Source organism: Ambystoma mexicanum, chromosome 5p (genome assembly GCF_040938575.1).
Source record: "Ambystoma mexicanum isolate Mex_15411 chromosome 5p, UKY_AmexF1_1, whole genome shotgun sequence".
NCBI lineage: Eukaryota > Metazoa > Chordata > Amphibia > Caudata > Ambystomatidae > Ambystoma > Ambystoma mexicanum.
The window spans coordinates 10,487,248-10,775,605 of NC_090930.1; the positions used below are offsets into that span (position 1 = coordinate 10,487,248).

Below are 288,358 nucleotides of genomic sequence, written 5' to 3' on the forward strand. Positions count from 1 at the left end.
ATCCATGTAGTGGCTTCTTGAGAGAAGTTGGCTGTGGAAGAGAGGTGGTGGCAGAGGATGTCGTGGTCTACTAGATCAAAAGCTGCCGACCGATCCAAGAGAAGGAGCAAGGCAGGTTTGCCTTGGTCCCTTGCGTCGTCCATTTGGTTTTTTAGGTCGAGTAGGGCGGTCTCTGTCCCATGCCTTTGGCGAAAGCCGGATTGTCTCAGTCCAAGGAGGTTCTGTTCTTCGAGGAAGTGCTGGACCTGCAGGTAGGCTGCTTAGTCTAGAATCTTGAGGAGGAAAGGGACAGTGGTGATGGGGCGGTAGTTACTAGGGGAGGTGGGGTCAAGTGTGGGTTTCTTTATGAGGGGTCGGACCCATGCTTCCTTTAGGCAGGTGGGGACTCTCCCAGTGTTGAAGGAGGCATTGACGAAGGCTGTTAGAAAAGGGGCCAAGGTGTCTGCGCAGTCTTTGATGATGGAGGCAGGACAGGGGTCGCCTTTGCAATTGGAGGGTTTTATGTTTTTCATGATGTTGATCATGTCTTTTTCTTGGATGGTTTTAAACGAGAAGGTGGGTGGGGCCTCAGTGGGTGATGGGGGCAGTGGTGGTGGGGAGGGTGTAGTGTGGGAGGAGAGAGTTAGTTTGGTGTTCAAGATTTTGGCTTGGAGAGAGCTGATCTTATTGCGCATGGCTGTTTGGATGTTGTCACACCATTCTTTGTCCTTAGTGAAGTTTTGGGGGGTGGGTGTGGGGTTCTCAAGTTCCCTGAAAATGGCGAACATTTCCTTGGTGTTCGACTTGGCCTCAGTAATTCTCTCTTCGAAGGATTTGGCTTTGGCTTTAATGATGGCTTTCTTGTAATTAATTGCAAGGGATTTGAAGTTGAGATGCCCATAGTCTCTAAGTTTCTTTTTAGCCATCCCAGGGGTCTCCATTAGTAGGGAGTAGTCTATGGGCCTCATTACACGGAAGGCGGTAAGGGTTAACCGTCACCGGTAATGGTATCGGTGACCGTTAACCCTTACTGCCTTACTACGAGGTCCCTTAGTGGGTTGGTACTTTAACGCCTGCTTTTAGCAGGCGTTAAAAACCAACCCGCTAAGGGACCTTGGTGCTAATTACGGCACTTCAAATTTGCGGTATCGTAATTAGCACCTTCCCCATTCCTATTATGCCCTATGGGGCAAAAATGGGAATGGGGAAGGGCAATGGTGGAAGGGGGAATTACCGCCCCGCCAACCTTGGAATAGGGTGGTAATTCCCCTTTCCACCAAGGCGGTGCCGGTATTTTACCAGCATTGACCAAGATGCTATTAGCACCTAGGTCCACCGCCTACCGTGTAATGAGGCCCTATGTCAGCATTTTTCATTATGATCGTGCAACATTCTCTCCAATATTTCAGTGACTTGTCTTGCTTCCCAGTTAATGCTTTAGTAAGTGCCGGTATTAAAGTTGGGGCATGTGTGTCAGTTGTCAGGCTTTTCCTGTATAGGGCTATTGGTTTTATAGATACTAAACCTAATTCAAATCTAATTATTTGCATTGAGAAGCTTTTTGGTAGTGATGATATTGATTTCCAGTAAATTCCCTCAATCATGGGGCTGGCTGGTTTTCTAGTCATTTCACCTGTGCACCATAAGTGACTACCGGGATGACTTTTTGTTTGTAAAACACTATGATTGGAGTGCACAAAATGTACAATATTTCTCATTATTTTAGCTTGAGATGTTAAGGTATCCATTTTGTATCTGATTTCATTCTATACGCCATGTCCTTTAGGTTATGGTTAAAGGATATTTATCTGCAAAGTGAATTTTAGAATTAACCATTGTCCTGCAGAGAGAACGTGCAATCTTGAAATGCCTACCCACACCAGGAAACGCTGGAAAAAATAATTTAAACACCATGCATCAGCAGTATGTGGGAACAGTTGTGGCAATGAAAGAACACAATCACTATTGATGCATTGTCCAGGGACACCTGGACAAGAAAAATGTGATGACTTACCTGACAAATCCAGCCGAGGAGGCGCAGAACCTCAATGAATATGAAAAATGCATAGTGAGGCTCGATAAGCACTACAAAAGCAAAGTTAGTATCATTTTGGAACGGTACAAGTTTGGCAAAGATCTCAAATAGATGGCAAAACAGTTGAGGCATTCATCACATCATTAAGAGGCTTAGCGAGAAAAAACGACTGAGGGACCGGGTTATGTTGGAATGAAATGATGGGAAAATAAGGGAAGAACTATGGTCCAAAGGTGATCCACCACTGGCGGGAAGAAGTTCTACGCATAGCGAAAGAAGTGTAGCACACAAATAAGTGTGTAAAGACACTGGAAACAAAAGTACAACACATCAACTTGCCGGAAGAGAATGGAAAAAGTGATTCTCCTTAGACGACAGTAGCCATATTCGGTAATAGAAACCCTTCAACCAAAACGAAAGTTATAAGTGGGAACAAAGGCAACCTCAATACCAAATCCATCTCAAAGACACAAAGAAGATGTTTCAGATGTGGAAAAAGTGGTCATCTGGCTAATAGTTCCACGTGTCCAGCTCTCGATGCGAGATGACAGAAATGTAAAAGGAAGGGGCATCTTATGAAATGTTGCCATTTTGGTAATGTCAATATGTTCAATTAATGGTATTATGCGTCTGAAGAAACAGTGTTTGCTGTTGGAGATGAAGAAGAGGACAAAGATGGGCCAAGAGATTCGGTAATCGTAGATGGTCGCATAATTGAGATGATGATAGACTCAGGAACAAAATACATCTTACTACCGAGCAGGGTATTTGAAAAAAAGAATTCCAAGGAAAGACATTATTTGTGCTGGATGTCAATCCAAGGGCGTATGGCGGTACAAGGATACATCTACTTGGATGGTCTGAGGCACAAGTGGAGTTTAAAGGAAGAGCAGCACCAGGAAAAGTCTATGTAACAGAAAAGGACTTGATGCCTCTTCTCAGCTGGTTATAATAGAACAGGTTGAAAATCAGTCTAAATCCCAATGGAGAAGAATGTGTGCTGCAAGTCGACAAGGTGGGAGTACAAAATCAAATATTCAGTGATAAGCCTGGATGTCTTAAAGGAGTTGTCCAAAAGATTCATCTGTTTCTGGATTCTGAGTCAATAGTTCAAAACGTGAGAATAATACCTTTGGCTATAAGACAAGAAGTAAACAATGAATTAAAGAAATTGGAGAACAATGGCATAATAGAAAGTATAGAGTCCTTGAGATGGGTGTCACCTTTGGTTATTGTTAAAAAAAACAATGGAGAGTTAAGGCTATGTGCAGACCTCTGTGCATTGAACAGATGCGTAATACCTGAGTGTGACCCGCTGCCCAACTTCTTAGTGGCCTTGTCAATAATGAATGGTGCAAAAATATTATCGTCTTTAGACCGAACAATGGATTATCATCAGGTTAAGCTACACCAAGAATCGAAAGAGCTAACAGCGTTCATAACTCCAGAGGCACTGTATGTCATGATCTCTGCTTCCAAAAGGTCAGGGTTTTCCCAACTCCCTTGGAAGCAGATCCATAACCCAGGTTCCGAGTGCCAACCAGTCCCAATTGGGACCTTTTGGACCCAGTCCTGGCGCCAGTGGCACCAGGCTCATAAATATGCCCAGTCCCAGCGCTGGAAGCGCCGGGCTCATAATGCTTGGGTGGACTTACCTTCAGCAGACCATGCTGCTTACTTGCCTGCCAGTTGAGCCTCTGATCCTCTTCTGTTTGGAACTACTTTTCCTGTTGGGTGGGGCTGGAGCCACTCCCTAGATTCAGAACACTGGAACTCTTCTGGAAGGCAGGAACTCTTTTCTTACCAGGAACTCTTTTCTTACTTAGGCGTGGCTGTGGAAGGAGACACCTAAGCACTACAGGAGGCTATTTAAACCACACCCGGTGGATGAATCTTGCTTTGCGTTATTCTGCAACCTCTGCAGCAGAACGCTCATCGTGTCTTCTGCATCCGGTCCTGGGCCTAAGGAAAAAGGCTTACCATCCTGAATCCAGTCTTCAGCAAAACCTATAAAGACAAGAAAGAACAGGTTAGCATTCCGGCATCTGAAAGGCAAAGGCTTACCATCCTGAATCCAGTCTTCAGCAACACCTATAAAGACAAGAAAGAACAGGTTAGCATTCCGGCATCTGAAAGGCAAAGGCTTACCAACTCTTCGCACGCTCCGGAGGCCTTCAGCGCTGCATCCCGCATCTGAAAGACAAAACAAGGTGCGTTTAAAGACATTTGGGAACTTTAATACTCACGTGCCATTACTCCTTTCCACATCTAATCCAGTGGGTATTCCGGCACCCTGCAGCCGCTCCGAACTCGTACCTGCAAAATAAAAAGACAGTTAGAGCGCATAGTGAAGCAGGCAACAAGCGCTTACTTACGTGCTTCCAGGCGCTTCTATTCATCACACGGGCTCCATCTTCAACTCACTTCAGCCCGTCATCCGCCATCGCCGGAACCCTGCAAAACAAGAGACATCATTACTAAAGACTTTAAAGACATTTGAATGACTCGAAACTTACCGTTCGTGCAGTAAACGACGGACAGCAGTCCTCTGAAGTCAAGAGGCCTGCGCTACCTATCCAGTGAAGAAACTGGTTACAGCACCCTGCCCCGAGGCAGATGGAGAGCTCGGCATTCACTTACCTAAGGTGAGAGCGTTAACCTTTGGGGGTCTACAGGAGAGGAGAAGAGGAAAGAGATAGGGACACCCCAATAACCCCAGTTCATTAACCCCATATTTTCTATCTGCAGACATCTTACTCTACACGTCAGGCATACAGTGCACAGAGGTCCAGCCCAAAGAGCCAACCGGGTGCTACACATCACCTTTGAAGACCGGCGCCTCTGCGAGAATCAGGTGAGCGTTACAGAACGCAAAGCCTACCGCAAAACTCTCGCCCAGGCGCTATGGAAACCTCGGATACTGACCCCCTAGCCCGGTTACTTGGGGAACTAAGGGCAGAAGTGCATGCAGCTCGTCAGGAAACAAATGCTCTAAGAAGGGAACTAATTATTTCCAAGGAGAGAACAGACAATCTTGCTAGACAAGTGCTACAGTCACAAGCCGGACAGACCCCGTTACCCGCATCAGGGGCAAATCTTCCTTCAACATCCTCTATGAATCCAGTGCAGATCAACCTACCTGGGAATGTACCTCTGGCTCCGCCCGAACGATTTTCTGGTGACCCAAAGAGGTTTGCAGTATTTATCAATCAGTGCCGGTTGCACTTCTTATGCCGGCCAGCAGCCTTTCCAACTGATCAAGCAAAAGTAGCTTTTCTACTTTCGTACCTTAGTGGCAATGCGGCAGACTGGTCGATCCCTCTAGTTAATCAAGATGATCCGGTTCTCCATGATTTTCAAGCCTTTCAGCTTAGTATGGAAAAACTGTTCGCAAGACATTCACAGGGGCAGGCCTTGGACAATGAGCTTCTTTCGTTGCGACAGGGTAATCAAGACCTCTTGGCTTATATTGCATCTTTCAATAGACTAATAGTGGAAACTCAATGGCCTGAGGACAAAAGGATTACGCTGTTTTATAGAGGTCTACGTGGAGAGCTCAAAGACGTTTTAGCCCAAGTAGTGAATCCCCCACAAGACTGTTCGGATTATATAGACTTGGTCGTTCAAATAGATCACAGGCTGCAGAACAGGAAGGCCGATCGTTCCAAGTTTGATGCTCGAGTATTTTCCAAACCGCCAACTCCTTCCAAAGGAGTAGACTCCGGGGAACCCATGCAAATAGGGGGTCTGAAAGGTCCTCTAACACAAAGGGAGCCGGAAAGGAGGAAACAGTTGCAATTATGCCTATATTGCGGAAACTCAGGGCACTTTCTTCGAGACTGTCCGGTGAAACCTGCCAAGAAGGCAGTAGGAGCTGCAGTTACCAAAGTTACAAACTCTGAGCAGGGAAACGACCTCGCCCGACAAGAATAGAGGTCCTCTTGCCGAGCGTGAAAACCAGTTCCGTGACCTCGCATTTCGTGATACCTATGGTCCTCATTAGCCCTCATAATCCGGATCGATTACATGCAATTGAAGCTTACGTCGACAGCGGTGCCATCGGCAATTATGTGGATCATGAAATGGTTTTGAGGATGAATCTAATTCTTTGTCCCAAGGCTGTAAAGGACATCATTACTACGGTGTATGGTACGGAGATAGCCTCCGGGCCAGTAACGCATACCACTCAAGAGGTGACGCTAGTAAGTCAAGATGGACACCATGAGAAGATCGTGTTCGATGTGATCAAGGCCCCTCAGTTTCAGATTATTCTAGGAATACCTTTGTTAGAGAAACACAATCCTCTGATCGATTGGCGAGCAAGAACGGTCCAGTTTCCAGAATGTGTCTCTACTTGTCACCCTCCACCTGGTGTTGCACTGGCCGCAATTTCTTCAGAGACTCCCCAGTTACCTCCCGAATACCTAGAATACCAAGATGTTTTCCGGAAGGATCAGGCTAACTCTCTACCTCCTCATAGGTTTTATGACTGCCAGATAGACCTGATACCTGGATCTACTCCTCCTTGTAGTAGAATTTATGCCCTCACCGAGCCTGAGAACCTTCACCTTCGACAATACCTGGATCAATACCTGGCAAATGGGTTTATTCGTCCTTCCAAGTCCCCTGCTTCTTCAGCTTTGTTCTTCGTTCCAAAAAAGGAAGGAGACCTTAGAACTTGTATCGATTATCGCTCCCTGAACCAGATCACCGTTAAGAATAGATATCCGTCACCTTTGATCCCTGAACTTCTGGACCAAGTCAGAAAAGCATGCATATATACAAAGCTGGATCTTAGAGGAGCTTACCACTTGGTACGAGTAAAAGAGGGCGATGAATGGAAGATGGCCTTCCGCACCAAGTATGGGCTATTTGAATATCAGGTCATGCCCTTCGGACTTTGCAATGCCCCGGCCGCCTTTCAATATTTTATGAACGATGTCCTCAGAGAGCTCATAGATGTATGTGTTGTTGTTTACATTGACGACATCCTCGTTTATTCTTCATCGGAATCTGAACATCGGAAACACGTGAAAATGGTCCTCGAAAGATTGCGTCAACACAAACTTTTCGCTAAGTTGGAAAAATGTGTTTTCAACGTGACTGAAGTTGAATTCTTGGGATTCATATTATCACCTGGCGGAGTGCGTATGGATTCAAAGAAGGTCGATGCAGTTCTCAAATGGCCATCACCATCCTCCGTAAAAGGTGTGCAAAGCATGTTAGGCTTCGCTAACTTTTACCGCAGGTTTATCCCCGAATTCTCTCGAATAGTCCAGCCCATCACTGCCTTGTTAAAGAAAAACAAACGTTTTGAATGGTCTACCGAGGCGGAACAAGCTTTCCAGGATTTGAAGATTAAATTTATCTCTGCACCAATCTTAAAACACCCTCGCCCCGAACTCCCCTACATCGTGGAAACTGATGCTTCAAGCCTTGCCATGGGGGCAGTTCTATCAGAAAAGTACCCGGTAACCAATCAGTTGCATCCCGTGGCATTTTGGTCCCGCAAATTCTCGCCTCCTGAAATCAATTACACGATTACTGACAAGGAACTTCTGGCTATCAAGTCTGCCTTTAAGGCTTGGCGGCATTATCTGCTGGGGGCCCGACACACCGTTACTGTGATTACGGATCACCGAAACCTGCAATATTTGAAGACCGCAAAAGCCCAATCCTCTAGACAACTCCGTTGGGCATTATTCTTTGCCGAGTTTGACTTCATAATTACCTATCGACCTGGTACAAAGAACGGTAAAGCCGATGCCCTTTCTCGGATGGGAGTGGAAGAACACTTGGTCAACCCTAAACCTGTACCAATCATTCCCGAACAAAGAATTCTGGGTGTAATCGCCACAGAATCCATAGAGGAAGTTAAGGATAAAGCCAGGCAACTTGTAACTCCAGCAGACATACAGAATTGGCATCTGCAGGGAAAGGACTTTGCAGTAAAGGACAACTTATTGTATTTACAAGAACGATTATACCTACCCAGCACAGATTTACAGAAAAAAGTAATCTCTTGTTATCACGACTCTTTAATGGAAGGTCATCCCGGTATAGCCAAGACCTCAGAAAAGATCAAGCGCTACTTCTGGTGGCCGTCTTGGAAAAAAGATATCAGAGACTTTATAATGTCCTGTGGAGTATGCGCCCAAAACAAGAGTCAAAAGGAAAGACCAGCAGGCCTCTTACGCCCTATTGACATCCCACCTCGCCCTTGGCATACGCTTTCTATGGACTTCATCACCGATCTACCTCCATGCTCCGGATACAATACGATTCTAGTAATCGTGGACTTATTCTCCAAGATGGCGCATTTCATTCCGCTCAAAGGCTTGCCAACAGCAGCAACTCTGGCCCGAGAATTTCTCGAAAACATCGTCCGACTGCACGGTTTTCCTTCGGTTCTAATTTCGGATCGAGGTAGTCAATTTATTTCTCATTTTTGGCGAAGTTGCTGTCGGTCGGCTCAAATTGATGTGAGACTATCGACCAGTCACCACCCTCAGACCGACGGACAAACCGAGAGGACCAATCAAACTCTGGAACAGTATTTACGCTGCATGCTGCAACAAACTGAAAAAACTTGGAAAGATATCCTTTGGATAGCCGAGTATGCCTACAATAACTCTGTCCATTCGGGAACTGGGAAAACCCCGTTTTTTCTTTTGTACGGCAGTCACCCTCGAACCTCGGAGTTGGATCCCCTCCAAGACCTTGAAACACCAGCAGTAGACTACCTGCATTCTACAATCACCCAAGCCTTTAAGGAAGCTGTTTCTCACCTTCAAAGGGGTAAAGAACAATACAAGAAAGGAGCAGATCAACATCGGAAGGAAGCCCCTCACTATCAAGTAGGGGATCAAGTCTGGTTATTCACCAAATATCTATCTCTAAAAGGGCCACGCACATTCAACCCAAGATACCTTGGTCCCTATTCCATCACTACCATAGTAAACCCAGTAGCGGTCAAGTTGGACTTGCCCCCGCACATGAAGATACATCCGGTCTTCCACGTCTCTCTATTAAAACCCGTGCAACCTCAAACCCGACTAACCAAATCTCCAAAACCTATCTTAGTGGATGGAGAACTCGAGTTTGAAGTCAAAAGCATTCTGGACTCCAAGATCTCCAAATCTAAACTATTCTACCTAATTGACTGGAAAGGCTATGGCCCCCACGAGAGATCCTGGGAACCTGCTGAATATGTCCACACTCCTCACCTAATCAAAAGATTTCACCGAACATTTCCTGACAAGCCAAAACCCCCGGAGAAGCCCGGTTTGGGAGGGGCCTTGAGGGAGGGTACTGTCATGATCTCTGCTTCCAAAAGGTCAGGGTTTTCCCAACTCCCTTGGAAGCAGATCCATAACCCAGGTTCCGAGTGCCAACCAGTCCCAATTGGGACCTTTTGGACCCAGTCCTGGCGCCAGTGGCACCAGGCTCATAAATATGCCCAGTCCCAGCGCTGGAAGCGCCGGGCTCATAATGCTTGGGTGGACTTACCTTCAGCAGACCATGCTGCTTACTTGCCTGCCAGTTGAGCCTCTGATCCTCTTCTGTTTGGAACTACTTTTCCTGTTGGGTGGGGCTGGAGCCACTCCCTAGATTCAGAACACTGGAACTCTTCTGGAAGGCAGGAACTCTTTTCTTACCAGGAACTCTTTTCTTACTTAGGCGTGGCTGTGGAAGGAGACACCTAAGCACTACAGGAGGCTATTTAAACCACACCCGGTGGATGAATCTTGCTTTGCGTTATTCTGCAACCTCTGCAGCAGAACGCTCATCGTGTCTTCTGCATCCGGTCCTGGGCCTAAGGAAAAAGGCTTACCATCCTGAATCCAGTCTTCAGCAAAACCTATAAAGACAAGAAAGAACAGGTTAGCATTCCGGCATCTGAAAGGCAAAGGCTTACCATCCTGAATCCAGTCTTCAGCAACACCTATAAAGACAAGAAAGAACAGGTTAGCATTCCGGCATCTGAAAGGCAAAGGCTTACCAACTCTTCGCACGCTCCGGAGGCCTTCGGCGCTGCATCCCGCATCTGAAAGACAAAACAAGGTGCGTTTAAAGACATTGGGGAACTTTAATACTCATGTGCCATTACTCCTTTCCACATCTAATCCAGTGGGTATTCCGGCACCCTGCAGCCGCTCCGAACTCGTACCTGCAAAATAAAAAGACAGTTAGAGCGCATAGTGAAGCAGGCAACAAGCGCTTACTTACGTGCTTCCAGGCGCTTCTATTCATCACACGGGCTCCATCTTCAACTCACTTCAGCCCGTCATCCGCCATCGCCGGAACCCTGCAAAACAAGAGACATCATTACTAAAGACTTTAAAGACATTTGAATGACTCGAAACTTACCGTTCGTGCAGTAAACGACGGACAGCAGTCCTCTGAAGTCAAGAGGCCTGCGCTACCTATCCAGTGAAGAAACTGGTTACAGCACCCTGCCCCGAGGCAGATGGAGAGCTCGGCATTCACTTACCTAAGGTGAGAGCGTTAACCTTTGGGGGTCTACAGGAGAGGAGAAGAGGAAAGAGATAGGGACACCCCAATAACCCCAGTTCATTAACCCCATATTTTCTATCTGCAGACATCTTACTCTACACGTCAGGCATACAGTGCACAGAGGTCCAGCCCAAAGAGCCAACCGGGTGCTACACATCACCTTTGAAGACCGGCGCCTCTGCGAGAATCAGGTGAGCGTTACACTGTATCAGTTAGTGAGAATGCTGCTCGGTCTTGTATTAGCTGCCTCAGTATACCAAAGAATTATGTACGAAATTTTTAAAGATATGGAGGGCATAATATGTTTTCAGGATGATATCTTGGTTTTTGGATCTGATCGACAAACACATGATCAGAGGGTGGATAGGGTGATGAGGATGCTAGTCAAGAGGGGACTAACGTTGAGCAAAGAAAAATGCAAAATAAATCAAACAAAGATTGAGTATTTCTGACACAGTGGGCCTCATTCCGAGTAGGGCGCTGAGGGATACAGGGCACCGGTAAGGGGACCGGTGCCGGTAATCCCTTACCGCCCTACTACAAGGTCCCTTAGCGGGTCCCTTTCTTAACACCTGGTCTGACCAGGTGTTAAGGAGGGGACCCGTTACGGGACCTGGGCGCAAATAACGGGCTTGGCATATGCCGGCCCGTTATTTGCGCCCTCCCCATTCGCATTGAGCCCTATGGGGGCTCAAATGGGAATGGGGAATGGTTTGGTAAATGGGGAGTTACCGGTCCCTCCAAGATCGGAATGGACCTGTAAGTCCCCATTGAGCCAAAACGGAGTCGGTACCGGTATGGGAAGCAGTCATGGTGCAAATAGTGCCATGACTACCACCATACTCGGAATGAGGGCCAGTGTCAGAAGATGGAGTAAAGGTAAGGAAGAAACTTGCAACTAACATTAAAAACCCATCTGAGCCAGAGAATAAGGATTCATTGTGCACGTTCCTGGGTATGGCAGAATACTACTCAAGATTGATTCTTAACTTTGCAAGCATGATCGTAAATATGAAGTTACTCTGAACAAATTACTCCCAAATTGTATGGAGCTCGGAATGTGCCCAAGAATTTGCTTCGATTAAAGCTGCTTTGGAAAATACACCTTCACTTAAAGACTTTAGATTAAATAGGAAATCGATCATATCAACAGACACCAGTAATACTGGTTTGGGGGCAGTATTTACACAGGCGGGGGACAATAAGGAATTTGTCATTGCATTTGCATTGCGATTGTGAGGAGGAGCTGAAGTGAACTACTCTACTATTGAGAAGGAACTTCCCGCAGTCAAATGGGAAATTGAGAAATTTAGAACATTTCTTTGGGGAACTGATTACATCCTACGTATGGATCATAAACCATTTAAAGAAAAGCTGCACAAGAACGGTCTGGAGGGTATGTCTTCACGCATAGGAAGATGGGTGATTACGCTACAAGATTATCAATTTGCTCTCGAATACCCACCAGGAAAGAAGAACATTCCGGCACATTGTTTATCCCGCATTGATGTGGATGGAGAGGATGAAAGAGAGTATAAGGATGAGAAAGAATGCGTGGTGTACGTTGATCTGAAAATGATAACAAACAATGAGTGGGAGAGGAGTAGTGAGGAGGATGACATTCTCAAAAGAGTAAAAGCGATTCTGAAAAATGGGGGAGACATGAAGAACGAGGTAGTTGGGGTATCAATTTTGAAGGACTCTGCAAAGTGAGTGAAGAGCTGCATGTGGAGAGAGGTATGTAATGAGAGGTGATAGGGTGATTCCACCCAATTATTTGAGAAAAAGAATAAATGAAACAGCCCACAGGCATTGAGAGCAGAATTTTGGTGGGCAGGGTGCGACTAAGAAGTGGAGAGAATAGTGAGGGATTGTGTCCCGTGCTCCCTGAGTGAGAACAGTTTTGTGCCAAGGGAAAGTCCCATGTTGCTTGTGCGTGTCCCACAGTTACCTTGGAAAAGAGTGGGCATGGACATAGTGGGGCCCATTAGTGGTGAAGGTTTAGAAAAATACTGCATTGTGCTGATAGATAGTCTATCGAAATGGGTGGAGGTTAAAGTTACAAGGTCCATCACATCAAAAGATGTTATCACTTTTATGGAAGGTGTTTTTAGTAGGGAAGGATAGCCGACAGAGCTGGTGATGGGCAATGGTGTACCATTCAAGTCGAAAGGGATGTGTGAGTACTTGACAAGCAATAGTTTTCAACACAAGCCCACTTCAATGTATCATCCCCAAAGTAATGGGTAACTGAACGATTTAACAAAGTTATCAAAGATTGTGTCAGATGGGCCTGGATGAATGGATAGGATTGGGAGGAGGATCTGATGAGTAGGATGGTCACGCACAGGTTTTATTCACATACCACCAAAGGTGTATGACCATTTGAGATGTGCAGGGGGAGTCAGCCCAATCGCAAATTGTGTCCCCCATGGATGGGGAGAGCGAGATGGATGTGGGAAAGTGTGCAGTAAGTGAGAGAGAAAATAAGACGAAAGCAATTAAAGAACAAATGGAGGTATGAGAGGAAATCCATAAAAGATATTCAAATAGGACAGGGAGATTATGTTAGAGTGAAATTGCCAGGCCCGTCGAGGAAAAGTCCCATGAAATGGTCCTCTCCATGAAAAGTCTTGGATGTATTCCATAATTCTGTAAGGACATAAGATGGTAGAGTTTGGAACATGAACAGTGTGGCAAGGGTGACAAGGAATGTTGTAAGAACACATGGATATGTAGGAAGAGAAAATGGTTCCAAGAACAGTGGCAGAGACAGTGATCAGAGAAATGATGACAGGCCACACAGATCAATTAATAGACCTGAGACATTTAAAGATTTAGTTTGTTACAATAGGAGGGCAGTGTGTAGTATCCCAGTATGCAAGGGATTAATGAAGCACTGTAGGGAAGGTTGTACTAATGAGTGTTCTAGAATGGAAAAAATTAGAGAGGTGGTGACTGCAGGAAGAGCCTACTGCTTTGATGGCCACTCTGCTGCTGGTGGTGTATTAATCCTGCTTGAAGAATAAACTCACTTTTGGAACTCTACCTTGACTCAGCCCTCACTTCAAAGCATAATGCCATCTTGTTGAAGGGAGAAACATAAAGATCCTGGGAAACTGGTGCAAAGTGTAAGCAAGAGAAAGAGGGATGAAGACCTGTGGAGTAACGCAGTGGAGGGATGTGCCTCTTTGAGGCAGAAACAGTAAGCAGCACCATGCAGATGTCATGGAGAGCAGACAAGTGAGAAAGCCCTGTTGGAGCGCTGCTCTTCAAATCTATCTCACAAAATACTCTCCGACTAGACCTCTTCGCTCCTCTAGCACCAACTCTTTGTGTGTAAAGCGTTTTGCTAAAAAGATGGTAGGGGGTTGCTTACTTTCCTCTGCGGGTTCCCTCCTTTGGAACAGCCTCCCCCTCCACCTGTGCCTTGAGCAGGATATTCTCAAATTCCAGATGCTCCTTAAGAATTTCCTCTTTTCCTCCTCCTTCCCACGTTCTCTCTTCTGCTAGTCCCACTGTTGCTGAATCAGTGTCCTTGGCCCTTATGCATCTTCGGGGTCTTGACCTCCCTCACTGATTACTCCCAGCTCCTGTCTATCCACAGCACTTTGCATCTGCACACCCTCCGCTCTGGAAACTCGCACTTACACCTCCCGTGGCTCTGGCCACGTAGCACTCAACATTCCTAGCACTTCCTCTATCGCTCTCCCATGAACTCCGACTCCCCAGCACTTACCCCCTCTTCCTTTCTGCACTTGCACATTCTGAATACCCACAAGGTATAGTAGGTTCGTCCCTCTTCCTCTCAGCTCTGAATATTATGTAGTAATGTACCTTCCCTCCCTCCCTCCCTGCCCTGTGGGCGCTTAGAAACAGTATATTCTTATAGCGCCTAACAAGCAAACAATAAATAAATAAACAAATAATTACATAAGGCCGGGAGCCAGAGGTGCTTGCACTTTGAGGTAAAGGGGCTATATTAATCTGCCCTACATCAGATCTGCAGCTGCTTTGGAATTTAAACAAACTTTTGCTCTTGCTTTTGAAACTGATGTTGCTTGAAATTGTAGCCTTGATGGCCACCCGCAATTAGGGCCTGCAGTCACCATCTTGGCCTGAGCATTTGTCCCCCCGATTGGCTGCCTGCTCGATTTTAACCCATTGCCTGAACTAGGAGATGGGAGCCGGCCCAGCCAATCAAGGGCCCATATCTTAGGCCCTGTCTGTTTTCTGTACGTTACCTGGCCAGTCTAGTCATCCCTTTACCCCTCCTAACCAACATGATCATATGGAGGCGGTGTAACACAACCTTGCCTTCCGGATTGACTGAATACCAGGGGACATTCTTTCTACTTCCCTGAAGGTCAGCCTACCTATTGCTGACACCTATGCCAGAAAAACCCTTACTGACATCCTCTTTGTAATCCCTTCACCCGGCCTATGGTCCCTTCACATAGTCGCTCTGCTCTCTCCCTACTCCTGCTCACACATCAATGGTGGCACCCGTTTGGAGGTCCTTCTTGCTGCCTTCTCCTCCTCCAGTGTCATCATTAATGTCTATCTAAATGGTACCGTCCTCGGACAGGGTCCCCAACCCAACATACTCCTTGGATACTCCTGCGCCTTATCAACTTTCCACCCTCTTTTTCAATGGCACCCTTGCCTCCTTCTGCACTCACCTTCACTTACACTACGGCCACATACCATCCTTGTTTCCTGGCTCTCTACCTTCTCCTGGCTCCCTATCTTCTTCTGTTTCCAACTCTCAGGCACTCTTGCCACTTGCGGGTGGGACCACTGTCCCATGTGCCGCCCCCGGTAAGCCTCTCAAAAGTGGAAATCTCCTCCTTGTTGCTACTCTTAACTCTTGCTCTACTGTCAAGCACTCCTCTGACATTCGTCACCTCCATGAACTCTTGGATCTTGATGTTCTTGCCCTCACTGAGACATGGTTTAAGGACAGCTATGTCACGAGTTTTGACACTATTCTCCCTGAATGCTACAAGATCCTCTCAGAGCCCAGGACTAATAGAGCAGGCGGTGGAGTAGCCCTGATCTACCAGAGTAGATCCCTGTGTCCATCATTCCCAGTCAGGCCTACTCCTTCTTTGAATGCCTGGTCTGCAGGCTCACTCTCTCTCCTGTCTCCTCTCTTACTGTGGCCACCTCCTATGGGCCTCCAGGCCAGTCCACCTTCTTCCTCTCAGAATGGGCTGACCTAGCCGCTTCTCTCTTCTCCACCTCCACACTACTCCTCCTGCTAGGGGATCTAAACATCCATCTTGACTCCACAGACTCTTCAGGACCTTTCCGCAAACTCTGTGACGCTCTCTATCCATTCTACCTTCTGGGCCGTCTCACACTGCAGGCCACACCTTGGATGCTCTGATCTCCACTGACGTCCCTCTCTCTACTCCTCTTACTGCGGCACTCTCCTTGACCGATCACTCTCTTCTCTCTACCCACCTTATGCTCTCACCCCCTCTAGCATTGGCACCCTCCACACTGCCTCCCGTCTTCAAGGACAGCCATCCCATGAAAAGAGTGACAGTGGCTGCCTTTGCATCCTCCTACTCTCTGCCCCCTACACTTGCGCCTGGCTCCCACCCTGCCACAGCCCCCTCTAACGTTCCTCTCTCCATTTCCAACACTCTTGACATCCTTGCCCCTTTCATTAGCGTACATATGAAGCCTCCCAAAATGTGCCATTCTTGTTATGAGTCTGATCTGGCTGCTCTCAAACGCAAGTATAGAGCAGCAGAACGGAAATGGGCGGCCTCAGGTGCATCCTCTGATAAACTGACCGGTCGACTTCTTCAAAGGCAATATAGACTCTGCATTGGGTCCAAAAAAAGAATACATATTCAAGCCTGCATCTCAGCGGCATCCAACAACACGGCCACACTTTACAAAGTCTGGAAGGAATTGGCCAATCCTTCTGCAGCCTCATCTTCTACTGCACCCACCCAGTTCGTCTGCTCGGCCCTGGCAACACATTTCACCAACAAAAGCTTGGACATCCTTTCCTCTTTCGCGCCTTCACCCACACCTGCACCAACATTCTCTGAGCCCTCTTCGGGCTCTCATTCTCCTCCCCTCTCTCTTTTCCCACTTTTACCACTGTCAGACCTAAGGAGGTCACTAGGCTAGTCCGGTCTATGAAAGCCTCTTCCAAACAGGTGGATCCATGCACCTCCAAAATTATCAACAACAACATTGCCACTCTAGCTTCAGCCTTGGCAGACCTCTGCAACCTCTACTTCGACCTCTGTAGTTTTCCCCTCCTCTCTCAAACACTCTCTGGTGCACCCACTACTCAAAAATAATTCTGCCGACCCTTCTATCCCAGCAAACTATCGCCTGATTTCTATCACTCCTTTCCTGGGCAGACTACTAGAGAAGTTGGCTATCTCTCAGCTTACTCCCCACACCAAATCTATTGGTTGTCTCCACATATAAATAAACTATCATATCATATCATATCATATCAATCATCAGTCTGGCTTCAGAACATCCAGAGGCATTCATGACTGTCTGTCTGCAATTCAGTCCTGGTGTGCAGCAAATGACTTCTGTCTTAATGCCAGTAAGACAGAGATTGTTCTCATTGGGACTCCTGCTCCCGTTTTCCCACTCTCACTCCGGCCAACCTCCCTTGGCCCTGCACCCTCACCCACCAGGGAGGCAAACAATCCATCAGTCATCTTCGATTCCACGCTGTCCGCCTCACACATCTCAGATATTTCCAAAACACCTAACTACCAGCTGCACCTCCTCCGAGGTATCCTACCTTTTCTCACTTTCCCCCAGAAATTCACTGTCTCTAGAGCTCTGGTTCTCTCCAGACTTGACTACTGTAACAGTCTCTTTCTCAATCTCCTTCATTCTACACTCAGACCTTTACAACCCATCCAAAACAGAACTGCAAGACTTATCCTTGGCCTCAAGCCCAGGGGCCTCATCTCTCCGGCACTGAAATCCCTCCACTGGCTCCACATGGCTACAGGGACCAAGTACAAGACCATCTGCATAGATCACAAGGCTTTCTGGGGCTGGGGCCGGCACTACTTACAACTCACTCTTCCCAAATACACTCCCTCTAGAGCACTCTGCTCATCCTCCTCCAACTCTCTGAGAGTGAGCCACTTTTCCAAAAAGAGTCTTGGTGGTAGATCCTTATCCTCGGCAGGGGCCACCTGCTGCAACAGTTTCCCTGCCTCTCACCATCTCAGGCTGGATCTCCTGAAATTCCGGAAACTCCTCAAGACCTTCCTCTTCTCCTCTGCCTTCTCTCTACCTCTCCCCTGCTAACCTCTGCTTCTACCTACTACCACCTCCTGCTGCTCAGCTAGCTGACTGGTCGCCTGGCTCACCTCAGAACATTACAGGTCCTAGGTACCCACAGCAGTCCCAGCACTTGCCTCCGGGCCCATGATCTACTTTCTGCACTATGCACTTCCCTTAGAGATAACCCTCCGCACTTAACTCGGCCCTCTGGGCCAGGTGCATTTCCTTTCGCCCATCCCTCGCACTTCATGTATGGTACTTACACGATCTGTATGCACCTTACCCAGTAAGTCATTGTCTGTCTGTTCCTATGTCTCCCTTGCCCCCACCAAAGCACTTTGTACCTGTATCACTTTAGGTAGTGGCACTTTATAAATGCGCAATAACCTGCTGATATCCCATCCTATCCTCACTTCTTGTCACGCACTTGCATTATTGTCAGTTTGTCATGCCTATACCCCTCACTCCTCCCACCCTGCCCGCTCCCCCCCCATGTCGGCAAGGCTAGTATGCTTATTATTACTGTATATCATTCTGAAATTTCCATGACCCTATGTATCCCATGTACCCCCCTGCGCCTCATCTTGGAGCACTTTCAAGCACTTGTTTTGTGTATAAGCGCTTTATAGATAAACAAAACAATACAAAACCCAGAACCAGTTTGCTGGTGCCTACTGGCACAGACACCGAAGTCCTGTCATGCACCAATGGGAGGAACTGATGCAAGTGAACTGTCGAGAAAGAAAAGAGGCAAGCCGTAGTCACCGTTCCACAGGACCCAAGCATACCACCTACCCCAACGTACACCACCACAGAGCACATGGACACAGTGGGACCCAGGTGCAGGTAGATTGATGACAAGGCCTGCGATAGCCTAGGATGGAGCGAGATACAAGATAACCCAAGAAGGGGTGAGAAATCCAATAGCCCAAGATGGCGCAATGTATAAGCCAATCCAAGAAGGGGTGATAAATCTGCCATCCTAAGAAGTGAAAAGACAAGATACAAGATAACCCACGAAGGGATGAGAACACGATAGTACACGATCGGGTGAGGAAGAAGCAAGCCCAGGAAGGGGTCAGCAACCCATCAACCCAAGAAGGAGCCAAATATCAGATACCCCAAGAAGGGGTGATAAACCAGACAACGCAAATATGGGTGAGAATCGCAAGAACCCAAGAAGGGGCAAGCCGCAAGGTACTGATGGGCAAAAGACAAAAGATCCCAATGTAAGGTGAGAGAAAACCCCAAGGCTGGTTAAGAAACAGGAGACACCAAGAGAGGTTGAACACAGAGGTAGGGTGCGGAAAGCAGGACCCTGAGGCAAGGTGTAGACAACAATCCTCCCAAGCAGGGAGAAGGAAGAAATGGGTGAGAGACACCATAGTTCAGGTCTGGGTAATAACCGGCCAGTCAGGCAAAAGGAATAGAGTCTGTTACTGAAAGCAAAAAGAAAGGATGCAGACATTGGGCAAATCTGAAACCTGCAGTGTAGGATCACACCGGTGGCCTGGGAGAAGGTGTAGAGACCTTTGGTTGGGGGGCCATAATTAAGTACTATCAGGAAAAGAGGAAGACCAACGAGACACTCTGAACTGTGTAATCAGGCACGTGCCTGAGAGAAGCCAGAGAGACATTTGTGTGGGAGTCCGAAAGCAGCCACCATTGATGAGGTTGAGAGGGAATCCCTTAAAGACCTTTCTGCTTGAGTTTGTGTTCTTTGTGTTTATTAGTGGCAGGGACAGACCTTGAGTAAGATTAGATTTTGGACGGGAGCTGGATTTTGGTTCAAGACGAGCACTCTCTATTATTTTCCTTAGATGGGCAAAGAGCCACCTTTGAAGTCGAACAGGAAAGACCTTATTTTCTTTGGTGCCGTAAAACCCAGGCTGCAAAACATGACCTCTTGTCCATCTCCTGAGTCTGATTTACCACATAGTTCGTTATGGGACCAGCATACTGGTCTACCATCCAATCTATTGTTCATTATGGGACCAGCATACTGGTCTACAGTCCAAGCTATTGTTCATTATGGGACCAGCATACTGGTCTACCATCCGATCTATTGTTTATTATGGGACCAGCATACTGGTCTACCATCCAAGCTATTGTTCATTATGGGACCAGCATACTGGTCTACCATCCAAGCTATTGTTTATTATGGGACCAGCATACTGGTCTACCATCCAAGCTATTGTTTATTATGGGACCAGCATACTGGTCTACAGTCCAATCTATTTTCATTATGGGACCAGCATACTGGTCTACCATCCAAGCTATTGTTTATTATGGGACCAGCATACTGGTCTACAGTCCAATCTATTGTTTATTATGGGACCAGCATACTGGTCTACCATCCAAGCTATTGTTTATTATGGGACCAGCATACTGGTCTACAGTCCAATCTATTTTCATTATGGGACGCTCATACTGGTCTACCGTCCAATCTATTGTTCATTATGGGACCAGCATACTGGTCTACAGTCCAATCTATTGTTCATTTTGGGACCAGCATACTGGTCTACCATCCAATCTATTGTTTATTATGGGACCAGCATACTGGTCTACCATCCAAGCTATTGTTTATTATGGGACCAGCATACTGGTCTACAGTCCAATCTATTTTCATTATGGGACCAGCATACTGGTCTACCGTCCAATCTATTGTACATTATGGGACCAGCATACTGGTCTACAGTCCAATCTATTGTTCATTATGGGACCAGCATACTGGTCTACCATCCAATCTATTGTTCATTATGGGACCAGTATACTGGTCTACCATCCAATCTATTGTTCATTATGGGACCAGCATACTGGTCTACCATCCAATCTATTGTTAATTATGGGACCAGCATACTGGTCTACCGTCCAATCTATTGTTCATTATGGGACCAGCATACTGGTCTACAGTCCAATCTATTGTTCATTATGGGACCAGCATACTGGTCTACCATCCAATCTATTGTTCATTATGGGACCAGCATACTGGTCTACCATCCAAGCTATTGTTCATTATGGGACCAGCATACTGGTCTACCATCCAATCTATTGTTTATTATGGGACCAGCATACTGGTCTACCATCCAAGCTATTGTTTATTATGGGACCAGCATACTGGTCTACCATCCAATCTATTGTTCATTATGGGACCAGCATACTGGTCTACCATCCAATCTATTGTTCATTATGGGACCAGCATACTGGTCTACCATCCAATCTATTGTTAATTATGGGACCAGCATACTGGTCTACAGTCCAATCTATTGTTCATTATGGGACCAGCATACTAGTCTACCGTCCAATCTACCATGTTACTAATGAAAAGTTCCCAAAGTATGCAATGCTGGTATCTGGCTCAGACAGTGGCCATCTGTTAGGCAGAATCATATGCAGTACCCTTTGGGACCTCCACACACAATTAAGACTATAAGTGACAGTACAAATTCACCTTTGGTACAAGCCTGTACTACACAGTAAAGTGGTAGCGATGGCTGAGCAGCCAGATCTATCTCAAGAGCAAGTGAGCAGTATCAATAGTTACACAAAGGACAGTAATGACTGTGGTTCAAACAAACACTGACTCAAGGTTTCTGTGTAAAAGAATATACATTTATTTACACATCAGTTATTAAACATTTCACTATTATCAAGCAGTTGAAAAATCACGTATGAGCAAAATGGCACTCCATCTATTTAAAAGGGAGGGAAAGACAAGGTTATTCACAATCAAGCAGCACCAACAAGGAAGTAGGCAGGGCAATCTAGAAAAGGCTTACTACAACTAGGATTCAAATCAATAAGCCTGGGCCAATGTTAATGTTTTAGAGTCTTTGCAGAGGCTCACCCAGTTCAGAGTCGTTTGCGGTTAAGTCTTTGCCAAGAGTTTGAAACAAAGTTGGTCGAAGGGAAAGTTATTTAAAAGAGTAGAGAAGGACAAGCCCTCAGAGTGAAGAAAGACTTCAACCACTTTCAGCGCGGTCGGACGGAACGAACAACCGTGTTAGAACAGTACTTTAAATGAAGAAGAAGGCTATAGCTGAGGCAGAAGTTCCTGGCAGGTCCTGCAGGCTCACGATTCCTGAAGTGACTGTTGGATTGACACGAAGTAGGAAGACTGGAGCGTCCTGCACTGCCCCGGGAAGAAACCAGCAGCAGATCAAAGCAACGGATAAAAGGTGCACTCCTTAAAACACAAACAGGGTCCGAGGCTCCTGGCAATCCGGTTCATTGCAGCGATGCACAGCAAATTCGACCAGGGGAGGTAGGTGTTTGGCAAACTGGTTGGTCCCACCAGCTCAAGGGAAGATTCCTTGCAGATCTTCTCTGTCGTCGAAGTGTGGAGATTCGGACCCGTAGCAGGGCTTCTCTTCGGTTCTCGATCCAGTGGTGACTCTGCCTTCCCAGTCCCAGAGACCTGCTTTTTATGCAGTTTTCCCCCATTCACACAGCCTGGCTGTCAATCACACAGCAGGGTTGCTGTCCCGGCAGGACAGTCACCTAGCCAACAAAACCAGAGTGTGACTTGGGTTTCCAAGGGAACCCTGTGCAGAGGGCCTAAAACCCCTCCCTCACATTCTGTCCACCCAGACTCTCAGGCGGACAAAGGAACTAAACCTGGTTTGGCGCACAGAGTAAAACACGAGAAAGACCATTACTATAAGAAATGGCAAATAAACCCAGCCGGAAACAAATAAAAGTAAATGGGGTCCAGCGGATTTAAGTTTGAAGCTACTAAGATATCCTAAAACAGTGCCATGGCTATTTACATAGACCGCAGTGGGAAAAATATGGTAGATACCACTGCCACCAGCCAAATCTTAAAGAAAGAGGAACAACATAATGTTCAATGAGAGACAGACAAAAAGGGATAACTATTAACCCTTTCCAGTACTCTATGGAAGGTAGTTTGTACTGGGTCTGTGAATTTAAAAAGACTAACAAAGTCAATGGCAACTTTACAGGTTCTGAGAGACAGTAGTCAGTCTCAGAATATGGAGTTTTAGAGTGGGAAGTCTGAAAAAGACAACCCTGTGCCACTGCACTAAAGGTGCTGTGTGACACACAGTAAAAAGATGATGCCTATGGAGTAGGTGAAGCTCCACAGTCTATGACCACAAAAATATTAAACACACATAGCAAAACACATATAAGAGTGGGAAAAAAGGCTCACACTCTTACCAGGTGAAAAAAATAGATCCTAGAAATCCAGCAAAGCTGCTGAGGGACTCAGTAAGTAAGAGAAATTAGCCATTCTGGAAAATTCTCCCTAACACTCGCCCCACCCCCCTCCAGACTAAGGGAGAGGAGGATGTAATCCACTCCTGGATGAATCTCTTCACTCTAGTCGGGTATACACATCCTAGAGAGACCATCAGCATGTTGGTGGTGACATCCTGACCTGTGCTCAATGGTGGAATCAAACCCTTGCAGGCAGATTGACCATCTTAGTAGTTTTGGGGTCTCTCCTTTCATTTGCATTAACCATCTCAAGGGTTGGTGGTCTGTCTGAATCTTCAAAGTAGATCCATACAAGTATGGTCTAAACTTTTTCAGAGACCACACAATGGCAAAACACTCACACTCTATGGTTGCCCACTTTGTTTCTGGTTCTTTCAGTTTCCTACTGATGAAGCAAATGGGGTGCTCCCTACCTTTCTCATCCAGTTGACCAAGGACTGCACCTAAACCTGTACTGGATGCATCTGTCTCCACAATGAAGGATTGGTGGTAATCAGGAGCTCTTAGGACTGGAGCTTGACAAAGGGCTTTCTTCAGGTTTTCAAAGGCTTGAGTGCACTCCTCATTCCATCTAACCTTTTTAGGGAATTTTGGAGAGGAGACTACATTCAAAGGAAAAGCTATGAACCCATAGTTCTTAATGAAATTCCTGTAGTACCCAGTGAGGCCTAGGAAGGCTCACACCTAGGTTTGTGTAGTAGGGGTGGCCCAGTTTTGTACAGCTTATACATTGCTATGTAATGGCCTTATTTCACCTCCTCATACCTCATGACTAAGGAAGACCACTTTGCTCTGACCAATCTGACATTAGCTTGCCTTTATGGTCAGATGATCCTGCTCAAGAGCCTGCAAAACATTTACTAAGTGATCAACATGTTCTTTCCATGTAGGGCTGAACACTGCATTGTCATCCAAGTATGCCATGCAGAAGTCCTCCATCCCATTCAGAACTTGATTGACCATCCTTTGGAATGTAGCAGGTGCATTCTTTAATCCAAAAGGCATAACCTTGAAGTGGTAGCGGTCTGCTGGAGTTGAAAATGCAGTTTTCTCCTTGGCATGGTCTGTCAGGGCTATTTGCCAATAGCCTGACATCAGATCAAATGTACTTTTGTACGTGGCTGCACCAAGTTTATCCACCAGTTCATCTGTCCTTTGTAAAGGATAAGCATCAGTCTTAGTGACTGCATTTAGAGCTCTATAGTCCACACAGAATCTCAACTCATTGGATCCTGCATTTTGTACTAGAACAACCGGACTAAACCATGGACTTGTAGATGGCTCTATAACCCTGAGATCAAGCATCTTGTTGACCTCTCCTTTGATGTGGGATCTCGCATGTTCTGACATTCTGTAACCTCTGCTTTTCACAGGTAAACAGTCACCAGTGAGAATATCATGATGGCCCCAAGGGGTCAAGCCTGATTAAAGGGAAAACAGGGAGGCAAACTGATTCAACAGAAACCTGCACTCCTCCTGCTGTTCAGATGTCAGATTGGAAGAGAGATTGACTCCTTCTATCTTCTCATCTAAAGGTTGGCCTCTGAGTAGGTCAGGTAGAGGTTCACTCTCCACCTCTATAGTTGAAGCTAGAAGCAAAGCTCCCACTTCTGGCCTCGAGACATATGTCTTCAACCGGTTGGTGTGAAAGACTCTGGGAGCCTCCTTAGGTCTGCCTAAATCTACCAAATAGTTCACCTCTCCAAGCTTGCCCTCAACCTTGAAGGGTCCTATCCGTTTGTCGTGCAAGACCCTCTGCCTTGTTGGCACCATAACTAATACAAGCTGGTCTTGAGTAAACTCAACCATGTTGGCCTTCTGGTCATGCCAATGTTTGACCAGAGCCTGACCTGCTTTCAAGTTATCACTTGCTTCTGCCATCATGTGTGACATTCTCCTCCGGAGACCTATCACATAGTCAGTCACTCTGAGTGGCTTTGGGGAAGGAGCACTCTCCAACCCCTTCTTAATCAGGGCCAAGGGACCTCTGACTGGATGGCCATAGAGAAGTTAAAAGGAACTGTAACCAACTCCCTCCTGAGGGACTTCTCTATAAACAAAGTGAAGGCATGGCAGTAGAAGGTCCCACTTTCTTTTAAGGGATTCATATAAAGCACCTATCATGCTCTTCATAGTACGATTAAACCTCTCTACCAGTCCATTTGTCTGTGGATGGTAGGCTGTAGAGAACATGTAAGTGACACCACAGTTTTTCCACAAGGCTTGCATGTAGTAGGACATAAAATTGGATCTCCTGTCGGATATCACTTCCTTAGGAAACCCTACTCTGGAAAAGATACCAAGTAGAGCCTTAGCCACAGCCTGAGCCGTAGCAGTCCTCATAGGTATTGCTTCAGGATATCTAGTAGCATGGTCTACTACAACCAGGATAAACCTGTTTCCTAAAGATGTGGGAGGGTCAAGGGGACCAACAATGTCGAAGCCCACCCTCTCAAAAGAACCTCCCACCACTGGGAGAGGCACTAAGGGTGCCACATTCTTGGCTCCACTCTTGCCAGAGGTTTGGCAAGTGTGACAGCTCCTACAGAATTTGTCAACTTCTGAACCCATCTTAGACCAGTAGAAGTATAAGGAGAGCCTTTCTTTGGTCCTTTTGAAACTAAAATGACCAGCCAAAGGTATCTCATGGGACAACTGTAGGAACTGAAGTCAGTTTTCTAGGGGCACTACAAGTCTTTTGCAGTCCCCAGGGATAGACTCAGTTGGTTCACTGTAGAAGAGGCCATCTTCCCAGTGCAACTTATGGTTTCCAACTTCATGCCCATCAAGTTGAGAAGCTGCCTGTTGTTGAAGACGTTCAAGAGTAGGACACTCTCTTTGTCCTCTGCTGAAGTCTGCCCTGTTGGGTCCACCTTCTGGCAGTAAAGGCTGCAGCTCAGGATGGTCAACAGGATCCAGATCTCCAACTAGAGTTATGTCTTCTTCCAGATCTGACTCTTCAGAAGCTGGTTCATCCACAGAGGGTTGTACCTCACACTCAGCCCCAGCAGGTGGTGTTACGCTCACCTGGTATCCACAGGGACGCCACTTAGCCCTGGTTGGGTGATATGCAACTCAAACCCTCTCCCCGATCCCTGGGTAGTGCCTCCGATGGAAGTTGAGCCTGAAATACAGGAGGGCTGGTTTCAAGACTCAACTGTCTCTGGTAGGGTGTCTTCCCACCTCCCTTGGATTCAAAACCTTCCCATGGCCCTCTCCTCACCTTAATTCTTTAGAAGGCATGCTCTCCATCCTACTCTTCGTGGCAGGGGTGCGTAGTCTTGTGTGGGCGTGAGCGACCAAGTTGCTTTACTGGTGCAAGCCTGTTTGGTTGGAAAATTCTGATGGAATTTTTTAATCAGACGTGGTGCATGGATGTTTTCACTAGGTTCCCAGGTTCTGTCTTGAGGGCTGTATCCTTTACAATCAACTAGATAATATATCTTGGACCTAGTGTATTTGGAGTCCAGGATATCCTTCACTTCAAACTCGGGTTTCTCTTTGTCCTCTGCTGAAGTCTGCCCTGTTGGGTCCACCTTCTGCCAGTAAAGGCTGCAGCTCAGGATGGTCAACAGGATCCAGATCTCCAACTAGAGTTATGTCTTCTTCCAGATCTGACTCTTCAGAAGCTGGTTCATCCACAGAGGGTTGTACCTCACACTCAGCCCGAGCAGGTGGTGTTACGCTCACCTGGTATCCACAGGGACGCCACTTAGCCCTGTTTGGGTGATATGCACCTCATACCCTCTCCCCGATCCCTGGGTAGTGCCTCCGATGGAAGTTGAGCCTGAAATACAGGAGGGCTGGTTTCAAGACTCAACTGTCTCTGGTAGGGTGTCTTCCCACCTCCCTTGGATTCAAAACCTTCCCATGGCCCTCTCCTCACCTTAATTCTTTAGAAGGCGTGCTCTCCATCCTACTCTTCGTGGCAGGAGTGCGTAGTCTCGTGTGGGCGTGAGCGACCAAGTTGCTTTACTGGTGCAAGCCCTTTTGAGTGTCTTCAAGATAGGTCTTTCTGCTTTACAGTCTTTGTATTCTTTTCTGTTCTTTCCTCCTTCCTCTTATTGTTATTAATGTCTTATTCCTTCTCTTTAGGTGTGCAAAGAGATTTTAGCATTTTCGTGCAGGATGGATTTGAGCACGAACTTGTAAATGAAGGTGCTGTGTGCACGATGCTGCCCGGTAAGTAATGCGCGATGCGCTGCGCTGTTTTGCCTTGTATGTGCTAACCTGTGTCTTTCCCCTTCCTTCGTAGGCCGCGGTGCTCTTTGCCGTTTGAGTGATGTTCCGGAATGATGCTGACCAAGAGGCGACTAACCAGGTATGAATCTTGTGGTTTTAGTTGTTTGTGTGGAATCATGAGTATGCACTCACTAATGCTGTTCTTCTCTCTCCTTTTCAGGTTACTGCGTTCCGGGAAGCATTCGGTGCCCAAAAGACGGAGTGCACTGGATCGACTGTCTCCGGGTGAGCAGAATCAGGAGCTGACGATGGGCTGAAGACAGGATGCTACTTGCAGGTAACTAATCCGACCTGCTTGACCTGACTGTCCCTACTAGCGACCCACCTGCATGCCCCAGCTCTGATACCACGCTCTGTATTTTACACCATTGTATATTACTGTACTTATTCCACTGTATATCACCTCCACATTGTTCACCTCTTGTCTGGACCTAGCTCCAGCCCTGCTCATTCTTGCTTATTGTATACTGCATTATGACCACGCACATGTACCTGTATATATTTTATTTATTGCTGAATGTACTATGATTATGTAGATGTACCTGTAACAAAGTTGAGCATATTCTTGTCTTGTGCGCCCTGATGCTCCAGGGCTTGGCGCGCCCTACAAATAATAAACTAAAAACTAAACTAAGATTCCAATAAGAATGTTCTTTTTCTCTCTGCAGGTATGCGGTTCAAAGAATAGCTGGCCTCAAAGAATACTGGAGCCCAACTGGACACGGTGAGTGTTACGCTGCAAACAGCAGAATAACGCAAACCGTGTTCTGCTGTTTGGGTGTGATTTAAATAGTCTTCAGGAAAAGTAGTCCAGGTAAAGTAGTCCCAGGCCAACCACACCCTAAACACTATACCGCATAGCTCAGTTCTTGGTAACTGAGCTATGTGAGTGTCTCCATGTTGACTGAAGCCCCCCAAGAAAGTAGTTCTAAGTAAAGTAGTACCAACCTAAAGATGTTATCCATAGTGATTATTAGCCTGGTGCCAAAGGCGCCAGGACTGACTCCAAGAGAGTCTCGGGTGAGATTTTAGGGCCTTCAAGGCCAAAATGGAACCCCGAAACCTGGCCCTACCTGGCAGGCTGCCTTGCCAGTTGGGGCCAGGGTTAAGGATCATGACAGCACTCCCCCTCAAGGCCCCTCTCACGGTCGTTCTTCTGCCCGGTCCTGGTTTGGTTGGATAATTCTGATGGAATTTTTTAATCAGACGTGGTGCATGGATGTTTTCACTAGGTTCCCAGGTTCTGTCTTGAGGGCTGTATCCTTTCCAATCAACTAGATAATATATCTTGGACCTAGTGTATTTGGAGTCCAGGATATCCTTCACTTCAAACTCGGGTTCTCCGTCGACCATTACAGGTTTTGGTGGTGTTGTAACCCGAGTACCTGGTTGAACTGGTTTCAGGAGTGATACGTGGAACACAGGGTAGATTTGCATATTGGATGGTGATGCTAATTTGACAGCTACTGGATTGATTATGGATTCAACAGAGTAAGGTCCCAAATACTGAGGACAAAAGATATGGGTTCCTTTTATGGGTACATATTTTTATGCTCACCAAACCTTGTCTCTAACTTGATAATCAGGGGCCTTCCTACGATGTTGGTCAGCAAATTTCTTTTGTCTGTGCTTGGTTTGAAGCAAGTGTTCAGCTGCCTTTTTGAAGGCCTGGGAAATCGTCGTATGTAGGTTTTTAACCGCTGGAATTTCCAAAGTGGTTGGAAGATCCAATTCAGACGTATGTGGGTGTCTACCATATAGGATGTAGAAAGGGGTTTGTCCAGTGCTGGAGTGTAACAAATTATTATAAGCATATTCTGCTATCCATAACAAGTCCTTTCAATTTCCTTCCACTTGATGCAGCATGCTACGCAAGTATTGCTCGAGTGTTTGATTGGTTCTTTCTGTTTGGCCATCTGTTTGAGGATGGTGACTGGTGTATAGTCGGATGTTGATTTGGGCCATCGAACAGCACCTTTTCCAGAAGCTGGACACAGACTGACTACCCCGATCAGAGATCAGAACTGATGGAAAGCCATGTAACCATACAATTTTTTCCAGGAACACTTTCGCTAAACTGGATGCATTTAGAAGACCCTTAAAAGGAATAAAGTGTGCCATTTTTGAGAATAGGTGTACGACCACTAAAATAGTGTTGAATCCCTGACTGGGGGGTAAGTCTGTAATGAAATCGAGGGAAAGTGTGTGCCATGGTGCGGGAGGGATTTCCAATGCTTGAAGAAGACCAACCGGCTTCTGCTTTTGAGATTTGTTTTGTGCACACACCCCGCATGACTGGATACATTGGATAATGTCTTTACACCAAGTGGGCCACCAATAATTTTGTTTTACCTTGGCTAGGGTCTTGGCAATTCCAGGGTGCCCTTCAATCAGGGAATAGTGATAACCCGAAATGACTTGCTGTTGTAGTTCTTTTTTTGGCAAGTATAAATGGTTCCTAAAATATGGCAGTTGATATTTAATTGAGTACTGTTCTCCTTGAGCACACCATTCTAGTGAAGCGTTAGGATCCTTTAAATGTTGAACCTTGTCTTGGAGTTCAGTCTGTGTCAAAGTTGTTGCAAGACCTAAGAGTTTGTCCTTTGGAATGATGGCTACTGGCTCTGGAGCTGTATATAACTTTTCATCAATGCCCATGCGGGATAAGGCGTTTCCATTTTGGACTCCAGGTCGATATGTGATTACATAATCATATTCGGCGAAGAAAAGGGCCCACCGCAGTTGACGTGAAGATTGAGCCTTCGCTGATTTTAGGGATTGCAGGTTTCGATGATCTGTTATTACTGTGATGGTATGTCTGGCTCCAAGGAGATAATGTCGCCATTCCTTAAAAGCTGATTTAATAGCCAAAAAGCTTCTGTGATAGCATAGTTGAGCTCTGGAGGTGAACATTTTCGTGACCAGAAGGCCACGGGATGTAGCTGGCCAGTTTCAGGGTCCCTTTGTAAAAGCAAAAGGTAATATCGAGGCTGTGGACCCCAAAAGGAAATACACCAAACACAGGTTTATAAAGATTCACAGATCTTTATTCTATAACTGTACAGTTTACAAAGAAACAAAGTATCAGATAGCTATCTGGCCCTCAGTACATCACAGCAAATACCAGCCCTTTCGATGTGAGAAGTGAGAGGTACTGGACGTCTAAACATTTACACATTTTATACATTTCTGATCATAATGCCCAGCCCCCCTACAGGTAAATGATCCTCAGTCTAGGGTTCGTGCCGAGTTCACTTCTAGTTTGTCCAACTATATGCGTGTGGATCATCTTCAGTCTGGGATGAATCGGCAGTAAAAGTTTGTAAAACCCAGCATACTCTGGATTCCTTTAAGCGAAGTTGGTGACGGCCAGATTAGAATGGCATCTACCTTGTGCATGTCCATTCTGATGCCTTTCGAAGTGAGGATGAAACCAAGGAATTCAACTTCGGTTACACGAAAAGAGCATTTTTTGAGCTTAGCATACAGTTGATGTTGGCAGAGCTTGGTAAGAACGGAGCGGACGTGCTTGTGGTCCTGTTTTGAGGCAGAATATACTAAGGTGTCATCAATGTAAACTAAGGCACAAACATTGATTAATTTCCGCAAGACATCGTTCATGAAATACTTGAATGCAGCGGGAGCATTGCAAAGTCCAAAAAGCATTACCTGATATTCATAAAAGCCGTATTTGGTACGAAAAGGCGGTTTTCCATTCATCTCCTTGTTTTACTCAAACTAGGTGATACGCCCCTCTAAGGTCTAGTTTGGTATAAATTTGGGCATCGTTGACTTGGTCTAATAATTTGAGAATGAGTGGCAGGGGATAACGATTCTTTACGGTGATCTGGTTTAGTGCGCGATAGTCGATGCAAGTCCTCAAACCCCCTTCTTTCTTTGGTACGAAGAATAAGGGACTGACTGCCGGAGATTTAGACGGGCGGATAAACCCATTTGCCAGGTACTGGTCTAGGTAAGATTTCAAATGGAGGTTTTCTGGTTCTGTGAGTGCATAGATTCTGCCACAAGGAATTTGTGCACCAGGTATGAGGTCAATCTGACAGTCGTAGGGCCTGTGTGGTGGTAGCGTATTAGCTTGTTTCTGGATGTAACACATCCTGAAAATCTTGGTATTCACTTGGTAAGGTACTAGTCACACCAAGTACTAATGCCGCCGTTCTGGAAGTCATAGATGTGCATAAATTGGGTTCCTTCTTTTCTTGGTAATAGCAGGTAAGAGCCCAGTCATCGGAAAAGGCCAGCTTCTTTGCAAGCCAATCTATTTGAGGATTGTGAGCTACTAACCATGGCATCCCTAATATTAGTCGTAACTGTTACGCTCACCTGGCTCCCACAGGGGCGTCGGTAGGACCCGGACAGCTGAGGTCTCCACCCACGTGATGCGTAGTGCAGCGATGACTGACTGGATCTGCCCTCCTAATCTTGTCTGCTTAACCCGTAGAAATATTCTCCTGCAAGTGGAGAGATGGATTTAGCCACTTGTGGATTCAAGTGATGGCACCCCCACAGTCCTCCCCAACTAATCACCTCTGAAATGCCCTCACAGCAATCTCACCTTATATTCTTGAAAGATGAGCTCTCCATCCTGCGTGGAGTTGCAGGGGCGCGTCGATTCTAGTTACTTCACTGGTTTGAAGGCTCGGGAGAGTTCCGGAGAGTATTGACTCTGAGGTTCCTGATGAGGACCAGTAAGTATTAAGTTCATAGAGTTCAATATGTCCGATGTTCACTCTTGTTCCCCCCTTCCTTTCTTGTCTTGCAGATGGCTCGTGAAAAGATGCTCTTGTGGCAGTTGGTGGTGCTCAGGTAAGAGTCTGTATTACCCGGCGCTGTCCGGCAAATGTTGCACGTGGAACACGTTTTTTTTTTATTTCTCTTTACAGATGCGGCACATGAAAATATGGAGAGTCACAAAAAGATGCCTCCTGTGGTAAATCAGGTAAGTCTATGGTGGTAAGAATTATATTTGTTGGTTCCCTTGTCTCACCTTGCGGTTTTCTTTTGTCTCCTAGGTGCCAAAGTTCGGCGAAGAAATGATGGAGGCAGCGCCGACCCGAAGGATGCTGTGAAGACTGGTGAGTATGGCACGGTGCTGCAGCTGGAGGTGCGGCGCATGCAGAAATGATGTTCTTTACAGGTCCGGAGACGAGATGGATCCAGAATCAGGTGTGGAATAGAAATAAGTTTGTTTTCTAACCTTGTCCCTTTCTTTCCTCTTTGTTTTAGGAGTTCCGGATTTGAGGCGGGCATGGCAGAAGACTGGATGCTGGCTGCAGGCACGCGGGCGTGGCAGAAGACTGGATGCAGGCTGCAGGCACGGTGAGCGTTACGCTGCTGGATGCAGAATAACGCGAAGCGTGTGTTGTTGGTCCGGCGTGGTTTAAATAGCCTCAAAAGTAGTCCCAGGTAAGAAGTCCCTAGAACCACACCCGAGTAAAAAATAGTCCCTGTGGAAAAATAGTGCCTTTCAGGCTTCATGTTGGATTGGAGTCATTTGCAGCATCGTCTGCCTGAGGTAAGTAATGACTATGAGCCTGGCGCCTTAGGCGCCAGGACTGATTTCTACTATGAGCCTGGCGCCTAAGGCGCCAGGACTGAACCCAGATAGCCCCTAGCCGGGGCTGCTGAGGTTTTACTAAATGTCTAGATGCCTGCTCCCGGAGTTGATGGGCTTGGTTCAGATGCCTGGGGGTAGGCATCATGACAGAAACTGAGGAGCCTTGATGAGATCAAAGGAAATAGATTCTCAGTGTCCGTCCTGGCACAGAAGGGTTAATGCTGCTGTCCATTGGGTTATTGGTCCGGAAGCTATTTCTGTCCTATCCACAGTGGTAACCTTTTCAGTGGTCGACTTTGAACATTAGGGAAGCCCCATCTCTGCTGCCAGTTCTTGATCTATGTAATTTCCAACTGCTCCGCTGTCTATGTATGCTTCGACGGCATGCATCCGAGACGGTTTTTGGTGATTGATTAGGATCACTGGTAATGCAAAGTGTGAGGTCGGTGGCTCATTCTTCTCACTCGACAAACTGACCTCTACGCTTGCCGAGCTTGGTAGTTTTCCGGCTCCTTATTATCTTCCTTCTCTGTGGCCCCTACAATTCTCCTTGGAGGCTTCACTTGACATTCTTTGAGGAAGTGACCTGATTTTCCGCAGTATAAACATAGTTGCTGTTGCCTTTTCTTGTCTCTTTCAATTTTTGTTAATGGGGGTCGTACACCTCCGATTTGCATGGGCTCTACAGTGTTCTCCGATACACGTGAGACATTATCCTTGGACCGAACATACATTTCCCGAGTGTGCAATCTAGTCCGGTCTACCTTTCGGTCTTGTAGTCTGTGATCTAGTTGCACAACCAGATTGATGAATTCAGCACAGTCTTTAGGTGGGTCAACCACCTGAGCTAGCACGTCCTTCAATTCTCCCCGTAGATCTCGATTAAATAGCGTGGTTCTTTTGCTTTCAGGCCACCCAGCTTCAATGACTAATCTGTTAAAGGTTGCTATATACGTTAACAAGACTTGATTTCCTTGACGGAGTGATAAAAGTTAGTTGTCTAATGCTTGTCCTTGGGAATGTCGAGCAAAGAGTTTCTCCATTTCCATCTGAAACCCCCCAAAGTCATGTAACAACGGATCATCTTGACTTACTAATGGTATCGACCAATCCGCAGCACTACCACTCAGATATGACAAAACAAAAGCAACCTGCGCCTGGTCGTTGGGAAATGCACCAGGTCTGCAAAGGAAATGAAGACGATACTGGTTCATGAACGTAGCATACTTCTTGGGATCCCCCGTGAATCGTTCAGGTGGAGCTAAAAGAACTGCCCCAGGAAGAGTCATTTGTACTGGACTGGTTGATGTGATTGGTGCTTGTGCCGGCGGAATGTTTCCAGGCAATGGGGTTTGTCCTGCCTGTGATTGGAGTAATTGGCCCTCATTACAACACTGGCGGTAACCCATGGCGCTGTTAGAACCATGGTTGCTGCCGGTGTTGTAACGAGTCCGCCAATGTTCAATGGGGAATCACCACCCCATTCCAAGGTTGGCGGGGCGGTAATTCGCCATTGAACATTGGCCATTCCCCATTCCCATTTTTGCCCCATAGGGCTCTATGGGACTGGGGAAGGCGATAATTACGGTACCGCAAATTGCGGTACCTTAATTACCTCGAAGGTCCCTTTGCGGGTCCCTACTTTAAAGGCTGGTCCAGACCAGCCGTTCAGGTCGGATCCCGCAAAGGGACCTCGTAATTAGGCGCTAAGGGGTTAATGGCGCCGCAGCCTTTTATGGCGCTGTTAACCCCTTAGCGCCAGAGTCGTAATGACCACCATTGTCTACTGAGTTCATCGGTACGATCTTTAGTAACAATCAAATCCCTCCTCAGAGCATTGGTTTCTTGCCTGGCTGAATGTACTTCGGCACGTAACTGTCCCAACAACTGAGGCAATTGGTCCATTTCTGATGTCTCCATGACGCCCAGGTGGATTATGTTATTGTTAGGCTTTGCATTCTGTTACGCTCACCTGGTATCCACGGGGACGCAACTCAGCCTTGGTTGGATGATATGCGCCTCAAACCCTCTCCCCGATCCCCGGGTAGTGCCTCCGATGGAAGTTGGGCCTGAAATACCTCCCCTGGATTCAAAACCTTCTCTTGGCCCTCTCCTCACCTTAATTCTTTAGAAGGCGTGCTCTTCGTCCTGCTCTTTGAACTACTGCATAAAAAAAGTAAATAAACAGCTTACATTAATAAGCTAAATGAAAAATCAAAAATTTGTTCCATATACTGTTTGAGTCATGTGTTTAATACCAGCTATCATGTTAGTTTGCTTAATGGTTGCCCAGAATGACATGTGCTCCCATTAGGGTCAATATAAATCAATGTACTCCTAACTAGTTGCGTACAACCCTTAGACTCACAGAGGGGAGGACAACCCCCTTCTTACAACTTCGTCCTGCTCTTTGTGGCAGGGGTGCATAGTCTCATGTGGGCGTGAGCGAACAAGTTGCTTCACTGGTGCGAGCCCTTTTGAGTGTCTTTAAGGTATGTCTTGCTGCTTTACAGTCTTTGTATTCTATTCTGTTCTTTCCCACCTTCCTCTTATGGTTATTAATGTCTTATTCCTTCTCTTTAAGTGTGCAAAGAGATTTTGGAGTTTTCGTGCGGTTTTGAGCTGAGCATGAACCGGTAAATGAAGGTGCGGTGTGCGCGATGCTGCCCGGTAAGTAATGCGCGATGCGCGGCACTGTTTTGCCTTGTATGTGCTAACCTGTGTCTATCCCCTTCCTTCGTAGGCCGCGGTGCTCTTTGGGGTTGAAGTGATGTTCCGGAATGATGCTGACCAAGAGGCAACTAACCAGGTATATATCTTGTGGTTTTAGTTGTTCGTGTGGAATCGTGAGTATGCACTCACTAATGCTGTTCTTCTCTCTCCTTTTCAGGTTGCTGCATTCCGGGAAGCATGCGTTGCCCAGAAGATGGAGTTCGCTGGATCGACTGTCTCCGGGTAAGCAGAATCAGGAGCTGACGATGGGCTGAAGACAGGATTCTACCTGCAGGTAAGATTACAATAACAATGTTCTTTTTCTCTCTGCAGGCACGCAGTTCCAAGAATAGCTGGCATCAAAGAATACTGGAGCCCAACTGGACAGGGTGAGCGTTACGCTGCAAACAGCAGAATAATGCAAAGTGTGTTCTGCAGTTTGGGTGTGGTTTAAATAGTCTTAAGGAAAAGTATTCCAGGTAAAGTAGTCCCAGGCCAACCACACCCTAAACACTATATTGCATAGTTCAGTTCTTGGTAACTGAGCTATGTGAGTGCCTCCATGTTAACTGAAGCCCCCCAAGAAAGTAGTTCCAAGTAAAATAGTCCCCGAATCCAAAAAATGTTCTCCATAGTGATTATGAGCCTGGTGCCAAAAGCACCAGGACTGACTCCAAAAGAGCCTCGGGTGAGATTTTAGGGCCTTCAAGGCCATAATGGAAACCCTAAACCTGGTCCTACCTGGCAGGCTGCCTTGCCAGTGGGGGTAGGGTTCATGACAGGTGGAGGAGTCACAGGTGTGACTTTGGACAATCTTGGGGATGTCCTTGTTGGTAGCACAGGGGTGCTATCTGCTTTCTTTTTGGAGGTCTTGCATTCCCCCTTTGCCTCTTTCTTTCCTGAAATAGCAGTGAGCAACTCCTGTGGACTGGGGGTGATAGCTTTCTCTATCAATTCCCCTGGAGAGCCTCACATGATCCTCTCCCTTACAGGCCTAGTGAGCTCCTGCTTCCTTCTACTGGGAGGCCTGGGGGCACTAGACACAACTACAAGAGTTTTCAGGTCATTACCCAACAGGACTCTCCCAGGCCCTTCACTGTGCACTCTAACAGGTATATTGACAGTCCTGTCATTGCACTGGATGAGAGCTGGTAACTGGGGAAGCATTTGCACAGGGCCTCCAGCTAACCTGGTTAGGTGTTTGGGTGCCTCAGCAACATCCTCTACATTGAAAAATGATTAATCAACCACAGTTATTTTGGCTCCAGTGTCTCTGAAGGCAGGAGTCTCTTGGCCATTCACAAGAACACTATCTTTTTAATACTCTTTAGTATTATCTGGGATGGAATTATAGACATCTAAATTATGTTGTTCCCACAAGCCCAGGGACACTAAAGAAACACTAGCTGAGACCCTTATGGGTTCATCAGCCAGTAGGTGAAAGTTTCCACTTGCCATAGATACTTCTTCCTCTGGGGAGAAGGCTAATGAGACAGTGTGGACCCCGGAAGGTTTACCCTTACATCTGGGATCCCCTTTCACATGGTCAGTTGACCCACAAACATAACATTTCCCTAATGTTTTAATGAATGGGGGCTTGTTCTGACCTCCATCTGGTTTGGGTCCAGATAGTACACTAGCCTAATTTGGTTTCCCTTGGGGTTTAGCCTTATGTTACTGTTTGGGGCCCTCTTTTGAATTGGCGGTATTAGAATTCTCCTTGTTATCTTTCTTTGGCTGCTTTTCCTCATCCTTCTTCTGAGTTGCCCCAGAATCCTTGTGAGTAGCCCTTTTGGCAAACCCCAAGTCAGCAGCCTTATCTAACATCTTTGGAGCCAACTCCTTAGAATCAGCCAAGGGTGTCCAGACAACTCGTCGAAAAAAAACTAGTCGACTGCAATTTGGTCGACGCAATTTGGTCGAAAACCAAATGGTCGAATTTATTTTTTTATTTATATATTTATTTTTTGGGTTTTCGTTTAGTTAAAAAAGGGGTTTTTAGAGAAAAAAAGGGGGTTGGGGGGGGACCCCCCAAAAAAAACAAAAAAAAAAGGGTTCAAATAAAAAAAAAAAAAATTTCGACCATTTGGTTTTCGACCAAATTGGTTCGACCATTTGTCTGGTCGACCAATTTTTTTCGACGAAATGTCTGGCAACCCAGCCAAGTGCTGCCTGAGCTCAGGAGAGCAGGCATCATAAATTGACTCCAACATAACAGGATTTCTCATACCTTCGTAAGTGTTTACTCTGTAACCATTAACCCAACCATCTAAGTTTTTCAAACATTAACATACCAAGGGGTACCATCATGCTTTTTGAGGGTCCTAAACCTCTTAAAGTACTGGGAAAGGGTCTTCTCAAATCTAGCAATTAAAGCTATTTTCACACACTCATAATCCATCCTATCCACCTCCCCCAACTCCATCACAACATCAGATGCAACAGTGGGTAGCCTAGAGAAGAGCCAGGGAAGCAACTGATTCCCATTAATGTTTTGAATCCCATGGTTATACTCAAACATTGCCAACCAATCCAAAATATCAAGCTTAGCCTCATACATACCAACAATTTCTTTAGGCATACAGGATCTCTTAGGACTGAAAGACCTAGAAGACTCTGGGAGAGAAGCATTTTCAATAGACATCTTTTTCATTTCTAAGGCATGATTGAACTCCATTTCTCTAAGCTTAAGTTCTTGGTGCTTTTGTTCAGTTTGAGCATTAATACGTTTGAATTCCAATTCAAGCCTCATCTTTTCTAGAGCAATGAATTCAGGACTGAGTGTAGGGCCTGATGGGGTCCCAGTGGAGAAAGGTAGAGGTTGCTGAGAAGGTAGAGGAGCAGTGAGGCCTACATTGTGAGACTCATCTGCCTCATCTAACTCATCCATAATACCAGACACATTATCATCCTCATCATTTTCCACATTTGCTGGAGAGGCAGGTATTTCAGACCCACTCTCCAGACTTTGTTTCTGTTAGGCGATCCTCTACACACCAGGCCACGACACATCAGAACACTGCTCACATTCCCACAACATCTCCTCCCAAGCTTCGAGGCTCAAGTGATTCGGTGAAACCACAGAACCGAAAACCTCGTACCAGTGTACGGGCTCGATTGCAACCCTTTCTGCATTGGCAACTGCCTTGGAGAACGTATAGCAGAAAGGGCGGCCTTACGTCTTCACGCCGGTCACGTGATACGCCATGGCGTTCCCCATGTGATCTTGGTGGACGTCACATGATCCAGAGAAGTCACATGACCCAGGGGCGATCAGTATAAAGGTCTGAGAGACAGAACGCTCATTGCTTCTCAGCTGGCTTCGGACACTGTTTGGCGTTACAACTTGCTCCTTGTTACCTTGATCACGGAACTCTATCTTGGACTCCCTTGGACACCCCTTGGTACTTTTGCTTGGAACTGTTTACCTGTTGCCGGATATTTGGACTGCACCTCGACTTGTCTTTGGATCATCCCTGGGTACCCTGCTGATCTTCTACGCCTTTTCCCTACTGGGGATTCAAGTCAAGCCCTGACTCCCACAGGTGGCTACTCCTCATCCACGCTAACCTGCGGTTCTACCATTCCAGGGACCGCCGCATCTAATGAGCCTCGAACCTCCCTACTAGGTTACCTGGGTCTCCCTTACACCAGATAGGTAACACACTTTAGATTATTTTGTTTACCTGCCTGTATTGTGATTGCCTGGTGCTTAACCTCCTTCCTTCTTGACAGCAGCATCGGTGTTCCAGAGGCTCCGTGGATCTGGGAAGACATCTCTCACCTGTGGCCTCAAGGGTCGCACAGCGGGTTTCTATTTTCGTTCCCCTGTGCGTCACTTGGGGACGGAGGTCTCATCGGTCTACACGACACTCAAGTCAGAACAGACTGAGAAGCCGTATAGTCGTGTTAGACGATGCAGGGATCCACGGACGAACCCATAACTGCTTTAGTTCAGGCAATTACAATACTAAGGGCAGATATGGCCGCCGCGAACACAGTGATCCACCAAAGGCTGGATACCATACAGAGCGTTCAGCATTCACTTCCTGCAGACCCGGAGTTTGGAGAGGGCAGCTCCTCCCCTACACCGCCAGTCCCGACTCCAATAGTCCTCCCAACTCCTTCCCCCCTGGCTGCTCCTGAACGTTACCAGGGCGATCCCAAGACATTCAGAACCTTTGTTAACCAGTGCAAGTTACATTTCTTATGCAGGCCTTTGGCTTTTCCCACGTCCACTGCTAAGGCCGCCTTCGCCCTTTCCCATTTAGCTGGAACAGCTGCCGCTTGGGCTAATCCCCTGTTAGAAAACAATAGCCCGGTTCTTTATGACTTTGATTTGTTGGTCCTAGAAATGTCCCGAGTATTCGATACTCGACACAAGGCACAGTCTAGGGATTTGGAGTTGTTGGAATTGACTCAGGGCAAAAGAACGCTGATGGATTACATCACCAGGTTTAATCAGCTAGTTGCGGAAACGTCATGGCCGGAAAATAAGCGGGCAGTGGTCTTTTATAGGGGATTGAGTAACACCATGAAAGACGCTTTAGCAGTGATCCCTTCTATGCCTACTCAGTACCAGGAATTGGTTGATCTCGTCCTGCAGGTAGATGCACGCCGAGCGGAGCGTAGAGCTGAATCAGGGGCCTCCTCCTCTCCTCCTCTTGTTAATACTCCCGTTTCTGTTACTGTAGAACCTATGCAAGTGGGAGGGGTACGCAGTCCTATTACAACATCTGAGAGGGAACGAAGAAGGGTTGATAATGCGTGCTTTTACTGTGGCACCACTGGACATTTCGTGAAAGAGTGTCCTCGACGTCCCAAGAAGAGTCAGGTTTTTCGGATGGCTCGACCTTAGAACCGGAGACCAGGTCGAGTGTTCCATCATCTTCTCCGGGAACCCCTCTTACCTTTGCTCGTGTTCAACCTATCTCCGTAAAGGCTACTCTATGTCCCTCTACTGGCCTTCTACATGCAGTCAATATCATTATTGATTCTGGTGCCACTGGTAATTACATGGATATTGATTTGGCCCATTCCCTCAATCTACCTTTAGTGGTAAAAACACGACCGGAACCTGTCCAAGCCGTAGACGGCTCTGCATTGATTTCTGGTCCTGTTAGACATCAAACTGCACCCCTCTTGTTGAACATACAGGACATACACACAGAAACCTTAAGTTTTGATTTGATCACCGCACCTCAATTCGGTATCATACTAGGGATTCCCTGGTTACGTGAACATAATCCATTGATCAATTGGCAAGCAGGCACTGTACTCTTTGAGTCCGATATTTGTCAGGATTATTGTCTCCCGATCCATCAAGCCCCTGACACACCCTCTCGGGTCTTGGGAGCCCTAGCACAACTCACACTGACGGTTGAGGATCCAGAAGTCATACAGTCCCATACTGTTGGGGGGTTGGTGTCTGGGATCCCGCCAGAATATCTGGCTTTCGAATCTGTTTTCGATCGAGGCTCGTCTGAGGTACTTCCTCCACATAGACCTTATGACTGCCCAATCGAATTGCTTCCTGATTCCACCGTTCCTTCGGGCAGGATCTACTCTCTGTCTCCTTCGGAGGAACTGGTGTTAAAAGAATATGTACAGAACGCCCTGCGTTTAGGACACATCCGCCCCTCCACTTCACCAGCGGCAAGTCCTATCTTCTTTGTACCCAAGAAGGAGGGGGATTTACGTCCTTGTGTGGATTATCGGCGTCTTAACGCGATCACCAAGAAGGATAGATATCCCATCCCGTTAATCACTCCACTCTTAGATCATTTGACACATGCTTCCATTTTTACCAAACTCGATCTACGCGGCGCATACAATTTGGTACGCGTTCGCGAGGGAGACGAGTGGAAAACTGCTTTCTGTACTCGTTACGGATTGTACGAATATCTTGTCATGCCCTTTGGCTTATGTAACGCCCCGGCCACGTTCCAACGATTCATGAATGACATTTTCAGGGATATTCTGGATGTGTACATGGTTGTGTATTTGGACGACATCCTGATCTTCTCTCGTGATCTGGATGACCATGTAAAACACGTCCGAGAAGTATTAACCCGTTTAAGCAAACATTCCTTATTTGCCAAACCCGAGAAATGTCAGTTCCATAAGACCTCTGTTGAGTTTTTGGGTTTCCACATCACCCCTGGGGCGTTATCCATGAACGAGTCTAAGGTCAAAGCAGTCTTAGATTGGCCAGTACCTCAAACACTCAAGTCCTTGCAGGCCTTTTTAGGATTCGCCAACTTCTATAGGCGTTTCATCTCTTCCTTTTCCACGATTGTAGCCCCACTCACGGCCCTGACTAGTCCTCGGGTACCATATCAGTGGCAGAGAGAACAGCAGGAGGCTTTTGAGACTCTGAAAACCGCCTTTACTACCGCACCGGTACTCCAACACCCCAATCCGGATCTTCCGTTCATAGTCGAGGCAGATGCCTCTTCCTTTGCCCTCGGGGCGGTGCTGTCACAAACGTGTCCTAATACCGGCAAATTACATCCAGTGGCATTCCACTCCCGTAAGTTTTCCAGTACTGAGTCTCATTATACCGTTACGGAAAAAGAACTCTTGGCGGTCATGGACGCGTTCCGTGTTTGGCGTCATCATCTTCTGGGGGCTAAGTATCCTGTCACAGTATACTCCGATCATCGGAACCTACAGGATTTGGCCTCCCTGAAATGCATTAATAGCAGACAGGTCCGATGGCATCTTTTCTTTTCCTCCTTTGACTTCCGTATTATGCACCGTCCTGGAACGGCGCATGGGAAGGCGGATGCCTTGTCACGTTCCCCGGGGGGGGTCCAATTGCCTACATTCCCCGACACTGTTCTCGAAAAGAGTCATGTGATCTGTCTCTGTACTCCCTCATTGTCACTGATAGACTCGGTTCGATCCTGGACTAGCGATCATTCTGACCAGTTACGAGAATGGGATCCGGTATATTCTGATGGTTTACCTTTCGTACATGAACGCCTGTTCCTTCCTACACCTGATACACGTAATCTTGCCCTTGAGTGGTCTCATGACGCCCCCTTTAATGCCCATCCTGGACAAGAGCGCACTTTAGACCTTCTCAAGCGTTGGTGTTGGTGGCCTTCTATGAAGCGCGATGTGGAGTGTTATGTCAGATCTTGTGCGGTATGTGCTCAGGCTAAACATCAAAGGGGTCGACCGATTGGGTTGTTGCTTCCGCTTCCGGTACCTCCCAGGCCCTGGCATACATTGACAATGGATTTCGTTACCGATCTCCCCAAGTCGAAAGGCTTCGATACCATCTGGGTAGTGGTGGACACGTTCATAAAAATGGCCCGTTTTGTTCCTTGCAAAGGCATCCCTTCGGCCCCTGTCTTGGCGGACTTGTTTTTTGAACATGTGTTTATGCTATTCGGCCTCCCTTCGGTCATTGTTTCTGATCGAGGTTCACAGTTCACCTCTCGGTTTTGGAGATCCTTGACGAAACTATTGGGCATTGATACGAGGTATTCTTCGGCCTATCATCCGGAGACCGATGGTCAGACCGAAAGGACGAATCAATCGATGGAACAGTACCTTCGTTGCCTCATATTGCAACATCAGTCCTCTTGGTTGGCCGTTTTGCGGCTTGCGGAGTTCGCGTATAACAATGCGGCTCATTCAGCTACTGGTTATTCTCCTTTTTACGCCCTCTATGGTCAACATCCCAAGGTTTTGCCGGTCCCTGATGCCTCTGGTTCTTCGAATCCTGCGGCCACGACATGTCTTAGGGATCTTTCTGCTATTCATGCGAGCACAGTGGTTCATCTCACTGAAGCAAAGGCCTCTATGAAGGCCCGTGTGGATGGCAAACGTCGTGCTGCTCCCCCTCTGGTGGTGGGTTCTAGGGTCTGGTTATCTTCCCGACATCTTCGCCTAGTGGGTTGCCGGAAATTGCTGCCTCGCTTTGTCGGGCCGTATGTGATCTCACAGGTTGTTAATCCGGTGGCTTTCCGTCTAGTACTCCCCAGCTCTTGGCGTATCCATCCTGTGTTTCATGTCTCCCTCCTCAAACCCTGTCCTGACTCAGTCCGTCTTCGTACCCCTGTTGCGCCGGTGTCCTTGACCTCTCCTGATGTTTTTGAGGTGTCGGCCATTTTGGGTTCTAGATGGTTTAGGGGTAGGCTCCAGTTTCTGGTGGATTGGACGGGTTACGGCCCGGAGGAGCGTTCGTGGGTTTCCGCATCTGATTTGAACGCCCCGCGGTTGGTAGCCCGCTTCCATAGGGATCATCCGTCCTGCCCACGGGGTCGTGGGCCGTTGGGGGGGGGCTATGTTAGGCGATCCTCTACACACCAGGCCACGACACATCAGAACACTGCTCACATTCCCACAACATCTCCTCCCAAGCTTCGAGGCTCAAGTGATTCGGTGAAACCACAGAACCGAAAACCTCGTACCAGTGTACGGGCTCGATTGCAACCCTTTCTGCATTGGCAACTGCCTTGGAGAACGTATAGCAGAAAGGGCGGCCTTACGTCTTCACGCCGGTCACGTGATACGCCATGGCGTTCCCCATGTGATCTTGGTGGACGTCACATGATCCAGAGAAGTCACATGACCCAGGGGCGATCAGTATAAAGGTCTGAGAGACAGAACGCTCATTGCTTCTCAGCTGGCTTCGGACACTGTTTGGCGTTACAACTTGCTCCTTGTTACCTTGATCACGGAACTCTATCTCGGACTCCCTTGGACACCCCTTGGTACTTTTGCTTGGAACTGTTTACCTGTTGCCGGATATTTGGACTGCACCTCGACTTGTCTTTGGATCATCCCTGGGTACCCTGCTGATCTTCTACGCCTTTTCCCTACTGGGGATTCAAGTCAAGCCCTGACTCCCACAGGTGGCTACTCCTCATCCACGCTAACCTGCGGTTCTACCATTCCAGGGACCGCCGCATCTAATGAGCCTCGAACCTCCCTACTAGGTTACCTGGGTCTCCCTTACACCAGATAGGTAAGACACTTTAGATTATTTTGTTTACCTGCCTGTATTGTGATTGCCTGGTGCTTAACCTCCTTCCTTCTTGACAGCAGCATCGGTGTTCCAGAGGCTCCGTGGATCTGGGAAGACATCTCTCACCTGTGGCCTCAAGGGTCGCACAGCGGGTTTCTATTTTCGTTCCCCTGTGCGTCACTTGGGGACGGAGGTCTCATCGGTCTACACGACACTCAAGTCAGAACAGTTTCTCTAAAAACCATTCAATTAATTCTCACTTTTTGCCTTTAACAGAGAGATTCCTTTCTCTACACAGACTTTTCAGATAATCCACAGTGTAAGTAAGGAGGGTCTCCTGACTGTAGGTTTCCATATCAGACATGATTAATATTGTTTTTTAGTGATGTTTAGCCTTGTGGTTAGTTGATTCAAGGTAATAGCAACACTCTAAGTGTAATTACTATACGCGATCCTCACCGCGGTGCACCAGTGTTAGGCTAAATCATATGCAGTGCCCTTTGGGAACACCACACACAATTAAGACTACAAGTACAAGTACAAATTCACCTTTGGTACAAGCGTGTACTACACAGTAAAGTGGTAGCGATGGCTGAGCAGCCAGACTTATCTCAAGAGTAAAGTGAGCAGTATCAACAGTTACACAAAGGACAGCAATAGCTACGGTTCAAACAAACACTGACTCAAGGTTTCTGAGTAAAAGAACATACATTTATTTTTAAAACAATTCACTAAATAAAGCAGCAGAAAAATCACACTCTTAATTTACTACACAACACCCAATCAATTCTGGACAAGTCAGGCTGAAAAATGAAGTGTGAGCAAAAATGCACTCCAGTAATTAAAAAGGGAGGGAAAGACAAGGTTATTCACAATCAAGCAGCACCAACAAGGAAGTAGGCAGGGCAATCTAGAAAAGGCTTACTACAACTAGGATTCAAATCAATAGGCCTGGGCCAATGTTAATGGTTCAGAGTCTTTGCACAGGATCACACAGTTTAGAGTAGTTTGCGGTTAAGTCTTTGCCAAGAGTTCTAAATGAAGTTGGTCGAAGGAAAAGTTATTTAAAAGAGTAGAGAAGGACAAGCCCTTGGATTGGCGAAAGATTTCAAACACTTTCACCACGGTCGGACGGAACGGACAACTGGTTAGAACAGTACTTTAAATGAAGAAGAAGGATGTAGCTGAGGCAGAAGTTCCTGGCAGTTGCTGCAGGCTCACGGTTCCTGAAGTGACTATCAGAAAGACACAAAGTAGGAAGACTGGAGGGTCCTTCACTGCCCAAGGAAGAAACCAGCAGCAGAACAAAGCAACGTATAAAAGGTCTGCTCCTTAAAACCCAAACAGGGTCCGAGCCTCCTGGCTATCTGGTTCACTGCAGCGATTTACAGCAAATTCGACCAGGGGAGGGAGGCCTTGCTTGGTGTTTGGCGAACTGGTTGGTCCCACCAGCTCAAGGGAAGAAGATTCCTTGCAGATCTTCTCTCGCCGAAGTGTGGAAATTCGGACCCGCAGCAGGGCTTCACCGGGAGGTTGAGATGTGGTAGAGGTCCTCTTCTTTCAGCTTCTCTTTGTTTCTCTCAATCCAGTGGCGACTCTGCCCTCCTAGTCCCAGAGATCTGCTTTTTATGCAGTTTTCCCCCATTCACACAGCCTGGCTGTCAATCACACAGCAAGTTGGCTGTCCTGGCAGGACAGTCACCTAGCCAATCAAACCAGAGTACGACTTGGGTTTCCAATGGAACCCTGTGCAGGGGGCCTAAAACCCCTCCCTCACATCCTGTCCACCCAGATCTCAGGCGCCTAAGGAGGGCTTCTGTGCAGAAGCCGGCCAAAGGACAGTGAACAAAGTAACCAAACCTGGTTTGGCGCGCAGAGTAAAACACGAGAAAGATCTTAACAAAAAGAAATTGTGAATAAACCCAGCCGGAACCAAATAAATGTAAATGGGGTCCAGCAGATTTAAGTTTGAGGCTACCAAGATAGCCTAAAACAGTACCAAGGCTATTTACATAGACTGCAGTAGGAGAAATATGGCAGATACCACTGCCACCAGCTAAATCTTAAAGAAAGGGGAACAAAATAATGTTCCATGAGAGACAGACAAAAAACGGATAACTATTAACCCTTTCCAGTATTCTATGGTAGACAGTTTGTTCTGGGTCTGTGAATTTAAAAAGACTAATAAAGTCAATGGCAACTTTACATGTTCTTAGAGACAGTAGTCAGTCCCAGAATTTGGAGTTTTAGAGTGAGAAGTCTGAAAAAGAAAACCCTGTGTCACTGCACTAAAGGTGCTGTGTGACACAGAGTAAAACGATGATTCCTATGGAGTAGGTGAAGCTCCACAGTCTATGAACACACAAATGTTAAACACTAGCAAAAAACATATTAAGAGTGGGAAAGAAAGGCTCACACTCTTACCAGATGGAAAAAATAAATACTAGAAATCCAGCAAAGATGCTAGGTAAGGGAAATGTATCCATTCTGGAGAATTCTCCCTAACACCTTCTACTCTACTTTTCTGTGACTGTGAAAGAGCAATGGGCAATACTGCAGGGGGTCTGTAGCACAGAAACTCTGCAGGGGCAAATGCAATTAGCACTAGGGCAAACATTCATCTATTGCAAACAACACATGTGTTGGATGTATTTTTATGCAAGGTCCATTTTGGAACTTGTCGTTCTTTTGCTGGCGGAAACATGTTTTGTCTGGGAGAATTTTTCCTAGTGCTACTTGCAAAGTTTCTGTGCTACCAGCCATGATGTCCTAGTTCCCAATCACCCAAGTGCAGCAGCAAGAGTTGCCTATCAGTCTGTCACTGTGGTTGGCTTTGATGAATGTATTTGTCTGTCACAAATCTCCAGGAGACCACTGTAGCTTGCAAGGTCATCATAATATATCACTTTACATCAATTATAACAATGGCTAAATACAGAAAGGTTTAATTATTAAGCATGTATAACATTCTCCATTTGATCAAATCTGTTCATCTTGGAAAGTAATGTGTTATGATCGTGTATTATTGTATAAACAAGAAAGTGTTGTGGCTATGGAAGGCATATTGTAGGAATAATTAATGTGTTCACTTTGTTACATTTTTAGGTCAGTTATGCAGCACAACACAAAGTGCTGAGTGACAAAATCCAGTTTCCAGCCTTCCTGCGCACGGTTCCATCTGTGAGCCCTCAGTCTTCAGCGCTTGGCCAGTTAGTGAAGCACTTTGGTTGGACCTGGATAGGGCTCCTATATTCAGATAATGATGCCTGCTACACACTGGTCAAGGACCTAAAGGAAGACATAGAGAGGATGGGTGTATGCGTGTCATTCTGGGAAACAGTAAATGAACAATACACAAAAGAAAAAATGAGGAGCATTGTTGAGAAGATAAGGAGCTCGTCTGCCAAAGTAATTGTTGCTGCTACTTTTGAGATGGACCTTAAACCCCTACTACAGGCACTTAATAACTTGAATGTCACTGATAACATTTGGATTTTGACTTCTGATATTTCAGTAACTCCACATTATTTCCCAAGGTCCTCCTGGAATTTACTGAATGGGTCCCTGGTGTTGGTCCTCCATGCTCCCGAGATGCCAGAACTCAAGACATTCCTGGAGAGACTTCATCCCTCCAGGTACCCTGAAGACATATTCATCCATTCATTCTGGGAGGTGGCCTTCAACTGCAAGTGGCCGACCAATGGCAGCTCTTCAATAGGAGTAAAACAGGAAGCTGGGGATAAAACAAGTCAGTGCACAGGCACAGAGACTATGGAAGACGTGGAGACAATGTTTGACTTGTACGACATGAGTTATACTTACCACACCTACCTGGGAGTTCATGCATTGGCACACGCTCTGCATGACCTGATTTCATGCACACCTGGAGAAGGACCGTTCCTGAATGGCAGCTGTGCTGATTTACATCATCTGAAGCCATGGCAGGTGAAACCACACAGTATAATATTATAGTAAGACCAGCAACATACATAGCCTGGAGCATCCTGTACAGAAGGTAGACCCCACCCCCCCTCAAATGGAGTGTACAGAAGGTAGACCTCACCCCCTCAAACTGAATGCAGATAACTTATTGGGTTGATCAATAATTTCAGTGTGCCGTAAATTAGAATTGTAGTGCTTAAAAGGCCAAACAAGCACATTGTAGGGTGACAAATATTTTGAGGTCAGAATGCCTTGCCAAGCGAAGGACATGTTAGATAGCATACATTTATTATGTTTAACGAAATTCAAGGCCTAAACTGTACAGGGACTAAATTCTGATAAAAAAAAGATCGTTCATTCATTTCGTAATTTGATCAGCCATTTTGGTTGGGAGAAAGTCAGGCAAATCTTAAGATGGTTTACTAGACATACAAAATTGTGGAATTCTGCAAATCATATTGAAATAACAAAAATAATTACCTCATAGCAGCTCATTGAAAGTTCAGTAGAAGAGAACATACTGTCTAGACTTCTTGGCAGTAATTTTGACATTGATGGGCCTGGGGAGCCATATAGTGAAGGTTGAAATTAAGAGCAAACAGCTGTTCAAACTAGCAACAATTGTTGGATTCATGGGCAGTGCACACAGCTGATTCCCAAACTTGGACTCCTTTGACAGGAAGAAATGGGGCTGCCTGCCAAAAGTGCCCCGAGTTTGACGTCAAAGATGTTCTTCCTCTAAATATCAAAGGATATGATAAATGGCAGGACGGAACTAATTAGTTTGCATGCATAGGTATTACATGGGTACCTGGTGAGTGGCAGTTCAGACAACCAACCCTGAAAGGGGAGAGGGTTTGTCTTTAATTATAAATACCAATTGAAATGTGTTGGGTATTAATTATTAAATCACACCAGCCTTGATACAGTATATAAGGAGGCTAAATTCAGAGCTCAGTTGATGATTGTTGGAGTTCCTGCTGTATGCTGTTTGCTTGCTGTGAAGAATAAAAGATGTCTTTGAAATTCAGCCTGAGTTCCTGCCTGCTTTCCTGTTTGGTCTCCAGCCTACCTTTCCTGATCCAGGGGTGCCAGAAGCCCAGAGAGGGTGTTGGAACCTTCTCTTCAATCCTGGGAATAACAGCCACACATGACAAGAAAACATACATCAAATTATGGTGTCCAGAAACCAGTACCATGCACAATGGTAGTGCTTTATCAGGTTTTACTGCTATCCACAAAACCAAAGTATTCTTGACATTTTTCTAGGGTATTTTCTGATAAAGGGACTGCGGGTTACTCCTTATGGTGGGCCGGATCGTAATGATTCAGGCTTGCTTCCTCCTTTGTCTGGACCAACAACCACAGCAACCAAGGGGCGGGAGCCGGCACTGATGACTAAGGCCCTGTCTGCCCCCTGTCTGCTACCGGAATACTGCCTGCTGTTTTTGTTGACCCCTAACTCCTCCCTGGTCCCCTGTGATGTCTCAGTTGCCCCCACCCCCTCCCTGGTCCCCTGTGATGGTTTCTTTGCCCCCTACCATGTCCTCCGTGATGTTCCTGATGTTCCAGTTGCCCCCCACCCCCTCTATGGTCCCTTGTGAAGTCTCTGTTGCCCCCTTCCCCTCCCTGGACCCCCGTGAGTTCTCACTTGCCCCCACCAACCTCCCTGGTCCCCATCTCAAGAGTAAAGTGAGCAGTACAAGAGGTTACACAAAGGACTAGCAATCACAGTGGTTCAAACAAACACTTACTCAAGGTTTCTTGGTAAAAGAATATACATTTATTTACACAGAAAGTTGGGAAACATTTCACTAGTAAGAGCAGCTCATTATCACAATCTAATATACTACAATACACAACCAATCAATTTCTGAACAAGTTCAGCTCCCCTGAAGTGGGAGCAAAATGGCACTTCAACTACTTTAAAAAGGGGTAAAAAGACAAGGTTAAAAGAAACAAAGCACCAATACATTCAGAGGTAGGGCGAATAGTTTCAGTTCACTACAACCAGCAATTCTATTCAACAGGCCTGGGCCAAACTCAATGGTTCAGAGTCTTGGGTAGGATAGCACAGTTCTGCTAGTAAACTGTTAAGTCTTTGCCTTGGTCTTTAGAAGTAGTTGGTCAGACGAAAAGTTATATATCGGTTTAGGGAAGGACAAGCCTTCAAAGTTGGGAAAGTTTCACAAACTTTCACCGCAGCAGAAAGGATTTCCTGACCGCACTTGCACAGTACCTTTTAAATGAAGAAGAGCTATAGCTGAGGCAGTTGTTCCTGACAGTTCCTGCAGATCTCACTGTTCCTGAGCTTCAGTGGTGGGGACAAGAAGGAGGACGTTGGGAGGTTCGTGCACTGCCCCGGGAAGAGGCCACAAGCTTGGCAACATGTCGTTTTAAGGTGTGAGTGCCTTAAAGACCACACATTGGTATACTTCTTACTTGCTATCTGGTTTTCAGCAGCACTCTGAAGAAGATTAGACCAGTATAGAGATGGTGTCCAGGTGACTTGCGAGTTGGTTGTTCCCACCAAACCCAAGGGATGAAGTCGTCCTTGAAGGGCTTCAGTCGAGGGAGTTTCAGGCAATTCGAACCTGCAGCAGGGCTTCACCGGTGGACCAGGAGTTGCAGCAGTCATCCTCCTTCAGCTCGTCTTCGTTTCTCTCATTCCAGTAGTCGACTCTGCTTTCCAAGTCGCAGAGTCCTGCTTTTAAACAGTTTTCCCCCATTCATTCCAGCCTGGCTGTCACTCACCCAGCAGGGTGGGTGTCCTTGCCAGACAATCAGCCGACCAATCACGCCAGAATGCATTTAGGTCACCTAGGGGACTAAGCACAGGGAGTTTTGGGCATTTCCCTCACATTCTGTCCACCCCAGACACTCAGGCACCAGAGGAGGGCTTCAGCACTGAAGCCCGCCAAAGGCTAATGAACAAAGGGACCAAACCTGGTTTGGCGCGCAGAGTTAAACACAAGAGTGACCTTTCCTAAAAGAAACAGCGAAAAAAGATGATCAGAGTCTGTTTTTACAGATAGGCCTTGGGTGCCATATTGAAAAACATGGCTGACTCGTTTTTTAGCTACCGGTATTCGCGGTCAGGAAAAATCATGGTAGTTTGTTCTAAACCACTGCCACCAGCCATTTCAAGAGGGAAAGGGTAACATTTGACTGTTACATGAGTGTTTAAACTCAGGGGATGCTAGGTAACCCCTCCAACACTCTATAGGATGTTAGTGTGTGCTGGGTTCGCTCATGAAGTTTTTGTTGCCACCCACCCCAACCCTTGTTGCCCGTGATGACTCAGTTGCCCCCACCCCCTCCCTGGTCCCCTGTGATGTTTTTGTTTCCACCCACTGCCACCCTGGTCCCCCATTCCGTGATGTTTTCGTTGCCCCCCACCCACTCCCTGGTATCCTGTGGGGTTAATTAAACCCCTTTTTGTCCCCGTTACCCCCCTATACCACTGCAGGAGTCTGTCTTGATACACTATGGTTGTCATCACCGTCCTGTTGCTAATGCTTGGATTTGACTCTCACGGATTCAGTGGCTCTTGGTGCTTCACCCCTCTCAATTTCACCTTGTGTTCATGGTGGCCCCGAATCATGCTGTGCCCATCTGCATCTAGAATCCAGGCCTGCATTTACTGTTCTCTTGCAACGTTTTGTGTTTTTATTGACTTTTGCAACTGCATTCTCCCGTTTCTCCCCTCTTTTCTACCTTTTACTCTCTATCCCCCCCCCCTACTTTTTTCTATGCACTTACTCTATCTGAATTGTCCTTGGACCTAGCACGATAGCAACAATGTCTGTCTCCTCCCCCTTCCTTTACTTACTCTCCCCCCTCGTGCACTGAAACGTCGTCAGGCATAGTACGATAGTCGCTTGTTTTGTTCCTCTCCTCCTTCCCCTATTTGTGTCTTCGCACTTGCACTATATGAAATGTCGCTAGCCCGAGTATGATATTTGAATTCACATTCTTATTGTTCATGGCCTGTAAGAACGTCTTGTATTTTCCCTTGTTCCCTCCCTTGCCTGAAGTGCTTTGAAACACATTGTGTAAATCATCATGTCATATCACATCATGGATGCCAGCTGGTGGATTGCAATTCCTGGAATTTTAATCATTAGTGAAAAAGAAATATATGGCAGTGATGTGGCTGTATTCATTTATTCTTTCCTTTTCATATTTATCGATCTGGTAGAAGACTTTACCACTGATCCCAACTGTCTCCATGGAAACAGATGACTGTGGGCAAGGAGCTCTGCAGGGACGTGGAAGCACTAGGGTTCAGATGTGCCATGTATGGTTAGTGACCTACTCTACCAGTCAGCATCATTTCAAATCTCTGCCGATAGCAATGGGCCGCTCATGAGCGACACAGTATCTCTCTATCCACATACCTTTTCCATGCTGGCCTTGAGTCACTGATAACTCATTCCAAATGTAAGGGAGAATTCTCCAAAATGGCTAATTTTCCCTACCTTCTGAGTCCCTCAGCAGCTTTGCTGTTAAGAGTGTGATACTTTTTTTCCCACTCTTATATGTGTTTTGATGTGTTTAACATTTTCTTGTGTTCATAGACTGTGTAGCCTCACCTACTCCATAGGCATCTTTTTACTGTGTGTTACACAGCACCTTTAGTGCAGTGACACAGGCTTGTCTTTTTCAGACTTCCCACTTTAAACTCCATATTCTGGGACTGACTACTGTCTCCCGGAACATGTAAAGTTGCCATTGACTTTATTAGTCTTTTTAAATCCACAGATCCAGTACAAACTATCTTACATAGAGTTCTGGAAAGGGTTAATAGGTATCCCTTTTTGTCTGTTACTCATGGAACATTATTGTGTGCCCTTTTCTTTAAGATTTGGCTGGTGGAAGTGGTATCTACCCTATTTTTCCTACCACGGTTATTTTAAATAGCCTTGATATTTTTTAAGGCTATCCTAGTAGCCTCGAACTTAAACCCGCTGGGCCATATTTACGATTCTTTAGTTCCGGCCTGGTTTATTTATCAGTTCTTTTTGTAAAAGTCTTTCTCATGTTTTTTTTACTCTACATGCCAAACCAGGTTTGGTTCCTTTGTTTGCCGTCCTTTGGCGGGTTTCTGCACAGAAGCCCTCCTTATGTGCCTGAATGTCTGAGGAGGACAGGATGTGAGGGAGGGGTTTGAGATTCCCTGCACAGGGTCTCCTTGGAGACCCATGTCGCACTCTGTGTGATTGGCTGTGGTGACTGTCCCACCGGGACAGCCACCCTGCTTTGTGATTGACAGCCAGGCTGTGTGAATGGGGGAAAACTGCATAAAAAACAGGTCTCTGGGACTGAGAAGGCAGAGTCGCCACTGGATCGAGAGAACCGAAGAGAAGCTAACAGAAGAGGACCTCCACCACGACTGAACCTCCCGGTGAAGCCCTGCTGCGGGTCCGAATCTCCAAAATTCGCAAACAGGGAAGACCTGCAAGGAATCTTCTCGCCTTGAGCTGGTGGGAACAACCAGTTCGCCAAACTGCAAGCCAGGCCTCCCTCCTCTGGTCGAATTTGCTGTGCACAGCTACAGTGAACCGCATAGCTAGGAGGATCGGACCCTGCTTGGGTTTTAAGGAGTGCACCTTTTATTTGTTGCTTTGCTCTGCTGCTGGTTTCTTCCCTGGGCAGTGTAGGACCCTCCAGTCTTCCTACTTAGTGTCAGCCCGACAGTCGCTTCAGGAACCGTAAGCCTGCAAGACCTGCCAGGAATGTCTGCCTCAGCTACAGCCTCCGTCTCCATTTAAGGCACTGTACAAATCCGGTTGTTCGTTCCGTCTGACCGTGGTAAAAAGCTTTGAATTCTTTTGCCAATCGAGGACTTGTCCTTCTCTATTCTTTAAAGTAACTTTTCGTCCAACCAACTTTGTTCTGAACTCTTGGCAAAGACTTTACTGTGAGCTACTCTGAACTGTATGATCCTCTGCAAAGACTTTGGTACATTGACTTTGGCCCAGGCCTCTTGATTTGATTTCCTCACTGTAGTTACGTTTTCTAGATTGCCCTGCTTACTTACTTGTTGGTGCTGCTCAACTTTTGTCTAACTTTGTCTTTCCCTACCTTTTAAATTACTGGAGTGCCATTTTGCTCACACATCATTTTGAGCTTAACTTGTCCCGAATCTTTTTGGTGTGGTGTATTAAGATTGTAATTTTTCAACTGCTTGATAATAGTGAAATGTTTTATAAATGATGTGTAAATAAATGTATTTTCTTTTACTCAGAAACCTTTAGTGAGTGTTTGTTTGAAGCATAGCAATTGCTGTCCTTTGTGTAACTTCGGATACTGCTCACTTTACTCCTCTTGAGGTAAGTCTGGTTGCTCAGCCATCGCTACCACTTGACTGTGTAGTACAGGCTTGTACCAAAGGTGAATTTGTACTGTCACTTGTAGTCTTAATTGTGTGTGGTGTTCCCAAAGGGTACTTCATATGATTCTGCCTAACACCAAACAATCACAAAGTCCCCACACTCTGGTGCTAGCTATTGAAATCCAGAGGTTTGACACAGTCTGTAAGGGTTCTAGATTATTACAACAAAGTAAATTACTTTGAACTTGTTTTTCGATATTTTGTTTATGGGGGCCCCCACATGCCTCTCTCTTCCCTCTTCACTAACACCCCTACCGCAACCCCAAAACCCCTTTTAGCCCTTAAGCTTTGAATACATGTATACAATTTGAAGTCATTTTAAGTAATTGTTACAAAGTAAATTAATGTGTTGACATATTTCAGGAACTCCAGAGGTTTGACACACAGCATATAACCATTAGGGTGCTTTTATATTTTTCAGAAAGCCAGAGGATTAGCACACAGTCTGTAAGCATTTTGGTGTGTTAACATTTTTCAGGAAGCCAGAGGTTTGACTCAAGGTCCGACACACTGTCTATAAGAATTAGGATGTCGTAACATTTTTCAGGAAGTGTAGAGGTTTGACACAATGGGCCTCATTACGGGTTTGGAGGTAGCCATGCCGTTTTTAGCAGCATGGCTACCTCCAAACTTGGGTCCAGGTCCTGCAAAAGGGGACTTACCGGGCCTTTCCGACCTTGGAGGGCACAGTAATTCCCTTTCGCGGGACCCGGATCCGGTACATCCCCATTCCATTTGAGCCCTCATAGGGCTCAATGGGAATGTGGAGGATGCTAACAATGGGCCCGTTAATGACGGGCCCATTGTTAGCATCCTGGTCTGCTAGTGGGTCCCGCTATGCACGTCTGGTCTGACCAGGCGCGAAGAGCGGGACCCGCTGCAGACCTCGTAATGTGGCGGCCCAGAATGAACAGTGCCGGTCCCTTACCAGCACCATTCATTCCGTGGCTGCCACACTTGTAATGAGGCCCATAGTCTGTAAGCATTAGGGTGTGTTGATATTTTTCATGAAGTCCAGAGGTTTGACACATCTTTATATATAAAGCTGAATGTAGGTATGTGTGAGTGTATGTTTGTCCGGCTATACAAATCCACATAGTTGAACCCACGTCTACCAAATTTAGCACGGATTCCTCTTTTGTCTGGGGCAAGATCGTAGTCTATGTTTGGATGAAAAAATCTTATATGCAAAACATTTTGTGGACGTGTGTGTGTATGTTTGTCTGGCTATACAAATCCACACCGTTGAACCCACTGCTAACAACATTTGCATCTATTCCTCATTTGTCTGGGGCAAGATTGTAGCCTATGTTTGGATGCAAAAAATGTGCTCCACAGACACCCTCATTTACTGATGCTCACCCCGATTCACTACAGCAGGCACTAGAAGGAGGCAAAATTTGGAAAACTGTTTGAAGCAAAATGTTCAATGTGTTCGTTATTCATTTGAAATGTATTACTACTGTCTACAGTTCAAAAGTGTTTATTAAAGCATTTTTAAAGGAAATAAAAAAAAATATCACACCACTCCAAATATGGGAAATGGCAAGGGGACAGTTTACTTATGTTCATTCAAGAAGAGAGCACAATCAATCAATCTTTCTTGGATGTTTTCTCAAATGTGCTGAAGCCATTGAGTGACTGAAACATGCCGCTCAAAAAACGTACATTTGGAAAAGTCCATCTGATGCAAAGGAAAAATCAATATCAAGAGCCTCTGAAACACAACAACAAACAGCAGCACGACTCAGAGGACAAGAGCAACTTTCTCCAGGCCAAATGAGATGCCAGAGCAAACTGAAGCAAGACTTGCCGACAAGAGGACAAGAGCAACATCCTCCAGGGCACTTGAGACACCACTCGATCAGGACAAGGGCAACACTGGGTACCCCAGCTACTATTCTATAAGCATTAGAGTGTGTTGGCATTTTTCAGGAAGTCCAGAGGTTCGACGCATATTCTATAAGCGGGTGTGTTGATATTTTTCAGGAATCCGGAGGTTTGACACATAGTGTATAAGCATTAGGGTGTGTTGACATATTTCAGGAAGTCCAGAGGTTTGACACATAGGACCTCATTACAAGGTTGCCGGTCCGGTAATAACGATACCGGTATGAGAATACCGGCATCGTCTACTGGACCGTTGCATTACAACCTGAGATGCTGGTGCTACCGGCATTTGCAGGGACCCGTTGTGACTGGGTAGCACCTTCCCGGAATGAGCGTGGGCATGCGGCAACCGTGCCAGTAACACCGGCATGCCGCAAGGAAGTGCACATTACGAGGTTCACAGACATGCACTTACCGGCATCCAGATGCCGGTACAAACGGTTACCATGATGCCGTTTACACCGGCATCGCAGGGCAGCCGTTAATAGTAATCTCTTGTGTTGAAACCTGCTGCAGGTGCACACAATCAGCACAGGTGGAGGCAACGGAGTCTGGCACAGCACAAAAGGAGCACTCCCACACACCACACACCTTCCAAACCCAAAATGCTACCATTAGCAGCTGCAATACTGGGGCTGGAGGACATACCTGCACTGCTATTACTCCAGCAGGCATTGAACCAGGCAACGGAGTCTGGCACAGCACAAAAGGAGCACTCCCACACACCACACACCTTCCAAACCCAAAATGCTACCATTAGCAGCTGCAATACTGGGGCTGGAGGACATACCTGCACTGCTATTACTCCAGCAGGCATTGAACCAGGGAATGCAGCGGAGGAGAAGGAGGGTGAGACAGGGCCAGCACATTCCACTAGTACAGACAGTTGTACCCCACAGGCAGACAATAATGCCTTGCCTAAGTTCCATTCGACTTAACCCCTGCCCAGATCCACACCCTTTACCGCCTGGACAGGGACACGATATGCACAATAGTGGACCTCATCCATGATGACCTGGTAAGCCTCATCAACATCTGGACAGGCATCCCCCCCTTGCTGAAGGTAGTGTCTGTGCTGCACTTCCTTGCCACAGGCACCTACCAGCACACAGTGGGGCAGCTGCATGGCATCTCACGACCATGTATCTCCTGTGTGCTAAACCAGGTGCTAGATGCCCTCCTGAAACATGGAAGGGTCCACATATATTTACCACGGACTGTGGAGGAGGAGAATGCTTCCTAAATATAATTCCATGCACTGGCAGGCATGTCAAACGTAATCGGTGTCATCGAATGCACCCATGTGGAGCTGGTAGTCCGGCATGCCGTGTAGGTAGTTTACTGCAACAGGAAGCTCTACCATTCCCTGAATGTCCGGATGGTGTGCGATGCAAGCAAAATAATGACACACTGCTGTGCAAGATTCCCGGGATCCACACATGATGCCATGGTGCAGCGCAACTCCACGCTTCCCTGCTACATGGCACGACGCGCTGCACAACGTACATGGCTGCTGGGTAAGTCCAATGACAGGGTAATGAGGGGTGTTGCCTGGGGGGGCACAAGCATAAGCAACCTGTCTGTTGGCTGGGGTATGAAGGGTTTTGCCTGGGGGAGGGCACAAGCATAGGCAACCTGTCTGCTGGCTGGGGTATGAGGGGTGTTGCCTGGGGGAGGGCACAAGCATAGGCAACCTGTCTGCTGGCTGGGGTATGAAGGGTTTTGCCTGGGGGAGGGCACAAGCATAGGCAACCTGTCTGCTGGCTGGGGTATGAAGGGTTTTGCCTGGGTGAGGGCACAAGCATAGGCAACCTGTCTGCTGGCTGGGGTATGAGGGGTGTTGCCTGGGGGGCACAAGCATAGGAAACCTGTCTGCTGGCTGGGGTATGAGGGGTGTTGTTCGGTGGGGAACTCAGCGACCTGGGTGGCAAAACTGTGACCCTGACCACCTTGACAGAATGTTGGACACAGCCAATGGATGCAGATGTAGCATGCCTACACAGCTGTGCATTAATGTAAGCAACATACACAGTGCCCACCCCAGCACATGCACCTTGAACGCCATCAGACATGAACCACGGGTACCATGATGCACCACCCTGCAGGCACAATGCATGAAATACATGAGTGAAGCAAAGTACATCACGGGGCATGCAGCCATGCCTGGGGCAAATCCAACTGCCACACATGTGAATCTATGTCACTGCACCCAGCCCACAGGTACACCGCATACCAGTTTACTGGCCCAGGCACCTCAACGGACACTTCCAATTGCAACAGTGCAAGCAGGGAAACTAATGTAATCACAAATCAGTTACCACCACTAACATATGAGCGAGTGGCGCAGGACCAATCCACAGTACCTCTGCACCACCATGCCAGTACACACCAAGCACCCTCACAGAAATGTTTGCCGTCACTGGCGGACCATACCACCATTGCCATTGGGCCTTGGACATATGGGGGAAGGCAGTGATGGACAAGTACATGGTGACATCAAGTAGCCGTAAGCATGAATAGCAAACCACTGTGTCTCATGAAGCTCATCAGGCAAACGTGTCCTGGTGCACTCCACATATTATTATTATTATTATTATTATTATTATTATTATTATTATGTATAGTACATATTTCAAATGCAACACACCCATCAGATGTCAGCAGATGATGGTCATTATCAACTCATTTGTGTGAGTGCTGCACCTGATGGAAAGGTCCCCAAGACGTGAACGGCATACACACCCCCCAACCATGGACCATCCCTAAGTCCACTTACCTGGGTCTCACTATAAGGAAATGTCAAGTGCAGTCACAATGAATCTGTGGCATGTGACCATGAACACTGTACAGGCCGTGCACACCAGGAATGACAACAATGTTCACAAATACACTTTCAATTGCTCCTGTGCAGGTGATGCTGGGTAGCCCCTGAAGCCGTGGCTCCTGACCCCCATCAGGCAACCAGTCAGCAGGCACGAAGAGGACTACAACCATGCATATGCACACACTCGTGTCACGATTGAGCAGACTTTTGGCCTGTTGAAGGCTCGTTTCTGCTGCCTCAGCAGGTCGGGTGGGGCACTCATATACAGGCCTGAGAAGGTGGGCAAGATAGTGTTGGCATGTGCCATGCTGCACAACATCTGTATCCGGCGCAACTTACCCCTGCCCCCTGACACGGACCTGGTTCCACCAGAAGATGAGGAGGATGATGGTGAAGATGCTGCATGTCGGCCATGGCACAATGTGAATGAAGGACGTGTTCTAAGCCAAACTTTGATTGTACAATATTTGGGTAACACAAGGCACTGGGAATGGGGGTCACTGGGAACTGTTAAGAAATACATTGACACACACTCAAAAGCAATGTCCAGTCATGTGTTTTTCTTATGCACACCAGGTGTATTAATCAAATGGAAACTATGTACATTGAACAGAAATCAATGTGGACCTCTACCCTTTAATATACTACAAACTACCCCCTAACCCTGTCCCACCAACACCGCCACACACCCACTCTCCCCACCCACCAACACCCCCATACACCCACACCCCCACCTCTCAACACCCCAACACACCCATGCCTCCCCACCCCCCAACACCCACAAACACCCACGCCCACCACCCCCAACCCCACCCCCAACACCCCCACATCCACAACACCAACCCCTACCCCCCACCCCCAACATCCCCACACACCAATACAAACCCCCAAGCCCCAACACACCCACGCCCCCCACCAATCACCTCCCAACTCCCCCACACAACCACACCTCACACCCCCCACTCTCCAACACCCCCACACACCCACGCCCCCCACCCCCTGAAACCCACACACACACCCCCCACGCACCCTCTTCAAGTTTAACTGGACTCCCTTCTGCCATGTCCATGTGTGTCAGGCTACAGACAGCCGCTTTTAGGTGGAGGGGGTTCTTGGTCTGGGCGGCGCATACTGCACAGTGAGCTCAGCACCAGGCTTGACTGGGTAGAACTTGCCAGGGTTGAGCTGGTCGATGGTGCGGGTTGTGGGTCGGCCTCTGCATCACGATGTTGGGCCATGGTGGCAACCAACTGGGTGACAGCCTGTGTCATGGCTGCCATTCCTTCCCACACGCGCCGGGCCACACAGTACACAGTATGGCTGACTGTCCTGGAGTTCTCCTGCATGGCCAGGCATGTGGCATCCCCATCCGCAACGTACTGCTTGACCATGTCATGCATGGCCTGCTGGCACTCCTCCATGCGGGTCAGCCGCCCCTCCAGATCCCTGATGGATTCTGCAGCTGGTGGTTGCATGGGAGGTGGTGTGTGGCTGTTTGCAGGGCTGAGTGCAACTACGGGCATGTCATCCGCAGAGCTGTGTACACCTGAGCCAGGTTCGGATGAGAACTGTGGGGTAGGCAGCATGGTTGGGCTGTTTGGCATGTCCTCAGGCATGCAATAGCCTGCAGTGTCTGCCTCTTCCACTTCCTCCTCCTCCGCGCTATGTTGCGCAGATTGTGCCACCTTGCCAAGATCACTGGTGGCGGTTGACTGTGGCCCCTCCACATCAATGGCCACTGGGGATCCCTCCAACTCCCTTTCACCTGAGGTGTTTCCTGTGGGGCAGATGTTATTTGTTGTTGGGATCTTTGTGGCAGGGGTGCCTTTTGGCATGGGTGCCTTGATGGCAGTAGTCTGTCCTTGCTGGGGCTCCTTCCTGGGTGTCGGTGGTAGCTGCTTGGCTGGTTCTCCAGCCTGTGCGCCCTGTTGGTTAGGGGGATGTGGCTTGGGGGCGAAGGTTTGCTTCTGGCCAGCCCTTGATGTTGAAGGCCTGGAGGCGTCGTCGTTCCCTTGGCTCAGGCGTGCTGGTGTCTTCTTTGGTGTTTCGGTGTGTTCCGTCTCGCTGTCTTATCCCGTGCCTGTGGGGGACAGAGAGGCAGGTCCTCAGTCATGGGGCAACGTACATCCTACATCCATCGATGCTAGTACATTTAGAGTCCTGTGCATTCTTGTGCACATGTTGGAGGGGCAACCATGGTGCTTACAGGAGTTGGGGTGGGGGTTGCAGTGTTTGGGCATCCTTCTGGTGTAGCAATGATGGGCATGGTGTCTGTTGGTGGCCTACAGGTGTATCGTTGCTTGCGTGCTGTAGCCATGCCTCAGGGGCTGTGTGCCATGCGTTGTTTAGATGTGCGTCAGATGTGCTGGCACAATGTGCGTTGTTGCATTGGTGTTTACACTGCATGCATGGTCATGGTGGGTGGGTCAAGTGTGCAATTGGTAGTGGTGATGTGTGCACCATGCAATCGGATGGCACAGTGGTCAGGCCTGCATCTGCACTGTGATGTATAAGTGTGCGTGTACATGCAGATGGTGCATGTGTTTGCAATTGGGAACTCATGTGGATTGTGTACGTTTGTTGTGTGTTTTCATGGCAGGGATTGTGCGGTTTTGTAAGGGCAGATGTTCGGTGGGAGGTGATGGGCCATGTATTTGCTCTCATCTACTTGCCATTTGGATTCCACCATTGTACTTTGGGTGTTAGGTGTGTGTTGTGACTTTTGTATTACTCTAAGGTTCACTCACCATCATCGGCCGATGAAGGGACTCTCATAGCCGAATGGCCCACACTCTCGATGAACTCCATGTCTATGACACTGCTGGATGCCTCCTCCCAACGAGCAAGCTTGATAGGAGATGGTGCTCCTCCACCTGTGGCCTGGGTCTGGCTGCGATTTGCAGAAAGGATGTTGCGGACACGCGGCCGCAGATCGTCCCAGCGTTTCCTGCAATCTCGTACGCTGCGTGGGGTTGTCCCCACTGCAGAGACCTTTTGTGCCACCTCCTCCCATATGTCTTATTTGCAGATGTGAGCCCCCCTATGGCAGGTCTGCGCAGAAAACCAGGTCTGCATGCTCCACCAGTGTGTCGGCGAGCATGTTCAACTCCTCAGTGCTGAAACGTGGCTTATGCAGCCGCACTGTTCCTTTCCTGGTTGCTATGGTCATCATCTTGCTAGTACAGGCCACAGTTTTCCGTGCCAGGTGCTGTAGGCAGAGGATTGCAATGGATTGTGTTTTTTAAGATGGCTGCCGGAGCATTTCCTGTTCCGGCACGATAACGTTGCTTCCGGTACCGGTATGTACAATACCGGTATTTACGGTACCGTTTCTTACGGCATCTAGGGTGCTGGTGCTGGTGTCTGCGGTGTTAGGCAGAATCTTGTGCAGTGCCCTTAGGGACCACTACACACAATTAAGACTACAAGTGGTAATACAAGTTCACATTTGGTACAAGCCTGTACTACTATGTTAAAGTGGTAGCAGTAACGAAGCAGCCAGACTTATCGCAAGAGTAAATGAACAGTGTAGAGATTACACAAAGGACCACAATTACTGTGACTCAAGCAAACACTGACTCAAGGTTTCAGGTAAAAAATGATAAGTACATTTATTTTTAAACCATCTGTATCAATTCGAAACCACATGTAAAATACACTACACAACCAATTCCACTTGTTCCAGCAAATTCAAGGTAAGTACATTAGGATTTGACAGACCGGTGTTGTGATACTAACGCGTACCCGCGGATAGAAATGCTCACAAAGTTAAAACACACTTTGTACCTAAGAAATTCAAACAAGGGAAAAGTGAATAAAAATCATAGGCAATACTTTTTCAAGGCAAGGAGACTTGAGGACTTATTCAAAGATACAGATTAATGTCAATAGGCCTGCGCCAGTGTCAATTGAACAGAGGCTCAGTTGCCGAGGATCACACGTTGAACAGTTCGAGATTCGAGATGCCAAGAGTTCGTAAAGATTGTCAGATAGAAGGAAAAGTTATAAGAGGGAGGGAAGAAAGAACAAATCTTCGTGGGGGAAAAGGGTTCACCCCGATTCCGGCTGGTCAGACGGAGAGAATGATCAAATGTGCACAGTACCCAGGAGAGGATTCTCAGACTGAAGAAACGACGAGCTGGTTGATCCCACCAGGCTCAAGGGAAGAAGACTCCGGACTGGATCTTCTCTTAGTCATTGACAGGGTAGATAGCTCAGGACTGCAGCAGGGCTTTACCGGGACTCTGGGTTGCAGCAGCCGTCGTCTTATCCGCTTCTCTTCGGTTCCTTGTAGTTCCAGAGGCGACTCTGCCTTCTAGCTCAAGAGTCCTGCCTTTTATGCCAAAATCTCCCATTCACACAGTCTTTTATTTATTTATTCACATTTGTTAGGCGCACAGCAGCCCGTGGGCATTATGGCGCTGGTTACAGATGATGTTCATATCTTAGTTACAGTAGTCACGTAAACACATACAGCATGAAGCGGCATTGTGTCGCTTGTACACTAGGTGCAGAGGGCATAGCTGTGAGCAAGTACAGATAGTGAGCTAGCAGCTAATTGAAGAGTGTCGTTTTTAGATTTTTGTGGAAGGCATGGAGAGAGGTTTCAGCTCTGAGGGCTGTGGGTAGCGTATTCCATAGCTTAGGTGCCAGGTAGATAAGAGTGATTGAAGCCTGGCTGTCAATCACTCAGCAGGGGGGTTGTCCAGCCCGGACAACCGCCTCAGCCAATCAACCCAAAGTGCGACTTGGGTCTCCAAGGAACCCCTGTGCAAAGGGTGACTACATCCCTCCCTCACATTCAGCCCACCTAGACACCCAGATGCCAAAGGAGGGCTTCTGGACAGAAGCTCGCCAAAGGTCGGCGAACGAAGGAGGCAAAACTGGTTTGCCACGCAAAGAAAGACCCAAGAAGGATGTTAACAAAAAGAAATGGCAATTAAACCCAAACGGAGCCGAAATAAAAAGTATTTGGACTAGCGGGTTTAAAGTTCGAGGATACTAAAATAGCCTAAAACAATTGCACGTTATGTAATATAATCGCGGTAGGAAAATTAGGGTAGATACCACTGCCACCAGCCAAGTCTTACTGTTAAGGGAGCGAAACAATGCTCCAAGAGGTATAGATAAAAAGGGCTAAGAATTAACCTTTTCCAATACTCCATGTCAGATGGGGTGTACTGGATCTGTGGTTAAATGAGTATGTAAAGTTAATGGCAACTTTACCCTTTTCTGGGGGACAGTAGTCAGCCCCAGAAATGGAGTTGGTGGGAAGTCTAAAAGACAACCCTGTGTCACTGCACTGAAGGTGCTGTGTAATACACAAAAGAGTGGGGCTACGGAAGTGGTATACTCCAGAGTCCACAATCACAAAAACAGATGAAATACACATAGCAAAAACACACATAAGAGACGGGGAAAAGCTCACACTCTTACCAAGTGGAAAAAATAAACTCCAGAAATCCAACAAAGCTGCTGGGGGACTCACTAGGTAAGGGAAATGAGCCATAGAAGGAGAATTCTCTCTAACATGCGGCCTCGATGATGCCGCTATCAGGGGTTTGGAGGGCCATACCGGCATGCTGGTATGCGTGAGCACGCTGACTCAGAATCAACCATTGATTTCGGCAGCAGTGCTACACGGTTGCACCGGCATGCCGGTAATTTGCTTCTTTTTTACTGGCCAACTTGTAATGTGGCCCATAGTTCATAAGCATTAGGGTGTGTTGACATATTTCAGGAGGTCCAGAGGCATATAGGTGTTCCAGATCTTCAGTCTTAAGGAATCCACCAGGAACCCCAATCCTTGATTTAGTCAGAGTGAATCCAGGTCATCCTGATGAATGAGCCGAGATCTGGGAGCATAGACCAGTGCATTGGGATTCGGAAATGGAGCTGGGGCTTTCAGACTCACATTCATAAAGGTAACGGGGCTTCTTGCAGGGGTGACTTGGGGAGTGCTCTGTGCCTGATTACCCAGACGTGAGTCCATATGGACACTCACTCTTCCAATGTCCAACCTGGTGACAATGATTGCACACCAAGAGGTTTGGTTGATTCCCCGGCGGCCCTTTTGGCCCTATTGTCTTTGCAGAAGAGGCTGAATCAGGTCTCAGCCCATGTGTCCTGCCTACCCCATGTGTCCTGCCTGCACCATGTGTCCTGCCTGCACCATGTGTCCTGCCTGCCCCATGTGTCCCACCTGCCTCATGTGTCCTGCCTGCCCCATCTGTCCTACCTGCTCCATGTGTCCCATCTGTACTACCTGCCCCATCTGTCTTACCTGCCCCATGTGTCCCACCTGCCCCATCTGTCCTGCCTGCCCCATCTGTCCTGCCTGTCCCATCTGTCCCACCTGCCCCATGTGTCCTACCTGCCCCTTGTGTCCCATATGTCCTGCCTGCCCCATGTGTCCTATCTGCCCCATGTGTCCTACCTGCCCCATGTGTCCCACCTGCCCCATCTATCCTGCCTGCCCCATGTGTCCCACCTGCCCCATCTGTCCTACCTGCCCCATCTGTCCTGCCTGTCCCATCTGTCCTACCTGCCCCATGTGTCCCATCTGTACTACCTGCCCCACCTGTCCTACCTGCCCCATGTGTCCCACCTGCCCCATCTGTCCTGCCTGCCCCATGTGTCCCACCTGCCCCATCTGTCCTGCCTGCCCCATGTGTCCCACCTGCCCCATCTGTCCTACCTGCCCCATCTGTCCTGCCTGTCCCATCTGTCCCACCTGCCCCATGTGTCCTACCTGCCCCTTGTGTCCCATATGTCCTGCCTTCCCCATGTGTCCTACCTGCCCCATGTGCCCCATGTGTCCCACCTGCCCCTTCTGTCCTACCTGCCCCATGTGTCCCACCTGCCCCATGTGTCCCATGGGTCCTACCTGCCCCATGTGTCCCACCTACCCCATGTGTCCCATGTGTCCCACCTGCCCCATGTGTCCCATGTGTCCCACCTGCCCCATGTGTCCCACCTGCCCCATGTGTCCTACCTTCCCCATGTGTCCCATGTGTCCCACCTGCCCCATGTGTCCCACCTGCCCCATGTGTCCCATGTGTCCCACCTGCCCCATGTGTCCCACCTGCCCCTTCTGTCCTACCTGCCCCATGTGTCCCACCTGCCCCATGTGTCCCATGTGTCCTACCTGCCCCATGTGTCCCACCTGCCCCATGTGTCACATGTGTCCCACCTGCCCCATGTGTCCTACCTTCCCCATGTGTCCATTGTGTCCCACCTGCCCCATGTGTCCCATGTGTCCCACCTGCCCCATGTGTCCCATGTGTCCCACCTGACCCATGTGTCCCACCTGCCCCATGTGTCCCACCTGCCCCTTCTGTCCTACCTGCCCCATGTGTCCCACATGCCCTATGTGTCCCATGTGTCCCACCTGCCCCATGTGTCCCATGTGTCCTACCTGCCCCATGTGTCCCACCTGCCCCATGTGTCCCATGTGTCCTACCTGCCCCATGTGCCCCATGTGTCCCACCTGCCCCATGTGTCCCATGTGTCCTACCTGCCCCATGTGTCCTACCTGCCCCATGTGTCCCACCTGCCCCATGTGTCCCATGTGTCCTACCTGCCCCATGTGTCCTACCTGCCCCATGTGTCCCACCTGCCCCATGTGTCCCACCTGCCCCATGTGTCCCATGTGTCCTACCTGCCCCTTGTGTCCCACCTGCCCCATGTGTCCCACCTGCCCCATGTGTCCCACCTGCCCCATGTGTCCCACCTGCCCCATGTGTCCCATGTGTCCTACCTGCCCCATGTGTCCCACCTGCCCCATGTATCCCATGTGTCCTACCGGTCCCATGTGTCCCACCTGCCCCATGTGTCCCATGTGTCCCACCTGCCCCATGTGTCCCATGTGTCCTAACTGCCCCATGTGTCCCACCTGCCCCATGTGTCCTATGTGTCCCACCTGCCCCATGTGTCCCATGTGTCCCACCTGCCCCATGTGTCCCACCTGCCCCATGTGTCCTACCTGCCCCTTGTGTCCCACCTGCCCCATGTGTCCCACCTGCCCCATGTGTCCCACCTGCCCCATGTGTCCCATGTGTCCCACCTGCCCCATGTGTCCTACCTGCCCCATGTGTCCCATGTGTCCCCGCTGCCCCATGTGTCCCACCTGCCCCATGTGTCCCATGTGTCCTACCTGCCCCATGTGTCCCACCTGCCCCATGTGCCCCATGTGTCCTACCTGCCCCATGTGTGCGACCTGCCCCATGTGTCCCACCTGCCCCATGTGTCCCAGGTGTCCTACCTGCCCCATGTGTCCCACCTGCCCCATGTGTCCCATGTGTCCTACCTGCCCCATGTGTCCTACCTGCCCCATGTGTCCCACCTGCCCCATGTGTCCCATGTGTCCTACCTGCCCCATGTGTCCTACCTGCCCCATGTGTCCCATGTGTCCTACCTGCCCCATGTGTCCCATGTGTCCCACCTGCCCCATGTTTCAAACCTGCCCCATGTGTCCCATGTGTCCTAAATGCCCCATGTGTCCCACCTGCCCCATGTGTCCCATGTGTCCTACCTGTCCCTTGTGTCCCATGTGTCCCACCTGCCCCATGTGTCCTACCTGCCCCATGTGTCCCACCTGCCCCATGTGTCCCATGTGTCCCACCTGCCCCATGTGTCCCATGTGTCCTACCTGTCCCTTGTGTCCCATGTGTCCCACCTGCCCCATGTGTCCTACCTGCCCCATGTGTCCCACCTCCCCATGTGTCCCACCTGCCCCATGTGTCCTGCCTGCCCCATGTGTCCCACCTCCCCATGTGTCCCACCTGCCCCATGTGTCCCATGTGTCCTACCTGCCCCATGTGTCCCATGTGTCCCACCTGCCCCATGTGTCCCATGTGTCCTACCTGCCCCATGTGTCCCATGTGTCCCATGTGTCCTACCTGCCCCATGTGTCCCATGTGTCCTACCTGCCCCATGTGTCCCATGTGTCCTACCTGCCCCATGTGTCCCATGTGTCCCACCTGCCCCATGTGTCCCATGTGTCCGACCTGCCCCATGTGTCCCACCTGCCCCATGTGTCCCACCTGCCCCATGTGTCCCATGTGTCCCACCTTCCCCATGTGTCCCATCTGTCCCACCTGCCCCATGTGTCACACCTGCCCCATGTGTCCCATCTGTCCCACCTGCCCCATGTGTCCCACCTGCCCCATGTTTTTTTTTTTTTATTTTTTTTTTTATTTGTTTTGGCTTAAGCCTTTACAAAAAAGGGAAAACAATACAAAACAATTTGCATTAAGTACAAAAAAAACAAAACTTGTGTTAACATTTCTTACTGTCCACCAACCCTGCCAAATTTTTCTAGTCCTGTAAATTCCATGCTTAGGTACATTTATCCTTTGGATCGTTGTGTTAGATTGTCAGACCACTTTCTATTAGCACCTGGGTTGCTGCAAACGTAAGTGCAGCATTTTTTCCTGAGATAATTCTGTCCCAGAGGAAGTCTGTAACTATGTCTTCCTCCCTCCGTACCAGATCTCTAAAGAATCTTAGTCGCTGAGGCCAGGTGCCTTCACAATCCATTAGGATATGCTTTAACGTTTGTTTGGCAGGGTTTGAGCAGATTGAGCATAATTTTATTGCCATCTGCCCTTGATTACGTTTTACCAGAACAGCCCCACAGTGGACGAGGTTCAGTCTCATTCTGAGGAAGTCTGAACGCAATTTTCTATTTGGAGATTTCAGTAGATAACATGAGAGAGATCCAAGTTTCTTTTCTCCCTTCAAAAATATGTTTTGAGTTGGGTCCTCTCTTACTTTCTCCACTGTTTCAATCCAGTCCCGTTCTTCTAGTCTGCATTTTACTTTAAGTGGATTTAGAGCCAGAGTCTCTTCATTTAGATCCAGTTTCTTTAGCATTTCCAACGTTTTCCTTTCCAGCGAAATGAGAATAGTGGATTTTTTCAATAGTACTTCGTGTTTGAGGTCTCCATACTGTTGAAACAGAGAAATTGATATGAGGCCGGGAAGCCCAAAAGGAAACACACCAACACAGGTTACAAAGGACATACAAAGCACTTTATTTCAAAGTTACAAAGTTACCAAAGTCAATTGACATACGGATAGCTATACGGCCCTCTGACTAACACGCGAACCTTCAACGTAAGGTTCGCACTGAAAGTGGGAGAGAGCGATCATCGGGATGCTTGGGTTTTTATACGTTTTGTCCTGCATTGGCCAGCCCTCTCATAAGTTAACCATTCTTGGAACCGTGGCTAGGGTTCGTAGCCAGGTCGAACACACAATTTACATAATTTGATCGGTTCCGCTGATACAGTTACATATTTACACACAGGTTAAAGAGAGGACAAGGTCTTAGTTCGTGACCCTAACAAATGGCCTGCGGACATATTACTTATTCACGTGTGCGGAGGTCACCATGGCCGGAGTCTTACACAAAATGTCGCTCGGCCTCCATTTTGTGATTCAGGGTGACTTCCACACTGCAAGAGTACCTAAAATGGCGGCTAAATCCAAGATGGCGGCTTACACAATACATTAAGGTCAAGACCTTGCCGCGGAACCTATGTACATTGTATTCTTTAGACAGCTTGGCGTAGGCCAACATACATTTAAACAATGCGATTGGGGTCACAATATTATATCGATTTCCACAGACCCTCCTTTTGGCCTATGCCAAGTGCTAATACATCATTTCCTAATACTTTCGAAAATAACTGAAGGCATTATCATCCATAGGTTCCGCATCATTGTCCGAAATGTCAATAGCCATAAAGTTGTTCATAAGAACTTCTTGCAACATGAACTCTTTAGATGCTGTCTTCGGGGTGTATATCCTATGCCCTATCGTGCTCATTACCTGAGCACAACATCCCCCCATCATTCCACATATACTCGGGAGGCATTGAAAACAACAGCAAAGAACTAACAGAATCCCTAAAATACCTAAAATGACAGAAAGCACCTTCCACCCCCAAGACCGTAAAGAATCCCAAAACCAAGTACTAAGGTTCCAGTCTCCTACAGGGATATGGACTTCAGAACTGAGAGTGTATAAATTCTGAATTGCTTTAAAAATTGTTGGCGAAGAATCTGGTACGAAAACACAACAAGCGGACCCCACTTATTTACATACTCCACCTCGTTCGGCTAAAATGACATCTAATGCCATTCGATTTTGGAGTGCTACCAATCTTATCGCCTTTTGCTCTAAGGTCATATTGTAAAGTATGTCCGTGGTCCGGTTAATCGTTTTCTCCAACACCCTCGCTAATCCCCTAATGTTTTCTGAATTTGCTATTTGTCCCCAAAAGGGCACTACTGATTTGGCTATATCCCCAAACACTTGTCCAGGGGTATCTCCATTACTATCCCGTCGCGGGCGAGCCTTAGATACCTCTAAGGTACTGGCTATAAATACACCTGGTAACAATATCCCTAAATAACAAGTCCCCTGCCAATCCTTCGGCAACCAGGGAAAAGCTAAACTACCACAAACAAAATAAACGGGTCCCCCTACATACAAAGGCCTATTTTCCCCAGTCAAGTTTACAGTGTTTACACAAGGCTCAAAGTCTCCCATTGGCCTAGTGCCATTTCTTTGTACACAGAAAGGAACTGAATCAGGACTATGATTCACAGAATAAGAAGGAGGCATGGCATCCTTATTGCCTATCGGAGCCATCTTAAAAGAAACTAGATTTTGGAAAGGAAAAGAAAGTTTATCAGACGGCCTAATAGAAGCGACGTTAGGTTTACTTCTATTTGCGAAAAGCGAGCATCCCAGGGGAGTCAATTCACGTTTTTCAAATTCATTCAAATTAGTCCCATCAAAGTTCCCTGAGATGCTTTCATTCCATCGGCCAAAGAAGAGTGCTCTAAGAGAGGCATAGCAAGAAGTTGTTAAAGGTAAGGGATGTACATACCATCCCAGTCCCTTGTTCCCATGTTGTGGTAAGTGAGTGCAGATCCAACAATTACTCTTATTAAAAATAGCATGCGTAGCATTCATCACTATCATCAAAGTGTTATTACGATATTTCTGTCTATGCCAAGAGTCCCTAGGGGACAGAGTGTGAAGGTGTACAGAGGGAGTCAAAACAGTTGGTACGATTTTGGTCGGTAACAGAGGCTTCAAAGGATACATTTCTTCAAAATACCAAAGTCCCACGGCAGCAGTTGCAAAAATAACAATAATCAGAACGAGAACACAACAGTACGTTTTCGGGGCCCAGGCACATTGTTCATTGTTCGATTTGGTCACCTCCTTATCTAATAGTTCAATACGGGGAGCAGCGGTGAAGGCGGCAGGCATCATGGTCATCCCGATCGACGGCCCCAATGTTCGTTGCTGGCGGCACTTCGGCCGCGCGATTTCTTAGTCCTTCCCAACCCTAGCCAACAGAACCCTCCTTTTCTTTGTTCGAAAAAAGAAAGACAACAGTACTTCAATCACTCTTTCCCTTCCAGATGCACGACACTCGTGCGGTAATTGTATTTCCGCGGTCGAAGGTTGTACCTGATGGTACCCAAGTTTGTTGAATCCAAAAGCAAAGTATCGTCGCTCCCTGAAGGGAGCGTCGTGTCGGTGGCGACGGAAGTCGCAGAGCTCGAAACAAGATTTTCCGGAAGTGATTGATCAGAGGAGTGCGGAGACAAAATGGACGGCTCCCCGAGCTCCTCAGGCTCAGAGAACTTCTCCGACGCACTCACAACGCTGCCTGCTACTCCGAGATCAGAGAGTGTAGCACCAGCGAGGGGTTCTGTTTCTTCTGTAGCGTGTGGCGTCGGGTGAGGGATCTTCTTAACGTGCGTTGCATGTATCCAATTCTTCTTTCCTGCCACCCGCACTGCCGTCCTGGTGACCAACAATACCTGGTAGGGTCCGCGCCAGCGGGGCGCAAGACAGGAAGACCTCTCGTAGGCCTTCACCAGGATCCAGCTACCGGATAATATATCGTGTCCTGGGCCCGTAAACCGTACAGGTAAGGCAGCATTCACCTGGTGGTAAATGAAATACAGATTTTTAGTCAATTGATTACAGTAATCTATGAGCAATACATTATCCACATCCCTCAGGGCTTTAGGTTTAGGGAGACCCCAGATACTAGCAGGTCTTCCCATTACCACCTCGAACGGAGAGAGCCCAGTTCTAGTCTGGGGTGTGGTGCGCATAGCTAACAACACAATAGGTAAAGCGTCGGGCCACTTTAGTTTAGTGTCGGCACATGTTTTTGCAAGTTTGTTTTTCAAAATACCGTTGTGTCTCTCTACCAACCCCGCACTTTGAGGGTGCCTAGCTGAATGAAAACGTTTCTCAATCCCTAGGGCAACACATATTTGCAACATTACGGCTGCGATGAAATGGGGGCCGTTGTCCGACCAAATTATCCTCGGGAGCCCAAATCGAGGGAAGTACTCTTTCACCAGGATCTTTGCGGTAGTCATGGCGGTGGCATCTTTGACAGGGAAAGCCTCGACCCATTTGCTAAAAGCACAAATGATGACAAGAACATATTTCAAGTTATTACATCGCTCCATTTCAATAAAATCAAGGTGAATGGTTTCAAAGGGGACAGAGGGGGGCCCGAAACTTCCCCTTGGAGTCACTGTCCCTTTACCCACATTGTGCTGCAGGCAAATCATGCAATTCTGAACATGTCTCTTTGCAGTTTCCAAAATTCTATCATTCACCCAGACCTGCTGTAATATCTTCGTAATTTGCTGGGCACACACATGTGTTGGACCGTGTGCCATTGTAACCATTGCTAACACATAAGAATCAGGAAGCAACCATTTCCCGTCTGATGCGTCCACCCAACACCCTTCATCATCCAATTTTCCCATGCCTTCAGCCCATTTCCTAGACTCTTCAACTGAGGCATCAGTCTGCATATCTCGCACAGACCCAATGCCTTCATCTATTATACAAACATCTCTCACTTCCCTCGAGGTGTACATATCTGTGCTAAGGTCTGTAGCTGTTTGTCTAGCTATCAAATCTGCAAAAGCATTTCCTCTTCCCACATTGTCTATGACCTTGCGATGTGCTGCACATTTCATGATTGCTAATTGTTCAGGGAGTGAGAGCACTGAAAGTAGTTGTACTATTAAGGGACCATGCTGAATCTTGGTCGCATGTGAGGTCAGAAACCCTCTTTCTGACCACAATTTTCCGAAGTTGTGAGCCACCCCAAAGGCGTACTGGCTATCCGTATAAATATTGACTCTATGCCCTTGGGAGAGTTCACAAGCGCGGGTCAACGCTATAATCTCCGCAGCCTGTGCGGAGTTATGCGGAATCCTTTTAGTTTCAACAATTTTGTCCAAAGTGGTAACTGCATAAGCAGCTGTAGATGTGCCATTCGGAAGTTTGAAGCAGGAGCCATCACAAAACAGCTCCCCTTCCGCATTCTCCAAAGGAGTATCTGAGAGGTCTATCCTGCCCTTGTGTCCCATCTGTCCCACCTGCCCCATGTGTCCCATGTGTCCTACCTGCCACATGTCTCCCATCTGTCCCACCTGCCCCATGTGTCCCACCTGCCCCATGTGTCCCACCTGCCCTATGTGTTCCATGTGTCCCACCTGCCCCATGTGTCCCATCTCTCCCACCTGCCCCATGTGCCCCACCTGCCCCATGTGTCCCATGTGTCCCACCTGCCCCATGTGTCACACCTGCCCCACCTGCCCCATGTGTCCCACCTTCCCCAGTTGTCCCATGTGTCCCACCTACCCCATGTGTCCCACCGGCCCCATGTGTCCCATCTGTCCCACCTGCCCCATGTGTCCCACCTGCCCCATGTGTCCCATCTGTCCTACCTGCCCCATGTGTCCCACCTGCCCCATGTGTCCCATGTGTCCTACCTGTCCCATGTGTCCCACCTGCCCCATGTGTCCCACCTGCCCCATGTGTCCCATCTGTCCCACCTGCCCCATGTGTCCCACCTGCCCCATGTGTCCCATGTGTCCTACTTGCCCCATGTGTCCCACATGCACCATGTGTTCCACCTGCCCCATGTGTCCCATGTGTCCTACCTGCCCCATGTGTCCCACCTGCCCCATGTGTCCCATGTGTCCCACCTGCCCCATGTGTCCCACCTGCCCCATGTGTCCCACCTGCCCCATGTGTCCCAATTGTCCCACCTGCCCCATGTGTCCTACCTGCCCCATGTGTCCCACCTGCCCCGTGTGTCCCATGTGTCCCACCTGCCCCATGTGTCCCATGTGTCCTACCTGCCCCATGTGTCCCACCTGTCCCATGTGTCCCATGTGTCCCACCTGCCCCACGTGTCCTGCCTGCCCCATGTGTCCTACCTGCCACATGTGTCCCACCTGCCCCACGTGTCCTGCCTGCCCCATGTGTCCTACCTGCCCCATCGTCCCACCTGCCCCACGTGTCCCACCTGCCCCATGTGTCCCATGTGTCCTACCTGCCCCATGTGTCCCATGTGTCCCACCTGCCCCATGTGTCCCACCTGCCCCATGTGTCCCATGTGTCCTACCTGACCCATGTGTCCCACCTGCCCCATGTGTCCCACCTGCCCCATGTGTCCCATGTGTCCTACCTGCCCCATGTGTCCCACCTGCCCCATGTGTCCCATGTGTCCTACCTGCCCCATGTGTCCCACCTGCCCCATGTGTCCCATGTGTCCTACCTGCCCCATGTGTCCCATCTGTCCCACCTGCCCCATGTGTCCCACCTGCCCCATGTGTCCCATGTGTCCTACCTGCCCCATGTGTCCCACCTGCCCCATGTGTCCTGCCTGCCCCATGTGTCCCATGTGTCCTACCTGCCCCATGTGTCCCATGTGTCCCACCTGCCATATGTGTCCCACCTGCCCCATGTGTCCCATGTGTCCTACCTGCCCCATGTGTCCCACCTGCCCCATGTGTCCTGCATGCCCCATGTGTCCCATCTGTCCTACCTGCCCCATGTGTCCTACCTGCCCCATGTGTCCCACCTGCCCCATGTGTCCCATCTGTCCCACCTGCCCCATGTGTCCCACCTGCCCCATGTGTCCCATGTGTCCTACCTGCCCCATGTGTCCCACCTGCCCCATGTGTCCTGCCTGCCCCATGTGTCCCATGTGTCCTACCTGCCCCATCTGTCCCACCTGCCCCATCTGTCCCACCTGCCCCATGTGTCCCATTTGTCCTACCTGCCCCATCTGTCCCACCTGCCCCATCTGTCCCACCTGCCCCATGTGTCCCGTCTGTCCTACCTGCCCCATGTGTCCTACCTGCCCCATGTGTCCCACCTGCCCCACGTGTCCTGCCTGCCCCATGTGTCCCATGTGTCCTACCTGCCCCATGTGTCCCACCTGCCCCATATGTCCTACCTGCCCCATGTGTCCCACCTGCCCCACGTGTCCTGCCTGCCCCATGTGTCCCATGTGTCCTACCTGCCCCATGTGTCCCTCCTGCCCCATGTGTCCCATCTGCCCCATGTGTCCCATCTGTCCCACCTGCCCCATGTGTCCTACCTGCCCCATGTGTCCTACCTGCCCCATGTGTCCCATGTGTCCCACCTGCCCCATGTGTCCCACCTGCCCCATGTGTCCCATCTGTCCCACCTGCCCCATGTGTCCCACCTGCCCCATATGTCCCATGTGTCCTACCTGCCCCATGTGTCCCACCTGCCCCATGTGTCCCATCTGTCCCACCTGCCCTATGTGTCCCACCTGCCCCATGTGTCCCATTCGTCCTACCTGCCCCATGTATCCCACCTGCCCCATGTGTCCTGCCTGCCCCATGTGTCCCATGTGTCCTACCTGCCCCATGTGTACTGCCTGCCCCATGTGTCCCATGTGTCCTACCTGCCCCAGGTGTCCCATGTGTCCTACCTGCCCCATGTGTCCCACCTGGAACCATGTGTCCTACCTGTCCCATGTGTCCTACCTGCCCCATGTGTCCTACCTGCCCCATGTGTCCCACCTCCCCATGTGTCCTACCTGCCCCATGTGTCCTACCTGCCCCATGTGTCCCATCTGTCCTACCTGCCCCATCTGTCCTACCTGCCCCATGTGTCCCACCAGCCCCATGTGTACTACCTGCCCCATGTGTGCAACCTGCCCCATGTGTCCCATGTGTCCTACCTGTCCCATGTGTCCTATCTGCCCCATGTGTCCCATGTGTCCTGCCTGCCCCATGTGTCCCACCTCCCCATGTATCCCACCTGCCCCATGTGTCCCATGTTTTCATTCCTGCCCCATGTGTCCCATGTGTCCTACCTGTCCCATGTGTCCCACCTGCCCCATGTGTCCCATGTGTCCTACCTGCCCCATGTGTCCCACCTGCCCCAGGTGTCCCATGTGTCCTACCTGCCCCATGTGTCCCATCTGTCCTACCTGCCCCATTTGTCCCTCCTGACCCATGTGTCCCATTTGTCCTACCTGCCCCAGGTGTCCCATGTGTCCTACCTGCCCCATGTGTCCCATCTGTCCCACCTGCCCCATCTGTCCCACCTGCCCCATCTGTCCCACCTGCCCCATGTGTCCCATTTGTCCTACCTGCCCCATCTGTCCCACCTGCCCCATCTGTCCCACCTGCCCCATGTGTCCCACCTGCCCCATGTGTCCCACCTCCCCATGTGTCCCATGTGTCCCATGTGCCCTACCTGCCCCATGTGTCCCACCTGCCCAATGTGTCCCATGTGTCCTACCTGCCCCATGTGTCCCACCTGCCCCATGTGTCCCATGTGTCCCACCTGCCCCATGTGTCCCATCTGTCCCACCTGCGCCATGTGTCCCACCTGCCCCATGTGTCCTGCCTGCCCCATCTGTCCCATGTGTCCTACCTGCCACATGTCTCCCATCTGTCCCACCTGCCCCATGTGTCCCACCTGCCCCATGTGTCCCACCTGCCCCATGTGTTCCATGTGTCCCACCTGCCCCATGTGTCCCATCTCTCCCACCTGCCCCATGTGCCCCACCTGCCCCATGTGTCCCATGTGTCCCACCTGCCCCATGTGTCACCCCTGCCCCACCTGCCCCATGTGTCCCACCTGCCCCATGTGTCCCATGTGTCCCACCTGCCCCATGTGTCCCACCTGCCCCATGTGTCCCATCTGTCCCACCTGCCCCATGTGTCCCACCTGCCCCATGTGTCCCATCTGTCCTACCTGCCCCATGTGTCCCACCTGCCCCATGTGTCCCATGTGTCCTACCTGTCCCATGTGTCCCACCTGCCCCATGTGTCCCACCTGCCCCATGTGCCCCATCTGTCCCACCTGCCCCATGTGTCCCACCTGCCCCATGTGTCCCATGTGTCCTACCTGCCCCATGTGTCCCACATGCACCATGTGTTCCACCTACCCCATGTGTCCCATGTGTCCTACCTGCCCCATGTGTCCCACCTGCCCCATGTGTCCCATGTGTCCCACCTGCCCCATGTGTCCCACCTGTCCAACCTGCCCCATGTGTCCCACCTGCCCCATGTGTCCCACCTGCCCCATGTGTCCCAATTGTCCCACCTGCCCCATGTTTCCTACCTGCCCCATGTGTCCCACCTGACCCGTGTGTCCCATGTGTCCCACCTGACCCATGTGTCCCATGTGTCCTACCTGCCCCATGTGTCCCACCTGTCCCATGTGTCCCATGTGTCCCACCTGCCCCACGTGTCCTGCATGCCCCATGTGTCCTACCTGCCCCATGTGTCCCACCTGCCCCACGTGTCCTGCCTGCCCCATGTGTCCTACCTGCCCCATCGTCCCACCTGCCCCACGTGTCCCACCTGCCCCATGTGTCCCATGTGTCCTACCTGCCCCATGTGTCCCATGTGTCCCACCTGCCCCATGTGTCCCACCTGCCCCATGTGTCCCATGTGTCCTACCTGACCCATGTGTCCCACCTGCCCCATGTGTCCCACCTGCCCCATGTGTCCCATGTGTCCTACCTGCCCCATGTGTCCCACCTGCCCCATGTGTCCCATGTGTCCTACCTGCCCCATGTGTCCCACCTGCCCCATGTGTCCCATGTGTCCTACCTGCCCCATGTGTCCCATCTGTCCCACCTGCCCCATGTGTCCCACCTGCCCCATGTGTCCCATGTGTCCTACCTGCCCCATGTGTCCCACCTGCCCCATGTGTCCTGCCTGCCCCATGTGTCCTACCTGCCCCATGTGTCCCATGTGTCCCACTTGCCCCATGTGTCCCACCTGCCCCATGTGTCCCATGTGTCCTACCTGCCCCATGTGTCCCACCTGCCCCATGTTTCCTGCATGCCCCATGTGTCCCATCTGTCCTACCTGCCCCATGTGTCCTACCTGCCCCATGTGTCCCACGTGTCCCACCTGCCCCATCTGTCCCATCTGTCCCACCTGTCCCATGTGTCCCACCTGCCCCATGTGTCCCATGTGTCCTACCTGCCCCATGTGTCCCACCTGCCCCATGTGTCCTGCCTGCCCCATGTGTCCCATGTGTCCTACCTGCCCCATCTGTCCCACCTGCCCCATCTGTCCCACCTGCCCCATGTGTCCCATTTGTCCTACCTGCCCCATCTGTCCCACCTGCCCCATGGGTCCCGTCTGTCCTACCTACCCATGTGTCCTACCTGCCCCATGTGTCCCACCTGCCCCATATGTCCCATCTGTCCGACCTGCCCCATGTGTCCCACCTGCCCCATGTGTCCCATGTGTCCTACCTGCCCCATGTGTCCTACCTGCCCCATGTGTCCTGCCTGCCCCATGTGTACCATGTGTCCTACCTGCCCCATGTGCCCCATGTGTCCCACCTGCCCCATATGTCCCATGTGTCCTACCTGCCCCATATGTCCCACCTGCCCCATGTGTCCCATGTGTCCTACCTGCCCCATGTGTCCCATGTGTCCCACCTGCCCCATGTGTCCCACCTGCCCCATGTGTCCCATGTGTCCTACCTGCCCCATGTGTCCCATGTGTCCCACCTGCCCCATGTGTCCCATGTGTCCTACCTGCCCCATGTGTCCCACCTGCCCCATGTGTCCCATATGTCCTACCTGCCCCTTGTGTCCCACCTGCCCCATGTGTCCCACCTGCCCCATGTGTCCCACCTGCCCCATGTGTCCCATGTGTCCTACCTGCCCCATGTGTCCCATCTGTCCCATGTGTCCCACCTGCCCCATGTGTCCCATGTGCCCAACCTGCCCATTGTGTCCCACCTGCCCCATGTGTCCCATGTGTCCTACCTGTCCCATGTGTCCCATATGTCCCACCTGCCCCATGTGTCCCATGTGTCCCACCTGCCCCATGTGTCCTACCTGCCCCATGTGTCCTACCTGCCCCATGTGTCCCACCTGCCCCATGTGTCCTACCTGCCCCATGTGTCCCACCTGCCCCATGTGTCCCATGTGTCCCAAGTGCCCCATGTGTCCCGTGTGTCCCACCTGCCCCATGTGTCCTACCTGCCCCTTGTGTCCCACCTGCCCCTTGTGTCCCACCTGTCCCATGTGTCCCACCAGCCCCATTGGTCCAGTGTGTCCCACCTGCCCCATGTGTCCCATGTGTCCCACCTGCCCCATGTGTCCCACCTGCCCCATGTGCCCCATGTGTCCTACCTGCCCCATGTGTCCCAACTGCCCCATGTGTCCCATGTGTCCTACCTGCCCCATGTGTCCCACCTGCCCCATGTGTCCCACCTGCCCCATGTGTCCCATGTGTCCTACCTGCCCCAGGTGTCCCACCTGCCCCATGTGTCCCATATGTCCTACCTGCCCCATGTGTCCTACCTGCCCCATGTGCCCTACCTGCCCCATGTGTCCCACCTGCCCCATGTGTCCCATGTGTCCTACCTGCCCCATGTGTCCTAACTGCCCCATGTGCCCCACCTGCCCCATGTGTCCCATGTGTCCTACCTGCCCCATGTGTCCCACCTGCCCCATGTGTCCCACCTGCCCCATGTGTCCCATGTGTCCCACCTGCCCCATGTGTCCCATGTGTCCTACCTGCCCCATGTGTCCCACCTGCCCCATGTGTCCCATGTGTCCTACCTGCCCCATTTGTCCCATGTGTCGTACCTGCCCCATGTGTCCCACCTGCCCCATGTGTCCCATGTGTCCCACCCGCCCCATGTGTCCCACCTGCCCCATGTGTCCCATGTGTCCCACCTGCCCCATGTGTCCCATGTGTACTACCTGCCCCTTGTGTCCCACCTGCCCCATCTGTCCCACCTGCCCCATGTGTCCCATTTGTCCTACCTGCCCCATCTGTCCCACCTGCCCCATCTGTCCCACCTGCCCCATGTGTCCCATCTGTCCTACCTGCCCCATGTGTCCTACCTGCCCCATGTGTCCCATGTGTCCCACCTGCCCCATGTGTCCCATCTGTCCCACCTTCCCCATGTGTCCCACCTGCCCCATGTGTCCCATGTGTCCTACCTGCCCCATGTGTCCCACCTGCCCCATGTGTCCTGCCTGCCCCATGTGTCCCATGTGTCCTACCTGCCCCACCTGTCCCACCTGCCCCATCTGTCCCACCTGCCCCATGTGTCCCATTTGTCCTACCTGCCCCATCTGTCCCACCTGCCACATCTGTCCCACCTGCCCCATGTGTCCCATCTGTCCTACCTGCCCGATGTGTCCTACCTGCCCCATGTGTCCCATGTGTCCCACCTGCCCCATGTGTCCCATCTGTCCCACCTGCCCCATGTGTCCCACCTGCCCCATGTGTCCCATGTGTCCTACCTGCCCCATGTGTCCCACCTGCCCCATGTGTCCTGCCTGCCCCATGTGTCCCATGTGTCCTACCTGCCCCATGTGTCCCACCTGCCCCATGTGCCCCATGTGTCCCACCTGCCCCATGCGTCCCATGTGTCCTACCTGCCCCATATGTCCCACCTGCCCCATGTGTCCCATGTGTCCTACCTGCCCCATGTGTCCCATGTGTCCCACCTACCCCATGTGTCCCACCTGCCCCATGTGTCTCATGTGTCCTACCTGCCCCATGTGTCCCATGTGTCCTACCTGCCCCATGTGTCCTACCTGCCCCATGTGTCCCATGTGTCCCACCTGCCCCATGTGTCCCTTGTGTCCTACCTGCCCCATGTGTCCCACCTGCCCCACGTGTCCTGCCTGCCCCATGTGTCCCATGTGTCCTACCTGCCCCATGTGTCCCTCCTGCCCCATGTGTCCCATCTGCCCCATGTGTCCCATCTGTCCCACCTGCCCCATGTGTCCTACCTACCCCATGTGTCCTACCTGCCCCATGTGTCCCATCTGTCCCACCTGCCCCATGTGTCCCACCTGCCCCATGTGTCCCATGTGTCCTACCTGCCCCATGTGTCCCACCTGCCCCATGTGTCCCATCTGTCCCACCTGCCCCATGTGTCCCACCTGCCCCATGTGTCCCATGTGTCCTACCTGCCCCATGTGTCCTGCCTGCCCCATGTGTCCCATGTGTCCTACCTGCCCCAGGTGTCCCATGTGTCCCACCTGCCCCATGTGGCCCATATGTCCTACCTGCCCCTTGTGTCCCACCTGCCCCATGTGTCCCACCTGCCCCATGTGTCCCACCTGCCCCATGTGTCCCATGTGTCCCACCTGCCCCATGTGTCCCATATGTCCTACCTGCCCCTTGTGTCCCACCTGCCCCATGTGTCCCACCTGCCCCATGTGTCCCACCTGCCCCATGTGTCCCATGTGTCCTACCTGTCCCATGTGTCCCATATGTCCCACCTGCCCCATGTGTCCCATGTGTCCCACCTGCCCCATGTGTCCTACCTGCCCCATGTGTCCTACCTGCCCAATGTGTCCCACCTGCCCCATGTGTCCCATGTGTCCCACGTGCCCCATGTGTCCCATGTGTCCCACCTGCCCCATGTGTCCTACCTGCCCCTTGTGTCCCACCTGCCCCATGTGTCCCACCTGTCCCATGTGTCCCACCAGCCCCATTGGTCCCGTGTGTCCCACCTGCCCCATGTGTCCCATGTGTCCCACCTGCCCCATGTGTCCCACCTGCCCCATGTGCCCCATGTGTCCTACCTGCCCCGTGTGTCCCAACTGCCCCATGTGTCCCATGTGTCCTACCTGCCCCATGTGTCCTACCTACCCCATGTGTCCCACCTGCCCCATGTGTCCCATCTGTCCCACCTGCCCCATGTGTCCCACCTGCCCCATGTGTCCCATGTGTCCTACCTGCCCCATGTGTCCCACCTGCCCCATGTGTCCCATCTGTCCCACCTGCCCCATGTGTCCCACCTGCCCCATGTGTCCCATGTGTCCTACCTGCCCCATGTGTCCTGCCTGCCCCATGTGTCCCATGTGTCCTACCTGCCCCAGGTGTCCCATGTGTCCCACCTGCCCCATGTGTCCCATATGTCCTACCTGCCCCTTGTGTCCCACCTGCCCCATGTGTCCCACCTGCCCCATGTGTCCCACCTGCCCCATGTGTCCCATGTGTCCTACCTGCCCCATGTGTCCCATCTGTCCCATGTGTCCCACCTGCCCCATGTGTCCCATGTGTCCAACCTGCCCATTGTGTCCCACCTGCCCCATGTGTCCCATGTGTCCTACCTGTCCCATGTGTCCCATATGTCCCACCTGCCCCATGTGTCCCATGTGTCCCACCTGCCCCATGTGTCCTACCTGCCCCATGTGTCCTACCTGCCCAATGTGTCCCACCTGCCCCATGTGTCCCATGTGTCCCACGTGCCCCATGTGTCCCATGTGTCCCACCTGCCCCATGTGTCCTACCTGCCCCTTGTGTCCCACCTGCCCCATGTGTCCCACCTGTCCCATGTGTCCCACCAGCCCCATTGGTCCCGTGTGTCCCACCTGCCCCATGTGTCCCATGTGTCCCACCTGCCCCATGTGTCCCACCTGCCCCATGTGCCCCATGTGTCCTACCTGCCCCATGTGTCCCAACTGCCCCATGTGTCCCATGTGTCCTACCTGCCCCATGTGTCCCACCTGCCCCATGTGTCCCACCTGCCCCATGTGTCCCATGTGTCCTACCTGCCCCAGGTGTCCCACCTGCCCCATGTGTCCCATGTGTCCTACCTGCCCCATGTGTCCTACCCGCCCCATGTGTCCTACCTGCCCCATGTGTCCCACCTGCCCCATGTGTCCCATGTGTCCTACCTGCCCCATGTGTCCTAACTGCCCCATGTGCCCCACCTGCCCCATGTGTCCCATGTGTCCTACCTGCCCCATGTGTCCCACCTGCCCCATGTGTCCCACCTGCCCCATGTGTCCCATGTGTCCCACCTGCCCCATGTGTCCCACCTGCCCCATGTGTCCCATGTGTCCTACCTGCCCCATGTGTCCCACCTGCCCCATGTGTCCCATGTGTCCTACCTGCCCCATTTGTCCCATGTGTCGTACCTGCCCCATGTGTCCCACCTGCCCCATGTGTCCCATGTGTCCCACCCGCCCCATGTGTCCCACCTGCCCCATGTGTCCCATGTGTCCCACCTGCCCCATGTGTCCCATGTGTACTACCTGCCCCTTGTGTCCCACCTGCCCCATCTGTCCCACCTGCCCCATGTGTCCCATTTGTCCTACCTGCCCCATCTGTCCCACCTGCCCCATCTGTCCCACCTGCCCCATGTGTCCCATCTGTCCTACCTGCCCCATGTGTCCTACCTGCCCCATGTGTCCCATGTGTCCCACCTGCCCCATGTGTCCCATCTGTCCCACCTTCCCCATGTGTCCCACCTGCCCCATGTGTCCTACCTGCCCCATGTGTCCCACCTGCCCCATGTGTCCTGCCTGCCCCATGTGTCCCATGTGTCCTACCTGCCCCACCTGTCCCACCTGCCCCATCTGTCCCAACTGCCCCATGTGTCCCATTTGTCCTACCTGCCCCATCTGTCCCACCTGCCACATCTGTCCCACCTGCCCCATGTGTCCCATCTGTCCTACCTGCCCCATGTGTCCTACCTGCCCCATGTGTCCCATGTGTCCCACCTGCCCCATGTGTCCCATCTGTCCCACCTGCCCCATGTGTCCCACCTGCCCCATGTGTCCCATGTGTCCTACCTGCCCCATGTGTCCCACCTGCCCCATGTGTCCTGCCTGCCCCATGTGTCCCATGTGTCCTTCCTGCCCCATGTGTCCCACCTGCCCCATGTGCCCCATGTGTCCCACCTGCCCCATGCGTCCCATGTGTCCTACCTGCCCCATATGTCCCACCTGCCCCATGTGTCCCATGTGTCCTACCTGCCCCATGTGTCCCATGTGTCCCACCTACCCCATGTGTCCCACCTGCCCCATGTGTGTCATGTGTCCTACCTGCCCCATGTGTCCCATGTGTCCTACCTGCCCCATGTGTCCTACCTGCCCCATGTGTCCCATGTGTCCCACCTGCCCCATGTGTCCCTTGTGTCCTACCTGCCCCATGTGTCCCACCTGCCCCACGTGTCCTGCCTGCCCCATGTGTCCCATGTGTCCTACCTGCCCCATGTGTCCCTCCTGCCCATGTGTCCCATCTGCCCCATGTGTCCCATCTGTCCCACCTGCCCCATGTGTCCTACCTACCCCATGTGTCCTACCTGCCCCATGTGTCCCATGTGTCCCACCTGCCCCATGTGTCCCACCTGCCCCATGTGTCCCATCTGTCCCACCTGCCCCATGTGTCCCACCTGCCCCATGTGTCCCATGTGTCCTACCTGCCCCATGTGTCCCACCTGCCCCATGTGTCCCATCTGTCCCACCTGCCCCATGTGTCCCACCTGCCCCATGTGTCCCGTGTCCCACCTGCCCCATGTGTCCCATGTGTCCTACCTGCCCCATGTGTCCCACCTGCCCCATGTGTCCTGCCTGCCCCATGTGTCCCATGTGTCCTACCTGCCCCATGTGTACTGCCTGCCACATGTGTCCCATGTGTCCTACCTGCCCCAGGTGTCCCATGTGTCCTACATGCCCCATGTGTCCCACCTGCCCCATGTGTCCTACCTGTCCCATGTGTCCTACCTGCCCCATGTGTCCTACCTGCCCCATGTGTCCCACCTCCCCATGTGTCCTACCTGCCCCATGTGTCCTACCTGCCCCATGTGTCCCATCTGTCCTACCTGCCCCATCTGTCCTACCTGCCCCATGTGTCCCACCTGCCCCATGTGTCCTACCTGCCCCATGTGTCCCACCTGCCCCATGTGTCCCATGTTTTCATTCCTGCCCCATGTGTCCCATGTGTCCTACCTGTCCCATGTGTCCCACCTGCCCCATGTGTCCTACCTGCCCCATGTGTCCCACCTGCCCCATGTGTCCCACCTGCCCCAGGTGTCCCATGTGTCCTACCTGCCCCATGTGTCCCATCTGTCCTACCTGCCCCAACTGTCCCACCTGACCCATGTGTCCCATTTGTCCTACCTGCCCCATCTGTCCCACGTGCCCCATCTGTCCCACCTGCCCCATCTGTCCCACCTGCCCCATGTGTCCCATTTGTCCTACCTGCCCCATCTGTCCCACCTGCCCCATCTGTCCCACCTGCCCCATCTGTCCCACCTGCCCCATGTGTCCCACCTCCCCATGTGTCCCATGTGCCCTACCTGCCCCATGTGTCCCACCTGCCCAATGTGTCCCATGTGTCCTACCTGCCCCATGTGTCCCACCTGCCCCATGTGTCCCACCTGCCCCATGTGTCCCATGTGTCCCACCTGCCCCATGTGTCCCATCTGTCCCACCTGCCCCATGTGTCCCACCTGCCCCATGTGTCCTGCCTGCCCCATGTGTCCCATGTGTCCTACCTGCCACATGTCTCCCATCTGTCCCACCTGCCCCATGTGTCCCACCTGCCCCATGTGTCCCACCTGCCCCATGTGTTCCATGTGTCCCACCTGCCCCATGTGTCCCATCTCTCCCACCTGCCCCATGTGCCCCACCTGCCCCATGTGTCCCACCTGCCCCATGTGTCACTCCTGCCCCACCTGCCCCATGTGTCCCACCTGCCCCATGTGTCCCATGTGTCCCACCTGCCCCATGTGTCCCACCTGCCCCATGTGTCCCATCTGTCCCACCTGCCCCATGTGTCCCACCTGCCCCATGTGTCCCATCTGTCCTACCTGCCCCATGTGTCCCACCTGCCCCATGTGTCCCATGTGTCCTACCTGTTCCATGTGTCCCACCTGCCCCATGTGTCCCACCTGCCCCATGTGTCCCACCTGCCCCATGTGTCCCATCTGTCCCACCTGCCCCATGTGTCCCACCTGCCCCATGTGTCCCATGTGTCCTACCTGCCCCATGTGTCCCACCTGCCCCATGTGTCCCATGTGTCCTACCTGCCCCATGTGTCCCACCTGCCCCATGTGTCCCATGTGTCCCACCTGCCCCATGTGTCCCACCTGTCCCACCTGCTCCATGTGTCCCACCTGCCCCATGTGTCCCACCTGCCCCATGTGTCCCAATTGTCCCACCTGCCCCATGTGTCCTAAATGCCCCATGTGTCCCACCTGCCCCGTGTGTCCCATGTGTCCCACCTGCCCCATGTGTCCCATGTGTCCTACCTGCCCCATGTGTCCCACCTGTCCCATGTGTCCCATGTGTCCCACCTGCCCCACGTGTCCTGCCTGCCCCATGTGTCCTACCTGCCCCATGTGTCCTACCTGCCCCATGTGTCCCACCTCCCCATGTGTCCTACCTGCCCCATGTGTCCTACCTGCCCCATGTGTCCCATCTGTCCTACCTGCCCCATCTGTCCTACCTGCCCCATGTGTCCCACCTGCCCCATGTGTCCTACCTGCCCCATGTGTCCCACCTGCCCCATGTGTCCCATGTTTTCATTCCTGCCCCATGTGTCCCATGTGTCCTACCTTTCCCATGTGTCCCACCTGCCCCATGTGTCCTACCTGCCCCATGTGTCCCACCTGCCCCATGTGTCCCACCTGCCCCAGGTGTCCCATGTGTCCTACCTGCCCCATGTGTCCCATCTGCCCTACCTGCCCCAACTGTCCCACCTGACCCATGTGTCCCATTTGTCCTACCTGCCCCATCTGTCCCACCTGCCCCATCTGTCCCACCTGCCCCATCTGTCCCACCTGCCCCATGTGTCCCATTTGTCCTACCTGCCCCATCTGTCCCACCTGCCCCATCTGTCCCACCTGCCCCATGTGTCCCACCTGCCCCATGTGTCCCACCTCCCCATGTGTCCCATGTGCCCTACCTGCCCCATGTGTCCCACCTGCCCAATGTGTCCCATGTGTCCTACCTGCCCCATGTGTCCCACCTGCCCCATGTGTCCCACCTGCCCCATGTGTCCCATGTGTCCCACCTGCCCCATGTGTCCCATCTGTCCCACCTGCCCCATGTGTCCCACCTGCCCCATGTGTCCTGCCTGCCCCATGTGTCCCATGTGTCCTACCTGCCACATGTCTCCCATCTGTCCCACCTGCCCCATGTGTCCCACCTGCCCCATGTGTCCCACCTGCCCCATGTGTTCCATGTGTCCCACTGCCCCATGTGTCCCATCTCTCCCACCTGCCCCATGTGCCCCACCTGCCCCATGTGTCCCATGTGTCCCACCTGCCCCATGTGTCACACCTGCCCCACCTGCCCCATGTGTCCCACCTGCCCCATGTGTCCCATGTGTCCCACCTGCCCCATGTGTCCCACCTGCCCCATGTGTCCCATCTGTCCCACCTGCCCCATGTGTCCCACCTGCCCCATGTGTCCCATCTGTCCTACCTGCCCCATGTGTCCCACCTGCCCCATGTGTCCCATGTGTCCTACCTGTTCCATGTGTCCCACCTGCCCCATGTGTCCCACCTGCCCCATGTGTCCCATCTGTCCCACCTGCTTCATGTGTCCCACCTGCCCCATGTGTCCCATGTGTCCTACCTGCCCCATGTGTCCCACATGCACCATGTGTCCCACCTGCCCCATGTGTCCCATGTGTCCTACCTGCCCCATGTGTCCCACCTGCCCCATGTGTCCCATGTGTCCCACCTGCCCCATGTGTCCCACCTGTCCCACCTGCTCCATGTGTCCCACCTGCCCCATGTGTCCCACCTGCCCCATGTGTCCCAATTGTCCCACCTGCCCCATGTGTCCTAACTGCCCCATGTGTCCCACCTGCCCCGTGTGTCCCATGTGTCCCACCTGCCCCATGTGTCCCATGTGTCCTACCTGCCCCATGTGTCCCACCTGTCCCATGTGTCCCATGTGTCCCACCTGCCCCACGTGTCCTGCCTGCCCCATGTGTCCTACCTGCCCCATGTGTCCCACCTGCCCCAGGTGTCCTGCCTGCCCCATGTGTCCTACCTGCCCCATCGTCCCACATGCCCCACGTGTCCCACCTGCCCCATGTGTCCCATGTGTCCTACCTGCCCCATGTGTCCCATGTGTCCCACCTGCCCCATGTGTCCCACCTGCCCCATGTGTCCCATGTGTCCTACCTGACCCATGTGTCCCACCTGCCCCATGTGTCCCACCTGCCCCATGTGTCCCATGTGTCCTAACTGCCCCATGTGTCCCACCTGCCCCATGTGTCCCATGTGTCCTACCTGCCCCATATGTCCTGCCCCATGTGCCCCATGTGTCCTACCTGCCCCATGTGTCCCATCTGTCCCACCTGCCCCATGTGTCCCACCTGCCCCATGTGTCCCATGTGTCCTACCTGCCCCATGTGTCCCACCTGCCCCATGTGTCCTGCCTGCCCCATGTGTCCCATGTGTCCTACCTGCCCCATGTGTCCCATGTGTCCCACTTGCCCCATGTGTCCCACCTGCCCCATGTGTCCCATGTGTCCTACCTGCCCCATGTGTCCCACCTGCCCCATGTGTCCTGCATGCCCCATGTGTCCCATGTGTCCCACCTGCCCCATGTGTCCCATGTGTCCTACCTGCCCCATGTGTCCCATCTGTCCCACCTGCCCCATGTGTCCTACCTGCCCCATGTGTCCCATGTGTCCTACCTGCCCCATGTGTCCCACCTGCCCCATGTGTCCTACCTGTCCCATGTGTCCCACCTGCCCCATGTGTCCACCTGCCCCATGTGTCCCATCTGTCCCACCTGCCCCATGTGTCCTACCTGCCCCATGTGTCCCATGTGTCCTACCTGCCCCATGTGTCCCACCTGCCCCATGTGTCCTACCTGCCCCATGTGTCCCATGTGTCCCACCTGCCCCATGTGTCCCATCTGTCCCACCTACCCCATGTGTCCCACCTGCCCCATGTGTCCCACCTGCCCCATGTGTCCCATGTGTCCCACCTGCCCCATGTGTCCTACCTGCCCCATGTGTCCCACCTGCCCCATGTGTCCCATGTGTCCCACCTGCCCCATGTGTCCCATGTGTCCTACCTGCCCCATGTGTCCCACCTGTCCCATGTGTCCCATGTGTCCCACCTGCCCCATGTGTCCCATCTGTCCCACCTACCCCATGTGTCCCACCTGCCCCATGTGTCCCACCTGCCCCATGTGTCCCATGTGTCCCACCTGCCCCATGTGTCCTACCTGCCCCATGTGTCCCACCTGCCCCATGTGTCCCATGTGTCCCATGTGTCCCACCTGCCCCATGTGTCCCACCTGCCCCTTGTGTCCCACCTGCCCCATGTGTCCCACCTGCCCCATGTGTCCCACCTGCCCCATGTGTCCCATGTGTCCTACCTGCCCCATGTGTCCCATCTGTCCCACCTGCCCCATGTGTCCCACCTGCCCCATGTGTCCCATGTGTCCAACCTGCCCATTGTGTCCCACCTGCCCCATGTGTCCCATGTGTCCTACCTGTCCCATGTGTCCCATATGTCCCACCTGCCCCATGTGTCCCATGTGTCCCACCTGCCCCATGTGTCCTACCTGCCCCATGTGTCCGACCTGCCCCATGTGTCCCACCTGCCCCATGTGTCCCATGTGTCCCACGTGCCCCATGTGTCCCATGTGTCCCACCTGCCCCATGTGTCCTACCTGCCCCTTGTGTCCCACCTGCCCCATGTGTCCCACCTGTCCCATGTGTCCCACCAGCCCCATTGGTCCCGTGTGTCCCACCTGCCCCATGTGTCCCATGTGTCCCACCTGCCCCATGTGTCCCACCTGCCCCATGTGCCCCATGTGTCCTACCTGCCCCATGTGTCCCAACTGCCCCATGTGTCCCATGTGTCCTACCTGCCCCATGTGTCCCACCTGCCCCATGTGTCCCACCTGCCCCATGTGTCCCATGTGTCCTACCTGCCCCAGGTGTCCAACCTGCCCCATGTGTCCCATGTGTCCTACCTGCCCCATGTGTCCTACCTGCCCCATGTGTCCTACCTGCCCCATGTGTCCCACCTGCCCCATGTGTCCCATGTGTCCTACCTGCCCTATGTGTCCTAACTGCCCCATGTGCCCCACCTGCCCCATGTGTCCCATGTGTCCTACCTGCCCCATGTGTCCCACCTGCCCCATGTGTCCCATGTGTCCCACCTGCCCCATGTGTCCCACCTGCCCCATGTGTCCCATGTGTCCTACCTGCCCCATGTGTCCCACCTGCCCCATGTGTCCCATGTGTCCTACCTGCCCCATTTGTCCCATGTGTCGTACCTGCCCCATGTGTCCCACCTGCCCCATGTGTCCCATGTGTCCCACCCGCCCCATGTGTCCCACCTGCCCCATGTGTCCCATGTGTCCCACCTGCCCCATGTGTCCCATGTGTACTACCTGCCCCTTGTGTCCCACCTGCCCCATCTGTCCCACCTGCCCCATGTGTCCCATTTGTCCTACCTGCCCCATCTGTCCCACCTGCCCCATCTGTCCCACCTGCCCCATGTGTCCCATCTGTCCTACCTGCCCCATGTGTCCTACCTGCCCCATGTGTCCCATGTGTCCCACCTGCCCCATGTGTCCCATCTGTCCCACCTTCCCCATGTGTCCCACCTGCTCCATGTGTCCCATGTGTCCTACCTGCCCCATGTGTCCTGCCTGCCCCATGTGTCCCATGTGTCCCACCTGCCCCATGTGTCCCACCTGTCCCACCTGCCCCATGTGTCCCACCTGCCCCATGTGTCCCATTTGTCCTACCTGCCCCATCTGTCCCACCTGCCACATCTGTCCCACCTGCCCCATGTGTCCCATCTGTCCTACCTGCCCCATGTGTCCTACCTGCCCCATGTGTCCCATGTGTCCCACCTGCCCCATGTGTCCCATCTGTCCCACCTGCCCCATGTGTCCCACCTGCCCCATCTGTCCCATGTGTCCTACCTGCCCCATGTGTCCCACCTGCCCCATGTGTCCTGCCTGCCCCATGTGTCCCATGTGTCCTACCTGCCCCATGTGTCCCACCTGCCCCATGTGCCCCATGTGTCCCACCTGCCCCATGCGTCCCATGTGTCCTACCTGCCCCATATGTCCCACCTGCCCCATGTGTCCCATGTGTCCTACCTGCCCCATGTGTCCCATGTATCCCACCTACCCCATGTGTCCCACCTGCCCCATGTGTCTCATGTGTCCTACCTGCCCCATGTGTCCCATGTGTCCTACCTGCCCCATGTGTCCTACCTGTCCCATGTGTCCCACCTGCCCCATGTGTCCCTTGTGTCCTACCTGCCCCATGTGTCCCACCTGCCCCACGTGTCCTGCCTGCCCCATGTGTCCCATGTGTCCTACCTGCCCCATGTGTCCCTCCTGCCCCATGTGTCCCATCTGCCCCATGTGTCCCATCTGTCCCACCTGCCCCATGTGTCCTACCTACCCCATGTGTCCTACCTGCCCCATGTGTCCCATGTGTCCCACCTGCCCCATGTGTCCCACCTGCCCCATGTGTCCCATCTGTCCCACCTGCCCCATGTGTCCCACCTGCCCCATGTGTCCCATGTGTCCTACCTGCCCCATGTGTCCCACCTGCCCCATGTGTCCCATCTGTCCCACCTGCCCCATGTGCCCCACCTGCCCCATGTGTCCCATGTGTCCTACCTGCCCCATGTGTCCCACCTGCCCCATGTGTCCTGCCTGCCCCATGTGTCCCATGTGTCCTACCTGCCCCATGTGTACTGCCTGCCCCATGTGTCCCATGTGTCCTACCTGCCCCAGGTGTCCCATGTGTCCTACCTGCCCCATGTGTCCCACCTGCCCCATGTGTCCTACCTGTCCCATGTGTCCTACCTGCCCCATGTGTCCTACCTGCCCCATGTGTCCCACCTCCCCATGTGTCCTACCTGCCCCATGTGTCCTACCTGCCCCATGTGTCCCATCTGTCCTACCTGCCCCATCTGTCCTACCTGCCCCATGTGTCCCACCTGCCCCATGTGTCCTACCTGCCCCATGTGTGCCACCTGCCCCATGTGTCCCATGTGTCCTACCTGTCCCATGTGTCCTACCTGCCCCATGTGTCCCACCTCCCCATGTGTCCCACCTGCCCCATGTGTCCCATGTTTTCATTCCTGCCCCATGTGTCCCATGTGTCCTACCTGTCCCATGTGTCCCACCTGCCCCATGTGTCCCATGTGTCCTACCTGCCCCATGTGTCCCACCTGCCCCATGTGTCCCACCTGCCCCAGGTGTCCCATGTGTCCTACCTGCCCCATGTGTCCCATCTGTCCTACCTGCCCCAACTGTCCCACCTGACCCATGTGTCCCATTTGTCCTACCTGCCCCATCTGTCCCACCTGCCCCATCTGTCCCACCTGCCCCATATGTCCCACCTGCCCCATGTGTCCCATTTGTCCTACCTGCCCCATCTGTCCCACCTGCCCCATCTGTCCCACCTGCCCCATGTGTCCCACCTGCCCCATGTGTCCCACCTCCCCATGTGTCCCATGTGTCCCATGTGCCCTACCTGCCCCATGTGTCCCACCTGCCCAATGTGTCCCATGTGTCCTACCTGCCCCATGTGTCCCACCTGCCCCATGTGTCCCACCTGCCCCATGTGTCCCACCTGCCCCATGTGTCCCATGTGTCCCACCTGCCCCATGTGTCCCATCTGTCCCACCTGCCCCATGTGTCCCACCTGCCCCATGTGTCCTGCCTGCCCCATGTGTCCCATGTGTCCTACCTGCCACATGTCTCCCATCTGTCCCACCTGCCCCATGTGTCCCACCTGCCCCATGTGTCCCACCTGCCCCATGTGTTCCATGTGTCCCACCTGCCCCATGTGTCCCATCTCTCCCACCTACCCCATGTGCCCCACCTGCCCCATGTGTCCCATGTGTCCCACCTGCCCCATGTGTCACACCTGCCCCACCTGCCCCATGTGTCCCACCTGCCCCATGTGTCCCATCTGTCCCACCTGCCCCATGTGTCCCACCTGCCCCATGTGTCCCATCTGTCCTACCTGCCCCATGTGTCCCACCTGCCCCATGTGTCCCATGTGTCCTACCTGTTCCATGTGTCCCACCTGCCCCATGTGTCCCACCTGCCCCATGTGTCCCATGTGTCCTACCTGCCCCATGTGTCCCACCTGCCCCATGTGTCCCATGTGTCCCACCTGCCCCATGTGTCCCACCTGTCCCACCTGCCCCATGTGTCCCACCTGCCCCATGTGTCCCACCTGCCCCATGTGTCCCAGTTGTCCCACCTGCCCCATGTGTCCTACCTGCCCCATGTGTCCCACCTGCCCCGTGTGTCCCATGTGTCCCACCTGCCCCATGTGTCCCATGTGTCCTACCTGCCCCATGTGTCCCACCTGTCCCATGTGTCCCATGTGTCCCACCTGCCCCACGTGTCCTGCCTGCCCCATGTGTCCTACCTGCCCCATGTGTCCCACCTGCCCCACGTGTCCCACCTGCCCCATGTGTCCCATGTGTCCTAACTGCCCCATGTGTCCCACCTGCCCCATGTGTCCCATGTGTCCTACCTGCCCCATATGTCCCACCTGCCCCATGTGTCCCATGTGTCCTACCTGCCCCATGTGTCCCATCTGTCCCACCTGCCCCATGTGTCCCACCTGCCCCATGTGTCCCATGTGTCCTACCTGCCCCATGTGTCCCACCTGCCCCATGTGTCCTGCCTGCCCCATGTGTCCCATGTGTCCTACCTGCCCCATGTGTCCCATGTGTCCCACTTGCCCCATGTGTCCCACCTGCCCCATGTGTCCCATGTGTCCTACCTGCCCCATGTGTCCCACCTGCCCCATGTGTCCTGCATGCCCCATGTGTCCCATGTGTCCCACCTGCCCCATGTGTCCCATGTGTCCTACCTGCCCCATGTGTCCCATCTGTCCCACCTGCCCCATGTGTCCTACCTGCCCCATGTGTCCCATGTGTCCTACCTGCCCCATGTGTCCCACCTGCCCCATGTGTCCTACCTGTCCCATGTGTCCCACCTGCCCCATGTGTCCACCTGCCCCATGTGTCCCATCTGTCCCACCTGCCCCATGTGTCCTACCTGCCCCATGTGTCCCATGTGTCCTACCTGCCCCATGTGTCCCACCTGCCCCATGTGTCCTACCTGCCCCATGTGTCCCATGTGTCCCACCTGCCCCATGTGTCCCATCTGTCCCACCTACCCCATGTGTCCCCCCTGCCCCATGTGTCCCTCCTGCCCCATGTGTCCCATGTGTCCCACCTGCCCCATGTGTCCTACCTGCCCCATGTGTCCCACCTGCCCCATGTGTCCCACCTGCCCCATGTGTCCCATGTGTCCTACCTGCCCCATGTGTCCCACCTGTCCCATGTGTCCCATGTGTCCCACCTGCCCCACGTGTCTTGCCTGCCCCATGTGTCCTACCTGCCCCATGTGTCCCACCTGCCCCATGTGTCCCACCTGCCCCATGTGTCCCATGTGTCCTACCTGCCCCATGTGTCCCACCTGCCCCATGTGTCCTGCCTGCCCCATGTGTCCCATGTGTCCTACCTGCCCCATGTGTCCCACCTGCCCCATGTGTCCCACCTGCCCCATGTGTCCCATGTGTCCTACCTGCCCCATGTGTCCCACCTGCCCCATGTGTCCTGCCTGCCCCACCTGCCCCATGTGTCCCACCTGCCCCATGTGTCCCATGTGTCCTACCTGCCCCATGTGTCCCACCTGCCCCATGTGTCCCATGTGTCCTACCTGCCCCATGTGTCCCATCTGTCCCACCTGCCCCATGTGTCCCATATGTCCTACCTGCCCCATGTGTCCCACCTGCCCCATGTGTCCCATGTGTCCTACCTGCCCCATGTGTCCAACCTGCCCCATGTGTCCTGCCTGCCCCATGTGTCCCATGTGTCCTACCTGCCCCATGTGTCTCATGTGTCCCACTTGCCCCATGTGTCCCACCTGCCCCATGTGTCCCATGTGTCCTACCTGCCCCATGTGTCCCACCTGCCCCATGTGTCCTGCCTGCCCCATGTGTCCCATGTGTCCCACCTGCCCCATGTGTCCCATGTGTCCTACCTGCCCCATGTGTCCCATCTGTCCCACCTGCCCCATGTGTCCTACCTGCCCCATGTGTCCCATGTGTCCTACCTGCCCCATGTGTCCCACCTGCCCCATGTGTCCCATGTGTCCTACCTGCCCCATGTGTCCCACCTGCCCCATGTGTCCCATGTGTCCTACCTGCCCCATGTGTCCCACCTGCCCCATGTGTCCCATGTGTCCCACCTGCCCCATGTGTCCTACCTGCCCCATCTGTCCTGCCTGCCCCTTGTGTCCCACCTGCCCCGTGTGTCCTACCTGCCCCATGTGTCCCACCTGCCCCATGTGTCCTGCCTGCCCCATGAGTCCTACCTGCCCCTTGTGTCCCACCTGCCCCATGTGTCCCATCTGTCCTACCTGCCCCATGTGTCCCACCTGCCCCATGTGTCCTACCTGCCACATGTGTCCCATTTGTTCCACCTGCCCCATCTGTCCTACCTGCCCCATGTGTCCCATGTGACCTACCTGCCCCATGTGTCCCATGTGTCCCACCTGCCCCATGTGTCCCACCTGCCCCATGTGTCCCATGTGTCCTACCTGACCCATGTGTCCTACCTGACCCATGTGTCCCACCTGCCCCATGTGTCCCACCTGCCCCATGTGTCCCATGTGTCCTAACTGCCCCATGTGTCCCACCTGCCCCATGTGTCCCATGTGTCCTACCTGCCCCATATGTCCCACCTGCCCCATGTGTCCCATGTGTCCTACCTGCCCCATGTGTCCCATCTGTCCCACCTGCCCCATGTGTCCCACCTGCCCCATGTGTCCCATGTGTCCTACCTGCCCCATGTGTCCCACCTGCCCCATGTGTCCTGCCTGCCCCATGTGTCCCATGTGTCCTACCTGCCCCATGTGTCCCATGTGTCCCACTTGCCCCATGTGTCCCACCTGCCCCATGTGTCCCATGTGTCCTACCTGCCCCATGTGTCCCACCTGCCCCATGTGTCCTGCATGCCCCATGTGTCCCATGTGTCCCACCTGCCCCATGTGTCCCATGTGTCCTACCTGCCCCATGTGTCCCATCTGTCCCACCTGCCCCATGTGTCCTACCTGCCCCATGTGTCCCATGTGTCCTACCTGCCCCATGTGTCCCACCTGCCCCATGTGTCCTACCTGTCCCATGTGTCCCACCTGCCCCATGTGTCCACCTGCCCCATGTGTCCCATCTGTCCCACCTGCCCCATGTGTCCTACCTGCCCCATGTGTCCCATGTGTCCTACCAGCCCCATGTGTCCCACCTGCCCCATGTGTCCTACCTGCCCCATGTGTCCCATGTGTCCCACCTGCCCCATGTGTCCCATCTGTCCCACCTACCCCATGTGTCCCACCTGCCCCATGTGTCCCACCTGCCCCATGTGTCCCATGTGTCCCACCTGCCCCATGTGTCCTACCTGCCCCATGTGTCCCACCTGCCCCATGTGTCCCATGTGTCCCACCTGCCCCATGTGTCCCATGTGTCCTACCTGCCCCATGTGTCCCACCTGTCCCATGTGTCCCATGTGTCCCACCTGCCCCACGTGTCTTGCCTGCCCCATGTGTCCTACCTGCCCCATGTGTCCCACCTGCCCCATGTGTCCCATGTTTCCTACCTGCCCCATGTGTCCCACCTGCCCCATGTGTCCTGCCTGCCCCATGTGTCCCATGTGTCCTACCTGCCCCATGTGTCCCACCTGCCCCATGTGTCCCAACTGCCCCATGTGTCCCATGTGTCCTACCTGCCCCATGTGTCCCACCTGCCCCATGTGTCCTGCCTGCCCCACCTGCCCCATGTGTCCCACCTGCCCCATGTGTCCCATGTGTCCTACCTGCCCCATGTGTCCCACCTGCCCCATGTGTCCCATGTGTCCTACCTGCCCCATGTGTCCCATCTGTCCCACCTGCCCCATGTGTCCTACCTGCCCCATGTGTCCCATGTGTCCTACCTGCCCCATGTGTCCCACCTGCCCCATGTGTCCCATGTGTCCTACCTGCCCCATGTGTCCCACCTGCCCCATGTGTCCTGCCTGCCCCATGTGTCCCATGTGTCCTACCTGCCCCATGTGTCTCATGTGTCCCACTTGCCCCATGTGTCCCACCTGCCCCATGTGTCCCATGTGTCCTACCTGCCCCATGTGTCCCACCTGCCCCATGTGTCCTGCCTGCCCCATGTGTCCCATGTGTCCCACCTGCCCCATGTGTCCCATGTGTCCTACCTGCCCCATGTGTCCCATCTGTCCCACCTGCCCCATGTGTCCTACCTGCCCCATGTGTCCCATGTGTCCTACCTGCCCCATGTGTCCCACCTGCCCCATGTGTCCCTTGTGTCCTACCTGCCCCATGTGTCCCACCTGCCCCATGTGTCCCATGTGTCCTACCTGCCCCATGTGTCCCACCTGCCCCATGTGTCCCATGTGTCCCACCTGCCCCATGTGTCCTACCTGCCCCATCTGTCCTGCCTGCCCCTTGTGTCCCACCTGCCCCGTGTGTCCTACCTGCCCCATGTGTCCCACCTGCCCCATGTGTCCTGCCTGCCCCATGAGTCCTACCTGCCCCTTGTGTCCCACCTGCCCCATGTGTCCCATCTGTCCTACCTGCCCCATGTGTCCCACCTGCCCCATGTGTCCTACCTGCCCCATGTGTCCCATTTGTTCCACCTGCCCCATCTGTCCTACCTACCCCATGTGTCCCATGTGACCTACCTGCCCCATGTGTCCCATGTATCCTACCTGCCCCATGTGTCCCACCTGCCCCATGTGTCCTGCCTGCCCCATGAGTCCTACCTGCCCCTTGTGTCCCACCTGCCCCATGTGTCCCATCTGTCCTACCTGCCCCATGTGTCCCACCTGTCCCATGTGTCCTACCTGCCCCATGTGTCCCACATACCCCATGTGTCCCATGTGTCCTACCTGCCCCATGTGTCCCACCTGCCCCATGTGTCCCATGTGTCCCACCTGCCCAATGTGTCCTACCTGCCCCATATGGCCTGCCTGCCCCTTGTGTCCCACCTGCCCCATGTGTCCCACCTGCCCCATGTGTCCCATGTGTCCCACCTGCCCCATGTGTCCCACCTGCCCCATCTGTCCCACCTGCCCCATGTGTCCTGCCTGCCCCATGAGTCCTACCTGCCCCTTGTGTCCCACCTGCCCCATGTGTCCCATCTTTCCCACCTGCCCCATGTGTCCTACCTGCCCCATCTGTCCTACCTGCCCCATGTGTCCCATCTGTCCTACCTTCCCCATGTGTCCTACCTGCCCCATCTGTCCTACCTGCCCCATGTGTCCCATCTGTCCTACCTGCCCCATGTGTCCTACCTGCCCCATCTGTCCTACCTGCCCCATGTGTCCCATCTGTCCTTCCTGCCCCATGTGTCCTACCTGCCCCATGTGTCCCACCTTCCCCATGTGTCCTACGTGTCCCATCTGTCCTGCCTGTCCCATCTGTCCTACCTGCCCCTTGTGTCCCACCTGCCCCATCTGTCCTACCTGCCCCATGTGTCCCATCTGTCCCACCTGTCCCATCTGTCCCACATGCCCCATCTGTCCTACCTGTCCCATCTGTCCCACCTGCCCCATCTGTCCTACCTGCCCCATGTGTCCCATCTCTCCTACCTGCCCCATCTGTCCTACCTGCCCCACGTGTCCCATCTGTCCTACCTGCCCCATGTGTCCCATCTGTACTACCTGCCCCATCTGTCCTACCTGCCCCATCTGTCCTACCTGCCCATGTGTCCCATCTGTCCTACCTGCCCCATCTGTCCCACCTGCCCCATCTGTCCTACCTGCCCCATCTGTCCTACCTGTCCCATCTGTCCTACCTGCCCCATCTGTCCCACCTGCCCCATGTGTCCTACCTGCCCCATCTGTCCCACCTGCCCCTTGTGTCCCATCTGTCCTGCCTGTCCCATCTGTCCTACCTGCCCCATGTGTCCCACCTGCCCCATCTGTCCTACCAGCCCCATGTGTCCCATCTGTCCTACCTGCCCCATCTGTCCTACCTGCCCCATGTGTCCCATCTGTTCTGCCTGTCCCATCTGTCCTACCTGCCCCATGTGTCCTACCTGCCCCATGTGTCCTACCTGCCCCATCTGTCCTGCCTGTCCCATCTGTCCTACCTGCCCCATGTGTCCCATCTGTACTACCTGCCCCATCTGTCCTACCTGCCACATGTGTCCCATCTGTCCTACCTGCCCCATGTGTCCTACCTGCCCCATCTGTCCTACCTGCCCCATGTGTCCCATCTGTCCTACCTGCCCCATCTGAACCCACCTGCCCCATGTGTCCTACCTGCCCCATCTGTCCTACCTGCCCCATGTGTCCCATCTGTCCTACCTGCCCCATGTGTCCTACCTGCCCCATCTGTCCTACCTGCCCCATGTGTCCCATCTGTCCTACCTGCCCCATCTGTCCCACCTGCCCCATCTGTCCTACCTGTCCCATCTGTCCTACCTGCCCCATCTGTCCCGCCTGCCCCATCTGTCCTACCTGTCCCATCTGTCCTACCTGCCCCATCTGTCCCACCTGCCCCATGTGTCCTACCTGCCCCATCTGTCCTACCTGCCCCATGTGTCCCATCTGTCCTACCTGCCCCATGTGTCCTACCTGCCCCATCTGTCCTACCTGCCCCATGTGTCCCATGTGTCCTACCTGCCCCATCTGTCCCACCTGCCCCATCTGTCCTACCTGCCCCATCTGTCCTAGCTGCCCCATCTGTCCCACCTGCCCCATCTGTCCTACCTGTCCCATCTGTCCTACCTTCCCCATCTGTCCCACCTGCCCCATGTGTCCTACCTGCCCCATGTGTCCTACCTGCCCCATCTGTCCTACCTGCCCCATGTGTCCCATCTGTCCTACCTGCCCCATCTGTCCCACCTGCCCCATCTGTCCTACCTGCCCCATCTGTCCCACCTGCCCCATCTGTCCTACCTGCCCCATGTGTCCTACCTGCCCCATGTGTCCCACCTGCCCCATGTGTCCTGCCTTCCCGATCTGTCCTACCTGCCCCATGTGTCCCACCTGCCCCTTGTGTCCTGCCTGCTCCATGAGTCCTACCTGCCCCATGTGTCCCATCTGTCCTACCTGCCCCATCTGTCCCACTTGCCCCATCTGTCCTACCTGCCCCATATGTCCCACCTGCCCCATCTGTCCTACCTGCCCCATGTGTCCTACCTGCCCCATGTGTCCCACCTGCCCCATGTGTCCTGCCTGCCCCATCTGTCCTACCTGCCCCATGTGTCCCACCTGCCCCATCTGTCCTACCTGCCCCATCTGTCCCACCTGCCCCATCTGTCCTACCTGCCCCATGTGTCCTACCTGCCCCATCTGTCCTACCTGCCCCATATGTCCTACCTGCCCCATGTGTCCCACCTGCCCCATCTGTCCTACCTGCCCCATCTGTCCCACCTGCCCCATCTGTCCTACCTGCCCCATGTGTCCTACCTGCCCCCTCTGTCCTACCTGCCCCATGTGTCCTACCTGCCTCATGTGTCACACCTGCTCCATGAGTCCTACCTGCCCCATGTGTCCTGCCTGACCCTTGTGTCCCACCTGTCCCATCTGTCCTACCTGCCCCATCTGTCCTACCTGCCCCATGTGTTCTACCTGCCCCATGTGTCCTACCTGCCCCATCTGTCCTGCCTGTCCCATCTGTCCTACCTGCCACATGTGTCCCATCTGTACTACCTGCCCCATCTGTCCTACCTGCCCCATGTGTCCCATGTGTCCTACCTGCCCCATGTGTCCCACCTGCCCCATGTGTCCTACCTGCCCCATGTGTCCCATGTGTCCCACCTGCCCCATGTGTCCCATCTGTCCCACCTACCCCATGTGTCCCACCTGCCCCATGTGTCCCTCCTGCCCCATGTGTCCCATGTGTCCCACCTGCCCCATGTGTCCTACCTGCCCCATGTGTCCCACCTGCCCCATGTGTCCCATGTGTCCCACCTGCCCCATGTGTCCCTTGTGTCCTACCTGCCTCATGTGTCCCACCTGTCCCATGTGTCCCATGTGTCCCACCTGCCCCATGTGTCCTTCCTGCCCCATGTGTCCCACCTGCCCCATGTGTCCCACCTGCCCCATGTGTCCCATGTGTCCTACCTGCCCCATGTGTCCCACCTGCCCCATGTGTCCTGCCTGCCCCATGTGTCCCATGTGTCCTACCTGCCCCATGTGTCCCACCTGCCCCATGTGTCCCATGTGTCCTACCTGCCCCATGTGTCCCACCTGCCCCATGTGTCCTGCCTGCCCGACCTGCCCCATGTGTCCCACCTGCCCCATGTGTCCCATGTGTCCTACCTGCCCCATGTGTCCCACCTGCCCCATGTGTCCCATGTGTCCTACCTGCCCCATGTGTCCCACCTGCCCCATGTGTCCCATGTGTCCTACCTGCCCCATGTGTCCCATCTGTCCCACCTGCCCCATGTGTCCTACCTGCCCCATGTGTCCCATGTGTCCTACCTGCCCCATGTGTCCCACCTGCCCCATGTGTCCCATGTGTCCTACCGGCCCCATGTGTCCCACCTGCCCCATGTGTCCTGCCTGCCCCATGTGTCCCATGTGTCCTACCTGCCCCATGTGTCTCATGTGTCCCACTTGCCCCATGTGTCCCACCTGCCCCATGTGTCCCATGTGCCCTACCTGCCCCATGTGTCCCACCTGCCCCATGTGTCCTGCCTGCCCCATGTGTCCCATGTGTCCCACCTGCCCCATGTGTCCCATGTGTCCTACCTGCCCCATGTGTCCCATCTGTCCCACCTGCCCCATGTGTCCTACCTGCCCCATGTGTCCCATGTGTCCTACCTGCCCCATGTGTCCCACCTGCCCCATGTGTCCCTTGTGTCCTACCTGCCCCATGTGTCCCACCTGCCCCATGTGTCCCATGTGTCCTACCTGCCCCATGTGTCCCACCTGCCCCATGTGTCCCATGTGTCCCACCTGCCCCATGTGTCCTACCTGCCCCATCTGTCCTGCCTGCCCCTTGTGTCCCACCTGCCCCGTGTGTCCTACCTGCCCCATGTGTCCCACCTGCCCCATGTGTCCTGCCTGCCCCATGAGTCCTACCTGCCCCTTGTGTCCCACCTGCCCCATGTGTCCCATCTGTCCTGCCTGCCCCATGTGTCCCACCTGCCCCATGTGTCCTACCTGCCCCATGTGTCCCATTTGTTCCACCTGCCCCATCTGTCCTACCTGCCCCATGTGTCCCATGTGACCTACCTGCCCCATGTGTCCCATGTATCCTACCTGCCCCATGTGTCCCACCTGCCCCATGTGTCCTGCCTGCCCCATGAGTCCTACCTGCCCCTTGTGTCCCACCTGCCCCATGTGTCCCATCTGTCCTACCTGCCCCATGTGTCCCACCTGTCCCATGTGTCCTACCTGCCCCATGTGTCCCACATACCCCATGTGTCCCATGTGTCCTACCTGCCCCATGTGTCCCACCTGCCCCATGTGTCCCATGTGTCCCACCTGCCCAATGTGTCCTACCTGCCCCATATGGCCTGCCTGCCCCTTGTGTCCCACCTGCCCCATGTGTCCCACCTGCCCCATGTGTCCCATGTGTCCCACCTGCCCCATGTGTCCCACCTGCCCCATGTGTCCCACCTGCCCCATGTGTCCTGCCTGCCCCATGAGTCCTACCTGCCCCTTGTGTCCCACCTGCCCCATGTGTCCCATCTGTCCCACCTGCCCCATGTGTCCTACCTGCCCCATCTGTCCTACCTGCCCCATGTGTCCCATCTGTCCTACCTGCCCCATGTGTCCTACCTGCCCCATCTGTCCTACCTGCCCCATGTGTCCCATCTGTCCTACCTGCCCCATGTGTCCTACCTGCCCCATCTGTCCTACCTGCCCCATGTGTCCCATCTGTCCTACCTGCCCCATGTGTCCTACCTGCCCCATGTGTCCCACCTGCCCCATGTGTCCTACGTGTCCCATCTGTCCTGCCTGTCCCATCTGTCCTACCTGCCCCTTGTGTCCCACCTGCCCCATCTGTCCTACCTGCCCCATGTGTCCCATCTGTCCCACCTGTCCCATCTGTCCCACATGCCCCATCTGTCCTACCTGTCCCATCTGTCCCACCTGCCCCATCTGTCCTACCTGCCCCATGTGTCCCATCTGTCCTACCTGCCCCATCTGTCCTACCTGCCCCACGTGTCCCATCTGTCCTACCTGCCCCATGTGTCCCATCTGTACTACCTGCCCCATCTGTCCTACCTGCCCCATCTGTCCTACCTGCCCATGTGTCCCATCTGTCCTACCTGCCCCATCTGTCCCACCTGCCCCATCTGTCCTACCTGCCCCATCTGTCCTACCTGTCCCATCTGTCCTACCTGCCCCATCTGTCCCACCTGCCCCATGTGTCCTACCTGCCCCATCTGTCCTACCTGCCCCTTGTGTCCCATCTGTCCTGCCTGTCCCATCTGTCCTACCTGCCCCATGTGTCCCACCTGCCCCATCTGTCCTACCTGCCCCATGTGTCCCATCTGTCCTACCTGCCCCATCTGTCCTACCTGCCCCATGTGTCCCATCTGTTCTGCCTGTCCCATCTGTCCTACCTGCCCCATGTGTCCTACCTGCCCCATGTGTCCTACCTGCCCCATCTGTCCTGCCTGTCCCATCTGTCCTACCTGCCCCATGTGTCCCATCTGTACTACCTGCCCCATCTGTCCTACCTGCCACATGTGTCCCATCTGTCCTACCTGCCCCATGTGTCCTACCTGCCCCATCTGTCCTACCTGCCCCATGTGTCCCATCTGTCCTACCTGCCCCATCTGAACCCACCTGCCCCATGTGTCCTACCTGCCCCATCTGTCCTACCTGCCCCATGTGTCCCATCTGTCCTACCTGCCCCATGTGTCCTACCTGCCCCATCTGTCCTACCTGCCCCATGTGTCCCATCTGTCCTACCTGCCCCATCTGTCCCACCTGCCCCATCTGTCCTACCTGTCCCATCTGTCCTACCTGCCCCATCTGTCCCGCCTGCCCCATCTGTCCTACCTGTCCCATCTGTCCTACCTGCCCCATCTGTCCCACCTGCCCCATGTGTCCTACCTGCCCCATCTGTCCTACCTGCCCCATGTGTCCCATCTGTCCTACCTGCCCCATGTGTCCTACCTGCCCCATCTGTCCTACCTGCCCCATGTGTCCCATGTGTCCTACCTGCCCCATCTGTCCCACCTGCCCCATCTGTCCTACCTGCCCCATCTGTCCTAGCTGCCCCATCTGTCCCACCTGCCCCATCTGTCCTACCTGTCCCATCTGTCCTACCTTCCCCATCTGTCCCACCTGCCCCATGTGTCCTACCTGCCCCATGTGTCCTACCTGCCCCATCTGTCCTACCTGCCCCATGTGTCCCATCTGTCCTACCTGCCCCATCTGTCCCACCTGCCCCATCTGTCCTACCTGCCCCATCTGTCCCACCTGCCCCATCTGTCCTACCTGCCCCATGTGTCCTACCTGCCCCATGTGTCCCACCTGCCCCATGTGTCCTGCCTTCCCGATCTGTCCTACCTGCCCCATGTGTCCCACCTGCCCCTTGTGTCCTGCCTGCTCCATGAGTCCTACCTGCCCCATGTGTCCCATCTGTCCTACCTGCCCCATCTGTCCCACTTGCCCCATCTGTCCTACCTGCCCCATATGTCCCACCTGCCCCATCTGTCCTACCTGCCCCATGTGTCCTACCTGCCCCATGTGTCCCACCTGCCCCATGTGTCCTGCCTGCCCCATCTGTCCTACCTGCCCCATGTGTCCCACCTGCCCCATCTGTCCTACCTGCCCCATCTGTCCCACCTGCCCCATCTGTCCTACCTGCCCCATGTATCCTACCTGCCCCATCTGTCCTACCTGCCCCATATGTCCTACCTGCCCCATGTGTCCCACCTGCCCCATCTGTCCTACCTGCCCCATCTGTCCCACCTGCCCCATCTGTCCTACCTGCCCCATGTGTCCTACCTGCCCCCTCTGTCCTACCTGCCCCATGTGTCCTACCTGCCCCATGTGTCACACCTGCTCCATGAGTCCTACCTGCCCCATGTGTCCTGCCTGACCCTTGTGTCCCACCTGTCCCATCTGTCCTACCTGCCCCATCTGTCCTACCTGCCCCATGTGTTCTACCTGCCCCATGTGTCCTACCTGCCCCATCTGTCCTGCCTGTCCCATCTGTCCTACCTGCCACATGTGTCCCATCTGTACTACCTGCCCCATCTGTCCTACCTGCCCCATGTGTCCCATGTGTCCTACCTGCCCCATGTGTCCCACCTGCCCCATGTGTCCTACCTGCCCCATGTGTCCCATGTGTCCCACCTGCCCCATGTGTCCCATCTGTTCCACCTACCCCATGTGTCCCACCTGCCCCATGTGTCCCTCCTGCCCCATGTGTCCCATGTGTCCCACCTGCCCCATGTGTCCTACCTGCCCCATGTGTCCCACCTGCCCCATGTGTCCCATGTGTCCCACCTGCCCCATGTGTCCCATGTGTCCTACCTGCCTCATGTGTCCCACCTGTCCCATGTGTCCCATGTGTCCCACCTGCCCCACGTGTCTTGCCTGCCCCATGTGTCCTACCTGCCCCATGTGTCCCACCTGCCCCATGTGTCCCACCTGCCCCATGTGTCCCATGTGTCCTACCTGCCCCATGTGTCCCACCTGCCCCATGTGTCCTGCCTGCCCCATGTGTCCCATGTGTCCTACCTGCCCCATGTGTCCCACCTGCCCCATGTGTCCCATGTGTCCTACCTGCCCCATGTGTCCCACCTGCCCCATGTGTCCTGCCTGCCCCACCTGCCCCATGTGTCCCACCTGCCCCATGTGTCCCAAGTGTCCTACCTGCCCCATGTGTCCCACCTGCCCCATGTGTCCCATGTGTCCTACCTGCCCCATGTGTCCCATCTGTCCCACCTGCCCCATGTGTCCCATGTGTCCTACCTGCCCCATGTGTCCCACCTGCCCCATGTGTCCCATGTGTCCTACCTGCCCCATGTGTCCCACCTGCCCCATGTGTCCTGCCTGCCCCATGTGTCCCATGTGTCCTACCTGCCCCATGTGTCTCATGTGTCCCACTTGCCCCATGTGTCCCACCTGCCCCATGTGTCCCATGTGTCCTACCTGCCCCATGTGTCCCACCTGCCCCATGTGTCCTGCCTGCCCCATGTGTCCCATGTGTCCCACCTGCCCCATGTGTCCCATGTGTCCTACCTGCCCCATGTGTCCCATCTGTCCCACCTGCCCCATGTGTCCTACCTGCCCCATGTGTCCCATGTGTCCTACCTGCCCCATGTGTCCCACCTGCCCCATGTGTCCCATGTGTCCTACCTGCCCCATGTGTCCCACCTGCCCCATGTGTCCCATGTGTCCTACCTGCCCCATGTGTCCCACCTGCCCCATGTGTCCCATGTGTCCCACCTGCCCCATGTGTCCTACCTGCCCCATCTGTCCTGCCTGCCCCTTGTGTCCCACCTGCCCCGTGTGTCCTACCTGCCCCATGTGTCCCACCTGCCCCATGTGTCCTGCCTGCCCCATGAGTCCTACCTGCCCCTTGTGTCCCACCTGCCCCATGTGTCCCATCTGTCCTACCTGCCCCATGTGTCCCACCTGCCCCATGTGTCCTACCTGCCCCATGTGTCCCATTTGTTCCACCTGCCCCATCTGTCCTACCTGCCCCATGTGTCCCATGTGACCTACCTGCCCCATGTGTCCCATGTGTCCCACCTGCCCCATGTGTCCCACCTGCCCCATGTGTCCCATGTGTCCTACCTGACCCATGTGTCCTACCTGACCCATGTGTCCCACCTGCCCCATGTGTCCCACCTGCCCCATGTGTCCCATGTGTCCTAACTGCCCCATGTGTCCCACCTGCTCCATGTGTCCCATGTGTCCTACCTGCCCCATATGTCCCACCTGCCCCATGTGTCCCATGTGTCCTACCTGCCCCATGTGTCCCATCTGTCCCACCTGCCCCATGTGTCCCACCTGCCCCATGTGTCCCATGTGTCCTACCTGCCCCATGTGTCCCACCTGCCCCATGTGTCCTGCCTGCCCCATGTGTCCCATGTGTCCTACTTGCCCCATGTGTCCCATGTGTCCCACTTGCCCCATGTGTCCCATGTGTCCTACCTGCCCCATGTGTCCCACCTGCCCCATGTGTCCTGCATGCCCCATGTGTCCCATGTGTCCCACCTGCCCCATGTGTCCCATGTGTCCTACCTGCCCCATGTGTCCCATCTGTCCCACCTGCCCCATGTGTCCTACCTGCCCCATGTGTCCCATGTGTCCTACCTGCCCCATGTGTCCCACCTGCCCCATGTGTCCTACCTGTCCCATGTGTCCCACCTGCCCCATGTGTCCACCTGCCCCATGTGTCCCATCTGTCCCACCTGCCCCATGTGTCCTACCTGCCCCATGTGTCCCATGTGTCCTACCTGCCCCATGTGTCCCACCTGCCCCATGTGTCCTACCTGCCCCATGTGTCCCATGTGTCCCACCTGCCCCATGTGTCCCATCTGTCCCACCTACCCCATGTGTCCCACCTGCCCCATGTGTCCCACCTGCCCCATGTGTCCCATGTGTCCCACCTGCCCCATGTGTCCTACCTGCCCCATGTGTCCCTCCTGCCCCATGTGTCCCATGTGTCCCACCTGCCCCATGTGTCCCATGTGTCCTACCTGCCCCATGTGTCCCACCTGTCCCATGTGTCCCATGTGTCCCACCTGCCCCACGTGTCTTGCCTGCCCCATGTGTCCTACCTGCCCCATGTGTCCCACCTGCCCCATGTGTCCCACCTGCCCCATGTGTCCCATGTGTCCTACCTGCCCCATGTGTCCCACCTGCCCCATGTGTCCTGCCTGCCCCATGTGTCCCATGTGTCCTACCTGCCCCATGTGTCTCATGTGTCCCACTTGCCCCATGTGTCCCACCTGCCCCATGTGTCCCATGTGTCCTACCTGCCCCATGTGTCCCACCTGCCCCATGTGTCCTGCCTGCCCCATGTGTCCCATGTGTCCCACCTGCCCCATGTGTCCCATGTGTCCTACCTGCCCCATGTGTCCCATCTGTCCCACCTGCCCCATGTGTCCTACCTGCCCCATGTGTCCCATGTGTCCTACCTGCCCCATGTGTCCCACCTGCCCCATGTGTCCCATGTGTCCTACCTGCCCCATGTGTCCCACCTGCCCCATGTGTCCCATGTCCTACCTGCCCCATGTGTCCCACCTGCCCCATGTGTCCCATGTGTCCCACCTGCCCCATGTGTCCTACCTGCCCCATCTGTCCTGCCTGCCCCTTGTGTCCCACCTGCCCCGTGTGTCCTACCTGCCCCATGTGTCCCACCTGCCCCATGTGTCCTGCCTGCCCCATGAGTCCTACCTGCCCCTTGTGTCCCACCTGCCCCATGTGTCCCATCTGTCCTACCTGCCCCATGTGTCCCACCTGCCCCATGTGTCCTACCTGCCCCATGTGTCCCATTTGTTCCACCTGCCCCATCTGTCCTACCTGCCCCATGTGTCCCATGTGACCTACCTGCCCCATGTGTCCCATGTATCCTACCTGCCCCATGTGTCCCACCTGCCCCATGTGTCCTGCCTGCCCCATGAGTCCTACCTGCCCCTTGTGTCCCACCTGCCCCATGTGTCCCATCTGTCCTACCTGCCCCATGTGTCCCACCTGTCCCATGTGTCCTACCTGCCCCTTGTGTCCCACATACCCCATGTGTCCCATGTGTCCTACCTGCCCCATGTGTCCCATGTGTCCCACCTGCCCCATGTGTCCTACCTGCCCCATGTGTCCCACCTGCCCCATGTGTCCCACCTGCCCCATGTGTCCCATGTGTCCTACCTGCCCCATGTGTCCCACCTGTCCCATGTGTCCCATGTGTCCCACCTGCACCACGTGTCTTGCCTGCCCCATGTGTCCTACCTGCCCCATGTGTCCCACCTGCCCCATATGTCCCACCTGCCCCATGTGTCCCATGTGTCCTACCTACCCCATGTGTCCCACCTGCCCCATGTGTCCTGCCTGCCCCATGTGTCCCATGTGTCCTACCTGCCCCATGTGTCCCACCTGCCCCATGTGTCCCACCTGCCCCATGTGTCCCATGTGTCCTACCTGCCCCATGTGTCCCACCTGCCCCATGTGTCCTGCCTGCCCCACCTGCCCCATGTGTCCCACCTGCCCCATGTGTCCCATGTGTCCTACCTGCCCCATGTGTCCCAACTGCCCCATGTGTCCCATGTGTCCTACCTGCCCCATGTGTCCCACCTGCCCCATGTGTCCCATGTGTCCTACCTGCCCCATGTGTCCCATCTGTCCCACCTGCCCCATGTGTCCTACCTGCCCCATGTGTCCCATGTGTCCTACCTGCCCCATGTGTCCCACCTGCCCCATGTGTCCCATGTGTCCTACCGGCCCCATGTGTCCCACCTGCCCCATGTGTCCTGCCTGCCCCATGTGTCCCATGTGTCCTACCTGCCCCATGTGTCTCATGTGTCCCACTTGCCCCATGTGTCCCACCTGCCCCATGTGTCCCATGTGTCCTACCTGCCCCATGTGTCCCACCTGCCCCATGTGTCCTGCCTGCCCCATGTGTCCCATGTGTCCCACCTGCCCCATGTGTCCCATGTGTCCTACCTGCCCCATGTGTCCCATCTGTCCCACCTGCCCCATGTGTCCTACCTGCCCCATGTGTCCCATGTGTCCTACCTGCCCCATGTGTCCCACCTGCCCCATGTGTCCCTTGTGTCCTACCTGCCCCATGTGTCCCACCTGCCCCATGTGTCCCATGTGTCCTACCTGCCCCATGTGTCCCACCTGCCCCATGTGTCCCATGTGTCCCACCTGCCCCATGTGTCCTACCTGCCCCATCTGTCCTGCCTGCCCCTTGTGTCCCACCTGCCCCGTGTGTCCTACCTGCCCCATGTGTCCCACCTGCCCCATGTGTCCTGCCTGCCCCATGAGTCCTACCTGCCCCTTGTGTCCCACCTGCCCCATGTGTCCCATCTGTCCTACCTGCCCCATGTGTCCCACCTGCCCCATGTGTCCTACCTGCCCCATGTGTCCCATTTGTTCCACCTGCCCCATCTGTCCTACCTGCCCCATGTGTCCCATGTGACCTACCTGCCCCATGTGTCCCATGTATCCTACCTGCCCCATGTGTCCCACCTGCCCCATGTGTCCTGCCTGCCCCATGAGTCCTACCTGCCCCTTGTGTCCCACCTGCCCCATGTGTCCCATCTGTCCTACCTGCCCCATGTGTCCCACCTGTCCCATGTGTCCTACCTGCCCCATGTGTCCCACATACCCCATGTGTCCCATGTGTCCTACCTGCCCCATGTGTCCCACCTGCCCCATGTGTCCCATGTGTCCCACCTGCCCAATGTGTCCTACCTGCCCCATATGGCCTGCCTGCCCCTTGTGTCCCACCTGCCCCATGTGTCCCACCTGCCCCATGTGTCCCATGTGTCCCACCTGCCCCATGTGTCCCACCTGCCCCATGTGTCCCACCTGCCCCATGTGTCCTGCCTGCCCCATGAGTCCTACCTGCCCCTTGTGTCCCACCTGCCCCATGTGTCCCATCTGTCCCACCTGCCCCATGTGTCCTACCTGCCCCATCTGTCCTACCTGCCCCATGTGTCCCATCTGTCCTACCTGCCCCATGTGTCCTACCTGCCCCATCTGTCCTACCTGCCCCATGTGTCCCATCTGTCCTACCTGCCCCATGTGTCCTACCTGCCCCATCTGTCCTACCTGCCCCATGTGTCCCATCTGTCCTACCTGCCCCATGTGTCCTACCTGCCCCATGTGTCCCACCTGCCCCATGTGTCCTACGTGTCCCATCTGTCCTGCCTGTCCCATCTGTCCTACCTGCCCCTTGTGTCCCACCTGCCCCATCTGTCCTACCTGCCCCATGTGTCCCATCTGTCCCACCTGTCCCATCTGTCCCACATGCCCCATCTGTCCTACCTGTCCCATCTGTCCCACCTGCCCCATCTGTCCTACCTGCCCCATGTGTCCCATCTGTCCTACCTGCCCCATCTGTCCTACCTGCCCCACGTGTCCCATCTGTCCTACCTGCCCCATGTGTCCCATCTGTACTACCTGCCCCATCTGTCCTACCTGCCCCATCTGTCCTACCTGCCCATGTGTCCCATCTGTCCTACCTGCCCCATCTGTCCCACCTGCCCCATCTGTCCTACCTGCCCCATCTGTCCTACCTGTCCCATCTGTCCTACCTGCCCCATCTGTCCCACCTGCCCCATGTGTCCTACCTGCCCCATCTGTCCTACCTGCCCCTTGTGTCCCATCTGTCCTGCCTGTCCCATCTGTCCTACCTGCCCCATGTGTCCCACCTGCCCCATCTGTCCTACCTGCCCCATGTGTCCCATCTGTCCTACCTGCCCCATCTGTCCTACCTGCCCCATGTGTCCCATCTGTTCTGCCTGTCCCATCTGTCCTACCTGCCCCATGTGTCCTACCTGCCCCATGTGTCCTACCTGCCCCATCTGTCCTGCCTGTCCCATCTGTCCTACCTGCCCCATGTGTCCCATCTGTACTACCTGCCCCATCTGTCCTACCTGCCACATGTGTCCCATCTGTCCTACCTGCCCCATGTGTCCTACCTGCCCCATCTGTCCTACCTGCCCCATGTGTCCCATCTGTCCTACCTGCCCCATCTGAACCCACCTGCCCCATGTGTCCTACCTGCCCCATCTGTCCTACCTGCCCCATGTGTCCCATCTGTCCTACCTGCCCCATGTGTCCTACCTGCCCCATCTGTCCTACCTGCCCCATGTGTCCCATCTGTCCTACCTGCCCCATCTGTCCCACCTGCCCCATCTGTCCTACCTGTCCCATCTGTCCTACCTGCCCCATCTGTCCCGCCTGCCCCATCTGTCCTACCTGTCCCATCTGTCCTACCTGCCCCATCTGTCCCACCTGCCCCATGTGTCCTACCTGCCCCATCTGTCCTACCTGCCCCATGTGTCCCATCTGTCCTACCTGCCCCATGTGTCCTACCTGCCCCATCTGTCCTACCTGCCCCATGTGTCCCATGTGTCCTACCTGCCCCATCTGTCCCACCTGCCCCATCTGTCCTACCTGCCCCATCTGTCCTAGCTGCCCCATCTGTCCCACCTGCCCCATCTGTCCTACCTGTCCCATCTGTCCTACCTTCCCCATCTGTCCCACCTGCCCCATGTGTCCTACCTGCCCCATGTGTCCTACCTGCCCCATCTGTCCTACCTGCCCCATGTGTCCCATCTGTCCTACCTGCCCCATCTGTCCCACCTGCCCCATCTGTCCTACCTGCCCCATCTGTCCCACCTGCCCCATCTGTCCTACCTGCCCCATGTGTCCTACCTGCCCCATGTGTCCCACCTGCCCCATGTGTCCTGCCTTCCCGATCTGTCCTACCTGCCCCATGTGTCCCACCTGCCCCTTGTGTCCTGCCTGCTCCATGAGTCCTACCTGCCCCATGTGTCCCATCTGTCCTACCTGCCCCATCTGTCCCACTTGCCCCATCTGTCCTACCTGCCCCATATGTCCCACCTGCCCCATCTGTCCTACCTGCCCCATGTGTCCTACCTGCCCCATGTGTCCCACCTGCCCCATGTGTCCTGCCTGCCCCATCTGTCCTACCTGCCCCATGTGTCCCACCTGCCCCATCTGTCCTACCTGCCCCATCTGTCCCACCTGCCCCATCTGTCCTACCTGCCCCATGTATCCTACCTGCCCCATCTGTCCTACCTGCCCCATATGTCCTACCTGCCCCATGTGTCCCACCTGCCCCATCTGTCCTACCTGCCCCATCTGTCCCACCTGCCCCATCTGTCCTACCTGCCCCATGTGTCCTACCTGCCCCCTCTGTCCTACCTGCCCCATGTGTCCTACCTGCCCCATGTGTCACACCTGCTCCATGAGTCCTACCTGCCCCATGTGTCCTGCCTGACCCTTGTGTCCCACCTGTCCCATCTGTCCTACCTGCCCCATCTGTCCTACCTGCCCCATGTGTTCTACCTGCCCCATGTGTCCTACCTGCCCCATCTGTCCTGCCTGTCCCATCTGTCCTACCTGCCACATGTGTCCCATCTGTACTACCTGCCCCATCTGTCCTACCTGCCCCATGTGTCCCATGTGTCCTACCTGCCCCATGTGTCCCACCTGCCCCATGTGTCCTACCTGCCCCATGTGTCCCATGTGTCCCACCTGCCCCATGTGTCCCATCTGTTCCACCTACCCCATGTGTCCCACCTGCCCCATGTGTCCCTCCTGCCCCATGTGTCCCATGTGTCCCACCTGCCCCATGTGTCCTACCTGCCCCATGTGTCCCACCTGCCCCATGTGTCCCATGTGTCCCACCTGCCCCATGTGTCCCATGTGTCCTACCTGCCTCATGTGTCCCACCTGTCCCATGTGTCCCATGTGTCCCACCTGCCCCACGTGTCTTGCCTGCCCCATGTGTCCTACCTGCCCCATGTGTCCCACCTGCCCCATGTGTCCCACCTGCCCCATGTGTCCCATGTGTCCTACCTGCCCCATGTGTCCCACCTGCCCCATGTGTCCTGCCTGCCCCATGTGTCCCATGTGTCCTACCTGCCCCATGTGTCCCACCTGCCCCATGTGTCCCATGTGTCCTACCTGCCCCATGTGTCCCACCTGCCCCATGTGTCCTGCCTGCCCCACCTGCCCCATGTGTCCCACCTGCCCCATGTGTCCCAAGTGTCCTACCTGCCCCATGTGTCCCACCTGCCCCATGTGTCCCATGTGTCCTACCTGCCCCATGTGTCCCATCTGTCCCACCTGCCCCATGTGTCCCATGTGTCCTACCTGCCCCATGTGTCCCACCTGCCCCATGTGTCCCATGTGTCCTACCTGCCCCATGTGTCCCACCTGCCCCATGTGTCCTGCCTGCCCCATGTGTCCCATGTGTCCTACCTGCCCCATGTGTCTCATGTGTCCCACTTGCCCCATGTGTCCCACCTGCCCCATGTGTCCCATGTGTCCTACCTGCCCCATGTGTCCCACCTGCCCCATGTGTCCTGCCTGCCCCATGTGTCCCATGTGTCCCACCTGCCCCATGTGTCCCATGTGTCCTACCTGCCCCATGTGTCCCATCTGTCCCACCTGCCCCATGTGTCCTACCTGCCCCATGTGTCCCATGTGTCCTACCTGCCCCATGTGTCCCACCTGCCCCATGTGTCCCATGTGTCCTACCTGCCCCATGTGTCCCACCTGCCCCATGTGTCCCATGTGTCCTACCTGCCCCATGTGTCCCACCTGCCCCATGTGTCCCATGTGTCCCACCTGCCCCATGTGTCCTACCTGCCCCATCTGTCCTGCCTGCCCCTTGTGTCCCACCTGCCCCGTGTGTCCTACCTGCCCCATGTGTCCCACCTGCCCCATGTGTCCTGCCTGCCCCATGAGTCCTACCTGCCCCTTGTGTCCCACCTGCCCCATGTGTCCCATCTGTCCTACCTGCCCCATGTGTCCCACCTGCCCCATGTGTCCTACCTGCCCCATGTGTCCCATTTGTTCCACCTGCCCCATCTGTCCTACCTGCCCCATGTGTCCCATGTGACCTACCTGCCCCATGTGTCCCATGTGTCCCACCTGCCCCATGTGTCCCACCTGCCCCATGTGTCCCATGTGTCCTACCTGACCCATGTGTCCTACCTGACCCATGTGTCCCACCTGCCCCATGTGTCCCACCTGCCCCATGTGTCCCATGTGTCCTAACTGCCCCATGTGTCCCACCTGCTCCATGTGTCCCATGTGTCCTACCTGCCCCATATGTCCCACCTGCCCCATGTGTCCCATGTGTCCTACCTGCCCCATGTGTCCCATCTGTCCCACCTGCCCCATGTGTCCCACCTGCCCCATGTGTCCCATGTGTCCTACCTGCCCCATGTGTCCCACCTGCCCCATGTGTCCTGCCTGCCCCATGTGTCCCATGTGTCCTACTTGCCCCATGTGTCCCATGTGTCCCACTTGCCCCATGTGTCCCATGTGTCCTACCTGCCCCATGTGTCCCACCTGCCCCATGTGTCCTGCATGCCCCATGTGTCCCATGTGTCCCACCTGCCCCATGTGTCCCATGTGTCCTACCTGCCCCATGTGTCCCATCTGTCCCACCTGCCCCATGTGTCCTACCTGCCCCATGTGTCCCATGTGTCCTACCTGCCCCATGTGTCCCACCTGCCCCATGTGTCCTACCTGTCCCATGTGTCCCACCTGCCCCATGTGTCCACCTGCCCCATGTGTCCCATCTGTCCCACCTGCCCCATGTGTCCTACCTGCCCCATGTGTCCCATGTGTCCTACCTGCCCCATGTGTCCCACCTGCCCCATGTGTCCTACCTGCCCCATGTGTCCCATGTGTCCCACCTGCCCCATGTGTCCCATCTGTCCCACCTACCCCATGTGTCCCACCTGCCCCATGTGTCCCACCTGCCCCATGTGTCCCATGTGTCCCACCTGCCCCATGTGTCCTACCTGCCCCATGTGTCCCTCCTGCCCCATGTGTCCCATGTGTCCCACCTGCCCCATGTGTCCCATGTGTCCTACCTGCCCCATGTGTCCCACCTGTCCCATGTGTCCCATGTGTCCCACCTGCCCCACGTGTCTTGCCTGCCCCATGTGTCCTACCTGCCCCATGTGTCCCACCTGCCCCATGTGTCCCACCTGCCCCATGTGTCCCATGTGTCCTACCTGCCCCATGTGTCCCACCTGCCCCATGTGTCCTGCCTGCCCCATGTGTCCCATGTGTCCTACCTGCCCCATGTGTCTCATGTGTCCCACTTGCCCCATGTGTCCCACCTGCCCCATGTGTCCCATGTGTCCTACCTGCCCCATGTGTCCCACCTGCCCCATGTGTCCTGCCTGCCCCATGTGTCCCATGTGTCCCACCTGCCCCATGTGTCCCATGTGTCCTACCTGCCCCATGTGTCCCATCTGTCCCACCTGCCCCATGTGTCCTACCTGCCCCATGTGTCCCATGTGTCCTACCTGCCCCATGTGTCCCACCTGCCCCATGTGTCCCATGTGTCCTACCTGCCCCATGTGTCCCACCTGCCCCATGTGTCCCATGTCCTACCTGCCCCATGTGTCCCACCTGCCCCATGTGTCCCATGTGTCCCACCTGCCCCATGTGTCCTACCTGCCCCATCTGTCCTGCCTGCCCCTTGTGTCCCACCTGCCCCGTGTGTCCTACCTGCCCCATGTGTCCCACCTGCCCCATGTGTCCTGCCTGCCCCATGAGTCCTACCTGCCCCTTGTGTCCCACCTGCCCCATGTGTCCCATCTGTCCTACCTGCCCCATGTGTCCCACCTGCCCCATGTGTCCTACCTGCCCCATGTGTCCCATTTGTTCCACCTGCCCCATCTGTCCTACCTGCCCCATGTGTCCCATGTGACCTACCTGCCCCATGTGTCCCATGTATCCTACCTGCCCCATGTGTCCCACCTGCCCCATGTGTCCTGCCTGCCCCATGAGTCCTACCTGCCCCTTGTGTCCCACCTGCCCCATGTGTCCCATCTGTCCTACCTGCCCCATGTGTCCCACCTGTCCCATGTGTCCTACCTGCCCCTTGTGTCCCACATACCCCATGTGTCCCATGTGTCCTACCTGCCCCATGTGTCCCATGTGTCCCACCTGCCCCATGTGTCCTACCTGCCCCATGTGTCCCACCTGCCCCATGTGTCCCACCTGCCCCATGTGTCCCATGTGTCCTACCTGCCCCATGTGTCCCACCTGTCCCATGTGTCCCATGTGTCCCACCTGCACCACGTGTCTTGCCTGCCCCATGTGTCCTACCTGCCCCATGTGTCCCACCTGCCCCATATGTCCCACCTGCCCCATGTGTCCCATGTGTCCTACCTACCCCATGTGTCCCACCTGCCCCATGTGTCCTGCCTGCCCCATGTGTCCCATGTGTCCTACCTGCCCCATGTGTCCCACCTGCCCCATGTGTCCCACCTGCCCCATGTGTCCCATGTGTCCTACCTGCCCCATGTGTCCCACCTGCCCCATGTGTCCTGCCTGCCCCACCTGCCCCATGTGTCCCACCTGCCCCATGTGTCCCATGTGTCCTACCTGCCCCATGTGTCCCAACTGCCCCATGTGTCCCATGTGTCCTACCTGCCCCATGTGTCCCACCTGCCCCATGTGTCCCATGTGTCCTACCTGCCCCATGTGTCCCATCTGTCCCACCTGCCCCATGTGTCCTACCTGCCCCATGTGTCCCATGTGTCCTACCTGCCCCATGTGTCCCACCTGCCCCATGTGTCCCATGTGTCCTACCGGCCCCATGTGTCCCACCTGCCCCATGTGTCCTGCCTGCCCCATGTGTCCCATGTGTCCTACCTGCCCCATGTGTCTCATGTGTCCCACTTGCCCCATGTGTCCCACCTGCCCCATGTGTCCCATGTGTCCTACCTGCCCCATGTGTCCCACCTGCCCCATGTGTCCTGCCTGCCCCATGTGTCCCATGTGTCCCACCTGCCCCATGTGTCCCATGTGTCCTACCTGCCCCATGTGTCCCATCTGTCCCACCTGCCCCATGTGTCCTACCTGCCCCATGTGTCCCATGTGTCCTACCTGCCCCATGTGTCCCACCTGCCCCATGTGTCCCTTGTGTCCTACCTGCCCCATGTGTCCCACCTGCCCCATGTGTCCCATGTGTCCTACCTGCCCCATGTGTCCCACCTGCCCCATGTGTCCCATGTGTCCCACCTGCCCCATGTGTCCTACCTGCCCCATCTGTCCTGCCTGCCCCTTGTGTCCCACCTGCCCCGTGTGTCCTACCTGCCCCATGTGTCCCACCTGCCCCATGTGTCCTGCCTGCCCCATGAGTCCTACCTGCCCCTTGTGTCCCACCTGCCCCATGTGTCCCATCTGTCCTACCTGCCCCATGTGTCCCACCTGCCCCATGTGTCCTACCTGCCCCATGTGTCCCATTTGTTCCACCTGCCCCATCTGTCCTACCTGCCCCATGTGTCCCATGTGACCTACCTGCCCCATGTGTCCCATGTATCCTACCTGCCCCATGTGTCCCACCTGCCCCATGTGTCCTGCCTGCCCCATGAGTCCTACCTGCCCCTTGTGTCCCACCTGCCCCATGTGTCCCATCTGTCCTACCTGCCCCATGTGTCCCACCTGTCCCATGTGTCCTACCTGCCCCATGTGTCCCACATACCCCATGTGTCCCATGTGTCCTACCTGCCCCATGTGTCCCACCTGCCCCATGTGTCCCATGTGTCCCACCTGCCCAATGTGTCCTACCTGCCCCATATGGCCTGCCTGCCCCTTGTGTCCCACCTGCCCCATGTGTCCCACCTGCCCCATGTGTCCCATGTGTCCCACCTGCCCCATGTGTCCCACCTGCCCCATGTGTCCCACCTGCCCCATGTGTCCTGCCTGCCCCATGAGTCCTACCTGCCCCTTGTGTCCCACCTGCCCCATGTGTCCCATCTGTCCCACCTGCCCCATGTGTCCTACCTGCCCCATCTGTCCTACCTGCCCCATGTGTCCCATCTGTCCTACCTGCCCCATGTGTCCTACCTGCCCCATCTGTCCTACCTGCCCCATGTGTCCCATCTGTCCTACCTGCCCCATGTGTCCTACCTGCCCCATCTGTCCTACCTGCCCCATGTGTCCCATCTGTCCTACCTGCCCCATGTGTCCTACCTGCCCCATGTGTCCCACCTGCCCCATGTGTCCTACGTGTCCCATCTGTCCTGCCTGTCCCATCTGTCCTACCTGCCCCTTGTGTCCCACCTGCCCCATCTGTCCTACCTGCCCCATGTGTCCCATCTGTCCCACCTGTCCCATCTGTCCCACATGCCCCATCTGTCCTACCTGTCCCATCTGTCCCACCTGCCCCATCTGTCCTACCTGCCCCATGTGTCCCATCTGTCCTACCTGCCCCATCTGTCCTACCTGCCCCACGTGTCCCATCTGTCCTACCTGCCCCATGTGTCCCATCTGTACTACCTGCCCCATCTGTCCTACCTGCCCCATCTGTCCTACCTGCCCATGTGTCCCATCTGTCCTACCTGCCCCATCTGTCCCACCTGCCCCATCTGTCCTACCTGCCCCATCTGTCCTACCTGTCCCATCTGTCCTACCTGCCCCATCTGTCCCACCTGCCCCATGTGTCCTACCTGCCCCATATGTCCTACCTGCCCCTTGTGTCCCATCTGTCCTGCCTGTCCCATCTGTCCTACCTGCCCCATGTGTCCCACCTGCCCCATCTGTCCTACCTGCCCCATGTGTCCCATCTGTCCTACCTGCCCCATCTGTCCTACCTGCCCCATGTGTCCCATCTGTTCTGCCTGTCCCATCTGTCCTACCTGCCCCATGTGTCCTACCTGCCCCATGTGTCCTACCTGCCCCATCTGTCCTGCCTGTCCCATCTGTCCTACCTGCCCCATGTGTCCCATCTGTACTACCTGCCCCATCTGTCCTACCTGCCACATGTGTCCCATCTGTCCTACCTGCCCCATGTGTCCTACCTGCCCCATCTGTCCTACCTGCCCCATGTGTCCCATCTGTCCTACCTGCCCCATCTGAACCCACCTGCCCCATGTGTCCTACCTGCCCCATCTGTCCTACCTGCCCCATGTGTCCCATCTGTCCTACCTGCCCCATGTGTCCTACCTGCCCCATCTGTCCTACCTGCCCCATGTGTCCCATCTGTCCTACCTGCCCCATCTGTCCCACCTGCCCCATCTGTCCTACCTGTCCCATCTGTCCTACCTGCCCCATCTGTCCCGCCTGCCCCATCTGTCCTACCTGTCCCATCTGTCCTACCTGCCCCATCTGTCCCACCTGCCCCATGTGTCCTACCTGCCCCATCTGTCCTACCTGCCCCATGTGTCCCATCTGTCCTACCTGCCCCATGTGTCCTACCTGCCCCATCTGTCCTACCTGCCCCATGTGTCCCATGTGTCCTACCTGCCCCATCTGTCCCACCTGCCCCATCTGTCCTACCTGCCCCATCTGTCCTAGCTGCCCCATCTGTCCCACCTGCCCCATCTGTCCTACCTGTCCCATCTGTCCTACCTTCCCCATCTGTCCCACCTGCCCCATGTGTCCTACCTGCCCCATGTGTTCTACCTGCCCCATCTGTCCTACCTGCCCCATGTGTCCCATCTGTCCTACCTGCCCCATCTGTCCCACCTGCCCCATCTGTCCTACCTGCCCCATCTGTCCCACCTGCCCCATCTGTCCTACCTGCCCCATGTGTCCTACCTGCCCCATGTGTCCCACCTGCCCCATGTGTCCTGCCTTCCCGATCTGTCCTACCTGCCCCATGTGTCCCACCTGCCCCTTGTGTCCTGCCTGCTCCATGAGTCCTACCTGCCCCATGTGTCCCATCTGTCCTACCTGCCCCATCTGTCCCACTTGCCCCATCTGTCCTACCTGCCCCATATGTCCCACCTGCCCCATCTGTCCTACCTGCCCCATGTGTCCTACCTGCCCCATGTGTCCCACCTGCCCCATGTGTCCTGCCTGCCCCATGTGTCCTACCTGCCCCATGTGTCCCACCTGCCCCATCTGTCCTACCTGCCCCATCTGTCCCACCTGCCCCATCTGTCCTACCTGCCCCATGTATCCTACCTGCCCCATCTGTCCTACCTGCCCCATATGTCCTACCTGCCCCATGTGTCCCACCTGCCCCATCTGTCCTACCTGCCCCATCTGTCCCACCTGCCCCATCTGTCCTACCTGCCCCATGTGTCCTACCTGCCCCCTCTGTCCTACATGCCCCATGTGTCCTACCTGCCCCATGTGTCACACCTGCTCCATGAGTCCTACCTGCCCCATGTGTCCTGCCTGACCCTTGTGTCCCACCTGTCCCATCTGTCCTACCTGCCCCATCTGTCCTACCTGCCCCATGTGTTCTACCTGCCCCATGTGTCCTACCTGCCCCATCTGTCCTGCCTGTCCCATCTGTCCTACCTGCCACATGTGTCCCATCTGTACTACCTGCCCCATCTGTCCTACCTGCCCCATGTGTCCCATGTGTCCTACCTGCCCCATATGTCCCACCTGCCCCATGTGTCCTACCTGCCCCATGTGTCCCATGTGTCCCACCTGCCCCATGTGTCCCATCTGTTCCACCTACCCCATGTGTCCCACCTGCCCCATGTGTCCCTCCTGCCCCATGTGTCCCATGTGTCCCACCTGCCCCATGTGTCCTACCTGCCCCATGTGTCCCACCTGCCCCATGTGTCCCATGTGTCCCACCTGCCCCATGTGTCCCATGTGTCCTACCTGCCTCATGTGTCCCACCTGTCCCATGTGTCCCATGTGTCCCACCTGCCCCACGTGTCTTGCCTGCCCCATGTGTCCTACCTGCCCCATGTGTCCCACCTGCCCCATGTGTCCCACCTGCCCCATGTGTCCCATGTGTCCTACCTGCCCCATGTGTCCCACCTGCCCCATGTGTCCTGCCTGCCCCATGTGTCCCATGTGTCCTACCTGCCCCATGTGTCCCACCTGCCCCATGTGTCCCACCTGCCCCATGTGTCCCATGTGTCCTACCTGCCCCATGTGTCCCAACTGCCCCATGTGTCCTGCCTTCCCCACCTGCCCCATGTGTCCCACCTGCCCCATGTGTCCCAAGTGTCCTACCTGCCCCATGTGTCCCACCTGCCCCATGTGTCCCATGTGTCCTACCTGCCCCATGTGTCCCATCTGTCCCACCTGCCCCATGTGTCCCATGTGTCCTACCTGCCCCATGTGTCCCACCTGCCCCATGTGTCCCATGTGTCCTACCTGCCCCATGTGTCCCACCTGCCCCATGTGTCCTGCCTGCCCCATGTGTCCCATGTGTCCTACCTGCCCCATGTGTCTCATGTGTCCCACTTGCCCCATGTGTCCCACCTGCCCCATGTGTCCCATGTGTCCTACCTGCCCCATGTGTCCCACCTGCCCCATGTGTCCTGCCTGCCCCATGTGTCCCATGTGTCCCACCTGCCCCATGTGTCCCATGTGTCCTACCTGCCCCATGTGTCCCATCTGTCCCACCTGCCCCATGTGTCCTACCTGCCCCATGTGTCCCATGTGTCCTACCTGCCCCATGTGTCCCACCTGCCCCATGTGTCCCATGTGTCCTACCTGCCCCATGTGTCCCACCTGCCCCATGTGTCCCATGTGTCCTACCTGCCCCATGTGTCCCACCTGCCCCATGTGTCCCATGTGTCCCACCTGCCCCATGTGTCCTACCTGCCCCATCTGTCCTGCCTGCCCCTTGTGTCCCACCTGCCCCGTGTGTCCTACCTGCCCCATGTGTCCCACCTGCCCCATGTGTCCTGCCTGCCCCATGAGTCCTACCTGCCCCTTGTGTCCCACCTGCCCCATGTGTCCCATCTGTCCTACCTGCCCCATGTGTCCCACCTGCCCCATGTGTCCTACCTGCCCCATGTGTCCCATTTGTTCCACCTGCCCCATCTGTCCTACCTGCCCCATGTGTCCCATGTGACCTACCTGCCCCATGTGTCCCATGTGTCCCACCTGCCCCATGTGTCCCACCTGCCCCATGTGTCCCATGTGTCCTACCTGACCCATGTGTCCTACCTGACCCATGTGTCCCACCTGCCCCATGTGTCCCACCTGCCCCATGTGTCCCATGTGTCCTAACTGCCCCATGTGTCCCACCTGCCCCATGTGTCCCATGTGTCCTACCTGCCCCATATGTCCCACCTGCCCCATGTGTCCCATGTGTCCTACCTGCCCCATGTGTCCCATCTGTCCCACCTGCCCCATGTGTCCCACCTGCCCCATGTGTCCCATGTGTCCTACCTGCCCCATGTGTCCCACCTGCCCCATGTGTCCTGCCTGCCCCATGTGTCCCATGTGTCCTACTTGCCCCATGTGTCCCATGTGTCCCACTTGCCCCATGTGTCCCATGTGTCCTACCTGCCCCATGTGTCCCACCTGCCCCATGTGTCCTGCATGCCCCATGTGTCCCATGTGTCCCACCTGCCCCATGTGTCCCATGTGTCCTACCTGCCCCATGTGTCCCATCTGTCCCACCTGCCCCATGTGTCCTACCTGCCCCATGTGTCCCATGTGTCCTACCTGCCCCATGTGTCCCACCTGCCCCATGTGTCCTACCTGTCCCATGTGTCCCACCTGCCCCATGTGTCCACCTGCCCCATGTGTCCCATCTGTCCCACCTGCCCCATGTGTCCTACCTGCCCCATGTGTCCCATGTGTCCTACCTGCCCCATGTGTCCCACCTGCCCCATGTGTCCTACCTGCCCCATGTGTCCCATGTGTCCCACCTGCCCCATGTGTCCCATCTGTCCCACCTACCCCATGTGTCCCACCTGCCCCATGTGTCCCACCTGCCCCATGTGTCCCATGTGTCCCACCTGCCCCATGTGTCCTACCTGCCCCATGTGTCCCTCCTGCCCCATGTGTCCCATGTGTCCCACCTGCCCCATGTGTCCCATGTGTCCTACCTGCCCCATGTGTCCCACCTGTCCCATGTGTCCCATGTGTCCCACCTGCCCCACGTGTCTTGCCTGCCCCATGTGTCCTACCTGCCCCATGTGTCCCACCTGCCCCATGTGTCCCACCTGCCCCATGTGTCCCATGTGTCCTACCTGCCCCATGTGTCCCACCTGCCCCATGTGTCCTGCCTGCCCCATGTGTCCCATGTGTCCTACCTGCCCCATGTGTCCCACCTGCCCCATGTGTCCCACCTGCCCCATGTGTCCCATGTGTCCTACCTGCCCCATGTGTCCCACCTGCCCCATGTGTCCTGCCTGCCCCACCTGCCCCATGTGTCCCACCTGCCCCATGTGTCCCATGTGTCCTACCTGCCCCATGTGTCCCATCTGTCCCACCTGCCCCATGTGTCCTACCTGCCCCATGTGTCCCATGTGTCCTACCTGCCCCATGTGTCCCACCTGCCCCATGTGTCCCATGTGTCCTACCTGCCCCATGTGTCCCACCTGCCCCATGTGTCCTGCCTGCCCCATGTGTCCCATGTGTCCTACCTGCCCCATGTGTCTCATGTGTCCCACTTGCCCCATGTGTCCCACCTGCCCCATGTGTCCCATGTGTCCTACCTGCCCCATGTGTCCCACCTGCCCCATGTGTCCTGCCTGCCCCATGTGTCCCATGTGTCCCTCCTGCCCCATGTGTCCCATGTGTCCTACCTGCCCCATGTGTCCCATCTGTCCCACCTGCCCCATGTGTCCTACCTGCCCCATGTGTCCCATGTGTCCTACCTGCCCCATGTGTCCCACCTGCCCCATGTGTCCCATGTGTCCTACCTGCCCCATGTGTCCCACCTGCCCCATGTGTCCCATGTCCTACCTGCCCCATGTGTCCCACCTGCCCCATGTGTCCCATGTGTCCCACCTGCCCCATGTGTCCTACCTGCCCCATCTGTCCTGCCTGCCCCTTGTGTCCCACCTGCCCCGTGTGTCCTACCTGCCCCATGTGTCCCACCTGCCCCATGTGTCCTGCCTGCCCCATGAGTCCTACCTGCCCCTTGTGTCCCACCTGCCCCATGTGTCCCATCTGTCCTACCTGCCCCATGTGTCCCACCTGCCCCATGTGTCCTACCTGCCCCATGTGTCCCATCTGTCCCACCTGCCCCATGTGTCCTACCTGCCCCATGTGTCCCATGTGTCCTACCTGCCCCATGTGTCCCACCTGCCCCATGTGTCCCATGTGTCCTACCTGCCCCATGTGTCCCACCTGCCCCATGTGTCCTGCCTGCCCCATGTGTCCCATGTGTCCTACCTGCCCCATGTGTCTGATGTGTCCCACTTGCCCCATGTGTCCCACCTGCCCCATGTGTCCCATGTGTCCTACCTGCCCCATGTGTCCCACCTGCCCCATGTGTCCTGCCTGCCCCATGTGTCCCATGTGTCCCACCTGCCCCATGTGTCCCATGTGTCCTACCTGCCCCATGTGTCCCATCTGTCCCACCTGCCCCATGTGTCCTACCTGCCCCATGTGTCCCATGTGTCCTACCTGCCCCATGTGTCCCACCTGCCCCATGTGTCCCATGTGTCCTACCTGCCCCATGTGTCCCACCTGCCCCATGTGTCCCATGTCCTACCTGCCCCATGTGTCCCACCTGCCCCATGTGTCCCATGTGTCCCACCTGCCCCATGTGTCCTACCTGCCCCATCTGTCCTGCCTGCCCCTTGTGTCCCACCTGCCCCATGTGTCCCATGTGTCCTACCTGCCCCATGTGTCCCACCTGCCCCATGTGTCCTGCCTGCCCCATGTGTCCCATGTGTCCCACCTGCCCCATGTGTCCCATGTGTCCTACCTGCCCCATGTGTCCCATCTGTCCCACCTGCCCCATGTGTCCTACCTGCCCCATGTGTCCCATGTGTCCTACCTGCCCCATGTGTCCCACCTGCCCCATGTGTCCCATGTGTCCTACCTGCCCCATGTGTCCCACCTGCCCCATGTGTCCCATGTCCTACCTGCCCCATGTGTCCCACCTGCCCCATGTGTCCCATGTGTCCCACCTGCCCCATGTGTCCTACCTGCCCCATCTGTCCTGCCTGCCCCTTGTGTCCCACCTGCCCCGTGTGTCCTACCTGCCCCATGTGTCCCACCTGCCCCATGTGTCCTGCCTGCCCCATGAGTCCTACCTGCCCCTTGTGTCCCACCTGCCCCATGTGTCCCATCTGTCCTACCTGCCCCATGTGTCCCACCTGCCCCATGTGTCCTACCTGCCCCATGTGTCCCATCTGTCCCACCTGCCCCATGTGTCCTACCTGCCCCATGTGTCCCATGTGTCCTACCTGCCCCATGTGTCCCACCTGCCCCATGTGTCCCATGTGTCCTACCTGCCCCATGTGTCCCACCTGCCCCATGTGTCCTGCCTGCCCCATGTGTCCCATGTGTCCTACCTGCCCCATGTGTCTCATGTGTCCCACTTGCCCCATGTGTCCCACCTGCCCCATGTGTCCCATGTGTCCTACCTGCCCCATGTGTCCCACCTGCCCCATGTGTCCTGCCTGCCCCATGTGTCCCATGTGTCCCACCTGCCCCATGTGTCCCATGTGTCCTACCTGCCCCATGTGTCCCATCTGTCCCACCTGCCCCATGTGTCCTACCTGCCCCATGTGTCCCATGTGTCCTACCTGCCCCATGTGTCCCACCTGCCCCATGTGTCCCATGTGTCCTACCTGCCCCATGTGTCCCACCTGCCCCATGTGTCCCATGTCCTACCTGCCCCATGTGTCCCACCTGCCCCATGTGTCCCATGTGTCCCACCTGCCCCATGTGTCCTACCTGCCCCATCTGTCCTGCCTGCCCCTTGTGTCCCACCTGCCCCGTGTGTCCTACCTGCCCCATGTGTCCCACCTGCCCCATGTGTCCTGCCTGCCCCATGAGTCCTACCTGCCCCTTGTGTCCCACCTGCCCCATGTGTCCCATCTGTCCTACCTGCCCCATGTGTCCCACCTGCCCCATGTGTCCTACCTGCCCCATGTGTCCCATTTGTTCCACCTGCCCCATCTGTCCTACCTGCCCCATGTGTCCCATGTGACCTACCTGCCCCATGTGTCCCATGTATCCTACCTGCCCCATGTGTCCCACCTGCCCCATGTGTCCTGCCTGCCCCATGAGTCCTACCTGCCCCTTGTGTCCCACCTGCCCCATGTGTCCCTTCTGTCCTACCTGCCCCATGTGTCCCACCTGTCCCATGTGTCCTACCTGCCCCTTGTGTCCCACATACCCCATGTGTCCCATGTGTCCTACCTGCCCCATGTGTCCCACCTGCCCCATGTGTCCCATGTGTCCCACCTGCCCAATGTGTCCTACCTGCCCCATATGGCCTGCCTGCCCCTTGTGTCCCACCTGCCCCATGTGTCCCACCTGCCCCATGTGTCCCATGTGTCCCACCTGCCCCATGTGTCCCACCTGCCCCATGTGTCCCACCTGCCCCATGTGTCCTGCCTGCCCCATGAGTCCTACCTGCCCCTTGTGTCCCACCTGCCCCATGTATCCCATCTGTCCCACCTGCCCCATGTGTCCTACCTACCCCATCTGTCCTACCTGCCCCATGTGTCCCATCTGTCCTACCTGCCCCATGTGTCCTACCTGCCCCATGTGTCCTACCTGCCCCATGTGTCCCATCTGTCCTACCTGCCCCATGTGTCCTACCTGCCCCATCTGTCCTACCTGCCCCATGTGTCCCATCTGTCCTACCTGCCCCATGTGTCCTACCTGCCCCTTGTGTCCCACCTGCCCCATCTGTCCTACCTGCCCCATGTGTCCCATCTGTCCCACCTGTCCCATCTGTCCCACATGCCCCATCTGTCCTACCTGTCCCATCTGTCCCACCTGCCCCATCTGTCCTACCTGCCCCCATGTGTCCCATCTGTCCTACCTGCCCCATCTGTCCTACCTGCCACACGTGTCCCATCTGTCCTACCTGCCCCATGTGTCCCATCTGTACTACCTGCCCCATCTGTCCTACCTGCCCCATCTGTCCTACCTGCCCATGTGTCCCATCTGTCCTACCTGCCCCATCTGTCCTACCTGCCCCACGTGTCCCATCTGTCCTACCTGCCCCATGTGTCCCATCTGTCCCACCTGCCCCATGTGTCCTACCTGCCCCATGTGTCCCATGTGTCCTACCTGCCCCATGTGTCCCACCTGCCCCATGTGTCCTACCTGCCCCATGTGTCCCATGTGTCCCACCTGCCCCATGTGTCCCATCTGTCCCATCTACCCCATGTGTCCCACCTGCCCCATGTGTCCCACCTGCCCCCTGTGTCCCATGTGTCCCACCTGCCCCATGTGTCCTACCTGCCCCATGTGTCCCACCTGCCCCATGTGTCCCATGTGTCCCACCTGCCCCATGTGTCCCATGTGTCCTACCTGCCCCATGTGTCCCACCTGTCCCATGTGTCCCATGTGTCCCACCTGCCCCACGTGTCTTGCCTGCCCCATGTGTCCTACCTGCCCCATGTGTCCCACCTGCCCCATGTGTCCCACCTGCCCCATGTGTCCCATGTGTCCTACCTGCCCCATGTGTCCCACCTGCCCCATGTGTCCTGCCTGCCCCATGTGTCCCATGTGTCCTACCTGCCCCATGTGTCCCACCTGCCCCATGTGTCCTGCCTGCCCCATGTGTCCCATGTGTCCTACCTGCCCCATGTGTCCCACCTGCCCCATGTGTCCCACCTGCCCCATGTGTCCCATGTGTCCTAGCTGCCCCATGTGTCCCACCTGCCCCATGTGTCCTGCCTGCCCCACCTGCCCCATGTGTCCCACCTGCCCCATGTGTCCCATGTGTCCTACCTGCCCCATGTGTCCCACCTGCCCCATGTGTCCCATGTGTCCTACCTGCCCCATGTGTCCCATCTGTCCCACCTGCCCCATGTGTCCTACCTGCCCCATGTGTCCCATGTGTCCTACCTGCCCCATGTGTCCCACCTGCCCCATGTGTCCCATGTGTCCTACCTGCCCCATGTGTCCCACCTGCCCCATGTGTCCTGCCTGCCCCATGTGTCCCATGTGTCCTACCTGCCCCATGTGTCTCATGTGTCCCATTTGCCCCATGTGTCCCACCTGCCCCATGTGTCCCATGTGTCCTACCTGCCCCATGTGTCCCACCTGCCCCATGTGTCCTGCCTGCCCCATGTGTCCCATGTGTCCCACCTGCCCCATGTGTCCCATGTGTCCTACCTGCCCCATGTGTCCCATCTGTCCCACCTGCCCCATGTGTCCTACCTGCCCCATGTGTCCCATGTGTCCTACCTGCCCCATGTGTCCCACCTGCCCCATGTGTCCCATGTGTCCTACCTGCCCCATGTGTCCCACCTGCCCCATGTGTCCCATGTGTCCTACCTGCCCCATGTGTCCCACCTGCCCCATGTGTCCCATGTGTCCCACCTGCCCCATGTGTCCTACCTGCCCCATCTGTCCTGCCTGCCCCTTGTGTCCCACCTGCCCCGTGTGTCCTACCTGCCCCATGTGTCCCACCTGCCCCATGTGTCCTGCCTGCCCCATGAGTCCTACCTGCCCCTTGTGTCCCACCTGCCCCATGTGTCCCATCTGTCCTACCTGCCCCATGTGTCCCACCTGCCCCATGTGTCCTACCTGCCCCATGTGTCCCATTTGTTCCACCTGCCCCATCTGTCCTACCTGCCCCATGTGTCCCATGTGACCTACCTGCCCCATGTGTCCCATGTATCCTACCTGCCCCATCTGTCCTACCTGCCCCATGTGTCCCATCTGTCCTACCTGCCCCATGTGTCCTACCTGCCCCATGTGTCCCACCTGCCCCATGTGTCCTACGTGTCCCATCTGTCCTGCCTGTCCCATCTGTCCTACCTGCCCCTTGTGTCCCACCTGCCCCATCTGTCCTACCTGCCCCATGTGTCCCATCTGTCCCACCTGTCCCATCTGTCCCACATGCCTCATCTGTCCTACCTGTCCCATCTGTCCCACCTGCCCCATCTGTCCTACCTGCCCCATGTGTCCCATCTGTCCTACCTGCCCCATCTGTCCTACCTGCCCCACGTGTCCCATCTGTCCTACCTGCCCCATGTGTCCCATCTGTACTACCTGCCCCATCTGTCCTACCTGCCCCATCTGTCCTACCTGCCCATGTGTCCCATCTGTCCTACCTGCCCCATCTGTCCTACCTGCCCCACGTGTCCCATCTGTCCTACCTGCCCCATGTGTCCCATCTGTCCCACCTGCCCCATGTGTCCTACCTGCCCCATGTGTCCCATGTGTCCTACCTGCCCCATGTGTCCCACCTGCCCCATGTGTCCTACCTGCCCCATGTGTCCCATGTGTCCCACCTGCCCCATGTGTCCCATCTGTCCCACCTACCCCATGTGTCCCACCTGCCCCATGTGTCCCACCTGCCCCATGTGTCCCATGTGTCCCACCTGCCCCATGTGTCCTACCTGCCCCATGTGTCCCACCTGCCCCATGTGTCCCACCTGCCCCATGTGTCCCATGTGTCCTACCTGCCCCATGTGTCCCACCTGTCCCATGTGTCCCATGTGTCCCACCTGCACCACGTGTCTTGCCTGCCCCATGTGTCCTACCTGCCCCATGTGTCCCACCTGCCCCATGTGTCCCACCTGCCCCATGTGTCCCATGTGTCCTACCTACCCCATGTGTCCCACCTGCCCCATGTGTCCTGCCTGCCCCATGTGTCCCATGTGTCCTACCTGCCCCATGTGTCCCACCTGCCCCATGTGTCCCACCTGCCCCATGTGTCCCATGTGTCCTACCTGCCCCATGTGTCCCACCTGCCCCATGTGTCCTGCCTGCCCCACCTGCCCCATGTGTCCCACCTGCCCCATGTGTCCCATGTGTCCTACCTGCCCCATGTGTCCCACCTGCCCCATGTGTCCCATGTGTCCTACCTGCCCCATGTGTCCCATCTGTCCCACCTGCCCCATGTGTCCTACCTGCCCCATGTGTCCCATGTGTCCTACCTGCCCCATGTGTCCCACCTGCCCCATGTGTCCCATGTGTCCTACCTGCCCCATGTGTCCCACCTGCCCCATGTGTCCTGCCTGCCCCATGTGTCCCATGTGTCCTACCTGCCCCATGTGTCTCATTTGTCCCACTTGCCACATGTGTCCCACCTGCCCCATGTGTCCCATGTGTCCTACCTGCCCCATGTGTCCCACCTGCCCCATGTGTCCTGCCTGCCCCATGTGTCCCATGTGTCCAACCTGCCCCATGTGTCCCATGTATACTACCTGCCCCATGTGTCCCATCTGTCCCACCTGCCCCATGTGTCCTACCTGCCCCATGTGTCCCATGTGTCCTACCTGCCCCATGTGTCCCACCTGCCCCATGTGTCCCATGTGTCCTACCTGCCCCATGTGTCCCACCTGCCCCATGTGTCCCATGTGTCCTACCTGCCCCATGTGTCCCACCTGCCCCATGTGTCCCATGTGTCCCACCTGCCCCATGTGTCCTACCTGCCCCATCTGTCCTGCCTGCCCCTTGTGTCCCACCTGCCCCGTGTGTCCTACCTGCCCCATGTGTCCCACCTGCCCCATGTGTCCTGCCTGCCCCATGAGTCCTACCTGCCCCTTGTGTCCCACCTGCCCCATGTGTCCCATCTGTCCTACCTGCCCCATGTGTCCCACCTGCCCCATGTGTCCTACCTGCCCCATGTGTCCCATTTGTTCCACCTGCCCCATCTGTCCTACCTGCCCCATGTGTCCCATGTGACCTACCTGCCCCATGTGTCCCATGTATCCTACCTGCCCCATGTGTCCCACCTGCCCCATGTGTCCTGCCTGCCCCATGAGTCCTACCTGCCCCTTGTGTCCCACCTGCCCCATGTGTCCCATCTGTCCTACCTGCCCCATGTGTCCCACCTGTCCCATGTGTCCTACCTGCCCCATGTGTCCCACATACCCCATGTGTCCCATGTGTCCTACCTGCCCCATGTGTCCCACCTGCCCCATGTGTCCCATGTGTCCCACCTGCCCAATGTGTCCTACCTGCCCCATATGGCCTGCCTGCCCCTTGTGTCCCACCTGCCCCATGTGTCCCACCTGCCCCATGTGTCCCATGTGTCCCACCTGCCCCATGTGTCCCACCTGCCCCATGTGTCCCACCTGCCCCATGTGTCCTGCCTGCCCCATGAGTCCTACCTGCCCCTTGTGTCCCACCTGCCCCATGTGTCCCATCTGTCCCACCTGCCCCATGTGTCCTACCTGCCCCATGTGTCCCATCTGTCCTACCTGCCCCATGTGTCCTACCTGCCCCATGTGTCCTACCTGCCCCATGTGTCCCATCTGTCCTACCTGCCCCATGTGTCCTACCTGCCCCATCTGTCCTACCTGCCCCATGTGTCCCATCTGTCCTACCTGCCCCATGTGTCCTACCTGCCCCATGTGTCCCACCTGCCCCATGTGTCCTACGTGTCCCATCTGTCCTGCCTGTCCCATCTGTCCTACCTGCCCCTTGTGTCCCACCTGCCCCATCTGTCCTACCTGCCCCATGTGTCCCATCTGTCCCACCTGTCCCATCTGTCCCACATGCCCCATCTGTCCTACCTGTCCCATCTGTCCCACCTGCCCCATCTGTCCTACCTGCCCCATGTGTCCCATCTGTCCTACCTGCCCCATCTGTCCTACCTGCCCCACGTGTCCCATCTGTCCTACCTGCCCCATGTGTCCCATCTGTACTACCTGCCCCATCTGTCCTACCTGCCCCATCTGTCCTACCTGCCCCATGTGTCCCATCTGTCCTACCTGCCCCATCTGAACCCACCTGCCCCTTGTGTCCCACCTGCCCCATCTGTCCTACCTGCCCCATGTGTCCCATCTGTCCCACCTGTCCCATCTGTCCCACATGCCCCATCTGTCCTACCTGTCCCATCTGTCCCACCTGCCCCATCTGTCCTACCTGCCCCATGTGTCCCATCTGTCCTACCTGCCCCATCTGTCCTACCTGCCACACGTGTCCCATCTGTCCTACCTGCCCCATGTGTCCCATCTGTACTACCTGCCCCATCTGTCCTACCTGCCCCATCTGTCCTACCTGCCCATGTGTCCCATCTGTCCTACCTGCCCCATCTGTCCTACCTGCCCCACGTGTCCCATCTGTCCTACCTGCCCCATGTGTCCCATCTGTCCCACCTGCCCCATGTGTCCTACCTGCCCCATGTGTCCCATGTGTCCTACCTGCCCCATGTGTCCCACCTGCCCCATGTGTCCTACCTGCCCCATGTGTCCCATGTGTCCCACCTGCCCCATGTGTCCCATCTGTCCCATCTACCCCATGTGTCCCACCTGCCCCATGTGTCCCACCTGCCCCCTGTGTCCCATGTGTCCCACCTGCCCCATGTGTCCTACCTGCCCCATGTGTCCCACCTGCCCCATGTGTCCCATGTGTCCCACCTGCCCCATGTGTCCCATGTGTCCTACCTGCCCCATGTGTCCCACCTGTCCCATGTGTCCCATGTGTCCCACCTGCCCCACGTGTCTTGCCTGCCCCATGTGTCCTACCTGCCCCATGTGTCCCACCTGCCCCATGTGTCCCACCTGCCCCATGTGTCCCATGTGTCCTACCTGCCCCATGTGTCCCACCTGCCCCATGTGTCCTGCCTGCCCCATGTGTCCCATGTGTCCTACCTGCCCCATGTGTCCCACCTGCCCCATGTGTCCTGCCTGCCCCATGTGTCCCATGTGTCCTACCTGCCCCATGTGTCCCACCTGCCCCATGTGTCCCACCTGCCCCATGTGTCCCATGTGTCCTAGCTGCCCCATGTGTCCCACCTGCCCCATGTGTCCTGCCTGCCCCACCTGCCCCATGTGTCCCACCTGCCCCATGTGTCCCATGTGTCCTACCTGCCCCATGTGTCCCACCTGCCCCATGTGTCCCATGTGTCCTACCTGCCCCATGTGTCCCATCTGTCCCACCTGCCCCATGTGTCCTACCTGCCCCATGTGTCCCATGTGTCCTACCTGCCCCATGTGTCCCACCTGCCCCATGTGTCCCATGTGTCCTACCTGCCCCATGTGTCCCACCTGCCCCATGTGTCCTGCCTGCCCCATGTGTCCCATGTGTCCTACCTGCCCCATGTGTCTCATGTGTCCCATTTGCCCCATGTGTCCCACCTGCCCCATGTGTCCCATGTGTCCTACCTGCCCCATGTGTCCCACCTGCCCCATGTGTCCTGCCTGCCCCATGTGTCCCATGTGTCCCACCTGCCCCATGTGTCCCATGTGTCCTACCTGCCCCATGTGTCCCATCTGTCCCACCTGCCCCATGTGTCCTACCTGCCCCATGTGTCCCATGTGTCCTACCTGCCCCATGTGTCCCACCTGCCCCATGTGTCCCATGTGTCCTACCTGCCCCATGTGTCCCACCTGCCCCATGTGTCCCATGTGTCCTACCTGCCCCATGTGTCCCACCTGCCCCATGTGTCCCATGTGTCCCACCTGCCCCATGTGTCCTACCTGCCCCATCTGTCCTGCCTGCCCCTTGTGTCCCACCTGCCCCGTGTGTCCTACCTGCCCCATGTGTCCCACCTGCCCCATGTGTCCTGCCTGCCCCATGAGTCCTACCTGCCCCTTGTGTCCCACCTGCCCCATGTGTCCCATCTGTCCTACCTGCCCCATGTGTCCCACCTGCCCCATGTGTCCTACCTGCCCCATGTGTCCCATTTGTTCCACCTGCCCCATCTGTCCTACCTGCCCCATGTGTCCCATGTGACCTACCTGCCCCATGTGTCCCATGTATCCTACCTGCCCCATCTGTCCTACCTGCCCCATGTGTCCCATCTGTCCTACCTGCCCCATGTGTCCTACCTGCCCCATGTGTCCCACCTGCCCCATGTGTCCTACGTGTCCCATCTGTCCTGCCTGTCCCATCTGTCCTACCTGCCCCTTGTGTCCCACCTGCCCCATCTGTCCTACCTGCCCCATGTGTCCCATCTGTCCCACCTGTCCCATCTGTCCCACATGCCTCATCTGTCCTACCTGTCCCATCTGTCCCACCTGCCCCATCTGTCCTACCTGCCCCATGTGTCCCATCTGTCCTACCTGCCCCATCTGTCCTACCTGCCCCACGTGTCCCATCTGTCCTACCTGCCCCATGTGTCCCATCTGTACTACCTGCCCCATCTGTCCTACCTGCCCCATCTGTCCTACCTGCCCATGTGTCCCATCTGTCCTACCTGCCCCATCTGTCCTACCTGCCCCACGTGTCCCATCTGTCCTACCTGCCCCATGTGTCCCATCTGTCCCACCTGCCCCATGTGTCCTACCTGCCCCATGTGTCCCATGTGTCCTACCTGCCCCATGTGTCCCACCTGCCCCATGTGTCCTACCTGCCCCATGTGTCCCATGTGTCCCACCTGCCCCATGTGTCCCATCTGTCCCACCTACCCCATGTGTCCCACCTGCCCCATGTGTCCCACCTGCCCCATGTGTCCCATGTGTCCCACCTGCCCCATTTGTCCTACCTGCCCCATGTGTCCCACCTGCCCCATGTGTCCCACCTGCCCCATGTGTCCCATGTGTCCTACCTGCCCCATGTGTCCCACCTGTCCCATGTGTCCCATGTGTCCCACCTGCACCACGTGTCTTGCCTGCCCCATGTGTCCTACCTGCCCCATGTGTCCCACCTGCCCCATGTGTCCCACCTGCCCCATGTGTCCCATGTGTCCTACCTACCCCATGTGTCCCACCTGCCCCATGTGTCCTGCCTGCCCCATGTGTCCCATGTGTCCTACCTGCCCCATGTGTCCCACCTGCCCCATGTGTCCCACCTGCCCCATGTGTCCCATGTGTCCTACCTGCCCCATGTGTCCCACCTGCCCCATGTGTCCTGCCTGCCCCACCTGCCCCATGTGTCCCACCTGCCCCATGTGTCCCATGTGTCCTACCTGCCCCATGTGTCCCATCTGTCCCACCTGCCCCATGTGTCCTACCTGCCCCATGTGTCCCATGTGTCCTACCTGCCCCATGTGTCCCACCTGCCCCATGTGTCCCATGTGTCCTACCTGCCCCATGTGTCCCACCTGCCCCATGTGTCCTGCCTGCCCCATGTGTCCCATGTGTCCTACCTGCCCCATTTGTCTCATTTGTCCCACTTGCCACATGTGTCCCACCTGCCCCATGTGTCCCATGTGTCCTACCTGCCCCATGTGTCCCACCTGCCCCATGTGTCCTGCCTGCCCCATGTGTCCCATGTGTCCAACCTGCCCCATGTGTCCCATGTATACTACCTGCCCCATGTGTCCCATCTGTCCCACCTGCCCCATGTGTCCTACCTGCCCCATGTGTCCCATGTGTCCTACCTGCCCCATGTGTCCCACCTGCCCCATGTGTCCCATGTGTCCTACCTGCCCCATGTGTCCCACCTGCCCCATGTGTCCCATGTGTCCTACCTGCCCCATGTGTCCCACCTGCCCCATGTGTCCCATGTGTCCCACCTGCCCCATGTGTCCTACCTGCCCCATCTGTCCTGCCTGCCCCTTGTGTCCCACCTGCCCCGTGTGTCCTACCTGCCCCATGTGTCCCACCTGCCCCATGTGTCCTGCCTGCCCCATGAGTCCTACCTGCCCCTTGTGTCCCACCTGCCCCATGTGTCCCATCTGTCCTACCTGCCCCATGTGTCCCACCTGCCCCATGTGTCCTACCTGCCCCATGTGTCCCATTTGTTCCACCTGCCCCATCTGTCCTACCTGCCCCATGTGTCCCATGTGACCTACCTGCCCCATGTGTCCCATGTATCCTACCTGCCCCATGTGTCCCACCTGCCCCATGTGTCCTGCCTGCCCCATGAGTCCTACCTGCCCCTTGTGTCCCACCTGCCCCATGTGTCCCATCTGTCCTACCTGCCCCATGTGTCCCACCTGTCCCATGTGTCCTACCTGCCCCATGTGTCCCACATACCCCATGTGTCCCATGTGTCCTACCTGCCCCATGTGTCCCACCTGCCCCATGTGTCCCATGTGTCCCACCTGCCCAATGTGTCCTACCTGCCCCATATGGCCTGCCTGCCCCTTGTGTCCCACCTGCCCCATGTGTCCCACCTGCCCCATGTGTCCCATGTGTCCCACCTGCCCCATGTGTCCCACCTGCCCCATGTGTCCCACCTGCCCCATGTGTCCTGCCTGCCCCATGAGTCCTACCTGCCCCTTGTGTCCCACCTGCCCCATGTGTCCCATCTGTCCCACCTGCCCCATGTGTCCTACCTGCCCCATGTGTCCCATCTGTACTACCTGCCCCATGTGTCCTACCTGCCCCATGTGTCCTACCTGCCCCATGTGTCCCATCTGTCCTACCTGCCCCATGTGTCCTACCTGCCCCATCTGTCCTACCTGCCCCATGTGTCCCATCTGTCCTACCTGCCCCATGTGTCCTACCTGCCCCATGTGTCCCACCTGCCCCATGTGTCCTACGTGTCCCATCTGTCCTGCCTGTCCCATCTGTCCTACCTGCCCCTTGTGTCCCACCTGCCCCATCTGTCCTACCTGCCCCATGTGTCCCATCTGTCCCACCTGTCCCATCTGTCCCACATGCCCCATCTGTCCTACCTGTCCCATCTGTCCCACCTGCCCCATCTGTCCTACCTGCCCCATGTGTCCCATCTGTCCTACCTGCCCCATCTGTCCTACCTGCCCCACGTGTCCCATCTGTCCTACCTGCCCCATGTGTCCCATCTGTACTACCTGCCCCATCTGTCCTACCTGCCCCATCTGTCCTACCTGCCCATGTGTCCCATCTGTCCTACCTGCCCCATCTGTCCCACCTGCCCAATCTGTCCTACCTGCCCCATCTGTCCTACCTGTCCCATCTGTCCTACCTGCCCCATCTGTCCCACCTGCCCCATGTGTCCTACCTGCCCCATCTGTCCTACCTGCCCCTTGTGTCCCATCTGTCCTGCCTGTCCCATCTGTCCTACCTGCCCCATGTGTCCCACCTGCCCCATCTGTCCTACCTGCCCCATGTGTCCCATCTGTCCTACCTGCCCCATCTGTCCTACCTGCCCCATGTGTCCCATCTGTTCTGCCTGTCCCATCTGTCCTACCTGCCCCATGTGTCCTACCTGCCCCATCTGTCCTGCCTGTCCCATCTGTCCTACCTGCCCCATGTGTCCCATCTGTACTACCTGCCCCATCTGTCCTACCTGCCACATGTGTCCCATCTGTCCTACCTGCCCCATGTGTCCTACCTGCCCCATCTGTCCTACCTGCCCCATGTGTCCCATCTGTCCTACCTGCCCCATCTGAACCCACCTGCCCCATGTGTCCTACCTGCCCCATCTGTCCTACCTGCCCCATGTGTCCCATCTGTCCTACCTGCCCCATGTGTCCTACCTGCCCCATCTGTCCTACCTGCCCCATCTGTCCCACCTGCCCCATCTGTCCTACCTGCCCCATCTGTCCTACCTGCCCCATGTGTCCCACCTGCCCCATGTGTCCCACCTGCCCCATGTGTCCCATGTGTCCTACCTACCCCATGTGTCCCACCTGCCCCATGTGTCCTGCCTGCCCCATGTGTCCCATGTGTCCTACCTGCCCCATGTGTCCCACCTGCCCCATGTGTCCCACCTGCCCCATGTGTCCCATGTGTCCTACCTGCCCCATGTGTCCCACCTGCCCCATGTGTCCTGCCTGCCCCACCTGCCCCATGTGTCCCACCTGCCCCATGTGTCCCATGTGTCCTACCTGCCCCATGTGTCCCACCTGCCCCATGTGTCCCATGTGTCCTACCTGCCCCATGTGTCCCATCTGTCCCACCTGCCCCATGTGTCCTACCTGCCCCATGTGTCCCATGTGTCCTACCTGCCCCATGTGTCCCACCTGCCCCATGTGTCCCATGTGTCCTACCTGCCCCATGTGTCCCACCTGCCCCATGTGTCCTGCCTGCCCCATGTGTCCCATGTGTCCTACCTGCCCCATGTGTCTCATTTGTCCCACTTGCCCCATGTGTCCCACCTGCCCCATGTGTCCCATGTGTCCTACCTGCCCCATGTGTCCCACCTGCCCCATGTGTCCTGCCTGCCCCATGTGTCCCATGTGTCCAACCTGCCCCATGTGTCCCATGTATACTACCTGCCCCATGTGTCCCATCTGTCCCACCTGCCCCATGTGTCCTACCTGCCCCATGTGTCCCATGTGTCCTACCTGCCCCATGTGTCCCACCTGCCCCATGTGTCCCATGTGTCCTACCTGCCCCATGTGTCCCACCTGCCCCATGTGTCCCATGTGTCCTACCTGCCCCATGTGTCCCACCTGCCCCATGTGTCCCATGTGTCCCACCTGCCCCATGTGTCCTACCTGCCCCATCTGTCCTGCCTGCCCCTTGTGTCCCACCTGCCCCGTGTGTCCTACCTGCCCCATGTGTCCCACCTGCCCCATGTGTCCTGCCTGCCCCATGAGTCCTACCTGCCCCTTGTGTCCCACCTGCCCCATGTGTCCCATCTGTCCTACCTGCCCCATGTGTCCCACCTGCCCCATGTGTCCTACCTGCCCCATGTGTCCCATTTGTTCCACCTGCCCCATCTGTCCTACCTGCCCCATGTGTCCCATGTGACCTACCTGCCCCATGTGTCCCATGTATCCTACCTGCCCCATGTGTCCCACCTGCCCCATGTGTCCTGCCTGCCCCATGAGTCCTACCTGCCCCTTGTGTCCCACCTGCCCCATGTGTCCCATCTGTCCTACCTGCCCCATGTGTCCCACCTGTCCCATGTGTCCTACCTGCCCCATGTGTCCCACATACCCCATGTGTCCCATGTGTCCTACCTGCCCCATGTGTCCCACCTGCCCCATGTGTCCCATGTGTCCCACCTGCCCAATGTGTCCTACCTGCCCCATATGGCCTGCCTGCCCCTTGTGTCCCACCTGCCCCATGTGTCCCACCTGCCCCATGTGTCCCATGTGTCCCACCTGCCCCATGTGTCCCACCTGCCCCATGTGTCCCACCTGCCCCATGTGTCCTGCCTGCCCCATGAGTCCTACCTGCCCCTTGTGTCCCACCTGCCCCATGTGTCCCATCTGTCCCACCTGCCCCATGTGTCCTACCTGCCCCATGTGTCCCATCTGTCCTACCTGCCCCATGTGTCCTACCTGCCCCATGTGTCCTACCTGCCCCATGTGTCCCATCTGTCCTACCTGCCCCATGTGTCCTACCTGCCCCATCTGTCCTACCTGCCCCATGTGTCCCATCTGTCCTACCTGCCCCATGTGTCCTACCTGCCCCATGTGTCCCACCTGCCCCATGTGTCCTACGTGTCCCATCTGTCCTGCCTGTCCCATCTGTCCTACCTGCCCCTTGTGTCCCACCTGCCCCATCTGTCCTACCTGCCCCATGTGTCCCATCTGTCCCACCTGTCCCATCTGTCCCACATGCCCCATCTGTCCTACCTGTCCCATCTGTCCCACCTGCCCCATCTGTCCTACCTGCCCCATGTGTCCCATCTGTCCTACCTGCCCCATCTGTCCTACCTGCCCCACGTGTCCCATCTGTCCTACCTGCCCCATGTGTCCCATCTGTACTACCTGCCCCATCTGTCCTACCTGCCCCATCTGTCCTACCTGCCCATGTGTCCCATCTGTCCTACCTGCCCCATCTGTCCCACCTGCCCAATCTGTCCTACCTGCCCCATCTGTCCTACCTGTCCCATCTGTCCTACCTGCCCCATCTGTCCCACCTGCCCCATGTGTCCTACCTGCCCCATCTGTCCTACCTGCCCCTTGTGTCCCATCTGTCCTGCCTGTCCCATCTGTCCTACCTGCCCCATGTGTCCCACCTGCCCCATCTGTCCTACCTGCCCCATGTGTCCCATCTGTCCTACCTGCCCCATCTGTCCTACCTGCCCCATGTGTCCCATCTGTTCTGCCTGTCCCATCTGTCCTACCTGCCCCATGTGTCCTACCTGCCCCATGTGTCCTACCTGCCCCATCTGTCCTGCCTGTCCCATCTGTCCTACCTGCCCCATGTGTCCCATCTGTACTACCTGCCCCATCTGTCCTACCTGCCACATGTGTCCCATCTGTCCTACCTGCCCCATGTGTCCTACCTGCCCCATCTGTCCTACCTGCCCCATGTGTCCCATCTGTCCTACCTGCCCCATCTGAACCCACCTGCCCCATGTGTCCTACCTGCCCCATCTGTCCTACCTGCCCCATGTGTCCCATCTGTCCTACCTGCCCCATGTGTCCTACCTGCCCCATCTGTCCTACCTGCCCCATCTGTCCCACCTGCCCCATCTGTCCTACCTGTCCCATCTGTCCTACCTGCCCCATCTGTCCCGCCTGCCCCATCTGTCCTACCTGTCCCATCTGTCCTACCTGCCCCATCTGTCCCACCTGCCCCATGTGTCCTACCTGCCCCATCTGTCCTACCTGCCCCATGTGTCCCATCTGTCCTACCTGCCCCATGTGTCCTACCTGCCCCATCTGTCCTACCTGCCCCATGTGTCCCATGTGTCCTACCTGCCCCATCTGTCCCACCTGCCCCATCTGTCCTACCTGCCCCATCTGTCCTAGCTGCCCCATCTGTCCCACCTGCCCCATCTGTCCTACCTGTCCCATCTGTCCTACCTTCCCCATCTGTCCCACCTGCCCCATGTGTCCTTTTTGCCCCATGTGTCCTACCTGCCCCATCTGTCCTACCTGCCCCATGTGTCCCATCTGTCCTACCTGCCCCATCTGTCCCACCTGCCCCATCTGTCCTACCTGCCCCATCTGTCCCACCTGCCCCATCTGTCCTACCTGCCCCATGTGTCCTACCTGCCCATGTGTCCCACCTGCCCCATGTGTCCTGCCTGCCCGATCTGTCCTACCTGCCCCATGTGTCCCACCTGCCCCTTGTGTCCTGCCTGCTCCATGAGTCCTACCTGCCCCATGTGTCCCATCTGTCCTACCTGCCCCATCTGTCCCACTTGCCCCATCTGTCCTACCTGCCCCATATGTCCCACCTGCCCCATCTGTCCTACCTGCCCCATGTGTCCTACCTGCCCCATGTGTCCCACCTGCCCCATGTGTCCTGCCTGCCCCATCTGTCCTACCTGCCCCATGTGTCCCACCTGCCCCATCTGTCCTACCTGCCCCATCTGTCCCACCTGCCCCATCTGTCCTACCTGCCCCATGTGTCCTACCTGCCCCATCTGTCCTACCTGCCCCATGTGTCCTACCTGCCCCATGTGTCCCACCTGCCCCATCTGTCCTACCTGCCCCATCTGTCCCACCTGCCCCATCTGTCCTACCTGCCCCATGTGTCCTACCTGCCCCCTCTGTCCTACCTGCCCCATGTGTCCTACCTGCCCCATGTGTCACACCTGCTCCATGAGTCCTACCTGCCCCATGTGTCCTGCCTGACCCTTGTGTCCCACCTGTCCCATCTGTCCTACCTGCCCCATCTGTCCTACCTGCCCCATGTGTTCTACCTGCCCCATGTGTCCTACCTGCCCCATCTGTCCTGCCTGTCCCATCTGTCCTACCTGCCACATGTGTCCCATCTGAACTACCTGCCCCATCTGTCCTACCTGCCACATGTGTCCCATCTGTCCTACCTGCCCCATGTGTCCAACCTGCCCCATCTGTCCTACCTGCCCCATGTGTCCCATCTGTCCTACCTGCCCCATCTGTCCCACCTGCCCCATGTGTCCTACCTGCTCCATCTGTCCTACCTGCCCCATGTGTCCCACCTGCCCCATGTGTCCCATGTGTCCCACCTGCCCCATGTGTCCCACCTGCCCCATGTGTCCCACCTGCCCCATGTGTCCTGCCTGCCCCATGAGTCCTACCTGCCCCTTGTGTCCCACCTGCCCCATGTGTCCCATCTGTCCCACCTGCCCCATGTGTCCTACCTGCCCCATCTGTCCTACCTGCCCCATGTGTCCCATCTGTCCTACCTGCCCCATGTGTCCTACCTGCCCCATGTGTCCTACCTGCCCCATGTGTCCCATCTGTCCTACCTGCCCCATGTGTCCTACCTGCCCCATCTGTCCTACCTGCCCCATGTGTCCCATCTGTCCTACCTGCCCCATGTGTCCTACCTGCCCCATGTGTCCCACCTGTCCCATGTGTCCTACGTGTCCCATCTGTCCTGCCTGTCCCATCTGTCCTACCTGCCCCTTGTGTCCCACCTGCCCCATCTGTCCTACCTGCCCCATGTGTCCCATCTGTCCTACCTGCCCCATGTGTCCTACCTGCCCCATGTGTCCTACCTGCCCCATGTGTCCCATCTGTCCTACCTGCCCCATGTGTCCTACCTGCCCCATCTGTCCTACCTGCCCCATGTGTCCCATCTGTCCTACCTGCCCCTTGTGTCCCACCTGCCCCATCTGTCCTACCTGCCCCATGTGTCCCATCTGTCCCACCTGTCCCATCTGTCCCACATGCCCCATCTGTCCTACCTGTCCCATCTGTCCCACCTGCCCCATCTGTCCTACCTGCCCCATGTGTCCCATCTGTCCTACCTTCCCCATCTGTCCTACCTGCCCCACGTGTCCCATCTGTCCTACCTGCCCCATGTGTCCCATCTGTACTACCTGCCCCATCTGTCCTACCTGCCCCATCTGTCCTACCTGCCCATGTGTCCCATCTGTCCTACCTGCCCCATCTGTCCCACCTGCCCCATCTGTCCTACCTGCCCCATCTGTCCTACCTGTCCCATCTGTCCTACCTGCCCCATCTGTCCCACCTGCCCCATGTGTCCTACCTGCCCCATCTGTCCTAACTGCCCCTTGTGTCCCATATGTCCTGCCTGTCCCATCTGTCCTACCTGCCCCATGTGTCCCACCTGCCCCATCTGTCCTACCTGCCCCATGTGTCCCATCTGTCCTACCTGCCCCATCTGTCCTACCTGCCCCATGTGTCCCATCTGTTCTGCCTGTCCCATCTGTCCTACCTGCCCCATGTGTCCTACCTGCCCCATGTGTCCTACCTGCCCCATCTGTCCTGCCTGTCCCATCTGTCCTACCTGCCCCATGTGTCCCATCTGTACTACCTGCCCCATCTGTCCTACCTGCCACATGTGTCCCATCTGTCCTACCTGCCCCATGTGTCCTACCTGCCCCATCTGTCCTACCTGCCCCATGTGTCCCATCTGTCCTACCTGCCCCATCTGAACCCACCTGCCCCATGTGTCCTACCTGCCCCATCTGTCCTACCTGCCCCATGTGTCCCATCTGTCCTACCTGCCCCATGTGTCCTACCTGCCCCATCTGTCCTACCTGCCCCATGTGTCCCATCTGTCCTACCTGCCCCATCTGTCCCACCTGCCCCATCTGTCCTACCTGTCCCATCTGTCCTACCTGCCCCATCTGTCCCGCCTGCCCCATCTGTCCTACCTGTCCCATCTGTCCTACCTGCCCCATCTGTCCCACCTGCCCCATGTGTCCTACCTGCCCCATCTGTCCTACCTGCCCCATGTGTCCCATCTGTCCTACCTGCCCCATGTGTCCTACCTGCCCCATCTGTCCTACCTGCCCCATGTGTCCCATGTGTCCTACCTGCCCCATCTGTCCCACCTGCCCCATCTGTCCTACCTGCCCCATCTGTCCTAGCTGCCCCATCTGTCCCACCTGCCCCATCTGTCCTACCTGTCCCATCTATCCTACCTTCCCCATCTGTCCCACCTGCCCCATGTGTCCTACCTGCCCCATGTGTCCTACCTGCCCCATCTGTCCTACCTGCCCCATGTGTCCCATCTGTCCTACCTGCCCCATCTGTCCCACCTGCCCCATCTGTCCTACCTGCCCCATCTGTCCCACCTGCCCCATCTGTCCTACCTGCCCCATGTGTCCTACCTGCCCCATGTGTCCCACCTGCCCCATGTGTCCTGCCTGCCCGATCTGTCCTACCTGCCCCATGTGTCCCACCTGCCCCTTGTGTCCTGCCTGCTCCATGAGTCCTACCTGCCCCATGTGTCCCATCTGTCCTACCTGCCCCATCTGTCCCACTTGCCCCATCTGTCCTACCTGCCCCATATGTCCCACCTGCCCCATCTGTCCTACCTGCCCCATGTGTCCTACCTGCCCCATGTGTCCCACCTGCCCCATGTGTCCTGCCTGCCCCATGTGTCCTACCTGCCCCATGTGTCCCACCTGCCCCATCTGTCCTACCTGCCCCATCTGTCCCACCTGCCCCATCTGTCCTACCTGCTCCATGTGTCCTACCTGCCCCATCTGTCCTACCTGCCCCATGTGTCCTACCTGCCCCATGTGTCCCACCTGCCCCATCTGTCCTACCTGCCCCATCTGTCCCACCTGCCCCATCTGTCCTACCTGCCCCATGTGTCCTACCTGCCCCCTCTGTCCTACCTGCCCCATGTGTCCTACCTGCCCCATGTGTCACACCTGCTCCATGAGTCCTACCTGCCCCATGTGTCCTGCCTGACCCTTGTGTCCCACCTGTCCCATCTGTCCTACCTGCCCCATCTGTCCTACCTGCCCCATGTGTTCTACCTGCCCCATGTGTCCTACCTGCCCCATCTGTCCTGCCTGTCCCATCTGTCCTACCTGCCACATGTGTCCCATCTGTACTACCTGCCCCATCTGTCCTACCTGCCACATGTGTCCCATCTGTCCTACCTGCTCCATGTGTCCAACCTGCCCCATCTGTCCTACCTGCCCCATGTGTCCCATCTGTCCTACCTGCCCCATCTGTCCCACCTGCCCCATGTGTCCTACCTGCTCCATCTGTCCTACCTGCCCCATGTGTCCCATCTGTCCTACCTGCCCCATGTGTCCTACCTGCCCCATCTGTCCTACCTGCCCCATGTGTCCCATCTGTCCTACCTGTCCCATCTGTCCCACCTGCCCCATCTGTCCTACCTGTCCCATCTGTCCTACCTGCCCCATCTGTCCCACCGGCCCCATCTGTCCTACCTGTCCCATCTGTCCTACCTGCCCCATCTGTCCCACCTGCCCCATCTGTCCTACCTGCCCCATCTGTCCTACCTGCCCCATGTGTCCCATCTGTCCTACCTGCCCCATGTGTCCTACTTGCCCCATCTGTCCTACCTGCCCCATGTGTCCCATCTGTCCTACCTGCCCCATGTGTCCTACCTGCCCCATGTGTCCCATGTGTCCTACCTGCCCCATCTGTCCCACCTGCCCCATCAGTCCTACCTGCCCCATCTGTCCCACCTGCCCCATCTGTCCTACCTGTCCCATCTGTCCTACCTGCCCCATCTGTCCCACCTGCCCCATCTGTCCTACCTGCCCCATGTGTCCTACCTGCCCCATCTGTCCTACCTGCCCCATGTGTCCTACCTGCCCCATGTGTCCCACCTGCCCCCTGTGTCCTGCCTGCCCCATCTATCCTACCTGCCCCATGTGTCCTACCTGCCCCATGTGCCCTGCCTGCCCCATCTGTCCTACCTGCCCCATCTGTCCCACCTGCCCCATCTGTCCTACCTGCCCCATCTGTCCCACCTGCCCCACCTGTCCTATCTGCCCCATGTGTCCTACCTGCCCCATGTGTCCCACCTGCCCCATGTGTCCTGCCTGCCCCATCTGTCCTACCTGCCCCATGTGTCCTACCTGCCCCATGTGTCCCACCTGCCCCATGTGTCCTGCCTGCCCCATCTGTCCTACCTGCCCCATCTGTCCTACCTGCCCCATCGTTCCTACCTGCCCCATCTGTCCTACCTGCCCCATGTGTCCCATCTGTCCTACCTGCCCCATGTGTCCTACTTGCCCCATCTTTCCTACCTGCCCCATGTGTCCCATCTGTCCTACCTGCCCCATGTGTCCTACCTGCCCCATGTGTCCCATGTGTCCTACCTGCCCCATCTGTCCCACCTGCCCCATCAGTCCTACCTGCCCCATCTGTCCCACCTGCCCCATCTGTCCTACCTGTCCCATCTGTCCTACCTGCCCCATCTGTCCCACCTGCCCCATCTGTCCTACCTGCCCCATGTGTCCTACCTGCCCCATCTGTCCTACCTGCCCCATGTGTCCCATCTGTCCTACCTGCCCCATCTGTCCCACCTGCCCCATCTGTCCTACCTGCCCCATCTGTCCCACCTGCCCCATGTGTCCTACCTGCCCCATGTGTCCTACCTGCCCCATGTGTCCCACCTGCCCCATGTGTCCTGCCTGCCCCATCTGTCCTACCTGCCCCATGTGTCCTACCTGCCCCATGTGCCCTGCCTGCCCCATCTGTCCTACCTGCCCCATCTGTCCCACCTGCCCCATCTGTCCTACCTGCCCCATCTGTCCCACCTGCCCCACCTGTCCTATCTGCCCCATGTGTCCTACCTGCCCCATGTGTCCCACCTGCCCCATGTGTCCTGCCTGCCCCATCTGTCCTACCTGCCCCATGTGTCCAACCTGCCCCATGTGTCCCACCTGCCCCATGTGTCCTGCCTGCCCCATCTGTCCTACCTGCCCCATGTGTCCTGCCTGCCCCATCTGTCCTGCCTGCCCCATGTGTCCCGCCTGCCCCTTGTGTCCTGCCTGATCCATGAGTCCTACCTGCCCCATGTGTCCCCTCTGGCCTACCTGCCCTTTCTGTCCCACCTGCCCCATCTGTCCTACCTGCCCCATCTGTCCCACCTGCCCCATGTGTCCTACCTGCCCCATGTGTCCCACCTGCCCCATGTGTCCCACCTGCCCCATGTGTCCTGCCTGCCCCATCTGTCCTACCTGCCCCATGTGTCCCACCTGCCCCATGTGCCCTGCCTGCCCCATCTGTCCTACCTGCCCCATCTGTCCCACCTTCCCCATCTGTCCTACCTGCCCCATCTCTCCCACCTGCCCCACCTGTTCTACCTGCCCCATGTGTCCTACCTGCCCCATGTGTCCCACCTGCCCCACGTGTCCTGCCTGCTCCATCTGTCCTACCTGCCCCATGTGTCCCACCTGTCCCATGTGTCCCACCTGCCCATGTGTCCCACCTGCCCCATGTGTCCTACCTGCCCCATGTGTCCCATGTGTCCCACCTGCCCCATGTGTCCTACCTGCCCCATGTGTCCCACCTGCCCCATCTGTCCCACCTGCCCCATGCCCATCTGTCCTACCTGCCCCATCTGTCCCACCTGCCCCATCTGTCCCACCTGCCCCATCTGTCCCACCTGCCCCATGTGTCCCACCTGCCCCATGTGTCCCGCCTGCCCCATCTGTCCCACCTGCCCCATGTGTCCCGCCTGCCCCATCTGTCCTGCCTGCCCCATGTGTCCCATCTGTCCCACCTGCCCCATCTGTCCCACCTGCCCCATGTGTCCTACCTGCCCCATGTGTCCTACCTGCCCCATCTGTCCTACCTGCCCCATGTGTCCCACCTGCCCCTTGTGTCCCACCTGCCCCATCTGTCCTACCTGCCCCATCTGTCCTACCTGCCCCATGTGTCCCATGTGTCCCACCTGCCCATGTGTCCCACCTGCCCCATGTGTCCCACCTGCCCATGTGTCCCACCTGCCCCATCTGTCCCACCTGCCCCATGTGTCCTACCTGCCCCATGTGTCCCACATGCCCCTTGTGTCCCACCTGCCCCATCTTTCCTACCTGCCCCATGTGTCCTACCTGCCCCATGTGTCCTACCTGCCCCATGTGACCCATGTGTCCCACCTGCCCCATGTGTCCTACCTGCCCCATCTGCCCGGGTTGTGGTGCGACCCTTCCCCTACCCCGACCTTTACCTCCACCTGTGTTGATGTTCTGCTCTTGTTCCTGTCAGTTCTGCATTTGGGGGCTCATTAAATTATACCTCAATCTATGCAATTGTTCAGCACCCCCAGGATGGACACCAGGGACATTGTCTGCCCCCCAATAGGCGCAGCCTTTAATTCTGCTTCTACTGTGGGCAACAGATCCGTGCCACTTGCTGAGTGCTGGGCAAACACCACCTTCAGTGGCTCTGAATAATCTGAGATGTCCCCTTCTCCTGTGTACACGTCCCTATCGCATCCCTCCTGGTGATCCGGGGACAGAGTTCAGGGATGGCAGCCACTAGTCTTTCCCTCACCTGGATGAGGGCTTAACTGGTGCCCGGACCTAGTGCCGGGCAACTAGTGCGCTCTTCAAGGCGCTGTCTCACTTGGAGCAGAATCACCACCCTCACAAGCTGATTCATATCCGCCCAGGTGGCATCACAGCACTGTATTACAGTGAGTGGGCCCTCTGTACATCAGTGCTTCTCTAACATAGGGACTTATGTGGCCAGGCTCTGTTAGTCACCTAGTGTCCAAGGGGCACGCGGGGGGGGGGGGGGGGCTGCTCCCCTCCTCCTCACATCCCCCTGCCACGTCCTGAGGGGAGCTGGGAGGACCCCTCCTCCTCTCCACAGAGTCTTAGAGGGAGGCGCTCCCTCTGTGAATACTGAAGGTGCTGGCCCAGGCAATACCAGTGCAGAGGATCCTGGGGGTGCACAGCATCGGGGTTCTGCAAAACTCCCCACACCTATGATTCCTGATCCACCTGTCACTGCCCTATTCGTGCGATTGGTTGCACACTGGGAAGGAAATCTACAATTCTGCCGCCAAGTTCATCTCTCCCAGCATCTATCTTCGCATCAGGTATTTGGGGGACACAGGAGCGCTGGTAACCCTACTGCTTCCCTGGCCCTCAGAAATTATATCTGTCCAGGCATTCTGCCATCAACATCTTTCTACCCCTTAGTATATGAGTGGTAAGCCGCTAATTCTGGCAGGATACCGGCAAACACAAACACCATTAGCAGCACTTGTCTGCTGACCGGCAGATTACAAGTGCTGGTTTACCCCCTGCTCTTAGCTGGAGGTAAACCGTTGGGCGGTCTGGTAAAAGTGCCGGTAAATGTTATTACCATCCCTATTACTGTGTACCAGCAAACCTATAATGAGGCCCATTGTGTCTAGCCAAGATCTCTTCTAAGCATGTTGCAAGTGCTTCCCATTGTCGGGGGGGTTACCTAGCTCTCCTCGGCTTTCTAGGGTAAACACGGATTCTAGGAGGGACTGAGTAGGATTTCTGGGTAGTAGTAATACTATTAAAGTTGGCAAACATGAAACATGTGAGGAAGAGCCCTTTGCAGGGGCATCTGGCAATATTGACTATCGTTTGCCCATGTTCTGTCCCACCTTTTATAATCAGGTGCCCCATATCCGCTTACCCCCGTACCACGCCCTCTTTGACTCCACTCCTTTTTGGTCCAGAGTAGGATGGGGTATTTACTAGCCATTCTGCGGAGTGGCCCTGATAGGATTACAGGGCTCGCAACCTGAAATCAATTCTCTTTCGCTATTTAGATGTTCGGCTTTATTGTCCACCAAGCACTGATTCGTCCATTCTTACTGGTTGCAGATATAGCCCTCTTCCAAGTGACGTTAAATAAACCATTGGGCCTCATTCCAAGCTGGGCGGTAAGGGATACCGGGCCCCGGTAAGGGATACCGGGCACCGGTAAGGAGACCGGTGCCGGTAATCCCTTACCGCCCTACTACAAGGTCCCTTAGCAGGTCCCTCCTTTAACACCTGGTTTGACCTGGCGTTATGGACGGGACCCGTTAAGGGACCAGGGCGCAAATGGGAATGGGGAATGGCATTTTCAATGGGGACTTACCGGTCCCGCAAAGGTCGGATTACACCGGTAAATCCCCATCGAACTAGACCAGTGCCGGACACGTTATTGGTGGCAGTCATGGCGCAAATAGTGCCATGACTACCACCAACCTTGGAATGAGATCCATTATCTGAATAGGTTCAGACCACACCAGAGGTTTACATCCCTGAAACCTCCATGCTTCTTACCTGACCAGCCTCACTAAATTACCTCTACCAATATTTTTCCACATCTATTTTAGAGTAGAAATAGTCTATCTATGCCGGTCCGATAGCACAGCGAGTAGAGCGCTCGCTTTGACATCCGACATCCGTGCAGAGCCTGCCAACGCAGGTTCGAATCCCGGCGGCCAAACTCAGCCTTTCATCCTTCCGAGGTTGATAAATGAGCACCACACACAGTGGGTAATAATAAGCAGCGCTCAGATACCTCAGGGTACGTAGCGCTATATAAATGCTAAGTTATTATTATTATAGATCTGCGGTAAAAGGCAAAACTAGGCATTGGAATTGCATACCAAGCCCTGAGTTTCCAGGCCATATTTGCATAGCACTTAACACATTTTCCTGTTGCTTGACTATTATGATAAAAACCCTTGGCTCCTCCAATTGGCTCAAGCGTGTGTGGCACTTAGAGGCATCCTCCACACAATAAACCCTCCACTGTGTTTTCAAATAGGACTCCCTATTTTCTTTGGTCGGTCATGTGAGTCTTTGAGGGGAGATTGTCCAAACATCCAGTACACGCTGTTCCCCACGGACCCCCCACCTAAAACACAGGAACCTATTGTTTCCTTCTCATAGACCGCCAGTGGCCCCATGTGAGGGTGTCCTTCCAGGTTATCATGGGTGATCAGGTCCACTTCCAGTCCAGTCATTCTCAGTAACAGGGTGCAGGCTCCCCAACCCACTGAGGACTTCCGCCCCTGAGGATGGGCTTATTCATTGAGCCGGCTTGAGGCGGCGTGATCCTCGCTTCAACAGCCTTGTCCCACTGCCCTCCAGGTGAACCAGAGGTTCACAGTCAGTGGTTTGAACCCACATGCACAGTCCAGGTCATAATGAGCAAGTAGTGCCCAGTGCCAATAGGAATTAAAAAGTGATTCCAGAAAAGATGAATAATAAAGAATAAGGGGTAGAGGAATACATGATGACGTTGATGGGGGGGGGAGGACATTTGTGTATATTTGTTTTCCTGAAAAAGAAACCCCCTAGCCTTCTCTTGATTTGTTTCAACCCACAATTTAATAAATTATTGAATCCACTAACTAATTCAGGTCTGTCCTCTTCCAGACCTTATACCAGTTATCATCACTGACCATACTGTTATTCCCTTTTCTATTATTTTGCCTTCACTGCCTTCTGTTTCTTCTAGCAGTAGTCTGCTACCTTCCAACCCCTGGAATATTCAGACTTTTACACTTTGCTGGTCCACACTAGTCTTCCTTCAAACAGTATGCATGGTGAACTAAGCATATTTTCTGAAGTTTCCATGGAGAGGTCCTCAAGCGACTTATCACCTTGCTTAGCCAAGGTTCTGATTCTACACACATAAGCTCTTCCCTGACTAGTCTGTATGCTGCTTAGCCCCCTGGTTACTTCCTATTGTCACAGAACTCTTTAATCCTGGATGAGTTTCCATGGAGAGGTCCTCGAGCGTCTTATCACCTTGCTTGGCCAAGGTTCTGACTTTTAGACTCATAAGCTCTTCCCTGACTAGTCTGTGTGATGCTGGCTCCCCGGTTCCTTCCTATTCTCAGGGAACTCTTTAATCCCAGAGCAGTTTCCATGGAGGGGTCCTGAAGCGTCTTATCACCTTGCTTAGCCAAGGTTCTGATTCTACACTGATAAGCTCTTCCCTGGCTAGTCTGTGTGATGCTGGCTCCCTGGTTCCTTCCTATTTTCAGGGAACTCTTTAATCCTAGAGCAGTTTCCATGGAGGGGTCCTCAAGCATCTTATCACCTTGCTTTGCCAAGGTTCTGATTTCTAGACTCATAAACTCTTCCCTGACTAGTCTGTGTGATGCTCGCTCCCCGGTTCCTTCCTATTTTCAGGGAACTCTTTAATCCTAGAGCAGTTTCCATGGAGGGGTCCTCAAGCATCTTATCACCTTGCTTTGCCAAGGTTCTGACTTTTAGATTCATAAGCTCTTCCCTGACTAGTCTGTGTGATGCTGGCTCCCCGGTTCCTTCCTATTTTCAGGGAACTCTTTAATCCTAGAGCAGTTTCCATGGAGGGGTCCTCAAGCATCTTATCACCTTGCTTTGCCAAGGTTCTGATTTCTAGATTCATAAACTCTTCCCTGACTAGTCTGTGTGATGCTGGCTCCCCGGTTCCTTCCTATTCTCAGGGAACTTTTTAATCCCAGAGCAGTTTCCATGGAGGGATCCTGAAGCGTCTTATCACCTTGCTCAGCCAAAGTTCTGATTCTACACTCATAAGCTCTTCCCTGACTAGTCTGTGTGCTGCTGGCTCCCCGGTTACTTCCTATTGTCACAGAACTCTTTAATCCCAGATGAGTTTCCATGGAGAGGTCCTCAAGCGCCTTATCACCTTGCTTGGCCAAGGTTCTGACTTTTAGATTCATAAGCTCTTCCCTGGCTAGTCTGTGTGATGCTGGCTCCCCGGTTCCTTCCTATTCTCAGGGAACTCTTTAATCCCAGAGCAGTTTCCATGGAGGGGTCCTCAAGCGTCTTATCACCTTGCTTTGCCATGGTTCTGATTCTACACTCATAAACTCTTCCCTGACTAGTCTGTGTGCTGCTGGCTCCCCGGTTATATCCTATTGTCACAGAACTCTTTAATCCCAGATGAGTTTCCATGGAGAGGTCCTCGAGCGTTTTATCACCTTGATTGGCCAAGGTTCTGACTTTTAGACTCATAAGCTCTTCCCTGGCTAGTCTGTGTGATGCTGGCTCCCCGGTTCCTTCCTATTTTTAGGGAACTCTTTAATCCTAGAGCAGTTTCCATGGAGGGGTCCTCAAGCATCTTATCACCTTGCTTTGCCAAGGTTCTGACTTTTAGACTCATAAGCTCTTCCCTGACTAGTCTGTGTGATGCTGGCTCCCCGGTTCCTTCCTATTTTCAGGGAACTCCTTAATCCTAGAGCAGTTTCCATGGAGAGGTCCTCAAGCATTTTATCACCTTGCTTTGCCAAGGTTCTGATTTCTAGACTCATAAACTCTTCCCTGACTAGTCTGTCTGATGCTGGCTCCCCGGTTCCTTCCTATTCTCAGGGAACTTTTTAATCCTAGAGCAGTTTTCATGGAGGGGTCCTGAAGCGTCTTATCACCTTGCTTGGCCAAGGTTCTGACTTTTAGACTCATAAGCTCTTCCCTGACTAGTCTGTGTGCTGCTGGCTCCCCAGTTACTTCCTATTGTCACAGAACTCTTTAATCCCAGATGAGTTTCCATGGAGAGGTCCTCGAGCGCATTATCACCTTGCTTGGCCAAGGTTCTGACTTTTAGACTCAGAAGCTCTTCACTGACTAGTCTGTGTGATGCTGGTTCCCCAGTTCCTTCCTATTCTCAGGGAACTCTTTAATCCTGGATGAGTTTCCATGGAGAGGTCCTGAAGCGTCTTATCACATTGCTTGGCCAAGGTTTTGACTTTTAGACTCATAAGCTCTTCCCTGACTAGTCTGTGTGATACTGGCTCCCCGGTTACTTTCTATTCTAGATGATTCTTCCTTCTTCTCAGCGTTCTTTCGCTGGATCCCTCCTAAAGCCACCTGATGTTCTCTTCCTGCTATCATCGTCCTGTCTCCTCCTGCTATTGTCCTTCTCCTTCCAGCCGCCACCACATGCCATTCTTCCTCTCCTCAGGACTCCTCTATGCACTTCACTTTCCCTCCAATCTCCTTTCCCCTGTTGATGCCTACATGGGTTCTTCTTGGCTTGATAGTTTCAACGTTTGATCTCTGGTAAGTGATTCATTCCGCTGTCAGAGACCTCTCTAATGCAGGTCCTACTGCATCCTTTGGAGAAGCAGCTGGACTGCTGCTTTAAGAGCGACATTCACCATCTTAGATTTGGTCTTGAGCTGCTCCAGCAGAGCCATGTCTGTTTGACTCTCCCAGGTGAGTGTTTGCATAGTGCAGGCGGCATGAGCAATGCAACCAGGGGATGTATATCTTCCATTGCACCTGGTGCTTCCTGTTTGGTAAAGCATGTAAAGTAAGAATTCTTGAGTGATTGTGCATGCATCATTCGGTCACAATGGGCCTGTAAGACTTTGTTGGCACATGTGATGTCATATCCCCACAATAGAAGGCCCAGCAAAGTGATCTAAAACTCCCCAGCAAAATGCGGGGGACTTCCCCATATGTCCCGCGCTCTTCTTCTAAGCTCCTCCCTAGAGTTCAAAGGTAAGGTTGGAGGTTTTCCACTGGACGATCAGAGTCTTCCCAATGGAAGGGATCCTAGTCAGCTAAGGCTATCATCCCTTCTGTCGGCAGACTCTACAACTCGGGGTCCCCATCTTGTTCTTTGGCCTTCTTCCTACCCTCTCGGGTCTGGAACCGGAGTATATGGTAGCCACTTTCAGAGAATCCCTCTTGCAATACCTGCCAAAATGCTCTGTGGCTGTGACCTGTCAGAACTGGAGGATGGGCCTGTCTGGTCCCAATCAACATCCCAGCCAGAGTATGGACCTCATCATGAGTAGGCAGAGCGGTGGAAATGTGGCAGTAGCGCTATTACTGCAGCATTACCGCTCTGCCCAATCACGAGTTTGGGCAGAAAGTTGGAGGTTTATCTCCAGCTTTTTGCTGGAGGTAAAAGTCTCCACTTTCTACTCATTTGCAGCGCTATTAACACAGCGCTAATACCACCGGAGGTAAAAGCACCTCTACTGCCCCATAGAGTCCTATGGAGTGGTAAAATAATGGGGAGTAACAGCCTTATGACAACTCAGTATCCGGCTCTAATAGTGCCGGACCGAGTTGAAGTAACGCTATTTGAATTGGTGGTATCACCGCGGATTTACTGCCGGGATACTGCCAAGGTTGTGATGATGCCCTATGTCTGTTGCTGGGAAGATGTGGAGCTTAAATCTCTCCATGATTATACAACTCTTACCATTACCTGTTAGAAAAGTGCAGTCCGAGCGCCAATTTAGGGTAAGAAGAGGAGTCCTGTGGTCATTGTTCAGATTTTGGACTAGACCTAAGACCCCGAAGAAGAGGAGCCCATCCTAAAGTGCCAGAAACCTACCACGCAGATCAAACAGAATTGCCAAAGCCATCCCCAGGTGAAGCCGTACTGTTTTTTCAGCAATCATATATGCCCATCGCGCCTAGAAGCACTTGTGTACAGGTGTGTTATAAAAGCCATGCCATATCATATCGGCGGTGCTGTGAGCCTTGAACTAATGAGCCCAACACGTCACGTTCTCTGCATGGCAAGCCATCGCCAGAATCCCTCAGAAGTGTCCCAGGACCATTCTGTAGGCTGGACAGTTTCTCTGGAGCTCAGGACTGTGCAGTGTGTTGCTTCCTGGCATTAGACTCATTATTATCCGGGGGCGGTGCTGCTCCTCTGCATGAGGAGGACCCGTCCCGGGGCTGGTTCTTCCTCCACGCCACTTGCCACACCCCGCCCCTCAGGACCAGAGTATTCCTTGCTGCTGTACTGCCGGGCCCTGGAAGTCTCTCTGTAGCATAAGAACTAGTAGGACTAGTAGGATAGTGCCTCGTGCGACTGTGCCAGCAACAGCTTCTTGAGAGAATCTGAGCCCAAAATAGTGGTGCTGCCTTGATAAAGTCGCCATTGTAATATGTCCAAACGTCGCCCTCTATCACATTGTGATCCACACTAGGACTGAGTCAGAGACAGGAGACCATCTGCACATGCAAGTTACCCTGTGTCTTGCATGTTTAATAGAGCTGAGGAGAAACGAATGCAGTGGTCAGGTGACTTCTCCACCTTATCACTATCTAAGCATTAGAATTGATGTCTTCATCTCTATAAAGGGTGCCGATACAGGGTAGGATTCACGGTGAAGCGGGATCTTCAACACGTTTTGGGTAATTATGCTCCTTCACCAGCATGTGCAGTGACCCCTTGGAACATTGCCTGTGGTCTGTGGCCACAGCTCATTTTGCTAAGCACATGTCTGCGGAGACGCCCATAGTCATAGACTGTGTCTGCAGGTAACCTAAGGACTTATGGTCTACATGCTTTGGATAAGAAGACAAGACACAAGACACATTGTATTTCTAATGTCCTTGAATGTTTCCCTGACTGCCTTGTATTTCTAATGACTGCCTTGTATTTCTAATGTCCTTGAATGTTTCCCTGAGTGCCTTGTATTTGTAATGTCCTTGAATGTTTCCCTGAGTGCCTTGTATTTCTAATGACTGCCTTGTATTTCTAATGTCATTGAATGTTTCCCTGACTGCCTTGTATTTCTAATGACTTCCTTGTATTTCTAATGTCCTTGAATGTTTCCCTGAGTGCCTTGTATTTCTAATGTCCTTGAATGTTTCCCTGAGTGCCTTGTATTTCTAATGACTGCCTTGTATTTCTAATGTCCTTGAATGTTTCCCTGAGTGCCTTGTATTTCTAATGTCCTTGAATGTTTCCCTGAGTGCCTTGTATTTCTTATGACTGCCTTGTATTTCTAATGTCCTTGAATGTTTCCCTGACTGCCTTGTATTTCTAATGACTTCCTTGTATTTCTAATGTCCTTGAATGTTTCCATGAGTGCCTTGTATTTCTAATTTCCTTGAATGTTTCCCTGAGTGCCTTGTATTTCTAATGACTGCCTTGTATTTCTAATGCCCTTGCATGTTTCCCTGAGTGCATTGTATTTATAATGTCCTTGAATGTTTCCCTGAGTGCTTTGTATTTATAATGTCCTTGAATGTTTCCGAGTGCCTTGTATTTCTAATGACTGCCTTGTATTTCTAATGTCCTTGAATGTTACCCTGACTGCCTTGTATTTCTAATGACTGCCTTGTATTTCTTATGTCCTTGAATGTTTCCCTGAATGCCTTGTATTTCTAATGACTGCCTTGTATTTCTAATGTCCTTGAATGTTTCCCTGAGTGCATTGTATTTCTAATGTCCTTGAATGTTTCCCTGAGTTCCTTGTATTTCTAATGACTGCCTTGTATTTCTAATGTCCTTGAATGTTTCCCTGACTGCCTTGTATTTCTAATGACTGCCTTGTATTTCTAATGTCCTTGAATATTTCCCTGAGTGCCTTGTATTTCTAATGTCCTTGAATGTTTCCCTGAGTGCCTTGTATTTCTAATGACTGCCTTGTATTTCTAATGTCCTTGCATGCTTCCCTGAGTGCATTGTATTTATAATTCCCTTGAATGTTTCCCTGAGTGCATTGTATTTATAATGTCCTTGAATGTTTCCCTGACTGCCTTGTATTTCTAATGACTGCCTTGTATTGCTAATGTCCTTGAATGTTTCCCTGAGTGCCTTTTATTTCTAATGTCCTTGCATGTTTCCCTGAGTGCCTTGTATTTCTAATGTCCTTGAATGTTTCCCTGAGTGCCTTGTATTTCTAATGACTGCCTTCTATTTCTAATGTCCTTGAATGTTTCCCTGAGTGCCTTGTATTTCTAATGACTGCCTTCTATTTCTAATGTCCTTGAATGTTTCCCTGAGTGCCTTGTATTTCTAATGTCCTTGAATGTTTCCCTGAGTGCCTTCTATTTCTAATGTCCTTGAATGTTTCCCTCAGTGCCTTGTATTTCTAATGACTGCCTTGTATTTCTAATGTCCTTGCATGTTTCCCTGAGTGCCTTGTATTTCTAATGTCCTTGAATGTTTCCCTGAGTGCCTTGTATTTCTAATGACTGCCTTGTATTTCTAATGTCCTTGCAAGTTTCCCTGAGTGCATTGTATTTCTAATGTCCTTGCATGTTTCCCTGAGTGCATTGTATTTATAATGTCCTTGAATGTTTCCCTGACTGCCTTGTATTTCTAATGTCCTTGAATGTTTCCCTGAGTGCCTTGTATTTCTAATGTCCTTGAATGTTTCCCTGAGTGCCTTGTATTTCTAATGACTGCCTTGTATTTCTAATGTCCTTGCATGTTTCCCTGAGTGCATTGTACTTCTAATGTCCTTGAATGTTTCCCTGAGTGCCTTGTATTTCTAATGTGCTTGCATGTTTCCCTGAGTGCATTGTATTTATAATGTCCTTGAATGTTTCCCTGACTGCCTTGTATTTCTAATGTCCTTGAATGTTTCCCTGAGTGCCTTGTATTTCTAATGTCCTTAAATGTTTCCCTGAGTGCCTTGTATTTCTAATGACTGCCTTGTATTTCTAATGTCCTTGCATGTTTCCCTGAGTGCATTGTACTTCTAATGTCCTTGCATGTTCCCCTGAGTGCATTGTATTTATAATGTCCTTGAATGTTTCCCTGACTGTCTTGTCATTTCTAATGTCCTTGAATGTTTCCCTGAGTGCCTTGTATTTCTAATGACTGCCTTGTATTTCTAATGTCCTTGAATGTTTCCCTGACTGCCTTGTATTTCTAATCACTGCCTTTTATTTCTAATGTCTTTGAATGTTTCCCTGAGTGCCTTGTATTTCTAATGTCCTTGAATGTGTCCCTGAGTGACTTGTATTTCTAATGACTGCCTTTTATTTCTAATGTCTTTGAATGTTTCCCTGAGTGCATTGTATTTATAATGTCCTTGAATGTTTCCCTGAGTGCATTATATTTCTAATGTCCTTGAATGTTTTCCTGACTGCCTTGTATTTCTAATGACTGCCTTGTATTTCTAATGTCCTTGAATGTTTCCCTGAGTGCCTTGTATTTCTAATGTCCTTGAATGTTTCCCTGAGTGCCTTGTATTTCTAATGACTGCCTTGTATTTCTAATGTCTTTGAATGTTTCCCTGAGTGCCTTGTATTTCTAATGTCCTTGAATGTTTCCCTGATTGCCTTGTATTTCTAATGACTGCCTTGTATTTCTAATGTCCTTGAATGTTTCCCTGACTGCCTTGTATTTATAATGACTTCCTTGTATTTCTAATGTCCTTGAATGTTTCCATAATGCCTTGTATTTCTAATTCCCTTGAATGTTTCCCTGAGTGCCTTGTTTTTCTAATGACTGCCTTGTATTTCTAATGCCCTTCCATGTTTCCCTGAGTGCATTGTATTTATAATGTCCTTGAATGTTTCCCTGAGTGCATTGTATTTATAATGTCCTTGAATGTTTCCCTGAGTGCCTTGTATTTCTAATGACTGCCTTGTATTTCTAATGTCCTTGAATGTTACCCTGACTGCCTTGTATTTCTAATGACTGCCTTGTATTTCTTATGTCCTTGAATGTTTCCCTGACTGCCTTGTATTTCTAATGACTGCCTTGTATTTCTAATGTCCTTGAATATTTCCCTGAGTGCCTTGTATTTCTAATGTCCTTGAATGTTTCCCTGAGTGCCTTGTATTTCTAATGACTGCCTTGTATTTCTAATGTCCTTGCATGCTTCCCTGAGTGCATTGTATTTTTAATGCCCTTGAATGTTTCCCTGAGTGCATTGTATTTATAATGTCCTTGAATGTTTCCCTGACTGCCTTGTATTTCTAATGACTGCCTTGTATTTCTAATGTCCTTGAATGTTTCCCTGAGTGCCTTTTATTTCTAATGTCCTTGCATGTTTCCCTGAGTGCCTTGTATTTCTAATGTCCTTGCATGTTTCCCTGAGTGCATTGTATTTCTAATGTCCTTGAATGTTTCCCTGAGTGCCTTGTATTTCTAATGACTGCCTTGTATTTCTAATGTCCTTAAATGTTTCCCTGAGTGCCTTGTATTTCTAATGTCCTTGAATGTTTCCCTGAGTGCCTTCTATTTCTAATGTCCTTGAATGTTTCCCTCAGTGCCTTGTATTTCTAATGACTGCCTTGTATTTCTAATGTCCTTGCATGTTTCCCTGAGTGCCTTGTATTTCTAATGTCCTTGAATGTTTCCCTGAGTGCCTTGTATTTCTAATGACTGCCTTGTATTTCTAATGTCCTTGCAAGTTTCATTGAGTGCATTGTATTTCTAATGTCCTTGCATGTTTCCCTGAGTGCATTGTATTTATAATGTCCTTGAATGATTCCCTGACTGCCTTGTATTTCTAATGTCCTTGAATGTTACCCTGAGTGCCTTGTATTTCTAATGTCCTTGAATGTTTCCCTGAGTGCCTTGTATTTCTAATGACTGCCTTGTATTTCTAATGTCCTTGCATGTTTCCCTGAGTGCATTGTACTTCTAATGTCCTTGAATGTTTCCCTGAGTGCCTTGTATTTCTAATGTCCTTGAATGTTTCCCTGAGTGCCTTATATTTCTAATGACTGCCTTGTATTTCTAAGGTCCTTGCATGTTTCCCTGAGTGCCTTGTATTTCAAATGTCCTTGAATGTTTCCCTGAGTGCCTTGTATTTCCAATGACTGCCTTGTATTTCTAATCTCCTTGCAAGTTTCCCTGAGTGCATTGTATTTGTAATGTCCTTGCATGTTTCCCTGAGTGCATTGTATTTATAATGTCCTTGAATGTTTCCCTGACTGCCTTGTATTTCTAATGTCCTTGAATGTTTCCCTGAGTGCCTTGTATTTCTAATGTCCTTAAATGTTTCCCTGCGTGCCTTGTATTTCTAATGACTGCCTTGTATTTCTAATGTCCTTGCATGTTTCCCTGAGTGCATTGTACTTCTAATGTCCTTGCATGTTCCCCTGAGTGCATTGTATTTATAATGTCCTTGAATGTTTCCCTGACTGTCTTGTCATTTCTAATGTCCTTGAATGTTTCCCTGAGTGCCTTGTATTTCTAATGACTGCCTTGTATTTCTAATGTCCTTGAATGTTTCCCTGACTGCCTTGTATTTCTAATCACTGCCTTTTATTTCTAATGTCTTTGAATGTTTCCCTGAGTGCCTTGTATTTCTAATGTCCTTGAATGTGTCCCTGAATGCCTTGTATTTCTAATGACTGCCTTGTATTTCTAATGTCCTTGCAGGTTTCCCTGAGTGCATTGTATTTATAATGTCCTTGAATGTTTCCCTGAGTGCATTATATTTCTAATGTCCTTGAATGTTTCCCTGACTGCCGTGTATTTCTAATGACTGCCTTGTATTTCTAATGTCCTTGAATGTTTCCCTGAGTGCATTATATTTCTAATGTCCTTGAATGTTTCCCTGACTGCCTTGTATTTCTAATGACTGCCTTGTATTTCTAATGTCCTTGAATGTTTCCCTGAGTGCCTTGTATTTCTAATGTCCTTGAATGTTTCCCTGAGTGCCCTGTATTTCTAATGACTGCCTTGTATTTCTAATGTCTTTGAATGTTTCCCTGATTGCCTTGTATTTCTAATGACTGCCTTGTATTTCTAATGTCCTTGAATGTTTCCCTGACTGCCTTGTATTTCTAATGACTTCCTTGTATTTCTAATGTCCTTGAATGTTTCCATAATGCCTTGTATTTCTAATTCCCTTGAATGTTTCCCTGAGTGCCTTGTATTTCTAATGACTGCCTTGTATTTCTAATGCCCTTGCATGTTTCCCTGAGTGCATTGTATTTATAATGTCCTTGAATGTTTCCCTGAGTGCATTGTATTTATAATGTCCTTGAATGTTTCCCTGAGTGCCTTGTATTTCTAATGACTGCCTTGTATTTCTAATGTCCTTGAATGTTACCCTGACTGCCTTGTATTTCTAATGACTGCCTTGTATTTCTTATGTCCTTGAATGTTTCCCTGACTGCCTTGTATTTCTAATGACTGCCTTGTATTTCTAATGTCCTTGAATATTTCCCTGAGTGCCTTGTATTTGTAATGTCCTTGAATGTTTCCCTGAGTGCCTTATATTTCTAATGACTGCCTTGTATTTCTAATGTCCTTGCATGTTTCCCTGAGTGCCTTGTATTTCTAATGTCCTTGAATGTTTCCCTGAATGCCTTGTATTTCTAATGACTGCCTTGTATTTCTAATGACCTTGCATGTTTCCCTGAGTGCATTGTATTTCTAATGTCCTTGAATGTTTCCCTGACTGCCTTGTATTTCTAATGTCCTTGAATGTTTCCCTGAGTGCCTTGTATTTCTAATGACTGCCTTGTATTTCTAATGTCCTTGAATGTTTCCTGAGCGTCTTGTCATTTCTAATGTCCTTGAATGTTTCCCTGAGTGCCTTGTATTTCTAATGTCCTTGAATGTTTCCCTGAGTGCCTTGTATTTCTAATGACTGCCTTGTATTTCTAATGTCCTTGAATGTTTTCCTGACTGCCTTGTATTTCTAATGTCCTTGAATGTTTCCCTGACTGCCTTGTATTTCTAATGTCCTTGAATGTTTCCTGAGCGTCTTGTCATTTCTAATGTCCTTGAATGTTTCCCTGAGTGCCTTGTATTTCTAATGTCCTTGAATGTTTCCCTGAGTGCCTTGTATTTCTAATGAATGCCTTGTATTTCTAATGTCCTTGAATGTTTTCCTGACTGCCTTGTATTTCTAATGTCCTTGAATGTTTCCCTGACTGCCTTGTATTTCTAATGTCCTTGAATGTTTCCTGAGCGTCTTGTCATTTCTAATGTCCTTGAATGTTTCCCTGACTGCCTTGTATTTCTAATGTCCCTGAATGTTTCCTGAGAGTCTTGTGATTTCTGATTCCAGGTGCTGCCCTACGTGCAGAATGTGCGCTTTAACACCACCTCTGGGCAGAACTTCTATTTTGATAAGAATGGGGATGTGCCACCTGCCTTTGATTATATAAACATACAAATCTTCTCAGATGGCACTGACAGGCTGGTGAAAGTGGGGGTGCATGACTCCAGCGCCCCAGAAGGAGAGAAGATCAAGATGAAAGCTGGTGTGATGATGTGGAACACAGAAAACACCCAGGTAGGAATCAGGGTCAGGTGCAGTGTGCCTGAGCATTGGGCAAGGGATATAATAGCAGAGATTATAGAACCCATCAGTAATACAGTGGAGCAGAGGAAGCAGTTACCTGCTGATGCCTCTCTCTGGCCTAGTATGCACCATCCCATAGAATGGTGATTCTGCTGGGATGATGGGGAGGTGGGAGGGTTTTGCGCTGCTGTTCCAGAGGCTGTTCTTTATTTTCAAGCAGATGTGTGTGCACCATAGACTTACAGCCTATCAATGTACTCCTACATGCAAGATACATGTACACAATGCTATGGGTGGTACTACAATACAAGTTAATGTGTTTTAGGTATATGTTCTGGCAGGAATTGCTCCTGGTCGCATCCTAATCTCAGACATGCCCCTATTCCAACAACACGATATTAGGACACTTTTTTCTGAAGTCCAGCTAAGGGCTTAGTTAAACCATCCAATAGAGACAGGACAAAACTCCACTCTGAGTATAAGGCTGTACAACCTGAGTGTTTGGTAGAGTAGACAGAGCAGCCAGGCTTATCTTAGGAAGGAGAGAGGGCTGTACGATGGTACAAAGAACCTGTAGCATACATATGGTTAAACAGAAACACTTACACCCATAATATAATATAAAATATAGGATTATTATAAATACAAATATGCCAAGGTCAATCTTTGTGGGTAAGTACTTTGTCATAGAATCATAAACACAAAATAAAAACTCAACACAATGCTAGGGCTACACAGACCAAAGCATAGACCTTATTCAGAATTACTAACAGTATTTCTAGGTAAGTCAGACCTAATCATACACATTTGGAATAGAACACACCTATTCAGGGGGAGTAAAACCACAAGTAACGTTTAGATTACTTAGAATAATCCAACAGTAGTTGAACCTGTCAGTCATGCAGTGACACTCATTTAAGGAATCAGTTAGTAAACCAACCCTGTTACCAGGATACTTTTCTGAATAGTGGAACACACATTCATGGAACAGTGTAAACCTATAACTACATTCAGGATAACCCTCAGTTAACCAGGCGAGTAAGACCTAATGTCATCATAAAATATAACCATTACCAAGAGGATGCTATCCGTCTCATTTGGTAACCTTCTTATCATGGAACACACAGAGGTTTGTGCACCTTTTGGAGGAGGAAGCGCTCATCTGGGATGACTGACATTTTATTTGTTTTCAAGAAACATGGTTCTCGGTGGAACAGTCCCTTGATGGTTTCTCTTCACTCCTAAGTCCGGCCATTCAAGGCCCCACAGGAGGACCGTGCAGTAGTCTGTTAATCTTACTCAACAATAATTAAAACTATGAAATAATTAAATATGTGACCATCTGACCTTTTCTCCAATACCTGATCCTGAGAAGGGTTAGTGATTCTTGAAAATCGGCAAACGTACCTCCCATCTTATCATAATTCATATTTATTTGAGTGTGAGAGATATCAGCCCAAAAGAAATGGGGGATCACCTGGCAAAAGCCATTGATGAAGCTTACACCCGGACCAATTCTGCTATCATTCTTTGTGGCTACTTTAATGCCACCTATCCATCAATGAAACATCTGCAGGAGGTCGATAATGTGGAAACCAACTTCGGCTATCCCGAAAAGATGAATCTATGGCTAGAGTTGATGCTTAGCCATGATCTACATGTAAAAAATGGATGCTTTCAAAGAAATCTGAAGAGGCACCCTACGGCGAAGAGAGAGGCGTTAAGGTCGGTCATTGACTACATTTTTATCTCACAAAATGTAACTACTAATCTTAATTCGCTGGAAATTCTGAATTCGTCAAGAAGCAACCATAACTAGCTTAAATTACCATGGCATGATGATGTTTCTAGAACTAAACCGATAACACACACCCAGGTCGAGGCGACTAACACCGGCTACCACTTGAAAATGAATACTCAAGTAGTAAAACAAACTTTAAGGTCCATCTCAGAAAAGATGAATGAGATGGACCGTACTTGAAACACAGAGCCCAGTGGACTAGACTTCTATCCTGATGACATACTGTGTACAAAAATAAACAGCTACATAAAGAAAAACGACATCTCCACTGTTATGATGCTGCTTTGGTCAAGAAAACCAGAAAATAAAAGAGTTGACAAATCTCTTGTGGCAAAACCAACAAGATCTCCATCTGGTACCAGGGACACAGAAATCAGACGGCTTAAATCCAACTATAAATCTGGCTATATTAGCCATAGATGCCGACAGACCTTCGACAGGCGGCTGACCCAATACGGGGACTGCTGCGGAACTCCAAGGAGAAGCGCCTGGACTGTTGCCCGCCACTGTCGCCGACCGCCGTCGCTGACCAGAGCTGCCGTGCTCCCATTGCCTAAGAACTTCATTGATCCAAGGATGCTCTCGTCCGCATCATCGCCGCCGTATCCTGCTGGAGAAGGCCTGACCGTCGATGCGCCGAGGAGCATCCACCGGTAGGTTTCCCGCCACCCAAAGACCACAGAGACGCTGACGACTCGACGCTGGGCCACAGTTCTTCAACTCTTTGTGGTCCAGAACTATCGACACTGAGGTGCCCCGCACGCCTCTTCCTAGCAGGACGTTTCCGCTTCCCCATCAAGGAGCACCACTATGTACGATGTAGCCACTTCACCGTCGTAGCTCGACCTGTTCTCTGTCGGACGTTCGACGACCCGTGACTCCTGCCTGAAAGGGAGGACACTCAAGAAGATTTCCCCGACGAGGAACGCTACAACGCCAGGTACTTTGGGATTGCAGAACTATTGGAAAGTCTAGTGTGAACAATATATGGACTGAGCTTGTATCTTTCTTCTACAGGTTGCCCAGGTGGGGGGATCTCCACACAGAGCTGTGTTAATGGTAGTTACCAGTATTCTGCCTATTGCTCAACCATCTTGCTTTCCTTCCTCTCTCTCTACTGCTGGTTTCCTCTTTATTTTGATCTGTGTGTCATTCTGACCGTATGCACTTTACTAAGATCTAATAACATTAGTGGTACCACTTTAGAATTGTACATATTTACCATTGTTGATTTTTGGAGTACAAAGTGAGTTATCGTGATTGTGTATATGACCTTGAATATTAATTATATAAAGACTGTGTTTTAACTGATACAGTATGTGGACATTCCTTCGTGGGTGCTCTGGGACTACACTGCACTTAAGAACCAGCTCGCATCACCTCCTGAGAAGCTAGGCCTTGATTGCGCGACCACGTACCAATAATATAGAATCTTGGCAGTGGTCTCTGTGCCTCCCCTCTACCATATAGAGAGCGGAAGTACAGACCCCCGGCCCCCCCTCCGGTCTTTACACCAACCTCCTTAAAGAGATGAGATGGAAGACCTTTTGATCAACCCGGGTATGGTGAAAAGAAAACTATTTGAATGCGATTGAATTCATACTTTGGATGAAGTTACAAAAGTAAAATTGCACACGCAACTGGCCATAGAAACAAGGAGACAGGGTGAAATCCAACCCTAACTTCTGAAATGCCACAACGCAAAACTGCAGTTAGCCTTCATGAGGATCCGATTTAATTTATGTAGATCTAATTAAATCATTCCAGTCCGATCTCAAGGAGATATAAGTCATTCCGGATGTAGGTTCTGTAAAAGACCCGAACTCAAAGAAACCCTTTTTCATCTTTTCACTCTTAAACACACAGAATACTTTGGCTGCTTTGTAGAGATCATCAGAAGATTAGTGGCATTTACTAATAGGAGGAACCCAAGTGCCTCTACTAATTGTGACGGTTCAATTTAAATGGAACTTAATGGAGCCACTGCTGTAAAAGATGCAGATGTTTTAATCTTCAGGAAGGTTTAATTAGAATATAACAGTGTGAGAAGCATCATTGGCCAGGTAGCACCAGTCAGCTTACTGAAGCAACAGGCCAAGTCATCTGCACCATGGCATGCATAAGAACTAATGAATGAGTATATGAGATGCAGAAAGTAGAAGGTGTGAAACCCAATTAAAAGTCCTACTATTCACCCAAGGAGCAGCTAAAATCCAGGACATTTGGAATATCTAACTGTCCAAAGCATCTTTCTAAAATCTCAAGTAAACAACTCACATCCCACGAATCGGCTAAAAGCAGATAAACATGCTTCCAAAACTAGTGTGCCGTAAACAAGCCAACACTCAATTAAAAAATGTCTGTCATTTGAAGAAATGTTTTCTGAAAACATTCACAAAATCATATTCATATTATTCAGCAATCCAAGAGGAAAACCAATAGCCCACCAACTCAGTTGCATCACACTTTCCCAGGAAGACTTCCAGGAAACAGTTGCCCATCTCAAACCATCAGACTACATCGAAGACCCAATTTCAGCTCACCTGGTCAAATGGATTTTCCAAAGCTATAGCTTCCTGGCTCAGATTTATGAATGCATCACTGGGACAGGGGGACTTCGTAAAGAGCCACATCACAGGACAGGTTACACCGGTTCTGATTTTTTTTTAAAACAACCACACGTGAGACACATCTGAACGCCTCTAACCCTATAACCATTCAATCCTTCCTAACCTTAGCATGGAGAGCCGCAGAGCATCTCAACCTAGCAAATGCATCACCCTCTAATGCACGGATGATATTATCTGAATGAGGCACACAGGAGAGGCTGGCCTATGACTTCTTGGCAGCATTCAATATTGCCCATCATTCCACAATTCTCAATATAGTAGTTTTAATATGTCTAGTGCAGATAATATTCATAAAACAACATTTCTTAAACATTGATTCAACTAGTACTTTCACAGCTGTGTGGCAATGTTTTGTTTGTAGGCCTTCCTTAAATGCTTTTGACCCCTCTACAAGCCAATCAGCAATCATCGCCCACATGCTGGCCAGATTACAGTAGCTGGCAAATGATGCCTGCCGCATATTTAACATGGCTGCCTCACATACATAGGGCCTCATTACGAGGTGGCCGCAGAGGGATACCGGGCACCGGTAAGGACCCCGGTGTTGATAATCCCTTTGCGCCCTACTCCGAGGTCCCTTTGCGGGTCCCTCCCTTAACGCCTGGATTTACCAGGTGTTATGGACGGGACCCATTAAGGGAATCCAGGGTCAATAACGGTACCGCAATTTGCGGTACCGTTATTGCCGCCTTCCCCCGTCCCATTTAGCCCTATGGGGGCTCAAATGGGAATGGAGAATGGCTCTGGTGAATGGGGAAATACCGGTCCCGCCGACCTCGGACTGGATCGATAATTACTCCCTTCACCAGACCGGAGTCAGACCGATTTTGGAGGCAGCCATGGCGCTAATGGCGCCATGGCTGCCTCCAAACCTGGAATGAGGCCCATAGCCATCCATTTTAGCACACTCGAGTACAAGGCAGAACAACATTTTCTGCAATGCAGTCAGTACCTTCAAGTGTCCTCCCAGGTACTCAGCAAAGAAAAATGACGCTTCGAAATCCCAATATTCCAGGAGCATTATCTCAGAGCATTGATGTCTCACGAGGCTCCCCCTGACACACAGTCAGCAATTCAGTAGTCACATGTTTTGGGCCTTTTATGTTCACAGATGGCAAGTGTAAATGCCACCTCAAAAGACATGAAAGCATCTCAGGCCCAGTGACCAATGTTTGATGTTCAGGCCCCTGTTCAGCTGTTTTTAGTCAACTGAGTTTTGAGCTGTGACTCTGTCCCCTCTGTCTTCACCAGGTCCCCAGGTCTTTCTGCAGTGAGAGCTGCCCCCCTGGGTACCGGCAGTCTCCAAGGAAAGGGGAGCCCAACTGCTGCTTCGACTGCATCCCCTGCCCGGCGGGGGAGATCTCCAATAAGACTGGTGAGTGAACCTCCTATTTCTTTGTCCCTTAAAATGTCTGCAGCTTGCCTCAGGCTCAGGAACTGAATGGCTAATGATATTAGACTGTATATTCTAGATGCAAAGAAACATTTGGTGTCTCAATTGCTCATTTAGTGAGAAAAGGTGAACAAATATTCCGGGTGAAGTTGATGCACTTATGTTGACAGCTTCCAATATGTGTCTTCCTTGCTCAATGCCATTACTGTTATTTGCCTCCTCCTGATCCCACCCCTAATGCTTGCTCCCCATTCAAGTGATAGGCTTCACTCTGCTCAATGCCACTTCTGTTATTTGCCGCCTCCTGATCCGACCCTTAACGGTTGCTCCCCAGTCAAGTGATGGGCTTCACTCTGCTCAATGTCACTTCTGTTATTTGCCTCTTTCTGGTCCCACCCTTAATGCTTGCTCCCCAGTCAAGTGATGGGCTTCACTCTGCTCAATGCCACTTCTGTTGTTTGCCTCCTCCTGAAACCACCCTTAACGCTTGCTATCCGTCAAGTGATGGGCTTCACTGTGCTCAATGCCACTTCTGTTATTTGTCTCTTCCTGATCCGACCCTTAACGCTTGCTCCCCAGTCAAGTGATGGGCTTCACTGTGCCACTTGTGTTATTTGCCTCCTCTTGAACCCACCCTTAATGCTTGTTCCCCAGTCAGGTGATGGGCTTCACTCTGCTCAATGCCACTTCTGTTATTTGCCTCCTACTAAACCCACCCGTAATGCTTGCTTCCAGTCAAGTGATGGGCTTCACTCTGCTCATTTCCACTTCTGTTATTTGCCTCCTCTTGGTCCCACCCTTAGCACTTGCTCCCCAGTTAAGTGATGGCTTCACTCTGCTCAATGACACTTCAGTTATTTGCCTCCTCCTTGTCCCATCCTTAATGTTTGTTCCCCAGTTAAGTGATGACTTCACTCTGCTCATTGCCACTCCTGTTTTTTGCCTCCTCTTGGTCCCACCCTTAGCGCTTGCTCCCCCGTTAAGTGATAGTTTCACTCTGCTCATTGCCACTCCTGTTTTTTGCCTCCTCCTGATCCCACCCTTAATGTTTGCTCCCCAGTCAAGTGATGGGCTTCACTCTGCTCAAAGACATTTCTGTTATTTGCCTCCCCCTGGTCCCACCTTTAACACTTGCTCCCCAGTCAAGGGTTGGGCTTCACTCTGCTCAATGAGACTTCTGCTATTTGCCTCTTTCTGGTCCCACCCTTAATGCTTGCTCCCCAGTCAAGTGATGGGCTTCACTCTGCTCAATGCCACTTCTGTTATTTGCCTCCTCCTGAAACCACCCTTAACGCTTGCTATCCGTCAAGTGATGTGTAAGAGGATTCAATCCAACACTACAGCTAAGTAAGCGCCTAGTCTATAATACTGAATGAAAACCCTTATTGATATATCTTTATGTCCAGTTCATGCGTTCTGGATGACTACCCCTATATAACACCCCTCTCTTGGAATCCTCCTGACCCCACTGAGCCAAGAAGTAGTTCTGTTTTGCAAGTTAAAAGGTTTAATTGATAGTTTAAACAATAGGTATATATATCACACTTTAGAATAAATTAATAATTGAATAGCACACTTAATCTGATATGATAAAGATTAACAACGGAGAATCTGGCACTAGCACACTTCTTGATAATCACTAAGGAGTTGACATGAAATGGATAAGATAGCAACAATACTTTTATGGGTTCAAATGGATGCAATGTGGAATGAAATGCAGTACAGAAAATAACTTGATAGGATTTCAGCAAAAGACAATGTAATCACTTTCTTGGACAATTCACCCCCCTTTTATGCAATGCAAGGAAATGGAAGGAAAACACACAGTTCTCAGAAATGCAATCAAATGTGATTCAGTTCACCCCAGCAACTTAGACTACAGATGTTGAAAACACAGGCAAAATGCTTTGATAGGTGCTGGCAATGGAGTGAAAATATGTTAAAATGCTTTTAATTCCCTCTAGAGGTTCAGGGTGAGTGGTATCTAGTTAATATTAGTCCAGGCTCACACTAGCAATGATTCAGGGATAATTAGCAGGTTAAACGAATTTCTGGCAAATGGAAGCAAGAAGCTTCTGTTTTCACACGTGGAGAAATTTGCAAATCGCGGCAAAATTCGCGAATGCGTCTGGGGCGATTACAGAGGAACTACAAGGACTATCACTATCATTTTGGGGTCCTAGGAAAGCCTAGGATCTCATCTTCCAGATGAAAGTTACTGCAAGTCTCTAGCACAAACGGTCACGGAGATATGAGCGATTTAGTGAAGGTCGTTTTTGTTTTGCAAATTTTAAACGCAACACTTTTTCAGCTTTAAAAATGATGGCAGAATAACACAATTGCTAAGCTGCAGTTCTACTTAGATTAAAAATGGATTGAATTATATGATTTTAACTAAGAGATGTGTTCTGAGTTTTGCTGAGTACTCACAAGAGATTTTGAACCGGAAAGCGACTTGGTCACGGACTTCAGTCTGGTCAGGTCTTCCCGAATTCCGCTCACAGCGCCTGGCCTCTGGAACTGCTCACAGCATCGCATCGGGGTCCGCACTCTGGATACAATGGCCTGGTCTCTGCTAGGCACCGGTTCTCTGGGTCGGGTCCTGCCTTCTCTTTGGATATTTCTGTCACCGGGTTCTTGCAAAAGTTCTTGGCAAAATTCAGACGGCGTCAGCCGGCTGTCTGAAGAGTTCAGTTGCAAAAAGATTTTCAGGCCTGTTGACAAATACTCTTGCTGGCAGTGGCCTTTTTGGTTAAGGTTCTGTAGTCTCTGTTTATCTTGGAGTCTAAGTGTTGGCTCCTTGAAGGTTGATGGAGGTAAGTATGGATTTTTCCGGCAGAGGGTCCCGCTGCAGATGGAAATGAATGTCTCTACCTAAGTTTCAGTGGTCCATTTATATGTTCTGCAAGTGGGTGTGTGTGTTGGTCATAACTAAACTTGCCCCTCTCACTTGTCATTGGTCCAGCTTTCATTTCTCCCCTGATTGGGGGAGCTAAGTTGTGTCAGAGTGATGCCATTTTACAGCCTGCAGAAAGTCCACTCCTCCTGTCAACTTACACACAAATCTAGATTTGAACCAAATACATATTTGCAGAGGTACATATTGTTTTAAAATTACACGCACCCCTCACATATCACAGGAGGTATCCGCTGTTCAAACTCTGCTCTTCCTGGGAGCTTGCATTCAGAAATGGCAATATTTTGCACTTTTTAATGTGCTAAACAACATTGGATCTTCATTAAATTTTATACAACTGTTCCTCACATATCTACCCACATACCAATGCATTTTCGTTTGTCTAGCTGAAACAGGGAGTCTGTAATATTAATAAACAGCAGGGTTTTGTCCCAGAATATCCCACAATTTGGAGTTTGGGCTTGAATTAAAGGTACAATTTTTAAATTAAGTCTCTCAAAGTTGACATTTCTGTCATTTGATTACAAAGAGTTATCAGTGTTTTTGTAAAATATATATTTTACTTTCAATTCAGTCCTCAGATTGTTGGAGTCCGCCTCCAAGACTTGGGTGGGTCAGTCACGTGTCCTCTGGCAGGCAGGCCTTTGTTGACAGGAAACAGTAAAAATCAACATATTCCTTTCAGAGGAGAGGGGTCATTGTGTGGTCTCTGGGAAGCTGACATCAGGAGGCCAGAGAGCCACTTTGCATTTAATTAACAGAACCCTGTGATTTCCTGGCTTCTTGTGTTGAGTTCTGAAGTGTCAAGAGTTCTCAGGACAGGCAACCCCTTTGAACTTTTGATGAAATGAGACCCCTTTCTTTGCACTAGACAGTTTTGCAAGACAGCTCTCCTGTCAGAGTTTAGACCGCCAGTGCCACCCTCAGGATTTTGCGGTTACTGCATCCCTCCTTGGGATTTTTTTTAGATTGATTCATTTCAGCAAGTGATATTACATGGAGTATATTGTCCATGTTCAGGACATGGCATTGGTGTGTTTCTGAAGTAAAGTAATTCTGTGCCCATGATTTTGCCATATTTGACATTCAAGAAAAATGAATTCCCCACAATTCTAGGTGGCTTTTGGCAATCAGCATTGCCATTCCCAATGGTTTCAGACTACTGTGCGGGTAGTCCAATGGTGGTTTTAGGCAGTGCCCTTCTGTGCCCATAACATCGGCAAAATGGGTGGCAGCCTATTCTTCATGCACTTCCCTGGGCATCTTCTGGGAAGTTCTGGCCATTATGATGTTTTCAATGCCAGTACTGCACAGTCTTGAGGTAGGGCTCGGATGCATGGGTAAATACATCCCACAGATGGGCTTCACTGTGCTCAATGTCACTTCTGTTATTTGTCTCTTCCTGATCCGACCCTTAACGCTTGCTCCCCAGACAAGTGATGGGCTTCACTCTGCTCAATGTCACTTCTGTTATTTGCCTCTTTCTGGTCCCACCCTTAATGCTTGCTCCCCAGTCAAGTGATGGGCTTCACTCTGCTCAATGCCACTTCTGTTATTTGCCGCCTCCTGATCCGACCCTTAACGGTTGCTCCCCAGTCAAGTGATGGGCTTCACTGTGCTCAATGCCACTTCTGTTATTTGTCTCTTCCTGATCTGACCCTTAACGTTTGCTCCCCAGTCAAGTGATGGGCTTCACTGTGCCACTTGTGTTATTTGCCTCCTCTTGAACCCACCCTTAATGCTTGTTCCCCAGTCAGGTGATGGGCTTCACTCTGCTCAATGCCACTTCTGTTATTTGCCTCCTACTAAACCCACCCGTAATGCTTACTCCCCAGTCAAGTGATGGGCTTCACTCTGCTCATTTCCACTTCTGTTATTTGCCTCCTCTTGGTCCCACCCTTAGCACTTGCTCCCCAGTTAAGTGATGGCTTCACTCTGCTCAATGACACTTCAGTTATTTGCCTCCTCCTGAAACCACCCTTAACGCTTGCTATCCGTCAAGTGATGGGCTTCACTGTGCTCAATGCCACTTCTGTTATTTGTCTCTTCCTGATCCGACCCTTAACGCTTGCTCCCCAGACAAGTGATGGGCTTCACTCTGCTCAATGTCACTTCTGTTATTTGCCTCTTTCTGGTCCCACCCTTAATGCTTGCTCCACAGTCAAGTGATGGGCTTCACTCTGCTCAATGTCACTTCTGTTATTTGCCTCCTCCTGAAACCACCCTTAACGCTTGCTATCCGTCAAGTGATGGGCTTCACTGTGCTCAATGCCACTTCTGTTACTTGTCTCTTCCTGATCCGACCCTTAACGCTTGCTCCCCAGTCAAGTGATGGGCTTCACTGTGCCACTTGTGTTATTTGCCTCCTCTTGAACCCACCCTTAATGCTTGTTCCCCAGTCAGGTGATGGGCTTCACTCTGCTCAATGCCACTTCTGTTATTTGCCTCCTACTAAACCCACCCGTAATGCTTACTCCCCAGTCAAGTGATGGGCTTCACTCTGCTCATTTCCACTTCTGTTATTTGCCTCCTCTTGGTCCCACCCTTAGCACTTGCTCCCCAGTTAAGTGATGGCTTCACTCTGCTCAATGACACTTCAGTTATTTGCCTCCTCCTTGTCCCATCCTTAATGTTTGTTCCCCAGTTAAGTGATGACTTCACTCTGCTCATTGCCACTCCTGTTTTTTGCCTCCTCTTGGTCCCACCCTTAGCGCTTGCTCCCCCGTTAAGTGATAGTTTCACTCTGCTCATTGCCACTCCTGTTTTTTGCCTCCTCCTGATCCCACCCTTAATGTTTGCTCCCCAGTCAAGTGATGGGCTTCACTCTGCTCAAAGGCATTTCTGTTATTTGCCTCCCCCTGGTCCCACCTTTAACACTTGCTCCCCAGTCAAGGGTTGGGCTTCACTCTGCTCAATGAGACTTCTGCTATTTGCCTCCTGCAACTTCCAACCTTCATGCTTGCCCCCCAAGTCAAGGGATGGGCATCACTCTGCTCAATGACACGTCTGTTCTTTGCTTCCACCTGGTCCCACTTTTTGCTCTTGCTCCCGAGTCAAGTGATGGGCCTTTCTCTTCTCAAAGCCACTTCTGTTATTTGCCTCCTCCTGGTCGCACCCTTTACGCTTGTTCCCCAGTCAAGTGATGGACTTCACTCTGCTCATTGCCACTTCTGTTCTTTGCCTCCTCCTAGCCCCACCTTTAAAGCTGGCCCCCCAGTCAAGTGATGGGCTTCACTTTGCTTAATGCTATTTCTGCTATTTGATCCTTCTGAAACCACCCTTCATGTTTGATTCCCAGTCAAGTGATGGGCTTCACTCTGCTCAGTGCCACTTTTAGTATTTGTCTCCTCTTGATCCAACCTTTATTGCTTGCTCCCCAGTCAAGGGATGGGCATCACTCTGCTCAATGACACGTCTGTTCTTTGCTTCCACCTGGTCCCACTCTTTGCTCTTGCTCCCGAGTCAAGTGATGGGCTTTTCTCTTCCCATTGCCACTTCTGTTCTTTGCCTCCTCCTGGCCCCACCTTTAACGCTGGCCCCCCAGTCAAGTGATGGGCTTCACTCTGCTCAATGACAGAATAGTCAACGGATTAATGTCACAAGTCATGGAACACACCATATTGATACAACCTTTTAATTTAGCCTCTTATAATTATGGCATTGGGGAAAGATTTTCACAACCTCAAACAGGAAAACATATCAATGGGTTGAACTCCCTGAAAATAGCAGCACGATGGTTTCTGTATTAATGCCAGTAAAATGGAGATCCTTCTCATTGGGACGCCTGTGCCCTGTTTTCCTCCTACCTTCTGGCCTGCCTCTGTGCGCCCTCTACACCCACCATTTTGTTGGGCCAAAAACCCTGGGTTCATCTTCAACTCTGCTCTCTCCTTCACCCCTCACACATTGGACCTTGCCAAGAAAGCCCATTTCTAGCTGCACCTCTTCAGAGGCATTCCACCTTTCCTTACCTTCCCCCAGAAGCTCAATGTCTCCAGAGCTCTGGTCCTCTCTAGACTGGACTACTGCAACAGCCTCTTCCTCAATCTCCCCCTCTCCTCCCTTCACACCCTTCAGCTAATCCAGAATTGGGCTGCAAAACGTATCATTAGCCTCAAGCCCAGGGGCCACATCTCTCCATCCCTAAAATAAATCTCCCCACTGGCTCCCTGTGGCTGCAAGGATCAAATTCAAGACCCTCTGCATCATCCACAAGGCTTTCTGGGACCTGGGACCACTCTATCGCCACTTTCCCTCCCTAAATATTCCCCTGCTAGAGCCCTCCACTCCTCTAATTCCAACTCTTTGTCAAACGATTCTCCAAGCAGAGAGTGGGAGGCAGGTCTCTCTCTTCTCCGCTGGTACCTCCCTTTGGAACAGCCTCCCTGCCCCCCCATACTTGAACCGGATCGCCTTAAGTTCTGGAAACGTCTAAAAACTCTGCTCTTTTCTACTTCTTTCCCTCTTTCCCTTCCTTGCTAACTACCCCACTGCCACTGCCACTGGTGACCTGGTCCCCATGCATCACAAAGGTTACCAGACCCTCTACCCAGTCGATACCAGCACCCCCCCAAACTACACCCCTCAACTGCACTGCCCCCTGCATGCCCATGCTTTGCAGCTGTGCAACCCACCTGGGGGTTTGACCACACTAGCATGTATCCTGAGGCCTCCTCCTGGTTCCCCTTGGCCCTTCCATCCCAGGCACCCACCAGCACTTGTCCATACCCCGCCCCCCGCCCAGCCCTAACTCTTGCACTTCTCTTCACTGCACTTGCACGTCCAAATGCCACGAGGGCTAGTAGGACCACAAATGTATACTTTCTGTTTTGCCATTGTTATTAATTCACCTTGTTCCCTCACCATTTAGCCTTGTGGTGCCTTGAAACACAATTCTGTTGTATTGGCGCCTATCAAATGCTCAATAAATAAATAAATAAATCTGAGGCCACTTTATGACAATGTGGGCAGGTTGATGAGTTGCTTTCCTTTGTAGCTAATAGATTTGACCAGTGATAGTGAATAAATATTCTATAAAATCACAATTTGCAACACATTTTCCCCTTAATCTTGGGTACTACTCAAGTAGTCTTTCAGAAAAGGAAGGAATTTCCACAGCCAGACCTACTCAACCCAACCACCCATGTCCAGTTTACTCTGAGTTTCATGAACACCCTGAACTCTTCAGAGGTTCAGGGGCTAGGTTTGTGTAAATGCATGGAAGGCTGATGAACCTTTCTCTAAACAGCGATTTAAGGAGGTCAGAACTTGTTCTGTGAATTGACGTTGAAAGGAATTCCTTTTGCTGTGCAGTTCTGGTCGCTCATAGGTTCATGACTGTCAGAAACTTAAACTATTTAAATATGAATATTACCAGTAACACCTTCATTCTTGTTATTAAGGATATGGTAAATAATACATTATTCTCCTCATTGTCCTTTACAAGCAATAATCTTGGTCCCAGGAGCTCTCTCATGAGGATGAATAGTTGCATCGTGTGGGTGTGAGATTTCATTATCTCTGCAACAAAACTACAGAGAAGTGCCTCCTCCAGCTTTGCAGACCTTATGGACTACAGAGGGTCCCAGGGCACGCTCGTTGCTTAGCAGGCTGGACCCAGTGACCTGGATTTTGCAGCGTATACTTTCACATGCTGGGAGAGAATACTGAATACCTTAATACCCTCTCTTTTTTGGATACCAATGGAAAATGCACAAAACTCTTATTTTTCTCTTACGTTAGGCAACTTCAACCTCAAACAACCTTTCCCCCCACCTTTCTCTTCTGGCAGTTTTCCTGTTCGGTGAGAGCAGATATGACTTTTGTTTTGTGCAAGTCTGTTGTGACGAATCCCCAGATGTCGTTACTTCTCCCCTAGGGGAAGTCCCGTCCCATGAGGCCAGGGAGGTGAGGCTGCTCCACTACAGTCCTCCTGGGGGTGGTACTCAGCGGGTGGATCTCATGGGGTGGGAAACCTCTATGGCATTAGTGATGATCTGGGGAGAACATGATAACACACCTTCCTACCCTAGTGTTCATATATGTTTATGTCAAACTATTAGTATAGGAAATACTGGGACGAGGAAGACTGTCAACTCCTCAAGGTACGTGTATCCCTTAAGTACTGGGACTTAGAAGAGCTGTCAACTCCTCAAGGTACGTGTATCCCTTAAGTACTGGGACTTAGAAGAGCTGTGGAGCCATACTGAAGGCCCAGCAGAACCAGAGAGAGTGGTATGGTTGCCTCAAACAAGGTATTCAGCTATTGGCAATAAAAAAGAAAGAAGGACAATTCAACATGTCTAGCCTTCCTTGGAGCAGACGCAAGAACGAACGTGGTACGGTAAAGGAAGAGGAAGCAGACTGGAATGCAGAAGAGGGAGCCGAGAAGTCCGAAGCCGGTCTTAAAATGAGGAACAACACAGCTGTCTAGCGTATGAAAGCTGCAGGCTTTGATAAAGCCTAGGAGCTGCTGGGAATGAGAAACGCACGACCGGGGAGAAGCCAGAGGTTGCGGAGCTGCCGCAGCATAGAAGAGGTCCACAGAAGCCACAGAGACCCGCGGCTGTTAGCAGACACCAGAGAGAAACTGGAACCCTCGCACACTACTCACAAAGGAACACGGGTTCCCTGAAAGGTGTTGGGGGGCCAAGAGGGTTGTGGCTAGTATGGAGGGGCCGCAGAGAGCTGCCAGCCTCCATCTGGGGCTAGTGGGAGAGCCCAGGACGAAGTGAGAACCAGAAAGGGTAGGTAAAGAGACCCTACCGAATTGAGAGAAAACCAAGGGGAAGTGTGGAGGACATCTTCGTGCTCAGTGTCTTATTGGAAAAGACTGACGAGAAGATCAAAGCTAAAGAAAGCTGAGATACTAGCCAGGTTAGTGAACCAAGTTAGTCTAGGCAAGGGAAAGGGAGTCATTTTCCTGGCTGTGGGTACTGTGAAACAAAGTTGGAGAATTACCAGGGGAAGGGAATACTTTGCCCTGGTATAGTGAACTGTGCCAGAACAATAAAGAGATCAAGGGAAGAAAGACACTCCCCCTGGTATTGTGAAGCAAAAAGTAAGCCTTAGAACAGGCGATGGGATGGAAGTAATTTCACTGACATTGTGAAACCACTGAGAGCAATATACCTAGACAAGGGAGGCCTTTTCCAGGGACCCAATCAAAGAAAGCCTGAGAAAGATCAGAGGAAGAAAGTCATTCCTCTTGGCATTTTGAACTGCATTGTGAAACCGGAGAAAGGCCAGGGAAAGGGAGTAATTCCTCCTGGCAGTGTGAACTGCGTTGTGAAACCGGAGAAAGGCCAGGGAAAGGGAGTCATTCCTCTTGGCTTTGTGAACTGTATTGTAAAGCCTGAGAAAGGCTAGGGGAAGGGAGTCATTCCTCCTGGCATTGTGAACTGTATTGTAAAGCCTGAGAAAGGCCAGGGAAAGGGAGTCATTCCTCTTGGCTTTGTGAACTGTATTGTAAAGCCTGAGAAAGGCTAGGGGAAGGGAGTCATTCCTCCTGGCATTGTGAACTGTATTGTAAAGCCTGAGAAAGGCTAGGGGAAGGGAGTCATTCCTCCTGACATTGTGAACTGCATTGTGAAACCGGAGAAAGGCCAGGGAAAGGGAGTCATTCCTCCTGGCAGTGTGAACGGTATTGTGAAGCCTGAGAAAGGCCATAGAAAGGGAGTCATTCTCCCTGACATTGCAAACTGCATTGTGAAACCTGAGAAAGGCCAGGGAAAGGGAGTCATTTCTCCTGGCAGTGTGAACGGTATTGTAAAGCTGAGAAAGGCCAGGGAAAGGGAGTTTTTCCCCTGGCATTGCAAACTGCATTGTGAAGCCTGAGAAAGACCAGGGGAAGGGAGTCATTCTCCCTGGTAGTGTGAATTGTACTGTAAAGCTTGAGAAAGGTCAGGGGAAGGAAGTCATTCCTCCTAGCAGTGTGAACGGTATTGTAAAGTCTGAGAAAGACCAGGGGAAGGAAGTCATTCCTGCTGGCATTGCAAATTGCATTGTAAAGCTTGAGAAAGGCAAAGGGAAGGGAGTCATTCCCCCGGCACTGCAAACTGCATTGTGAAACCTGAGAAAGGCCAGGGAAAGGGAGTCATTCCCCTGGAATTGCAAACTGCATTGTGAAGCCTGAGAAAGACCAGGGGAAGGGAGTCATTCCCCCTGGCAGTGTAAACTGTATTGTAAAGCTTGAGCAAGACCAGGGGAAGGGAGTCATTCCCCCTGGCAGTGTGAACTGTATTGTAAATCTTGAGCAAGACCAGGGGAAGGAAGTCATTTTCCCTGGCAGTGTGAATTGTATTGTAAAGCTTGAGAAAGGCCAGGGGGAGGGAGTCATTTTTCCTGGCAGTGTGAACTTTATTGTAAAGCTTGTGAAAGGCCAGGGGAAGGGAGTCATTCCACCTGCTATTGCAAAGTACTTCGAGAAAATTGACGAATACTGAAGAAGGCAGAGGGACTCATCCCCTAACATTGTGAACTGGGAAGTTAACTTGAGAGACTTTCTTTTCTCCGTGTACCAATCCAGGAAAACTTTTTGAACTTTTGGTTTGGATCTTTGCAAAGAACTCTTTCTTTTGTCACCAGGAGGTAAACATTGATCTATAGTCCAGAAAAAGGGAGTCATTCTTCTGGACCTAGAAGATCGGCATTTTCCTTAGTTTTGTTCAGAGTGTAAGGGACGGAAATAGGTTTTGACACAGGATGGTGGAGAATTTAATTTAGACTGACATTCTGACAGAACCCTTACTGTTTAGTTGTGGTATGCAAACGTCTCTTAGTAATGGGGGAAGGTTTTCTCTTTGATTTTCATTCCAATAAAAGTCTTTAGCAACAGCCTTACACTGTGCTCTGAAACTCAAACATCACCAAACTGTCAAAGAACCCCCTGGAGATGCATGCTGACTGTGACTGCAAGAAACAAACAGACCTGGGGCCCCTGAATCAACTCAAAGGAGCTGGCAAACTGCTTCATAGAAACTCTGCCCGGGCCTAGAAGTCACCTTCCGTGCCCCATGTCACTTCACTGTTAGGAGGGAAAGGCTTGCACCTGATCTGTACTAGTTAATGAGCAGCCCTCAAGATGCTTTGACTTACAGTGCCTGTCAGCCCTCACTAGTGTTATCAATTGTAAGGGATTGCGAGAGTTTTAGAGCAAAACATCTGACAGGCCGCAGGTTTCTCAACACTACCCAAGAGTCTAGACCACACTATCTGATATGATAGGTTATTTATAACGTGCCTAATTCCCAGAGGTTTCTAAACGTGGATCCGGTGATGGAACCTGTGTTGCTCCGTGTCCTCTTGCTTCCAAGGCGATCGCGTTGCCCCTGAGCTATCCTCCCGAGACAATACTAGGGGAAGGGAGTAATTTTCGAGATACTGGAAATCCACGTACACAGTCATTAGACGCCACTAGAATCCTTGTGGCATTAAATGATTATCAATTGGCTAATACCCTGGAATAATAACCAGAGAGTCTCAGTGCATGAGAAGCATTGACTCAGATGTTTCCCTCATCAAATTTAGTTTTTCTGAAACAGTTAATTATGTCCAATTTTATTTGAGAATGTCTATGAGGCGTGCCTGCTTCAGAGATTCATCTCCCGCTGTGTTCCAGGGAAACAAGGTTTAGAAGGAGGACAGAACATGTGGCCACTCATGTGACATTGTGACAGCAGAGCAGATGCTATAAGTGAATGAATCATGTTTAGTTAACTGAAAAAACCCATAAATCAGTGGCATTTTCTAATAAATATATAAAGACCTTTATTTCCTTCTAGATTCTGTCGACTGCACAAACTGTCCTGAAGATCACTGGCCAAATAAAGAGCGCACCCAATGTGACCTGAACACCTTCCAGTTCCTCTCCTTTGAAGAACCTTTGGGGCTCAATGTATCATGCCTGGCCGGGCTCTTCTTCCTTGTCACCCTGTTTGTGCTCTGGGTCTTCAGGAGGTACCAGGACACACCAATCGTCAAAGCGAACAATCGAGGAATCAGCTACATGCTTCTGATTGCCCTCATGCTCTGCTTCCTCTCATCTTTCACCTTCATTGGCCATCCCCTGAGGGTCACCTGCATGATCCGGCAAAACTCCTTTGGTATTGCTTTTTCCATCAGCATCTCCACCGTTCTGGCAAAGACCATCACTGTGATTATAGCGTTCAATGCCCGGAACCCCAGTAGTCGCTCTTCCAGGTGGCTGGGCCCTAGAGTGCCCTATGCTGTAGTTCTTTCATGTGCATCGGTTCCAATACTCATATGCATAGCCTGGTTGCTTCTTGACCCCCCATTTCCAGTGGAGATACAAAATGGGGACACAACCATCATCCAATGTGATGAGGGCTCTGTTTTCTTCTTCTACCTGATGTTGGGATATCTGGGATTGTTGGCCAGCGTCAGTTTTGTGGTTGCATTTCATGCCCGTAATTTGCCCCAGAGCTTTAACGAGGCCAAGTTCCTGACCTTCAGTATGCTTGTGTTCCTGGCCGTCTGGGTCTCCTTCATCCCGGCTTACCTGAGCACGCAGGGGAAGTACATGGTGGCCGTGGAGATTTTTGCCATCTTGTCTTCCGGTTCTGGACTTCTGGGCTGTATCTTCATTCCCAAGTGTTATATTATCCTTTGGAGGCCCAATCAGAACACCAGGCAACACTTAATGCAAAGATCACCTTAAAAAAGTTCCTTCTTAGCAGCACCCTTCATCTGCCACTGCCAGCACATATCTGGAACACCGTATTTCAATCCCAGCGGGACATGTGACTCTCTGGATGATCGTTTTCAATATATATCTTTTTCAAGCTGCATCCTGCTTGGTCAGAGGAGCCTGTGCCCGATCTAAGGGTTCTGTCTACACATTGTAACTCCCTGGTACTACAACATCCAGGACTCTACCTGCAAGGGTGGAAGCCATCTGTAACATTGTGATTAGCTCCCAGAGGGACATGTGACACACTGCCTCCCTTATTTGTTTATACTGGTTGACCAGCCGGGGCGTTTGCATCCAAGAGCCAAATGCAACAAAGAACATCTACCTGATTGGGTCGGAAATGGCCTAAGGCCAGGCCCCCTGTTCAAGACAGGATTTCACACTCACCGTTTTCTGATTTCTGATTTCATGCATAGCAATCCTTACACCCATTGACTATCCATACACTGCAGACCTTCTACTGCCTCATTGGACCCATGAACATTGCTGTTTTGTGTCTGTAAACTGTCTTTAGCCACATTCTAGCCCAACTCAGAATTTACACCTGGTTCTTCTCAGTCAACCATCAACCCCTTCCTGTTCTGCTCACCCACCTACCCTCTCTCACTCTTGGGATACACCCTTTCTACATTGTCTTCACTTGCCTCTTTCTTCAATCCTTCTACTCAGTCTTCTTCTTCCTTTCTCTCATAACCTAAAGTCTCGGCTTGGTTTACCTTCTACATCACTCTGTGGCACTCCTGTCTTCCTCCTTCCCCACTACACAGGCACCCCTGAAATAAAATTATTATTATTATTATTATTATTATTATTATTATTATGTGCTCTCGGGATCTTCAGCTTCATATACCCCCGCACCTATCACACGACAACTGTTCATATGCCCTTACACTTGGCCCTGGAACACACAATCCCTCTGCAACAAATCTTACAACAAGCACCAACGTTTATCCCCCTCAACTTTCACTTCTCGCTATCATATAAACCTGGTTCTCCCCTCATGAATCTACTACACAAGCAGCTCTGAACACTAACTCTGCTACCTTCTCACACTCTCCAAGACCTGAAGGACAGTGCTGTGGGGATCCTTATCAGTTGTCAGTAACCGCTCACTGGTCACCCTCTGAACTTGGGCGCAGGCTTCTGCATGCCCAGTTGCCCTCGCATTGCCTCCGGACTCCCCAGCACTTAAGGGTCTGTATCTACAACCCTTTTCTCTACACTTATGAGCCACCTGCTGGCTGCAATTGCACTTCCCCCTATCCCTCCATCCCTGGTACTTCTCCCCTTCCCGCTTCCCCGCACTTGCGTAAGGCCTAATAAGATCGTTATTTTGTCCTCCCTTTTGTTTCCCCCTCCTTGTCTTGTCACGCCTAGAAACACTTGTGTACAGGCGAGATATAAATGCTACATCATATCATAACACCACCTTTCTCCCTTCTCTGACATCAACTCTGTCTCTTTTGAATATGCTACTTTTCATCTCCTCTCACTGTTCTGGCTCTTTATCAGCCCCCTGGTCCTCTCAACTCCTTCTTTGATCTGGCTCTTCTCCTTGAGTCACTTTCTACCAACATTCCCATTGGCATGCGAAGGGGGCTTTAACCTTTCCAAGCCATCTGCAGCCACCTGCATTGGACTTAACTCCCCCTTATCTGACCACACCTCTACTCCCTCCATGTAAAATCTAACAAATCTTGTGGGAACTCTCTTGACTTTGTTGTTTTCTCTAATTCACTCCCTTCCTCTGACCTCCTCATTGACCCCCCTCCCTCTGCTGACTCCATTGTTCATTTTATCACCTCAGTCCCTCTACCTTCAGTGACTATTAGGACACTCAGGCCGGACCCTCTTGCCTCTTACCTTGATGACGTGTGCACCTCACTTCTCTCTCTTCCCCGATTCATGCATCTTCCATTGACATGTTTTCACTGTGCACGTCTGATTCCATTTGATCAACATTATCTTGCTCGCACATTCACACCTTCCCTACTCCTAATCTACAACAAGTCCCTTGCTGCCCAACCTCTGAACTGAACCCTGCACAATCCTCCTACTTCACAAACCTAATTTCCTTAAATCAAAATCACCCAGGCAAACTATCATCTACCCTCCAATAATTTCTCATGCCTCCCAAAATCCATCGCTTCCTCCCTTTCTGCTAATGACTTAACTCACTACTTTACTCACTGTTTTTTCTCCAAAATCAGTAAAATACATGGCTCTCAAAGCCCTTCTCTCTTTCCCTCACCAACCCTCTTTCAGTCCACCAGCTCACCCCAAACCCCCCCACCTCTTCTATTATATTGGCACCCATCCTTTGCACTGCCAACCCATCTTGCGCTCCTATTGAGCCTGTTGCCCTCCAAGTAGTCAAAGACCTAGACCCTCATGATGAGGTTGCTGGTAGGTCGCCAGTAGTACCAGCGGCCTACCAACATCCTCAGTTTATCATTTCTGCTGCCCGATATCCTGGTAAGGCCACATTAAAGATAGACAAAGGTGTAAAACATTGGCTTTTAAAAAGCATAGCGCAGTTAGTGAGGGGGTTTACAGGCAGGTGCAATGGGTATTATTAAATTAACCACAATTCTGTGCAAGATTGTAGAAGATCAACTAAAAATAACAAAGATGTTATAGGGTCAAGGTGGAGCTGCTGAAAGATTCAGAAGACGCTTTGCATAATAGTCATGCCAAGTGAGTACATCTAGTTCCATAAAATGTTAGATAAACTGAACAATTTGCATAAATGTTATAGTTTGTTTAGTATGTCCAGCCCTTTCCACCCTATTTCCTGGTGTTTGTCCACGCCAACCTTTTAGACAGATCCCTTTGTCTGGTTCATTGCTCTGTCATAAGGTGCGTTGTCCTTGTGCGATAAGGGGAGTGGTGTGTAGCAATTTACATCGTAAGGGAGGCAACTGTCTTTTCTAAAAGCTGATAATTAATCTTTGGAGAAGGGCCCTGCATTATCCGTCAGACAAATGTTGGGTAGAAAGGGAAAATGAAATGGCAACGGGTTGCATTCAGGGGGAATTAGCCAAGTCATTGGTAAGCAGGGTCATAGTGGCAATCAGGGCTGACTCCCTTTGGATTTGTAAGAGGAAGGAGACCACTGTCCTAATTGGTGTAAGTTAGGAGGTTATTGGGTACCCTTGAAGACGGTCAATGGGATTAGAGATAATGTGTTGAGGTCAAAGTGGGAGAATACGCTTTCCTATGACCAGTTCAAGCAAATCAGAGGACAGGAAGTTCAAGCTGGGATCTGCTGAACATATGAAAACCATCCATAGTTTTAAATTGATTGATTGAGTGATTTGTATCGCACGGCTAGAGAAACCAAATCGAGGATCTACGTGATTACTGCGCATCAGGAAATTGCAAATCCGAAAATGTAAAATCGCAAAATCTCATTGTGCGTAGATCCTGCTAGCCGGCATCCTGCATATTCTACCCCCCCCCCATGCTCCTTTTCGGGGGCACACACAGAAGTGTGTTGCTGACTCTCCTCTGTCCCTGCAACATCAATTCCCTCTCACTAACGTGGGTCAGAGCTGACACCGCAGGAGCTCCTTTTCTTTTTTCTTCTTTCTTGTGGTCTTTATTGTCCACCACTTCCAATGGCCCCTGCACCCCCTGCAGCCCATAACCGTAAGCCTGGGGAGCGGGGGACGCCCTGCAACCCCTGCTCCCCAGGCCCATCATTATAGTCTTCGATTTCTTGTTGCAAACCGAATGTGCAGTAATTACAAACCCAGCTTTGTTCTCTCTGTATTTTCAGGGAATACCCCAAATCGCATCCTCTCTCCTACTCGTCTAAATTCCTAGCCCTTATTTAAACAGGTATGTTTTTACGAAATGATGTCAAGAAGGGGTGTTGCTAGGTCTGGAAAAGACCCGGGGCTACACTAATGTCAGAACTGTCGGGACTGGGGGCTAGCTCGCCTTTTGCTTCTAGCTCCTGAGATTCAATCCGGGGCTGCAACCAAAAGACCAGGGGCTATAGCACCCTTAGGCCCCCCCGCCCACCTAGCAACGCCTCTGATGTGAAGGAGTCCAGTTTTCTCAGCTCCAGTGCGAGACTGTTCCAAAGTTTTGGCCCAAATGCTGAAAATCTATGGTCACCTCTAAACACGCCTAGAGTAGGAGGAGGAATGGACAACAAGAGCTTGTCCTCTGATCTTAAAGAACCTGCAGGGTGATTCCGCTTTAATTTGGCCATCAGATATCTAGGTGCTAAATTATTCAGACATTTGAAAATCATACACCTAATTTTAAACTTCTTCCGTCCCTCTGAGACTCCACACCATTGTGGCAGAGTATCTGAAAAGGTAGTTCCCCAACTTCACCCGCTGATGTGGTCCTGTTAAGAAGGAGGCGAACCATTTAAGGGCTTTGGCTGAGGCATTCCCTGAGGCATTCCCTACGGACTTCATTCATTCCATAAGTATGCTGTGGCCCACCATGTCAAAGGCTCATTCCATAAGTATGCTGTGGCCCACCATGTCAAAGGCTCATTCCATACGTATGCTGTGGCCCACCATGTCAAAGGCTCATTCCATAAGTATGCTGTGGCCCACCATGTAAAAGGCTCATGCTGTGGCCCACCATGTCAAAGGCTCATTCCATAAGTATGCTGTGGCCCACCATGTCAAAGGCTCATTCCATAAGTATGCTGTCGCCCACCATGTCAAAGGCTCATTCCATAAGTATGCTGTGGCCCGTCATGTCAAAGGCTCATTCCATAAGTATGCTGTGGCCCGCCATGTCAAAGGCTCATTCCATAAGTATGCTGTCTCCCACCATGTCAAAGGCTCATTCCATAAGTATGCTGTGGCCCACCATGTCAAAGGCTCATTCCATAAGTATGCTGTTTCCCACCATGTCAGAGGCTCATTCCATAAGTATGCTGTCTCCCACCATGTCAAAGCCTCATTCCATAATTATGCTGTCTCCCACCATGTCAAAGGCTCATTCCATAAGTATGCTGTCTCCCACCATGTCAAAGCCTCATTCCATAAGTATGCTGTCTCCCACCATGTCAAAGGCTCATTCCATAAGTATGCTGTGGCCCACCATGTCAAAGGCTCATTCCATAAGTATGCTGTGGCCCACCATGTCAAAGGCTCATTCCATAAGTATGCTGTGGCCCACCATGTCAAAGGCTCATTCCATAAGTATGCTGTGGCCCACCATGTCAAAGGCTCATTCCATAAGTATGCTGTGGCCCACCATGTCAAAGGCTCATTCCATAAGTATGCTGTGGCCCACCATGTCAAAGGCTCATTCCATAAGTATGCTGTGGCCCACCATGTCAAAGGCTCATGCTGTGGCCCACCATGTCAAAGGCTCATTCCATAAGTATACTCTGGCCCACCATGCCAAAGGCTCATTCCATAAGTATGCTGTGGCCCACCATGTCAAAGGCTCATTCCATAAGTATGCTGTGGCCCACCATGTCAAAGGCTCATTCCATAAGTATGCTGTGGCCCACCATGCCAAAGGCTCATTCCATAAGTATGCTGTGGCCCACCATGTCAAAGGCTCATTCCATAAGTATGCTGTGGCCCACCATGTCAAAGGCTCATTCCATAAGTATGCTGTGGCCCACCATGTCAAAGGCTCATTCCATAAGTATGCTGTGGCCCACCATGTAAAAGGCTCATGCTGTGGCCCACCATGTCAAAGGCTCATTCCATAAGTATGCTGTGGCCCACCATGTCAAAGGCTCATGCTCTGGCCCACCATGTCAAAGGTTCATTCCATAAGTATGCTCTGGCCCACCATGTCACACCATGTCAAAGGCTCATTCCATAAGTATGCTCTGGCCCACCATGTCACACCATGTCAAAGGCTCATTCCATAAGTATGCTGTGGCCCACCATGCCAAAGGCTCATTCCATAAGTATGCTGTCTCCCACCATGTCAAAGGCGCATTCCATGAGTATGCTGTGGCCCACCCTGCCAAAGGCTAATTCCATAAGTATGCTGTCTCCCACCATGCCAAAGGCTCATTCCATAAGTATGCTGTGGCCCAACATGCCAAAGGCTCATTCCATAAGTATGCTGTGGCCCACCATGCCAAAGGCTCATTCCATAAGTATGCTGTCTCCCACCATGCCAAAGGCGCATTCCATAAGTATGCTGTGGCCCACCATGTCAAAGGCGCATTCCATAAGTATGCTGTGGCCCACCATTCCAAAGGCTCATTCCATAAGTATGCTGTCTCCCACCATGTCAAAGGCGCATTCCATAAGTATGCTGTGGCCCACCATGTCAAAAACTCATTCCATAAGTATGCTGGGGCGCACCATGTCAAAGGGTCATTCTATAAGTATGCTGTGGCCCACCATGTCAAAGGCTCATTCCATAAGTATTTTGTGGCCCACCATGTCAAAGGCTCATTCCATAAGTATGCTGTTTCCCACCATGTCAAAGGCTCATTCCATAAGTATGCTGTGGCCCACCATGTCAAAGGCTCATTCCATAAGTATGCTGTGGCAAACAATGTCAAAAACTCATTCCATAAGTATGCTGGGGCCCACCATGTCAAAGGGTCATTCCATACGTATGCTGTGGCCCACCATGTCAAAGGCTCATTCCATAAGTATATTGTGGCCCACCATGTCAAAGGCTCATTCCATAAGTATGCTGTGGCCCGCCAGGTCAAAGGCTCATTCCATAAGCATGATGTGGCCCGCCATGTCAAAGGCTCATTCCATAAGTATGCTGTCTCCCACCATGTCAAAGGCTCATTCCATAAGATTGCTGTCTCCCGCCATGTCAAAGGCTCATTCCATAAGTATGCTGTGGCCCACCATGTCAAAGGCTCATTCCATAAGTATGCTGTGGCCCGCCATGTCAAAGGCTCATTTCATAAGCATGCTGTGGCAAACCATGTCAAAGGCTCATTCCATAAGTATGCTGTGGCCCACCCTGTCAAAGGCTCATTCCATAAGTATGCTGTGGCCCACCATGTCAAAGGCTCATTCCATAAGTATGCTGTGGCCCACCATGTCAAAGGCTCATTCCATAAGTATGCTGTCTCCCACCATGTCAAAGGCTCATTCCATAAGTATGCTGTGGCCCACCATGTCAAAAACTAATTCCATAAGTATGCTGTGGCCCACCATGTCAAAGGCTCATTCCATAAGTATGCTGTTTCCCACCATGTCAAAGGCTCATTCCATAAGTATGCTGTTTCCCACCATGACAAAGGCTCATTCCATAAGTATGCTGTCTCCCACTATGTCAAAGGCTCATTCCATAAGTATGCTGTCTCCCACCATGTCAAAGGCTCATTCCATAAGTATGCTGTGGCCCACCATGTCAAAGGCTCATTCCATAAGTATGATGTGGCCCGCCATGTCAAAGGCTCATTCCATATGTATGCTGTGGCCCACCATGTCAAAGGCTCATTCCATAAGTATGCTGTCTCCCACCATGTCAAAGCCTCATTCCATAAGTATGCTGTCTCCCACCATGTCAAAGGCTCATTCCATAAGTATGCTGTGGCCCACCCTGCCAAAGGCTCATTCCATAAGTATGCTGTCTCCCACCATGTCAAAGGCTCATTCCATAAGAATGCTGTTTCCCACCATGTCAAAGGCTCATTCCATAAGTATGCTGTTTCCCACCATGTCAAAGGCTCATTCCATAAGTATGCTGTGGCCCACCATGTGAAAGGCTCATTCCATAAGTATGCTGTGGCCCGCCATGTCAAAAGCTCATTCCATATGTATGCTGTGGCCCACCATGTCAAAGGCTCATTCCATAAGTATGCTGTGGCCCACCATGTCAAAGGCTCATTCCTGTGGCCCACCATGTCAAAGGCTGCAGATAGATCCAGCATTTCGAGTAAAGGGCGTATCTCAATACTTTGGCCATAAGGTTGTGAGTGAAGGGACCCACATTACATTCAAGTGAAGGGAAGTTGTAACATAAGGATAGAGTGTTCTAGGGACATAACAATTGTGTAAAGATGGATGAAAGTTGGTTGTCTGGGAGATGGAGTGGATTATAACTCTACAGCTGATGGTAGTCTTGATGCTTGGGGAATAGCACAGAATCATGTTCCTGGCGACCATGGCTGACGATATGAGAGCTAGTGCAAGAGGGGGTATTTTAGGAAGCAAGGGCCCTAATGAAAGTTTGGGGTAAAATACATAGTGGGGTGGATGTTAGAGAGTGTGTGTGGAGGATGATCACACTATGAGAAGCTTGAGAGAACTTATTCTCAAAGAAGGCACTTCTACTCTCTGTCCTCTACAACTCATCCAGAACAGAACCGCAAGACTTATCCTTGGCCTCAAGTCCAAGGACCACATCTCTTCAGCGCTGAAATCCCTCCACTAGCTCCCTGTGGCTGCAAGGATCAAGTTCAAGACTCTCTGCATAATCCACAAGGATTTCTGGGGCCGGGGCCTGCACTATCTACAACGCTCTCTCCCTAAATACTCTCCCTCTAGAGTCCTTTGCTCGTCCTCTTCCAACTCTCTGCAGGTGAGCCACTTTCACAAACAGAGATTTGGGGGTAGATCTTTATCCTCTGCAGGTGCCTCCCTCTGAAACAGCCCTTTGCTGCCTCCTTGCCTCTCTCCATCTTGTGCCGGAGCACCTCATGTTCTGGAAACACCTCAAGACATTCCTCTTCTCTTCCTCCTTCTCTCTTCCTCTCCCCTGCTAACCTCTGTTCTTTTCTCTCCACCCTCTTTCCTCCTTCTCCTCCCTAACTCTGTGCTTTGCTGACAGGTTGCCTGGTTCACCTCCAGAGCCTTACAGGTCCTAGCCCCCCCTCCTACCAGTCTTCGCACTTGCCTCCGGCCACTGCACTATGTCCATCATTACTGCACTTCTGCCTACGCTCCATGAGCGAGGCAACCTCTCGCACTTAACCGAGAGCCCTGATGAGTCTGGACACGTGTGTTCCCCCAGACCTTCTCGTCCTCGCACCTCAGTCTGTATGCATGCATGACCTAAATTCACTGGGACTAGTAGGTTCGTCTGTCCTGTCCTGTCCCCACTTGCTTTTTTCTGCCTCCCACCCCCCAGCTTGGTCGAAACTGTTACATTTCATGCGCTTGCTAGTCAGGCCTAGTATGCTAGTTTTTCTGTTTCATGTTCTGATCATTCGGAAACCTCAAGGTCTAATAATGATTACTGTACTCCCTTGTTCCCTTCCCACCTTGAAGCACTTTGAAGCACTCCACCTGTGTATAAGCACTGTATAAATAAACAATTACAATTACAAAATCCTGACAGTTGTAGGCTTATCTGTGTTCTTCCTGTTGACCTATTGTTGCAAAGCTTTACATTATTTCCGTTTGTAATGTCATTGGTACTCCCGATCCCCACTTTCTTCCAATATGTGTGTGCCCAGGATAGCAAGGAGTATATGTATTTAATTTTTATTTTAGCATATAGCTGATGGGTTTGTTTTAGCTTATGTTTGCAATTTGAGTGGGACCCAGCGTTTGTGTCTAACAACAGCTGTCCTCTAATTCATGAAATACCCCTTTTGCCACATTGTTGTCGCCTGCTTCGGAGAATTATTTTAATGGAAGCATCTCACAATTGAAGATTAACTCTTTATTACCCTGGTGGGAGCATTCTTGGAGCATTCTTGGACAAATCCATTGTGTAAAAGACATTAGCATCAGGCGAGGGGGGTGTGGTGGCCTCCTAGCCTATGGGGAAGCTCAGAACACAGGAGTTACCACACGGTAATCCCGCCGCCCTGAACCTTCTCAGGGCTGGCAGATGCCATCTCCCCTCGCTGGGGAATCAGGTAAGCTTTCTCCTGCCCTCTACCCCATCCACAGAATTTCCTCCTCACCCTCCCACCCCACTTCCTTCTTGTCTGTCCATTCCGAGAACGGATGCACTGGGAACACTTCTGTCTCCAGCACGTCCGCTCCCGATCTGCAACAGGCCGTCATGGAAAGGCATTATTTTTAAACTGTTTCCCCCTATTTTTTGAATGGCCATCATGGAAAGGGAGAAGGGACTAAGGGCCTCATCACGAGTTTGGCGATAACCCTTAAATGCGGCGGTAGCGCTATTACCGCCACATTTAAGGGTCCGCCAGATCATGGCCTTGGCGGATTTCCCCCCAGCTATGCGCTGGGGGGAAATCCGCTGCAAAATTTCTGATTTTCTGCGCTATTACAGCCGGCGGGAAACCCACCAGCGGTAATAGCACACATTTTCCCCATTGGGCCCAATGGGGAATGAGGAATTCCCGAATGGGCCCAATGGGGAATGGGCACTAACCATTCCGCCAAACCTGTGATCAGGCGCTAATAGCGCCGGGGGGGTTTGGCAGTAGGGCTAATAGCGCCAGCGGTAATACTGCAGGCATTACCGCCCAACTCGTGATGAGGCCCTAAGTGTAGTCCCTTCACCCTTTCCATTGAGACCATTTTGTTTGTTTACTTTTTTCACTTATTTTCAAAAGCCACTATGGAAAGGGAAAATGGACTTTGTTTTCCCTTCCCTGCCGGCCATTTATTTGATATTTCTTTTTCTGTTCCAAAACGCCGGAACGTTTCCGCTCTGAAAAAAAAATACCTTTAGTACCGCGGTCTAATGGGCCGGGGTACTAATGGCAATAAGCCACTCGCCTACGGGCGATTACCGCATAAGTTAATGCCCCGGGCCTTTGTTAACTAGGGGCCTCGGGGGCATTACCGTATGCGGTAATGGCCTGCAGGCTCAAGGTTTACTGCCTAAGTGACCCATCAATGCAGGCCACAAGAAAATGGAGGTCCCTATGACTGTAATGTATAATTTAAGACTTTGTATTTTTATTTTATTTTGTAAATGTATCATAATAATACATCTAAATTACTGTAAACCAAATATATATATATTTTTGCTAATATTGTAATTTCTTTGCATTTTGAAAAGGGAGTGATGTTTATTTACTTTAAATGTATTTATTTATTACATTTGTTACACGCCCAAACCCAAGTGTATCACGGCGCAGGTTACTTAGAAGTCTTCACTGGTTACAATCAAAGAGAAAAGGTTACATACATAATAGGTTTCAAAACATAGTGGAGGAAAATAGAGCTATAGAGAATACTTAGATAATTACAATCCAAGGTCCTGGTTGCAGACCTACCTTGAGTGTCAACATGATAAAGAAAATAAAGAAAGGAAGCAGTCTTAGAGTTAGCCGACTTACAGCGCTTTCGGAGTCCATAATTTACAGAGCTCGACAGACTTGAAGTATTAGTCGAATTTGTCGAAGAGCCAAGTCTTGAGCGTTTTCTTAAAGCGCTGGTGGGACTGCTCATTTCTTTTTTAATTTTAATAATTGTTATTGTTTAAGGTAATAAAGATAATACATATTATAGCAATTACAGACTTTGAGAGGCGTTTGTGCCAAAATAGAAAGTGAACAGAAATTGATAATATTAACCAGCGAAGGAATCAATCAAAACAAAAATCATGCATTAAACAGATTGGATCATGAAACATATTTTTTTTAACCTGCATAATAGATGAAAGTAATTAATATAGTAACCAATCTGCAATTAATAGGACTGCTCATTTCTAATGTGGTCCGGCAGAGTATTCCACAGTGACGGTGCAGCTACTGTGAAGCTAGAGCCTCCTGCCCCCTTTTGCTCTTGTAGTGAGGGGCATTCAGGGTGGTGCTAGTACAAGATCTAAGGGAACGAGTGGACACCTTTTGGGTACACTATTATTCAGGTAGATGGGGGTATCATTGAGGATACATTTATGGGCAGTAATCAAGGCCTTAAAGAGGATGCTTGCTATGACGCAAGGCCAGTGAGCTTCTTTTCTGATGTGGGAGATGTGATCATTCCGTTTTAAGCCGAATGCTGCTCGCAGGGCTTTATTTTGAAGCAGTTGTAGTTTGGCAATGCTAGTAGTCATGGTGCCCAATAGCAGTACGTTACTGTAGTCTAGTTTTCAGCGGATGAGGGCTCGGGCTAGGGTGAGACAGTTCTGAGGAGTGAGAAATTTTCGGCTGAGTGAAATGAGTTTCGTAGTATAGCAGGTGGATGAGGATAGGGTGTTTATTTATTTATTTATTCATTGCATTTGTTAATACGCCCAAACCCGGAGGTATCACAGCGTAAGTTACAGGAGGAAGTGTTGCTTGCTGGTTACATTAAAGGAAGATACATATAGGTACATGGTAGATACAATTTGAGAAGGACAAATCTTCTCAACAAAAGCATGAAAATGAATATAGTGTAAACAATATACTATATACCATACAGTGAGGTAATACAGATCAAATAATACAGTTGAGGGGAATCATATATGTACAGTCAGTCTCCAGTGGTGGACTTAGAATGTATTGATATGCTTGGTCACGGTCAGGTTAGCGTCTAGGTACACGCCTAGTGTTTTAACTTGTTTCAGAATAGGTGCTGGTGCCGTCAATATGTATGGCAGAGTAGCTATCTTCTAGAGATTTTAGGCGAGTGGGAGAGCCTATATTGAGGATCTCGGTTTTCTCATCATTTAAGCACAAGCTATGCATGGCCATCCAATTTTGGATGATTGTATAAATGTTGTTGATGGTGGTTGTGTCTTGTTTATGGTCTCCAGTGATGGGAATCAGAATCTGGATGTCGTCAGCAAAGTTGGTATAGAAGACTCCCATGGCATCAACTGCTGCTAAAGTAATTTTGTGTACGTATTGTACAATGTGGGTGAGAGGAAAGAACCTTGGGGGACACCTAGAGGTACTGTGCTAGGGTCAGCAGCCTCATCGCCGATAAAGACTCTAGAGGTTTGTTCCGATAAAAAAGATTTAATCCACAGGGTGGCTTCTGGAGAAAAGTGAACGTTTTCAGGTAGTGCATAACACAGAATGTTGTGGTCTACCAGGTCAAACGCCGCTGACAGATCAAGTAAAAGTAATTTGGCTATATTGCCAGAGTCTCGTATGCTGTCCGTTTTTATTTTTAAGTCTAGTAACAGTGTTTCCGTGCAGTGTTTGGGGCGGAAACCTGATTGTCTGGCTCCTAACAGCTGGTTGCTTTCCAGGAAGTGTTGGATTTGAGTATAGACTACTCGGTCAATTATCTTCAGCAGGAAGGGAACTGTATTGATTGGGTGATATTTGGTAGGTATAGTGGGGTCAAGGGATTATTTCTTGAGAACGGGGGTTACACAGGCTGCTTTAATATCAGACGGGACAGCGTTGGGTGTGAATGAAGCGTTGATAAAGTCAGTGATAATGGGCCCTAAGGATGGTGCGCAAAGTTTGACCAATCTTGCAGGAAAACTTTTGCTTTTGCAGTTGGAGGGTTTGAGGGTGGAAATGGTAGTCAAGACTTGATCCTGGGAAACATTGCTGAATTTGAATTGGGGGACGCGGGTGGTGGTGGTAATAATACAGAGTAGGTGAGAAGGCATAACTTTTGCTGGCTAATGCATTTCTCTTGTTTTTTTTCTCTTGTAATGTAGAGATTGGGTGTGTCAAAGCATTTTGAATGGTGGTACACCAGGCTTTGTCTGAGTGGACAGGGGCAACAATGGGCACAGGAGATTCTAACTCCCTAAATATAGAAAATAATTCTTTAACATTTGACGATGTTATTTGTGATACAGGTGTTGAGGGAAGTAGCTTTATGAGCTACCACTGTCGATATGTAGGTTTTAGTGGCTGTGGCAAGTGCGGAAGCCGTAGTTGTGGTCAGGTTCTTTTTGTGTAACAGCTGCAAGGCTCTTTTATTGCGTCATAAGAGTACGAGTTCTTCATCAAACCAGAAGTTAACTCGCTTCGGTTTGTGCTGGATTTTGGAAGTGACAGGGGTTACTAGGTCGAGGGTAATTTTTAGGCAAGAGTGGTAAAGAATGGATATGCTATCGGGGTCAGTATCTGCAGAGGAGTGGGTCTTGAGTGCTTCTGTAAGTATAGGGGTGCGATTTTCTACGGTGAGTTTGCGGGTATTTCTGAAGGAAATGGGTCTATGGCTGGCTAGTGGTAAGTCTTGTGGCTTCGTGGTGAGGAGGTCAAATCGTATTATGAAATGGTCCGACCAGGTTATTTCCGAGATGGAATCTTGATTAAAAGTTGCATTCGTAGTAAGGATCCAATCGAGAATTCTACCTTTGGTGTGAGTAGGGGCATTGACAATTTGTGAGAAGTGCATGTCATGAAAGGCTGAGGAGAGAGCAGTAGCTTTCTGGTCACGTTTTTCATCAAATTCAAGGTTAATATCTCCTAAAATATTACATTTGGTAAGTGCTTTCAAGAGAGGTGTGATGAGCAGAGGGGTGTCGAGTTCGGGTTTGCATGTGGTATTGGGTTGTCTATACATGAGTAGGAAATTAAAAGTAGTTTCTGGGTCAGTGCTAAGCTTCAGGAGCATATCCTGGAACCGCATCATTAGGGCGTGGACAAAACTGCATGGAGATTTCACAGATTATGGCTACTCCGCCCGCTATGCTATCCTGACGATCTATCCTGAGGATGGTAAAATTGGGGGGGTGGCTAGTGCGAGAGATGGGCCTGAAGCCGGCTGTAATCAATATTCAGTGATACCTAGGAAGTCTAAGTAAGTCGTGGATATCAATAGCATGTGCTCGTAAGGAACGTACGTTTAACAGTGCAACTTTGAGTCTAGTCTTGGAGGCTGTTGAGTGCGGTGAGGAGTCCAAATCAATGGTGGTAAGGGCTGCTAGGATGGGACCCTTCTGTGTTGTCATCCCTTGTTCTTGCTGTGGCGAGAGGGGTTCACCAAGTAATGAGCTAGCTGGTGTGTATAGCAGTGACGTGTTAGTGGTATGTGGGGGATCAGTGAGAATGGGGGTGGTGGGGTAGGTGTGATAGTAGTTCTGGCGTGTTCGTGACAAAAGTCTGGCAAGTCAGGGCGGTCCTAGTACAGGTATGGTGCTAAGGTGCTGGGTTGCTAGAGTTGTAATACTGGGGCGCAGAAAGCGGGTTGTGTCTAGGTACTGCCCGGCATGTGCTGGCTGTGGAGTTGTAAGAGCTACTGTGCCAGAGCAGATTAAATGGCTATGCAGTTTGCAGGTCTGACTAAGGGGTTTGGTGTTTTTATGGGAGGTATTAGGGTACAATTCAGAGGGCGTTTTGGTAAGCGTAGATGGCAGATGTTGGAGCTGGGCGGGGGTAGGTGACTGTATGGATTGGGAGGATGCGAGGAGTCCAGATCTAGAACTAAATACTGGTGTGAAGGTGGTGTAACTAACAGGGTAGTCTAGGGCTTTGGTGGAGCTGGGGTTGCTGGAGAGTAGCTTGTCATTTAATAGTGGAATGAGGGTGCTGTAAACGAGGAGGCTTTAGGGAGGAAGTGAGTAGGGCATTGGGTGAAGGCATGGCGTGGGCAGTAGAGACGGGCAAGGCCGTTTCTGACCCGCATATAGGTGCCTGCAGTGCAATGCCATGCATTGGGTTAGCTTTGGAATGAGTTGTCCCAGAGGGTAGAGGTTTCCCTCTGTAAAAATGGCGGGCAGCAGGTAGCTGTTAAAAGGTGCCTTACCTTCTTATCACGGCATTGTGATTTTAATAGTTGGTGTGAGGAGGGTTTAATTGTTGGCCCTGAAGCGGGCCAGTCATAGTCTTGAGGCTAGGCACTCCAGGCCTGAGGGCCAGGGTTGCACTGGCGATAGCCATTTGAGGATAGGAGGGTTGTGCAGCTTGCGAGTCTGTCAGGGTGGTAGGACGGAGCTAGCGGAGGTGAGCTCACTCTTCTGCTTATTCAGTGCTGATGTAGGTCGCTAGTTTCGGAGGTGCTAGTAGCTAGCCAAGGAGTACAATGAAGAAGTGCCATGGTGAGCAGATAGCAGATGTAGGCGTAAGCGAGTTACAACATGCTAACAATAACCATATGTGTTTAGTTGACGTACATTTGAGCATAATACATGTACCAACATGTACAAGTTAGGTATTATAAAGTGAGTTTCTAGCAGTGCTAAGTCAGGCTGATGCAAAGGCTATAAGGCAGTATAAGGCAGGATGGTACTAAGGGGTTCAACAAATGAGATCATGCTAATGCGTGTGTTAACAGGCACTTCAGGGGGCATGAGAAGAGTAATATAGCAAATTACAAGTCTGTGGTAATATAGCTCACCAACCGTGGCTCAAGTGTTACATGTCTTAGTGGACAATAGCGTATAGCAGTATACAGTATTGAGTAATTGTTGAAAAGAGATGCAATAATAGTTCATTTCCTGTACGGGTACTATTGTTAACAAAAAGCGGTAGCATTTAGGTATTGGTTAGCCCACTACTGCCATGGGCATACAAGTTCAGGTGAAGATTAGAGAGTTTGAGAGACTAGCGGACACTGGTGGACAGAAAGGGTAGATGGTGGACCTGGGCGTAGTAGTTAAGCCATAGTCAATGGGGTGAGGTGACTGTTAAAAGGGGAAACACAGATGCAGATTAATTACAAGCAGGCTGTGTCAAGACGATGGGACTGGGGAGTCTCGATCAGATAACACAGCGTACTGTTGGGGCCATGTCCTGGCTCCTCTGTGCTCTGACATGCTCAGACAGGAGCCTTTGTTGTAGGGCCTTTGTTAGGAGGGCCGGCTTCTGCCTACCGGTGTACCGGATAGGCTCAAAAACAACTGGTCGCCCAATCAGCTTACTGAGTTGGGGAGGGGGATTCCAGACCAAATTCGGCAGTGGCCATTTTAACAAGGTAGAAACAACATAGCTTCATATGGATTTCATCGAGGCATGGGAAAAAAGGCTCTGAGATTGTGAGAGGGCTAGCAACACTTACTGAGAAAACGTGAGAGAAAGCTAGATAGATATTCACAGACATTTCTTCAGCGCAACGCTGAAGATGGGCAGGATTAGATCTTGCAGGGAGCACGCGACGGGGTCAAAGCCAGCAGGCTTACCCAGTGGCTTTCCTGGGGTAACGCTGCGCCAGCAGCACACGGCGCTGCAGGGGGCTCCTCCTTCCTGGACTCCTCACTATGGTTTGCCTTTTGTGTTTGTGCATGTAGTGATTGTCTATGCGTTCCATGGCAGGAAGAAATTGGCATGTGTGAAGTGCACCATGTATGGAGGATGCACTGGAATATTGTGGCGGATTGGAATTTTGATGGATGGGAAAGGGAGGCTATGTCATTGCTTCTGGGGAATCCTGTCAAAGGCCTATGTAAATACATCATTCTAGCTGCCAATTTGCCAGGCTTGCATCTGAAGTTTAATCTGTTTTCATAGCAGTCAAATCCAGGAAAAGCAGTGTTTCGGATGTCCGCGGATTGTCTGTGTGTAAAGCACAGCGCCTAAGCCTTTCCGCTAGTTGAAAGTAAAAAAATGTTGTGAGTTACGTGCGCCATGTAGGTTTTCATATGCAAGTCAAATGATATAGAGGCAGGGCCTTCTAATTTTCAATCTCGCCACTTGGATAAATTATGAGAATTAGCTGTTGTTTTTCTTCGAGCTTGTGACGAAGCACTGCCTTAATCTAAATGTTACTGTTTAAGTGTCAGTCATTTCCTATGGTATCAAGCATGTCCTGTGCTCTATTGTATGATGCTAGGGGCAACTGGCCCTTTACTGTTCTTGGCTTCTGTTGTTACACGATTGATAGATATTTAGGATTGATTGCAGCATGACTTACTAAATGGTGGTATGGGTCTGTTCTCCAACACGTGGGTGCATCCAATGAAGCTAGGGATACTTGTTGGGGGGTCACTGAATTAATAGTAGCCCATGCTTCATGAAAGAATTGATCAGATCCCCCCACGCCCTCTCTGACAAACCTACACTGGTTTTCAATAGAAGCCTCCATTTTCTTAAGGGTATAATTATTTTGACAGGAGACTTTAATGTCGACTGTACGCAGAAGCAACACCATAATGCTAGGGATGGAAAGAGGGTATTAGCGGGGACTAGAGCCACAGAATGGAGGGGGGTACTTTCAGAGTTTGAGTGTATACATCATTGTCTCGTTCAAATTCAAGTTACTTAAGAGGAAATGCTTACTCCTCGCATTAAAACCATCCAACTGCAAAGGAAGTGCTTGCCCAGCACACATAGTTAAACTCTGTGCACCCACCGTGGCACCCATAATCACAAGTTTTGTCAATGCCTAATTTCTTACCAGGGAAGTCCCATCCAATATCAAATCAGCATGGATGACCCCACTTCTTAAAAAACCTAATCTTGAACCATCCATCCCAACCAACTACCGGCCAATCAGCACAGTAGATTCCTCCATAAGATATTGGACCGCATGGCCTACATCCAAGTACAGCATTTCCTAGAGCTGAACCACTTGCTTGGAATGAGGCAATCAGGCTGCCGTCCAAAGCATAGTACAGAAACAGCCCTACTGGATCTCAAACACCAAATGGACCTCATCAGGACACCTAGGCATACTCCTACTACTGGATGCATCCACTGCATTCGACATAGTCAACCAAAGCATGCTCTGTCAGCATCTTTGCCAGCATTTTCACTTCTCGCCCGATGCCACTGCCTGGATACACTCTTTTCTCGGTGACCAAACCACTATAGTATTCATTGGTGAAGCTGCTGCTGACCCTATCCTGGCACGGCTAGGGGTACCCTAGGGATCTTGCCTCTCACCTATGCTTTACTATACCTACACCAAAGCCCTCTTGACTTACTGGATACCTTGGGTGTCATCTACACCAACTTTGCTGATGACACCCAAATACTCATTCCCATCACAGGTAACTTCTGTCAGGACACTCACTCAATAAACTCAGTATACAGTACCATAAAAAACTGGATGGCCACACACAACCTTTGCTTGAATGACGAGAAAAACGAGCTACTTTTTTTCGGCTCTCCCATTAGTCTAAAGAACCTAGATCCGTCCTTCTCCTCCGGCTGCATAGATGGCAACACCATCCCAGTCATGAAACAGGTAAAAGCCCTGGGAGTACACCTAGAAGCAGAGCTAACTATGACGAAACACATAAATGCACCATCGTCAGCTGCAGTCTATGCCCTGTGACTCATCTCACTGAGTAGATAATTACTGACTCCTTCTTATTGTCTCACACTCTCACGTGCCCTCATCCTATCAACATTCGATTAGTGCAACATGCTCCTCAAAGGCACCTCTGCCTCAATCTAGCCAAACTACAACTACTCCAGATAAAAGAGGTGCACTCTGCACTGGGGCTCAAGCATTCTGATCATATCTCTGCCATCACTACACTGGCTCCCAGTGACTGCGGGGATCAAGTTCAAAACCCTCTGCATTGTCCACAAGGCCTTCTGGGGCCTTGGGCCAAAATACCTTCAACTCTCTCTTCCTAAATATCTTCCGCCTCCAACTCCCTCAGGGTCAGCCGCTTCTCCAAACAACGAGTTGGGGGCAGATCTCTCTCCGCTGCAGGGGCCTACCTCTGGAACAGCCTTCCTGCCTCCCTGAAACTTGAGGAGAACCATTTTCGGTTCCGGAAGCACCTCAAAACCTTCCTCTTCGCCTCCGCTTTCTCTCCCCCTCTCCCCTGCTAAAGTTACTGAAACTGCACTGAATCTGCTACTGGGCCACTCACCGTTCTCGGTCCTTGGCCCAACCACTCTCCCCTGCACTGCCTCCCTGTCACCCCCTGCACTGCGGAACTGTGTCTGCATCCCTACAGCCCCCCTTCCCAGCACTTGTCTGCACTTACCTCGCACTTGCCACCAGCTGGCCTTGTTATTTATCCTGTATGCTATTAACTCTGTACTGCACTTTCCCCTCTCCCTTTCCCCTTTGCACTTTCCCTTCCCCTCTACCCTTGCACTTGCGCGATCTGAATGACACCTGGCCTAGTAGGATCGTTATCTGTCTCCCCGTGCCCCCCCCTGCCTCGTTGCGCCTCAAAACACCCGTGTGTAGGCGCGTTACAAATGCCATATCATATCCTATCATCAGATGAGTGGCACATTGGCTGCCAGTGAAAGCACGCATTGAGTTCCAAACTCTATCCCTGGCACACAAATGTATCTACAAAGAAGCATCCACTTACCTCCATGATCCCTTGCATACAAATCTATCTACAAAGAAGCACCCACTTACCTCAATGACACACACACACATGTATCTACAAAGAAGCAACCACTTACCTCAATGACCCCTCACATACACATGTATCTACAAAGACGCACCCACTTACCTCAATGGCACTCACACACAAATGTATCTACAAAGAAGTAGCCACTCACCTCAATGACACTCACACAGAAATCTTTAGGTAGAGTCCTTAGATCTAATTCCATTATTTCCCAGGTCACCCCACACTTCAGGAGTAAAACAGCTGGAGGTTGTAGCTTCCACTGTTAAGGAGAATTCTAAGGAAATGTGCTTATTCCCTTCACCTAAGAGACCCCCAGCAACTTTGCTGGATTTTAAGGACTTGAATTTCTTACCTGGAAAGAGTGTGAGCCTTTTTTCCCCACTCTTTCATGTGTATTGATGTGTGTTTTACTCTTGCGTTCTTTGACTATGGAGTTTTAGACAGCTCCATGGGCATCATCTTTTCATTTGTGTTACACAGCACCCTCAGTGCAGTGACACAGGGATGTCTGTTTAGACTTCCAAAAGGTTTAAATACCTTCTCTGGGATAAACTACTGTTTCCCAGAGAATATAAGGTTAAATTGACTTTACTACTCTTTTTAAATTCCTAGACCCAGCACACACTATCTTCCTATAGAGTGCTGGAGGGGTTACTTAGTATCCCCTATGTCTATATACACATGTAGCAGTCAAATGCTACCCTTATCTATCGAAATGGTGGGTGGCAGTGGTTTTAGAACAAACTACCATGATTTTTCCCGACCGCGAACACCGGTAGCTAAAAATCTCAGGAGCCATGTTTTTCAAGATGGCGCCTTAAGCCCCTTTGTTTAAACGGGTACCGATCTTCTTTTTTCGCCATTTCTATTTGGAAAGGTCCTTCAAGTGTTTGTCTCTGTGCGCCAAACCAGGTTTGGTCCCTTTGTTTCCATGCCTTTGGCGGGCTTCAGGACTCAAGACTGCCTCTGGCGTCCGAGTGTCTGGAGTGAGCAGGAAGTGAGGGAGGTGCCCGAAACACCCTGTGCGTAGTCTCTTAGGAGACCCAAATGCACTCCGGTGTGATTGGCTGGCTGACTGTCCTACAGGATTAAGGACAGTCACCCTGCTGGGTGAGTGGCAGCTAGGCTGCAATGAATGGGAGAAAACTGTTTAAAAGGTGAGTCTCGTGTACTGGAAAGCAGAGTCAACCACAGGAACGAAAGAACCGAAGACGAGCTGGAAGAGGACGGCTACTGCAACTCCTGGACCGTTGATTTGCCCGGTGAAGCCTTGCTGTAGGTCCGAATTGCTAAGTTCATCTCGACAGAGAAGTCCCTTCAAGGACGACTTCTTCCTTTGAGTTGGTGGGACCAATCAACTCGTAAGCCACCAGGATACCATTCACAGGGCTGGTTAGGATTAACCAGGGGGAGGGACGCCAGCTTGTGTGCTTGAAGAACAGCTACTCGAACTGAAGTGACTCCATTTTGTCTGTGTTTTCTGACGATCCCGTGCAGTGCAGGAGTCCCCCGACGTCCTCCCTCTTGTCCCCACGACTGAGGCTCAGGAACAGTGAGATCTGCAGGAACTGCCAGGAACCAACGTCTTCAGCTGCATCTTTTGCTTCATACTAAGGTACTGTGCCAACCCGATTGAGAGAACGCTTCTCTCGCTGTGAAAGTTCGTGGAACTTTCCCAACCTGCAGGCCTAATCATCTTGTAACCCAACATATGATTCTTTATCGTCCAAACTACTTTCGAGAACTTTGGCAAAGACTTTACCATTTACTTCAAGAACTGCTCTTTCCAATCCAATACACTAGTCCATTGCCTTTGGCCTATGCCTTTTGAACTGAATCGAGTCCTCTAGTGAACTGAAATTATTTGCACTGCCTAAGAAATTATTTGTGATCTATTCTGCTAACTTGTGCCTTTTTGCTCCCATTGAAAACAACTGAAATGCCCTTTTGCTCCTATTTCAGAGGAGCTTAATTTGTTCAGAAACTTATTGGTTTGCTAGTGAAGTGTGTTTGTGTATAATATTAAGTTGCATTCTTCTAGTGAATGTTTTCTAAAAAAAAATGTTTTCTTATTAATAAATTAATACGTGTTTTACCAAGAAACTTTGAGTATAAGTGTCTACTTGAACCACTGTGATTGAAAGTCCTCTGTGTAACCTCTTGTACTGCCCACATTCACTCTTGAGATAAGCCTGGCTGCTCAGCTCGCTACCACAAAGCTGTGTAGTACAGACTTATACCAAAGGTTGTTCTTGCTTACACCTGTAGTCCTAATTGTATGTGGTGGTCCCAGAGGGAACTGCATGCAATTCTTTAACTAACGCCTTAACATGTGAGTAACCAGTGCCATCTCTGTAACAAATGCTGTGATACCCCAGGGACTGGGCGTTATGTACATTCCATGAAGGAATAAAATAAAATAAAATAAAATACACTTTGTAGCTTTGGCTATGTTCGTTTGTTAACCGTGATAGCTTCAGTCGTTCTTAAGCAAAATGAGCTGCAATTGTCATTTCATCCACCAGGGGCACGACTTAAGCAACTTCAATGTCAGAAAATGAGCAATTGTTTTGCTTCTACCCAGCAGGGGGCGCCACTTCAGCATCTTTCAACCACACCATTAGAAGCGCAATCCGTGTCAGAGCCCCTTTGGAGCCCTCTGGAGAGTTCCCTCTCCATTTCTATAGCAAGCGAAGAGACAGACACAGTTTGCAATATGTAGGTATCATGTTATGGGTTTATTTGCATGTGTATTGTACAGAGCTCTGGCTGCACTGTGTAAACACTGGAAATAAATAAGAAATAGGCAATGCGCAGACCTCTATCGAAGGGCGGAAGACTAAGTGGTTTAGTCGGAAGCATTGTCTACAAACCATGAGAAGTGGAGGTTTCAGGCAGCTAATGGAGGAGACCACGTGACCGAACTGTGGTTCTCCTAATGATATGTAGAACTTGGTTGCTTAATCAACGGCTGATGTAGCAAAATAATGGAGAGGTGCAAATGATACACACCTCCTTGTCTTTAATAAAAATAAGTAATTTACGGTGCCGTAATTAGCGCCTTCCCCATTCCCATTGAGTCCTATGGGCCAAAAATGGGAATGGGGATGGGGCCATGGTGAATGGGGAATTACCGCCCTGCCAACCTTGGAATAGGGTGGTAATTCCGCCATTCACCATGGCGGATTCCGGCATGGACCATGGTGCTAATAGCACCATGGTCCACCGCCTGGGTTGTAATGAGGCCCACTGTGTCCGAGGTCCTCATTACGACCCAGGTGGAAAACAATGGTGCTAATAGCACCATGGTCCATGCCGGTAACTTACCGACTCCGCCATGGAAAAAGGGGGAATTACCACCCCATTACAAGGTTGGCGGGGCGGTAATTCCCCCTTCCTCCATGACCCTTCCCCATTCCCATTTTTGCCCCATAGGGCTCAATGGGAATGGGGAAGGCGCTAAGTACGGTACAGCAAATTTCGGTACCGTACTTAGCACCAAGGTCCCTTTGCGGGTCCCTACTTTAACGGCTGGTGTAGACCAGCCGTTAAGGTTGGGTTCCGCAAAGGGACCTCGTAATCAGGCGCTAATGGGTTAACGGCGCCTCAGCCTTTTATGGTGCCGTTAACCCATTAGCGCCAGGGTCGTAATGAGGCCCCTTGTCTCCATGCTGAACACCTCAGGTGCAAAAGCCAGCACGGAGAAACCAGTCTTTCATCATTTCAAAGTGAATACAGAACTTGGGTAATAGTAAATCTATTATCTCAGCACTTAGAAGAGAGTGGAATGTGACATGAAGCGCTATATGATGTGGGGTGCATTTAAGGCCCTAAACAGAAATCCCCTTTACCTGAAACATTGCATTTAAACCCTGTGACCAAAAACTGCAGTGCTTTGCTTTCCTTGTCACATGACAGGCAAGCATTTGAATAATGCATCCAGAAACGGCCCTGTGCTGTTTTATTTCATCTGAATGACAAGAAGTATGAACGGCATCCAAAAATGTCCCTGCGTTGTTTCATTTTACCGAAATGACATAAAGCGATGCAATGCATCCCAAAAACAGCCCTGCGTTGCTTGTGGTTCGTCTGAATGACAAAAAGTTATGCACTACATCCAAAACTGGCCATTGTTTTACTTTTAATTCACATATGGGGCAAGGATTTCAACATTACAACCCGGCACAGCTTTTGGTTTCCATTTCATTTGAACAGCAGCCCTTGAAACACTGCAATCGGAAAAAAAAGGCTTGCACTCGTGTGAAAAAGAAAAAAATGACTTTAAAAAGCCACTGTGAAAGTATAGCTCTGCTCGCACGGAAATGGCAGAGAAGAATGCTGTAGGGAGGGGGCTGACTAAGCAATGCACATTATGTTTCCACCCACAAAACTTCAATCATGTGGGAAGAGGCTCATAATACCGGAAAAAAATGTTTTTGGGCTCAGGTAGGAAACTTCTCAATGGAAAGCCCCGCTCTCACTGAAAGTCGCACCTACTAGTGATCAACCTGCAATGCCATGTGATGTTCTGAGGGCGTTATAATTCCCTGCTCTGCCAGACTTGAAGGCAGGGGCTCAGGGAGTTCAAGGAAAACACATGTGGCTAAAAACTTGACTGGGAGGTGTGGGATCCTCCTGCGCCCACTACCAAGGACAAACTGACAACCTCAAAGTGGGTAATACAAATCTCTGGTCACCGGCTGTGGGGGAAAAAATTCCCCCCCTACAAAGGGGGAAAGATTCTCTAAATTGACATTAAACGACTGAGTCCATCTTTAGGCATTTTTGTAGCAATTTGAATGAGAAATAGTATTGTTTATGTTATGTTTTTATTTAATTTCCAGGCGGTTTTTATGAGCTATATTGCATTTTCCTGGGAGTTTGGGGACTGAAATGGCCAGTTAAGACTAGTTTCTGGCTGCTTGGAAGATGTGACAATTATGAGATTTGATGGAAAGATGGAAGGTGAAATTAGGAACATGCTTGATCATTTGCAAAGTCATAACTGTCATGCATATTATGCAAATGACAAAAATGTGCCAAAGGGCCATGCTACATCGTACGGAGTTGGTGACCGGCTTACCTAATTCCCTATGACCCCCTCAAACCGCATATCTAATGCATATGTCAGGGGTTAGTAGAAATATGAAGTTATGAGACATAACTGGGTTTTTGTCAAAAAGTGGCCAAGAGAACAGAGAAGGGTATTAAAATGCCAATAGACAGATGGTGCTCTCTTCCCTTGGACCAATCATGCCAGGGGGTAGAGAGAGAAATGGTAAACTGTCCTATCCGAGGGGTAGGGGTAATTATGGAGTACTCCCCCTAGATTGTAAAGTGAGTGATGTCATTTTGGGCTATATTAGGAGGCCTGTACTAGGTCAGGAGACACAAAAATCCAGGGAGACAGGAGAAGGAGGATAGAGAGGAGGACACTGAACCATACCATCCTTGAGAGTGCAGAGACAAGACCCCTTGCTTAGCTGTCCATAGCGTTCTGAGATCCAGGTAGCTTTCTAGAATCCCAAACAAAGGAAGAGTGCGGAAAACAGACCCCTTGCCTAGCAGTCCAGGGTGTCCTGCGGTCCAGCTGGCTTTCCAGAATCACAAACCAAGGCTTACTTTGTAGCAAATAACCCAGACCTAAATTGCATAAGCCCTTCCTTTGTGTAGCCTTGCTCCCAGTAAAACCCCAAAGAAACCCCAAAGAAACAAATGAGAATTGACTCAGATCAGAGCTCTTCATCCTCAGTGGATGTAATTGAGGACTTATGCAACCTGTCTATGTACTCTGTGGATGCTGCAGATGATTGTAGCTTGGGTTTTCAGGATGTGTCACAAAATTATCACATTTGTAATCCAGTGAGACCAACACAGAGAACATCTGAGAAACAGCTGCCTGTGAAAAACCGATTTTATAACAAATCAAAAGGGGAGAACCCGGAAGGTGAAAGAGGTACAGCTGTGCTGCAAAACAAAATGGTCGAACGGCAAGCGAAGACTTTATCCGACGCCAAAAATAAATCATTAGAGTCACTGAATCCGAAACAAACATCAGCTCAACATCAGAAAAAATTAAATCCAGCCCTAGAAATACTACGAGGAGAGCTGAAATCCTTCACTCAAAATGTGTTTAGTGATGATAACGACGTCAACTTGAATCGAGGAAACGTCATGTGTCTGCTGCATTCTGTGCCGGTGCAAAGGACCATTAGGTCAGATGACATACGCATAGTTGAATACATATCCAAACGACGAGTTGACTGTGTTTTACTACACATAATTTCACATGCAGTTTGAAAGATCTTGATGGCTGCAAAAGATGAACTATTGTGTTTGGGTTTTGAGATCTCTAAACAGGCGATGTCTAGAAGACAAGCTGCAGCTGGGGTAAACGAGAATCTTGGTCCTAACGCTTCCATTGAACAGCGACGAGAGGAAATACAGAAACATTTGAACATTGAATCATTTCCCCAGCAACAAAATGGAAACACCAATCATGAGATGAGGAAGCATTAGCTAGAGAAAACCGGAAACGATGCGTCAGTAACATTGATCTCCTGGAATACCCAAGGCTTCAGTCATCTATACAATGACTTTCCAGTGGACCTCACTGACAACTTCGCAATTTGTTTGCAGGAAACATGGATGCGATCCCCTCCGGCAAAGGATGGTTATAGAACATTGATAAATCCGGACGAGAGAAATTCCAGAGGCCAACCATTTTCTGGTTTAATAACAATGTTGAAATCAGGAACAAACTGGGAAGTAATTGAAGAAAATAACCCAAACAGTCACGTCCGAGCAACCCTGCTCCAACATTCCATCGGCCCAAAACTTAAATCGCAAACCCTCCTCCTGATTAGCGTCTCTGGAATCCAGTAAAGATCTCTGCTGGATCATTTATATCGTCAGTGATGAGGCTAATCGAAAAAAATCAAAGGAGTCGTCAGGACCTACCGATTATTGTGTGTTGAGACATGAACATTTCCTGGTTTGATGGAAATACGGAGCTAATAGAAGACCAAACTCCAGACGTTCATCACCATTGTTCTAGAAGATCCCGATGGAATCATGAAATGGAAGCACGTGACTGCAGTATGGTAAACGGAAATGTCAATGGTGATATACCACCAAACTACACTTGGCACAATATGGAGCATGATAAGACCTTAGACTATGGGCCTCATCACGAGTTGGGTGGTAACGCTGGCGCTATTAGCGCCGGGGTTAATAGCCCTACCGCCAAAGCCCCCGGCGATAATAGCGTGGGATCACGGGGTTGGCGGAACGGGTATTGCCCATTCCCCACTGAGCCCATTCAGGAATTCCCCATTGGGCTCAATGGGGAATCTTCGTGCTCTTACCGCCGGCAGATTTCCCGCTGGCGGTAATAGCGCAAGTTTTTGGCGGATTTCTCCCCAGCTTCAGAAGCTGGAAGCCCTGAGGAAGAAGGACAACCTCTTCTTGCCCTTTATAGATATGCAACAGGCTTTCGACACCATAAATCGGGAGAAGCTATGGCAGAAACTGGAAAAATAGAAATGTCCAAATACAGTAAATAAAGGCATTGCACTCAAAAAGTTCAATTAGAATCATGATCAAATGAAAAGGGAGATCTATCGGAAGCCATCGACACAAATAAAGCGGTGAAACAGGGCTGCCCTTGGCAGCGGCCTTGTTTAAGCTATATATTGCTGATGTTCCAGCTGCTTTAGCCAATGTGAACTGCTTCCCACCAAAAGTTCATGGAACCCATATAAGCTCTGCAACATATGCAGACGATTTGGTCTTGGTCGACCTGACCCAAATAGGGTTACAGCGGCTCCTGACATGGCCAATAATGACCTGAGGATAAATGTGAAAAAAAGTAAAATAATGAAGTTTGGGCCCTCGAAGGGTAGTAGAAATAATAACTGCAAGTGGCAAGTATACAAGGACGAGATTGATGAAGTCGATGAAATCCGATACCTGGGGATAATGGTGAATACTTCAATAAGGGAATGGGATTGGGTTAAAGATCTATAACAGCGTTCTCAAACCCTTGCTCTGCAAGGAGCCAGAATTCAGACCCTGTTTGGAAAGTTCTCGCTAATACAAATATGCACGCTCTACATGCAGAATGTAGTACCTGCAATAACATTTGGGGCGGAAGCAGGTTGGAACATCGACCATGAGATATGGCCTCAACTTGAAGGAATTTATTGGCAGCGTGTCTTGAGATTGCCAAACTATTTATCCATGACCATAATACGACATGAGTTAGCCCTGGAGGGCTTATACGGAGTGGTGATATGGAAGTCGCTGGCATTACTGAGAAAGATGTTTATCTTTAATCCTAACAAGGAAAAAATTGTTAACCACAAGCACACCGTAATTACATTTGTATTCAAATATATCAGATTTTTGTTCAGGATAATTGATTTTAAGGGTGAGTGGGCCTCATTCCGAGTACGGCGCTAACCAATGGCGCTATTAACGCCTTGGTTGACGCCGTACCCGGACCGGCAGCGCCTTGGTGGTTGGCGGAATTACCGCCCCATTCCAAGGTTGGCGGGGCGGTAATTCCCCAATCCCCATTTACCCTTCCCCATTCCCATTCTTGCCCCATAGGGCATAATGGGAGTGGGGAAGGCGTCAATTACGCCACCGTAAATTACGGTGGCGTAATTAACATCAAGGTCCCTTAGCGCCATGGTATTTAACGCCTGCTAAAAGCAGGTGTTAAAAGCACCATGGCGCTAAGGGAACTCGGAGTATGGCGGTAAGGGATTACCGCCACCGCTCTCGTTAGCGGTGGCCGCTATCCCTTAACGCCATACTCGGAATGAGGCCCAATGTAATTAGAAGTGCAGGGGAGAAGTGCTCAGCCTTGGTATCTAGGCTGGTCAAATATACAAAGGACAAAAGGTGTCATTCAGATTGCGCAAGTGCGTGGGGAGGGGGAATGGAAAAGTGTGCGGGGGGAAGGGAGAGGGGAAAGTGCAGTACATGGGGGAAAGTGGAATAAATAAGATAAATAAGACAAATAAAAACAGCCAGCTAGTGGCAAGTGCAAGGAAGTGCAGACATAAGTGCTGGTAGGGGACTGAAGAGATACAGAAAAATGGTCCCCAGGTGCAGGGGCTGCCGGGGAGGCAGTGCAGGTGGCAATTGAAGGGGCTTGGGCCAGAGATCAGAAAGGGTGGCCAGGTAACCAGTGCAGTTTCAGTCAGGAATTCAACAGGGGAGAGGGGGAGAGAAAGCAGAAGTAAAGAGGAAGGTTTTGAGGTGTTTCCGGAACTGGAGATGGTTCTCCTTGAGTTTCAGGGAGGCAGGAAGGCTGTTCCAGAGAGAGCCCCTGCCGAAGAGAGTGATCTGCCACCAACTCATTGCTTGGAGATGCGACTGACCCTGGGGGAGTTGGAGGCAGATGAGCGAAGAGCACGAGAAGGAAGGTATTTAGGAAGAGAGAGTTGAAGGTATTGCGGTCCTAGACCCCAGAAGGCCTTGTGTACAATGCAGAGGGTTTTGAACTTAATCCTTGCAGCCACCGGGAGCAAGTGCAGAGATTTCAGTCCTGGAGAGATATGATCCCTGGGCTTGAGGCCAAGGTCAAGACTCACAGTCCTGTTCTGGATAAGTTGTAGAGGTCGGAGAGTGGAGGCAGGCAGATTTAGATAGAGGCTGTTACAGTAGTCCAGCTTAGAGAGGACCAGGGCTCTGGAGACAGAGAGCTTCTGGGGGAAGGAGAGGAAAGGAAGAATACCTCTAAGGAGGTGCAGCTGGTAGTGTGACTTCTTAGAGACGTCAGAGATGTGAGGGGAGAAGGAGAGTGCAGAGTCGAAGATGACCCCGAGGTTTTAAGCCTTACAGGTGGGAGTAGGAGGAGGGCCAAGAGAGGCCAGACAGAGAGCTGTAGGGAAGGAGGGAGGGGGTGTGCTGATGAGTAGAATCTCGGTCTTACTGGCATTAAGGTAGAGGTCGTTGGCAGCACACAATTCCTGGATGGCAGACAGACAGTCAGAGATGAGAGAAGGAGAGGAGGAGGCCGAGGGTAGCCTGAAAATGACCTGGGTATCATCCGCATAGCACTGAAAATTGGGAAAGAGAGAAGCGATGCGGTGGGCAAGGAGTGCCAGATATTGGTTGAACAGCCAGGGAGAGAGGTTAGATCCCTGGGGGACACCACAGGTAGAGAAAAAGATAGCAGAGAGGAAGGACCCAAGTTGGACCTTGGAGGGTCGATCGGAGAGGAAAAAAGTCAGCCACGCCAGAGCCTGGTAGTGATATCCAGGTTATCACGGAGACGGTTGAGTAGGATGGCATGGTTGACAGTGTCAAAGGCAAAAGAGAAATCAAGCAAGATAAGAACGCAAGGGGTGTTAGAGTCGAGGTTGGAGAGCAGGTCTTCACGGATGTTCAGGAGAGCAGTTTCCGTGCTTCTCGCAGCTCTGAAGCCAGACTGATGGTCATGAAGACAACCAACAGATTCAGTGTGGAGAATGAGCTGGGAGATGGCCAGTTTCTCCAGGAACTTGCCCAGGAAGGGAGTGATGGAGATTGGGTGATAGTTAACAGGAGGGGTCGGCAGAGGGTTTCTTAAGAAGAGGGTGCACAAGAGAGTGCTTCAGGGGGGAAGGGAAGACTCCAGTGGAGAAGGAGTGGTTGCAGAAATCCGCCAGGGCAGGAGTCAGGGAGTCGATGTGATCCTTGATAGTTTTGGAGGAGAAGGGGTGAACCTGTTTCGACGAGACTTTCATAGACACGTTTCAATGGACACATTGTTGGAGCATCCGCAAATTGCGAGAAAAAAACTGAAACAGTGGTCATGGATTGAAAATCTCGAAAAGTATGGAAAGCTATCCACAGCCTTAGACCTGGGTCCCACAATGAATAAAGTGGACAAAATTCCTAATTATCTCTGACAATTTCCTTCTAGACACCATCGTGATGGCTTCTTGCGTTTACAAATAAATGCATACAAATCGAAACAAATGATGGCAATGAGACACATTGAAATCGTAAAGGACGATGTTTGTAGGTACTGTTTATTAAAGTTTGAAACGGTAAAACATTTACTAACTGAATGTCCACCGCTTAGAGACCTAAGATCTCTACATCTGAGTAAAACTGACAATATGGATGATTTCTGGGCTCGTATTCTGAGCGGGAGGTCGGTACATTTAACTTGCTCAGTCATAAATTTCCTTGATAAAATCATAAATTGACGGCTAGCAGAAACAGCAATTAGAATTGGAAGTAATTAAGTAGAGTGATGTAATCAAGTAAATGTTGTAATAAAAATTTGTAATAAACTATATGTTACAAATAAAAAAAAAAACAATTGAAAACCCCTATTCAAACCCCATTGAAACCTCTATTGAAAACTCCATCGGAAACCCCATTGAAAACCCCACATTGCTAGTGTAATTCAGTCACCCTCCCATAGAAGAATCTGTGTTGAGCCTGTATATGTTAGCATATTCCCTTTGGAAACCCCTCAGTGCCTGTGTACATCCTTAGCATATTCTTAAGTAAATCAATGAATTCCCCCATTGAAATTCACGGACATTAACCCCCTTGTCCCTGGTGTCTTTCTTTAATAATTACAGTCATTAAAAGTGTTGCCTCAAAAGAAGTAGTCTCCTTGTAACTGAAAAACAAATTTGTCCATGTATTGTGTGCATGACCCCAAAAATTCTTAGTTGCATCTCTCCTATTAAAACCCCAAACCGTAGTTCCATTGAGAACAATCCCTTTTGCCTACAAGTTTATCTGTTATGTGTCTCTGCCCGTTTAAATGAAAACCGATTTTCCTATTCTGAGATATACCCTTTTCCTTAGCTGCCTGTCATTGTAAATCTAGTGTAAAACGAATTTCCATTTGCCATTGTATTTTTCCTTTTGCATTTGATTTCCTATGCAAAACTGGTTTTCCTACTTTATTTCTACATTGTCCTGGTGTGCTGAATAGTATTCTCTAAACTTCCATATCTCCTCAAGTGTAAGCAACACAAATTTCCTTTTATTCTGTCCCATAATCAAAATCCAATTCTGCCATTTTGCTACAAAAACAGGTTTTCACTTTATTTGCTGACTTCCCATCTGGTGGTGGTGGGCTTTACTCAAAATCCGATTTTCTCTCTATATCCCTACTCCTTGCCACTGCCTTCCTTTCAAAGGAATCAAGTTAGCTAATGTTTGGGGGTGAGTGTTGCAGGGGGAGTGCTAAACCATTGGTTTTATCTCTTTCTAAAAATTGCTATTTTTCTGTGTTGCCATTAAAGGTCATGAACATTGTAACAATATATCTTCACTGAATTGTTTTGTAAAGATTAGTGCAATTGTGTACCACAACAGTAGTGGCTGTAAACTTATTTTTTTTTTTCATTAAATAATAAATTAATTAATATCTTATTGACACACACCAGCCTGGTTGCTGGTCCATTGTTACACGCGGTGTTTGTGGGGGTTGGGTGTGAGACGGGTTGGAGGCCTATTCAAACAGAAATGAACCTGTGGTTTATTGAAAATAAGAAGCGCTTTATTGTACGCCTCATTATTGTCGAGGAAGGAGTCCCTGGCTGGAGTGTGCTGTGTAATAAAACCATGACACTTAAATTTTGGCATTACTAAAGATATCAATGGTGCAATATAATTCCCTTACAGTTGTGCTCAGTTCTTCAAAAAGCACGTTCATCAAATGCTGCACATAGCAAAATTAAGCATGGATAATAAAAAAAAGTGCATTACAAAGCAGACTGATCCATGCAGCCATGCAGCTAGTGTCCTTGCACAGCACTGGTGGCAATCACAGAGCAGCAGACTGATCCATGGAGCCGTGCAGCTAGTGCCCTGGCACAGAACTGGTGATGATCAGAGAGCAACAGACTGATCCATGCCGCCGTGCTGCTAGTGCCCTGGCACAGCACTGGTGATGATCAGAGAGCAACAGACTGATCCATGCAGCCGTGCTGCTAGTGCCCTGGCACAGAACTGGTGATGATCAGAGAGCAACAGACTGATCCATGCAGCCGTGCTGTTAGTGCCCTAGCACAGCACTGGTGATGATCAGAGAGCATCAGACTGATCCATGCAGCCGTGTTGCTAGTGCCCTGGCACAGCACCGGTGGCAATCACAGCAGCAGACTGATCCATGCAGCCATGCTGCTAGTGCCCTGGCACAGAACTGGTGATGATCAGAGAGCAACAGACTGATCCATGCAGCCGTGCTGCTAGTGCCCTGGCACAGAACTGGTGATGATCAGAGAGCAACAGACTGATCCATGCAGCTGTGCTGCTAGTGCCCTTGCACAGCACTGGTGGCAATCACAGCAGCAGACTGATCCATGCTGCCGTGCTGCTAGTGCCATGGCACAGCACCGGTGGCAATCACAGCAGCAGACTGATCCATGCAGCCGTGCTGCTAGTGCCCTGGCACAGCAGCGGTGGCAATCACAGCAGCATACTGGTCCATGCAGCCATGCTGCTAGTGCCCTGGCACAGCACCGGTGGCAATCACAGCAGCAGACTGATCCATGCAGCCGTGCTGCTAGTGCCCTGGCACAGCACTGGTGGCAATCACAGCAGCAGACTGATCCATGCAGCCGTGCTGCTAGTGCCCTGGCACAGCACCGGTGGCAATCACAGCAGCAGACTGATCCATGCAGCCATGCTGCTAGTGCCCTGGCACAGAACTGGTGATGATCAGAGAGCAACAGACTGATCCATGCAGCCGTGCTGCTAGTGCCCTTGCACAGCACTGATGGCAATCACAGAGCAGCAGACTGATCCATGCAGCCATGCTGCTAGTGCCCTGGCACAGCACCGGTGGCAATCACAGCAGCAGACTGATCCATGCAGCCGTGCAGCTAGTGTCTTTGCACAGCACCGGTGGCAATCACAGCAGCAGAATGATCCATGCAGCTGTGCTGCTAGTGCCCTGGCACAGCACTGGTGGCAATCACAAAGCAGACTGATCCATGCAGCCGTGCTGCTAGTGCCCTGGCACAGCACCGGTGGCAATCACAGCAGCAGACTGATCCATGCAGCCGTGCTTCTAGTGCCCTGGCACAGCACCGGTGGCAATCACAGCAGCAGACTGATCCATGCAGCCGTACTGCTAGTGCCCTGGCACAGCACTGGTAATGATCAAAGAGCAGCAGACTGATCCATGCAGCCGTGTTGCTAGTGCCCTGGCACAGCACCGGTGGCAATCACAGCAGCAGACTGATCCATGCAGCCATGCTGCTAGTGCCCTGGCACAGAACTGGTGATGATCAGAGAGCAACAGACTGATCCATGCAGCCCTGCTGCTAGTGCCCTGGCACAGAACTGGTGATGATCAGAGAGCAACAGACTGATCCATGCAGCTGTGCTGCTAGTGCCCTTGCACAGCACTGGTGGCAATCACAGCAGCAGACTGATCCATGCTGCCGTGCTGCTAGTGCCATGGCACAGCACCAGTGGCAATCACAGCAGCAGACTGATCCATGCAGCCGTGCTGCTAGTGCCCTGGCACAGCAGCGGTGGCAATCACAGCAGCATACTGGTCCATGCAGCCATGCTGCTAGTGCCCTGGCACAGCACCGGTGGCAATCACAGCAGCAGACTGATCCATGCAGCCGTGCTGCTAGTGCCCTGGCACAGCACTGGTGGCAATCACAGCAGCAGACTGATCCATGCAGCCGTGCTGCTAGTGCCCTGGCACAGCACCGGTGGCAATCACAGCAGCAGACTGATCCATGCAGCCATGCTGCTAGTGCCCTGGCACAGAACTGGTGATGATCAGAGAGCAACAGACTGATCCATGCAGCCGTGCTGCTAGTGCCCTTGCACAGCACTGATGGCAATCACAGAGCAGCAGACTGATCCATGCGGCCGTACTGCTAGTGCCCTGGCACAGCACTGGTAATGATCAAAGAGCAGCAGACTGATCCATGCAGCCGTGTTGCTAGTGCCCTGGCACAGCACCGGTGGCAATCACAGCAGCAGACTGATCCATGCAGCCCTGCTGCTAGTGCCCTGGCACAGAACTGGTGATGATCAGAGAGCAACAGACTGATCCATGCAGCTGTGCTGCTAGTGCCCTTGCACAGCACTGGTGGCAATCACAGCAGCAGACTGATCCATGCAGCCGTGCAGCTAGTGTCCTTGCACAGCACCGGTGGCAATCACAGCAGCAGAATGATCCATGCAGCTGTGCTGCTAGTGCCCTGGCACAGCACTGGTGGCAATCACAGCAGCAGACTGATCCATGCAGCCGTGCTGCTAGTGCCCTGGCACAGCACCGGTGGCAATCACAGCAGCAGACTGATCCATGCAGCCATGCTGCTAGTGCCCTGGCACAGCACCGGTGGCAATCACAGCAGCAGACTGATCCATGCAGCCGTACTGCTAGTGCCCTGGCACAGCACTGGTGATGATCAAAGAGCAGCAGACTGATCCATGCAGCCGTGCGGCTAGTGCCCTGGCACAGCACCAGTGGCAATCACAGCAGCAGACTGATCCATGCAGCCGTGCTGCTAGTGCCCTGGCACAGCACCGGTGGCAATCACAGCAACAGACTGATCCATGCAGCCGTGCTGCTAGTGCCCGTGCACAGCACTGGTGGCAATCACAGCAGCAGACTGATCCATGCAGCCGTGCTGCTAGTGCCCTTGCACAGAACTGGTGATGATCAGAGAGCAACAGACTGATCCATGCCGCCGTGCTGCTAGTGCCCTGGCACAGAACTGGTGATGATCAGAGAGCAACAGACTGATCCATGCAGCCGTGCTGCTAGTGCCCTGGCACAGAACTGGTGATGATCATAGAGCAACAGACTGATCTATGCCGCCGTGCTGCTAGTGCCCTGGCACAGAACTGGTGATGATCAGAGAGCAACAGACTGATCCATGCAGCCGTGCTGCTAGTGCCCTGGCACAGAACTGGTGATGATCAGAGAGCAACAGACTGATCCATGCAGCCGTGCTGTTAGTGCCCTAGCACAGCACTGGTGATGATCAGAGAGCATCAGACTGATCCATGCAGCCGTGTTGCTAGTGCCCTGGCACAGCACCGGTGGCAATCACAGCAGCAGACTGATCCATGCAGCCATGCTGCTAGTGCCCTGGCACAGAACTGGTGATGATCAGAGAGCAACAGACTGATCCATGCAGCCCTGCTGCTAGTGCCCTGGCACAGAACTGGTGATGATCAGAGAGCAACAGACTGATCCATGCAGCTGTGCTGCTAGTGCCCTTGCACAGCACTGGTGGCAATCACAGCAGCAGACTGATCCATGCTGCCGTGCTGCTAGTGCCATGGCACAGCACCGGTGGCAATCACAGCAGCAGACTGATCCATGCAGCCGTGCTGCTAGTGCCCTGGCACAGCAGCGGTGGCAATCACAGCAGCATACTGGTTCATGCAGCCATGCTGCTAGTGCCCTGGCACCGCACCGGTGGCAATCACAGCAGCAGACTGATCCATGCAGCCGTGCTGCTAGTACCCTGGCACAGCACTGGTGGCAATCACAGCAGCAGACTGATCCATGCAGCCGTGCTGCTAGTGCCCTGGCACAGCACCAGTGGCAATCACAGCAGCAGACTGATCCATGCAGCCATGCTGCTAGTGCCCTGGCACAGAACTGGTGATGATCAGAGAGCAACAGACTGATCCATGCAGCCGTGCTGCTAGTGCCCTTGCACAGCACTGATGGCAATCACAGAGCAGCAGACTGATCCATGCAGCCGTGCTGCTAGTGCCCTGGCACAGCACCGGTGGCAATCACAGCAGCAGACTGATCCATGCAGCCGTGGAGCTAGTGTCCTTGCACAGCACCGGTGGCAATCACAGCAGCAGAATGATCCATGCAGCTGTGCTGCTAGTGCCCTGGCACAGCACTGGTGGCAATCACAGCAGCAGACTGATCCATGCAGCCGTGCTGCTAGTGCCCTGGCACAGCACCGGTGGCAATCACAGCAGCAGACTGATCCATGCAGCCGTGCTGCTAGTGCCCTGGCACAGCACCGGTGGCAATCACAGCAGCAGACTGATCCATGCAGCCGTACTGCTTGTGCCCTGGCACAGCACTGGTGATGATCAAAGAGCAGCAGACTGATCCATGCAGCCGTGCGGCTAGTGCCCTGGCACAGCACCGGTGGCAATCACAGCAGCAGACTGATCCATGCAGCCGTGCTGCTAGTGCTCTGGCACAGCACCGGTGGCAATCGCAGCAGCAGACTGATCCATGCAGCCGTGCTGCTAGTGCCCTGGCACTGCACCGGTGGCAATCACAGCAACGGACTGATCCATGCAGCCGTGCTGCTAGTGCCCTTGCACAGCACTGGTGGCAATCACAGCAGCAGACTGATCCATGCAGCCGTGCTGCTAGTGCCCTTGCACAGCACTGGTGGCAATCACAGCAGCAGAATGATCCATGCTGCCGTGCTGCTAGTGCCCTGGCACAGCACCGGTGGCAACCACAGCAGCGGACTGATCCATGCAGCCGTGCTGCTAGTGCCCTGGCACAGATCAGAGAGCAGCCGACTGATCCATGCAGCCGTGCTGCTAGTGCCCTGGCACCGCACCGGTGGCAATCACAGCAGCAGACTGATCCATGCAGCCGTGCTGCTAGTGCCCTGGCACAGCACTGGTGGCAATCACAGCAGCAGACTGATCCATGCAGCCGTGCTGCTAGTGCCCTGGCACAGCACTGGTGGCAATCGCAGCAGCAGACTGATCCATGCAGCCGTGCTGCTAGTGCCCTGGCACAGCACTGGTGGCGATCACAGCAGCAGATTGATCCATGCAGCCGTGTTACTAGTGCCCAGGCACAGCACCGGTGGCAATCACAGCAGCAGACTGATCCATGCAGCCGTGCAGCTAGTGTCCTTGCACAGCACCGGTGGCAATCACAGCAGCAGAATGATCCATGCAGCCGTCTTACTAGTGCCCTGGCACAGCACCGGTGGCAATCACAGCAGCAGACTGATCCATGCAGCCGTGCTGCTAGTGCCCTTGCACAGCACTGGTGGCAATCACAGCAGCAGAATGATCCATGCTGCCGTGCTGCTAGTGCCCTGGCACAGCACCGGTGGCAACCACAGCAGCGGACTGATCCATGCAGCCGTGCTGCTAGTGCCCTGGCACAGATCAGAGAGCAGCCGACTGATCCATGCAGCCGTGCTGCTAGTGCCCTGGCACCGCACCGGTGGCAATCACAGCAGCAGACTGATCCATGCAGCCGTGCTGCTAGTGCCCTGGCACAGCACTGGTGGCAATCACAGCAGCAGACTGATCCATGCAGCCGTGCAGCTAGTGTCCTTGCACAGCACCGGTGGCAATCACAGCAGCAGAATGATCCATGCAGCCGTGTTACTAGTGCCCTGGCACAGCACCGGTGGCAATCACAGCAGCAGACTGATCCATGCAGCCGTGCTGCTAGTGCCCTGGCACAGCACTGGTGGCAATCACAGCAGCAGACTGATCCATGCAGCCGTGCTGCTACTGCCCTGGAACAGCACTGGTGGCAATCACAGCAGCATACTGATCCATGCAGCCGTGCTGCTAGTGCCCTGGCACAGAACTGGTGATGATCAGAGAGCAACAGACTACTCCATGCAGCCGTGCTGCTAGTGCCCTGGCACAGAACTGGTGATGATCAGAGAGCAACAGACTGATCCATGCAGCTGTGCTGCTAGTGCCCTGGCACAGCACCGGTGGCAATCACAGCAGCATACTGATCCATGCAGCCGTGCTGCTAGTGCCCTGGCACAGAACTGGTGATGATCAGAGAGCAACAGACTGATCCATGCAGCCGTGTTGCTAGTGCCCTGGCACAGAACTGGTGATGATCAGAGAGCAACAGACTGATCCATGCAGCTGTGCTGCTAGTGCCCTTGCACAGCACTGGTGGCAATCACAGCAGCAGACTGACCCATGCAGCCGTGCTGCTAGCAGCAGACTGATCCATGCAGCCGTGCTGCTAGTGCCCTGGCACAGCACCAGTGGCAATCACAGCAGCAGACTGATCCATGCAGCCGTGCTGCTAGTGCCCTGGCACAGCACCGGTGGCAATCGCAGCAGCATACTGGTCCATGCAGCCATGCTGCTAGTGCCCTGGCACAGCACCGGTGGCAATCACAGCAGCAGACTGATCCATGCAGACGTGCTGCTAGTGCCCTGGCACAGCACTGGTGGCAATCACAGCAGCAGACTGATCCATGCAGCTGTGCTGCTAGTACCCTGGCACAGCACCGGTGGCAATCACAGCAGCAGACTGATCCATGCAGCCGTGCTGCTAGTGCCCTGGCACAGAACTGGTGATGATCAGAGAGCAACAGACTGATCCATGCAGCCGTGCTGCTAGTGCCCTTGCACAGCACTGATGGCAATCACAGAGCAGCAGACTGATCCATGCAGCCGTGCAGCTAGTGTCCTTGCACAGCACCGGTGGCAATTACAGCAGCAGAATGAACCATGCAGCAGTGCTGCTAGTGCCCTGGCACAGCACCGGTGGCAATCACAGCAGCAGACTGATCCATGCAGCCATGCTGCTAGTGCCCTGGCACAGCACCGGTGGCAATCACAGCAGCAGACTGATCCATGCAGCCGTGCTGCTAGTGCCCTGGCACAGCACCGGTGGCAATCACAGCAGCAGACTGATCCATTCAGCCGTACTGCTAGTGCCCTGGCACAGCACTGGTGATGATCAAAGAGCAGCAGACTGATCCATGCAGCCGTGCAGCTAGTGCCCTGGCACAGCACCGGTGGCAATCACAGCAGCAGACTGATCCATGCAGCCGTGCTGCTAGTGCCCTGGCACAGCACCGGTGGCAATCACAGCAGCAGACTGATCCATGCAGCCGTGCTGCTAGTGCCCTGGCACAGCACTGGTGGCAATCACAGCAGCAGACTGATCCATGCAGCCGTGCAGCTAGTGTCCTTGCACAGCACCGGTGGCAATCACAGCAGCAGAATGATCCATGCAGCCGTGCTGCTAGTGCCCTGGCACAGCACCGGTGGCAATCACAGCAGCAGACTGATCCATGCAGCCGTGCTGCTAGTGCCCTGGCACAGCACCGGTGGCAATCACAGCAGCAGACTGATCCATGCAGCCGTGCTGCTAGTGCCCTGGCACAGCACCGGTGGCAATCACAGCAGCAGAATGATCCATGCAGCCGTGCTGCTAGTGCCCTGCCACAGCACTGGTAATATTCAGAGAGCATCAGACTGATCCATGCAGCCGTGCTGTTAGTGCCCTGGCACAGCACTGGTGATGATCAGAGAGCATCAGACTGATCCATGCAGCCGTGCTGCTAGTGCCCTGGCACAGAACTGGTGATGATCAGAGAGCAACAGACTGATCCATGCAGCCGTGGTGCTAGTGCCCTTGCACAGCACTGGTGGCAATCACAGCAGCAGACTGATCCATGCAGCCGTGCTGCTAGTGCCCTGGCACAGAACTGGTGATGATCAGAGAGCAACAGACTGATCCATGCAGCCGTGCTGCTAGTGCCCTAGCACCGAACTGGTGATGATCAGAGAGCAACAGACTGATCCATGCAGCCATGCTGCTAGTGCCCTGGCACAGAACTGGTGATGATTAGAGAGAAACAGACTGATCCATGCAGCCGTGCTGTTAGTGCCCTGGCACATCACTGGTGATGATCAGAGAGCATCAGACTGATCCATGCAGCCGTGCTGCTAGTGCCCTGGCACAGCACCGGTGGCAATCACAGCAGCAGACTGATCCATGCAGCCGTGCTGCTAGTGCCCTGGCACAGAACTGGTGATGATCAGAGAGCAACAGACTGATCCATGCAGCCGTGCTTCTAGTGCCCTGGCACATAACTGGTGATGATCAGAGAGCAGCAGACTGATCCATGCAGCTGTGCTGCTAGTGCCCTTGCACAGCACTGGTGGCAATCACAGCAGCAGACTGATCCACGCAGCCATCCTGCTAGTGCCCTGGCACAGCACCGGTGGCAATCACAGCAGCATACTGGTCCATGCAGCCATGCTGCTAGTGCCCTGGCACAGCACCAGTGGCAATCACAGCAGCAGACTGATCCATGCAGCCGTGCTGCTAGTGCCCTGGCACAGCACTGGTGGCAATCACAGCAGCAGACTGATCCATGTAGCCGTGCTGCTAGTGACCTGGCACAGAACTGGTGATGATCAGAGAGCAACAGACTGATCCATTCAGCCGTGCTGCTAGTGCCCTAGCACCGAACTGGTGATGATCAGAGAGCAACAGACTGATCCATGCAGCCATGCTGCTAGTGCCCTGGCACAGAACTGGTGATGATTAGAGAGAAACAGACTGATCCATGCAGCCGTGCTGTTAGTGCCCTGGCACAGCACTGGTGATGATCAGAGAGCATCAGACTGATCCATGCAGCCGTGCTGCTAGTGCCCTGGCACAGAACTGGTGATGATCAGAGAGCAACAGACTGATCCATGCAGCCGTGCTTCTATGCCCTGGCACAGAACTGGTGATGATCAGAGAGCAACAGACTGATCCATGCAGCTGTGCTGCTAGTGCCCTTGCACAGCACTGGTGGCAATCACAGCAGCAGACTGATCCACGCAGCCGTCCTGCTAGTGCCCTGGCACAGCACCGGTGGCAATCACAGCAGCATACTGGTCCATGCAGCCATGCTGCTAGTGCCCTGGCACAGCACCAGTGGCAATCACAGCAGCAGACTGATCCATGCAGCCATGCTGCTAGTGCCCTGGCACAGCACCGGTGGCAATTACAGCAGCAGACTGATCCATGCAGCCATGCTGCTAGTGCCCTGGCACAGCACCGGTGGCAATCACAGCAGCAGACTGATCCATGTAGCCGTGCTGCTAGTGACCTGGCACAGAACTGGTGATGATCAGAGAGCAACAGACAGATCCATGCAGCCGTGCTGCTAGTTCCCTTGCACAGCACTGATGGCAATCACAGAGCAGCAGACTGATCCATGCAGCCGTGCTGCTAGTGCCATGGGACAGCACCGGTGGCAATCACAGCAGCAGACTGATCCATGCAGCCGTGCAGCTAGTGTCCTTGCACAGCACCGGTGGCAATCACAGCAGCAGAATGATCCATGCAGCTGTGCTGCTAGTGCCCTGGCACAGCACTGGTGGAAATCACAGCAGCAGACTGATCCATGCAGCCGTGCTGCTAGTGCCCTGGCACAGCACCGGTGGCAATCACAGCAGCAGACTGATCCATGCAGCCGTGCTGCTAGTGCCCTGGCACAGCACCGGTGGCAATCACAGCAGCAGACTGATCCATGCAGCCGTACTGCTAGTGCCCTGGCACAGCACTGGTGATGATCAAAGAGCAGCAGACTGATCCATGCAGCCGTGCAGCTAGTGCCCTGGCACAGCACCGGTGGCAATCACAGCAGCAGACTGATCCATGCAGCCGTGCTGCTAGTGCCCTGGCACAGCACCGGTGGCAATCACAGCAGCAGACTGATCCATGCAGCCGTGCTGCTAGTGCCCTGGCACAGCACTGGTGGCAATCACAGCAGCAGACTGATCCATGCAGCCGTGCAGCTAGTGTCCTTGCACAGCACCGGTGGCAATCACAGCAGCAGAATGATCCATGCAGCCGTGCTGCTAGTGCCTTGGCACAGCTCACAGCAGCAGACTGATCCATGCAGCCGTGCTGCTAGTGCCCTGGCACAGCACCGGTGGCAATCACAGCAGCAGAATGATCCATGCAGCCGTGCTGCTAGTGCCCTGGCACAGCACCGGTGGCAATCACAGCAGCAGACTGATCCATGCAGCCATGGTGCTAGTGCCCTGCCACAGAACTGGTGGCAATCACAGCAGCAGACTGATCCATGCAGCCGTGCTGCTAGTGCCCTGCCACAGCACTGGTGATGATCAGAGAGCATCAGACTGATCCATGCAGCCGTGCTGTTAGTGCCCTGGCACAGCACTGGTGATGATCAGAGAGCATCAGACTGATCCATGCAGCCGTGCTGCTAGTGCCCTGGCACAGCACCGGTGGCAATTACAGCAGCAGAATGAACCATGCAGCAGTGCTGCTAGTGCCCTGGCACAGCACCGGTGGCAATCACAGCAGCAGACTGATCCATGCAGCCATGCTGCTAGTGCCCTGGCACAGCACCGGTGGCAATCACAGCAGCAGACTGATCCATGCAGCCGTGCTGCTAGTGCCCTGGCACAGCACCGGTGGCAATCACAGCAGCAGACTGATCCATTCAGCCGTACTGCTAGTGCCCTGGCACAGCACTGGTGATGATCAAAGAGCAGCAGACTGATCCATGCAGCCGTGCAGCTAGTGCCCTGGCACAGCACCGGTGGCAATCACAGCAGCAGACTGATCCATGCAGCCGTGCTGCTAGTGCCCTGGCACAGCACCGGTGGCAATCACAGCAGCAGACTGATCCATGCAGCCGTGCTGCTAGTGCCCTGGCACAGCACCGGTGGCAATCACAGCAGCAGACTGATCCATGCAGCCGTGCAGCTAGTGTCCTTGCACAGCACCGGTGGCAATCACAGCAGCAGAATGATCCATGCAGCCGTGCTGCTAGTGCCCTGGCACAGCACCGGTGGCAATCACAGCAGCAGACTGATCCATGCAGCCGTGCTGCTAGTGCCCTGGCACAGCACCGGTGGCAATCACAGCAGCAGACTGATCCATGCAGCCGTGCTGCTAGTGCCCTGGCACAGCACCGGTGGCAATCACAGCAGCAGAATGATCCATGCAGCCGTGCTGCTAGTGCCCTGGCACAGCACCGGTGGCAATCACAGCAGCAGAATGATCCATGCAGCCGTGCTGCTAGTGCCTGCCACATAACCGGTGGCAATCACAGCAGAAGACTGATCCATGCAGCCGTGCTGCTAGTGCCCTGCCACAGCACTGGTAATATTCAGAGAGCATCAGACTGATCCATGCAGCCGTGCTGTTAGTGCCCTGGCACAGCACTGGTGATGATCAGAGAGCATCAGACTGATCCATGCAGCCGTGCTGCTAGTGCCCTGGCACAGAACTGGTGATGATCAGAGAGCAACAGACTGATCCATGCAGCCGTGGTGCTAGTGCCCTTGCACAGCACTGGTGGCAATCACAGCAGCAGACTGATCCATGCAGCCGTGCTGCTAGTGCCCTGGCACAGCACCGGTGGCAATCACAGCAGCATACTGATCCATGCAGCTGTGCTGCTAGTGCCCTGGCACAGCACCATTGGCAATCACAGCAGCAGACTGATCCATGCAGCCGTGCTGCTAGTGCCCTGGAACAGCACCGGTGGCAATCACAGCAGCATACTGATCCATGCAGCCGTGCTGCTAGTGCCATGGCACAGCACTGGTGGCAATCACAGCAGCAGACTGATCCATGCAGCCGTGCTGCTAGTGCCATGGCACAGCACCGTTGGCAATCACAGCAGCAGACTGATCCATGCAGCTGTGCTGCTAGTGCCCTGGCACAGAACTGGTGATGATCAGAGAGCAACAGACTGATCCATGCAGCCGTGCTGCTAGTGCCCTTACACAGCACTGATGGCAATCACAGAGCAGCAGACTGATCCATGCAGCCGTGCTGCTAGTACCCTGGCACAGCACTGGTGATGATCAGAGAGCATCAGACTGATCCATGCAGCCGTGCTGCTAGTGCTCTGGCACAGCACCGGTGGCAATCACAGCAGCCGACTGATCCATGCAGCCATGCTGCTAGTGCCCTGGCACAGAACTGGTGATGATCAGAGAGCAACAGACTGATCCATGCAGCCGTGCTGCTAGTGCCCTTGCACAGCACTGGTGGCAATCACAGCAGCAGACTGATCCATGCAGCCGTGCTGCTAGTGTCCTGGCACAGCACTGGTGGCTATCACAGCAGCAGACTGATCCATGCAGCCATGCTGCTAGTGCCCTTGCACAGCACTGGTGGCAATCACAGCAGCAGACTAATCCATGCAGCCGTGCTGCTAGTGCCCTGGCACTCAACTGGTGGCAATCACAGCAGCAGACTGATCCATGCAGATGTGCTGCTAGTGCCCTGCCACAGCACTGGTGATGATCAGAGAACATCAGACTGATCCATGCAGCCGTGCTGCTAGTGCATTGGCACAGAACTGGTGATGATCAGAGAGCAACAGACTGATCCATGCAGCCGTGCTGCTAGTGCCCTGGCACAGCACTGGTGGCAATCACAGCAGCAGACTGATCCATGCAGCCGTGCTGCTAGTGCCCTGGCACAGAACTGGTGATGATCAGAGAGCAACAGACTGATCCATGCAGCCGTGCTGCTAGTGCCCTAGCACCGAACTGGTGATGATCAGAGAGCAACAGACTGATCCATGCAGCCATGCTGCTAGTGCCCTGGCACAGAACTGGTGATGATTAGAGAGAAACAGACTGATCCATGCAGCCGTGCTGTTAGTGCCCTGGCACATCACTGGTGATGATCAGAGAGCATCAGACTGATCCATGCAGCCGTGCTGCTAGTGCCCTGGCACAGCACCGGTGGCAATCACAGCAGCAGACTGATCCATGCAGCCGTGCTGCTAGTGCCCTGGCACAGAACTGGTGATGATCAGAGAGCAACAGACTGATCCATGCAGCCGTGCTTCTAGTGCCCTGGCACAGAACTGGTGATGATCAGAGAGCAACAGACTGATCCATGCAGCTGTGCTGCTAGTGCCCTTGCACAGCACTGGTGGCAATCACAGCAGCAGACTGATCCACGCAGCCGTCCTGCTAGTGCCCTGGCACAGCACCGGTGGCAATCACAGCAGCATACTGGTCCATGCAGCCATGCTGCTAGTGCCCTGGCACAGAACTGGTGATGATTAGAGAGAAACAGACTGATCCATGCAGCCGTGCTGTTAGTGCCCTGGCACAGCACTGGTGATGATCAGAGAGCATCCGACTGATCCATGCAGCCGTGCTGCTAGTGCCCTGGCACAGCACCGGTGGCAATCACAGCAGCAGACTGATCCATGCAGCCGTGCTGCTAGTGCCCTGGCACAGAACTGGTGATGATCAGAGAGCAACAGACTGATCCATGCAGCAGTGCTTCTATGCCCTGGCACAGAACTGGTGATGATCAGAGAGCAACAGACTGATCCATGCAGCTGTGCTGCTAGTGCCCTTGCACAGCACTGGTGGCAATCACAGCAGCAGACTGATCCACGCAGCCGTCCTGCTAGTGCCCTGGCACAGCACCGGTGGCAATCACAGCAGCATACTGGTCCATGCAGCCATGCTGCTAGTGCCCTGGCACAGCACCAGTGGCAATCACAGCAGCAGACTGATCCATGCAGCCATGCTGCTAGTGCCCTGGCACAGCACCGGTGGCAATTACAGCAGCAGACTGATCCATGCAGCCATGCTGCTAGTGCCCTGGCACAGCACCGGTGGCAATCACAGCAGCAGACTGATCCATGTAGCCGTACTGCTAGTGACCTGGCACAGAACTGGTGATGATCAGAGAGCAACAGACAGATCCATGCAGCCGTGCTGCTAGTTCCCTTGCACAGCACTGATGGCAATCACAGAGCAGCAGACTGATCCATGCAGCCGTGCTGCTAGTGCCATGGGACAGCACCGGTGGCAATCACAGCAGCAGACTGATCCATGCAGCCGTGCAGCTAGTGTCCTTGCACAGCACCGGTGGCAATCACAGCAGCAGAATGATCCATGCAGCTGTGCTGCTAGTGCCCTGGCACAGCACTGGTGGAAATCACAGCAGCAGACTGATCCATGCAGCCGTGCTGCTAGTGCCCTGGCACAGCACCGGTGGCAATCACAGCAGCAGACTGATCCATGCAGCCGTGCTGCTAGTGCCCTGGCACAGCACCGGTGGCAATCACAGCAGCAGACTGATCCATGCAGCCGTACTGCTAGTGCCCTGGCACAGCACTGGTGATGATCAAAGAGCAGCAGACTGATCCATGCAGCCGTGCAGCTAGTGCCCTGGCACAGCACCGGTGGCAATCACAGCAGCAGACTGATCCATGCAGCCGTGCTGCTAGTGCCCTGGCACAGCACCGGTGGCAATCACAGCAGCAGACTGATCCATGCAGCCGTGCTGCTAGTGCCCTGGCACAGCACTGGTGGCAATCACAGCAGCAGACTGATCCATGCAGCCGTGCAGCTAGTGTCCTTGCACAGCACCGGTGGCAATCACAGCAGCAGAATGATCCATGCAGCTGTGCTGCTAGTGCCCTGGCACAGCTCACAGCAGCAGACTGATCCATGCAGCCGTGCTGCTAGTGCCCTGGCACAGCACCGGTGGCAATCACAGCAGCAGAATGATCCATGCAGCCGTGCTGCTAGTGCCCTGGCACAGCACCGGTGGCAATCACAGCAGCAGACTGATCCATGCAGCCATGGTGCTAGTGCCCTGCCACAGAACTGGTGGCAATCACAGCAGCAGACTGATCCATGCAGCCGTGCTGCTAGTGCCCTGCCACAGCACTGGTGATGATCAGAGAGCATCAGACTGATCCATGCAGCCGTGCTGTTAGTGCCAGGGCACAGCACTGGTGATGATCAGAGAGCATCAGACTGATCCATGCAGCCGTGCTGCTAGTGCCCTGGCACAGCACCGGTGGCAATCACAGCAGCAGACTGATCCATGCAGCCGTGCTGCTAGTGCCCTGGCACAGAACTGGTGATGATCAGAGAGCAACAGACTGATCCATGCAGCCGTGGTGCTAGTGCCCTTGCACAGCACTGGTGGCAATCACAGCAGGAGACTGATCCATGCAGCCGTGCTGCTAGTGCCCTGGCACAGCACCGGTGGCAATCACAGCAGCATACCGATCCATGCAGCCGTGGTGCTAGTGCCCTTGCACAGCACTGGTGGCAATCACAGCAGCAGACTGATCCATGTAGCCATGCTGCTAGTGCCCTTGCACAGCACTGGTGGCAATCACAGCAGCAGACTGATCCATGCAGCCGTGATGCTAGTGCACTGTCACAGCACCGGTGGCAATCACAGCAGCAGACTGATCCATGCAGCCGTGCAGCTAGTGTCCTTGCACAGCACCGGTGGCAATCACAGCAGCAGAATGATCCATGCAGCCGTGCTGCTAGTGCCCTGGCACAGCACTGGTGGCAATCACAGCAGCAGACTGATCCATGCAGCCGTGCTGCTAGTGCCCTGGCACAGCACCGGTGGCAATCACAGCAGCAGACTGATCCATGCAGCCGTGCTGCTAGTGCCCTGGCACAGCACCGGTGGCAATCACAGAGCAGCAGACTGATCCATGCAGTGTGCTGCTAGTGCCCTGGCACAGCACTGGTGATGATCAGAGAGCATCAGACTGATCCATGCAGCCATGCTGCTAGTGCCCTGGCACAGCACCGGTGGCAATCACAGCAGCAGACTGATCCATGCAGCCGTGCTGCTAGTGCCCTGGCACAGAACTGGTGATGATCAGAGAGCAACAGGCTGATCCATGCAGCCGTGCTGCTAGTGCCCTGGCACAGAACTGGTGATGATCAGAGAGCAACAGACTGATCCATGCAGCTGTGCTGCTAGTGCCCTTGCACAGCACTGGTGGCAATCACAGCAGCAGACTGATCCATGCAGCCGTCCTGCTAGTGCCCTGGCACAGCACCGGTGGCAATCACAGCAGCATACTGGTCCATGCAGCCATGCTGCTAGTGCCCTGGCACAGCACCGGTGGCAATCACATCAGCAGACTGATCCATGCAGCCGTGCTGCTAGTGCCCTGGCACAGCACTGGTGGCAATCACAGCAGCAGACTGATCCATGCAGCCGTGCCGTTAGTGCCCTGGCACAGCACCGGTGGCAATCACAGCAGCAGACTGATCCATGCAGCCGTGCTGCTAGTGACCTGGCACAGAACTGGTGATGATCAGAGAGCAACAGACTGATCCATGCAGCCGTGCTGCTAGTTCCCTTGCACAGCACTGATGGCAATCACAGAGCAGCAGACTGATCCATGCAGCCGTGCTGCTAGTGCCCTGCCACAGCACCGGTGGCAATCACAGCAGCAGACTGATCCATGCAGCCGTGCAGCTAGTGTCCTTGCACAGCACCGGTGGCAATCACAGCAGCAGAATGATCCATGCAGCTGTGCTGCTAGTGCCCTGGCACAGCACTGGTGGCAATCACAGCAGCAGACTGATCCATGCAGCCGTGCTGCTAGTGCCCTGGCACAGCACCGGTGGCAATCACAGCAGCAGACTGATCCATGCAGCCGTGCTGCTAGTGCCCTGGCACAGCACCGGTGGCAATCACAGCAGCAGACTGATCCATGCAGCCGTACTGCTAGTGCCCTGGCACAGCACTGGTGATGATCAAAGAGCAGCAGACTGATCCATGCAGCCGTGCGGCTAGTGCCCTGGCACAGCACCGGTGGCAATCACAGCAGCAGACTGATCCATGCAGCCGTGCTGCTAGTGCCCTGGCACAGCACCGGTGGCAATCACAGCAGCAGACTGATCCATGCAGCCGTGCTGCTAGTGCCCTGGCACAGCACCGGTGGCAATCACAGCAACAGACTGATCCATGCAGCCGTGCTGCTAGTGCCCTTGCCCAGCACTGGTGGCAGTCACAGCAGCAGACTGATCCATGCAGCCGTGCTGCTAGTGCCCTTGCACAGAACTTGTGATGATCAGAGAGCAACAGACTGATCCATGCCGCTGTGCTGCTAGTGCCCTGGCACAGAACTGGTGATGATCAGAGAGCAACAGACTGATCCATGCAGCCGTGCTGCTAGTGCCCTGGCACAGACCTGGTGATGATCATAGAGCAACAGACTGATCCATGCCGCCGTGCTGCTAGTGCCCTGGCACAGAACTGGTGATAATCAGAGAGCAACAGACTGATCCATGCAGCCGTGCTGCTAGTGCCCTGGCACAGAACTGGTGATGATCAGAGAGCAACAGACTGATCCATGCAGCCGTGCTGTTAGTGCCCTAGCACAGCACTGGTGATGATCAGAGAGCATCAGACTGATCCATGCAGCCGTGTTGCTAGTGCCCTGGCACAGCACCGGTGGCAATCACAGCAGCAGACTGATCCATGCAGCCATGCTGCTAGTGCCCTGGCACAGAACTGGTGATGATCAGAGAGCAACAGACTGATCCATGCAGCCGTGCTGCTAGTGCCCTGGCACAGAACTGGTGTTGATCAGAGAGCAACAGAATGATCCATGCAGCTGTGCTGCTAGTGCCCTTGCACCGCACTGGTGGCAATCACAGCAGCAGACTGATCCATGCTGCCGTGCTGCTAGTGCCATGGCACAGCACCGTGGCAATCACAGCAGCAGACTGATCCATGCAGCCATGCTGCTAGTGCCCTGGCACAGAACTGGTGATGATCAGAGAGCAACAGACTGATCCATGCAGCCGTGCTGCTAGTGCCCTAGCACCGAACTGGTGATGATCAGAGAGCAACAGACTGATCCATGCAGCCATGCTGCTAGTGCCCTGGCACAGAACTGGTGATGATTAGAGAGAAACAGACTGATCCATGCAGCCGTGCTGTTAGTGCCCTGGCACATCACTGGTGATGATCAGAGAGCATCAGACTGATCCATGCAGCCGTGCTGCTAGTGCCCTGGCACAGCACCGGTGTCAATCACAGCAGCAGACTGATCCATGCAGCCGTGCTGCTAGTGCCCTGGCACAGAACTGGTGATGATCAGAGAGCAACAGACTGATCCATGCAGCCGTGCTTCTAGTGCCCTGGCACAGAACTGGTGATGATCAGAGAGCAACAGACTGATCCATGCAGCTGTGCTGCTAGTGCCCTTGCACAGCACTGGTGGCAATCACAGCAGCAGACTGATCCACGCAGCCGTCCTGCTAGTGCCCTGGCACAGCACCGGTGGCAATCACAGCAGCATACTGGTCCATGCAGCCATGCTGCTAGTGCCCTGGCACAGCACCAGTGGCAATCACAGCAGCAGACTGATCCATGCAGCCGTGCTGCTAGTGCCCTGGCACAGCACTGGTGGCAATCACAGCAGCAGACTGATCCATGCAGCCGTGCAGCTAGTGTCCTTGCACAGCACCGGTGGCAATCACAGCAGCAGAATGATCCATGCAGCCGTGTTACTAGTGCCCTGGCACAGCACCGGTGGCAATCACAGCAGCAGACTGATCCATGCAGCCGTGCTGCTAGTGCCCTGGCACAGCACTGGTGGCAATCACAGCAGCAGACTGATCCATGCAGCCGTGCTGCTACTGCCCTGGAACAGCACTGGTGGCAATCACAGCAGCATACTGATCCATGCAGCCGTGCTGCTAGTGCCCTGGCACAGAACTGGTGATGATCAGAGAGCAACAGACTACTCCATGCAGCCGTGCTGCTAGTGCCCTGGCACAGAACTGGTGATGATCAGAGAGCAACAGACTGATCCATGCAGCTGTGCTGCTAGTGCCCTGGCACAGCACCGGTGGCAATCACAGCAGCATACTGATCCATGCAGCCGTGCTGCTAGTGCCCTGGCACAGAACTGGTGATGGTCAGAGAGCAACAGACTGATCCATGCAGCCGTGTTGCTAGTGCCCTGGCACAGAACTGGTGATGATCAGAGAGCAACAGACTGATCCATGCAGCTGTGCTGCTAGTGCCCTTGCACAGCACTGGTGGCAATCACAGCAGCAGACTGACCCATGCAGCCGTGCTGCTAGCAGCAGACTGATCCATGCAGCCGTGCTGCTAGTGCCCTGGCACAGCACCAGTGGCAATCACAGCAGCAGACTGATCCATGCAGCCGTGCTGCTAGTGCCCTGGCACAGCACCGGTGGCAATCGCAGCAGCATACTGGTCCATGCAGCCATGCTGCTAGTGCCCTGGCACAGCACCGGTGGCAATCACAGCAGCAGACTGATCCATGCAGACGTGCTGCTAGTGCCCTGGCACAGCACTGGTGGCAATCACAGCAGCAGACTGATCCATGCAGCTGTGCTGCTAGTACCCTGGCACAGCACCGGTGGCAATCACAGCAGCAGACTGATCCATGCAGCCGTGCTGCTAGTGCCCTGGCACAGAACTGGTGATGATCAGAGAGCAACAGACTGATCCATGCAGCCGTGCTGCTAGTGCCCTTGCACAGCACTGATGGCAATCACAGAGCAGCAGACTGATCCATGCAGCCGTGCAGCTAGTGTCCTTGCACAGCACCGGTGGCAATTACAGCAGCAGAATGAACCATGCAGCAGTGCTGCTAGTGCCCTGGCACAGCACCGGTGGCAATCACAGCAGCAGACTGATCCATGCAGCCATGCTGCTAGTGCCCTGGCACAGCACCGGTGGCAATCACAGCAGCAGACTGATCCATGCAGCCGTGCTGCTAGTGCCCTGGCACAGCACCGGTGGCAATCACAGCAGCAGACTGATCCATTCAGCCGTACTGCTAGTGCCCTGGCACAGCACTGGTGATGATCAAAGAGCAGCAGACTGATCCATGCAGCCGTGCAGCTAGTGCCCTGGCACAGCACCGGTGGCAATCACAGCAGCAGACTGATCCATGCAGCCGTGCTGCTAGTGCCCTGGCACAGCACCGGTGGCAATCACAGCAGCAGACTGATCCATGCAGCCGTGCTGCTAGTGCCCTGGCACAGCACTGGTGGCAATCACAGCAGCAGACTGATCCATGCAGCCGTGCAGCTAGTGTCCTTGCACAGCACCGGTGGCAATCACAGCAGCAGAATGATCCATGCAGCCGTGCTGCTAGTGCCCTGGCACAGCACCGGTGGCAATCACAGCAGCAGACTGATCCATGCAGCCGTGCTGCTAGTGCCCTGGCACAGCACCGGTGGCAATCACAGCAGCAGACTGATCCATGCAGCCGTGCTGCTAGTGCCCTGGCACAGCACCGGTGGCAATCACAGCAGCAGAATGATCCATGCAGCCGTGCTGCTAGTGCCCTGGCACAGCACCGGTGGCAATCACAGCAGCAGAATGATCCATGCAGCCGTGCTGCTAGTGCCTGCCACATAACCGGTGGCAATCACAGCAGAAGACTGATCCATGCAGCCGTGCTGCTAGTGCCCTGCCACAGCACTGGTAATATTCAGAGAGCATCAGACTGATCCATGCAGCCGTGCTGTTAGTGCCCTGGCACAGCACTGGTGATGATCAGAGAGCATCAGACTGATCCATGCAGCCGTGCTGCTAGTGCCCTGGCACAGAACTGGTGATGATCAGAGAGCAACAGACTGATCCATGCAGCCGTGGTGCTAGTGCCCTTGCACAGCACTGGTGGCAATCACAGCAGCAGACTGATCCATGCAGCCGTGCTGCTAGTGCCCTGGCACAGCACCGGTGGCAATCACAGCAGCATACTGATCCATGCAGCCGTGCTGCTAGTGCCCTGGCACAGCACCATTGGCAATCACAGCAGCAGACTGATCCATGCAGCCGTGCTGCTAGTGCCCTGGAACAGCACCGGTGGCAATCACAGCAGCATACTGATCCATGCAGCCGTGGTGCTAGTCCCCTGGCACAGCACTGGTGGCAATCACAGCAGCAGACTGATCCATGCAGCCGTGCTGCTAGTGCCATGGCACAGCACTGGTGGCAATCACAGCAGCAGACTGATCCATGCAGCCGTGCTGCTAGTGCCATGGCACAGCACCGTTGGCAATCACAGCAGCAGACTGATCCATGCAGCTGTGCTGCTAGTGCCCTGGCACAGAACTGGTGATGATCAGAGAGCAACAGACTGATCCATGCAGCCGTGCTGCTAGTGCCCTTACACAGCACTGATGGCAATCACAGAGCAGCAGACTGATCCATGCAGCCGTGCTGCTAGTACCCTGGCACAGCACTGGTGATGATCAGAGAGCATCAGACTGATCCATGCAGCTGTGCTGCTAGTGCTCTGGCACAGCACCGGTGGCAATCACAGCAGCCGACTGATCCATGCAGCCATGCTGCTAGTGCCCTGGCACAGAACTGGTGATGATCAGAGAGCAACAGACTGATCCATGCAGCCGTGCTGCTAGTGCCCTTGCACAGCACTGGTGGCAATCACAGCAGCAGACTGATCCATGCAGCCGTGCTGCTAGTGTCCTGGCACAGCACTGGTGGCTATCACAGCAGCAGACTGATCCATGCAGCCATGCTGCTAGTGCCCTTGCACAGCACTGGTGGCAATCACAGCAGCAGACTAATCCATGCAGCCGTGCTGCTAGTGCCCTGGCACTCAACTGGTGGCAATCACAGCAGCAGACTGATCCATGCAGATGTGCTGCTAGTGCCCTGCCACAGCACTGGTGATGATCAGAGAACATCAGACTGATCCATGCAGCCGTGCTGCTAGTGCATTGGCACAGAACTGGTGATGATCAGAGAGCAACAGACTGATCCATGCAGCCGTGCTGCTAGTGCCCTGGCACAGCACTGGTGGCAATCAGAGCAGCAGACTGATCCATGCAGCCGTGCTGCTAGTGCCCTGGCACAGAACTGGTGATGATCAGAGAGCAACAGACTGATCCATGCAGCCGTGCTTCTAGTGCCCTGGCACAGCACCGGTGGCAATCACAGCAGCAGACTGATCCATGCAGCCGTGCTGCTAGTGCCCTGGCACAGCACCGGTGGCAATCACAGCAGCAGACTGATCCATTCAGCCGTACTGCTAGTGCCCTGGCACAGCACTGGTGATGATCAAAGAGCAGCAGACTGATCCATGCAGCCGTGCAGCTAGTGCCCTGGCACAGCACCGGTGGCAATCACAGCAGCAGACTGATCCATGCAGCCGTGCTGCTAGTGCCCTGGCACAGCACCGGTGGCAATCACAGCAGCAGACTGATCCATGCAGCCGTGCTGCTAGTGCCCTGGCACAGCACTGGTGGCAATCACAGCAGCAGACTGATCCATGCAGCCGTGCAGCTAGTGTCCTTGCACAGCACCGGTGGCAATCACAGAAGCAGAATGATCCATGCAGCCGTGCTGCTAGTGCCCTGGCACAGCACCGGTGGCAATCACAGCAGCAGACTGATCCATGCAGCCGTGCTGCTAGTGCCCTGGCACAGCACCGGTGGCAATCACAGCAGCAGACTGATCCATGCAGCCGTGCTGCTAGTGCCCTGGCACAGCACCGGTGGCAATCACAGCAGCAGAATGATCCATGCAGCCGTGCTGCTAGTGCCCTGGCACAGCACCGGTGGCAATCACAGCAGCAGAATGATCCATGCAGCCGTGCTGCTAGTGCCTGCCACATAACCGGTGGCAATCACAGCAGAAGACTGATCCATGCAGCCGTGCTGCTAGTGCCCTGCCACAGCACTGGTAATATTCAGAGAGCATCAGACTGATCCATGCAGCCGTGCTGTTAGTGCCCTGGCACAGCACTGGTGATGATCAGAGAGCATCAGACTGATCCATGCAGCCGTGCTGCTAGTGCCCTGGCACAGAACTGGTGATGATCAGAGAGCAACAGACTGATCCATGCAGCCGTGGTGCTAGTGCCCTTGCACAGCACTGGTGGCAATCACAGCAGCAGACTGATCCATGCAGCCGTGCTGCTAGTGCCCTGGCACAGCACCGGTGGCAATCACAGCAGCATACTGATCCATGCAGCCGTGCTGCTAGTGCCCTGGCACAGCACCATTGGCAATCACAGCAGCAGACTGATCCATGCAGCCGTGCTGCTAGTGCCCTGGAACAGCACCGGTGGCAATCACAGCAGCATACTGATCCATGCAGCCGTGGTGCTAGTCCCCTGGCACAGCACTGGTGGCAATCACAGCAGCAGACTGATCCATGCAGCCGTGCTGCTAGTGCCATGGCACAGCACTGGTGGCAATCACAGCAGCAGACTGATCCATGCAGCCGTGCTGCTAGTGCCATGGCACAGCACCGTTGGCAATCACAGCAGCAGACTGATCCATGCAGCTGTGCTGCTAGTGCCCTGGCACAGAACTGGTGATGATCAGAGAGCAACAGACTGATCCATGCAGCCGTGCTGCTAGTGCCCTTACACAGCACTGATGGCAATCACAGAGCAGCAGACTGATCCATGCAGCCGTGCTGCTAGTACCCTGGCACAGCACTGGTGATGATCAGAGAGCATCAGACTGATCCATGCAGCTGTGCTGCTAGTGCTCTGGCACAGCACCGGTGGCAATCACAGCAGCCGACTGATCCATGCAGCCATGCTGCTAGTGCCCTGGCACAGAACTGGTGATGATCAGAGAGCAACAGACTGATCCATGCAGCCGTGCTGCTAGTGCCCTTGCACAGCACTGGTGGCAATCACAGCAGCAGACTGATCCATGCAGCCGTGCTGCTAGTGTCCTGGCACAGCACTGGTGGCTATCACAGCAGCAGACTGATCCATGCAGCCATGCTGCTAGTGCCCTTGCACAGCACTGGTGGCAATCACAGCAGCAGACTAATCCATGCAGCCGTGCTGCTAGTGCCCTGGCACTCAACTGGTGGCAATCACAGCAGCAGACTGATCCATGCAGATGTGCTGCTAGTGCCCTGCCACAGCACTGGTGATGATCAGAGAACATCAGACTGATCCATGCAGCCGTGCTGCTAGTGCATTGGCACAGAACTGGTGATGATCAGAGAGCAACAGACTGATCCATGCAGCCGTGCTGCTAGTGCCCTGGCACAGCACTGGTGGCAATCAGAGCAGCAGACTGATCCATGCAGCCGTGCTGCTAGTGCCCTGGCACAGAACTGGTGATGATCAGAGAGCAACAGACTGATCCATGCAGCCGTGCTTCTAGTGCCCTGGCACAGAACTGGTGATGATCAGAGAGCAACAGACTGATCCATGCAGCTGTGCTGCTAGTGCCCTTGCACAGCACTGGTGGCAATCACAGCAGCAGACTGATCCACGCAGCCGTCCTGCTAGTGCCCTGGCACAGCACCGGTGGCAATCACAGCAGCATACTGGTCCATGCAGCCATGCTGCTAGTGCCCTGGCACAGCACCAGTGGCAATCACAGCAGCAGACTGATCCATGCAGCCGTGCTGCTAGTGCCCTGGCACAGCACTGGTGGCAATCACAGCAGCAGACTGATCCATGTAGCCGTGCTGCTAGTGACCTGGCACAGAACTGGTGATGATCAGAGAGCAACAGACTGATCCATGCAGCCGTGCTGCTAGTGCCCTAGCACCGAACTGGTGATGATCAGAGAGCAACAGACTGATCCATGCAGCCATGCTGCTAGTGCCCTGGCACAGAACTGGTGATGATTAGAGAGAAACAGACTGATCCATGCAGCCGTGCTGTTAGTGCCCTGGCACAGCACTGGTGATGATCAGAGAGCATCAGACTGATCCATGCAGCCGTGCTGCTAGTGCCCTGGCACAGCACCGGTGGCAATCACAGCAGCAGACTGATCCATGCAGCCGTGCTGCTAGTGCCCTGGCACAGAACTGGTGATGATCAGAGAGCAACAGACTGATCCATGCAGCCGTGCTTCTATGCCCTAGCACAGAACTGGTGATGATCAGAGAGCAACAGACTGATCCATGCAGCTGTGCTGCTAGTGCCCTTGCACAGCACTGGTGGCAATCACAGCAGCAGACTGATCCACGCAGCCGTCCTGCTAGTGCCCTGGCACAGCACCGGTGGCAATCACAGCAGCATACTGGTCCATGCAGCCATGCTGCTAGTGCCCTGGCACAGCACCAGTGGCAATCACAGCAGCAGACTGATCCATGCAGCCATGCTGCTAGTGCCCTGGCACAGCACAGGTGGCAATTACAGCAGCAGACTGATCCATGCAGCCATGCTGCTAGTGCCCTGGCACAGCACCGGTGGCAATCACAGCAGCAGACTGATCCATGTAGCCGTGCTGCTAGTGACCTGGCACAGAACTGGTGATGATCAGAGAGCAACAGACAGATCCATGCAGCCGTGCTGCTAGTTCCCTTGCACAGCACTGATGGCAATCACAGAGCAGCAGACTGATCCATGCAGCCGTGCTGCTAGTGCCATGGGACAGCACCGGTGGCAATCACAGCAGCAGACTGATCCATGCAGCCGTGCAGCTAGTGTCCTTGCACAGCACCGGTGGCAATCACAGCAGCAGAATGATCCATGCAGCTGTGCTGCTAGTGCCCTGGCACAGCACTGGTGGAAATCACAGCAGCAGACTGATCCATGCAGCCGTGCTGCTAGTGCCCTGGCACAGCACCGGTGGCAATCACAGCAGCAGACTGATCCATGCAGCCGTGCTGCTAGTGCCCTGGCACAGCACCGGTGGCAATCACAGCAGCAGACTGATCCATGCAGCCGTACTGCTAGTGCCCTGGCACAGCACTGGTGATGATCAAAGAGCAGCAGACTGATCCATGCAGCCGTGCAGCTAGTGCCCTGGCACAGCACCGGTGGCAATCACAGCAGCAGACTGATCCATGCAGCCGTGCTGCTAGTGCCATGGCACAGCACCGGTGGCAATCACAGCAGCAGACTGATCCATGCAGCCGTGCTGCTAGTGCCCTGGCACAGCACTGGTGGCAATCACAGCAGCAGACTGATCCATGCAGCCGTGCAGCTAGTGTCCTTGCACAGCACCGGTGGCAATCACAGCAGCAGAATGATCCATGCAGCCGTGCTGCTAGTGCCCTGGCACAGCTCACAGCAGCAGACTGATCCATGCAGCCGTGCTGCTAGTGCCCTGGCACAGCACCGGTGGCAATCACAGCAGCAGAATGATCCATGCAGCCGTGCTGCTAGTGCCCTGGCACAGCACCGGTGGCAATCACAGCAGCAGACTGATCCATGCAGCCATGGTGCTAGTGCCCTGCCACAGAACTGGTGGCAATCACAGCAGCAGACTGATCCATGCAGCCGTGCTGCTAGTGCCCTGCCACAGCACTGGTGATGATCAGAGAGCATCAGACTGATCCATGCAGCCGTGCTGTTAGTGCCCTGGCACAGCACTGGTGATGATCAGAGAGCATCAGACTGATCCATGCAGCCGTGCTGCTAGTGCCCTGGCACAGCACCGGTGGCAATTACAGCAGCAGAATGAACCATGCAGCAGTGCTGCTAGTGCCCTGGCACAGCACCGGTGGCAATCACAGCAGCAGACTGATCCATGCAGCCATGCTGCTAGTGCCCTGGCACAGCACCGGTGGCAATCACAGCAGCAGACTGATCCATGCAGCCGTGCTGCTAGTGCCCTGGCACAGCACCGGTGGCAATCACAGCAGCAGACTGATCCATTCAGCCGTACTGCTAGTGCCCTGGCACAGCACTGGTGATGATCAAAGAGCAGCAGACTGATCCATGCAGCCGTGCAGCTAGTGCCCTGGCACAGCACCGGTGGCAATCACAGCAGCAGACTGATCCATGCAGCCGTGCTGCTAGTGCCCTGGCACAGCACCGGTGGCAATCACAGCAGCAGACTGATCCATGCAGCCGTGCTGCTAGTGCCCTGGCACAGCACTGGTGGCAATCACAGCAGCAGACTGATCCATGCAGCCGTGCAGCTAGTGTCCTTGCACAGCACCGGTGGCAATCACAGCAGCAGAATGATCCATGCAGCCGTGCTGCTAGTGCCCTGGCACAGCACCGGTGGCAATCACAGCAGCAGACTGATCCATGCAGCCGTGCTGCTAGTGCCCTGGCACAGCACCGGTGGCAATCACAGCAGCAGACTGATCCATGCAGCCGTGCTGCTAGTGCCCTGGCACAGCACCGGTGGCAATCACAGCAGCAGAATGATCCATGCAGCCGTGCTGCTAGTGCCCTGGCACAGCACCGGTGGCAATCACAGCAGCAGAATGATCCATGCAGCCGTGCTGCTAGTGCCTGCCACATAACCGGTGGCAATCACAGCAGAAGACTGATCCATGCAGCCGTGCTGCTAGTGCCCTGCCACAGCACTGGTAATATTCAGAGAGCATCAGACTGATCCATGCAGCCGTGCTGTTAGTGCCCTGGCACAGCACTGGTGATGATCAGAGAGCATCAGACTGATCCATGCAGCCGTGCTGCTAGTGCCCTGGCACAGAACTGGTGATGATCAGAGAGCAACAGACTGATCCATGCAGCCGTGGTGCTAGTGCCCTTGCACAGCACTGGTGGCAATCACAGCAGCAGACTGATCCATGCAGCCGTGCTGCTAGTGCCCTGGCACAGCACCGGTGGCAATCACAGCAGCATACTGATCCATGCAGCCGTGCTGCTAGTGCCCTGGCACAGCACCATTGGCAATCACAGCAGCAGACTGATCCATGCAGCCGTGCTGCTAGTGCCCTGGAACAGCACCGGTGGCAATCACAGCAGCATACTGATCCATGCAGCCGTGGTGCTAGTCCCCTGGCACAGCACTGGTGGCAATCACAGCAGCAGACTGATCCATGCAGCCGTGCTGCTAGTGCCATGGCACAGCACTGGTGGCAATCACAGCAGCAGACTGATCCATGCAGCCGTGCTGCTAGTGCCATGGCACAGCACCGTTGGCAATCACAGCAGCAGACTGATCCATGCAGCTGTGCTGCTAGTGCCCTGGCACAGAACTGGTGATGATCAGAGAGCAACAGACTGATCCATGCAGCCGTGCTGCTAGTGCCCTTACACAGCACTGATGGCAATCACAGAGCAGCAGACTGATCCATGCAGCCGTGCTGCTAGTACCCTGGCACAGCACTGGTGATGATCAGAGAGCATCAGACTGATCCATGCAGCCGTGCTGCTAGTGCTCTGGCACAGCACCGGTGGCAATCACAGCAGCCGACTGATCCATGCAGCCATGCTGCTAGTGCCCTGGCACAGAACTGGTGATGATCAGAGAGCAACAGACTGATCCATGCAGCCGTGCTGCTAGTGCCCTTGCACAGCACTGGTGGCAATCACAGCAGCAGACTGATCCATGCAGCCGTGCTGCTAGTGTCCTGGCACAGCACTGGTGGCTATCACAGCAGCAGACTGATCCATGCAGCCATGCTGCTAGTGCCCTTGCACAGCACTGGTGGCAATCACAGCAGCAGACTAATCCATGCAGCCGTGCTGCTAGTGCCCTGGCACTCAACTGGTGGCAATCACAGCAGCAGACTGATCCATGCAGATGTGCTGCTAGTGCCCTGCCACAGCACTGGTGATGATCAGAGAACATCAGACTGATCCATGCAGCCGTGCTGCTAGTGCATTGGCACAGAACTGGTGATGATCAGAGAGCAACAGACTGATCCATGCAGCCGTGCTGCTAGTGCCCTGGCACAGCACTGGTGGCAATCACAGCAGCAGACTGATCCATGCAGCCGTGCTGCTAGTGCCCTGGCACAGAACTGGTGATGATCAGAGAGCAACAGACTGATCCATGCAGCCGTGCTGCTAGTGCCCTAGCACCGAACTGGTGATGATCAGAGAGCAACAGACTGATCCATGCAGCCATGCTGCTAGTGCCCTGGCACAGAACTGGTGATGATTAGAGAGAAACAGACTGATCCATGCAGCCGTGCTGTTAGTGCCCTGGCACATCACTGGTGATGATCAGAGAGCATCAGACTGATCCATGCAGCCGTGCTGCTAGTGCCCTGGCACAGCACCGGTGGCAATCACAGCAGCAGACTGATCCATGCAGCCGTGCTGCTAGTGCCCTGGCACAGAACTGGTGATGATCAGAGAGCAACAGACTGATCCATGCAGCCGTGCTTCTAGTGCCCTGGCACAGAACTGGTGATGATCAGAGAGCAACAGACTGATCCATGCAGCTGTGCTGCTAGTGCCCTTGCACAGCACTGGTGGCAATCACAGCAGCAGACTGATCCACGCAGCCGTCCAGCTAGTGCCCTGGCACAGCACAGGTGGCAATCACAGCAGCATACTGGTCCATGCAGCCATGCTGCTAGTGCCCTGGCACAGCACCAGTGGCAATCACAGCAGCAGACTGATCCATGCAGCCGTGCTGCTAGTGCCCTGGCACAGCACTGGTGGCAATCACAGCAGCAGACTGATCCATGTAGCCGTGCTGCTAGTGACCTGGCACAGAACTGGTGATGATCAGAGAGCAACAGACTGATCCATGCAGCCGTGCTGCTAGTGCCCTAGCACCGAACTGGTGATGATCAGAGAGCAACAGACTGATCCATGCAACCATGCTGCTAGTGCCCTGGCACAGAACTGGTGATGATTAGAGAGAAACAGACTGATCCATGCAGCCGTGCTGTTAGTGCCCTGGCACAGCACTGGTGATGATCAGAGAGCATCAGACTGATCCATGCAGCCGTGCTGCTAGTGCCCTGGCACAGCACCGGTGGCAATCACAGCAGCAGACTGATCCATGCAGCCGTGCTGCTAGTGCCCTGGCACAGAACTGGTGATGATCAGAGAGCAACAGACTGATCCATGCAGCCGTGCTTCTATGCCCTGGCACAGAACTGGTGATGATCAGAGAGCAACAGACTGATCCATGCAGCTGTGCTGCTAGTGCCCTTGCACAGCACTGGTGGCAATCACAGCAGCAGACTGATCCACGCAGCCGTCCTGCTAGTGCCCTGGCACAGCACCGGTGGCAATCACAGCAGCATACTGGTCCATGCAGCCATGCTGCTAGTGCCCTGGCACAGCACCAGTGGCAATCACAGCAGCAGACTGATCCATGCAGCCATGCTGCTAGTGCCCTGGCACAGCACCGGTGGCAATTACAGCAGCAGACTGATCCATGCAGCCATGCTGCTAGTGCCCTGGCACAGCACCGGTGGCAATCACAGCAGCAGACTGATCCATGTAGCCGTACTGCTAGTGACCTGGCACAGAACTGGTGATGATCAGAGAGCAACAGACAGATCCATGCAGCCGTGCTGTTAGTTCCCTTGCACAGCACTGATGGCAATCACAGAGCAGCAGACTGATCCATGCAGCCGTGCTGCTAGTGCCATGGGACAGCACCGGTGGCAATCACAGCAGCAGACTGATCCATGCAGCCGTGCAGCTAGTGTCCTTGCACAGCACCGGTGGCAATCACAGCAGCAGAATGATCCATGCAGCTGTGCTGCTAGTGCCCTGGCACAGCACTGGTGGAAATCACAGCAGCAGACTGATCCATGCAGCCGTGCTGCTAGTGCCCTGGCACAGCACCGGTGGCAATCACAGCAGCAGACTGATCCATGCAGCCGTACTGCTAGTGCCCTGGCACAGCACTGGTGATGATCAAAGAGCAGCAGACTGATCCATGCAGCCGTGCAGCTAGTGCCCTGGCACAGCACCGGTGGCAATCACAGCAGCAGACTGATCCATGCAGCTGTGCTGCTAGTGCCCTGGCACAGCACCGGTGGCAATCACAGCAGCAGACTGATCCATGCAGCCGTGCTGCTAGTGCCCTGGCACAGCACTGGTGGCAATCACAGCAGCAGACTGATCCATGCAGCCGTGCAGCTAGTGTCCTTGCACAGCACCGGTGGCAATCACAGCAGCAGAATGATCCATGCAGCCGTGCTGCTAGTGCCCTGGCACAGCTCACAGCAGCAGACTGATCCATGCAGCCGTGCTGCTAGTGCCCTGGCACAGCACCGGTGGCAATCACAGCAGCAGAATGATCCATGCAGCCGTGCTGCTAGTGCCCTGGCACAGCACCGGTGGCAATCACAGCAGCAGACTGATCCATGCAGCCATGGTGCTAGTGCCCTGCCACAGAACTGGTGGCAATCACAGCAACAGACTGATCCATGCAGCCGTGGTGCTAGTGCCCTTGCACAGCACTGGTGGCAATCACAGCAGCAGACTGATCCATGCAGCCGTGCTGCTAGTGCCCTGGCACAGCACCGGTGGCAATCACAGCAGCATACTGATCCATGCAGCCGTGCTGCTAGTGCCCTGGCACAGCACCATTGGCAATCACAGCAGCAGACTGATCCATGCAGCCGTGCTGCTAGTGCCCTGGAACAGCACCGGTGGCAATCACAGCAGCATACTGATCCATGCAGCCGTGGTGCTAGTCCCCTGGCACAGCACTGGTGGCAATCACAGCAGCAGACTGATCCATGCAGCCGTGCTGCTAGTGCCATGGCACAGCACTGGTGGCAATCACAGCAGCAGACTGATCCATGCAGCCGTGCTGCTAGTGCCATGGCACAGCACCGTTGGCAATCACAGCAGCAGACTGATCCATGCAGCTGTGCTGCTAGTGCCCTGGCACAGAACTGGTGATGATCAGAGAGCAACAGACTGATCCATGCAGCCGTGCTGCTAGTGCCCTTACACAGCACTGATGGCAATCACAGAGCAGCAGACTGATCCATGCAGCCGTGCTGCTAGTACCCTGGCACAGCACTGGTGATGATCAGAGAGCATCAGACTGATCCATGCAGCCGTGCTGCTAGTGCTCTGGCACAGCACCGGTGGCAATCACAGCAGCCGACTGATCCATGCAGCCATGCTGCTAGTGCCCTGGCACAGAACTGGTGATGATCAGAGAGCAACAGACTGATCCATGCAGCCGTGCTGCTAGTGCCCTTGCACAGCACTGGTGGCAATCACAGCAGCAGACTGATCCATGCAGCCGTGCTGCTAGTGTCCTGGCACAGCACTGGTGGCTATCACAGCAGCAGACTGATCCATGCAGCCATGCTGCTAGTGCCCTTGCACAGCACTGGTGGCAATCACAGCAGCAGACTAATCCATGCAGCCGTGCTGCTAGTGCCCTGGCACTCAACTGGTGGCAATCACAGCAGCAGACTGATCCATGCAGATGTGCTGCTAGTGCCCTGCCACAGCACTGGTGATGATCAGAGAACATCAGACTGATCCATGCAGCCGTGCTGCTAGTGCATTGGCACAGAACTGGTGATGATCAGAGAGCAACAGACTGATCCATGCAGCCGTGCTGCTAGTGCCCTGGCACAGCACTGGTGGCAATCACAGCAGCAGACTGATCCATGCAGCCGTGCTGCTAGTGCCCTGGCACAGAACTGGTGATGATCAGAGAGCAACAGACTGATCCATGCAGCCGTGCTGCTAGTGCCCTAGCACCGAACTGGTGATGATCAGAGAGCAACAGACTGATCCATGCAGCCATGCTGCTAGTGCCCTGGCACAGAACTGGTGATGATTAGAGAGAAACAGACTGATCCATGCAGCCGTGCTGTTAGTGCCCTGGCACATCACTGGTGATGATCAGAGAGCATCAGACTGATCCATGCAGCCGTGCTGCTAGTGCCCTGGCACAGCACCGGTGGCAATCACAGCAGCAGACTGATCCATGCAGCCGTGCTGCTAGTGCCCTGGCACAGAACTGGTGATGATCAGAGAGCAACAGACTGATCCATGCAGCCGTGCTTCTAGTGCCCTGGCACAGAACTGGTGATGATCAGAGAGCAACAGACTGATCCATGCAGCTGTGCTGCTAGTGCCCTTGCACAGCACTGGTGGCAATCACAGCAGCAGACTGATCCACGCAGCCGTCCTGCTAGTGCCCTGGCACAGCACCGGTGGCAATCACAGCAGCATACTGGTCCATGCAGCCATGCTGCTAGTGCCCTGGCACAGCACCAGTGGCAATCACAGCAGCAGACTGATCCATGCAGCCGTGCTGCTAGTGCCCTGGCACAGCACTGGTGGCAATCACAGCAGCAGACTGATCCATGTAGCCGTGCTGCTAGTGACCTGGCACAGAACTGGTGATGATCAGAGAGCAACAGACTGATCCATGCAGCCGTGCTGCTAGTGCCCTAGCACCGAACTGGTGATGATCAGAGAGCAACAGACTGATCCATGCAGCCATGCTGCTAGTGCCCTGGCACAGAACTGGTGATGATTAGAGAGAAACAGACTGATCCATGCAGCCGTGCTGTTAGTGCCCTGGCACAGCACTGGTGATGATCAGAGAGCATCAGACTGATCCATGCAGCCGTGCTGCTAGTGCCCTGGCACAGCACCGGTGGCAATCACAGCAGCAGACTGATCCATGCAGCCGTGCTGCTAGTGCCCTGGCACAGAACTGGTGATGATCAGAGAGCAACAGACTGATCCATGCAGCCGTGCTTCTATGCCCTGGCACAGAACTGGTGATGATCAGAGAGCAACAGACTGATCCATGCAGCTGTGCTGCTAGTGCCCTTGCACAGCACTGGTGGCAATCACAGCAGCAGACTGATCCACGCAGCCGTCCTGCTAGTGCCCTGGCACAGCACCGGTGGCAATCACAGCAGCATACTGGTCCATGCAGCCATGCTGCTAGTGCCCTGGCACAGCACCAGTGGCAATCACAGCAGCAGACTGATCCATGCAGCCATGCTGCTAGTGCCCTGGCACAGCACCGGTGGCAATTACAGCAGCAGACTGATCCATGCAGCCATGCTGCTAGTGCCCTGGCACAGCACCGGTGGCAATCACAGCAGCAGACTGATCCATGTAGCCGTACTGCTAGTGACCTGGCACAGAACTGGTGATGATCAGAGAGCAACAGACAGATCCATGCAGCCGTGCTGCTAGTTCCCTTGCACAGCACTGATGGCAATCACAGAGCAGCAGACTGATCCATGCAGCCGTGCTGCTAGTGCCATGGGACAGCACCGGTGGCAATCACAGCAGCAGACTGATCCATGCAGCCGTGCAGCTAGTGTCCTTGCACAGCACCGGTGGCAATCACAGCAGCAGAATGATCCATGCAGCTGTGCTGCTAGTGCCCTGGCACAGCACTGGTGGAAATCACAGCAGCAGACTGATCCATGCAGCCGTGCTGCTAGTGCCCTGGCACAGCACCGGTGGCAATCACAGCAGCAGACTGATCCATGCAGCCGTGCTGCTAGTGCCCTGGCACAGCACCGGTGGCAATCACAGCAGCAGACTGATCCATGCAGCCGTACTGCTAGTGCCCTGGCACAGCACTGGTGATGATCAAAGAGCAGCAGACTGATCCATGCAGCCGTGCAGCTAGTGCCCTGGCACAGCACCGGTGGCAATCACAGCAGCAGACTGATCCATGCAGCCGTGCTGCTAGTGCCCTGGCACAGCACCGGTGGCAATCACAGCAGCAGACTGATCCATGCAGCCGTGCTGCTAGTGCCCTGGCACAGCACTGGTGGCAATCACAGCAGCAGACTGATCCATGCAGCCGTGCAGCTAGTGTCCTTGCACAGCACCGGTGGCAATCACAGCAGCAGAATGATCCATGCAGCCGTGCTGCTAGTGCCCTGGCACAGCTCACAGCAGCAGACTGATCCATGCAGCCGTGCTGCTAGTGCCCTGGCACAGCACCGGTGGCAATCACAGCAGCAGAATGATCCATGCAGCCGTGCTGCTAGTGCCCTGGCACAGCACCGGTGGCAATCACAGCAGCAGACTGATCCATGCAGCCATGGTGCTAGTGCCCTGCCACAGAACTGGTGGCAATCACAGCAGCAGACTGATCCATGCAGCCGTGCTGCTAGTGCCCTGCCACAGCACTGGTGATGATCAGAGAGCATCAGACTGATCCATGCAGCCGTGCTGTTAGTGCCCTGGCACAGCACTGGTGATGATCAGAGAGCATCAGACTGATCCATGCAGCCGTGCTGCTAGTGCCCTGGCACAGCACTGGTGATGATCAAAGAGCAGCAGACTGATCCATGCAGCCGTGCGGCTAGTGCCCTGGCACAGCACCGGTGGCAATCACAGCAGCAGACTGATCCATGCAGCCGTGCTGCTAGTGCCCTGGCACAGCACCGGTGGCAATCACAGCAGCAGACTGATCCATGCAGCCGTGCTGCTAGTGCCCTGGCACAGCACCGGTGGCAATCACAGCAACAGACTGATCCATGCAGCCGTGCTGCTAGTGCCCTGGCACAGCACTGGTGATGATCAAAGAGCAGCAGACTGATCCATGCAGCCGTGCAGCTAGTGTCCTTGCACAGCACCGGTGGCAATCACAGCAGCAGAATGATCCATGCAGCTGTGCTGCTAGTGCCCTGGCACAGCACTGGTGGAAATCACAGCAGCAGACTGATCCATGCAGCCGTGCTGCTAGTGCCCTGGCACAGCACCGGTGGCAATCACAGCAGCAGACTGATCCATGCAGCCGTGCTGCTAGTGCCCTGGCACAGCACCGGTGGCAATCACAGCAGCAGACTGATCCATGCAGCCGTACTGCTAGTGCCCTGGCACAGCACTGGTGATGATCAAAGAGCAGCAGACTGATCCATGCAGCCGTGCAGCTAGTGCCCTGGCACAGCACCGGTGGCAATCACAGCAGCAGACTGATCCATGCAGCCGTGCTGCTAGTGCCCTGGCACAGCACCGGTGGCAATCACAGCAGCAGACTGATCCATGCAGCCGTGCTGCTAGTGCCCTGGCACAGCACTGGTGGCAATCACAGCAGCAGACTGATCCATGCAGCCGTGCAGCTAGTGTCCTTGCACAGCACCGGTGGCAATCACAGCAGCAGAATGATCCATGCAGCCGTGCTGCTAGTGCCCTGGCACAGCTCACAGCAGCAGACTGATCCATGCAGCCGTGCTGCTAGTGCCCTGGCACAGCACCGGTGGCAATCACAGCAGCAGAATGATCCATGCAGCCGTGCTGCTAGTGCCCTGGCACAGCACCGGTGGCAATCACAGCAGCAGACTGATCCATGCAGCCATGGTGCTAGTGCCCTGCCACAGAACTGGTGGCAATCACAGCAGCAGACTGATCCATGCAGCCGTGCTGCTAGTGCCCTGCCACAGCACTGGTGATGATCAGAGAGCATCAGACTGATCCATGCAGCCGTGCTGTTAGTGCCCTGGCACAGCACTGGTGATGATCAGAGAGCATCAGACTGATCCATGCAGCCGTGCTGCTAGTGCCCTGGCACAGCACTGGTGATGATCAAAGAGCAGCAGACTGATCCATGCAGCCGTGCGGCTAGTGCCCTGGCACAGCACCGGTGGCAATCACAGCAGCAGACTGATCCATGCAGCCGTGCTGCTAGTGCCCTGGCACAGCACCGGTGGCAATCACAGCAGCAGACTGATCCATGCAGCCGTGCTGCTAGTGCCCTGGCACAGCACCGGTGGCAATCACAGCAACAGACTGATCCATGCAGCCGTGCTGCTAGTGCCCTTGCCCAGCACTGGTGGCAGTCTCAGCAGCAGACTGATCCATGCAGCCGTGCTGCTAGTGCCATGGCACAGCACCGTGGCAATCACAGCAGCAGACTGATCCATGCAGCCATGCTGCTAGTGCCCTGGCACAGAACTGGTGATGATCAGAGAGCAACAGACTGATCCATGCAGCCGTGCTGCTAGTGCCCTAGCACCGAACTGGTGATGATCAGAGAGCAACAGACTGATCCATGCAGCCATGCTGCTAGTGCCCTGGCACAGAACTGGTGATGATTAGAGAGAAACAGACTGATCCATGCAGCCGTGCTGTTAGTGCCCTGGCACATCACTGGTGATGATCAGAGAGCATCAGACTGATCCATGCAGCCGTGCTGCTAGTGCCCTGGCACAGCACCGGTGGCAATCACAGCAGCAGACTGATCCATGCAGCCGTGCTGCTAGTGCCCTGGCACAGAACTGGTGATGATCAGAGAGCAACAGACTGATCCATGCAGCCGTGCTTCTAGTGCCCTGGCACAGAACTGGTGATGATCAGAGAGCAACAGACTGATCCATGCAGCTGTGCTGCTAGTGCCCTTGCACAGCACTGGTGGCAATCACAGCAGCAGACTGATCCACGCAGCCGTCCTGCTAGTGCCCTGGCACAGCACCGGTGGCAATCACAGCAGCATACTGGTCCATGCAGCCATGCTGCTAGTGCCCTGGCACAGCACCAGTGGCAATCACAGCAGCAGACTGATCCATGCAGCCGTGCTGCTAGTGCCCTGGCACAGCACTGGTGGCAATCACAGCAGCAGACTGATCCATGCAGCCGTGCAGCTAGTGTCCTTGCACAGCACCGGTGGCAATCACAGCAGCAGAATGATCCATGCAGCCGTGTTACTAGTGCCCTGGCACAGCACCGGTGGCAATCACAGCAGCAGACTGATCCATGCAGCCGTGCTGCTAGTGCCCTGGCACAGCACTGGTGGCAATCACAGCAGCAGACTGATCCATGCAGCCGTGCTGCTACTGCCCTGGAACAGCACTGGTGGCAATCACAGCAGCATACTGATCCATGCAGCCGTGCTGCTAGTGCCCTGGCACAGAACTGGTGATGATCAGAGAGCAACAGACTACTCCATGCAGCCGTGCTGCTAGTGCCCTGGCACAGAACTGGTGATGATCAGAGAGCAACAGACTGATCCATGCAGCTGTGCTGCTAGTGCCCTGGCACAGCACCGGTGGCAATCACAGCAGCATACTGATCCATGCAGCCGTGCTGCTAGTGCCCTGGCACAGAACTGGTGATGATCAGAGAGCAACAGACTGATCCATGCAGCCGTGTTGCTAGTGCCCTGGCACAGAACTGGTGATGATCAGAGAGCAACAGACTGATCCATGCAGCTGTGCTGCTAGTGCCCTTGCACAGCACTGGTGGCAATCACAGCAGCAGACTGACCCATGCAGCCGTGCTGCTAGCAGCAGACTGATCCATGCAGCCGTGCTGCTAGTGCCCTGGCACAGCACCAGTGGCAATCACAGCAGCAGACTGATCCATGCAGCCGTGCTGCTAGTGCCCTGGCACAGCACCGGTGGCAATCGCAGCAGCATACTGGTCCATGCAGCCATGCTGCTAGTGCCCTGGCACAGCACCGGTGGCAATCACAGCAGCAGACTGATCCATGCAGACGTGCTGCTAGTGCCCTGGCACAGCACTGGTGGCAATCACAGCAGCAGACTGATCCATGCAGCTGTGCTGCTAGTACCCTGGCACAGCACCGGTGGCAATCACAGCAGCAGACTGATCCATGCAGCCGTGCTGCTAGTGCCCTGGCACAGAACTGGTGATGATCAGAGAGCAACAGACTGATCCATGCAGCCGTGCTGCTAGTGCCCTTGCACAGCACTGATGGCAATCACAGAGCAGCAGACTGATCCATGCAGCCGTGCAGCTAGTGTCCTTGCACAGCACCGGTGGCAATTACAGCAGCAGAATGAACCATGCAGCAGTGCTGCTAGTGCCCTGGCACAGCACCGGTGGCAATCACAGCAGCAGACTGATCCATGCAGCCATGCTGCTAGTGCCCTGGCACAGCACCGGTGGCAATCACAGCAGCAGACTGATCCATGCAGCCGTGCTGCTAGTGCCCTGGCACAGCACCGGTGGCAATCACAGCAGCAGACTGATCCATTCAGCCGTACTGCTAGTGCCCTGGCACAGCACTGGTGATGATCAAAGAGCAGCAGACTGATCCATGCAGCCGTGCAGCTAGTGCCCTGGCACAGCACCGGTGGCAATCACAGCAGCAGACTGATCCATGCAGCCGTGCTGCTAGTGCCCTGGCACAGCACCGGTGGCAATCACAGCAGCAGACTGATCCATGCAGCCGTGCTGCTAGTGCCCTGGCACAGCACTGGTGGCAATCACAGCAGCAGACTGATCCATGCAGCCGTGCAGCTAGTGTCCTTGCACAGCACCGGTGGCAATCACAGCAGCAGAATGATCCATGCAGCCGTGCTGCTAGTGCCCTGGCACAGCACCGGTGGCAATCACAGCAGCAGACTGATCCATGCAGCCGTGCTGCTAGTGCCCTGGCACAGCACCGGTGGCAATCACAGCAGCAGACTGATCCATGCAGCCGTGCTGCTAGTGCCCTGGCACAGCACCGGTGGCAATCACAGCAGCAGAATGATCCATGCAGCCGTGCTGCTAGTGCCCTGGCACAGCACCGGTGGCAATCACAGCAGCAGAATGATCCATGCAGCCGTGCTGCTAGTGCCTGCCACATAACCGGTGGCAATCACAGCAGAAGACTGATCCATGCAGCCGTGCTGCTAGTGCCCTGCCACAGCACTGGTAATATTCAGAGAGCATCAGACTGATCCATGCAGCCGTGCTGTTAGTGCCCTGGCACAGCACTGGTGATGATCAGAGAGCATCAGACTGATCCATGCAGCCGTGCTGCTAGTGCCCTGGCACAGAACTGGTGATGATCAGAGAGCAACAGACTGATCCATGCAGCCGTGGTGCTAGTGCCCTTGCACAGCACTGGTGGCAATCACAGCAGCAGACTGATCCATGCAGCCGTGCTGCTAGTGCCCTGGCACAGCACCGGTGGCAATCACAGCAGCATACTGATCCATGCAGCCGTGCTGCTAGTGCCCTGGCACAGCACCATTGGCAATCACAGCAGCAGACTGATCCATGCAGCCGTGCTGCTAGTGCCCTGGAACAGCACCGGTGGCAATCACAGCAGCATACTGATCCATGCAGCCGTGGTGCTAGTCCCCTGGCACAGCACTGGTGGCAATCACAGCAGCAGACTGATCCATGCAGCCGTGCTGCTAGTGCCATGGCACAGCACTGGTGGCAATCACAGCAGCAGACTGATCCATGCAGCCGTGCTGCTAGTGCCATGGCACAGCACCGTTGGCAATCACAGCAGCAGACTGATCCATGCAGCTGTGCTGCTAGTGCCCTGGCACAGAACTGGTGATGATCAGAGAGCAACAGACTGATCCATGCAGCCGTGCTGCTAGTGCCCTTACACAGCACTGATGGCAATCACAGAGCAGCAGACTGATCCATGCAGCCGTGCTGCTAGTACCCTGGCACAGCACTGGTGATGATCAGAGAGCATCAGACTGATCCATGCAGCTGTGCTGCTAGTGCTCTGGCACAGCACCGGTGGCAATCACAGCAGCCGACTGATCCATGCAGCCATGCTGCTAGTGCCCTGGCACAGAACTGGTGATGATCAGAGAGCAACAGACTGATCCATGCAGCCGTGCTGCTAGTGCCCTTGCACAGCACTGGTGGCAATCACAGCAGCAGACTGATCCATGCAGCCGTGCTGCTAGTGTCCTGGCACAGCACTGGTGGCTATCACAGCAGCAGACTGATCCATGCAGCCATGCTGCTAGTGCCCTTGCACAGCACTGGTGGCAATCACAGCAGCAGACTAATCCATGCAGCCGTGCTGCTAGTGCCCTGGCACTCAACTGGTGGCAATCACAGCAGCAGACTGATCCATGCAGATGTGCTGCTAGTGCCCTGCCACAGCACTGGTGATGATCAGAGAACATCAGACTGATCCATGCAGCCGTGCTGCTAGTGCATTGGCACAGAACTGGTGATGATCAGAGAGCAACAGACTGATCCATGCAGCCGTGCTGCTAGTGCCCTGGCACAGCACTGGTGGCAATCAGAGCAGCAGACTGATCCATGCAGCCGTGCTGCTAGTGCCCTGGCACAGAACTGGTGATGATCAGAGAGCAACAGACTGATCCATGCAGCCGTGCTTCTAGTGCCCTGGCACAGCACCGGTGGCAATCACAGCAGCAGACTGATCCATGCAGCCGTGCTGCTAGTGCCCTGGCACAGCACCGGTGGCAATCACAGCAGCAGACTGATCCATTCAGCCGTACTGCTAGTGCCCTGGCACAGCACTGGTGATGATCAAAGAGCAGCAGACTGATCCATGCAGCCGTGCAGCTAGTGCCCTGGCACAGCACCGGTGGCAATCACAGCAGCAGACTGATCCATGCAGCCGTGCTGCTAGTGCCCTGGCACAGCACCGGTGGCAATCACAGCAGCAGACTGATCCATGCAGCCGTGCTGCTAGTGCCCTGGCACAGCACTGGTGGCAATCACAGCAGCAGACTGATCCATGCAGCCGTGCAGCTAGTGTCCTTGCACAGCACCGGTGGCAATCACAGAAGCAGAATGATCCATGCAGCCGTGCTGCTAGTGCCCTGGCACAGCACCGGTGGCAATCACAGCAGCAGACTGATCCATGCAGCCGTGCTGCTAGTGCCCTGGCACAGCACCGGTGGCAATCACAGCAGCAGACTGATCCATGCAGCCGTGCTGCTAGTGCCCTGGCACAGCACCGGTGGCAATCACAGCAGCAGAATGATCCATGCAGCCGTGCTGCTAGTGCCCTGGCACAGCACCGGTGGCAATCACAGCAGCAGAATGATCCATGCAGCCGTGCTGCTAGTGCCTGCCACATAACCGGTGGCAATCACAGCAGAAGACTGATCCATGCAGCCGTGGTGCTAGTGCCCTGCCACAGCACTGGTAATATTCAGAGAGCATCAGACTGATCCATGCAGCCGTGCTGTTAGTGCCCTGGCACAGCACTGGTGATGATCAGAGAGCATCAGACTGATCCATGCAGCCGTGCTGCTAGTGCCCTGGCACAGAACTGGTGATGATCAGAGAGCAACAGACTGATCCATGCAGCCGTGGTGCTAGTGCCCTTGCACAGCACTGGTGGCAATCACAGCAGCAGACTGATCCATGCAGCCGTGCTGCTAGTGCCCTGGCACAGCACCGGTGGCAATCACAGCAGCATACTGATCCATGCAGCCGTGCTGCTAGTGCCCTGGCACAGCACCATTGGCAATCACAGCAGCAGACTGATCCATGCAGCCGTGCTGCTAGTGCCCTGGAACAGCACCGGTGGCAATCACAGCAGCATACTGATCCATGCAGCCGTGGTGCTAGTCCCCTGGCACAGCACTGGTGGCAATCACAGCAGCAGACTGATCCATGCAGCCGTGCTGCTAGTGCCATGGCACAGCACTGGTGGCAATCACAGCAGCAGACTGATCCATGCAGCCGTGCTGCTAGTGCCATGGCACAGCACCGTTGGCAATCACAGCAGCAGACTGATCCATGCAGCTGTGCTGCTAGTGCCCTGGCACAGAACTGGTGATGATCAGAGAGCAACAGACTGATCCATGCAGCCGTGCTGCTAGTGCCCTTACACAGCACTGATGGCAATCACAGAGCAGCAGACTGATCCATGCAGCCGTGCTGCTAGTACCCTGGCACAGCACTGGTGATGATCAGAGAGCATCAGACTGATCCATGCAGCTGTGCTGCTAGTGCTCTGGCACAGCACCGGTGGCAATCACAGCAGCCGACTGATCCATGCAGCCATGCTGCTAGTGCCCTGGCACAGAACTGGTGATGATCAGAGAGCAACAGACTGATCCATGCAGCCGTGCTGCTAGTGCCCTTGCACAGCACTGGTGGCAATCACAGCAGCAGACTGATCCATGCAGCCGTGCTGCTAGTGTCCTGGCACAGCACTGGTGGCTATCACAGCAGCAGACTGATCCATGCAGCCATGCTGCTAGTGCCCTTGCACAGCACTGGTGGCAATCACAGCAGCAGACTAATCCATGCAGCCGTGCTGCTAGTGCCCTGGCACTCAACTGGTGGCAATCACAGCAGCAGACTGATCCATGCAGATGTGCTGCTAGTGCCCTGCCACAGCACTGGTGATGATCAGAGAACATCAGACTGATCCATGCAGCCGTGCTGCTAGTGCATTGGCACAGAACTGGTGATGATCAGAGAGCAACAGACTGATCCATGCAGCCGTGCTGCTAGTGCCCTGGCACAGCACTGGTGGCAATCAGAGCAGCAGACTGATCCATGCAGCCGTGCTGCTAGTGCCCTGGCACAGAACTGGTGATGATCAGAGAGCAACAGACTGATCCATGCAGCCGTGCTTCTAGTGCCCTGGCACAGAACTGGTGATGATCAGAGAGCAACAGACTGATCCATGCAGCTGTGCTGCTAGTGCCCTTGCACAGCACTGGTGGCAATCACAGCAGCAGACTGATCCACGCAGCCGTCCTGCTAGTGCCCTGGCACAGCACCGGTGGCAATCACAGCAGCATACTGGTCCATGCAGCCATGCTGCTAGTGCCCTGGCACAGCACCAGTGGCAATCACAGCAGCAGACTGATCCATGCAGCCGTGCTGCTAGTGCCCTGGCACAGCACTGGTGGCAATCACAGCAGCAGACTGATCCATGTAGCCGTGCTGCTAGTGACCTGGCACAGAACTGGTGATGATCAGAGAGCAACAGACTGATCCATGCAGCCGTGCTGCTAGTGCCCTAGCACCGAACTGGTGATGATCAGAGAGCAACAGACTGATCCATGCAGCCATGCTGCTAGTGCCCTGGCACAGAACTGGTGATGATTAGAGAGAAACAGACTGATCCATGCAGCCGTGCTGTTAGTGCCCTGGCACAGCACTGGTGATGATCAGAGAGCATCAGACTGATCCATGCAGCCGTGCTGCTAGTGCCCTGGCACAGCACCGGTGGCAATCACAGCAGCAGACTGATCCATGCAGCCGTGCTGCTAGTGCCCTGGCACAGAACTGGTGATGATCAGAGAGCAACAGACTGATCCATGCAGCCGTGCTTCTATGCCCTAGCACAGAACTGGTGATGATCAGAGAGCAACAGACTGATCCATGCAGCTGTGCTGCTAGTGCCCTTGCACAGCACTGGTGGCAATCACAGCAGCAGACTGATCCACGCAGCCGTCCTGCTAGTGCCCTGGCACAGCAGCGGTGGCAATCACAGCAGCATACTGGTCCATGCAGCCATGCTGCTAGTGCCCTGGCACAGCACCAGTGGCAATCACAGCAGCAGACTGATCCATGCAGCCATGCTGCTAGTGCCCTGGCACAGCACAGGTGGCAATTACAGCAGCAGACTGATCCATGCAGCCATGCTGCTAGTGCCCTGGCACAGCACCGGTGGCAATCACAGCAGCAGACTGATCCATGTAGCCGTGCTGCTAGTGACCTGGCACAGAACTGGTGATGATCAGAGAGCAACAGACAGATCCATGCAGCCGTGCTGCTAGTTCCCTTGCACAGCACTGATGGCAATCACAGAGCAGCAGACTGATCCATGCAGCCGTGCTGCTAGTGCCATGGGACAGCACCGGTGGCAATCACAGCAGCAGACTGATCCATGCAGCCGTGCAGCTAGTGTCCTTGCACAGCACCGGTGGCAATCACAGCAGCAGAATGATCCATGCAGCTGTGCTGCTAGTGCCCTGGCACAGCACTGGTGGAAATCACAGCAGCAGACTGATCCATGCAGCCGTGCTGCTAGTGCCCTGGCACAGCACCGGTGGCAATCACAGCAGCAGACTGATCCATGCAGCCGTGCTGCTAGTGCCCTGGCACAGCACCGGTGGCAATCACAGCAGCAGACTGATCCATGCAGCCGTACTGCTAGTGCCCTGGCACAGCACTGGTGATGATCAAAGAGCAGCAGACTGATCCATGCAGCCGTGCAGCTAGTGCCCTGGCACAGCACCGGTGGCAATCACAGCAGCAGACTGATCCATGCAGCCGTGCTGCTAGTGCCCTGGCACAGCACCGGTGGCAATCACAGCAGCAGACTGATCCATGCAGCCGTGCTGCTAGTGCCCTGGCACAGCACTGGTGGCAATCACAGCAGCAGACTGATCCATGCAGCCGTGCAGCTAGTGTCCTTGCACAGCACCGGTGGCAATCACAGCAGCAGAATGATCCATGCAGCCGTGCTGCTAGTGCCCTGGCACAGCTCACAGCAGCAGACTGATCCATGCAGCCGTGCTGCTAGTGCCCTGGCACAGCACCGGTGGCAATCACAGCAGCAGAATGATCCATGCAGCCGTGCTGCTAGTGCCCTGGCACAGCACCGGTGGCAATCACAGCAGCAGACTGATCCATGCAGCCATGGTGCTAGTGCCCTGCCACAGAACTGGTGGCAATCACAGCAGCAGACTGATCCATGCAGCCGTGCTGCTAGTGCCCTGCCACAGCACTGGTGATGATCAGAGAGCATCAGACTGATCCATGCAGCCGTGCTGTTAGTGCCCTGGCACAGCACTGGTGATGATCAGAGAGCATCAGACTGATCCATGCAGCCGTGCTGCTAGTGCCCTGGCACAGCACCGGTGGCAATTACAGCAGCAGAATGAACCATGCAGCAGTGCTGCTAGTGCCCTGGCACAGCACCGGTGGCAATCACAGCAGCAGACTGATCCATGCAGCCATGCTGCTAGTGCCCTGGCACAGCACCGGTGGCAATCACAGCAGCAGACTGATCCATGCAGCCGTGCTGCTAGTGCCCTGGCACAGCACCGGTGGCAATCACAGCAGCAGACTGATCCATTCAGCCGTACTGCTAGTGCCCTGGCACAGCACTGGTGATGATCAAAGAGCAGCAGACTGATCCATGCAGCCGTGCAGCTAGTGCCCTGGCACAGCACCGGTGGCAATCACAGCAGCAGACTGATCCATGCAGCCGTGCTGCTAGTGCCCTGGCACAGCACCGGTGGCAATCACAGCAGCAGACTGATCCATGCAGCCGTGCTGCTAGTGCCCTGGCACAGCACTGGTGGCAATCACAGCAGCAGACTGATCCATGCAGCCGTGCAGCTAGTGTCCTTGCACAGCACCGGTGGCAATCACAGCAGCAGAATGATCCATGCAGCCGTGCTGCTAGTGCCCTGGCACAGCACCGGTGGCAATCACAGCAGCAGACTGATCCATGCAGCCGTGCTGCTAGTGCCCTGGCACAGCACCGGTGGCAATCAAAGCAGCAGACTGATCCATGCAGCCGTGCTGCTAGTGCCCTGGCACAGCACCGGTGGCAATCACAGCAGCAGAATGATCCATGCAGCCGTGCTGCTAGTGCCCTGGCACAGCACCGGTGGCAATCACAGCAGCAGAATGATCCATGCAGCCGTGCTGCTAGTGCCTGCCACATAACCGGTGGCAATCACAGCAGAAGACTGATCCATGCAGCCGTGCTGCTAGTGCCCTGCCACAGCACTGGTAATATTCAGAGAGCATCAGACTGATCCATGCAGCCGTGCTGTTAGTGCCCTGGCACAGCACTGGTGATGATCAGAGAGCATCAGACTGATCCATGCAGCCGTGCTGCTAGTGCCCTGGCACAGAACTGGTGATGATCAGAGAGCAACAGACTGATCCATGCAGCCGTGGTGCTAGTGCCCTTGCACAGCACTGGTGGCAATCACAGCAGCAGACTGATCCATGCAGCCGTGCTGCTAGTGCCCTGGCACAGCACCGGTGGCAATCACAGCAGCATACTGATCCATGCAGCCGTGCTGCTAGTGCCCTGGCACAGCACCATTGGCAATCACAGCAGCAGACTGATCCATGCAGCCGTGCTGCTAGTGCCCTGGAACAGCACCGGTGGCAATCACAGCAGCATACTGATCCATGCAGCCGTGGTGCTAGTCCCCTGGCACAGCACTGGTGGCAATCACAGCAGCAGACTGATCCATGCAGCCGTGCTGCTAGTGCCATGGCACAGCACTGGTGGCAATCACAGCAGCAGACTGATCCATGCAGCCGTGCTGCTAGTGCCATGGCACAGCACCGTTGGCAATCACAGCAGCAGACTGATCCATGCAGCTGTGCTGCTAGTGCCCTGGCACAGAACTGGTGATGATCAGAGAGCAACAGACTGATCCATGCAGCCGTGCTGCTAGTGCCCTTACACAGCACTGATGGCAATCACAGAGCAGCAGACTGATCCATGCAGCCGTGCTGCTAGTACCCTGGCACAGCACTGGTGATGATCAGAGAGCATCAGACTGATCCATGCAGCCGTGCTGCTAGTGCTCTGGCACAGCACCGGTGGCAATCACAGCAGCCGACTGATCCATGCAGCCATGCTGCTAGTGCCCTGGCACAGAACTGGTGATGATCAGAGAGCAACAGACTGATCCATGCAGCCGTGCTGCTAGTGCCCTTGCACAGCACTGGTGGCAATCACAGCAGCAGACTGATCCATGCAGCCGTGCTGCTAGTGTCCTGGCACAGCACTGGTGGCTATCACAGCAGCAGACTGATCCATGCAGCCATGCTGCTAGTGCCCTTGCACAGCACTGGTGGCAATCACAGCAGCAGACTAATCCATGCAGCCGTGCTGCTAGTGCCCTGGCACTCAACTGGTGGCAATCACAGCAGCAGACTGATCCATGCAGATGTGCTGCTAGTGCCCTGCCACAGCACTGGTGATGATCAGAGAACATCAGACTGATCCATGCAGCCGTGCTGCTAGTGCATTGGCACAGAACTGGTGATGATCAGAGAGCAACAGACTGATCCATGCAGCCGTGCTGCTAGTGCCCTGGCACAGCACTGGTGGCAATCACAGCAGCAGACTGATCCATGCAGCCGTGCTGCTAGTGCCCTGGCACAGAACTGGTGATGATCAGAGAGCAACAGACTGATCCATGCAGCCGTGCTGCTAGTGCCCTAGCACCGAACTGGTGATGATCAGAGAGCAACAGACTGATCCATGCAGCCATGCTGCTAGTGCCCTGGCACAGAACTGGTGATGATTAGAGAGAAACAGACTGATCCATGCAGCCGTGCTGTTAGTGCCCTGGCACATCACTGGTGATGATCAGAGAGCATCAGACTGATCCATGCAGCCGTGCTGCTAGTGCCCTGGCACAGCACCGGTGGCAATCACAGCAGCAGACTGATCCATGCAGCCGTGCTGCTAGTGCCCTGGCACAGAACTGGTGATGATCAGAGAGCAACAGACTGATCCATGCAGCCGTGCTTCTAGTGCCCTGGCACAGAACTGGTGATGATCAGAGAGCAACAGACTGATCCATGCAGCTGTGCTGCTAGTGCCCTTGCACAGCACTGGTGGCAATCACAGCAGCAGACTGATCCACGCAGCCGTCCAGCTAGTGCCCTGGCACAGCACAGGTGGCAATCACAGCAGCATACTGGTCCATGCAGCCATGCTGCTAGTGCCCTGGCACAGCACCAGTGGCAATCACAGCAGCAGACTGATCCATGCAGCCGTGCTGCTAGTGCCCTGGCACAGCACTGGTGGCAATCACAGCAGCAGACTGATCCATGTAGCCGTGCTGCTAGTGACCTGGCACAGAACTGGTGATGATCAGAGAGCAACAGACTGATCCATGCAGCCGTGCTGCTAGTGCCCTAGCACCGAACTGGTGATGATCAGAGAGCAACAGACTGATCCATGCAACCATGCTGCTAGTGCCCTGGCACAGAACTGGTGATGATTAGAGAGAAACAGACTGATCCATGCAGCCGTGCTGTTAGTGCCCTGGCACAGCACTGGTGATGATCAGAGAGCATCAGACTGATCCATGCAGCCGTGCTGCTAGTGCCCTGGCACAGCACCGGTGACAATCACAGCAGCAGACTGATCCATGCAGCCGTGCTGCTAGTGCCCTGGCACAGAACTGGTGATGATCAGAGAGCAACAGACTGATCCATGCAGCCGTGCTTCTATGCCCTGGCACAGAACTGGTGATGATCAGAGAGCAACAGACTGATCCATGCAGCTGTGCTGCTAGTGCCCTTGCACAGCACTGGTGGCAATCACAGCAGCAGACTGATCCACGCAGCCGTCCTGCTAGTGCCCTGGCACAGCACCGGTGGCAATCACAGCAGCATACTGGTCCATGCAGCCATGCTGCTAGTGCCCTGGCACAGCACCAGTGGCAATCACAGCAGCAGACTGATCCATGCAGCCATGCTGCTAGTGCCCTGGCACAGCACCGGTGGCAATTACAGCAGCAGACTGATCCATGCAGCCATGCTGCTAGTGCCCTGGCACAGCACCGGTGGCAATCACAGCAGCAGACTGATCCATGTAGCCGTACTGCTAGTGACCTGGCACAGAACTGGTGATGATCAGAGAGCAACAGACAGATCCATGCAGCCGTGCTGTTAGTTCCCTTGCACAGCACTGATGGCAATCACAGAGCAGCAGACTGATCCATGCAGCCGTGCTGCTAGTGCCATGGGACAGCACCGGTGGCAATCACAGCAGCAGACTGATCCATGCAGCCGTGCAGCTAGTGTCCTTGCACAGCACCGGTGGCAATCACAGCAGCAGAATGATCCATGCAGCTGTGCTGCTAGTGCCCTGGCACAGCACTGGTGGAAATCACAGCAGCAGACTGATCCATGCAGCCGTGCTGCTAGTGCCCTGGCACAGCACCGGTGGCAATCACAGCAGCAGACTGATCCATGCAGCCGTACTGCTAGTGCCCTGGCACAGCACTGGTGATGATCAAAGAGCAGCAGACTGATCCATGCAGCCGTGCAGCTAGTGCCCTGGCACAGCACCGGTGGCAATCACAGCAGCAGACTGATCCATGCAGCTGTGCTGCTAGTGCCCTGGCACAGCACCGGTGGCAATCACAGCAGCAGACTGATCCATGCAGCCGTGCTGCTAGTGCCCTGGCACAGCACTGGTGGCAATCACAGCAGCAGACTGATCCATGCAGCCGTGCAGCTAGTGTCCTTGCACAGCACCGGTGGCAATCACAGCAGCAGAATGATCCATGCAGCCGTGCTGCTAGTGCCCTGGCACAGCTCACAGCAGCAGACTGATCCATGCAGCCGTGCTGCTAGTGCCCTGGCACAGCACCGGTGGCAATCACAGCAGCAGAATGATCCATGCAGCCGTGCTGCTAGTGCCCTGGCACAGCACCGGTGGCAATCACAGCAGCAGACTGATCCATGCAGCCGTGGTGCTAGTGCCCTGCCACAGAACTGGTGGCAATCACAGCAACAGACTGATCCATGCAGCCGTGGTGCTAGTGCCCTTGCACAGCACTGGTGGCAATCACAGCAGCAGACTGATCCATGCAGCCGTGCTGCTAGTGCCCTGGCACAGCACCGGTGGCAATCACAGCAGCATACTGATCCATGCAGCCGTGCTGCTAGTGCCCTGGCACAGCACCATTGGCAATCACAGCAGCAGACTGATCCATGCAGCCGTGCTGCTAGTGCCCTGGAACAGCACCGGTGGCAATCACAGCAGCATACTGATCCATGCAGCCGTGGTGCTAGTCCCCTGGCACAGCACTGGTGGCAATCACAGCAGCAGACTGATCCATGCAGCCGTGCTGCTAGTGCCATGGCACAGCACTGGTGGCAATCACAGCAGCAGACTGATCCATGCAGCCGTGCTGCTAGTGCCATGGCACAGCACCGTTGGCAATCACAGCAGCAGACTGATCCATGCAGCTGTGCTGCTAGTGCCCTGGCACAGAACTGGTGATGATCAGAGAGCAACAGACTGATCCATGCAGCCGTGCTGCTAGTGCCCTTACACAGCACTGATGGCAATCACAGAGCAGCAGACTGATCCATGCAGCCGTGCTGCTAGTACCCTGGCACAGCACTGGTGATGATCAGAGAGCATCAGACTGATCCATGCAGCCGTGCTGCTAGTGCTCTGGCACAGCACCGGTGGCAATCACAGCAGCCGACTGATCCATGCAGCCATGCTGCTAGTGCCCTGGCACAGAACTGGTGATGATCAGAGAGCAACAGACTGATCCATGCAGCCGTGCTGCTAGTGCCCTTGCACAGCACTGGTGGCAATCACAGCAGCAGACTGATCCATGCAGCCGTGCTGCTAGTGTCCTGGCACAGCACTGGTGGCTATCACAGCAGCAGACTGATCCATGCAGCCATGCTGCTAGTGCCCTTGCACAGCACTGGTGGCAATCACAGCAGCAGACTAATCCATGCAGCCGTGCTGCTAGTGCCCTGGCACTCAACTGGTGGCAATCACAGCAGCAGACTGATCCATGCAGATGTGCTGCTAGTGCCCTGCCACAGCACTGGTGATGATCAGAGAACATCAGACTGATCCATGCAGCCGTGCTGCTAGTGCATTGGCACAGAACTGGTGATGATCAGAGAGCAACAGACTGATCCATGCAGCCGTGCTGCTAGTGCCCTGGCACAGCACTGGTGGCAATCACAGCAGCAGACTGATCCATGCAGCCGTGCTGCTAGTGCCCTGGCACAGAACTGGTGATGATCAGAGAGCAACAGACTGATCCATGCAGCCGTGCTGCTAGTGCCCTAGCACCGAACTGGTGATGATCAGAGAGCAACAGACTGATCCATGCAGCCATGCTGCTAGTGCCCTGGCACAGAACTGGTGATGATTAGAGAGAAACAGACTGATCCATGCAGCCGTGCTGTTAGTGCCCTGGCACATCACTGGTGATGATCAGAGAGCATCAGACTGATCCATGCAGCCGTGCTGCTAGTGCCCTGGCACAGCACCGGTGGCAATCACAGCAGCAGACTGATCCATGCAGCCGTGCTGCTAGTGCCCTGGCACAGAACTGGTGATGATCAGAGAGCAACAGACTGATCCATGCAGCCGTGCTTCTAGTGCCCTGGCACAGAACTGGTGATGATCAGAGAGCAACAGACTGATCCATGCAGCTGTGCTGCTAGTGCCCTTGCACAGCACTGGTGGCAATCACAGCAGCAGACTGATCCACGCAGCCGTCCTGCTAGTGCCCTGGCACAGCACCGGTGGCAATCACAGCAGCATACTGGTCCATGCAGCCATGCTGCTAGTGCCCTGGCACAGCACCAGTGGCAATCACAGCAGCAGACTGATCCATGCAGCCGTGCTGCTAGTGCCCTGGCACAGCACTGGTGGCAATCACAGCAGCAGACTGATCCATGTAGCCGTGCTGCTAGTGACCTGGCACAGAACTGGTGATGATCAGAGAGCAACAGACTGATCCATGCAGCCGTGCTGCTAGTGCCCTAGCACCGAACTGGTGATGATCAGAGAGCAACAGACTGATCCATGCAGCCATGCTGCTAGTGCCCTGGCACAGAACTGGTGATGATTAGAGAGAAACAGACTGATCCATGCAGCCGTGCTGTTAGTGCCCTGGCACAGCACTGGTGATGATCAGAGAGCATCAGACTGATCCATGCAGCCGTGCTGCTAGTGCCCTGGCACAGCACCGGTGGCAATCACAGCAGCAGACTGATCCATGCAGCCGTGCTGCTAGTGCCCTGGCACAGAACTGGTGATGATCAGAGAGCAACAGACTGATCCATGCAGCCGTGCTTCTATGCCCTGGCACAGAACTGGTGATGATCAGAGAGCAACAGACTGATCCATGCAGCTGTGCTGCTAGTGCCCTTGCACAGCACTGGTGGCAATCACAGCAGCAGACTGATCCACGCAGCCGTCCTGCTAGTGCCCTGGCACAGCACCGGTGGCAATCACAGCAGCATACTGGTCCATGCAGCCATGCTGCTAGTGCCCTGGCACAGCACCAGTGGCAATCACAGCAGCAGACTGATCCATGCAGCCATGCTGCTAGTGCCCTGGCACAGCACCGGTGGCAATTACAGCAGCAGACTGATCCATGCAGCCATGCTGCTAGTGCCCTGGCACAGCACCGGTGGCAATCACAGCAGCAGACTGATCCATGTAGCCGTACTGCTAGTGACCTGGCACAGAACTGGTGATGATCAGAGAGCAACAGACAGATCCATGCAGCCGTGCTGCTAGTTCCCTTGCACAGCACTGATGGCAATCACAGAGCAGCAGACTGATCCATGCAGCCGTGCTGCTAGTGCCATGGGACAGCACCGGTGGCAATCACAGCAGCAGACTGATCCATGCAGCCGTGCAGCTAGTGTCCTTGCACAGCACCGGTGGCAATCACAGCAGCAGAATGATCCATGCAGCTGTGCTGCTAGTGCCCTGGCACAGCACTGGTGGAAATCACAGCAGCAGACTGATCCATGCAGCCGTGCTGCTAGTGCCCTGGCACAGCACCGGTGGCAATCACAGCAGCAGACTGATCCATGCAGCCGTGCTGCTAGTGCCCTGGCACAGCACCGGTGGCAATCACAGCAGCAGACTGATCCATGCAGCCGTACTGCTAGTGCCCTGGCACAGCACTGGTGATGATCAAAGAGCAGCAGACTGATCCATGCAGCCGTGCAGCTAGTGCCCTGGCACAGCACCGGTGGCAATCACAGCAGCAGACTGATCCATGCAGCCGTGCTGCTAGTGCCCTGGCACAGCACCGGTGGCAATCACAGCAGCAGACTGATCCATGCAGCCGTGCTGCTAGTGCCCTGGCACAGCACTGGTGGCAATCACAGCAGCAGACTGATCCATGCAGCCGTGCAACTAGTGTCCTTGCACAGCACCGGTGGCAATCACAGCAGCAGAATGATCCATGCAGCCGTGCTGCTAGTGCCCTGGCACAGCTCACAGCAGCAGACTGATCCATGCAGCCGTGCTGCTAGTGCCCTGGCACAGCACCGGTGGCAATCACAGCAGCAGAATGATCCATGCAGCCGTGCTGCTAGTGCCCTGGCACAGCACCGGTGGCAATCACAGCAGCAGACTGATCCATGCAGCCATGGTGCTAGTGCCCTGCCACAGAACTGGTGGCAATCACAGCAGCAGACTGATCCATGCAGCCGTGCTGCTAGTGCCCTGCCACAGCACTGGTGATGATCAGAGAGCATCAGACTGATCCATGCAGCCGTGCTGTTAGTGCCCTGGCACAGCACTGGTGATGATCAGAGAGCATCAGACTGATCCATGCAGCCGTGCTGCTAGTGCCCTGGCACAGCACCGGTGGCAATCACAGCAGCAGACTGATCCATGCAGCCGTGCTGCTAGTGCCCTGGCACAGAACTGGTGATGATCAGAGAGCAACAGACTGATCCATGCAGCCGTGGTGCTAGTGCCCTTGCACAGCACTGGTGGCAATCACAGCAGCAGACTGATCCATGCAGCCGTGCTGCTAGTGCCCTGGCACAGCACCGGTGGCAATCACAGCAGCATACCGATCCATGCAGCCGTGGTGCTAGTGCCCTTGCACAGCACTGGTGGCAATCACAGCAGCAGACTGATCCATGTAGCCATGCTGCTAGTGCCCTTGCACAGCACTGGTGGCAATCACAGCAGCAGACTGATCCATGCAGCCGTGATGCTAGTGCACTGTCACAGCACCGGTGGCAATCACAGCAGCAGACTGATCCATGCAGCCGTGCAGCTAGTGTCCTTGCACAGCACTGGTGGCAATCACAGCAGCAGAATGATCCATGCAGCCGTGCTGCTAGTGCCCTGGCACAGCACTGGTGGCAATCACAGCAGCAGACTGATCCATGCAGCCGTGCTGCTAGTGCCCTGGCACAGCACCGGTGGCAATCACAGCAGCAGACTGATCCATGCAGCCGTGCTGCTAGTGCCCTGGCACAGCACCGGTGGCAATCACAGAGCAGCAGACTGATCCATGCAGTGTGCTGCTAGTGCCCTGGCACAGCACTGGTGATGATCAGAGAGCATCAGACTGATCCATGCAGCCATGCTGCTAGTGCCCTGGCACAGCACCGGTGGCAATCACAGCAGCAGACTGATCCATGCAGCCGTGCTGCTAGTGCCCTGGCACAGAACTGGTGATGATCAGAGAGCAACAGGCTGATCCATGCAGCCGTGCTGCTAGTGCCCTGGCACAGAACTGGTGATGATCAGAGAGCAACAGACTGATCCATGCAGCTGTGCTGCTAGTGCCCTTGCACAGCACTGGTGGCAATCACAGCAGCAGACTGATCCATGCAGCCGTCCTGCTAGTGCCCTGGCACAGCACCGGTGGCAATCACAGCAGCATACTGGTCCATGCAGCCATGCTGCTAGTGCCCTGGCACAGCACCGGTGGCAATCACATCAGCAGACTGATCCATGCAGCCGTGCTGCTAGTGCCCTGGCACAGCACTGGTGGCAATCACAGCAGCAGACTGATCCATGCAGCCGTGCCGTTAGTGCCCTGGCACAGCACCGGTGGCAATCACAGCAGCAGACTGATCCATGCAGCCGTGCTGCTAGTGACCTGGCACAGAACTGGTGATGATCAGAGAGCAACAGACTGATCCATGCAGCCGTGCTGCTAGTTCCCTTGCACAGCACTGATGGCAATCACAGAGCAGCAGACTGATCCATGCAGCCGTGCTGCTAATGCCCTGCCACAGCACCGGTGGCAATCACAGCAGCAGACTGATCCATGCAGCCGTGCAGCTAGTGTCCTTGCACAGCACCGGTGGCAATCACAGCAGCAGAATGATCCATGCAGCTGTGCTGCTAGTGCCCTGGCACAGCACTGGTGGCAATCACAGCAGCAGACTGATCCATGCAGCCGTGCTGCTAGTGCCCTGGCACAGCACCGGTGGCAATCACAGCAGCAGACTGATCCATGCAGCCGTGCTGCTAGTGCCCTGGCACAGCACCGGTGGCAATCACAGCAGCAGACTGATCCATGCAGCCGTACTGCTAGTGCCCTGGCACAGCACTGGTGATGATCAAAGAGCAGCAGACTGATCCATGCAGCCGTGCGGCTAGTGCCCTGGCACAGCACCGGTGGCAATCACAGCAGCAGACTGATCCATGCAGCCGTGCTGCTAGTGCCCTGGCACAGCACCGGTGGCAATCACAGCAGCAGACTGATCCATGCAGCCGTGCTGCTAGTGCCCTGGCACAGCACCGGTGGCAATCACAGCAACAGACTGATCCATGCAGCCGTGCTGCTAGTGCCCTTGCCCAGCACTGGTGGCAGTCACAGCAGCAGACTGATCCATGCAGCCGTGCTGCTAGTGCCCTTGCACAGAACTTGTGATGATCAGAGAGCAACAGACTGATCCATGCCGCTGTGCTGCTAGTGCCCTGGCACAGAACTGGTGATGATCAGAGAGCAACAGACTGATCCATGCAGCCGTGCTGCTAGTGCCCTGGCACAGACCTGGTGATGATCATAGAGCAACAGACTGATCCATGCCGCCGTGCTGCTAGTGCCCTGGCACAGAACTGGTGATGATCAGAGAGCAACAGACTGATCCATGCAGCCGTGCTGCTAGTGCCCTGGCACAGAACTGGTGATGATCAGAGAGCAACAGACTGATCCATGCAGCCGTGCTGTTAGTGCCCTAGCACAGCACTGGTGATGATCAGAGAGCATCAGACTGATCCATGCAGCCGTGTTGCTAGTGCCCTGGCACAGCACCGGTGGCAATCACAGCAGCAGACTGATCCATGCAGCCATGCTGCTAGTGCCCTGGCACAGAACTGGTGATGATCAGAGAGCAACAGACTGATCCATGCAGCCGTGCTGCTAGTGCCCTGGCACAGAACTGGTGATGATCAGAGAGCAACAAACTGATCCATGCAGCTGTGCTGCTAGTGCCCTTGCACAGCACTGGTGGCAATCACAGCAGCAGACTGATCCATGCTGCCGTGCTGCTAGTGCCATGGCACAGCACCGTGGCAATCACAGCAGCAGACTGATCCATGCAGCCATGCTGCTAGTGCCCTGGCACAGAACTGGTGATGATCAGAGAGCAACAGACTGATCCATGCAGCCGTGCTGCTAGTGCCCTAGCACCGAACTGGTGATGATCAGAGAGCAACAGACTGATCCATGCAGCCATGCTGCTAGTGCCCTGGCACAGAACTGGTGATGATTAGAGAGAAACAGACTGATCCATGCAGCCGTGCTGTTAGTGCCCTGGCACATCACTGGTGATGATCAGAGAGCATCAGACTGATCCATGCAGCCGTGCTGCTAGTGCCCTGGCACAGCACCGGTGGCAATCACAGCAGCAGACTGATCCATGCAGCCGTGCTGCTAGTGCCCTGGCACAGCACTGGTGGCAATCACAGCAGCAGACTGATCCATGCAGCCGTGCAGCTAGTGTCCTTGCACAGCACCGGTGGCAATCACAGCAGCAGAATGATCCATGCAGCCGTGCTGCTAGTGCCCTGGCACAGCACCGGTGGCAATCACAGCAGCAGACTGATCCATGCAGCCGTGCTGCTAGTGCCCTGGCACAGCACCGGTGGCAATCACAGCAGCAGACTGATCCATGCAGCCGTGCTGCTAGTGCCCTGGCACAGCACCGGTGGCAATCACAGCAGCAGAATGATCCATGCAGCCGTGCTGCTAGTGCCCTGGCACAGCACCGGTGGCAATCACAGCAGCAGAATGATCCATGCAGCCGTGCTGCTAGTGCCTGCCACATAACCGGTGGCAATCACAGCAGAAGACTGATCCATGCAGCCGTGCTGCTAGTGCCCTGCCACAGCACTGGTAATATTCAGAGAGCATCAGACTGATCCATGCAGCCGTGCTGTTAGTGCCCTGGCACAGCACTGGTGATGATCAGAGAGCATCAGACTGATCCATGCAGCCGTGCTGCTAGTGCCCTGGCACAGAACTGGTGATGATCAGAGAGCAACAGACTGATCCATGCAGCCGTGGTGCTAGTGCCCTTGCACAGCACTGGTGGCAATCACAGCAGCAGACTGATCCATGCAGCCGTGCTGCTAGTGCCCTGGCACAGCACCGGTGGCAATCACAGCAGCATACTGATCCATGCAGCCGTGCTGCTAGTGCCCTGGCACAGCACCATTGGCAATCACAGCAGCAGACTGATCCATGCAGCCGTGCTGCTAGTGCCCTGGAACAGCACCGGTGGCAATCACAGCAGCATACTGATCCATGCAGCCGTGGTGCTAGTCCCCTGGCACAGCACTGGTGGCAATCACAGCAGCAGACTGATCCATGCAGCCGTGCTGCTAGTGCCATGGCACAGCACTGGTGGCAATCACAGCAGCAGACTGATCCATGCAGCCGTGCTGCTAGTGCCATGGCACAGCACCGTTGGCAATCACAGCAGCAGACTGATCCATGCAGCTGTGCTGCTAGTGCCCTGGCACAGAACTGGTGATGATCAGAGAGCAACAGACTGATCCATGCAGCCGTGCTGCTAGTGCCCTTACACAGCACTGATGGCAATCACAGAGCAGCAGACTGATCCATGCAGCCATGCTGCTAGTACACTGGCACAGCACTGGTGATGATCAGAGAGCATCAGACTGATCCATGCAGCCGTGCTGCTAGTGCTCTGGCACAGCACCGGTGGCAATCACAGCAGCCGACTGATCCATGCAGCCATGCTGCTAGTGCCCTGGCACAGAACTGGTGATGATCAGAGAGCAACAGACTGATCCATGCAGCCGTGCTGCTAGTGCCCTTGCACAGCACTGGTGGCAATCACAGCAGCAGACTGATCCATGCAGCCGTGCTGCTAGTGTCCTGGCACAGCACTGGTGGCTATCACAGCAGCAGACTGATCCATGCAGCCATGCTGCTAGTGCCCTTGCACAGCACTGGTGGCAATCACAGCAGCAGACTAATCCATGCAGCCGTGCTGCTAGTGCCCTGGCACTCAACTGGTGGCAATCACAGCAGCAGACTGATCCATGCAGATGTGCTGCTAGTGCCCTGCCACAGCACTGGTGATGATCAGAGAACATCAGACTGATCCATGCAGCCGTGCTGCTAGTGCATTGGCACAGAACTGGTGATGATCAGAGAGCAACAGACTGATCCATGCAGCCGTGCTGCTAGTGCCCTGGCACAGCACTGGTGGCAATCAGAGCAGCAGACTGATCCATGCAGCCGTGCTGCTAGTGCCCTGGCACAGAACTGGTGATGATCAGAGAGCAACAGACTGATCCATGCAGCCGTGCTGCTAGTGCCCTAGCACCGAACTGGTGATGATCAGAGAGCAACAGACTGATCCATGCAGCCATGCTGCTAGTGCCCTGGCACAGAACTGGTGATGATTAGAGAGAAACAGACTGATCCATGCAGCCGTGCTGTTAGTGCCCTGGCACATCACTGGTGATGATCAGAGAGCATCAGACTGATCCATGCAGCCGTGCTGCTAGTGCCCTGGCACAGCACCGGTGGCAATCACAGCAGCAGACTGATCCATGCAGCCGTGCTGCTAGTGCCCTGGCACAGAACTGGTGATGATCAGAGAGCAACAGACTGATCCATGCAGCCGTGCTTCTAGTGCCCTGGCACAGAACTGGTGATGATCAGAGAGCAACAGACTGATCCATGCAGCTGTGCTGCTAGTGCCCTTGCACAGCACTGGTGGCAATCACAGCAGCAGACTGATCCACGCAGCCGTCCTGCTAGTGCCCTGGCACAGCATCGGTGGCAATCACAGCAGCATACTGGTCCATGCAGCCATGCTGCTAGTGCCCTGGCACAGCACCAGTGGCAATCACAGCAGCAGACTGATCCATGCAGCCGTGCTGCTAGTGCCCTGGCACAGCACTGGTGGCAATCACAGCAGCAGACTGATCCATGTAGCCGTGCTGCTAGTGACCTGGCACAGAACTGGTGATGATCAGAGAGCAACAGACTGATCCATGCAGCCGTGCTGCTAGTGCCCTAGCACCGAACTGGTGATGATCAGAGAGAAACAGACTGATCCATGCAGCCATGCTGCTAGTGCCCTGGCACAGAACTGGTGATGATTAGAGAGAAACAGACTGATCCATGCAGCCGTGCTGTTAGTGCCCTGGCACAGCACTGGTGATGATCAGAGAGCATCAGACTGATCCATGCAGCCGTGCTGCTAGTGCCCTGGCACAGCACCGGTGGCAATCACAGCAGCAGACTGATCCATGCAGCCGTGCTGCTAGTGCCCTGGCACAGAACTGGTGATGATCAGAGAGCAACAGACTGATCCATGCAGCCGTGCTTCTATGCCCTGGCACAGAACTGGTGATGATCAGAGAGCAACAGACTGATCCATGCAGCTGTGCTGCTAGTGCCCTTGCACAGCACTGGTGGCAATCACAGCAGCAGACTGATCCACGCAGCCGTCCTGCTAGTGCCCTGGCACAGCACCGGTGGCAATCACAGCAGCATACTGGTCCATGCAGCCATGCTGCTAGTGCCCTGGCACAGCACCAGTGGCAATCACAGCAGCAGACTGATCCATGCAGCCATGCTGCTGGTGCCCTGGCACAGCACAGGTGGCAATTACAGCAGCAGACTGATCCATGCAGCCATGCTGCTAGTGCCCTGGCACAGCACCGGTGGCAATCACAGCAGCAGACTGATCCATGTAGCCGTGCTGCTAGTGACCTGGCACAGAACTGGTGATGATCAGAGAGCAACAGACAGATCCATGCAGCCGTGCTGCTAGTTCCCTTGCACAGCACTGATGGCAATCACAGAGCAGCAGACTGATCCATGCAGCCGTGCTGCTAGTGCCATGGGACAGCACCGGTGGCAATCACAGCAGCAGACTGATCCATGCAGCCGTGCAGCTAGTGTCCTTGCACAGCACCGGTGGCAATCACAGCAGCAGAATGATCCATGCAGCTGTGCTGCTAGTGCCCTGGCACAGCACTGGTGGAAATCACAGCAGCAGACTGATCCATGCAGCCGTGCTGCTAGTGCCCTGGCACAGCACCGGTGGCAATCACAGCAGCAGACTGATCCATGCAGCCGTGCTGCTAGTGCCCTGGCACAGCACCGGTGGCAATCACAGCAGCAGACTGATCCATGCAGCCGTACTGCTAGTGCCCTGGCACAGCACTGGTGATGATCAAAGAGCAGCAGACTGATCCATGCAGCCGTGCAGCTAGTGCCCTGGCACAGCACCGGTGGCAATCACAGCAGCAGACTGATCCATGCAGCCGTGCTGCTAGTGCCCTGGCACAGCACCGGTGGCAATCACAGCAGCAGACTGATCCATGCAGCCGTGCTGCTAGTGCCCTGGCACAGCACTGGTGGCAATCACAGCAGCAGACTGATCCATGCAGCCGTGCAGCTAGTGTCCTTGCACAGCACCGGTGGCAATCACAGCAGCAGAATGATCCATGCAGCCGTGCTGCTAGTGCCCTGGCACAGCTCACAGCAGCAGACTGATCCATGCAGCCGTGCAGCTAGTGCCCTGACACAGCACCGGTGGCAATCACAGCAGCAGAATGATCCATGCAGCCGTGCTGCTAGTGCCCTGGCACAGCACCGGTGGCAATCACAGCAGCAGACTGATCCATGCAGCCATGGTGCTAGTGCCCTGCCACAGAACTGGTGGCAATCACAGCAGCAGACTGATCCATGCAGCCGTGCTGCTAGTGCCCTGCCACAGCACTGGTGATGATCAGAGAGCATCAGACTGATCCATGCAGCCGTGCTGTTAGTGCCCTGGCACAGCACTGGTGATGATCAGAGAGCATCAGACTGATCCATGCAGCCGTGCTGCTAGTGCCCTGGCACAGCACCGGTGGCAAATACAGCAGCAGAATGAACCATGCAGCAGTGCTGCTAGTGCCCTGGCACAGCACCGGTGGCAATCACAGCAGCAGACTGATCCATGCAGCCATGCTGCTAGTGCCGTGGCACAGCACCGGTGGCAATCACAGCAGCAGACTGATCCATGCAGCCGTGCTGCTAGTGCCCTGGCACAGCACCGGTGGCAATCACAGCAGCAGACTGATCCATTCAGCCGTACTGCTAGTGCCCTGGCACAGCACTGGTGATGATCAAAGAGCAGCAGACTGATCCATGCAGCCGTGCAGCTAGTGCCCTGGCACAGCACCGGTGGCAATCACAGCAGCAGACTGATCCATGCAGCCGTGCTGCTAGTGCCCTGGCACAGCACCGGTGGCAATCACAGCAGCAGACTGATCCATGCAGCCGTGCTGCTAGTGCCCTGGCACAGCACTGGTGGCAATCACAGCAGCAGACTGATCCATGCAGCCGTGCAGCTAGTGTCCTTGCACAGCACCGGTGGCAATCACAGCAGCAGAATGATCCATGCAGCCGTGCTGCTAGTGCCCTGGCACAGCACCGGTGGCAATCACAGCAGCAGACTGATCCATGCAGCCGTGCTGCTAGTGCCCTGGCACAGCACCGGTGGCAATCACAGCAGCAGACTGATCCATGCAGCCGTGCTGCTAGTGCCCTGGCACAGCACCGGTGGCAATCACAGCAGCAGAATGATCCATGCAGCCGTGCTGCTAGTGCCCTGGCACAGCACCGGTGGCAATCACAGCAGCAGAATGATCCATGCAGCCGTGCTGCTAGTGCCTGCCACATAACCGGTGGCAATCACAGCAGAAGACTGATCCATGCAGCCGTGCTGCTAGTGCCCTGCCACAGCACTGGTAATATTCAGAGAGCATCAGACTGATCCATGCAGCCGTGCTGTTAGTGCCCTGGCACAGCACTGGTGATGATCAGAGAGCATCAGACTGATCCATGCAGCCGTGCTGCTAGTGCCCTGGCACAGAACTGGTGATGATCAGAGAGCAACAGACTGATCCATGCAGCCGTGGTGCTAGTGCCCTTGCACAGCACTGGTGGCAATCACAGCAGCAGACTGATCCATGCAGCCGTGCTGCTAGTGCCCTGGCACAGCACCGGTGGCAATCACAGCAGCATACTGATCCATGCAGCCGTGCTGCTAGTGCCCTGGCACAGCACCATTGGCAATCACAGCAGCAGACTGATCCATGCAGCCGTGCTGCTAGTGCCCTGGAACAGCACCGGTGGCAATCACAGCAGCATACTGATCCATGCAGCCGTGGTGCTAGTCCCCTGGCACAGCACTGGTGGCAATCACAGCAGCAGACTGATCCATGCAGCCGTGCTGCTAGTGCCATGGCACAGCACTGGTGGCAATCACAGCAGCAGACTGATCCATGCAGCCGTGCTGCTAGTGCCATGGCACAGCACCGTTGGCAATCACAGCAGCAGACTGATCCATGCAGCTGTGCTGCTAGTGCCCTGGCACAGAACTGGTGATGATCAGAGAGCAACAGACTGATCCATGCAGCCGTGCTGCTAGTGCCCTTACACAGCACTGATGGCAATCACAGAGCAGCAGACTGATCCATGCAGCCGTGCTGCTAGTACCCTGGCACAGCACTGGTGATGATCAGAGAGCATCAGACTGATCCATGCAGCCGTGCTGCTAGTGCTCTGGCACAGCACCGGTGGCAATCACAGCAGCCGACTGATCCATGCAGCCATGCTGCTAGTGCCCTGGCACAGAACTGGTGATGATCAGAGAGCAACAGACTGATCCATGCAGCCGTGCTGCTAGTGCCCTTGCACAGCACTGGTGGCAATCACAGCAGCAGACTGATCCATGCAGCCGTGCTGCTAGTGTCCTGGCACAGCACTGGTGGCTATCACAGCAGCAGACTGATCCATGCAGCCATGCTGCTAGTGCCCTTGCACAGCACTGGTGGCAATCACAGCAGCAGACTAATCCATGCAGCCGTGCTGCTAGTGCCCTGGCACTCAACTGGTGGCAATCACAGCAGCAGACTGATCCATGCAGATGTGCTGCTAGTGCCCTGCCACAGCACTGGTGATGATCAGAGAACATCAGACTGATCCATGCAGCCGTGCTGCTAGTGCATTGGCACAGAACTGGTGATGATCAGAGAGCAACAGACTGATCCATGCAGCCGTGCTGCTAGTGCCCTGGCACAGCACTGGTGGCAATCACAGCAGCAGACTGATCCATGCAGCCGTGCTGCTAGTGCCCTGGCACAGAACTGGTGATGATCAGAGAGCAACAGACTGATCCATGCAGCCGTGCTGCTAGTGCCCTAGCACCGAACTGGTGATGATCAGAGAGCAACAGACTGATCCATGCAGCCATGCTGCTAGTGCCCTGGCACAGAACTGGTGATGATTAGAGAGAAACAGACTGATCCATGCAGCCGTGCTGTTAGTGCCCTGGCACATCACTGGTGATGATCAGAGAGCATCAGACTGATCCATGCAGCCGTGCTGCTAGTGCCCTGGCACAGCACCGGTGGCAATCACAGCAGCAGACTGATCCATGCAGCCGTGCTGCTAGTGCCCTGGCACAGAACTGGTGATGATCAGAGAGCAACAGACTGATCCATGCAGCCGTGCTTCTAGTGCCCTGGCACAGAACTGGTGATGATCAGAGAGCAACAGACTGATCCATGCAGCTGTGCTGCTAGTGCCCTTGCACAGCACTGGTGGCAATCACAGCAGCAGACTGATCCACGCAGCCGTCCAGCTAGTGCCCTGGCACAGCACCGGTGGCAATCACAGCAGCATACTGGTCCATGCAGCCATGCTGCTAGTGCCCTGGCACAGCACCAGTGGCAATCACAGCAGCAGACTGATCCATGCAGCCGTGCTGCTAGTGCCCTGGCACAGCACTGGTGGCAATCACAGCAGCAGACTGATCCATGTAGCCGTGCTGCTAGTGACCTGGCACAGAACTGGTGATGATCAGAGAGCAACAGACTGATCCATGCAGCCGTGCTGCTAGTGCCCTAGCACCGAACTGGTGATGATCAGAGAGCAACAGACTGATCCATGCAGCCATGCTGCTAGTGCCCTGGCACAGAACTGGTGATGATTAGAGAGAAACAGACTGATCCATGCAGCCGTGCTGTTAGTGCCCTGGCACAGCACTGGTGATGATCAGAGAGCATCAGACTGATCCATGCAGCCGTGCTGCTAGTGCCCTGGCACAGCACCGGTGGCAATCACAGCAGCAGACTGATCCATGCAGCCGTGCTGCTAGTGCCCTGGCACAGAACTGGTGATGATCAGAGAGCAACAGACTGATCCATGCAGCCGTGCTTCTATGCCCTGGCACAGAACTGGTGATGATCAGAGAGCAACAGACTGATCCATGCAGCTGTGCTGCTAGTGCCCTTGCACAGCACTGGTGGCAATCACAGCAGCAGACTGATCCACGCAGCCGTCCTGCTAGTGCCCTGGCACAGCACCGGTGGCAATCACAGCAGCATACTGGTCCATGCAGCCATGCTGCTAGTGCCCTGTCACAGCACCAGTGGCAATCACAGCAGCAGACTGATCCATGCAGCCATGCTGCTAGTGCCCTGGCACAGCACCGGTGGCAATTACAGCAGCAGACTGATCCATGCAGCCATGCTGCTAGTGCCCTGGCACAGCACCGGTGGCAATCACAGCAGCAGACTGATCCATGTAGCCGTATTGCTAGTGACCTGGCACAGAACTGGTGATGATCAGAGAGCAACAGACAGATCCATGCAGCCGTGCTGCTAGTTCCCTTGCACAGCACTGATGGCAATCACAGAGCAGCAGACTGATCCATGCAGCCGTGCTGCTAGTGCCATGGGACAGCACCGGTGGCAATCACAGCAGCAGACTGATCCATGCAGCCGTGCAGCTAGTGTCCTTGCACAGCACCGGTGGCAATCACAGCAGCAGAATGATCCATGCAGCTGTGCTGCTAGTGCCCTGGCACAGCACTGGTGGAAATCACAGCAGCAGACTGATCCATGCAGCCGTGCTGCTAGTGCCCTGGCACAGCACTGGTGATGATCAAAGAGCAGCAGACTGATCCATGCAGCCGTGCAGCTAGTGCCCTGGCACAGCACCAGTGGCAATCACAGCAGCAGACTGATCCATGCAGCTGTGCTGCTAGTGCCCTGGCACAGCACCGGTGGCAATCACAGCAGCAGACTGATCCATGCAGCCGTGCTGCTAGTGCCCTGGCACAGCACTGGTGGCAATCACAGCAGCAGACTGATCCATGCAGCCGTGCAGCTAGTGTCCTTGCACAGCACCGGTGGCAATCACAGCAGCAGAATGATCCATGCAGCCGTGCTGCTAGTGCCCTGGCACAGCACCGGTGGCAATCACAGCAGCAGACTGATCCATGCAGCCGTGCTGCTAGTGCCCTGGCACAGCACCGGTGGCAATCACAGCAGCATACTGATCCATGCAGCCGTGCTGCTAGTGCCCTGGCACAGCACCATTGGCAATCACAGCAGCAGACTGATCCATGCAGCCGTGCTGCTAGTGCCCTGGAACAGCACCGGTGGCAATCACAGCAGCATACTGATCCATGCAGCCGTGGTGCTAGTCCCCTGGCACAGCACTGGTGGCAATCACAGCAGCAGACTGATCCATGCAGCCGTGCTGCTAGTGCCATGGCACAGCACTGGTGGCAATCACAGCAGCAGACTGATCCATGCAGCCGTGCTGCTAGTGCCATGGCACAGCACCGTTGGCAATCACAGCAGCAGACTGATCCATGCAGCTGTGCTGCTAGTGCCCTGGCACAGAACTGGTGATGATCAGAGAGCAACAGACTGATCCATGCAGCTGTGCTGCTAGTGCCCTTACACAGCACTGATGGCAATCACAGAGCAGCAGACTGATCCATGCAGCCGTGCTGCTAGTACCCTGGCACAGCACTGGTGATGATCAGAGAGCATCAGACTGATCCATGCAGCCGTGCTGCTAGTGCTCTGGCACAGCACCGGTGGCAATCACAGCAGCCGACTGATCCATGCAGCCATGCTGCTAGTGCCCTGGCACAGAACTGGTGATGATCAGAGAGCAACAGACTGATCCATGCAGCCGTGCTGCTAGTGCCCTTGCACAGCACTGGTGGCAATCACAGCAGCAGACTGATCCATGCAGCCGTGCTGCTAGTGTCCTGGCACAGCACTGGTGGCTATCACAGCAGCAGACTGATCCATGCAGCCATGCTGCTAGTGCCCTTGCACAGCACTGGTGGCAATCACAGCAGCAGACTAATCCATGCAGCCGTGCTGCTAGTGCCCTGGCACTCAACTGGTGGCAATCACAGCAGCAGACTGATCCATGCAGATGTGCTGCTAGTGCCCTGCCACAGCACTGGTGATGATCAGAGAACATCAGACTGATCCATGCAGCCGTGCTGCTAGTGCATTGGCACAGAACTGGTGATGATCAGAGAGCAACAGACTGATCCATGCAGCCGTGCTGCTAGTGCCCTGGCACAGCACTGGTGGCAATCACAGCAGCAGACTGATCCATGCAGCCGTGCTGCTAGTGCCCTGGCACAGAACTGGTGATGATCAGAGAGCAACAGACTGATCCATGCAGCCGTGCTGCTAGTGCCCTAGCACCGAACTGGTGATGATCAGAGAGCAACAGACTGATCCATGCAGCCATGCTGCTAGTGCCCTGGCACAGAACTGGTGATGATTAGAGAGAAACAGACTGATCCATGCAGCCGTGCTGTTAGTGCCCTGGCACATCACTGGTGATGATCAGAGAGCATCAGACTGATCCATGCAGCCGTGCTGCTAGTGCCCTGGCACAGCACCGGTGGCAATCACAGCAGCAGACTGATCCATGCAGCCGTGCTGCTAGTGCCCTGGCACAGAACTGGTGATGATCAGAGAGCAACAGACTGATCCATGCAGCCGTGCTTCTAGTGCCCTGGCACAGAACTGGTGATGATCAGAGAGCAACAGACTGATCCATGCAGCTGTGCTGCTAGTGCCCTTGCACAGCACTGGTGGCAATCACAGCAGCAGACTGATCCACGCAGCCGTCCTGCTAGTGCCCTGGCACAGCACCGGTGGCAATCACAGCAGCATACTGGTCCATGCAGCCATGCTGCTAGTGCCCTGGCACAGCACCAGTGGCAATCACAGCAGCAGACTGATCCATGCAGCCGTGCTGCTAGTGCCCTGGCACAGCACTGGTGGCAATCACAGCAGCAGACTGATCCATGTAGCCGTGCTGCTAGTGACCTGGCACAGAACTGGTGATGATCAGAGAGCAACAGACTGATCCATGCAGCCGTGCTGCTAGTGCCCTAGCACCGAACTGGTGATGATCAGAGAGCAACAGACTGATCCATGCAGCCATGCTGCTAGTGCCCTGGCACAGAACTGGTGATGATTAGAGAGAAACAGACTGATCCATGCAGCCGTGCTGTTAGTGCCCTGGCACAGCACTGGTGATGATCAGAGAGCATCAGACTGATCCATGCAGCCGTGCTGCTAGTGCCCTGGCACAGCACCGGTGGCAATCACAGCAGCAGACTGATCCATGCAGCCGTGCTGCTAGTGCCCTGGCACAGAACTGGTGATGATCAGAGAGCAACAGACTGATCCATGCAGCCGTGCTTCTATGCCCTGGCACAGAACTGGTGATGATCAGAGAGCAACAGACTGATCCATGCAGCTGTGCTGCTAGTGCCCTTGCACAGCACTGGTGGCAATCACAGCAGCAGACTGATCCACGCAGCCGTCCTGCTAGTGCCCTGGCACAGCACCGGTGGCAATCACAGCAGCATACTGGTCCATGCAGCCATGCTGCTAGTGCCCTGGCACAGCACCAGTGGCAATCACAGCAGCAGACTGATCCATGCAGCCATGCTGCTAGTGCCCTGGCACAGCACCGGTGGCAATTACAGCAGCAGACTGATCCATGCAGCCATGCTGCTAGTGCCCTGGCACAGCACCGGTGGCAATCACAGCAGCAGACTGATCCATGTAGCCGTACTGCTAGTGACCTGGCACAGAACTGGTGATGATCAGAGAGCAACAGACAGATCCATGCAGCCGTGCTGCTAGTTCCCTTGCACAGCACTGATGGCAATCACAGAGCAGCAGACTGATCCATGCAGCCGTGCTGCTAGTGCCATGGGACAGCACCGGTGGCAATCACAGCAGCAGACTGATCCATGCAGCCGTGCAGCTAGTGTCCTTGCACAGCACCGGTGGCAATCACAGCAGCAGAATGATCCATGCAGCTGTGCTGCTAGTGCCCTGGCACAGCACTGGTGGAAATCACAGCAGCAGACTGATCCATGCAGCCGTGCTGCTAGTGCCCTGGCACAGCACCGGTGGCAATCACAGCAGCAGACTGATCCATGCAGCCGTGCTGCTAGTGCCCTGGCACAGCACCGGTGGCAATCACAGCAGCAGACTGATCCATGCAGCCGTACTGCTAGTGCCCTGGCACAGCACTGGTGATGATCAAAGAGCAGCAGACTGATCCATGCAGCCGTGCAGCTAGTGCCCTGGCACAGCACCGGTGGCAATCACAGCAGCAGACTGATCCATGCAGCCGTGCTGCTAGTGCCCTGGCACAGCACCGGTGGCAATCACAGCAGCAGACTGATCCATGCAGCCGTGCTGCTAGTGCCCTGGCACAGCACTGGTGGCAATCACAGCAGCAGACTGATCCATGCAGCCGTGCAGCTAGTGTCCTTGCACAGCACCGGTGGCAATCACAGCAGCAGAATGATCCATGCAGCCGTGCTGCTAGTGCCCTGGCACAGCACCGGTGGCAATCACAGCAGCAGACTGATCCATGCAGCCATGGTGCTAGTGCCCTGCCACAGAACTGGTGGCAATCACAGCAGCAGACTGATCCATGCAGCCGTGCTGCTAGTGCCCTGCCACAGCACTGGTGATGATCAGAGAGCATCAGACTGATCCATGCAGCCGTGCTGTTAGTGCCCTGGCACAGCACTGGTGATGATCAGAGAGCATCAGACTGATCCATGCAGCCGTGCTGCTAGTGCCCTGGCACAGCACCGGTGGCAATCACAGCAGCAGACTGATCCATGCAGCCGTGCTGCTAGTGCCCTGGCACAGAACTGGAGATGATCAGAGAGCAACAGACTGATCCATGCAGCCGTGCTGCTAGTGCCCTTGCACAGCACTGGTGGCAATCACAGCAGCAGACTGATCCATGCAGCCGTGCTGCTAGTGCCCTGGCACAGCACCGGTGGCAATCACAGCAGCATACCGATCCATGCAGCCGTGGTGCTAGTGCCCTTGCACAGCACTGGTGGCAATCACAGCAGCAGACTGATCCATGTAGCCATGCTGCTAGTGCCCTTGCACAGCACTGGTGGCAATCACAGCAGCAGACTGATCCATGCAGCCGTGATGCTAGTGCACTGTCACAGCACCGGTGGCAATCACAGCAGCAGACTGATCCATGCAGCCGTGCAGCTAGTGTCCTTGCACAGCACTGGTGGCAATCACAGCAGCAGAATGATCCATGCAGCCGTGCTGCTAGTGCCCTGGCACAGCACTGGTGGCAATCACAGCAGCAGACTGATCCATGCAGCCGTGCTGCTAGTGCCCTGGCACAGCACCGGTGGCAATCACAGCAGCAGACTGATCCATGCAGCCGTGCTGCTAGTGCCCTGGCACAGCACCGGTGGCAATCACAGAGCAGCAGACTGATCCATGCAGTGTGCTGCTAGTGCCCTGGCACAGCACTGGTGATGATCAGAGAGCATCAGACTGATCCATGCATCCATGCTGCTAGTGCCCTGGCACAGCACCGGTGGCAATCACAGCAGCAGACTGATCCATGCAGCCGTGCTGCTAGTGCCCTGGCACAGAACTGGTGATGATCAGAGAGCAACAGGCTGATCCATGCAGCCGTGCTGCTAGTGCCCTGGCACAGAACTGGTGATGATCAGAGAGCAACAGACTGATCCATGCAGCTGTGCTGCTAGTGCCCTTGCACAGCACTGGTGGCAATCACAGCAGCAGACTGATCCATGCAGCCGTCCTGCTAGTGCCCTGGCACAGCACCGGTGGCAATCACAGCAGCATACTGGTCCATGCAGCCATGCTGCTAGTGCCCTGGCACAGCACCGGTGGCAATCACATCAGCAGACTGATCCATGCAGCCGTGCTGCTAGTGCCCTGGCACAGCACTGGTGGCAATCACAGCAGCAGACTGATCCATGCAGCCGTGCCGTTAGTGCCCTGGCACAGCACCGGTGGCAATCACAGCAGCAGACTGATCCATGCAGCCGTGCTGCTAGTGACCTGGCACAGAACTGGTGATGATCAGAGAGCAACAGACTGATCCATGCAGCCGTGCTGCTAGTTCCCTTGCACAGCACTGATGGCAATCACAGAGCAGCAGACTGATCCATGCAGCCGTGCTGCTAATGCCCTGCCACAGCACCGGTGGCAATCACAGCAGCAGACTGATCCATGCAGCCGTGCAGCTAGTGTCCTTGCACAGCACCGGTGGCAATCACAGCAGCAGAATGATCCATGCAGCTGTGCTGCTAGTGCCCTGGCACAGCACTGGTGGCAATCACAGCAGCAGACTGATCCATGCAGCCGTGCTGCTAGTGCCCTGGCACAGCACCGGTGGCAATCACAGCAGCAGACTGATCCATGCAGCCGTGCTGCTAGTGCCCTGGCACAGCACCGGTGGCAATCACAGCAGCAGACTGATCCATGCAGCCGTACTGCTAGTGCCCTGGCACAGCACTGGTGATGATCAAAGAGCAGCAGACTGATCCATGCAGCCGTGCGGCTAGTGCCCTGGCACAGCACCGGTGGCAATCACAGCAGCAGACTGATCCATGCAGCCGTGCTGCTAGTGCCCTGGCACAGCACCGGTGGCAATCACAGCAGCAGACTGATCCATGCAGCCGTGCTGCTAGTGCCCTGGCACAGCACCGGTGGCAATCACAGCAACAGACTGATCCATGCAGCCGTGCTGCTAGTGCCCTTGCCCAGCACTGGTGGCAGTCACAGCAGCAGACTGATCCATGCAGCCGTGCTGCTAGTGCCCTTGCACAGAACTTGTGATGATCAGAGAGCAACAGACTGATCCATGCCGCTGTGCTGCTAGTGCCCTGGCACAGAACTGGTGATGATCAGAGAGCAACAGACTGATCCATGCAGCCGTGCTGCTAGTGCCCTGGCACAGACCTGGTGATGATCATAGAGCAACAGACTGATCCATGCCGCCGTGCTGCTAGTGCCCTGGCACAGAACTGGTGATGATCAGAGAGCAACAGACTGATCCATGCAGCCGTGCTGCTAGTGCCCTGGCACAGAACTGGTGATGATCAGAGAGCAACAGACTGATCCATGCAGCCGTGCTGTTAGTGCCCTAGCACAGCACTGGTGATGATCAGAGAGCATCAGACTGATCCATGCAGCCGTGTTGCTAGTGCCCTGGCACAGCACCGGTGGCAATCACAGCAGCAGACTGATCCATGCAGCCATGCTGCTAGTGCCCTGGCACAGAACTGGTGATGATCAGAGAGCAACAGACTGATCCATGCAGCCGTGCTGCTAGTGCCCTGGCACAGAACTGGTGATGATCAGAGAGCAACAGACTGATCCATGCAGCTGTGCTGCTAGTGCCCTTGCACAGCACTGGTGGCAATCACAGCAGCAGACTGATCCATGCTGCCGTGCTGCTAGTGCCATGGCACAGCACCGTGGCAATCACAGCAGCAGACTGATCCATGCAGCCATGCTGCTAGTGCCCTGGCACAGAACTGGTGATGATCAGAGAGCAACAGACTGATCCATGCAGCCGTGCTGCTAGTGCCCTAGCACCGAACTGGTGATGATCAGAGAGCAACAGACTGATCCATGCAGCCATGCTGCTAGTGCCCTGGCACAGAACTGGTGATGATTAGAGAGAAACAGACTGATCCATGCAGCCGTGCTGTTAGTGCCCTGGCACATCACTGGTGATGATCAGAGAGCATCAGACTGATCCATGCAGCCGTGCTGCTAGTGCCCTGGCACAGCACCGGTGGCAATCACAGCAGCAGACTGATCCATGCAGCCGTGCTGCTAGTGCCCTGGCACAGAACTGGTGATGATCAGAGAGCAACAGACTGATCCATGCAGCCGTGCTTCTAGTGCCCTGGCACAGAACTGGTGATGATCAGAGAGCAACAGACTGATCCATGCAGCTGTGCTGCTAGTGCCCTTGCACAGCACTGGTGGCAATCACAGCAGCAGACTGATCCACGCAGCCGTCCTGCTAGTGCCCTGGCACAGCACCGGTGGCAATCACAGCAGCATACTGGTCCATGCAGCCATGCTGCTAGTGCCCTGGCACAGCACCAGTGGCAATCACAGCAGCAGACTGATCCATGCAGCCGTGCTGCTAGTGCCCTGGCACAGCACTGGTGGCAATCACAGCAGCAGACTGATCCATGTAGCCGTGCTGCTAGTGACCTGGCACAGAACTGGTGATGATCAGAGAGCAACAGACTGATCCATGCAGCCGTGCTGCT

The 288,358-nt window shown here is 53.4% G+C and overlaps 1 protein-coding gene across 1 annotated transcript; it reads left to right on the forward strand.

Annotated features, from left to right (window-relative positions):
- Positions 1 to 63,149: 63,149 nt before the first annotated feature.
- On the forward strand, positions 63,150 to 183,032 carry LOC138480451 (vomeronasal type-2 receptor 26-like). The gene is made up of 4 exons (XM_069612236.1): positions 63,150 to 63,221; positions 163,377 to 163,604; positions 169,296 to 169,419; positions 182,137 to 183,032. Exons 1-4 carry the CDS (start codon positions 63,150 to 63,152, stop codon positions 183,030 to 183,032), a joined length of 1,320 nt encoding a protein of 439 aa, XP_069468337.1.
- Positions 183,033 to 288,358: the final 105,326 nt, after the last annotated feature.

Excerpts from the sequence above, each read along its gene's own strand:
- LOC138480451 (XM_069612236.1), top strand. The coding sequence starts at position 63,150 with ATGAACAGTGTAGAGATTACACAAAGGACCACAATTACTGTGACTCAA. Across the intron at positions 63,222-163,376 it reads ACACTGACTCAAGGTTTCAG|GTGCTGCCCTACGTGCAGAA; the intron begins GTAAAAAATGAT and ends TTCTGATTCCAG. Across the intron at positions 169,420-182,136 it reads GGAGATCTCCAATAAGACTG|ATTCTGTCGACTGCACAAAC; the intron begins GTGAGTGAACCT and ends ATTTCCTTCTAG.